A 288358-nucleotide genomic window follows, 5' to 3' on the forward strand; every position below is an offset into this window, starting at 1 on the left:
TAGAAACTATGGTCAGCGGATCGAACTTCTCTAGTCAGGCGCCTATCAGTGAAAACCTTGCCTTCCACACCCCCATCCCATGGATGCTAAATTTGACTGCAAACCCAAAGCATTAAAGCATCAGCCAGTTACCTCTGTCCCTACAATTTTAACATCAACAGGACTCCAGTTAGTATCATGGAGCCCACACAATCAATCACTCAATATCCGAGTCCAGCTCTCCCTACCCCCCAAACATAAACTCCCAGTAAGTTAAAACATCCACAACAAATACAAAAGTAAGCAACAAAACAACAATATCTGATCTGTGCAAGACATGTCCACTTCAGACCATCTAGAACACCAGTCGTGTGTGTTCCACTCCCTGGCGTTTAGCCAATAAGAGGTGTTTGCATGGGTTAGTCACAGGTAGTATTGTCCTGTATACATTAAGGGTGATACCAACAGTTATCATGTAAAAGGATGTTGGATGGCATAGCTGCTGCAAGGTACAATCATAGGGCTTGTACAGTTCAGGGGATTAGTCACTACAATCCTTTGCAATCCGTGTGCCACCAGTAGGGACCTTTATGCGTTGCGTGGACCACTCTGGTAGCATAACTTCATGGGCCACTGACGAATGAGTCTGCGTTTTGTTTGTGCATAGCAAACCCGCACATCAAGGGCCTCTCAGGCAGCCTCAGCCTTCTAGCCAGTCCGCGGTAAGTTCAGGGGCGAAAAGAAGTGTGTCTTGTTCTCTTTAATGACTATAGGCTTGGCTGGGCAAAGGAACATATATTTTAAGGCCTTTCTTCCTAAGCCTTGTCTTGATGGCCTCAAAGGATTTCCTGCCCTGCTGGATCCGCCAAGTGTATTCTGGGTAGACATGTATGGTTGTCCCCTCATAACGTGTTGCACCTATGTGGTGAGCCAATTGCAGGATAGCATCCCTATCACACAAACTAAGGAGGCGTGCTATGACTGTCCTCAGAGGGACTCCAGATCTCTCAGTGGGGGAGCAGGAGCCCTATGTTCACTCTCAATCAATAAATAATTGGACAAGCCCTTAGGTTTTAACATAGTTAGCATCCATTCTTACAAAAAGAGCTCCGCAGATGGCCCTTCCAACCTCTCTGGGGAGCCCAAAAGCAGTGCAAATTATTACACCTGGATCTGCCCTCTGTGTCCTTGGCTTAATCCTGTAGGGCCCTTTCCGCTTCCTGCAATTTGTTCACTGTTGTCCGCATCTTCTGTATATTCGTCTGAAGAGTGGACACTATGTCCTCTATGGCTTTAGTCCTGTCAGAGAGTCCCACAAGGTCCGTTCTAAGCAGGTTCATTTTGGTTGCCATTGTGTCTATTCTGTGTCCCAAGGCCTGGCATAAGCTTGTGATGGCTCGCATTATGTAAGCGGTCGATGACTCTTTGCTTTGACCGCCACCCTCTGTTGTAGATAAAGGGTCATTCATGCCGCCCGGGCATTGCATCTGTGCATTGCATTTATTGTTCTGTTCAGGTTTGCGATGTTTCCTCTTCACCATGGTGTAATTATAGTGGGCCACAAACACAGGGCTGCGCCACTCTGCAAACATGCCTTCTGGCGCACTACTGGTTTGGGGATGAAGTCCTCTTTGATGCTGAAGGAACTTGGTGGCCACAAAGCCTTCTTGGTACCTCCAGTAAATCCTACACAGCGGGATTCCCGAAAGCTGGTCGGAGGCCTGCCCATTTTCTCTACCATTCTGCAAATGTGAGTACTTCTTAAAAAACCATAGAAATTTTCTGAAAAAAACAAAGATTACAGGGAAGTTATAGTTAGGAAGTAGCACTTAAAAAACCTTAGAAATTCACTGAAAAAAACACCACAGGTTACAGGGATGTTATAGTTAGGGAAGGGAATAAACAAACTCAGAAATTCACTGAAAAAAACGAAGGTTAAAGGGGAGTTATAGTTAGGCTTAGGTTTCTCTCATACAAAACCAGTGAAATTTAGAGCTAACTATAACTTGCGCGCTTGCAATACACTACTCAAGGCCTCACATATTACATCACTCATGACATGGTCAGTAACATCACTGATGACATCTCAAATTACATCACTGATGATATCATCCACAGAACCACTTATGCACACACACCCCCATAAAATCTTTCATACACCAACTCCCACAAAACCATTCACAAACCCATTCACAGACCTATACCAGTACTTACATACCCACTCACTGAATCATAGATCTGCTCACACTTACCCACACAGCCACTCACTTGAGATGTCATCAGTGATGTCACTGACCAAGTCATGAGTGATGTAATATGAGAGGTCATAAGCAGATTATTACGGGGGCACCAGTTATAGTTAGCTCACCTAACTATAGCTGCTGAATTTCACTGATTAAATACGAGTGAATCCTAAGCCTAACTATAGCATCCCTGTAACCTTTGTTTTTTCTGTAAATATATATATATATATATATATTACCTACTGGCGGTCGCCAGTAGGTAGTTATAGTTAGGACCAAGTTTCCATAGGAAGAACATTTTTTGTTTTGCTTATAACTTTGGCGTCGTTTGATGAATCTTCATGACATTTTCCAAACTAATTCTTTGTTCATATCAGCTCCTATGTTGACAGTTTGGGGGTGATTCGTCAAGGGGGGCTGAGAAAAAAGGGGGGTCCCAAAACGTGTTTTCTCCATGTTAATTTCCATAGGAAACTTTAGACAAGGCTACAGGTCGAACAGGTGAACGCAATTACCCCAAATTTGGCAGGGGGAAGGGTCTTGGTCTAGAAAGCACGATTTTGTTTATTTGGTGTAAACCTGTTCAGTAGTTTTTGAGAAATATCGAAATTTACAGATATCGATATTTGGGAATTCTGCCATCTAATTGGCTTAGGAGTTATTGGTGGCGAGCGCTGCGAGCGGTTGCAACTAGGAAGAGTTGGACGCCAATTTGTGATTCTTTTCAAGCGAGTAAGGGGAAAAAAGGGCGAAAAAAGTAGAAAAGAGGAAGGTAGGAGCACTGTAACCACTGAGGGGTGTTTAGGGTGTGCCATAGAGGGGGTGCGAAGCGAACTATTCATACCTACCGGCCTGAAAGTGCTGTGCTATGGAAATTAAGTGAGGTGTTGCCTAGAGTCTGATTCTGCTAAGGTGAGCTTCTGCGGGACTCTGGGATTAAAGCGTAAGCCCAAACTGTGTGTCTTATGCTGTGAAGTCACGTGGCCTGGCCGCTGCAGCACACCTGTGGAAGTAGTGTCAACGTGTGTTTATATCTATTAAGATGGACTACTGACCACCGCTGGTCTGAAACTCCTGGGGTACGGAAAATATGTGAGGTATTGTCTAGAGTCTCATGGTGCTAAGCTGAGGTGCTACCGGACTCTGGGATTTTAAGGGATGATGTTAGATACACATTGATAACAGTTCACAGGATTGTAAATGCTCTTCACTATTCCTTCTTGATGCCTTTTTAAACCATGTATTCGATGTATCACTGTTAGATTCAGAGATGTCACATGTGCTTCATTTTGAAGTAAGTTAACAAAATGAGATGGTAAACAAGAGCAATTTAAACTGTACAAAGTGTGCACGAAGGCAAAAAGAAGTGAGGGACATTCAGATTTGGCCTTTACAAATGTGTACTTCTGCAGTCTGGAAAAAATGGTACAAAATGTTGATTAAGATTTTACAATCAAGATGTTCAGGACTAATGGTCGGTTCAGATGATGCATCCAGACAGACTAGTGACATAGTGATCCACACGAAGCATTGTGAAGATGCAGTCATTGAACTTTTTTTTTTTACTTCTGTTTATTATTTTTCAGGTTAACAGGTACGATATTGGCATCTTAAAGCCATGGAAACACAGATCAGGTTCATTGCAACAGTACATACATTACTTGATCTCCCCAGCAAATCTCAGCAGTGGTACAACATAATAGTGATTACTGCACACATTTCAGGGTTCTTGGACAATCCGCCTCTGCATCCTCTTACAATGTTACAATATTACTTCTCTTTCATATGTGTGTATCTAAACATCTATACACATACATGTCTGAAGCATTTTGTCCACTCCTGCTACGATCGGCATCATTAGGCATATTTATTATCGTGACCATCTCCCTTCTTCCTGCCCTAATTCTTAGGAATGCACTCTTATTTCACTCCATACCACTATGCCCTTTATCACACTAGTTCGCGTCCCTCGGATGGGCAATCAAGTAGCACTGCAATGGGGCCCATATATCCCTGGGCGCTACGGGTAGCAATTCTGCATAAGTGGCAAGTCACTCTTGGCACATTATTAGGTCAGGAATCCAATCCTTGAACTTGGGTGCCCATCCCCCTACCCCATTGGCAAGCCACCCTCCTTTTGTCCATTAGGAGCACCAGTGCAGCAAATTTACGGTGTTCAGCTCATAGGGGCTTGACATATCCCAACAGGGCCATCAGTGGTATAGCCACCACCGGTGTATCAATCATTAATTGCAAAGCATGAAACACTTGATCCCAGTATTTTTTCACCTCGGGGCAACCCCATGCTAGGTGTAAGAAATCTTCACCCTCAGCATGACATCTGTCACACCTATCATTGTCTCTCAACTTAAATTTGCACATCTTGGCTGGGGTATAATATAACCTGTGCAAAAATGTATAATGTATTATCCGAAGTCTGCTGCTGGCCGACACTCGCTCGGTTTGCAGACAACAACCCTCCTATTGCTCGTCTGTCAGGGCTTGTCCAAGTTCCTCGCCCCATCTTGTGTGCGACAGTGTGGCTGGTAATTCCCTCTGTGTATGCACCGTTTTATATGTCAGTGAAACCAGCCTTTTAGCCGTATTTCTCCCTAGGATGAGATGCAGTGGGGTCAGCGCTTGTGGTTCCGCCGGGAAATCAGGAGTAAGTGACCGTATCCCTTGCCGCAGCCTAATATACAGAAAGACATCTAGTGGTGTCTTTTGAGCATTTTGGAACATGTGTTCAATATTGCGGAATTGGCCTTATTGATACAGGTTCCCCCATGTGCAAATGTGGGCCCGCTGTTGAAAGTTTCGAAAAAAACCCTCCTGCAATAGCGGCATGCTAGGGTGGTAAGCAAGAGGCATCAAGGGCGAGTATAACATGGAAACATCTAGCATACGTCTTATGCATTGCCATGCTGCTATCGTGCATGTGAGGCCGTTGGGTGTTCTGTCTCTTTTATCTACTGGTGCATATAGTGCTCCTTCTATTGGCGTGGGGTGAGCAAGCCAATGTTCCGCTGCGACTTGAGGCATATATCTATGCTGTTTCACCCAAAACCAAGCTCAGTGGGCTTGTGCACACATAAAGTATAGCTGGAAGTTTGGTATGCCAAACCCTCCCTGCAAGTAGGTTCACATCATTACCTCACACTGCAATCTAGGTTGCTTACCTCCCCAGACAAGGCGTATTAGTTCCGACTTAAGTAATTAAAAAAATTGTTTTCCCGGATAAAATGGGATGTTTAGAAAAAGGTATATCAACTGGGGGAGTACCACCCTTTTTATCAAGGACGCTCTGCCTGCCATGGAGAAGGGCAGCGCCACTCAGCGCGTGACGCAGTCTGCTATACGGGTTATGGCCGTCCCATAATTCATCCTCATAAGCTCCTCCTTATCTCTGGTGACTCTTATCCCCAAATACTTCAGTTTGTCCTGGCACCACTCCAGGGGGTAATCCAGCGAGAAGCGCTTCGTAGCTGCCGTTAGCGGGAAAATACTCGATTTCCCCCAATTTATCTGGATCCCCGAAAGTCGCCCAAACACTATGAATTCTCTAAGTATCGGATTCAGATTTTGCTGCGGGTCCCGAATGTAAAGAGTGATATCATTTGAATATAGGGATACAAGTATTTGGCGTAGGTTACAGCGTAAGGCCTTATCATTGTGGTGCTGTCGCAGTTTTGCCGCTAGCGTTTCCACCGCGATGGCAAAAAGTAATGGGGAGAGGACACTCCTGCCGGGTTCCCCTTGTGATGCTTAACGACTGTGAGGTATGACCATTTACAAGGACCTTGGCTACTGGCAAGCAATATAACAGCTTAATCCATGACAAGAACAGTGGTGGGAAACCCAAGCGTAACATTACTCTAAAAATATAGTCCCATTCTATGGAATCTAACGCTTTAGTAGCGTCTAAAAAAATCGCAGCTAGCGGGAGGTCAAGTGAAACATTATTTAAAACAGCAAATAACGTCCTCAGATTATAGGAGGTTGCCCTTCCGGGAACAAAGCCCGATTGATCAGGTGGGATCTAGTTCTCCATTAGCAAGCTCAGGCCCATTGCAATCAATTTGGCCAGAATTTTAGCATCGCAGTTCAGAAGTGAGAGCGGTCTATAAGAATCGCATTGCTCAGGTGCCTTTCCCGGCTTCAACAGCGATAGTATGAGTGCTTCCCTCATTGTGGCAGGCAGGTGCCCCACTTCCAGGAAGTCCTCATACACTTCCCTAAGGATAGGGGCCATCAAGTCTACATATGTTTTATAGAATTCTGCCGGGAGTCCATCCGTCCCTGTGGCCTTTCCAGATTGCAGTCTCATTATTGCCTCCCTCACCTCGTCCAGTTCGAATGGCGCACATAAAAAGGTCCTCTGGCCATCACTAAGCCAGCTCAGCGACACATCCCCCAGAAAGCCATCTAGGTCGAGGCTACTCATTCTAGTTGTGGAATAAAGCTTTTTGTAAAGACTCAAAAAGGCGTTAAGTATGTTAGCTGTGTCCCGGCATGTACCCCCTTCCAGATCCTCCACTTCCATTACATAGTTGCTGCAGAGGGGTTGTTTCGCCTTTTCCACCAGTGCCTTTCCAGGCCTATCTCCTTCACCAAATTGCCTGGCCACCCAATATTTTCCCCGAAACCTCGCTTCCCTCTGTGCTTCCTCCATATACTCTGTAAGCTTATCTCTAAATGTGCCCTGTGTTGAGCCCTTCGGGTCCCTTGCAAGTTCCGCTTCCAGCACTTTTAGGTCTGTTTCTAATGTCCGCATATTGTTCTGTATATCCCTAAGAACTCCGACCCCCTTTGCTATGCAGTATCCCCATATTGTTACCTTAAATGCCTCCCATATAATCTCATCACTATTCACAGAGTCTTTATTCCGCTTAAAATAGTCACTTATCTTCTCCCTCAGCTCCTCCTGGAACACCGTGTCAGGTAAGATAGGGGCATGGAGTCGCCAGGGGTTGCGCTGTGTGTTAAAGTCGGCAGATAAAAGCCCCAGCAACACTGGTGCATGATCCGAGTAGGTTCTAGCTAAGTGCCTTACTCCAGCTATCGTCGGGGCTATCCCTCTGGATACTAAGTAGTAGTCTAGCCGAGCCCATGACTGCACCTGCGCTGTAAAATGTGTACCCTCTTGTGCATTTGAGTGTGCATGCCGCCAGGCGTCAGTAAACTGGTAGGCAGAGATGATGTCTCTCATCACCGCCTGTACCTTAGTGTAATGGTGTGGTGTAGAGTGTGACCTGTCCATACTGGGACAATATGTAACATTGAAGTTGCCTCCCCAAATGACATGGGTAGGGTCCACCTCGAAGATATTAGCCCACACTGTATTAAAAAACCCCGGCTCATCTGTATTCGGCCCATAACAGCAGGCCAGTGTGACGGATTTATATCCCAGCCGCCCCCACACGAGACAGTACCTGCCTTCCAAGTCCCATGAAGCTCCCTCCAGTTGAACAGTCATTGATCTTGTGTTGACCATTGTTCACATGTGAAACTAGTGAAATGTTTCCAATGTGCACAACATTCTGATTCATCTTCCTAACACTGTTCATAAATGACACAAGACTGTGGGACACGTACCTCTCACCCTAGCTATGCCTACTACATTGGTATCTCCACAATAAGAGTCAGATGAGTGATCAGCCAGACAACACCTTAAGCTACAGGACAGATGAGCACAGTCAGTGTTATCTGTGTGATATGACTTATGCAATGTCTACACCAGCTTGATGTATGACAAGAAAGGTAGTTGACCTGTAACATTAGACCCTATAGTTCCCAAGTTGATGACTAGGGATTGCAGAATGGATAACATGTCTCAATTCAATTGTGTGACTCCTATTCCCATTGTGAGGACTAAATTTCCTTGCATTAAATGAGACAGGTATGTCATGACACAAGGTCATCAGTAGCAAAAGACAATACATCAGCTGGTACATAGTGAAGTAGTTGACATTGTGGTTGTGGAATTTGATATTGCTACACCCAATGTTGCTGACAACACCAGGTGTGAGGTTGCATAGGTTCACTTGCGTTCTAACATGTGTAATTTACGGAACAGTCTCAAAGAGTTATTCCAGAAGTCGGATTAATGCAGTTGTGTAACCTTGAAAGATTTGTGATGAAACCTATGTGTCAGGTACATATGGACGACTCATGTGATTCGTTTTACTTCTTGCTCACAGCATCAGAACCGGCCAGTGGAGGAGACAGTGGCACAGAACAAGGGGAAGCAGCTTGCCAGACTGGTTCCTGTGCTGAGCCAGAGCAATAGGAATCCAGTGGCACTGAGCGTGAAGGGAGCCTCACTGATGGCACTCAGACGTAACATCTGTCAGCTTGAAAATCAGCTCAAGCTCCAGTGAGGACTTCCATGTGGTGGTGGATGACCCAGAGATTGGTTCCTCTACATCCGAGTCTACCACCACTCCTACCATCTCCACTCTTCCGGCTGCTCCCTAGCCCATTGTCTGTGGCCGCTCCCCTAGAAGGGGAGGCGTTTCCTTCACGTCAGGCACCTCACCCCTTGCCCCTGTCTCCCCTGCTGCCCTGTGGCGGCCATTGACATCCTGAGGCAGATCTCTGTAGGGCAGGCAGCAGTGCTGAATGTCTTCCAGGTGCCCTCCAACCATATTACACAAATGATATCATTCCTGGAGGGCATTCACTCAGACATGTCTGCCCTACAGAGATCAAATCAAGCTCTGGCCTCCACACTGCCGCATTGTCCCAGATCCAGCTGACCCACCCCCCTCCGACCTCTTCCTCATCCAGAGTCCCAACTACCCTCCCTGACCCAAACAGATGCAAACATGAGCATGCATCCACCTTAACAGCCACATGCAGCACACAACCACACATACATAATGGCAAACACACCCACAGGCACACTCACAAGACAGACGTCACACTCACCACCACAGACATACCACCAGTACGTGCGGTTCCTGCATGAGGGCTTATGGGGCGGAGCACCACCAGTCTCAGTTGAAGGAGAAAGAGATTGAAAGAAGACTTGTTTGAGGCTGCTGCACTTATACTGTCTGGTAGCAGTGCAGCACGGCTATGTTCAATCACACCCTGCACATGTGTGATGGACGACTTCAATATCGCCCAAATCACAGATGTGCAGAGTGTGTTTATGAGGCAGTGGCGAGGGCAAGCAGGCCCTACCTAGAGCAGCTGCTTTTCCAGGGCTTCGGTCGGATTTTCAGCTCGCCCAGATCTCTGACGTAGCTCAGAATATTCTTCTAGGATCCGGCCTCCTCCTCTGACTGGATGACCGTTGATACAGTCACCCTATGACAATAGGAAGCGGGATTTCAAGTACTGCTTCGTGCGCTGGGTTCGTATTTCCCGCCTTCCTTCAACCAGCTTCAACCCGGTCCGAGAGAAACCCCGTGATGAAGCTGAAAACAGTGAGTACAAGTGCACCTTGCCTCGTTTGTCAAGCTGCCTTAGAGGCTTGGCGCGTGTCATCTGCCTTCAATCGGATCATCAAGCAAGATCTAGGTAAGAAGAATATTACTTTATTTAATACAGGCAGTTATCTTCTTCTGCTTGTCTATTTATGTATCCATGTACTTTATGTGCTTCTGGTTGTGAAAATAAGTGTGTGACTTCAGCAAGGCCTGTGTGCTTCATCTAGGGAGTGCCAGTGTTAAAACCCTCAATGCTGTGCTGGTTCTAGTTCTGGTTTCTGTCATTGTGTGTGCCTTGTCAATAGTCGCAATATAGTGAGAAATGTAATTTGTATTGCTGGGTTGATCGGTGCACATTCTATAGACGTAAAACGTACATATAAATAGAATGTACCCTGATCACCTCTGCATTACAAATTTCAGCATGTCCTTCTTTCCAAAATGATTTCACTTTTACGTGCTGTACCTGCTCACCACTTTCACAAGTCACCAGCCGCTAGTGACCACCAGACACCGCACCAGCATCCACAGACATGCCGCAGACCTCACAACCCTATGCCTCCACAACTCAGATGTGTAGAAATCAATTGAGGTATGCAGCATGGATCTGAGATGTGGATATGACAGGGCCACAGTGAGACATGGTTAAACTTGTTATTTGTAACAAAGTGGATAAGAGTATGTCAAGGATATAATCCAGTTGTGCAAGTTAGGGTGCTGTATGGGGAGATGCGAGGTGTTGTCCAGTTGATGTATGTTGTGTTCGAATCTGTGGATGCACTAGTTTGTCAAATGACTATCAGTAGTCCTTAAGCAGAGTAAGGTGAGTGAATGGTGAGAGGCGAATGAATGAGGACGGATTCATTGAGCAATGTAAGTGTCTGGGTAAGTGATGTGGTGAGGTGTTAAGTGTGTAAGTCAGAGTTGTATATGATGCTGAACATTGTTTTAAAAGTGCAGTCCAAGACATTAGTGGGGGGCAAAATGAGTATGAGAGGTGTACATTTGACATGGTACATTTTTTTAATAAAATTTTTATTTATAGTATGCAAAGTGAAAAATAGAAAAGGGGAGGGGAACAGAGCAAGGGGATCAAGAAAGAAAAAGGAGAGAAGAACAGGCGACACTCCGCCACATAACCCCACACAGGGGGTGCCAAAAACATGATCGCAAAGGGAGGGGCAATAGGGCATCAAAGCCTGCATCAAAGAGGGCGGTAGCCAGGTAGAGCAGCAGAAGTGCGGACAAGAAGGCTCGTCCACCACAGTGTCCAAAGTGTGCCTGGAAATTCCAACAGTTGATGCAATGTCCCCAGCTCGGGAAGAGCAACCCAAACCCCATCTAAGTCATAGTGTCCATCCCCGGGAGCACAGCAAGTCGCAACAAGAGAAAAAAAAACAACTTCCCCAACTACCCCCCCCTACCCTCCTTCCCTCCCCACCACCCACCTCCCACCCAGTGGTGGCGACCAACATGCACACAGTCCGCAACAGTCACATCTGTAATCAAATTTGGAAGAGATGGAGTGCCCGCAGCGCTGACGGGCAAACTGCCGAAGGCAGGCCTCGGGACAGAAACCTCACCAAGGGGCCCCAGTTGAACATAAAGTTTTTAAAATTCCCCAGGAAGATGTCTGAGAGCCGCTCCAAACTCAAAAAGCGCCATAGCCGGGCGTGCCACAAAGAGACGGCAGGGGCAGACGGGCTTTTCCAAGCGGCTGCCAGAGTCAACTTGGCTGCTCCCAAGCATAACCACATAATGCGCTTATCAGCCCTAGTCTGGTGTTCAAGCAATGGGTCCCTAAGGCCCAGCAAAACAAAGTCCATGGAATTTGGGAATGGGTAACCCAGTATATCTTTAATGTGGGAAAGAACCTCGGACCAGAACGGCCGGATGGTGGGACAGTCCCACCATATATGGCTGAAGTCCCCCAACATCCCACAGCCCCGCCAACACCTATCTGAGGCCGTTGGAAATATGCGGTGTAGTTTAGATGGGTACAAGTACCAGTCGAATAGGAGCTTCATGTGGGCCTCCCTGAGGTCGGTAGAGTGGTTATGTGCTGTCACGTCCCGCCACAAGCTCCTCCACTCGCTGTCGGAAATGTCCCTCCCCAGTGTGGTCTCCCAGTGATCCTGATATCGAGGTCGTGGAGACATAGTAGTGTCTAACAACAGCCCATATAGAAAAGAGATCGCCCCCTTCATGGTGGATGTGCGAAGGAGGAAAGTTTCGAATTTCGTCAAGGGTCTGGTAGCGGCATCCACCACACCAGGTGACGTCGCCCAGTGCAGGAGCTGAAGGTGTCTAAAGCGCTCCATCGGCAAAACACCATAATCCCTCATACAGTTATGGAAAGTGAGGGGTTCGGCACCATGGAACAGGTGGGTGAGGGTTCTACAGCCACCCTCCCTCCAAGTCTCAAAGGGACCCTCCGTCAATGCCGGGGGAAAGGCCGGATTGAAATGGATCGGGGTGAACGGGGACGGGAACGTGGTCCACCGGTCATCGCTACTCACCGTGTCCCAGACCTTTAACACCGTGCTGGTAGGGGTGCTAATGTACGCGTTTCTGGGCCGGTCCACCTTAGGCTTCCAGGCCAGGTCCCAGATGGAACGACCCGCAACGCTCCGATCCATGTGGAGCCAGTGCTTCTCCGAAAGCTGTTGAGACCACTCCACGAGGACTCTCAATTGGGCAGCCTTGTAGTACAAATGCATGTCCGGAAAGCCCACTCCTCCCTCCAACCGCGGACGCCGGAGAACCGTAAACGGAAGCCGCGCCCGGCCGCCTTGCCAGACATACTTCAGCATCACGGTCTTCAGCCGACGAAAGTAGTCCAGCCCTACCGGGATAGGCAAGGCCTGAAAAAGGTAAAGGAGCTTGGGTAGGAGAACCATTTTGAGTGCATGAATCCTACCCAGCCATGAGATAAATTTGGGCTTCCACCGGTCCAGTTCCGTACGAATCGACGCCAGCATCGGGGGGAAGTTAGCCTGGAACAAGGCGCCTATGGTAGAGGTCAGCCGCACGCCCAGGTAGAGCAAAGAGGATGACGTCCACGAGAGCGGAGTAAGCAGCCGGATCTGTTGCACCTCCCCCGGCGGCAAGGTCAAATTTAAGATGTAGGACTTGTCAAAGTTAACCTTTAACCCCGCCACTGTTTCATACTCAGAGAGCACCGAATGGACATGGGGTAGTGACAGCGCCGGGTCTCGAAGGGACAACAGGACATCATCGGCGAAGAGCGAGATCTTATGCTGCTCGCCCGCAAAGGGGAGCCCTAGTATCCGCTCAGTCTCCCTTATCGCCAGCGCCAATGGTTCTATGCTAAGGGCAAAGAGAAGGGGCGAGAGTGGACAGCCCTGGCGCGTTTCTCGGGAATGACGAAAACTCCCGGACCTATGGCCGTTAACCAACACTCGGGAGGTAGGGTTATTGTAATTGGCCTCAATCATTCTTATAAAGTGGGGCGAGAACCCGAAGGCCACCAGCGTTCGGTGCAGGAACCCCCAATCAACGCGGTCAAAGGCCTTCTCCGCGTCAAGCCCTGCCAACACTGCTGGTATGCGGAACCGCTCTGCTTTTTCAATTAAATGGACGACGCGCCGCAGATTGTCATGAGTCTGCCTACCTTTAATGAAGCCAGACTGATCAGGGTGGATCAGGGCAGGCATCAGGTCTTGCAGCCTGCCCGCCAGGATGGAGGAGTACAATTTAGCGTCCAGGTTAAGGAGCGCTATCGGACGGTAAGATGCACAGGAGGTAAGGTCCTTACCTGGTTTGGGGATAATAGTAATCAACGCCTCGGCCATGGAGTCCGTGGTTCTACCGTCAGTGGCCATCGCGTTGAAGAGGGAGACTAAGTGGTCGCAGATGTCGGGCGCAAACGTCTTGTAGAACAGGGCCGTATAGCCGTCAGGCCCAGGGGCCTTATGCAGTTTCAAGGCCTTGATGGCATCCAAAACCTCCTCCCGAGAGATGGGGGAGGACAACAAGTCATTCCATTCTCTGGAAACTCTCGGTAGAGGCAGACCTCCCAGAAACTCGGATTGAGCCTCCGGATTGAGAGCTTCGCTCGAATAGAGCGCTTCATAGAAGCGACCAAATATGGCCGCCTTGTCCGCGTCTTTATGCTGAACAGAGCCAGCGTGGTCACGCACGCCCCCGATATAATCCCTTTCGCGTTTGTCACGAAGCTGCCGAGCAAGGTGGCGCCCAATCTTATTGCCCTGGGAGTAGGAGGTACGACGAAGGCGCAGAAGGGTGAATTCCGCCCTGTTGTTATAATGGGCCTTCAGTTTCCCTCGCACCGCCGTCAGGGGGCGCAGGGTCACTCTGGAGGGGTTCGCCTTGTGCGCCTGTTCCAAAGTGGCAAGCTCCGTCTCCAGAGCTTCCCTCTCTTCCCGCCGAAGTTTATTAAGGTTCGCGTTGAGGGCGAGGCACGTGCCCCGCAAGGAGGCCTTGCACGCGTCCCACGTGTTATACACCGACGTGTCAGAAGGCGGATTGAGGACAAAAAAATCACCAATAGCCTTCCTCAATGCCTTACAGGACACCTCATCCCTCACCAGAGCCGCCGGGAAGTACCACTTCCGCCAGCCGTCTCCCCCCGCGGCCCAATGCAGCCCCAGGACCACCAAGCTATGATCCGACAGCGAGAGCGGAAAGATATCAGTCATTCGAATATCCCCCCTGAGAGCCTGGCTAACCAAAATATAGTCTATGCGGGAATATGAGCGATGGACGTGAGAGAAGAAAGTATAGTCCCTGGCCTGTGTGTGGACAAAGCGCCAGCTGTCTACCAGCCCCATTTCACCCACTTGACGCTGTGTTTCCTCCGAGAAGACGCCAGTATCTGCCCTGCGGGCCCCAGAACTATCCAAGTCCCTGTCCCACACCATGTTGAAGTCTCCCAGCATGATTAAGTGCCCATCCACAAAGTCCCCCATCTTATCTAACAAACATTGCAAAAAGCCATTTTGACCTGCATTTGGAGCATACACCACGACAAAGGTACACAAGCGACCATACAGCGTCCCCTTCACCATTAGCCAACGACCCTCCTTATCAACGCTCACCCCCAGGGGTTGAAAGTGGAGGGAAGCCCGGAAGAGGAGGGCTACCCCTCTATGCTTCGTGGGCGCGGACGCCCTGTAGATAAGGGGGAACTGCCTATGGTGAAGTCTCATTTCGTCCCTCCTAGCCAGGTGGGTTTCCTGAAGAGCAACCACATCCAGGTGATGGTCCGAAATGTACTTCCAAAGTTTCTGCCGCTTCTGCGGTGAATTGAGGCCCTTCACGTTCCAGGTGCCTATACTAACAGGCATAATGGGGATCTAGAACTCCATGCTATGTACGCGCCCAGACATCCACACTCCACTCTTAGATCCCCGTCACACACCGGATCCCAATCCCATCGAGGACAACTACTCATAGGGAACCAAGGAAAAGTTCCTAGCCACAACCGCACAGGAGGGACCACACGCACTCCCCCCCAGCATCCCAGAAAGGCCTCTCCTCTATAGAGCACAAGAGCCGAAGAAGCACCATCATAGAGCAAAGGAAAAAACGCAAAGGTAAATAGCACCGAAATCACCAACATCACGCATCCAGCACACACGGTCGCCACCACACCACCCCTTCCCCCCAACCCCAACCCCAACCGCCCTGCCACCGTACCCACACTCAGAGCCCCAACTGTCCCACCCCCCTGCAACAACCCGAGAACCAAAAAAACAGAGCACAAGGCCCGTAACCTGAACCAAGTATTCAGCAGTTCCAATGGGCCATAGGTCACAAGGTCCACATCAGACTGGAATCGGGGTGGGGGCACCAGTCCGGGGGCCCCCAGGGCCAAGGCCCGGGGTGTCTTCTCCAAAAGTACCATAGTACCCCAGGGCCGTAGGGACAGAGACCCTCCGGCGCCCGACCATCGAGGAAGTCAGGGATCATGCCGCTCCAGAGCTCAGCTGAGTATCTGCAAGCGTGGCCGAGGCCACCGACGCCACCGCTGATCCTCTCTCCTGCAAGCTGACAGAGTGGTCCGGACGTAACCGGTCCGGGGAAGAGCCAACCCGGTGCCACGATGAAGAGCGACGCCGTCGCCGCGATGGTGAGGACCGTGCCGTTTGAGAAGAAGGGTCGTCCTCCAGCCCCAGCAGCTCCCTCGCGGCCTTCAGGGAGCGAATCTGTGCCAGTCTGTTCTGCCACCGAAATATAATACGGAAGGGGTGTCCCCAGGAGTAGGAGATGCCACACTTCCTCAGAAAAGCAGTCACTGGCCGGAATTCTCTCCTTTTTTGAAGCGTGGACGCCGCCAGGTCCTGAAACAGCTACGGCCGATGGCCACGAAATTGCAAGGTGGTGATGGCCCTAGCCTTCCGGAGGATGCGTTCCTTCGTTTGGAAGTCATGTACACACGCGAGGATGTCGGGGGGGGGCCACCTCCTCGCCTAGGCAGGCCAACTCTGTGCACCCTATCCAACTTGATCTCCTGAACGTCTTCCTCATCCAACACTTGTAGGAATAGGGCCTGCACATATTCTTTCAAGTCTCCAGCCTCCCCCTCCCAAGGGACCGCTCTGATACGGATGTTGTTACTTCTGGAGCGGTTTTCCAGGTCCTCGGCGTATGCTTGCAGGTTCAGGTTCTGGTCAGTAAGGCGAAGAACGTCTTGTTGCAATTGGTGAACGTCATTCGCCATACTTAAGTCATGATCTTCCAAGGTGGCCACCCGCTCACCAATTCCGTCCACATCTCTCCGGACCTCCCGTAGGTCAGACGCAAGCTGAGCGCGAAGCTCGGAGATATCCTCCTTGATAGAGGCAAAGAGTTCCGTCATGAACGCCTTGGTGGCGGGCGCCTCCTCGTCCGTTTGTCTAGTCGAACCACTAGCTCCGGGGGAAGATGGCGGCTGTGATGCTTTAGAAGCTCCGTCCTTCATCGTCCTCCCCTTGCTCGGCAAGTTCGACATCGCGGCGGAGCCGTGGAATCAAGGTCACTGGGGATGTAGGCCGCTCAAAAGTACCTGCGTCACGGGCAGCAGCCGCCCGATTAAGATGGCGGCGTGGGAGCTTCCCGCCAGAGATCCAGAATGACGGCAGCAAGCCCGGAGACCCCGTCTCACACAGCCGGGCCACGAACGCTGCCACACGATACCGCCAGTGCACAACTTAGTCCACTATCACCGGACAATGTGGGCCGGGCAAGTAGTCCGCAGGGCAGAGCAGGCCTCTGAGTCCAACCAATGTCCAGGTCTGGGTGCTCCGCGCAGGGCCAACAACCCCGAGTCGCCGGTGGTGCAGGGCACGAGTCCACACCAGGCGGCACGGTACACACAGGGACGAGGAGGACCCTCCGACCCAGCAGTGGTCGCAGAGGGCGCCGCCGCGCTGTTCAGAAGCAGCCGCAATCAGATCGCACGGCTCCGCCAAAGATTTCGGGGCTCACCCTCAACGTGGTCGGCCGTCTGCCGAGCCTCTCAGTCCCTTACAGCAAGGAGCTCGCCATCAAACCAGTGTCCCGGCGTAGAGGAGGGACCTCGATGTCGAGGGGAGGCAGAGGGCGACCGCCACTCCGCGATGCCACGCCCAGCCGGCGCCGAGTCACTGCACTCCTAGGCGGCTACTCCCTTACGCAAGGCCGGTGCGCAGCAGGCCCGATGATGAAGTGCACCTAGTGGCGTTGTACGGCCACTCTGAGACTCGCCGGGAACACCGGACCACTCCGCTCGATGCCGCTGGCCCCTGCGACTGTTTCAGAGCCGAGTGGCGCCCTGAAGGTGATGCTGTACAATGCTTAGCAGGTCGGGCGCTGGAGCGACTCGAAAGCACGTCTTACTCCGACGCCATCTTGGCCACGCCCCTCGACATGGTACATTTAACGTCTGCTGAGGAGGTGATGAGTACAGCACATTGTGTACATATCATGTATGGTAGACAGACCCGGCAGCAAGAAAACCCCCTGGTTCACCGACGAACTCAAGGACTCCAAGAAGAACTGCCGCACCCTCGAGAAAGCCTGGCGGCTCGACCAGACCACAGACAACAGGACCGCCCTCAAGCACGCCACCGGCAAACACCATCAGCTGATCCGTGCCACCAAGAAGACGGCACTCAAAGAACGACTGGACAACAATGCCCACGACAGCGAGGAACTCTTCAGCATCGTCAAAGAGTTCTCCAACCCCAGCGCTGGAAACAACGACATCACTCCCTCGCAAGACCTCTGCAACTCACTCGCCTCGTTCTTCCACCGCAAAATCGCCGACATACACAACAGCTTCGACGCACAGGCCACGTACCCTACCACCGAACCAACACCTGCCACCACCACCCTCTGCAACTGGACCCCGATCAGCACCGAAGACACCCCCCGCACGATGAACTCCATCCACTCCGGATCACCAACCGACCCCTGCCCACACCACGTCTTCAACAAAGCCAACGCCATCATCGCACCCCATCTCCGGGACATCATCAACACCTCCTTCCACACCGCCACCTTTCCGGAGAGCTGGAAGCACGCCGAGCTTACCGACCTCCTGAAGAAACCAACGGCGGACCCCACCGACCTCAAGAACTACCGTCCCATCTCGCTCCTTCCTTTTCCTGCCAAAGTCATCGGGAAGACCGTCAACAGACAGCTCGCTGCTTTCCTCGAGACGAACGGATCTCTCGACCCCTCGCAGTCCGGGTTTCGGGCCAACCACAGCACCGAGACCGCCCTCATCGCAGCCACCGACGACATCAGAACCCTGATCGACAACAGGGAAACAGCGGCCCTCATCCTCCTGGACCTCTCTGCGGCGTTCGACACTGTCTGCCACCGCACCCTAGTGCAGCGCCTCAGCAACATCGGAATCCAAGAGAAAGCACTGGAGTGGATCATCTCGTTCCTCGCCGGAAGAACCCAGAAAGTCCGCCTCCCCCCATTCAGATCCGAGGCCACCGAAGTCATCTGCGGCGTACCACAAGGATCTTCACTCAGCCCAACCCTCTTCAACGTCTACATGAGCCCCCTCGCAGCCATCGCACGCCAACACAACCTCAACATCATCTCCTACGCCGACGACACCCAACTGATCCTCTCCCTCACCAACGACCCCACCACCGCCAGAGCCAGCCTACACGAAGGGATGAAAGACGTCGCCGACTGGATGAAGAACAGCCGCCTGAAACTAAACTCAGACAAGACGGAAGTCCTCATCCTGGGATCATCACCCTCCGCCTGGGACGACTCCTGGTGGCCCCCTGCCCTGGGCACCGCTCCCAAGCCAACGGACCACGCACGCAACCTGGGCTTCATCCTGGACTCCTCCCTCTCGATGACTAGACAAGTCAACGCCGTTTCCTCATCATGCTTCAACACCCTGCGCATGCTCCGCAAGATCTTCAGATGGATCCCCACAGAAACCAGGAAGACCGTTACCCAGGCACTCGTCACCAGACGACTGGACTACGGGAACACCCTCTACGCCGGAACCACAGCCAAACTTCAAAAAAGACTCCAACGCATCCAGAACGCCTCCGCACGACTCATCCTGGACATCCCCCAACAAAGCCACATCACCGGACACCTGAGAGACCTGCACTGGCACCCCGTCAGCAAGAGAATCACGTTCAGACTCCTCACCCACGCACACAAGGCTCTCCACGACCTGGGTCCCAAGTACCTCAACGACCGCATGACCTTCTATACGTCCACCCGCCAGCTACGATCGACCAGCCACGCCCTCGCCACCGTACCACGCATCCGCAGAGCCACTGCCGGAGGAAGATCCTTCTCCTACCTGGCAGCCAAGGCTTGGAACTCCCTCCCCACCCACCTTCGGCGAACCCAAGACCATCTCTCCTTCAGGAAGCAGCTCAAGACCTGGCTGTTCGAGCAGGAACATACCCCTCTCCCCCAGCGCCTTGAGACCCTCCCGGGTGAGTAGCGCGCTTTACAAATGCTGTGATTGATTGATGGTTAATGGTAGAGGTGTTGTGTACATAGTGATGAAGAGTGGTGCTGTAAATGTAGGTGAGGATGTAAGAGGAACAGCACCAGGACGATAGTGTGAGAGTGTGGGTGTAATAGTTAGAGTAGAAGGGTGGAGCTAGGATGGTTTTCAAGATAGCTGCACCAGAGGGAGATTATGAAGAGCTTCTGTATGATGCATAGGTTGAGAGATGAGCTTGTATTTTGAGGTGGATGTGAGAGGAGTCAGACGAGCATGAGTAGAGATTATGCAGGCCAAGAGGTAAAGTTGAAATGTACACAAGTGGAGATTAGGTGGATGTAAGTATGCCAGAACAGTTGACAGTTGAAATGTTAGGATGTAGTATGTGTTAGCTGCAGCTTGCTGTCTTCCACTGATTGTTCATGACAGATGTTGACATAAACACTAGCAAATGCAAAACCTATTGGCATTACAGGAAACGTTCCCTCCACCTAGACTTACCTTGAGTTGTGTGTGCTCTTAACAGCCAAGTTACCCTTTGTAGGTAGATGTTGTCACTGATTGCTCATTCTTCCCCTTGGATACTGCCCTGGGATGAAGGTGTTGAGGGTTAAAATTTTACTGTCATGTTGCAGAAACACTGAATGGCATAGATTAGAGGGCCATAGCCCCACCACGTTAAAACTCCTGGATGTGTGTTGGGGGCCACCTGGGGGCAGACTACTCCTGAAATGCCTCTCCACACTTCACCTGTACGCTACACACACACATGGGCACTCATGGCATTCTGACTTTGAATGTCAGAGGTATGGGGACACCAAGGGAGATAAACGCATTGTGATGATATCTTTGGATGTGTAGGGAAAAAACATTGCACTGTTACAAGAGACACGTGTGACACCGGAACATTATCCCCAGTTCCATAAGTGTTTGCATTGCCAATATTTTTGCATCCTTTACTCTGGTTAGGCAAGGGTAGCCGTTGTGTGGGTCCATACTGTGTCTCATTTAGCCCATTAGACTCTGTCATGGAGCCTGAGGGCAATATGTCTTTCTAGAGGGTCTTCTTGATGTTTTCAAATATTAGGGACATTGTTTCAGTGCCAATGTGGACAAAGACGACTTCCTTCTGCACATATCCCTCATCCTCACAATGTGTACCCATATCCTCTGGCTTGAGGATGACAATGACAATTGTGTCTGAGAGCCACAGATTAGGCGCCCCCTCCGGCATCCTCTCCAATACTGGAAGCTTATCTTACACAATGTGCTGCACACTGGTCCCTCCAAAACTGTTGGTGGATCCTACGTCTTGAGACTCATGAGTACTCCTACTACTCTGAAGTACACAATCTGCACTTTCGGAATGGATTATTTGTTAGCAGGTCACACTATAGGCTGAGGAGCTAGATTCTGAAAAGCTGTCAATGATATCCTCAGGAGATGACCCAATACACATTGGGTGTAGTGTGCAGCGCCCCCAGTCCACACATGGTGACTGCATCATACATTGCTGCTAGCCCGAGCATTTTGATCATTCCTGAAGGGATTACATCTCCAAACGTTTTACTGACTACTGGGACACAACCACTTCTAGATTGTTTTAGTGGGAAGCAGAGAAAGCAGTACTGAGTGGTGTGTGCTTGGGGGGTGTCTAGGGTCAATATCCACAGGGCTTTGGTGTATACAGAGGCATCACTAGGTCATCAATCGACTGCGGTCCAGTTGCAGACTGGGATGTTACCCACGCTGACAGATGCTCAAACACACCACGCCCATCTAATTTATCAACTTCATCAACTGCATTGCTTTTACTTTGCAACATGACAAACGGGGATGCATACTGAGGGAGAGAAGTCAGGGCAACTCCTGTCCTGCCTCCTATGTTGCTTAGCGACAACCCAGCAGATGTTGAGGATTAGGGTTCACCTGCCCCAGATCCACAATAGTCAGTCAGCCATCTCTGTATCCTTCACAGTGTTTTGCTGTGGCCTATACATTGGCCCCAAGTCTGAACGCAAGGTAGATGTTTCCTAATCCCTGACTGAATTGCATCTACCTGTACTCACTCTGGCAGCACGTGCAGTGATCAACCACCCATAGGCTGGTACAAGAGATACTCAGAGTGATTCTGCGCACTGCCACGTTGACCACTCATGCATTGGACAGCCTCCTACCCAGTCTTGATAAGGCCTATGAGCTTGTACTTGCCCAGAGGTTACTATATCTCTCTCTGGCCACTTTGAGTGATTGGAGACAACCACAATCCATGCGGCAATTAATTTGATGTACATTGTTAAACCCCAACAGTGACCTACCTGAAGTGATGGCCTCACTCAAAATCCTTTCTCCATGGTTGCAAAGAATTGTTAATCCTTAGTATAGCAGTGGTGCATCGCCTGATGGTACACCAACAGCATCTAGTGCATGGTTGTCTAATCCTTTCTATTCCTGAAGGCAACACAACGCTTAATATAAACATGTAAAATAGGGTGTTGTAGCTGGTCCATGGGAGGTGTCCCTATGTAGCCTGCTTAGTGCTAGAATTGGTGAAAGCATTCAATACCTTTGATTATGTATACATGTTTACAACTAAGTCCAAACTGGACATTGCAGGACAGCTGCAACAACACATATGTATTTTTCATACCAAGCCAACTGCCCAAGCGAAGTGTCACTCTCTTTTAGATTGTGCAGGGGGCTTGTCAGGGCTCTCCCCTTTCCCCACTTCTCTTTGCCCCAACAATGTAGCCACTCGCCCAGCAAATGTGTCAGGGGTGTTAATCATGGTGAGTTCCACTGGGCAATGAGATACATGTAGTATCAATTGATGCAGACAGGCTGTTCTATATTCAGTCTATCTGCAGGGACATTCCAGATATTTCCGTGAGACAATCAGATTTGCAGGAAGTGTTGAGTTTGTGTGTTAACTGAGCCAAGAGTTGTGTTTTTGCTCCCAGTGTGGAGTATCTTCCACAAGAGGTTATGGCGGGTGAGCAGACTGTGATGCGTAAGATTAATGTTTTTCGGTACTTAGGGATCTGTAACTCTCTTGATGCAAAGTATCTCATTATGTGAAACATAGCAGGGCCAGATTCTCATTACATCTGCAGATGTTTTTTTTATCACTCTCCTAGTTACAAGGCAAGGATGTATTTCACTTTCTAAGATGTTAATGCTCCCTGCATCTTGTATTTTTGCCATCACCTAGCAGTGGCTGTGTTCTTGCCACCTCCATGGATTTGGACAACCTGGTGCGAGGGTTGATTTTCAATAGTGGCATGATAAGTGTGGCTTTGTGGAGGCTGCATCTGCCAGAGTGAAGGATGTCCAGGCTTTGCATTTTTTTATACCCAATTTTATTGATTTTGTTGAGAACAAACCAGGCTATGCATTTTAAGAGGAATGCTATCTGGCAGGACCACTGCAATGGCCAGTGTGACATTTGTTTGTGAGGCAGTCGTACGAAGTGGGCATGTTCCCAACATGCAGGACACATGATATTATGTGATCAATGCTGCTCCCTGAAGCACAGCTCCCTTGTGGAGCTGACAGGCTGGTGAAAGTGTATTTTTGGGATTATAGGCCCTGTGGCTACTGAGGGACATGAACCCGTACTCTCCATCTGTTATTCTGCACTTCCTAGCAGTTTTCCACTGAGGCATTGTTGGGAAGAACCGACAACATGGAGAGACACAGGACTAAGCTCACTGGGGGACCTATTCAGGGTCCAGTAGCATATTACATTTGGCCATTTGCAAGAAGATCCTGACATTCCATGGGGCCATTTCTTGACAGAGGGCACACTGATAGGTGAGATGGGACACCTGTGTCGAGTCACAGACACTGAATCGGCGCATTGCCCCCTAACCCACACCCTGCATGACATGGGTGGAGTTTGGAGACTGGTGACCTTCTTTGTTGATGTGTTTGAACACATAAATAATGACCGGCTGTCACCTGCTTGCTGCCTATGGGACACTGATGTTTTGTAAGCACTCCACAGCTGAGGAGTATGATTACAATAAGCTCTACAGATGCACAGTATCTTGTGATGCCTAACTCAAGTCCATTCAATTTGACATCTGGCGCAGGGCATGTCTCAACTCAGATGTCTGACCCTGAAAATTTGTGTCTTGCCCTTTGTGAACAAAATGTAATGCACCTATTTTGAATTTGATACATATGTTCTGAACATGGCTGCATGCTGCAAACCTATGTTCCCGAGTTAAAGATGTACTTGGGCCAGTGAGGGTTTGGTTTAACCTCCTTCCATTGGAGGGGATGCAGGGAAGGATATTCCTGCAGATGATTCTTTAAAAGGTATCCAATGAAAGGATCGATGTGTATATGCTCATCAAACGCCAGGCCATTTGAATGCATTGTCAAACCACTACAGTCCCAACACTGCAACAGTTGTGTGCATCAACTCGCTAATGGTGTAGTGCTGAGGCTAATGCACAGCGCAGTGAGTAGGTTATGTGCCTCCAAAGGAAAACTTGTCACATGAAGAGCCACTGGATGGGTGAAGGACTTTTAATGGTCAGGGTCACAGACACATGGACATGGATCTATCAGAAGTGGTCCGTACATGACTAGATGAGCCAGCTGCTCTGTCATGTAAGGCAGACTGGCTGCATGATATTTCTTCCTTTGCTCACATGTAGGAGTGTCTTTTAGAGTTCACATACATTACAATGTCAAATGTTGACAATGGCTATTGTACTAGAGGCCACTGTCTCACCCCCATGTGTGGACTGTGAGATGTGTGGGTTGCTGACCTTCTAAATGCACATGATCCCTCTGTGCTCTTCGAACTTGTTATGGGTATTGTGTTGTTTAATTTTGTACCATATGCTCCTGTTCAATGATGAATGTTTGTTATGCCCATCTGACTAGATCTGCATTGCCTGCTTGATTAACGATGATTTACATCCATCCCCGTGTGTGTCCAGGACATGATAATGAGCTGATTGTAAGGTTTTGGTTTGAATGTTGGAATAGCTTGTGACTTGTGTGCAGGGACATTCATTGTGCCATATGCCAGCAAACGCATTTCCTTGTCTCTGTCTTTTGTATGTGAAAAATTGTCTTAGTTTGAAGAGTGCTGTGACTCCAAGTGCCAAGTGGGACATTTTGATACCATGTCCTGACTGTACAGGTAGGTAGCCTATCTCATGCCCTAATGGCTGGCCTGAGTGAACAGTTGTGGAGGAATAGCATGGGTTCACCAGGGGTGTGTAAACCTGGCCTGGCAAAGCATAGGGGGCCCCAAGATAGTTGTGTCCCAATATATTTAAGTGAGGGTGTGCATGCTAGCAGACCTGGGTGCATGCTAGGGATTGTATGTAAGTGAATTATCTGTCTAAGTCCTGCTCTGGATATGTGCTGGATCCATCACATAGTGTTATTCCTGTCACATCAAAAATCCCATTCTGGTTATGACTCCCTATGTTGACCTGGCTACGTGCCCAGCGGTGAGGCTGAGATAATGGTGGCCGTAGGCTTTGGTGGATACCTGCTTCGGACACTATTGTACTCATCAGGACACAGGATGTGGGGCTGCCCGATTGGGCTGATGGGGGAGTGGCAGGCCAGGTTGGACTGTAGTAGTCAATTTGGTGTTTAGAGTCACATATTGATCTGTCAACAATTGGTGCATCAGGTAAAGTGAAGTGTGAGATAGTAAACAAGCTAGGCCTAGGTTTCCCATCTAATTGGGTGGATGTATTGTATTGCTACTTGGTAAATCAGCCATATATTTTCACTTAATCATGTTGTTGGTTAATTTCAAGCTATACAAAGTTAATGATATGGTTCTTGCTATGGTGTTTGAGAGATGGCAATGTGATTAAGATAAATGATTTCACTTCCTGCCATGTGACTTCCTAAGATATAAGATGTTGTGGTCTCTATATGCGATTCAGATATTTGGGTTCTGCCCGGGGAAATGATGCATGTAGGTCCGGGCATGGTGCCAGTGCATATGTCTCTGTGGACATGCCTTTGTGAGTGCATTGAAGTTCTGTTACCCTGTGCATTCATTTCATTATATATACATATCTGTATCGATGGGCATTCCTGTTCCAAAGTAAAATGTGTGTTTCTCCCAGTATTTGGCAGTCTGACTATAGATACCTGATGATGACTTTCCCTCATTTACGATGCACAACATGCTATGTAACACTTTCTACTCTATTACATCAGTTATTGCTACGGAAAATACTGTTGCACGCAACAATCCGTCGCGAAAAACAGGGTGGGGTTTGTACATACTGCAAACTGGTCGTAATGTAACCACAGTTAGATCTAGAAACGGGACGTATGGACTAATCAATGGATTGCCAAGATATAACTTGTTAGCAATAGCCTATCTATAATATGTGATATGATCTCTGTGCAATGTAATAAATAAAGACAAGTTAAAAAAATATTTATATTTCGTAAAAATATATATTTTTTCATTTTGTATTAAGGTCTTCCCATAGATTCCCCGTCTGTTTTACATTTGATTATCTATAATTATTACTCTCCCACGAGGTTGTCTTTGCCTGTGTTGACAGCTGATGGCAAGATAAACAAACCAGGCCCCTTTAGCCCCTAACTGATGGGCCCTTTAAACTTTTGACAAGCGGACTATATGGAGCAGGCAGCTGTACTCGGAGCTCTGCTACTTCTGTCTGCCGTGCCGAGGCAGAGCTGAGAAGCCTCTCTCCTCGAGGGGGCGCGGCTGTAGAAGAGCAGCCTGAGCTGGCCAATAGGGCCGAGATCCGGAGATTGCCGAAGAGCAAGGGGTAAACTAGCTACCTCAATGGGATAAGAAATACTACTCAACACCGCACACTGCGCAGACTCCCTGTGCGTGTCACGTTACGTGCAACCGGCGCCGGGCGACAGGCAGTTCCTGTAATGGAAAATGGGACGCTTGCGGGAAGGTCGATTGTATAACATCCGGAGCTTATAGGAAGAGTGTCCGCACGTTGTGACTGCCTCAGCCACCAGTACTTCTAAGCAGAAGGGCTGCACGTGAGTCCGTTTATTCTGCTTAAAACACGGCGGCGAGGCATTAGAAATGTACTTTACTTTACTGGTGGAAAAAAGGGTGAAGCCGTCTCGACTCACTGCGTTGTACGTCATTGAATTAAGAACACTAAAACTAGTGAACACTCCCAGAGTTTTGAAGAGGTGCACCACGTATAGGGGAATTGCACATTACCTCGAGCGCATGGATTTAAAACCTTTTCGAGAAGGTTGGCACCGGTCTAAAGCACAGCAGGTCTCTAAGGCGAGCGCCGAGCCAGGGATTTGTTTTGTATTATGCAAGAGCTCAAACTGAGCCATCAATAGGATTATGTGACATCTGTGGAAGTTTAAAGAAAATCAAAAAAATCGCGTGCTATAAGTTGTGTTTATTGCATATTATGTATACATTAAGACTTTACAATGAAAACATTTTTGAACAGCTATGTATTGTATAAGTTATCTAAAAAAAGCGCTACGTAGGCTGGAGTTGGAATAGTAAATCATACTATTCCTAAGTCCAGCGCCCTCCAGCGTAAGTCGTTGTAACGAACGCCATGTAAAGTAACGCGTTGTGAATGTATGCGTTGTAACGTCATACATTCCTCAAAACAATTTGCATTGATGATACTTGTTTTAATGCATTTCACTGAAACAGTAAACCCTCAAAACACGAGAACAGAGTTTACTTCTGTTGTTTTGCAAAGCTAGCTGTTTATCAAAAAGACTTGACAACTTTGTAAAATTTTCAAACATTGTGGACAAGTCCCTGCATTTCATTTATAACACCCTCAGCCGATTTCAGTATTTTAGCCCACAAAACCTTGCTTGGGTTTCTAAACCAGTATTAAGACCTAAACTACAAGCCCCACAATTCACTCCGCTCTAGGCTGAATGACAGATAGTATCATATGTCATAGGGCCTTAAGTTATAGTTACTTAAATTTCAAATTTATGCACCACTAGTTATAACTTTAATTTATAATTTAAGCACCACCTGCAATTTGCTACAAGTAGCGCACCTCTGTACAAAGTCTCATCACCTCACTCTCCACTTTACATTGATTGTAACTGGCCACTCTACTATGTACTGTATTCTCTGAAATCGTCATTTCACATGTTATAAGTGTTTTTATGAATGCTATAATTTCACATGCAATACGTCATGTAATGTGTCTAGGGATGCAAAATTTCTTTAGCCCGACGCCCAGGACATATTGTTTGTGGTCAAGGGCAACACGTTTTAATGTGTATTTTGTCCTTGGCACAAGTAGGCCTAACCACTTATAGCAGAAACTCTTTGGCTGCCAGTTTACAGTAGCACATTATGGATCAGGAAGCGCAATGTCTGCAGTTAAGGTAATATTTTTGTTCATGTGTTAATGCTGTTCAAACTTGCATTTATGATTTATTAATGCAAAGCCTTTATAATTAGGGAATGTTGTAAACTCGTACTTCACTACTGACAATTGTTTTGGTCTAAATGTGTACTCACGTTTTCAAAGCTTAGCAGTATGAGGCTTTGTGTAATGCTCCCAGAATGCTCTCCGATTAGATAAATATATTTGTAGAACCTTGACAGCAAGATCCTTTGCTTCAAAATAAAATGTTCACAAAAAAATGAAACTAGGAAAAAACATTTAGCTAAACTACTGTAAAATTTTGGGTGCCGTTTCGCTGCTACGTCATTTCTAGAATGTGTCAATGCATGCTAATATTAACAAAAAATATTCCTAATGGAAAATCATTGAAACCATTTTCAACAAGATGATAGGAAACATAAAAATAAACAAGCATTCGCAAAGTCAGTAGGCCTAAAACTGGTGGTCAGCTTTTTGGTTTTGTCAATGCGTGTCTCGTTTTGGCATGGTTTTTGTAAAACTATATTGGTATGGAAGCTGCCGGGCCTTCACAATTATCACAAGCATTGGCAAAGAGAAAAAAAATATGGTCTCAAAAAGCACACATTGCCACATTACTTCCTGGCACGGAACAAAACTACTTTGTGTGCCAATATGCTTCTTGTGAAAGAGCAGAATGCTGTCACTGACAGCCGATCGAGAGAATAGAAATATAATTTTAATAAACACAAAAGGTTTTGGTAAATTCCAGACCTAATTAGGGGCCCATTATTAAAGAAATCTCAAAAGTGCACCCATGGTATATGTCTTTGCATTAGTGCAGGTTCAAGGCTTTTGTGAAATTCGCAATAATTTACAGAAGTAGGTCAAGAAGTCGTAGTCCTAGGAAATATTTGGGAACTGCATTTTAGCATGACCAAACATGCATGTGTAGATTTTCTCATGTTTTATGTCTGCTATTGTCAGGAGTAAATTTCCAACCTTTTTCAGTATGGGAAAATATTAGAGAAGAGCTGGTGAAAACTCTTAAAACATGTAGGTTTGCACAGACTCAAAAGGGCATTCCAAACCTAGAACTATCGCTTACCACTACCTTCAGCCCTAGAATGTAGATCTGCCAAAAGGTAGCAAAATAGGGGACATTGCTAGTATTCAAACGCTACCATGGTATGAGCCCTGGCATGATCAGAGAGGCTGTATCAGAGCTCTTCTATAATGTGATTGGTGCCATAATTTGCCACTACACTACATGGTGTGAAAGGGACAGGTGGATTTTGTTACAGGCAACCATCCCCATGGACAAGTAGATATTTTATTAAATTCTACACCCCTGAAGATGGTTGATTTTAGAGGTGGTTCACTGCCTTTGTTTTTTGCAGATGACACTTTGCTGCTTTCCAAAACACACATTGGCCTCCAGATGCTTAAGGATAGGTTCTTACTTTTTTGAAACATGTATGGGCTAGAGATAAACGGTCTAAAGACCAAATTCATGTTTTACTTTAATAAGAAGCAATTGGGTGGTGCTGTTGGATTAGGCCGCGCCCCTCTTGAGAAAGTATTTGAATTAAACTGTTTGGGAATCAGACTGTTGAATAAGCAGTCCTGGGAACCCCAAATCAAAAAGAGACACTCATTAATCAATCATAGAGCATTTGCCATCTTGAGGTTTACCAAAAGGACTCCATCATACCCGATGTCCCCTGTGACATAGATTTACACAGCCCAAGTCAAGAGCGCCGCATTGTACGGCTCTGAGCTGTGGCGTCATAGTGACTGCTCGTTTTTTGGAGTGAGTGAAAGCGACTTTATAACGGCTGTTTCCTGTCTGGGCTGAGCGACTCCACTCCTGCCTTTAAGACTGGACCTCGTCTGTTAGCCAACCACGGAGGAGGCAGGATTGTAACCCTTATTGTAATGGATCAGGGCAGTGGTTCTTAAACCTTTTGATGCAGAGAACCCTCGTCAAAATGTTTTAGGCGTAATGACCCCCCCTCCCGACAAAATTTCTAGAACCTGGTACTTCTTAACAATAGCAACCATACATGTTCTCCAGAAAAACGGACAGTCTGTGGTTGCACCTCATAAGTACCAGTTTGACACCCAAATATTGCAATAACAACAAAAAGGTGACAAGTACATCTTCACCAACGGCCTTCTACAGAGCGGCAAAACCTGTTGCTCTTCTTAGTAACATTTGAATCTTTTGAGTAAATAATTTTGTTTTGTTAAAATCAGCAGATTATGCGGCAGATGATGGATTATGTGGCAAATGCAGCAAATCTATAATTATTCTAAAATCTCTGCGGCCGCACAATCACATAATTCCAGTGGCCCTTGGTATAACAGCCGTAATGAATGGGCTGAAACTTATTGCATGGCATTAGAGGAAAACCATACTATATTTTATGGGATGCGAACAGCTTGGCATTTACAGCTGCATGTAACTGAACATCATTCATCATAATTAAAACATATGTATGTTTTTTAAGTCTTTCACCGTCAGGTAGCTACATATAAAATAACGGCCAGCTTCAGGGAAAAATAAATGCATTTTAAAAAGTTGTTACTCAGTGGGAAATGCACTATAATATATTATGAGACCTCTATTAGTTAATGCACTGCAGACGTCTGTGTAAAACCAGAGAGCCAAATAATTAAATTGTGGTTGTTGCAGTGGAGAATAGTGACCTGTTTATTTTTAGTGCAATGAGGTCACAGCCCGTGACAGAAAGCACTGTGAATATGTAAGTCTTTATTTTATACTTGCATTACACTCAGTATCTGCTATCCTTCCAAAGCCAAATAACCGAATAACCTATCCACCACTGAAATTACTTTCATATTTCACTATCCTAATTCAACACTAATCTTTTATGGGTCCCGGAGTAGCATGCTACTCTGCCGCAAAAGCGCTTTGATGCCTCATCAGGGATAGTAAGCACCATATAAATGCAATTACAATACAATACAGTACAAGATAGACCACTACAAAATGCTCTAAATGTTTTACTTCAAAATGGTGCTTGCAAAATATATGGGCTGCTTCCAAAATATAGGCGCTTATTTATAAGCCCCTTGCCCTGCCGGTGCATAATTTTTTATGACGCTCTGGTTGCGTAGAGTGCAGACCCATATCTATGAGGCCACGCAAAGTCACTTTGCGTTGCTTTTCATGGCCTCCTAGATATGCTGTAAAGCAATGCAGCGCAAGTTGATGTGTTGCCTTAAACTGCATCGGAGGTGGGGGGGGGGGGGGGGGGGGGGGGGCGTTCCATGGGTATTGCGGTGGGGTTTCCTTTGGATTTTCACACATTTCCAGATTTACAAGGATCTGTAAACCTAAGGATGCGTCAAAACTGTAAGCTGCCCCATGGGATGCGTAATGAGGATAAATATCTTTATTTTGCCTCAATTGTTTCCTCAATGTGTAGCACACATTGAAAGAGGAAAAAGCCTCCATGGGTTGTTTTTGAACAGGATGGCCTGCCTTCTTGCACAAAAACAATCCAGCCAACAATGCAGATGCCCTTCTACCATGGTGCAAAGGTGCCTGCGTTTGGGCTAGGCCCCAAATTGTGCTCCGGCAGAAAGGACAGGAGTTTCACCGTATCTAATAAACACTGTCCATTCCTACTCATTGGAAATGGCACAGGGCAGCGTAGAAAAAATACTTACCATACCATTTCATTGTAAATAACGCCCAAAGATTTTAGTAATATCCAGACCCTATGTAATGATATTTATATTACATAATTGTCCCTTCAACACATGCTGAGGGATAGTAAGCACTATGCAAATAAAAAGACAAATAAACCCAAGCACTTCACAGCTCTACCACTCAAAAAGCTTCAATTGATTTGATCAATTAACTGCAACAGCACTCTCCTGTCCTGAGAAACCAAGCCAGGCAGACAGTTAAACACAGTTTTCTGCCAGTGTGCTGCTGGCCTGAAAGAAATGCAAATGCACACAAGAGTTAATCTGCACATTCTTTACATTTGCAGCTTAACTCATTGTGCACATTTGCATTTCTTTCAGGCCAGCAGCACACTGGTAGAAATGCCTGTTTAGTGGTCTGTCTGGCCTCGATTTCCCAGCACAGGGTAGCATTTTAACTAACAGTCTGGGCTGTTTTCTTTTAGCAAATGAAGTTTGCAAACCCCTTTCCATGTCTCCACGGCCCCCCTGGGGGGTGGCGCCCCACAGATTGAAGACATCTGGATTAGGGTATGACTAATAGAGGCCACAAAGCCAAACAGAGAAGCCCTATATTAGGTCAGTGCCTTAAAAAGTGTACATAAAATCCCTTGGCCTGGTGTATGTCAAACAGACCCTTAACAGTGTAGGAGTCTGTGGAGTGCCCCCACAACCATTAACACCAAATCTAAAAGCGTTGTCAAGTGGACATACTGAGCAAATATTATTACACTTAGCGAGTCCGCTGATGCAACAGGTAGCAGGACTAAAGCATTACTTACACACTAATGAATTTGAACTTCAGCACGTCCTGGATTACATCGACCCGCCGTAGGTATGTTCACTTTATTTGCATTGTCATTATGGTGCCCTCCCTCTGGCTACCTAGATCTCACAATGGGCTTCCTCAACCGACAAGTCAATTCTTTGCCCGGTCTGTTGTTCTATGGATGAGTCGGAGGAACACTTCTTATTTTTTTTGTATGGCATATTCCAGACTGAGGCTTAGGTGGATTGCCCCAATGTGTTGAGCTTTGGGTCTAACTGATCATTTTAATTCACTAAGGACATGTAAATGGCACAACAGGTGTTTGTAGCCTTTGGAGTGGATAGATTAATCAAGTCTACATGGCCAAAGCACGAGAATATTTTATATTCAGATAGATCCTAGTGTTTGTTACAGGATATGTAGCTTTTTAATTTGCTTCATTTGTAAGCTCGAAATTTGAGTTATTAGCAGAAGGATATTGCTGATTTGAACACTGCTGATATCTTATTTTTCATTGTTTTTAGCTTGATAATATATGTGAATGATTGCATTTTATGGGAAGGTTTTAACTTTTGTACTTTGTCTATGAATTATCGATTTCGAACTGACAATACACTTGAAGAATAGATGGAAATGAACTAGTTGGGACAGCTGATAAGGGGGCACCCAGCACAGTGTCGGCTGACACAGCTCTTTACAATGTTTTCCGAAAACCTTTTCCTTGGAGAAAGCTGATATAAATCCTAAATCTTTTTGGGGATAAAGATATTGATATGATTGGTTATTTTTTGAGTCTCCTGGAATATTTGGGTAGAGAAACTTTCACCAAAGTGTACGTTGCTGTGAAAGGTAAAAATATTGTTGAGTGGAAAGATCTAGCCAGGTTGGGCTTCTGTTGCGACTGGGGCATGAGAATCACATTTGCCTTGATAAAATGCCTGTTTTATTTATGGATGATCATGAAGATGTTTTGCAGGCTATGGTTAAGAGATATCCTTATGTATTAAGAAATGAGATAGGTACTGTCTGGTCGTTTGAACACTGTATCAAGTGAAGTCCGAAGCCACACCTATAGTCCACAAAGTACCGCCTGCACTCCTCATTGACCTCAAAGCTTTGCTTGATAGGCTTTTTGCAAAAGGTGTAATTCAGAGCATTACCTAGTCTGAATGGGTTTCTCCCATTGTCTTAGCCAATAACAGAAGTGGGGATTTGCGTTTGTGTGGACTTGTGTTCACTCAATCAGACTATTCTGGTTGATTGCCATCCTCTGTCCCACATACAAAAGATGCTGCCAAATGTTGGTGAGTTGAAATTATTTCCACCATTGATCAGCATTTGGCTTACCACCAAATACCCCTTTGTGAGGAATCACATGACCTCATGATGTTTACCACGCTGTTTGGTGCCTACCAATGTTTGAGGCTTCTATTTGGACTGCCATCGATGCAAGCGTCTTTCAAAGGACTATGGTTAATTTCTTTGGGGAGTTGAAAAATGTACAAGCCATCCAGCATGATAGTCTTGTTTTCACGAAGAATAAGCTGGAACACTTGGATGGTTCTGGAGAGTCTGTTCAAAGTCCTGCACAACAGAGGTATGACTGCAGAAATCAATAAATGTAAGCCACTGGCTCAGCAGGTGGATTATTTAGAGCATACCATTTCAGCAGAAGGAATCAAGCCTAAATTCTGTGATCTTGAGGTTATTCAGAAGGCTCCTCAGACAAGGATGCTCTGCACTCATTCCTGGGACTTTGCAAATACTACACACGCTTTGCCACTATATGCATTGGTTGTACATCCTTTGAGATCCCTTCTGAAAAAGGGGGTTATGTTTGATTGGACGGAAGAGGTGTTTGAAGCATTTGAATTTGTTAAAAGGTTGGTGGTTAATGCTCCTTCTGTTAGCCCCTTTTTTCAGAAGGCAAATCCTTCATCACTGTAGATGCCAATTTGACAGGGATTGGCGCTGCTTTTGGGAAAATAGTTGGAGGGAAAGTGATCACTGTTTCCTTTGCATTTAGAACATTGCAAGATGCAGAGATCAAATACAGCATTGTAGAGCTTGAGGCCTTAGTCTGTGTCTGGGCAGTTAAAAAATGTAAAACCTACATTTATGTTTGTTCCTTTGTGGTCTATACTGATCATAAGCCTTTGGTTTATCTCTGCAGTGGCAATGGCCTGGGAAAAGCTTCTGTCCGTCTTGTGAGACTTTTTATCCAAGCTGCAAGAGCATGACAGTCAAGTGAAATGTATGCAAGGGGAGAAGAATCTTTGTGTAGATTGCCTCTCTCGCTGGCCTTTGCCTGGCTCTACAGCTTGTAGTCTTGGGTATGCTGAGTATAAGTGTGTGGTGGATACCATAGATGTTTTGCCATCAAAAGGGGTTATCTCAGATAATGACTGGATGCCTGTGCCCTTGCAGGATGACGCTTTGCAAAAGATCATAGTGGAAGGCTGGCCACCTGCTAAAGGCATCTATTGTATTGAGGATCTTTGCTCCGGTTTCTCCGGAGCTAACTTGTGAGAATTACATCTGTCTGTGGGCTGGTTGTTTTGGTCCTCCACTAGGTTTACGTGACAGGATTATTTGGGATTGTCCATGAAGGACATAGATATTTCTGCCACTTGTTAAAAAGGACAGAGAATTTTAATGGTGGCCATCAGCGAATGCCCAAGTTAAAGCTTTTGGGAATGCTTGTCCACAGTGCATCGTATTGGATAAATATTGGGAGAAAGGTCTACATCCAATTCCGTTACCCGATGGACCGTGGGTCGAGGTTTTCTTGGGTTTTTCAGAGCTGTTCCATGTTTTATCCTCTGAAAAAAAGTTTCTTATTGTGATGATTAATATTGATATATCATTCTTTTACGGATTTACCCAACACTAGGAATGTACTTAGGTTTCTTATTGATGTTTTTCTACTTGAGGGGACACCTAAACAGCTTATTACTGACAATGGTACACAGTTTGTAGCCAAGAAAATTAAGGATTTTGCCATATGCTGTAAAACATCTTCAGGTTGATTTTTATAGCCCTGCTGCCAATAGCTTGGTGGAAAGAGCCAATTGCTTTCTCAAAGAAGGGGACCAGGCAGCTATCTTGGTTGGGATGTTAGAGGGGTTTCTCAATGAGAACATTTAAGCATATCACTCTATGCCACATTCTACTATGGCTGTTTCTCCTTTCTACCTATTGAGGGGTGGGAACCCCAATTCAAAACTAGTTGATGTCTAATGTTACACTCAATGATTGTTCCTTTTCAAAATCTGATGTTTGAAGTAGGGTTTTGTGTAAACAAAATTAAGAGTATTTTGGTGCTAAAAAATGTCAAGTGCTTAGAGTTTTCCCCTGGTGGGTGTATTCTTATCAAGAAAGACTTTAAGGTGAGGAAAGGGGATTCAAAATTCCCCCAACATATAAGAGTTCTCAAGTTGAGCAAAAGTTCTGTCTTCTCACATCAGAAAGGGTGGTGGAATAAGGATCGATTAGTTCCCTTTCTGAAAATCAAGCTGAAATTTATGATTGTATGAAAATGTCTGGTAATGACCTTGATGGTTATGCTTTTGTCCTGATGTTGTCCTCAAAACATTGTTCAACCAATACATTCAACTTCAGAAGAGGACAAAAAAGATTGTCCTTGCCACTTCTATCAAGGCCAGTTCCAACCGCAGAAAGGAACTATTCAACATCGTTATTGAGTTTTCCAGCCTCACAGCCACTGGAGACACCATCACCCCCTCCTAGGAACTCAGCCACACCCTAGTGGATTTCTTCCACAACAAGCTTTCCAACATGTTCAAAAACTTTGTGCCACAACCCACCGCCACCAACATCCTCAGCCACATCGCACCCACGTATGCCAGCTTTGACCACCTGCTAACCACCTGGGACCAGCTCACCACACAAGGCGCCACTGCCATCATGAGCTCAGTCCACTCTGAAGAACCCTTGGACTCCTGTCCACACCACACCTTCAACCTCGGGAGCAAGTTGATCAGCAACTAACTCACCACCATCTTCAGCACATCCATTGTCACAGCCAACTCCCCAATGAATGGAAATACATGAAAGTCAAACCCCTTATCAAGGAACTGTCCACCAACCCCAGTGATCTCAAGAATGTCCTTCCCACCTCCCTGCTCCCCTTTCCTGGAGAGCAACAATCTTCTGGACATCTCCCAGTCCGGATTCTGCACCACCACAGAACCCAAACCGCTCTTATTGCTGCCACTGACCTCAAAGCCTTGATCCATCTCTACCTCTCAGCATCATTCAACACCGTATCCCACCATATCCTTATCAAGAGGCTCCACCACGTTGTAATTCAAGGAGACACTTTCAAATCGATCCCCTTCTGCCTGAGCCCTGTTTTCCCCCACGACCAAAATACTGTCCTGGAAAAATACAGTCTCCACTTAGTTTTTTAACAACTTATGCACACATATTTGAAAGAATGCAGCGGCGGACGCAAGTCCAAATGGCATGCATACAAACTGATAGCATCCTTGTGGGTGTCATAAACGTGGTTAGAGACTTACTGTCCTCTTGAAGCTTTATCTGGTGGTAAGCAGAGGACAGATCGTTTGAAGAAAACCACTCCGTGCCTTTTGTCACCGTCACAAACTCATTAATTTTAGACGGGAGCGTCTCTCAATTACAATGTTGTTGTTCAGATTCCTGAAATCCACACAGAAGTGGATCTTCCCGTTAGCGCGTCTGGCTACCACCAATGGGTCAATCCACCCAGAGGTCTCTACCGGTTCAATGACCCTTCAAGGAGTAGCGTCTCAGTTATTCACTTCTTCCATCGAAATCCACTGAATTTCTCTGACCTTTGGCACCTTTAGGGTAGCATTTATTTCCGCACAATCTTCTGTGTGAAACACCGTTAAGTTTTCCAATCTTCCCTGTAAACACTTCTGGGTACATTTCTTTAAAGGCTATACTTAATGCTCCTCACACCCCATAGGTAACAATTGATCATCACTGTTGGGGTCCAAAATTATGTTTATAGCCCTGTGATCAATCCAACCAAGAACTAAAGGCCCCTCCTCTGCCTAGTAAAGCTTGCACATTGCTTTTCTCCATTTGAACTCAAATGACAAGCTCCTAAATCCAATCATAGGAACGGGGGCTCTGATGGGGGAAATACTGGCACCCTCCCAGGAGCAAATGAATGAAACTCACCAGACCTAGCAGGTTTGCTCAGAAACAGAGTGAAATTTATTTATTGGTACCAAAGCATGCATCATTGCTAATTACCAAGGAAGAAGTCAGATCTGCCACCTTAGGGGCTCTCAGACTGCTTTTTCCCTGAGTGACAAGTTTCTATGTGTTATATACAGTATGAAATGCCATATCAGTGGAACTAGAATAAGACACCAAGCCAAATATGGCTGACATGGATCTGCAATGTCTGCACCATGCAAATTATAAACAGCCATGTATGGGCAGACCAGAAAGGCTGGCTCTCACTGTGTAAGCAACTTGCACAACCAGATTAAGAAATATCATGTAGTCAGGACAAGCAAAGTGACCTCTAAGGGGGTACAGAATAGCTTGTTGAAGCTTGTCCAGTCAAGGTCAGATAGGAAGCCCTTTTGAGTTCCAGGCGTCATGTTAATGTGATCTATCTAAGCATATCATCTTTGGAAGTGCATACACATGAATGTATGTGGATATTCATATATATTTTGTAACAATCCCCGCCCCCTTTTGGATAGACCGATCCAACATTAGTGTAAAACCAAAATATATATGTATATGAAGGAAACATTAGTTACATATCTTTGGATGGCATTACACAGTGTTTGCATAAAATGTATATATTGTCACAGTAATACATCCTCATGAGATCAATATTATATCAGCAGGCTGTCGTGATACCGGCAGTAAGTGTCCAACAAATATTTTTCTCTGTGCAATGCATAGTGCTACAGTGTCACTTTAGTCACTCAGTTCCCGGGCACTTTCTTTAAGTGTCAGTAATTTAAAGGCACGCAGTGAGCGGTCATCTGTTTCTACTCCTGGTCCGCAGTCGTCTTGTTCAGGGGCGGTTTCATGGCCCTGCCCTGTGTTGTCCTCTTCAGTCTATTTTTCTGCAGGTGCAGACCATCACCTTTCTTTGATACTGCGTCGTGTACTTCACTTAACACCATCAGTTGATGTTGCGTCCCTCAGACACTTTATGATGGGCCTCCATGGATCGTAGAAATGGTCTGGTCTGTCCTCTTCCCGACTGCTGTGCTTCGCGGATCACTGAAATAATATCGAGGGACAGAATATCGACCATCAAGAATATCGTTGAAAAAATATCGACAGTCAAAATATCGAGTTTCTATCTACAAACAGGTAAGTACAAAAATATCGAGTTAAAAATACTGTTTACTAAAATATAGTTTTAAAAAATATCGACTTTACTAAAAACAATGTTAAATTAAATTATTAAAAATTAATTACTAAAATATACTTAAAAATACTTAAATTAACTTATAATAATTAAATAATTAATGAAAGTTAAAAACTTTTTTTTAATTTCATATTTGTTAAATAGCGTAGGGGTAAAAATTACTATTCCCACTCCAGTGGGTGCAACAGTAGGGAAAGCATTGGATAGCGTAAGGGTAAAAATTACTATTCCCACTCCAAAGAGTGCAACAGTAGGGAAAGCGTTGGATAGCGTAAGGGTAAAAATTACTATTCCCACTCCAAAGAGTGCAACAGTAGGGAAAGCATTGGATAGCGTAGGGGTAAAAGTTACTATTCCCACTCCAGTGGGTGCAACAGTAGGGAAAGCGTTGGATAGCGTAGGGGTTAAAATTACTATTCCCACTCCAAAGAGTGCAACAGTAGGGAAAGCGTTGGATAGCGTAGGGGTTAAAATTACTATTCCCACTCCAGTGGGTGCAACAGTAGGGAAAGCGTTGGATAGCGTAGGGGTTAAAATTACTATTCCCACTCCAGTGGGTGCAACAGTAGGGAAAGCATTGGATAGCGTAGGGGTTTAAATTACTATTCCCACTCCAAAGAGTGCAACAGTAGGGAAAGCGTTGGATAGCGTAGGGGTTACAATTACCATTCCCACTCCAAAGAGTGCAACAGTAGGGAAAGCGATGGATAGCGTAGGGGTTAAAATTACTATTCCCACTCCAGTGGGTGCAACAGTAGGGAAAGCGTTGGATAGCGTAGGGGTTAAAATTACTATTCCCACTCCAGTGGGTGCAACAGTAGGGGAAAACGTTGGATAGCGTAAGGGTTAAAATTACTAATCCCACTCCAGAGAATACAACATTAGGGAAAGTAAATACTTCATATATTATTTAATAATATAAAAATGAATATCTATTAATAATTAATTAAAAATAAAAATAAAAACTATATATTATAATAAATATATTACAATTACTAATTAACAATATTTATTTCAATTGATCACCTATTAATACAAATTAATTAAAAATTAACAAATAATTATTTAATAATTAAAAATTATTTAACAATTACTTCCAATTAAATAAATTTAATTATTTAATTAATCATTAATAAATTACTTCCCACCCTATTCCCCTATAAACCCACAACCCGCTACAGAAAATAAATTAGTAAAATTTACATAATTACCAATTAATCAATTAATTAAAATTAATTACCAATTAAAATTTAAATAATTAACAAATATACATTAACAATTAAAAATTACTATCAATAAATAAATTTACATATTTAATTAATTATAATTAAATTACTTCCCACCCTATTCCCCTATAAACCCACAACCCACTACAGAATTAAATTACGCAATAATTATAAAAACAAAATTCATTAATTAAAATTAACTATAACATACATACACACTTTTCACACATATTATAACATAAAAATACACTATAAAAAATTAGATATTAAAAAATCGTTTTTTTTAACTATCTATATTTTATACTTCGATATTTTAACTGTCTATATTTTTAACAGTCGATATTAAATCACTTACCATAAAAACGATATTTTGGTTATCTATATTCTGTCCTGTCGATATTTTTTCCAGTCTATATTTACTACTCGATATTATGTCCAAACGATATTCTGGAGTCGATATAATGTCTGTGCACCGTGCTGCGCAGGTCCTCTGGTGACAGATGGTCATCACTTTCTGGTACCGTCCTGTCAGGCGTTGGGGCGCAGCCTTGCATCTTCTCCCCTCAATCCATTCATGGCGTTGGTTCACCATCTGTGGTCCAGTCCACCTAGAACTAAAAGAAACAGCTTTTATTTTTCTCGCAATGACCATGTATCCATAATCGCTTTAGAAGTCTTTGCCACATTGCAGGCAGTACTAATGTCAGAGCATCAGGCCATTTCAGGCCTGTTCCACAAGTTGCTTTTACTAATAATCTATTTTTTATTTTTATATTTATTTTGGAATTCATTTACTCCTCCTGGCCTCAAGTTGGAGGGTGGTATGGGGTATGCATGTTATACTTTATTCCCCAAAACAACCTCTCTTGCATCTCCTTTTTTCGCTATTTATGCCCTGTTGGGTCCTAACCTTGGAGAGATGGCTTAACTGAAGTACTGCGCCCCAGTTGCTGCATTTTATTCTTCCCTGTTGGATACACCTCCATTCATTTTGAAAACATATCCACCCACACCAGCAAATATTTAAATCCATTCACTGGGAAGCAACATGCATCTGCGCATTCATCCTCCCTTGTGCAGTATTAGATGGTCCCTGCTCCAGTCTTGTAAGGGAAAGGAACATACTGCATGGAGACACAGGCATCTCATCCTGGTAGGCCCATACTCTCTTCATTATTCGGCTTACATCCATCATCAATCCTCCCTCTATGTTCATCTGGTGTTGTAGACCATTGTGCTTTCTTTACATTAGCTTGCAACAATTGTCTCTGAATGAGCTGTATTTTTGGACTGCTTTGTTCATTAGTCCTATCTGTACTGGCTGTAACATGCTTTCATTTAATGCTGTGTCAGCGATGGCATCACCTTTGGCTAACTTAGTATTAGCTCCTGTGTAGGCTTCACATTTTATTACCGCTATCCTGGTGTATAATAGTATTGCTCTTAACCAGATCCTTACTAAAGGACCATTTTTAATAAGGTGCCTTGCTTCTGTTATGAATCCGTGATACCTGCACAGCTGGCCATAAATAAGAACTGCAAAGCATAACGTGAGTTAGTGTAAATGTTACCATTTTTACCCGTGACTAGTATTCATGCTTTTGTTACAGCATACTGCTCATCTTATTGGGTAGATGTTCCAAGTCGCAGAGCTGCACTTCAGCTATTGCTATAGCATACCCTGCTCTGTAATCACTGTCTATCAGTCTGCTGGAGGAACCATCAGTTTACTACTCCTATAGTCTGCCTTTTTTAAAGGCGTCTAATCTTGGCGTGGTGCCGTTTTCTACAATCTCAACACCAACTTACTTAGGGTCTCACCTGTTTCTAAGAGAATGGATCTCATCAGAATAACCTATAGCAGGTAATACTTTTGCCAAATTAACAGGTGGGCATCTTATTATGACATTACATTTAGACAATGCCATTATAACCTGTGTGCCTGCTACTGCTAGCAGAAAAATGTTGTGTCGATCCAGACAGCTACAACTGCACCAAATATGGCACCTAGACAATATAGGTATAGTCCAACACAATGAGAGCCTTCCTCTCCACCATCACAGGTGCTGACCCCTAATCACTGCATAAAGCAAAGTCACATAGTTGTGTCCCACAGGCCTTTCTTTTCCAGCTGTGCCAGCACACCATTGGCATCACCACTTCATTTGCAATGTTATTTTGCTCTGAAACAGAGATGGAAAGGCAGTTTGTAGTCCCCATGATGGCACAGTACACAATGTCTCTTTCAATTTCTTGAAACAGTTTGCAAGTTCATTAGTCATAGCATCTGCATTCATGGACACATTGGTGGCAGCAGTTCATTATCTCTAGGAAGGACATCATTCCTTTCTTGGTGGGCAGGAGCTGAATGCCCTGAAAAAATTCTATTCTGTCAGGTGGCATGCGGCGTGTACCTTGGAATATCGCATAACCTAGGTAAGTCACCTCTTTTTGGCAGCACTGGCATTTTGACAATGAGGCTTTGTGTCTTCTCTCCTTGAGGTAGTTCAACAAAGCTACAGTGTCTTTTGTCACAGGCTTTCACAGGACTCAAGTGATGGAGATGTCACAAGGAGGTCATCAGCCTACTGCAAGACGATGCTACCACCTTCCAGGCATAGGTGGCCCAAGTCTCTCTTTACTACCTGCGCATTGACATTGGGACTCGCAGTGAACGAAGTGGACTTGGTATCCCAGCATGACGGCAAAGAGGCTTTCACCCTGTGGATGGACTTTAATGCTAAAACCCACTGAGGAGAGAAAAATACTCTGCCTCTACAGGTATAAATAATAATATAGTACTGGTGTCAGGCACAACAGGCTCTTAGGGAACCACAAGTTCATAAGGTAATCACTTTATGGGACAGCATGTTTTCACCACCCTCTCTTTTTTAAATTTAATTTATTTTAAATATCGCTTTATGGTGAGGACATTTATCTAAAACTTCTCCGTTCCCTAGATCTATAACCTTATTGTTAGTTATGTGTACATCCATTCATTTCCTTTTCATATATAACAAACTGCAGTCTAACCGCATAATTCATCATCTTTCAACACATCCACACGTGCTCTACAGGGGGTGCATACAACAGTGAATCCTTACTGAAGCAGCAAGTGCCCTGTTCTAACCTATCCTTAGGTATCTGTGAGTAAATTCCATTTATTAAAAAAAATATATATATATATATACTGCTGCAAAAATTATATTTATTTATATTAAAAGTTTGAAATGTATCCCTTTATCTCCCACGTTAGTGGAAACATCTTTCACTTTAGTGGAAACATGAAATTCTCGTTGGGCATGTCTGATATCTTCATCCTGAAACACTGTGCAACAATAAAACTGATACCATACTCTTATCTACTCTCTGGTATCTACGCTGCACCCCTTGATAATGTTATTCAGTGGAATAAACCCACCCTGCATATCTCCTACAAAGGTATTATTTCTCAAGAAAACCGTGATATCCTAAACAGATCTGTGGTGTCCAATCTAGTTTCAGGAAGTCTTTATCAAGGACAAACTTTCATTGTAACAACTGGGTAAATTCTTCCATTTATTAAATGTAGTTAAATTATTAATTGTGATATCCCTAATATTATTACCATGAATTGAGAATTAATTTTGACCCTAATTTCCCTAGGCACATAATAGATTTAGACATCATTAGAGCAACATTTACCTGTAGTGTCGTACCCTACAATGGTAGAATCAGGATATTTAATTAATACAAAGGAATTAAGTTGTTTAAACTACTCTTCAACATTACAAGCAGGTATTATATCTATGTTTTTTATATTTAGAACAAGTTGCACTGGAGATTGCATTTGCTTAATACGTGTTATTTGCTGTAGGCCAATATAAAAGCAAATCTGCTGAAAAGGAATATGTTCCCGGTTCAATCAAACACAGCCCTGTACACGCACACAGTGGCTAACCTCAGATAAAAAATGCTCAAAAACTCCCTGCGTGGACAACTATAGAACTTGGCTTGACCCTTAAACTTGTTCTTCCTTGTCTGGGCGGCGTTACCCCATGTGGCTATCACATTTGAAAGTATCTCTCGAGAAGCATGACTAAAAAGCATTTCTAATCTGTGCCTGTCCTGATATTTGAAAGGTAGGATCTAACTTTTGCTGTTTTTTTTTTTTATACCTATTTTTATTTGTGTGCAGTGTGCTTCCTAGCACCTGAAGAACTGGCATAATACACCCAGAACTATTGTGAATTAAGGCGTGCAAGGTAATTCAGGTCTCTAGAGCTACTCTTTGTATTACTTTTAAAAGCCTTTGTATTTGACACTGCAGCCATTAGGCCATACTACAGTTTAAGTTTGTCACTAAGAGACAGTAATATTGGTGTTGTTAGAGAAACTAATATTCACACTTTGTATGTGGTGCAACAACATATTTTAACCATTTGGGGATAATTCTTAATGTGCACATTGAAATCTGGATATATACTTCAAACAGAATAATTTTCAACAGTGCTAAATATTCCAAACGAGTCTAAATCTATTGTTAGCAGTTTTTATTTTACAGCAGCTCATCCTCTGAGCAGCCACGAATTACTCATATAATGTGAATGCCTTTTAATATTTAATATCATGTATCTAAGGAGAGTCAAATCTACTCCACATCAATGATAAATTCAGCTTACACTACTGACATTTTGAGTTTTCTTGAAATGTCATTATAAAGTGCTTATGCAATAAGAGTGCTGCAACATTTAGCGTTTATTTTTAAAATTTGTTATGTCCTAGTTTTGTAAAAACACACAAATTCGTTTTTCTCTGTGTGGCCTACTTTTTTCTATTTGGTGCCCTTTTCTAGGATAAGTCAGTTTTAACATTTATCATGTAACAATTAGTATTAAAGACCCACTGAGCTACCCACATCTAGTTCCCCTTAAAGGTCAAATAAGGGAACAGCAATCTAGACTACTCATCCTTTCATAAAAACATCAGACAGGACACATAGCATATAAATATTCTTAGTGCTAACATTTTTAAAACCGTATTACTGAATAGCCAATTAAATGTCTCATGGCTATTTCATAGACAGTTTAGACAGGCTCAGTGGCGGCTGGTGACATTTGAAAGTGGTGAGGCGTAAAATTATTTTCATACTGCACCCCAGCAAGCGAGCGAGCCGGAGAAACCTATGGGAGGGGAAATTTTGAAAAAAGAGTGGACAAATGGTGCATTTTCAAGCAAATTTGAGAAAGCAGGAAGGTTAATACAGCAATGGTGAAAGTGTAGTTAGTACTTTAATAAAGATCCTTCCCAAAGACAAGCCCAGTACAGAGCCACAGGTGGGCAGGCTGTTCGGTATAAACTTTAGAGGAACCCCCAAGACTTAGTGAGGAATTTCCACTACTGTAAGTAACTTAGAATGATAGGACCACCTACGCTTGTTAGCATCACTGACTGCACTTGCTTACCTTGTGACACTGCATTTGAGCACAGAAAGACATTTTTTTACTTTGCTTTCTCGCTGGTGCGAGAAGAAATATCAGATCAAGTGCATCCATTTAAAGTTTCCTGCATTTTCACTTCTCTCTGCCTAGCATTCCCCTAATCACCGGGGCCTCTTCGGCCACACTCACTTTTACATTACTCCCCAACACTCTCTCACACTGTTTCTGCATGCCTCTATTTTTCTCTATCATTCTGGCTGTGTCCTTCTGTCTTATTTTGTCTCCCAATGTATTTCTCACTCTCTCTGTAATTCCACACCTTCATACGGATCTACGGAGTTAGAGGAGAAAACAAGTGTAAGATTGAATTCCTTTTGAAAAATTCAAAATCAACAAAAAACAAACACACAAAATAAAACTCCACTTTTCCCCCAGGAAAAGCAATACAAATGTGCAACTGCGGCGAGCAGAAAAGCCTGAGTATGGCATTTATAGTGACCTTTCCATTATTCGTCTCAGGATCACACTATCTCGAAAGTGAATTGAAATGATTGGAACACAACATTAATGTGCAGGCAAACACAACCACCTAAATAACCGATGTCGGAACGATCAACCACTTTAAATATTTGATACATCTTGGTAGCTCAGGGCTGTTTCATTCGACAAAACAAAAATATACAGCCAGTGATAGCATTTTACAATTAAAGGTGCCCCCGGGCAAAGCTGTTCTTCTGTGAATAATACCATAATCTTTACGAATCCTCCTGCATTCTTGAAAAGACGCCACTAAGTCAAAGGCAAACGCGCAGCAAAAAAATATAAGACCAAGGTCACTCACTCAGGATGCAATAAAAAGAGCGGATTCGATGAACATTACTTTCATTACATCCTATTTTATTTGTGTTATTAGCCTGGGCCTGGCACCTATCCAGGCAGGGGACTGGAGCGTGAGTGTGTTTCTGTCTCTTCAGCCAGTGATGGGAACCACACTCGTGCTAGACCACCCTCTGCTGTGGTGTTCGGGAGATAAGTTGGTGACCCTTCACAAACGTCACCTCCACTGGTGTTACCCTGAACACCTACAAGAGGGTCACTTCTGCCGCCTCCGCTGGGCCAAGTGTGAAGTCGACCATCATAATGCAGCCAGTCACGAATCCTGCTCCCAATACTCGGGGCCCGGGGGTGGGAGGGGGGGCCGCAGGGAAGATTAAACAACTACTAAACGGGTCCGCGCCGCGCCTCTGTGTGCAATTAGCTGCTGGCGGGCTACACAATATGCCTCTAGGATCCTTGAAAAACGGACCGACCTGTTCCCATGCATCATTACTTATGGAGACTGTCACTACTTAAGTTGCCGAAGATCACACAAAGCGCCAACTGGAAGAGAGGAATCGGAAATAGACAATCTCTCTTTTTTTAAACCCAGAATCTTGCTGACAAATTGATCACACCGGGCTTAACAAAACTCCAAAGTGTGAGAAAAAAATACTATTAACAGCAACAGCATACCTTTGAAAAGCATCGTAATTAAAAGCATTGGCGGCCGCAAAAAAAATTAAAGAAAGAAAACTTACCTGAACGCCGGTCAGCGCTGGATATTCGGTTCTGGGACCTTGGCGCCTACAACTGCTGGAGCGGAAACCCCGCCCTCCGTCCTCAGCCAATCCTGGCGATGGAGCAGCGCCAGGATTGACACAGGGCATGGTTGCTTTCTGCCCGCCTGCCCATTAGGAGAGCGAGGTTTCGCTCTTCTAATGGGCATGCGAGCAGGCACAAGGGCGCATGCGTGGGCAAGGCTGAAAAACGTGCCTCTGTCCCCACTCGTGCGCACCTGTGTGCTGCTGCCTGCCCCAGACAATGCCTTATGCCTGTCAGTCAACATGACACAGGACCGCCCACCCCCTTCAGACTCTGAAGGGGGTGGGCGGTATTGCATCATGCTGACTGACAGGCATTGTCCCTCGGCGTCTTTGAACTGAAGTAAACTGAGAGTTTACTTCAGTTCAAAGCAGTATGCCGAGGGAGCTGCGGGTGCGGGCGGGGGGCAACGCCCCAACGCCCCCAATGGACGCACCGCCACTGGACAGGCTCAAAAGAGATTGAGAAAAAGAGAGAGAAAACATAAATTTGCCTACCCTTAATTTGTAGAGGAGCTAGCCTCCTTCCCCCATTTTGACAGAAGGAAACCTGAAACAGGTTTCACTTCTGTCAACACTATCAACCCCTATTTGTAGCAACTGGGCTTAAACAAACTATGAGGAGGCAAATAGCACATTTAAGCGAGCTAAAAAACATGAATACCCAACCACCAATTCCCTTAGCAAATGTACAAGTGTAAAATGAGGGCACATGAATTCAAACTAAATCCCATTGCCTTATTTATCTCAGCTTTTTGCACAGTAATCTCTCTCTCAAAGCTCACATATATCATTATATAGCCTTTTGATCACATGAGTGCATAAAGTGCTTGCTTTTGCCCAAATAAAATGTAAGCAAACGTCTCCTGCTCTCCCTGCGCTACCATCTCCTCTTTCAAAAAGTTTCAGAGATCAAAATGTCTAAGGCAGACCTTGCTCTGATCCCTGCTAGGCTTCTAAATGTGGAACTCGACCTTTTAACACTCACCAGCTGTCCTATTTGTGTGCAAGGCTTTCTCAATTCGAAGTGCCTATGGAGAAAGCTGCTCTTAGTGGCAGAACTACTTTTAAACAGTGAATTCTGCTCAATTTCGACTTTGGTGTTTGGGGCAGTTAAACATGAATAACCTAAAACTGTTTTGGCATATTAGTCATCCCCAGAATGCTCTCTTATTATGTGCAAATATTTGTAGATGGTTGACAGCAAATGATGGTCTAAAATTGACTTGTTTAGGCATGGCTTTTTGTAAACCCATATCAACGTTGGAGCTGTTGGGCCCTCACCATTCTAACAAGCATTGGCAAAAGCAAATCGTTTTTGGTCTCAAAAAGTGCACATTGCCACAGGAGTTCTGGGCACTGTACAAAACTACTTTGTGTGTCAATATGCTCCTTGTGAAAGAGCAGAATACTGTCACTCACAGTGATGCCAGCTGATAGAGAGAGAGAGTGACCGGCATAATTGTAATATACACAAAAGGTCATGGCTAACACCAGGTCTAATTAGAGGCCCAATTCTTAAAGAATGTCTCAAAAGTTCATGCATGGTATATATCCTTGCATATATATATACGGTTTCCTTGAGTTCACAAGAATTTACAGTAGCAGGCCAAGAAATAGTACTCCTAGAAAATATTTGTGAACTGCATTTTTCCATGAGCAAATTTGCATGTGTAGAATTGCTTATGTGAAAATCTGAATGTTTCCAAGTTCACTTTTCCTCCAACCACTTTTTTCCTAACCCTGGAAGAAGTTTTACATCTGCCACTGTCAAGAGTAAATTTCCAACCTTTCCCATTATGGGAATATTTGAGAAGAATTGGTGAAAGCCCTTAAACATGCAAGTCAGTAGGTTTGCATAGACTCAAAAGGACATTCCAACCCTGGAACTATTGCTTACCACTAACTTCAGCCCCAGTATGTAGACCTGCAGAAACGTGGCAACATAAGGGTATTGCTAGTATTCAAACCCTACTATGGTATGAGCCATGGCATAATCAGAGATGCTATAACAACATTTCAATATAATGTGATTGCTGCCATAATTTGTTGCAGCAGTGCATGGTACAAAAGGGACTTTGTTACAGGACAAGTAAATATATGAAGAAACCTGCCTCATGGACAAGTAGATATTATATTAACTTCCACACCCCTGTTAATACATTAATTAGGTACAGACACAAACACAAAATATCTTCTATGAAATACAGGACAATGTATGCAAATTCAGTCTCCTTTTATATGCTATATTTTGTACTGCTTCATTGTCCATAGTAGAGTGCAGCCATTTAACACATTTTCTATACTTTATATTCTTACCTTCATTTGAATTTTTCTCTCCTGACGTTTTTTTAAACAGCTTTCTAGTGAGCTTACCATAATTTTCATCTGAGATCCTGTTTTATGACATTTTGATTTTTTATTCACAATGTGTGCTTACACCCTGAAAGATAAATTCAAAAGGTCGCCTACAAGGGAAAAGTTGTTAGGCAGTTGATAAAATATGTTATAAAGAGGGAAATCATCAGTAATGGACCAACCAGAGACATCACATATAAAACCAATTTCCTTCTCTCATGCACTAATGCGCTCCATTTTTAGGTCTCGCCAGAGATCTTTTGTTGCTGACTCTGCTTCCCAGGAGACAGTGCCGGCCGCGCGCATCTCGCAAAAGGCGATCGGCGCAGGCCACGCGAACGCGCTCGCCGTGTCTGTCTCCTGGGAAGCATACATACACAGGCACACTTCCCCCTGCACGCATGCGCACACACAGACACACACACGAGCGCACATACACGCACGCACACATACAGAGACCCCCGTCGCGCACACACACACACGCTCGCACACACAAGCGCACCGCCCCCGTGCCCACTTACCGCCAGTCCGGTCTTTCCCCTCATCTCGTGCACAAGCTGCGCTGGACACCAGTTTATGCATCCCCTCTCCTCGCGTGCCACAGTCCACGTCGTACGTCATCACTTCGGGGCGGGGCTATCGGTTGGGGGCGGAGTCCGGCAAGGCGTGGCACGTTAGAGCTTTGGGATTGTTGTGACGTCACCAACGGGCGCCGGACCGGAAGTAGAGGAGGAGGCCGAGCTGTGACAGGTGAGATCCCAGGGAGAGCAGCTGGGCACGTGGCCCTTCCTGGACACTTGTTTTCTTGTATTGTTTGGAAGGGAGCCTATGGCCTATTTCAAGTATTTACCTAGCTTGCTGTGTGACTTCATGCCTAATATGTTTTTCTCTTTGCATGTTAAGAGGGAGGGTGTGGCCAATTTTATAAAATTCGGCCATCACCTACCCAGCTTTCTCACTCTTCGCCCAGGTAGGAGCTTCGCATTTCTCTCGCATCCTGCTGTTCGGTTACGCTTGCATCCTTTCTCGCAAGCTACTCTATGGTGGATGTCTTTTCATTATGCTTTACCTCTCTAATTGTACTTGGAAAAGGAGCTGGGTTGAGCACACGAGACCAGGGCCTGACTTCACTTTATTTTAGCAAACCAACCAGTACCTGATCTCTCACCTTCGCAGAATTTCATGGCGTGTAGTAACAATAACGGTTATTCATTCATTTTGGGTGGCTCCTTATAGCAAACAATTCTTTACTCCTGTATTGTCTTTGTCAGTTGTTAACAGCCTGAAATGTTACACGTCACCAAAAATAGCATGTGTTGTGCACGGATATCGCAGTCCTCTGCATGCACACCTCCCCAAGAACCTAGTTCATAAAGTCCAAGTTGCAAAAGCTGGGAAGACACTTTTAAGTTAATAAGATGTTTCGATTTTGTAACATATTCTAACTTATTGTAGGAGTCACGGAGAATCTCCGCACTAGGCCTAGAAACCAGCACGAGTAACTGATGCAAAAACGTGCATCTGCATAACATTTTTGGGTGCTTTTTTCCCCATCACAAATATTTTACCATATGAAGAATCCAGACTCCAGCCCCATGAAACAGGCGAGTCTTCTACATTGTAGAAACGCCCTGACTTACTCCATCATTGCACGGGAGTAGTTTTGCATGCGAGTGCAGGGTGGGAAAACCTCAGCACATTGTTCGTTATACACGCAGATGTGTTGTGTGTGGGTGCTCACTTCATGTCTTGTTTGTCCTGCCTACACGCATTTACGGAACGTTAACATTTCAGCCCTTGTATTTACGAATGCCACATTTCTTTACTTGGAAACGCACTTTGCACGAGCACTTTTGCAGGAATCCTGATTCAGTGGATCAGATTTGGAAGTGACTCTCACAAATTGCCTTGTGTGTGCACCGATTTGAAATTTTATTTAGGGATGCATAAAAAGTTCTTGAAGTGGTTTTGCACACATCATGCCTTTAGAGAAAACAATCGAAACAACGAGGGAGTTTCATGCACTCTCTCTACCCTAACTCAAAAGTAATAACTACAGATGAAATTCTGTACTATAAAGGATTTAGCACATTCCTTTTGTTTCCAGCCCCAGGATGAAGGATTTCAGAAGCAAAACTGATTTCATGTCTAAATTCATCTTTGCTAAAGCTGCTTAAGCAGTGTATGAAGATTCACAAAACTCATTTGTCAAAATAAAAGTCTGTTCCACCTTCTTTTTTTCTCCTTTTGTTTTCATCCATGTTTATCAGTATTTGATCGTGTAATTAATATGTTGCATTTGTTGTATTGCTAATGAGATATAAAAAAGGGGGGTTGCCGATGCACTCAAACACAGTGTTTAGATTGTTAGGTAACAATACAACAAAATTTTAACAACATAAATGGCAGAAGTGATCCAACAGAACTCCAATGAAGGGTAACTCGTGGAGTCTTTATTGCAGTATACAGCCAGCCGACACGTGTTTCATCGCACTCGCGATTCCTCAGGGCTGAAACAAACAAATGGTTGACAATAGAACATGTGTCTTGCATGGATATAGTTACAACAAGACCTCGGTTTGTGGCCTGTACATGCTTATTCTTAGCTTCTACTGCAGAACATGTACCCTAATTCACCTTTGTAACGTATCAGTGCCACCACAACATATCCGTGTCGGGAGTGTGCTGAATGCCGATATTATCATTCGACGTGTAGGTGACTAGTGAGTTTATGCTGACACGTTCTTTGTGATAAGAGATATATATCATCATGATAGTCGCAACGGGAAAAGTGTTCTGTCCGTGTACGACTCATTCATACCACATGCTTAGTGACTTGTGTTTGATACTGTGACTCAATGCACAGAAAGGGCACATACCTAGATGGCTGTGTCAAAGTCAGAAGGTCTGTATATTCAACATAAGAAATAGAAGGAACAAAAAGGGAAAAACCTCATCACTAAAGATCGTGATTACAAGTCATCAGGCAAGAAGCACGCAAATAGTGAGACTGTCAAATAAAATAAAGGAAGCTCACCGCTCAGCTGGTGATAATTCCGACCCAGCCGGGCCCTTGACCGAAAATACTCGGTATGAGTATGTATGCTGACAAGTAGGGTTTAAATTGACAAGAAAATTTTCTCCTAATCCACTCGCTCAGCACCCCCAACAGAGATGCAATATGAAGATATTTTCAACATTACAGACCAAAGAGCAGACACTTTTGCTTTTTCCGCTGAAGAAGCAACTCGTATTTACTCTCTAATTGATGAGGATATATCAGAGACCTCGACACACAGGAATAAAGAACAGAGCATCAAACAACTGCTCTACCTTTCAAAACGGGCAATTAACCAAAGACTTCATGCGAGTACTTTAGTAAAATACCACAGAGCGTTACGAATCCCTCGGGGCCTAAGGATTGCCCTTAAGCCCTCGCTTTGCAAAAATTCAGTTAAATTCAAAGATAAATGGTTCGCGATCCTGAACAAGTGCTCTCTGGACCTCATTCTTCTTATAATTGAAGAACTATCTAGCATTTTGGAAGAATTGCAAAAAGAGATAGAAGTAGTCACTGAAGAGCTCTCCAAAAGCACACCACCAGAGGATTGGACAAAGATACTGGAAGATATAAAGATCCAGCTAGCGAAACATACCCAAGAAGTGAACGAAAGGAAAATCAGGAAACTACGACGTGATACGGTGGACTACAAGCTTGGTGAGGTGTACACCTGGGCAGAGGTGTACGCCCACCGCAGGCAAAATAGACCTTACACTCAAAGCACCGACACATCGTCCACTGGCAGTGACCAATCTTCCAGACCCAAAACCGGTGGAAGATTTCGACAACAACAACAGCAACAACAACGACAAACTGTTGAAGAACAGACCCAAGAGAGTGCGACAACTAGTCAAAACTTACCTAGCGCAAATACTGAGGAGCCTTTTTTAGAGGAAGGCCGGCAAGAAAAAGAAGACCCAGGAGGGGCAAAGGGAAGAGAAAAAGAACCGCCAACCACCAGGAGTGTAACGGCAGAAAAAAAGAAGGAGAAACCGAAGAAAATCGGGACCTGAATAATCTTGTCATCAATATTTCTAACATTAAGCTTGACCATATCACTATTGAAACCCTACAGAGAGGTATGTCATTTGTTCCCACCACTGAAACAAGCAAATTGGAGCTGGAGGTCTCATTATATAAACTAATGAGGAAACTGCGATTGAGGCATTTCTTTGAGAACGTGGTTACGGATAAAAGAGACATGGAAGAGGACCAACTATTAGGATTGAGGCCGCATAGTAACTATGAAGCACCCATGACTCATAAAACATTGGATTCCTTTGAAAACCTAGTGAAAGCTGAACTATCCAAGCTAAATTTCAAGGGGAAGACTAGACAACACAATCTGACGCGGAAACAGATTCAAATACTTCAAAAAATTGCGAACAATCCACTCATCACTTGTCAGAAAGCTGACAAAGGGGGAGCTATCGTGGTGATGAACACTTCTCATTATGAACAAGAAGTGGAGAAACATTTGGGGGACATACATACCTATGTACCTTTGGGATATAATCCAACCGACCAATTTGCTAAGATTATAAATAACATTGTCAATAAAGCTTTTGATGACGGAATTATCAATGAGAGAACTAAAAAGTTCCTGATCACTGAACACCCAAGGAGTCCTAATTTGGTCCGGCTCGGAGGAGCTTTTGAATGACTTTTTCAGACACTTAAATGAGAATACTTGGAAGATCCGATTCACTATGAATTGGAGCAGGACGTGTATTGAATTTCTGGACATTGAGTTTTACATAGCATCTAACTGTCTACATAGTAGACTTTTCAGGAAATCCACAGCATGCAATGCTGTCTTGCATGCCTTGAGCTCGCATCCCCCACATCAAATAAACGCCATACCTTATGGCGAATTCCTAAGGGCGAGAAGGAACTGTAGTGAGGACTGTGAGTTCGGGAAATGTTTGAAAAGCATGAAGGAGAGATTTTACACAAGGGGCTACTGAACTAAAACAATCAAGAGAGCCGAAAAAAGAGTCAGAAAGGTTAAGAGATCCCACACTCTCACCACCACACACAAACCCACCGTCTCTGGTAATGAACTAATCAGAATGGTGACTGACTTTAATTCATATCATGATGTTTTACGGAAGAGTCTCACCAAGCATTGGGGTCTATTGAAATCAGAGAGGGCTCTAACTAATCACATTGCAGATAGACCTCAAATTTCTTTCAGACGAGGCAATACGCTTAGGAACAAATTGAGTCCTACTGTGCCTCGGGACACAACACGCACCACGTGGATGACACAACATAGCCAGGGCTTTTACAAATGCGGGTTCTGCAGCATGTGCAAATGGGCCAAGCATGGTACGACTCAACTCAAGGGTCCAGATGGTGTTTCCTACGTCATTAAAAACAATATCAATTGCACTACCAAATTTGTGATTTACATCATAGAATGTGAATGTGGAAAGTTCTATGTGGGAAGCACCACCAGACAACTCAAAGAGAGAATGATGGAACACATAAGGGCAATTCTAAATGGTGATCCTAAATACCCAGTAGCCTTACACGTAGCCTCTTGCCAGAAGGACAAGACCAACAAAATAGTCAAATTCTATGGCATTGAAACAGTCCATCAGGACGTTAGAGGTGGCAACCGTGAACTAAAACTGAGACGCACAGAGGCAACTTGGATCATGCGTCTGAAGTCTGTAGAACAGGGACTCAATTACGACCAGGAGATGCAATATTTCCTAGGAGACTGAGAAGCCAAACATGCCAATTCAAATTGAAATGCTGTAAGATATCCACACTGTATGCAGATCTGTGTTTGTTAAAGAGTTACATTGCACATGTTAAATTGATATCCTTCATGCTATGATAACTCTCCTGCACTATACTATAATATTTTTGTTTTTGACACCGAACATATACTTCTGAGAATTAAGTGATGTTATATATGTGAATTTCAACTATGACTGTAATTTAAATTTGTATGTTGGATACAATTATATTCACGTATGACTGGGATATGCACCGGGAAACTACCACTTCTATTCACGGTGTTCACTACCCAGTCATTCTGGAGGCTGACCTAGATCGTTTTTTCTGCTCAAGAAATCGTAACATGATCCACTAACCTCCTCAGAACTCGAAAATCGGATTACAAATCTCTTAAATAACTTCCCCTTACTATGGCTTTACAATGAGAGTATCTGGGCTCAACTGAGAACCCAATATGGACGCGACCAAAACATACTCAAACGGTCTAGTCGATCGAACGCGCAGCATAGTGATGTATATAAGGTCTTGAGACCCGGTCACGTGTCCAAACAGGAACACAGCTCGGAGGTCAGGAAGCGCTACACGTCGCTCCAGAGCTGCACACAGGTAAGAAATTAAGATAGGACCGATACCGTGCTTGACTTTCCTCACTAAGGAACTGGTCTTGTAGAATCACACGAGGAAATTGACCCCATGTAAATTTGGTGTCATTTCAGCCTGGGGTATCCCGTCGTTTTAGAGCCATGCCCGGCATCTTAACGAAGATCGAACCGATCAACAGGTAAGCTAGAGAGACTTTCATATCTCAGCCACGATCCTGTCATGTACATTTTAATTGGACAACATTCTCACCGGGGCCCCTAATCTTTTCAGAACAATACCCTGTTCGATGTTTTCCACAACATTGGAGCTATCAAATACGGAGACCTCCGAGCCTTAAAGAAACGGCTACAGTGCTAACATGTAAGTCCCTTATCAAATTCTTAAAACTTCGTGTGAAGGGTATACCGGATCCCAATGTGACAAATTGGACAAACCTGTTACGATGTTCGCTAGTTTGATTCTGGCATTTCTGACACAAGACATGAAATGCAATCCTAAATTAGGATAACCATTGAATTTAGTTCTAATCTTTGTAATATGAATATTCGTTTAGTAACTCAGTATAATTGGTCTGGTTACAGAATTGCAAACCCTACTTGTCAGCATACATACTCATACCGAGTATTTTCGGTCAAGGGCCCGTCTGGGTCGGAATTATCACCAGCTGAGCGGTGAGCTTCCTTTATTTTATTTGACAGTCTCACTATTTGTGTGCTTCTTGCCTGATGACTTGTAATCACGATCTTTAGTGATGAGGTTTTTCCCTTTTTGTTCCTTCTATTTCTTATGTTGAATATACAGACCTTCTGACTTTGACACAGCCATCTAGGTATGTGCCCTTTCTGTGCATTGAGTCACAGTATCAATCACAAGTCACTAAGCATGTGGTATGAATGAGTCGTACACGGACAGAACACTTTTCCCGTTGCGACTATCATGATGATATATATCTCTTATCACAAAGAACGTGTCAGCATAAACTCACTAGTCACCTACACGTCGAATGATAATATCGGCATTCAGCACACTCCCGACACAGATATGTTGTGGTGGCACTGATACGTTACAAAGGTGAATTAGGGTACATGTTCTGCAGTAGAAGCTAAGAATAAGCATGTACAGGCCACAAACCGAGGTCTTGTTGTAACTATATCCATGCAAGACACATGTTCTATTGTCAACCATTTGTTTGTTTCAGCCCTGAGGAATCGCGAGTGCGATGAAACACGTGTCGGCTGGCTGTATACTGCAATAAAGACTCCACGAGTTACCCTTCATTGGAGTTCTGTTGGATTACTTCTGCCATTTATGTTGTTAAAATTTTGTTGTATTGTTACCTAACAATCTAATCACTGTGTTTGAGTGCATCAGCAACCCCCCTTTTCAGTTAGTTAAGTGTCAATTTTGTCTACTTAGTCCGAGTGGTTTAAGGTTTGTCCACTCGCCGATCTGCACCTGTAATTTATTCATTTTGTAACCGCTGTGCGTATGAACATGCAGTGCACCCGAGTCTAAACTGAACAAAAGCCTTTAGATCTCGTGCTAATGAGATATAGTGACCTTGAGTAGTACACTTCCGGTTGATTCTAATTACTAAAATATTCTGATCACTTGTATTAAATAACATACATTGGAAAAGTGTACCCACTCTTAATTAAAAAAAAAATATATATTACTTTGAGGACAAATCACAAGCCAATGGATTTTTAAGTGGCCTGCAATCACCTTAATAATGCAGGATGAGGTAAATGACGAGGATGCATGTTCCAAAGAGGCATCGTTCGTAAACAAAGCTTATGATGATCAACTTTTTTTACACATAGGAGCTGCGTTTGATGGAAGGTGGTGTGTTTTCCACATGTTGAGATCTAGATCCCACCAGCCTGCACATGAGTGAGCTATAAATACGTGGAAAACATTTTGTCCTAACGCATGTTCACACTGGTTTACTCTTATACACCATTTGTTTTATCAATGTGCTGGTTCTTTCTAGCCCACTTTTCCATGCCTGGAATCTATCAATTACTTCTACAAACTGGGAAAGTTCAGCCTATTTTTGCACAAATGCAGCGCAAGCCATGACATACCTGCAGCGGAACACACGGGAAAGAGCTGTAATGAAAAATTCAAGCCCTACTAATATCTACTCTTTTGGATGGGCCCTCTTTTTACTTTTGTTGATGATGCAGTTTCGGTATTTTATGTACACAAATATCTACCTGTTTTGCAATGAATCCTGAAAGTGCCATATTGTGGCAAGGAAAGAGAGAATCCAAAAGTGCTAAATGAGGATCACATATCTTCCTCAGTCCCCCAAATCGGCTCTTCTTAAACTGAATCAAGCTACCAATATGCCCATATCTAAATCATGTTCTAGTAAAAATTAGGGCATGTGCTTCATCTTGGATCTGCGTACCATCTAACACGATTAAGTTAAGGTATTTGATGACAGTAAGGTTATAAAATGTGGAAATGTAATTGTGCACATATCCAGCTCTAATACTTTAGAATATGAAGTGCTTAAATATCACATCTCCTAGATTCCTACATTGTGCAATGAAATTCACTTGACTAGATATCCTATTGCAGTTGGCCATGCTGTTGCCCACAAAATCAGTTGTGTAAATCTTAGTTTCTCTGGGTAGAGTTTGTTTAGGTCGAGCCTAGCCAAAGGCTGTGCGGTCTCTATGAGACATTCTGTATTCGCTCTGTTGGATTACATACTATCCATTGCCTTTTTAGGTCTCAGCTAAGCGCGCAGAAGCGCGTTCGCCGAGAACCTATTGTCGGCGTGTGTGCTTCCCAGGAGACAATCCTGGCTGCGCGCATCGCCTTGGAGGCGATTTCAAACTGACACGCGCACAAGTACGAGCGCTGTTGCAAGTTTCTTGCAATGCGCGCAGCTCAAATACAACACACGCATGCGCATAAACAGAAACACACACACAAGGGCACACGCACGCACATACATACAGAAACACCCCCCCCACACACATATACACACACGCGCGCACACACACACACAAGTGCACCGAGCCCACCCCCACCCCCACCGTCACCGTCGCATACATACATACACACACGAGCATACACACACACACACACACACACACACACACACGTGCACCAAGCCCCCCCAGCCCTTTGGAACTTACCGGGCCAATGTCGCGCAACCTCCTGCTGGCGGCTCCGGGGCTCTCCACCGCTCACATGAGCCCCAGGGCGCGAGACGCATTGACTTTGCCTGCCTCCTCTTCCGGTCCGGACCAGGCCCCGCCCCCGTCTCAGGCGACCTTGCCTGACTTCCGGTGCGGCCGCGGCGGGATTCCGGGGGCATTTTCTGCACAAACCTTGTTTTTTCCAGATTTTTAGGGCTCGCCTGCTGATGCGCTTCTGCGCATCGCTGGCGAAGCTCTAATGTGGCTTATCCAGTGTTTAACGACCACTGGCGATTCCACTGGCGATTTCTTGAAGTGCATGTGCTTTTTAGGTCATTGCGCAAGCGCAAGCCCTAAAAAGCGCGTGCACAATGCCACCAGCCGCCTGCCTGCCTGCCTCGCATTACCACATCAAAGGCAGCCCGCCCCCCTCCCACAGCTTCTCTAATTATTCACTGCCGGCCGGCCGGCCGTACTTTACATCACGCCTGTTAGACCTGTTACTTCACATAACGAGTGCGGCTGAAATCCACATGCACGGACACTAAACATATTTGTATTACAAATAAATCTATCGCAGTGAATAGTGAATCAAGGCTTCCAAAAATATCAGCAACGCTTCTATACAGGAAGTGCTCAAGGCTCGCAGAAGGTTCCCAGGGGCACTATACGACCAATGAGTTGCACTACCTGTCCCCGCACACAGTGTTGCTCAGTGCAGGCTGGTACATTGTTTTCGGGACACTATAATACAACCGAGGGGTCTGCTCCCGCTCCTCGCTGCACCGCAATAAAAGCTCTGTGTGATGGCTGCTCAGCCACGGGGGGGAGGGCCTTTCTCTCCTATTCGAGCATACAGTTAGTAAAGTCGGGTAGCTTGTCAGCATCAAGAGAGACGTATTGGAAGACTTTGCTTGCCAGCATCTTCCTGGGCTATCATTAACTCTTGCCGGGAACCACTGATTTAAGCGTTTCTCTTTTCCTGACATGATGCTCACCATACAGTATCAGTATTTTGTTTTATACTGCGTGACATTTTAATCATCGGTGTGCTTGGATTCTTCAGGATTGCAGGGTGCACTTATGTGGCTAATAGAGGTACCTTTAAAACTCCAGAGGGACACCTAGTAACAACCTGTGATACTGCACCCTTTCCCTGCTTTGTGTATTTTCTATTTTTGCTTATGCTAGTACTGGGAGTCCGAGACTCCCTTGTGTCAGGCACAGTAGAACACCCCGTCCATATTACTTTAGTGCCAAGAGACTAAAACAGCAGATGAAAAGAACTAATGCCTAAACGTGCAGCCCTAGAAAAGGGAGCATAAATGGAGAGCCTGTTTTGTTTTTGCTTGGCGGGAACCACTGCGGTAAGCGATTCTTTTCCCGACACAATCCTCATCAAACTATAAGAATTCCGTTTTCATAATGCGTGGCCCATGTGTGGCAGAAAGCAGATCAAAACGCTGAACTCCAGCCTCCAGTGAGCTAATGCACGGATAAGTTACATTATTTCGCATTTGAGGAGGATCACAATTTTTTTTTATACTCATCAGCATTCTTTTGATTGGATTCTTCAGGATTGCAGGGTGCAGTACCTTATGTGGCTAATACAGGTCTAGAGAAACACCTAGCAACAGCCTGTAGTACCACACCCTATCCCCGCTTTGTGGATTTTCTTTTATTGCTTTCGCTACGGCTTGAAGTCTGCCACTCCCTTGTGTCCAGCACACTAGAACGGTTAGAAAACTATACAACCACTCTTTTCAGAATTTTCTGTTTTTTGCTGTAGCATGCATTTTCTAAATGATCCCCCCCACTGCAAAAAATAAACAAGCTCCACCGAGGCACCCACATACACAGCTCCACCGAGGCACCTACCACACAGCTCCACTGATGCACCCACCACACAGATCCACCTATGCACCCACCACACAGCTCCACCGAGGCACCCCCACACAGCTCTACAGATGCACCCACCACACAGCTCCACCTACACAGCTCCCACCGATGCACACAGCTCCACCGATGCACCCAGCACACAGCTCCACCGATGCACCAACCGCACAGCTCCACCGATGCACCCAGCTCCACCAATGCACCCACCACACAGCTCCACCGATGCACCAACCACACAGCTCCACCGATGCACCAACCACACAGCTCCACCGATGCACCAACCACACAGCTCCACCGATGCACCCACCACACAGCTCCACCGATGCACCCACCACACAGCTCCACCAATGCAGCCACCACACAGCTCCACCAATGCAGCCACAGATGCAGCCACCACACAGCTCCACCGATGCACCCAGCTCCACCAATGCACCCACCACACAGCTCCACCGATGCACCCACCACACAGCTCCACCTACACAGCTCCACCGAGGCACCCACCACACAGCTCCACCGAGGCACCCACCACACAGCTCCACCGAGGCACCCACCACACAGCTACACTGATGCACCTACCACACAGCTACACTGATGCACCCACCACACAGCTACACTGATGCACCCACCACACAGCTACACTGATGCACCCACCACACAGCTCCACCGATGCACCCACCACACAGCTCCACCGATGCAGCCACCACACAGCTCCACCGACATAGCTCCACCGATGCACCCAGCTCCACCGATGCACCCACCACACAGCTCCACCGATGCACCCACCACACAGCTCCATTGATGCACCCACCACACAGCTTCACACATGCAGCCACCACACAGCTCCACCGACACAGCTCCCCCGATGCACCCACCACCACCAATGCACCCACCACACAGCTCCACCGATGCACCCACCACACAGCTCCACCTACACAGCTCCACCTACACAGCTCCACCGATGCACCCACCACACAGCTCCACCGATGCACCCACCACACAGCTCCACCGATGCACCCACCTACACAGCTCCACCGATGCACCCACCACACAGCTCCACCGATGCACCCACCACACAGCTCCACCGATGCACCCACCACACAGCTCCACCGATGCACCCACCACACAGCTCCACCGAACGACCCACCACACAGCTCCACTGAACGACCCACCACACAGCTCCACTGAACGACCCACCACACAGCTCCACTGAACGACCCACCACACAGCTCCACCGAACGACCCACCACACAGCTCCACCGAACGACCCACCACACAGCTCCACCGAACGACCCACCACACAGCTCCACCGAACGACCCACCACACAGCTCCACCGAACGACCCACCACACAGCTCCACCGAACGACCCACCACACAGCTCCACCGAACGACCCACCAAACGACCCACCACACAGCTCCACCGAACGACCCACCACACAGCTCCACCGAACGACCCACCACACAGCTCCACCGAACGACCCACCACACAGCTCCACCGATGCACTCACCACACAGCTTCACCGATGTACCCACCACACAGCTACACCCATGCAGCCACCACACAGCTCCACCGACGCACCCACAACCCAGCTCCACCGATGCACCCACCACACAGCTCCACCGATGCAGCCACCACACAGCTCCACCGACATAGCTCCACCGATGCACCCAGCTCCACCGATGCACCCACCACACAGCTCCACCGATGCACCCACCACACAGCTCCACCTGCACAGCTCCACCGATGCACCCACCACACAGCTCCATTGATGCACCCACCACACAGCTCCACACATGCAGCCACCACACAGCTCCACCGACACAGCTCCCCCGATGCACCCACCACCACCAATGCACCCACCACACAGCTCCACCGATGCACCCACCACACAGCTCCACCTACACAGCTCCACCTACACAGCTCCACCGATGCACCCACCTACACAGCTCCACCGATGCACCCACCTACACAGCTCCACCGATGCACCCACCACACAGGTCCACCGATGCACCCACCACACAGCTCCACCGATGCACCCACCACACAGCTCCACCGATGCACCCACCACACAGCTCCACCGATGCACCCACCACACAGCTCCACCGATGCACCCACCACACAGCTCCACCGATGCACCCACCACACAGCTCCACCGATGCACCCACCACACAGCTCCACCGATGCACCCACCACACAGCTCCACTGAACGACCCACCACACAGCTCCACCGAACGACCCACCACACAGCTCCACCGAACGACCCACCACACAGCTCCACCGAACGACCCACCACACAGCTCCACCGAACGACCCACCATACAGCTCCACCGAACGACCCACCACACAGCTCCAGTGAACGACCCACCACACAGCTCCACCGAACGACCCACCACACAGCTCCACCGAACGACCCACCACACAGCTCCACCGATGCAGCCACCACACAGCTCCACCGATGCAGCCACCACACAGCTCCACCGATGCAGCCACCACACAGCTCCACCGATGCAGCCACCGCACAGCTCCACCGATGCAGCCACCACACAGCTCCACCGATGCAGCCACCACACAGCTCCACCGATGCAGCCACCACACAGCTCCACTGATGCAGCATCCACACAGCTCCACCGATGCAGCCACCACACAGCTCCACCGATGCTGCCACCACACATCTCCACCGATGCAGCCACCATACAGCTCCACCAAGGCACCCACCACACAGCTGAACCGATGCACCCACCACACAGCTCTACCGAGGCACCCACCACAAAGCTCCACAGATGCACCCACCACACAGCTCCACCGATGCACCTACCACACAGCTCCACCGATGCAGCCACCACACAGCTCCACCGATGCAGCCACCACACAGCTCCACCGATGCACCCAGCTCCACCAATGCACCCACCACACAGCTCCACCGATGCACCCACCACACAGCTCCACCTACACAGCTCCACTGATGCACCCACCACACAGCTCCACTGATGCACCCACCACACAGCTCCACTGATGCACCCACCACACAGCTCCACTGATGCACCCACCACACAGCTCCACAGATGCACCCACCATACAGCTCCACTGAGGCACCCACCATACAGCTCCACTGAGGCACCCACCATACAGCTCCACCGAGGCACCCACCACACAGCTCCACCGAGGCACCCACCACACAGCTCCACCGATGCACCCACCACACAGCTCCACCGATGCAGCCACCACACAGCTCCACCGATGCACCCAGCTCCACCAATGCACCCACCACACAGCTCCACCTACACAGCTCCACTGATGCACCCACCACACAGCTCCATTGATGCACCCACCACACAGCTACACTGATGCACCAACCACACAGATCCACCGATGCACCCACCACACAGCTCCACCGATGCACCCACCACACAGCTCCACCGATGCACCCACCACACAGCTCCACAGATGCACCCACCACACAGCTCCACAGATGCACCCACCACACAGCTCCACAGATGCACCCACCACACAGCTCCACAGATGCACCTACCACACAGCTCCACCGATGCACCCACCACACAGCTCCACCGAAGCACCCAGCTCCACCAATGCACCCACCACACAGCTCCACCTATGCACCCACTACACAGCTCCACCGATGCACCCACCACACAGCTCCACCGATGCACCCAGCTCCACCAATGCACCCACCACACAGCTCTGCCGAGGCACCCACCACACAGCTCCACCGATGCACCCACCACACAGCTCCACAGATGCACCCACCACACAGCTCCACAGATGCACCCACCACACAGCTCCACAGATGCACCCACCACGCAGCTCCACAGATGCACCCACCACACAGCTCCACCGATGCACCCACCACACAGCTCCACCGATGCACCCACCACACAGCTCCATTGATGCACCCACCACACAGCTTCACACATGCAGCCACCACACAGCTCCACCGACACAGCTCCCCCGATGCAACCACCACACAGCTCCACCGATGCACCCACCACACAGCTCCACCTACACAGCTCCACCTACACAGCTCCACCGATGCACCCACCACACAGCTCCACCGATGCACCCACCTACACAGCTCCACCGATGCACCCACCACACAGCTCCACCGATGCACCCACCACACAGCTCCACCGATGCACCCACCACACAGCTCCACCGATGCACCCACCACACAGCTCCACCGAACGACCCACCACACAGCTCCACTGAACGACCCACCACACAGCTCCACCGAACGACCCACCACACAGCTCCACCGAACGACCCACCACACAGCTCCACCGAACGACCCACCACACAGCTCCACCGAACGACCCACCACACAGCTCCACCGAACGACCCACCACACAGCTCCACCGAACGACCCACCACACAGCTCCACCGAACGACCCACCACACAGCTCCACCGAACGACCCACCACACAGCTCCACCGATGCACTCACCACACAGCTTCACCGATGTACCCACCACACAGCTACACCCATGCAGCCACCACACAGCTCCACCGACACAGCTCCACTGATGCACCCACAACCCAGCTCCACCAATGCACCCACCACACAGCTCCACCGATGCAGCCACCTCACAGCTCCACCGACATAGCTCCACCGATGCACCCAGCTCCACCGATGCACCCACCACACAGCTCCACCTGCACAGCTCCACCGATGCACCCACCACACAGCTCCATTGATGCACCCACCACACAGCTCCACACATGCAGCCACCACACAGCTCCTCCGACACAGCTCCCCCGATGCACCCACCACCACCAATGCACCCACCACACAGCTCCACCGATGCACCCACCACACAGCTCCACCTACACAGCTCCACCTACACAGCTCCACCTACACAGCTCCACCTACACAGCTCCACCTACACAGCTCCACCGATGCACCCACCACACAGGTCCACCGATGCACCCACCGCACAGCTCCACCGATGCACCCACCGCACAGCTCCACCGATGCACCCACCGCACAGCTCCACCGATGCACCCACCACACAGCTCCACCGATGCACCCACCACACAGCTCCACCGATGCACCCACCACACAGCTCCAGAGAACGACCCACCACACAGCTCCACCGAACGACCCACCACACAGCTCCACCGAACGACCCACCACACAGCTCCACCGAACGACCCACCACACAGCTCCACCGAACGACCCACCACACAGCTCCACCGAACGACCCACCACACAGCTCCACCGAACGACCCACCACACAGCTCCACTGAACGACCCACCACACAGCTCCACCGATGCAGCCACCACACAGCTCCACCGATGCAGCCACCACACAGCTCCACCGATGCAGCCACCACACAGCTCCACCGATGCAGCCACCACACAGCTCCACCGATGCAGCCACCACACAGCTCCACCGATGCAGCCACCACACAGCTCCACCGATGCAGCCACCACACAGCTCCACCGATGCAGCCACCACACAGCTCCACCGATGCTGCCACCACACATCTCCACCGATGCACCCACCACACATCTCCACCGATGCAGCCACCATACAGCTCAACCAAGGCACCCACCACACAGCTGAACCGATGCACCCACCACACAGCTCTACCGATGCACCCACCACACAGCTCTACCGAGGCACCCACCACAAAGCTCCACAGATGCACCCACCACACAGCTCCACCGAGGCACCCACCACACAGCTCCACCAAACGACCCACCACACAGCTCCACCGATGCACCCACCACACAGCTCCACCGATGCACCCACCACACAGCTCCACCGATGCAGCCACCACACAGCTCCATTGATGCACCCACCACACAGCTACAATGATGCACCCACCACACAGCTCCACCGATGCACCCACCACACAGCTCCACAGATGCACCCACCATACAGCTCCACTGAGGCACCCACCATACAGCTCCACCGAGGCACCCACCACACAGCTCCACCGAGGCACCCACCACACAGCTCCACCGAGGCACCCACCACACAGCTCCACCGAGGCACCCACCACACAGCTCCACCGAGGCACCCACCACACAGCTCCACCGAGGCACCCACCACACAGCTCCACCGATGCAGCCACCACACAGCTCCACCGATGCACCCAGCTCCACCAATGCACCCACCACACAGCTCCATTGATGCACCCACCACACACCTACACTGATGCACCAACCACACAGCTCCACCGATGCACCCACCACACAGCTCCACCGATGCACCCACCACACAGCTCCACCGATGCACCCACCACACAGCTCCACCGATGCACCCACCACACAGCTCCACCAATGCACCCACCACACAGCTCCACCGATGCACCCACCACACAGCTCCACCGATGCACCCACCACACAGCTCCACCGATGCACCCACCACACAGCTCCACCGATGCACCCACCACACAGCTCCACCGATGCACCCACCACACAGCTCCACAGATGCACCCACCACACAGCTCCACAGATGCACCCACCACACAGCTCCACAGATGCACCCACCACACAGCTCCACAGATGCACCTACCACACAGCTCCACCGATGCACCCACCACACAGCTCCACCGATGCACCCAGCTCCACCAATGCACCCACCACACAGCTCCACCTATGCACCCACTACACAGCTCCACCGATGCACCCACCACACAGCTCCACCGATGCACCCAGCTCCACCAATGCACCCACCACACAGCTCTGCCGAGGCACCCACCACACAGCTCCACAGATGCACCCACCACACAGCTCCACAGATGCACCCACCACACAGCTCCACAGATGCACCCACCACACAGCTCCACAGATGCACCCACCACACAGCTCCACAGATGCACCCACCACACAGCTCCACAGATGCACCCACCACACAGCTCCACAGATGCACCCACCACACAGCTCCACCGATGCACCCACCACACAGCTCTACCGAGGCACCCACCACAAAGCTCCACAGATGCACCCACCACACAGCTCCACCGAGGCACCCACCTCACAGCTCCACCGATGCACCCACCACACAGCTCCACCGATGCACCCACCACACAGCTCCACCGATGCACCCACCACACAGCTCCACCGATGCAGCCACCACACAGCTCCACCGATGCAGCCACCACACAGCTCCACCGATGCACCCAGCTCCACCAATGCACCCACCACACAGCTCCACCGATGCACCCACCACACAGCTCCACCTACACAGCTCCACTGATGCACCCACCACACAGCTCCACTGATGCACCCACCACACAGCTACACTGATGCACCCACCACACAGCTCCACCGATGCACCCACCACACAGCTCCACAGATGCACCCACCATACAGCTCCACTGAGGCACCCACCATACAGCTCCACCGAGGCACCCACCACACAGCTCCACCGAGGCTCCCACCACACAGCTCCACCGATGCACCCACCACACAGCTCCACCGATGCAGCCACCACACAGCTCCACCGATGCACCCAGCTCCACCAATGCACCCACCGCACAGCTCCACCTACACAGCTCCACTGATGCACCCACCACACAGCTCCATTGATGCACCCACCACACAGCTACACTGATGCACCAACCACACAGCTCCACCGATGCACCCACCACACAGCTCCACCGATGCACCCACCACACAGCTCCACTGATGCACCCACCACACAGCTCCACTGATGCACCCACCACACAGCTCCACAGATGCACCCACCACACAGCTCCACAGATGCACCCACCACACAGCTTCACAGATGCACCTACCACACAGCTCCACCGATGCACCCACCACACAGCTCCACCGATGCACCCAGCTCCACCAATGCACCCACCACACAGCTCCACCTATGCACCCACTACACAGCTCCACCGATGCACCCACCACACAGCTCCACCGATGCACCCAGCTCCACCAATGCACCCACCACACAGCTCTGCCGAGGCACCCACCACACAGCTCCACAGATGCACCCACCACACAGCTCCACAGATGCACCCACCACACAGCTCCACAGATGCACCCACCACACAGCTCCACAGATGCACCCACCACACAGCTCCACAGATGCACCCGCCACACAGCTCCACAGATGCACCCACCACACAGCTTCACCGATGCACCCACCACACAGCTCCACCGATGCACCCACCACACAGCTCCATTGATGCACCCACCACACAGCTTCACACATGCAGCCACCACACAGCTCCACCGACACAGCTCCCCCGATGCACCCACCACCACCAATGCACCCACCACACAGCTCCACCGATGCACCCACCACACAGCTCCACCGAGGCACCCACCACACAGCTCCACCGAGGCACCCACCACACAGCTCCACCGAGGCACCCACCACACAGCTCCACCGAGGCACCCACCACACAGCTCCACCGAGGCACCCACCACACAGCTCCACCGATGCAGCCACCACACAGCTCCACCGATGCACCCAGCTCCACCAATGCACCCACCACACAGCTCCATTGATGCACCCACCACACACCTACACTGATGCACCAACCACACAGCTCCACCGATGCACCCACCACACAGCTCCACCGATGCACCCACCACACAGCTCCACCGATGCACCCACCACACAGCTCCACCGATGCACCCACCACACAGCTCCACCGATGCACCCACCACACAGCTCCACCGATGCACCCACCACACAGCTCCACCGATGCACCCACCACACAGCTCCACCGATGCACCCACCACACAGCTCCACCGATGCACCCACCACACAGCTCCACCGATGCACCCACCACACAGCTCCACCGATGCACCCACCACACAGCTCCACAGATGCACCCACCACACAGCTCCACAGATGCACCCACCACACAGCTCCACAGATGCACCCACCACACAGCTCCACAGATGCACCTACCACACAGCTCCACCGATGCACCCACCACACAGCTACACTGATGCACCAACCACACAGCTCCACCGATGCACCCACCACACAGCTCCACCGATGCACCCACCACACAGCTCCACTGATGCACCCACCACACAGCTCCACTGATGCACCCACCACACAGCTCCACAGATGCACCCACCACACAGCTCCACAGATGCACCCACCACACAGCTTCACAGATGCACCTACCACACAGCTCCACCGATGCACCCACCACACAGCTCCACCGATGCACCCAGCTCCACCAATGCACCCACCACACAGCTCCACCTATGCACCCACTACACAGCTCCACCGATGCACCCACCACACAGCTCCACCGATGCACCCAGCTCCACCAATGCACCCACCACACAGCTCTGCCGAGGCACCCACCACACAGCTCCACAGATGCACCCACCACACAGCTCCACAGATGCACCCACCACACAGCTCCACAGATGCACCCACCACACAGCTCCACAGATGCACCCACCACACAGCTCCACAGATGCACCCACCACACAGCTCCACAGATGCACCCACCACACAGCTTCACCGATGCACCCACCACACAGCTCCACCGATGCACCCACCACACAGCTCCATTGATGCACCCACCACACAGCTTCACACATGCAGCCACCACACAGCTCCACCGACACAGCTCCCCCGATGCACCCACCACCACCAATGCACCCACCACACAGCTCCACCGATGCACCCACCACACAGCTCCACCGAGGCACCCACCACACAGCTCCACCGAGGCACCCACCACACAGCTCCACCGAGGCACCCACCACACAGCTCCACCGAGGCACCCACCACACAGCTCCACCGATGCACCCACCACACAGCTCCACCGATGCACCCACCACACAGCTCCACCGATGCACCCACCACACAGCTCCACCAATGCACCCACCACACAGCTCCACCGATGCACCCACCACACAGCTCCACCGATGCACCCACCACACAGCTCCACCGATGCACCCACCACACAGCTCCACCGATGCACCCACCACACAGCTCCACCGATGCACCCACCACACAGCTCCACAGATGCACCCACCACACAGCTCCACAGATGCACCCACCACACAGCTCCACAGATGCACCCACCACACAGCTCCACAGATGCACCCACCACACAGCTCCACAGATGCACCTACCACACAGCTCCACCGATGCACCCACCACACAGCTCCACCGATGCACCCAGCTCCACCAATGCACCCACCACACAGCTCCACCTATGCACCCACTACACAGCTCCACCGATGCACCCACCACACAGCTCCACCGATGCACCCAGCTCCACCAATGCTCCCACCACACAGCTCTGCCGAGGCACCCACCACACAGCTCCACAGATGCACCCACCACACAGCTCCACAGATGCACCCACCACACAGCTCCACAGATGCACCCACCACACAGCTCCACAGATGCACCCACCACACAGCTCCACAGATGCACCCACCACACAGCTCCACAGATGCACCCACCACACAGCTCCACAGATGCACCCACCACACAGCTCCACCGATGCACCCACCACACAGCTCTACCGAGGCACCCACCACAAAGCTCCACAGATGCACCCACCACACAGCTCCACCGAGGCACCCACCTCACAGCTCCACCGATGCACCCACCACACAGCTCCACCGATGCACCCACCACACAGCTCCACCGATGCACCCACCACACAGCTCCACCGATGCAGCCACCACACAGCTCCACCGATGCAGCCACCACACAGCTCCACCGATGCACCCAGCTCCACCAATGCACCCACCACACAGCTCCACCGATGCACCCACCACACAGCTCCACCTACACAGCTCCACTGATGCACCCACCACACAGCTCCACTGATGCACCCACCACACAGCTACACTGATGCACCCACCACACAGCTCCACCGATGCACCCACCACACAGCTCCACAGATGCACCCACCATACAGCTCCACTGAGGCACCCACCATACAGCTCCACCGAGGCACCCACCACACAGCTCCACCGAGGCTCCCACCACACAGCTCCACCGATGCACCCACCACACAGCTCCACCGATGCAGCCACCACACAGCTCCACCGATGCACCCAGCTCCACCAATGCACCCACCGCACAGCTCCACCTACACAGCTCCACTGATGCACCCACCACACAGCTCCATTGATGCACCCACCACACAGCTACACTGATGCACCAACCACACAGCTCCACCGATGCACCCACCACACAGCTCCACCGATGCACCCACCACACAGCTCCACTGATGCACCCACCACACAGCTCCACTGATGCACCCACCACACAGCTCCACAGATGCACCCACCACACAGCTCCACAGATGCACCCACCACACAGCTTCACAGATGCACCTACCACACAGCTCCACCGATGCACCCACCACACAGCTCCACCGATGCACCCAGCTCCACCAATGCACCCACCACACAGCTCCACCTATGCACCCACTACACAGCTCCACCGATGCACCCACCACACAGCTCCACCGATGCACCCAGCTCCACCAATGCACCCACCACACAGCTCTGCCGAGGCACCCACCACACAGCTCCACAGATGCACCCACCACACAGCTCCACAGATGCACCCACCACACAGCTCCACAGATGCACCCACCACACAGCTCCACAGATGCACCCACCACACAGCTCCACAGATGCACCCACCACACAGCTCCACAGATGCACCCACCACACAGCTTCACCGATGCACCCACCACACAGCTCCACCGATGCACCCACCACACAGCTCCATTGATGCACCCACCACACAGCTTCACACATGCAGCCACCACACAGCTCCACCGACACAGCTCCCCCGATGCACCCACCACCACCAATGCACCCACCACACAGCTCCACCGATGCACCCACCACACAGCTCCACCTACACAGCTCCACCTACACAGCTCCACCGATGCACCCACCACACAGCTCCACCGATGCACCCACCTACACAGCTCCACCGATGCACCCACCACACAGCTCCACCGATGCACCCACCACACAGCTCCACCGATGCACCCACCACACAGCTCCACCGATGCACCCACCACACAGCTCCACCGAACGACCCACCACACAGCTCCACTGAACGACCCACCACACAGCTCCACTGAACGACCCACCACACAGCTCCACTGAACGACCCACCACACAGCTCCACCGAACGACCCACCACACAGCTCCACCGAACGACCCACCACACAGCTCCACCGAACGACCCACCACACAGCTCCACCGATGCACTCACCACACAGCTTCACCGATGTACCCACCACACAGCTACACCCATGCAGCCACCACACAGCTCCACCGACACAGCTCCACCGATGCACCCACAACCCAGCTCCACCAATGCACCCACCACACAGCTCCACCGATGCAGCCACCACACAGCTCCACCGACATAGCTCCACCGATGCACCCAGCTCCACCGATGCACCCACCACACAGCTCCACCGATGCACCCACCACACAGCTCCACCTGCACAGCTCCACCGATGCACCCACCACACAGCTCCATTGATGCACCCACCACACAGCTCCACACATGCAGCCACCACACAGCTCCACCGACACAGCTCCCCCGATGCACCCACCACCACCAATGCACCCACCACACAGCTCCACCGATGCACCCACCACACAGCTCCACCTACACAGCTCCACCTACACAGCTCCACCTACACAGCTCCACCTACACAGCTCCACCTACACAGCTCCACCGATGCACCCACCACACAGGTCCACCGATGCACCCACCACACAGCTCCACCGATGCACCCACCACACAGCTCCACCGATGCACCCACCACACAGCTCCACCGATGTACCCACCACACAGCTCCACCGATGCACCCACCACACAGCTCCACCGAACGACCCACCACACAGCTCCACCGAACGACCCACCACACAGCTCCACCGAACGACCCACCACACAGCTCCACCGAACGACCCACCACACAGCTCCACCGAACGACCCACCACACAGCTGCACCGAACGACCCACCACACAGCTCCACCGAACGACCCACCACACAGCTCCACCGAACGACCCACCACACAGCTCCACCGATGCAGCCACCACACAGCTCCACCGATGCAGCCACCACACAGCTCCACCGATGCAGCCACCACACAGCTCCACCGATGCAGCCACCACACAGCTCCACCGATGCAGCCACCACACAGCTCCACCGATGCAGCCACCACACAGCTCCACCGATGCAGCCACCACACAGCTCCACCGATGCAGCCACCACACAGCTCCACCGATGCAGCCACCACACAGCTCCACCGATGCAGCCACCACACAGCTCCACCGATGCTGCCACCACACAGCTCCACCGATGCTGCCACCACACATCTCCACCGATGCACCCACCACACATCTCCACCGATGCAGCCACCATACAGCTCAACCAAGGCACCCACCACACAGCTGAACCGATGCACCCACCACACAGCTCTACCGAGGCACCCACCACAAAGCTCCACAGATGCACCCACCACACAGCTCCACCGAGGCACCCACCACACAGCTCCACCAAACGACCCACCACACAGCTCCACCGATGCACCCACCACACAGCTCCACCGATGCACCCACCACACAGCTCCACCGATGCAGCCACCACACAGCTCCACCGATGCAGCCACCACACAGCTCCACCGATGCACCCAGCTTCACCAATGCACCCACCACACAGCTCCACCGATGCACCCACCACACAGCTCCACCTACACAGCTCCACTGATGCACCCACCACACAGCTCCATTGATGCACCCACCACACAGCTACAATGATGCACCCACCACACAGCTCCACCGATGCACCCACCACACAGCTCCACAGATGCACCCACCATACAGCTCCACTGAGGCACCCACCATACAGCTCCACCGAGGCACCCACCACACAGCTCCACCGAGGCACCCACCACACAGCTCCACCGATGCAGCCACCACATAGCTCCACCGATGCACCCAGCTCCACCAATGCACCCACCACACAGCTCCACCGATGCACCCACCACACAGCTCCACCTACACAGCTCCACTGATGCACCCACCACACAGCTCCATTGATGCACCCACCACACAGCTACACTGATGCACCAACCACACAGCTCCACCGATGCACCCACCACACAGCTCCACCGATGCACCCACCACACAGCTCCACCGATGCACCCACCACACAGCTCCACAGATGCACCCACCACACAGCTCCACAGATGCACCCACCACACAGCTCCACAGATGCACCTACCACACAGCTCCACCGATGCACCCACCACACAGCTCCACCGATGCACCCAGCTCCACCAATGCACCCACCACACAGCTCCACCTATGCACCCACTACACAGCTCCACCGATGCACCCACCACACAGCTCCACCGATGCACCCAGCTCCACCAATGCACCCACCACACAGCTCTGCCGAGGCACCCACCACACAGCTCCACAGATGCACCCACCACACAGCTCCACAGATGCACCCACCACACAGCTCCACAGATGCACCCACCACACAGCTCCACAGATGCACCCACCACACAGCTCCACCGATGCACCCAGCTCCACCAATGCACCCACCACACAGCTCCACCGATGCACCCACTACACAGCTCCACCGATGCACCCACCACACAGCTCCACCGATGCAGCCACCACACAGCTCCACCGATGCTGCCACCACACATCTCCACCGATGCACCCACCACACATCTCCACCGATGCAGCCACCATACAGCTCCACCAAGGCACCCACCACACAGCTCCACCGGTGCACCCACCACACAGCTCCACCAATGCACCCACCACACAGCTCCACCGATGCACCCACCACACAGCTCCACCGATGCACCCACCACACAGCTCCACAGATGCACCCACCACACAGCTCCACAGATGCACCCACCACACAGCTCCACAGATGCACCCACCACACAGCTCCACAGATGCACCTACCACACAGCTCCACCGATGCACCCACCACACAGCTCCACCGATGCACCCAGCTCCACCAATGCACCCACCACACAGCTCCACCTATGCACCCACTACACAGCTCCACCGATGCACCCACCACACAGCTCCACCGATGCACCCAGCTCTACCAATGCACCCACCACACAGCTCTGCCGAGGCACCCACCACACAGCTCCACAGATGCACCCACCACACAGCTCCACAGATGCACCCACCACACAGCTCCACAGATGCACCCACCACACAGCTCCACAGATGCACCCACCACACAGCTCCACAGATGCACCCACCACACAGCTCCACAGATGCACCCACCACACAGCTCCACCGATGCACCCAGCTCCACCAATGCACCCACCACACAGCTCCACCGATGCACCCACTGCACAGCTCCACCGATGCACCCACCACACAGCTCCACCGATGCAGCCACCACACAGCTCCACCGATGCTGCCACCACACATCTCCACCGATGCACCCACCACACATCTCCACCGATGCAGCCACCATACAGCTCCACCAAGGCACCCACCACACAGCTCCACCGATGCACCCACCACACAGCTCCACCGATGCACCCACCACACAGCTCCACCGATGCAGCCACAGATGCAGCCACCACACAGCTCCACCGAGGCACCCCCACACAGCTCTACAGATGCACCCACCACACAGCTCCACCTACACAGCTCCACCTATGCACCCACCACACAGCTCCACCGATGCTGCCACCACACATCTCCACCGATGCACCCACCACACATCTCCACCGATGCAGCCACCATACAGCTCCACCAAGGCACCCACCACACAGCTGAACCGATGCACCTACCACACAGCTCTACCGAAGCACCCACCACAAAGCTCCACCGAGGCACCCACCACACAGCTCCACCAAACGACCCACCACACAGCTCCACCGATGCACCCAGCTCCACCAATGCACCCACCACACAGCGCAACCACAGCATCAATCAGCGCAACCACTGCATCACTCAGCGCAACCACAGCATCACTCAGCGCAACCACAGCATCACTCAGCGCAACCACAGCATCACTCAGCCCAACCACAGCATCACTCAGCCCAACCACAGCATCACTCAACCCAACCACAGCATCACTCAGCCCAACCACAGCATCACTCAGCCCAACCACAGCATCACTCAGCCCAACCACAGCATCACTCAGCCCAACCACAGCATCACTCAGCCCAACCACAGCATCACTCAGCCCAACCACAGCATCACTGGTTCAAATGTGTTCTTTCAATGTTTCAAGCTGTTTTCAAGCTTTCATACTTTATTACAAATCACAAAAAGATGTTAATATTTCACTTCTGTTTTTGGATTTTCGTCACAATATAAAACACTGTACATAATCTTGACAAAAGTTATTTACAAAAGTTTAAGCTATTACCATTACAAATTAAATAACTTATTTAAGTATTAATTATTTAAAAAAATTAAAAGCCATTGTTATTTGTAATATCAATACATCTAAGTCACGTAAAAACAGAACATGTTGCATTACAAATGCTATAGGTGTTTGCGAAAGTTATAACTATTGGCATTGTAAATGACAAAGCTATTAATTTAGCTAGTTTAAAAAATAACACATAAATAAAAAAAATTCATTTATAAGACCAATAGCTCAAACTTTCCTAATGCGAGCCCTATTGCATTTCCAATGCTTGTCTCATTAATGCCCCGATGTAGAGAATTTCAGCGCAGGTTAAGGCCCAAGCTTCAAGGCACTTTAAGGCAGTTGCCGATTTAATTATTGGCCACAGTGGTGCAATGGCCCCGTCATCCGCCCCCGTTTCTCTTTCTGGGATTTGTCTGTGCGCCCCTATCGCCATTAAATGGGTGGCGGAAATTGTAAGCATTTAATATTGAAATGTAAGCGATATATTTGCAAAGCACCCTTGCCATCTTGTCAGCCCGCACGGGCGTTTCAGAGCCCGGGCAGAGGACGGACGCTTCATGATCAGCCAGAAATTAGCCCATTTCAGCCTGTGGCAGGGCTTCGACAGTTCCCTTTGGAACGAGCCTTGACTCCCATCTTGCTTTCTCAGAAATACAGGACCCGAGTGTGTGAGAGGTCGAATACCGGCAGCGAAGGCGAGTGAGCAATAAGCAGCTCATGGTCACAAAACTGCAGGAGGTAACTGACATGGTAGTGGCAGGCAGGACAAGTACCTGCATGGAATTGTAGCATATAATTCGGGCCTCCTTTCAGGGAGGCAGAGCACTGCTTTACAGCCTGTGCATAGACTGTGATTCTATGTAATAGATGCATGCTGCAAAATGGAAGGATTATCGGGAACCATCAGTTTCCTGCGTGTTCTGTAATAAATTCACTGATGACCCTCCCACTTTTACTACACGCTATCACAGCAGCACAGACATGTAATGTTATGTTAGTTTGGTATGAATACCAACAGCCACCATTATTATGACATTGAAGTGCATTATCCATGTTAGTGCGGGCCTGGAAGGTTGTCGATCGTTTGATAGTGTCTGTTGTTTTGTCGGTGTTTGTATGTGGTTGGAAGAGAGTATGTGCAATGTCAGTATTCGAAATAGTGTGTGTGAATGAGTGCAGAAATAAAGTGAGTTTGATGTAGGAAGATCTTTATGGTATTTTATGTGTATGGGTGGATGTGCCGAAATACTTTGTGTTTGTCTTGATCAGAGGATCACTTCTGTGTTTTTTGGTCTTCCAGAGTTCAGCGCTTTTGATTTGAGCAACACAGCCAGGTCATGTCTATTATTTTTTTCTGCACGTTTCTAGAGGGTATTTTCATGTGACGCATGACAGTCCCATAATTTTGGTACTGTTACAGCTATATGGCTCTAGCGTTGTTTTGTTGCACCTGATGGCAAGTGGGTGGAGAATGAATGTTTGTAGATAGGAATGGAACAATGGTGTGTGATGCAGTTGTTGGCTGTAGAGTGCTCAGTCAATGTTATATATTGAGTGGTGTTAGGTGGCATTTTCTAATATTCTAAGGGTGAGTAGTCACCCGTTGTTGTTCTGTGGGAGAAAAGCACAAAGGGAAGAAATGCAGTCTTTAAACACATACAGATAAGTGGTGTGCGAAATTACAGTAATTTACTTTCATATAATTTCACAATATTATGGCAAAAGTGTACGTAATTACTAGAAATGCTAACACGTCATTTTGCGCTATATTTGAGCGTTAAGTGGATCCTCATGTCAATGTTTGGTGCAAGGATGCACTTATACAAGAGCACCACGAACAACAGCTGCTCATTTCTGTTGTTCCGGTATGTTTGCAGTACGAATTACCCCGAAATGCTCCATTTGCAGTAAATTTTTACCACAAACTATGCATACTTATGCGAAGTGACATAATAACCTAATTTTGCAAATTTTCCTTTACACGCGTAACATGAAATTCCTGGAATTATGCAAATTACGCCAGCAGAATTTAAATTTTGCCCAGGCCTAAGGCACATCCTACGGTTATAAAACAACAAGGGAACCCTCTAGGTAGTCAAGGACCTGGGGTAGCAATATAGTAAGTAAACAGTGGTCCTTAACGTATCAAATAGCCACAAACAAATAAAATATAGTCAACAATGACTTTGTAGATCGCCAGTAGCGTGTGTCTAGAGAAACCATGCATACTACACTAAAAAGGTTTGCGTTTATGATACTCCCTAGGAGGGAAAAAGGTTTTGTGGAAATGAATTCGGGACATGAGAAAGTAGTTATGTGAGGGATGCCGCATGGGCGCATGCCAACACCGGGGGCCTGGATGCTCATTCAATTCAATCTTGCATTTCCAGGCCCCCGTAGTAGGCATGGTTTCTCTAGACACACGCTACCGGCGATCTACAAAGTCACGGTTAACCCCTTGGCTTTCACCCCATATTACCTTTCCTTCCCTCTCCCTCACTGCTTTCCGCAGTTCTAAAGCACGAAGAATTCACAACAATGTGCATGGTCAGTTAACAAATCGTTTAACAAATTAAGCTGTATGTCCTTGCATTTTATTTTTCCTTTAAACACGTTTTTTCTTGCCTTTTCCCCCTCAATTTCTTACAGGCTTGCCTTTAATATTCAGGCAATTATTCCTTAGTCCTAATGATGGCGCTTGTATTGATGTGTTTAGGACCGAAACGCCGTCGACATGTACAGTAGTTACACACTAGCTCTCCATTGTGTCTCCATTCGTGTGTCTACTATATACTTACTATATATGTTTATCACTAATAGCCTACAAAAGATAATTATTCAAAAACAATTGTTTTTTTTAAAAACAAAGACTATTTGCTATTCATCTTTATAGCAGTTCAAAGAATACTAACTAATTACTAGAATACATTGTCATAAACAATGCCAAAAGCTCTAACTTAAATGCTGCGAAACCTATTGCATTGTAAATGCTTGTTTATATAAATCAAGGAAACAGAGGTCCAATACTGAAGATCAATACCCTATTTAAATGCAGTGATTCATCCATGACATAACTATGCATATTTCAAAATTAATTCCCTGTGTTCCGGTGCAATCAGTAAATCAGAAGCTCCACTCACTATATTCTGGGAGGGTTTCTTTTTCTGGGTAAAATCAATACCACTACTAGCATAGGGTCTCCTGAAAATGGATTTTATAAAACCCCCAAAGGGTCTAGCCATTTGTCAATATTTATTGATATAAAGTAACTTAGTTGCTTATCAGTCACCTGCTTCACTACTTCTTATATGTGTTGGTACACATAAATTATTCTGTAACCCAGGCTCTCCTGCAGTGTATGCCACATATCAATTAGTGTATTGATATAGAGAATATTTAAAAAAAAACATTCTCTACAGTCCCCTTTCTATTTTAAATGCCAGCCAATGTCCCTTTTACTAATGCTATGTGTTAAATACACATTTGAAAGACTGAAAGGTCACTTGCAGCAAGGCAAGTTAGTTATTTAGCTTACATCCCACTTACCAACTGGTGACATCACAGTGCTCCAATATTCCCACTTTCTGACACCATTTTGATGGGGAAATACTGACACCCTCCCAGGAGCAAATGAATGAAACTCACCAGACATAGCAGGTTTGCTCAGAAACAGAGTGACATTTATTTATTGTTACCAAAAGCGTGCATCATTGCTAATAAGCAAGGAAAAAGTCAGATCTGCCACCTTAGGGGCTCTCAGACCGCTTCTTCCCAGAGTGACAAGTTTCTAGGTGTTATATACAGTATGAAATGCCATATCAGCGGAACTAGAACAAGGCACCCAGCCAAATATGGCTAACATGGATCTGCAATGTCTGCACCATGCAAATTATAAACAGCCATGTATGGGCCGACCAGAAAGGCTGGCTCGGCACTGTGTAAGCATCTTGCACAACCAGATTAAGAAATATCATGTAGTCAGGACAAGCAAAGTGACCCCTAAGGGGATACAGAATAGCTTGTTGAAGCTTGTCCAGTCAAGGTCAGATAGGAAGCCCTTTTGAGCGCCAGGCCTCATGTTAATGTGATCTATCTAAGTATATCATCTTTGGAAGTGCATACACATGAATTTATATGGATATTCATATATATTTTGTAACAGTCTCCTGTATGACTTTCAGGGCCTACATCTGGTTAAGATAATGAGTTCCCTAAAACTCCTGCAAACTTCTCCTTCCATACCCTTTTATCCATAACTGTGTACGGAGAAACAGAATCCATCACAATAGAGGTCTCCACCTGCCAATTTTTATGTTGCACACTGGTTTAGATCGAGAGTGTTTACGAAGGAGATTGACATCATTACCATCATAATGTTCTTCAATGCCAAGCACACAGTCATTGTGCTTATGGTTCGCCTCTGAATCAGACCCATCCGAGCTTGTATCAGTCTGACTCCTCCTGTACCCTGGCTATAGTTTTTGGTAGCTTTCCCATTCCTACACACTTTGGCAAAATGCCCCTTTATATCACACTTAATACATTTTTGGTCTTGTGCAGGGCATTTGTTTTTATCTATACGCAAAGTGGTCCTTACTCCCAAACCTATAGCAACACCTCTCCTTATTTTCATTTACACCTTTCTTAGTATCATCCTGAACTTTGGATTTGTCCCTGTTGACCTTCTATTTTATTTAACGCACCAACTCCATAGACTCCTCCTTAGACGTTGTCCCTGCCCCCTTAGTACATTTGTTAGAAATTTCTGCATTTTTAACTACTACAATCCGTTCTGCTAAAGAAGCCTCACCATATATCCATAACCGCTCCGGTATATACTTATTGTTGACATACATAATGATCTGGTCACGAATGAGCTCATAATGCAAAACCCTAAATCTACACATAAGAGCAAACCACTTAAGAGCTGAAACATAGTCTTCCACAGGCTCCAATTTGTACTGCTTTCTCCTGAAAAAAATTGTGCCTGTCAATCGCATTACTCACTGATGTCGAGTAATATTTATCTTCATACTCGAATACATGTTGGAAAACATCAGTCGCTAGAACTGCGAGGATTATTCTCCATAGCGTTGTATACAATGAGCCTGTGCGGACCTAATGCTTACAAGCGTGTATTCTTTTTTTTTTTTTTTATTGCGACAACTCCTCATCTTCAATGGTATCAATATAGTTATGAAAATACTCTTTCCACTCATGCCATTTAATGAGTGGCTCACCTGCAGTAGTTAACAAGCATTGAAAATGCAATAGGTCTTGCCTTTGATTAAGTTAAAGCCATTTGCTTTGCTAATGGTATTGTATAGCAAAGCAAATGGCTTTAACTTAATAAAAGGCGAGACCTATTGCATTTTCAATGCTTGTTCTTCATTGTCACACACACACGAACACCTTCAAATATGTGGGAGGATGTTCAATGAACAAAAACCTCTAGAGCTTGATTTAATAGGCTGTATTTTTTGTACTTGTTTTTATTATTTTCTATGTATATCATTGACAAAACAGGTCTATCACGTCATAGTGATTAGTAATGCAACATTACAGTTTACTACCCTGCAAGACACATGCAGTATATGCCTTCGAGTAATCTGAAATAGAATAAATGCGGACTTCATTTAGAGCCCAACCAGAGGAAAACATTTAAACTATGATCCAAACTAGTACGGCCCAGACCAAATTAACAGAACCCTCTCCCTTCTGAGACCCTCCACTAGATAGTATCCAACTGTGCTTTTTACTACAGGACTATTTATTTCATGGTGAACGCTATAAATTGCAAGAAGACAGTTTGCCTTTAACAGGTCCCTATGGCCTTGCATTGGCATTGTCGTCAGGGTGGGCTGCTTAAATTCATGTTTAAAACTGATGACTTTTAAAATTACCTTTCAATGCAGTGAAATAATCCGTTGTACTAATGTGAAACGCTTCTGCATGTAAAACAAATCCATGTTGATTACATTTTTAAGAGATTTTTTCAGATTTGTACATGTTTGCAGCATGATTTACATGCCAACCATTTTCAGAGTTCATGGGTACAGGGGCTCTTAGAGCATAGCCATACCCTTGGCTCGCGCCTCCCGGTTATATTTGTTTTCTGTCCCACCTCTAATAAAACAGTGGTACTGTTTTTCTCTTTCGCTCTAACAGCATGCACTGAAAATCTATTCATGCTAACTGCACTGTTAAGCTAAAAATGATAACAGAAAACAGGACTTGGTTTTTCAATATTCTGCAGATTGCTTGGGCCTAGGAAGAATGTAGAGGGCCAGTGGAAAAGAGTATAGCGCATAGGAAAATATGATATCACCAAGATGCGGGCACAATATACTCCAATACAGCCACAACCATGTATATGGAGAGGCAGAAGGGATGCATGGCATGCCCACATTCCTGGTGTTTATATAGGTTCCAAATGTGGATGGATGTTTCTCCTTCCGTAACATAGAAGGCTTGCTTGACTTTGCTTATTACGCGATTTAACCATCTAAAATACTTTCAGAAATAATGTGTAAGAATGCAACTCACCTACTTTGTAAACATTTCTTGTATTATATCATCTTGAGAATGAATATTTGTCCAAGAAAGCTAAAATAAAGGGCACATTTCACGCACTTCTACTTCGAAAAAGAGTACCAAATGTATAACGATTTGTGTTACCGAGGAGTAATGGTTACAGCCCGACATTACGAGCTCAGTACAGTCAAACTAATTTAATATACACAGCAGTTGAAGGTTTTATTATCAGATGCTCCAACGACCACGTGTTTTAACAACCACTTTGTACTTCAACACACACTGAGCACACATGCCCCCTCCTCCCTCCGTTCTACTTTCTTTCATCACACATGCTGTGCACATGTTCTCGCCTCTATCCCCGGTGCTCCAGTTTTAGGCTCCTTGAATATCTGCCACGTGCAATCCCGAGAGTGCTGAGAAGGTGGGGATGGACTCTGCGCATCCACGCCAGCTCGGAGCCCCGGGGGTGGAACCACAGACAGGCGTGAGGCGGGCAGGTTCATGGGCGGGGCTGCAGTCCAGGGGGAGGAGGGCTGGCACGGGTGCGCCGGTGTCTGCCAGCCAGATGCACCAGGCCTTGACACGCAGATACAAGGGAGTCCGGAGGAATCTCGCCCCTGCGGAACGGGCACGGGTTGAGCGCCTTGCAGGTGGAAGCACTAGAAGCGCACAACACTTCGAGGCGCGCGGACAGGGACAGCATGTGTGGTGAACGGCATTGCGGAAAAGTCCGGGCAAGCCACATACCTAAGACTGACTGAAAGGGGAGTGAGTGGGGAGGAGGGGGGGGGCATCAATCAGATCCAGAGACAGTCAAATATCTAAGGGCAATTAAAGAGAAACGATTGCTCTCCTTCCGTGTATTCACTACAAACAGCACCGTGAAGATCCGTTTCATGGCGCTTGACATATGATGTTATTACTGTAGTTTGTTAAGGGCGCGGGAAACCCTGCAGGGGTGGGACTGCGCTGCACAGTGGGCCCGGAGCACCGCATGTCTGAAGAGACAGTTTCATCAGGGAAAGGGGCATTACTTCCACCCCGTTCCCCCCCCTTCACCAGACGTCTGTTGAAAATACTCTGGGAGCCGTGTGTGAGAAAAACATACGATACTGGTGCACATAGCTATGGAGTGAAGAGCACCAGAGACAGTCCTCACCCCAGGGACATTTGATCTAGAATAAACACAGCTTGATGTACGAGGGCGCGACGCTTTATAGCCAAGAACCGCTAACAGATAAACGTGTAAGTTATTTAAAAGCAAGCACTTCTACCCGAGGGCGTCTAGGCACTAGAAGTCCTAGAAGCAGAAGAAGTGCTCGCCATGACGCCGAGTTTTCTGTTTCAGAGTCATCCCACTTGGACTGGCTGACCTGACTTCCTGCTGGCGTAAAAGGTTTATTATCTTCTTTATAGGGCCATCTGTTTCGCCCCATAAAGATAACAAACCTTTTACACCAGCAGGAAGTCAGGTCAGCCAGTCCAAGTGGGACGGCTCTAAAAAAGAAAACTGTACGTCACTGGAAGCTCTTTTCCAATGGCCGGCCACCGTTTAGCTTAAACGGTGACTCCAGGCAATGGGAAAGAGGGGCAGGGCTTAAAGCCCTCTAGTGAAATCTCCCCAATATCACAAAATTTTGCCAGCGAGGCTGCGCATGTGCGCAGTCTTTCGCTAGGCTTCGACCTACAAATGGTTGAGGTGGTGTCAGTGAAAAAGTATGAGAAGCACACATGATTCAACAATTGGCCCCCACTATACACACAGTAAATGTGGTTATTAGCTCTACAAATTGCAAATAAAGGACAGATCAGGGTAACGACACTTCCAAAGGCCCAACGTAAGGTGATCCTCTTGAGCGATGAAGCCCCTGTGCTTGCTCTGCCAAAGTAGAAGGTAAAACTGCACTCCACTGCCTAGCACAAGAATAAAGGAGCTGCATACACATGGAACACACAGAGCATATCTCAAAGGTTGGTCAATAACACGGTCAAAAGCAAGGTATCAGGTTGTGCTAGTAAGGATTCCACATCTCCTAAAGACTGTTTTAAATCATATCAGCTGTGCGCACAAAGAGTACAAAGAGCAAAACACTTACCCATTGCCAGTTTCCCTGAGAAGTAGCTGCTTTTGTGTATTTCCTTTTAAAAATTTTTTTTTATAAATAAGTCTTGCTTCCTGAAAGCACCCATAGACACTCTTGACTGTCCGTTTGTGCAAGTGGCTGCAATCTCCAACAGCCTCCAAGCTCCCAAACAACTGTGCTCTAATGAGCACCTGTTGACGCACTTCCTCTGACCCCCATCCAATATAGAAGTCCCGTTATGTGAGTTGCGTTGCGTCAGGCCACATCACTGGTAACCTAGCAACCTTCATTCCTTGTGGTTGCCTCCAGTGAAACTGACGCACACGTACCCCAACAACCTCTCCGGTGCCTCCTCAAATACTCTATGGTATTGCTGCCCGCTGGGTCGGCCTCCTCCCGGTGCCCGAAGTCCCCGCAGACCCACATGACTGCCCACCTCAAGAAGCACACACTCCGCCTCCGCTAGTGCCACTCAAATCCACCTGAGCAGCAAAAAATCGAAAAACAGGATTCTAACTCATTGCCAAACTTGTTGCTTAATAACGGCGTTTATGCAGAGGTACTTGTTAGCTTCTTTATTTAAGAAATGCAGGAAGAAAGGCATGCCCTTTCGCCACAAAGTTCACTGCCAACTCCAGCACTTTCTTCAACATTCACTTATTTTAAAGACAATTACAACCACACGCTGTCTATCGATATGCCGGTGCCAGCGCATGGTGTAAAGTTAAACACAACAAATTTGGAATCTTTGGAGGATCTGCTTCTTGCTGAAGTTCTTCTGCATCTCTTATCAACAAACATCTCATGATACTCTCAAAGTTCTGGTTCCATGATGATGGCAGAGATCACATAATATCACAAGTGATTATAAACTTTCTTTGTAGTCTTTCCTATCAGGTTCATATTGCTTGACTTCATGGTTCTTCTGCCAGAGCTTTACAACAGGTCATTGGATAGGCAGTTAGTGAATTGTTTTTAGGTCTCGCCTGTCGATGCGCATGCGCATCGAGCAAGGCGAGAGTATTGGCACTTATCCGCTCTTTATCCACACTGCAAGGAATCGTGGCGATTCCTTGCAGTGCACGAGAAATTTAAGCTCAATGCGCATGCGCATTGAGCTTAAATGCGCGTGCACATGCCCCCAGCCGCCTACTCTCTCTCACAGCCTCCCCCAGCTCCGCCCCCTCACTACTTGATTGCACGGCCGCTAGGCCGTGCCTCCCCTACTCTCCTCCCCCCTCCTCCTCTCCTCCCCTGCCTGCCTGCCTGCCTCAACTCTCCGCCTCCCGATCTTTTCCTAGCTCCTGATCTTCTCCTGCCGGGGTTCCGATTTCCCTTGCACCCCCGATCGTCCCCTGATTTCCTCTTGTCTCTGCCCTCGCCGGATCCTCGGTTTCCTACTTCCTGGCTCCCTTTTCCCGGCTTCCTGGTTGCGCCTCACCGAACCCGGGGCATCTCCCGGGCGTTGCACCCTCCGGTCGGCGGAGCCTGAAAGTGAAACCACTACTCTCCTCCCCCCTCCTCCTCTCCTCCCCTGCCTGCCTGCCTGCCTCAACTCTCCGCCTCCCGATCTTTTCCTAGCTCCTGATCTTCTCCTGCCGGGGTTCCGATTTCCCTTGCACCCCCGATCGTCCCCTGATTTCCTCTTGTCTCTGCCCTCGCCGGATCCTCGGTTTCCTACTTCCTGGCTCCCTTTTCCCGGCTTCCTGGTTGCGCCTCACCGAACCCGGGGCATCTCCCGGGCGTTGCACCCTCCGGTCGGCGGAGCCTGAAAGTGAAACCACGCGGGCTCTTCCTCCTGACGCTGCTTTCGGTTCTGAAGGAACACGTGTGCAGACTACAGATGAAAGCCATCTGCCCCGCGCCCCCTCCCCCTAGCACCCCCAGCCCGAGGCAGCTTCCCCTGCACAGACCTGCTCTCGGAGGTTCAATTATCGATCCTGTTTCCGGTGCCTTTGTGTGTCTCCGAAAGTGGGAATTGTACGGCTTAAAAACACACACACACCCTGGAAATTGTATTATAGACTGATTGCGCCACTGAGGTATTTCGACATCATGGTTTATTTTAACCCTTGGGCATGGCCAGCTGCCGCTCATCCCTTCCCACTTGATGATAACCTGTCTGGAGCGTAGGTTATATATCAGAAATGTCTGTCTTGTTTTTTTTTTTAGTTCAAGGCCTTTTGTATAGCTCTGAAAAGTCGCTTTGCGGTCACTTCTGAGAGCTAAATTCTGACATTCTCAAAAAAAAAATCGTGTAGGAGGGCACGCCAGCATGTGTGCTGCTTCTGTCTTCTACAGTTTACACAGTACCTTGTAATCCGAGCCGGTGGCCTTGGAGCGGGCACACGCCCACCCACGCAGGACTTTAAGAGCTGGCGGAGAGTGTCTTCTAGGCCTACATATGAGGCCACTGGGAGCGCAGTGAAAGCATAATGTGCCCAAGGCCGTGTACAGGCGGTGGAGCAGGAATGTTAAACACTGCTTGCAGCTCTGTGGCAATGGATACGAACTAGAGATACCAGCTCCCTGTACTCCGAGGTAGCGCTCTCTCACCCTTGGAATAATACCCGATACCCAGGCGCTACCTGTAGTGCAAGCTCATTCGTGTTCCAACCCATGGCAAACTTGAAGCTGTAAAATGTAGCATCCTTGTTGTGTTTTATGTAGTGTCGTGACATTTTCTCTTAGGCACAAACAATCCACATGGGCATGGCATCTCTGCGCTTATAGACACCTCGACTCAAGGGTACAGCACAGATCAGATCATATATTATCCATTATAAGTGTCCCTTTCCATGACATCCATAGAAGGTACATTTAAATACAGTGAATGTAAATTAACCAATTTACACGGTCAGTGGCTATCCTGAAGATATGTGTGCATCAGGCCCTCTTTAACCTACGTTGGACACCCTGGCGTAGATGCTACAGTGGTTGCACTGTGGCTCGGCTGGGGAAATAAAAAGCTCTGGTAGGGCAAGGAGCGGCAAGAACTGCTTCTTTGTACGGATTTATGGACCTCACCCACCCTCACCCACCCTCACTCACCCTCACTCACCCTCACTCACCCTCAACACCTCACTCACCCTCACCCACCCTCAACACCTCACCCTCAACCTTAACCACTCACCCTCACTCACTCACCCTCACCCACCCTCAACCACCCTCACCCACCCTCACTCACCCTCACTCACCCTCACTCTCACTCACCCTCACTCACCCTCAACCCCTCACCCTCACTCACCCTCACTCACCCTCACTCACCCTCAACCCCTCACCCTCACTCACCCTCACTCACCCTCACTCACCCTCACTCACCCTCACTCACCCTCACTCACCCTCACTCACCCTCACTCACCCTCACTCACCCTCACCCACCCTCACTCACCCTCACTCACCCTCAACCCCTCAACCCCTCACCCTCACTCACCCTCAACCCCTCACCCTCACTCACCCTCACTCACCCTCAACCCCTCACCCTCACTCACCCTCAACCCCTCACTCACCCTCACTCACCCTCAACCCCTCACCCTCACTCACCCACCCTCATCCTCACCCACCCTCAACCCCTCACCCTCACACAGTGCAATAGGTCTCAGACCATTTCAGTTAGAGCTTTTAGAAATGTAGGCCATTTCATTGTGTGCCACAAGAGGAAAAAAAAGATTATGAACCAATTCAGAGACTCTCACTCACCCTCAACCCCTCACCCTAACTCACCCTCACCCTCACTCACCCTCAACACCTCACTCACCCTCAACACCTCAACCTCAACCACTCACCCTCACTCACCCTCACTCACCCTCACTCTCACTCACCCTCAACCCCTCACCCTCACTCACCCTCACTCACCCTCAACCCCTCACCCTCACTCACCCACCCTCACCCACCCACCCTCACCCTCACTCACCCTCAACCCCTCACTCACCCTCAACCCCTCACCCTCACTCACCCTCACCCTCACTCACCCTCACCCTCACTCACCCTCACCCTCACCCTCACTCACCCTCACTCTCACTCACCCTCAACCCCTCAACCCCTCACTCACCCTCAACCCCTCACTCACCCTCACTCACCCTCACTCACCCTCACTCACCCTCACTCACCCTCACTCACCCTCACTCACCCTCACTCTCACTCATCCTCACTCACCCTCACCCACCCTCAACCCCTCACCCTCACTCACCCTCACCCACCCTCAACCCCTCACCCTAACTCACCCTCACTCACCCTCAACCCCTCACCCTCACTCACCCTCACTCACCCTCAACCCCTCACCCCCTCACCCTCACTCACCCTCAACCCCTCACCCTCACCCACACTCACCCACACTCACCCCCACTCACCCCCACTCACCCTCACTCACACTCACACTCACTCACCCTCACCCACCCTCACTCACCCTCACCCTCACTCACCCTCACTCACCCTCAACACCTCACCTCACTCACCCTCAACCCCTCACCTCACTCACCCTCAACCCCTCACCCACCCTCAACCCCTCACCCTCACTCACCCTCAACCCCTCACCCTCAACCCCTCACTCACCCTCACTCACCCTCACCACCTCAGCCTCACCCTCACTCACCCTCAACCCCTCACCCTCACTCACCCTCAACCTCATGCTAAAGATTTACAAAAAAACCCATAAACAATTCTAAAAGCACTAACTCTAATGCTGCGAGACCTATTGCATTTCTAATGCTTGTTTCTCCAGGTGTTCCCAGTAGCCATTCTTGTGGCCACATTCGTTGTTCAGATTCTTCTTCTTTGCAGGCTGGAGGCAGACCCATCTAAACCGGGGCCAGTTAGGTGAACAAAAGAAGTTCCTTTTTGTGCTATTGATATTTTATGGATCTAAACCAGACACATAAATGACCGTCGCCAGGGACTTTCATTGCTACACCTTTCCCCCCTGTTTGGGAAGTAGACTTCCAGTAATGTTTTTAAACATTTTTGTAACCAAAATGTTTATATTCAGTTTTTTCCATTGTTACCCTTTGAAAATAGGACTTGTGAACTACAAATCAATGGGTAACTAAAATGTTAGCCCTTTCTGACTCGTTTATCTATTTTGGGTGTGTTATAAACTGACATTTATGGTGAGTGATAAAGTATGTAGGCCGCTGCAATGCATGCACATTCTGAGTTTGAAAGTGCATTCTCAAATATTTGTGATGTTGTGGTTCTCGTTGGAGGTGCATGCCGTAACCAGCTGGCTTAACTTGACAGACATTGTGATACAGACAGTGGTAACTCAGTCACAGGAGAGGGAACAACCTTTTAACTTTCTCCTTGGAAGCCCCGCCTGATGTCTCAAGTTAGTGGATCAGGAAATAATGCGCACTGCTTTGCAGTTAACTTGATAATCCGACTACTCAGCCCAACTCACAAAGACCACCCCCCCACCAAATGTATGGCAAACCAGCAAGGCTCACTCAGCTGAGAAATTGCAGTTGTCTCAGTTGTGTAACCCGGTCTCTATAGCACAGTGTTGTACCAGTAGTTTGGGATGGGGCTGCAGTAGGTACCGAGAATGTCTGGCCCATCCTCTGAGTTCTTCAGGAGGAATAGTCGTAAAGGAGGAGTCGTAAAGGAGGAGTCCTCTGTGGAACCCAGTGGAAGTAGGGCAATTAGCTAATTGGGGTAGGGTACTTGGAATTGCTGACCCGGGCTGGGACAGGTAAAGGTTCTTTGGTTCTCTCTTCGTGCCTTCCTAGGTTCTTCACAGGGTTGCTGGACCATGGGACGTTTTTGGAATCTGTTGAGTCTTTCACCAGTGGCATTTTTACAGGTGACATGACCTAAGTTAATGTTCTGACAGGCAGTATTTCTTTCTCGTTCTGTAGTTATACCGTTTTTTTTCTGCCTTTGTCAAGAACCATGGATCAAAGGACATTCCCAGAGTCTCTCTTTTGTGGAGTCCATCCCCTTCACGGAATCACCATTTCAAACAACTGGCATTCAGATGCCTCTCCAGTTGTCCTGGTATTTGAGACGATCCAGTTTCAAGAGCTGGTGTCTGGGACTTTTTGACACGGGAGAAAAGGGAGAGAGAGTATGGTTCTGCTAACCACCTGATGCATCGGGGTGGTGGCGGTGTTGGTTACTCCGCCATTAGCCTGAGGAGTCCTATATTGTAGAAATTAGGCCTACATCCGTCTGTCGATGGGTTGCAATTTAGACAACCTTTCAAGGGTCATCATGGTGCACTTACCTCCCTATTCCCTTATTGTGGCCTGTTGCATTGATGCATAATGTCCAGGCGTTCCAGGTCACTAAGCTGTTTATGACATTGGCAGGGTGGGCCATTGCGCATTTTGATATTTGCTGGTATTCCATATATGTCTAGGAGTCTGTCCAGCTTTGACTGCACTGCTTCAATGGCAAGGGGAATGGTGTCCGGGTTGGTTCCTCCGGTTATCCTGAAGTATAATTTGTGTTCGTCTAATATAAAAAGGCAAATTGTAGAAACCTACACTCACAGGATTCCTGGGAGTGTTATTTTTAATGATTATAGGCGCATACCTTTTGGAGTGCCCGCTGTCTTTGAACTGGCAGTGTCCTCTTACTCCACTAGCTGATCCTTCCATGGAAACCATGATTGCTCTCTGGTTTTATCTTCAATCTTTGTATCTCTCTTACGGTAGTGTGTCCTGTGCTAGAAAGACCACCATGGTCAACCATTTTACAGAGACAATCTGCATAACAAATTGTCATTATTGTCCCTAGCATGCCATTTAAGATGAAGGCCCGATGGCTTTTTTCCTCAAGGAGTGTCTTCCACTTGGTTTACCAGTGACTGTTACTGATTGGTGGGAGGTTCTTGTTAGCTGCTTTCTCTTGATTGATTTCTTCAAGGTGCTGTATTATGTACGGGTGGCGGCAGTCGTCATTTGCACATGCTCTTCCTAATTGGCTCCCTTGTCTTCTTCCTCATTGGTGGCTATCCATAGATTGTATTGTAATTGCATTTGTATTGCGCTTACTACCCCTGACTAGGCGTCGAACCGCTTTGTTCGGCAAGTAGCACGCTGCTCCGGGACCCATAGAGGTTTAGTGTGGAATTAGTATAGTGAAACATGCAAGTACATTTTAAGTGGTGGATAGTTTAGTTAGTTAATTGTTTGGATTCGGAAGGATCGCAGAAGGATAGAAGAGGAAAAAAGGTTTGTCTTTATATAGCGCTTGTTACCCCTGATGGGGTTTTGAAGCACGCTACTCCGGAAACCCATAAAGGATTAGTGGTGAATTAGTATGGTAAAATATGAAAGTAATTTGAGTGGTGGCTGACAAGGAAACTATTATCTATCTAGCTGTCTGTCATAACTTTAGAAGTATGAACTGGTCTGTTATAGACTGGGCCTCACTAAACATTGTTCGACCACCTTTTTCAAATTCAACTTTAAAAGGATTTAGTTAGTAGCCATATTCTTTTCTACTGTTTACTGATCTGACACTTAAGATGGCAAAACTGACGTGGACTTTGTAAAGTGCAGTAAATAACAGTAAGAGAAATGCTTTGAGGAGAAAAGTTTACACATTTAATGCTATGCAGCCCATGTGCTTACGAACAGGTGTTCTACAGTCATGTCATGATGTGTCTTTACATTGCGGCCTTTAATAAGTCATGAAGACTTAACTTGGAGTGGAGCTATTAACCCTTGTGTTAAGTGGCTGCTTAAAAAGTGGTAGCTGCTTTCAGTAATTTTGGACCTGGCCAGCAGCTTCTGAGGAGATCAAAAGTACTAAGAGCCTTCCACTTATATTGCAATCTTCTTTCTAACTTGTATCTTTAGTTTGTGCTGTTTGAATTATGTTGAATTATATTTCTTACGAAGTTAACTGTTTTTAGGACTCAAACCTTTTTTGGCAGCACCCCAGATACGACACTCGCAGTGTCTAGTGGAGGATTCATGATTTCATTCAAAAAGAAATGTCTGTTCTGTGCCCTGATCCACCAAACTTTTTAAATTTCTTACAGTGCATGAAGATGTGGCGTGAGGTTGGTTATGTGGTAATGGGAGCGGCCCGTGTTGGGCAGGCATTCGTGGAGACCCAAGGTGAGCACATTCGTTTGATAGCTTGCAACTCTTCGTTTGGCGACGGACTAAGGAGTGTACAAGCTGTGACAGAAGGCTGCGTCAGCTCGTTCTTCACAGGCAGACAGGTAACTTTTAAAACAGCATTGCACATCGTTTCAAGAACTTTCTTACTACAGTTGACTCCTTCTGTTTATTCATCCTGTCCCATTTTCAGTAATTTCCACTGTACTCTTTTAATGGGTTGTAGCCTCAGGAGTGCTGCAAATTAGAAAAATACATTGACTGACCATCCCTTTGCTGTAAATTTAGCAAGCAATGTGCCACCATCGAATTTTATCATATCCTGGCTGACCATTGGCCACAGCTTTAGATCCTCTTCTCGCAAACCCCCAAGCGATCATAGTCTGCTTGTAGTGCACTTTCTCTTGGCCAGGAAGGTAAACTAGAGTGTATATGGCCAATATGTCCTTAGAAAATAAAATATAGCTTTAGACATGGAAATGTTTCCACACATTCAGGAAAGAATGTGCCATTTGCGATTTTTAATGATCACTGTTCCCAATTGCAGTTGATCTGCATTGTAACTTTGCCAGTCAGTAGACTTTCTGAAATCGGATTGGTCACTTGCATAGTCTGTATTACCTAGTAATTCTAGTCAAATGTCTTCCATGTATTTCCCGAAATTGAGTTTTCTTTTGCCCAGGACTTTGCCTTGGAAATTTTACTTTCAGTTAAAATTCTCAGATGACCCTTCATCACGTGGCAAGATACAAGATAACGTTGTACACGGCTTGCATTACTGAAATGCATTTCCTAGAGGCTGTGGTGGCCCAGGATTGTGGTGTCATTTATTCATTAATTTCAGTATGACTTTGTTATGCTCAACAGTTGCATCACTGTATAGGGGGGGGGGGGGGAGGAGTAATTGCAAGTATTTTGAGAAGATATTCTGACTTGTAGTGCTAATTTGCCATGGATGCACTCAGTTTAGAGTCACCTATGATTGGAAGAAGTTGGATCAGATCACACAAACCCTGAAAAGTAACGTGGTATGAGTTGGTGTATATAAAATGGTATCTTGAGCAAACAAATAGAATATAGCGAAAACAATCTGTAGGATCAACTGACGTACTGCTATAGATGACTATATGACGAAGGCTACCCAAACAAAATGCAAACAGATCGCAAAAACAAAAAGTAGATTTTCTGTACTTTTATCCAGATTTTTGAAGCCAAAGGAACAATGCCTATTTTCTTTCTGTAAAACTAAGAAAAAAATGTTCATTCAATTAATTTGCATGCTTCTACTCTCTTTGTTCAGTAAAACGTAACAACTATGCACTAATACTTAGTCGTGCTTAAACAAAGTTCAGTATGATAATCATACGGTATATATAAATAATGAAAACATAAATAAAAGAATCCTTGTTTAACATCAGATGCTCTGCAGACATGTTACCTGTCTCAATGTAAATTAGAGCATCTTTTTAAGCTTTAAGACTTTGTTTCCGATTTACCATTAAGCTCATTCAAACACTCGCTCTCTCTGTCTCTGTCTCTCGCTTGGTCTCTGTCTCTCGCTTGGTCTCTGTCTCTCGCTTGGTCTCTGTCTCTCGCTTGGTCTCTGTCTCTCGCTTGGTCTCTGTCTCTCGCTTGGTCTCTGTCTCTCGCTTGGTCTCTGTCTCTCGCTTGGTCTCTGTCTCTCGCTTGGTCTCTGTCTCTCGCTTGGTCTCTGTCTCTCGCTTGGTCTCTGTCTCTCGCTTGGTCTCTGTCTCTCGCTTGGTCTCTGTCTCTCGCTTGGTCTCTGCCTCTCGCTTGGTCTCTGTCTCTCGCTTGGTCTCTGTCTCTCGCTTGGTCTCTGTCTCTCGCTTGGTCTCTGTCTCTCGCTTTGTCTCTCTGTCTCTCGCTTTGTCTCGGTCTCCCTATCTTGGTCTCTATCTGTAAGCCTCTCTTGAATATCCAGAGTGCTGAGAGATCCTGTTGCAGTTAAGATGATTTCATGTACTTTCGGCATTTGCTTGTTAACGTGTAAATTGCAGTCTAACTTTAAAAAGATAAGTAATGACAACATTTTTATGTGCTTCCCTTTCAGAGGAGCCTCCGGAGAGTTAAGGAACCTTCATCGTTTGAGAAGGAAGATGTGTCTGTGTGGAGCATTACCTCAGAAGAGCCTTCCTCAGGGGGAGATTTTAAGACCAATTGTGATTCTTCCTCTCTCAAAACGGACACTCCGGGTCAGTATGACCAAAGTGCAGAGCATCCACAGCCGATGGCCCACACACAAGGAACTGGTTTTAGCTTTAGAAATTTGAGTGAAACAAGAAGTGGGCCGAGCCGGACTTCCCGCCATTACTCTACAGTAAGGGGACTAACAGCAGAGGATATCAGAAAAGCCAGGGATGCCAAGCAAGCCAAGGAGCCACACGATCTGGAGAAGCCTCCCAGGCAGAAGGTAGTTGCAAACACTCACTATATTTAAAGAGATATATATACAAGCTCTAGATGGTAAGATCTTCAAGAAGTCTGTCAACTTGTTTTTTTAACTTGTTTCTGCTGTGTATGCAAGCTTCTTCCATTGCACCCTCTGCTGCTACTCACTGTCATACACAACAGGCCTGTTTCCTTTGTTAATGTTCCTGCATACGGCTGAGACTTTATATAATAAGTGCCTGCAACTTTCGTGAAATCACACTGCCTGTAGATTTATACGCATAGCTTTCATTATGCAAAAAAAGTTCACTTAGGACTAAAATTCACAGCAGCCACAAAGAGTAAGATCAGTACATGAGGTAAGAGAGTTAATACAGGAGTGAGTGTTGCAAGTGTAGCTGCTAAGAAGTAGTTTAGCAGTGTGGGACCATTGTTGATAGCAAGTGGATTTTAAGTTATGGTCCCCTGCCATGTGAGTACATGTATTGAATATGTGTAGGAAAAGAAATGGTCGGCACTCCCAAGTTGAAAAGTGTTGTAGAATAATAATCATTTCCTCCTATAAATCCTCCTCAATTATGACTTTAAGGTGGTAGAATTTTCTAAAAAGTGATGCGATCTATGCGTAGTTTCTTCTCAAGCCTTTTTTGAAACTGCCATCCCATTTTACTTCCTATATTTGAGCCATTATGGAATATTCAGTGCTGTTTGTGTTCTGTCTGGTCTTAGTTGGAGCCAAAGTTGTTTATTGCTGGTAGATCCTTGCTTTTTAATTCACCAAGTAAAGGTGTGCTTGCTCCTGAAAGGCGATTCTCTAGTCCCCAAATATGTTAATGCCTATTGTATTTCTCCTTTCAATTCCGAAGCTGAGTGAACGAGCTCGAGAAAGGAAAGTACCTGCATCAAGAGTGAGCCGTCTCGCCAACTTTGGAGGTAATGTTTCTAAACAAGCTTGGAAAGTAATTCACAATTTGATAGCACAGCTTCTTACCGGAAGACCATATGTTAAAACGTCTTCATTGCTTCCCTTTGCTTCATTCTTACTGCTCGTGCTTTTTTTTTAATAAACTTTTCTTTAACGTTTGTAGGGACTAAAAACTATGTATTAAATATTAGGTGTAGTACATATATTTAGGAAAAAAGTGAAGAATGCAATGTGCAAACTAGAGTACAGTTTAACAAAAATAAACAAGCCACTGTTTATAGATATTTAGAAAAGAAGGAACAAATTACTTACGACGGGTGGAACGTTGGAATTTGTTACTACTATTTGTTACATTTAAGGAGCTTTCTAACGGGTTACAAAAAATCAAGCTAAGATATGTAATGGTTGAAGGTTGTGTAAAGGACAGCAACGTTTATTTTGGAGGTATTTGAACTCTTTAAATAATAAAGAATGAAGAGTTGTACAGAAGGACTCTGTCAAGATTGAGACTGGGATAATGATTTGTTTGGCTCTGGCCTTCTAATAAGCTGTTTACATTTTCCTCTGGTCTCCTCCTTGCTAGTTTTGACCTTGGAATTCTTCGGTTCCTTACAATTTGTCAGCTGGTCTATGGGTTTCCTGTTGCGTCCCTACCTTTGCACCATGCAAGGTTCTCCTATAAGAATTAGCAATCTCACCAAGCATGCACAACAGCACCACTGCTTCCTTGGCATTTTATTACTCCTGCACACAGATATTTACAGAAAGTAAAGTAAATGCTAGATCACTTTTTGCATTTATACCAAAACAACTGCCCAGCTGAGGTGCTCCTTAGAAGCCATCTCTTTGGGCTAATGGTGGTCTTCCACTTCAAGAGAAAGAGATTTATACAAAATCCTTAGAGACATTGTGGCTAATGTAGGGTACCCAGCTGAGTTATGGATTTATTACGTATATCTATAAAAGTACATTGTGAGGACTGAATAAAGGAATATGTTAGATCTCTTTCTTGTAGTTTGTGTACTCCACAATTGTGAAATGTAATTCTTCTTTAATCTTGACCGTCCTATCTTCATACCGTTTCCTTGTCTCCATTCCCTCCTCAGTATGGCTTTGAGTATGTATGATCATACTAAGCTAGTGCTTGCAACACATTTGTAGGGTTCTTTTATTTGTTTCATTCTCCTTCAGTGCACTTCATTGGTTCTTAATGGGGCAATTGTTTTGAAAGTTATGTAGCTCTCTAGAAAACTGACATAAACCCTTACAAATGTAGTTAATAATTTAGGGTGTAATGACGAACCTGATGTACTTCGATATAGACTGTATCAAATTGGACATTTGTAATGTACTCAAGAGCTCCGTCTCATGCTTGCTGAGTCAGCCTAGCCTTCTGAAGTGCCCACTTTGCGGATTTTAAATATTATTAGGCTTAGCAGTCGCAAAAAGGAGTAGGTTGAAGGGGTTCTTGTCATAGCACTCCTAGATCAACTGCTTCTGTTTTTTACAGTTCGGAACCATTGTGAAATTCTTTTCGCAACAGTAAATAGATAAATTAGTGAGTTCTCAAGGTAACTACTAACATGAACAAGTCCTGTCGTTTGGTTGTGCCAATACCTTAAGATATATTTCGGGAGGAAAATATTTCCTAAGACCTACATCTGTTACCAAGGGGATGCAGCAGTGGAGACCTGGTATAGGCTCTAGATATGCCTTCACAGCAGGGGCTATCTTGTATAGCACAGTGCAAGTGTTTTATTTTAATACCAAACAAACTGCTCCATGTACCATATAATTTGTACGTGCAGGGGTTGCCTATGTACCTCGTCCTCTGAGTGACAATGTGTTGTCCTGGGCACACAAGACACTGTGTTGGTTAGTAAGTGGTTATCTCGGGGCCTGGGCTTGGAACAATGTAGATGACCACCTAGCCCAGTGATGCATGCAGTTCGGCAGAACTGCTTTTGCTGAGGATTGTCCCTGTCAAATCTAGAGATTAGTGCTTCCCCAGGCGAGTCCAGCCCTAGACTGGCATGCTCTCAATCCTGCACACACTCCTCCACCCCCAATAACACATCCAGTTTCCCCCTTTTTTATAGTTGCATTACCTGTGATGCCCACCCCTTCTCCCACTCCACCCATATATACACTTTCTTGTTTTTCCATGACCTTAGTGATTGGTGGTTTTGTTTTTTTCCAGGTTTGGCGGTAAGCCTGGGATTGGGAGCACTTGCTGATGCAGCCAAAAAGTCACTGAATGGAAAAGTAGCCCAAAGTGGTAAGATAATTGCTTTGGCGTAGATTAAATGAGCAAAGATAAATTGTTAGTGACAAGGTATGGCTAATGGACTTTAGAGAGTCCATAATTAGTCCCTATATTCAGCCCTGCAGTTTTTTTTGTGCTTCATAATGTTGTATACTCTGTGATGGCAAACACCCTCCTCCAGAGGCGAAGCGCACGTCCTGAGACCGTGAATGACATAGGGATGTGACCAGGTGCACAGTCTGTCGGGAAGAAAACCTGTCTGTGGATGCACCACCATGCCTCCTCTTTAACCTCCCAACATCTGCCAATGCAGAAGTTTAGGTTAAGGATGTTAATAGCTAGGAGCTCATTACCAAGGCAAGGTCTGTGGTATGAGGACCTACGTAACTCATTCCTACTGCTTTTCACCTGCAAGAGCTATTAATTTCCCAAAGCGATTAATTGTCACAACTTCATAGTGTTTTGTACCACACTGTCCTAGAGTTAAGGCTTTTCTGTCCTAGAGCTAAGGCTTTTAATGTTACCCAAAGATACCCATCACAGAAATCATAATTGTTATACAATAATACATGTAGGTGGCATATATCACTGGAACAAAAGGGAATACATACTTCAGAGTGCTTACACAAATACCAGACTGGTGTGAAATGCAAGGCACAGGAAGATGTTCACCAAATACAGACCACATGATCACGTGCTAGGAAGAGAATCCTGTCTAGTTGTGTTCACTTGTTGAATGCTGTTGCTCTGTTGTTTCCATTCCAGAGCACCAACGTTAGGCAGTTACTCAGATGAAAACTGCATATGAAGACAGAATGTGACATCAGAATCTGCTAGGTGCAAAGTAGAACGGCTGTAGGAGAGTAGGGTTTGCAATCCTATGATCACCCAGATTTTTTGCTTTTGTTTCACTGGTTTACGACTTTCTCTGGCTGTGGGCCTGCCAATCAGACCCACAGCCTGGCTGTTCTCTTTCTAAATTACGATATGTACCCTAGGTGCATTTACCAATTGGTGCTGGGCCACCTTATCAGACCCCGTAACGCAGGGCATAGGTGTACCCAGGGCCGCCAGGGGCTGCAGCATGTATTATGCCACCCCTGGCTGGCCTCCTAAATTTGACACAACTGGCTGCATGACAGCTGGGGCAAAGTCGTGTAATCACCCTTTGCTTTAGGTATAGTAGCTCTATATCTAACCATACCATGGACACCCGAGTCCCTGTCAGTCACTCCTATGGCAGGCCTTGACAATCCTGAAGGCAGAGTGCGTGGGCTCGTGTGAACTAGGTTCTGGCCCGAGCCGAGCCCGGTTGCAGCTTGCGGAATCAAGACCCAATGGCTGTTCCATGATAACGCGTACCACATCGGTAACTTCGGTGTCGCGTTATCACGGCATGTCGAGTAAGGTGTCATACGAATCGGGATGCTGCCCCCTCACCAATTCTGGCGACGAGGTTAGCATTCCGCCCTTCTAGAGGGACACGACATGAACGTAACTGTGAACCCCGGTTAAAGTTAACTAAAGCCTCAGCTCCACAAAATGGATGCTGCCACCACAGACACGAGTCTGACCTCCTGCTGCTGGGAGACCTTCCAGCGAGGAGAGCTCGGACAAAGGGTTTCCTGTCGAGGGCGGTGTTCGCGCCGTCCCAGACAGGGTTTGTGTATTCTGGGCAGGTAGAGCTTTTGCGAGAAGGTGACTGCGGAGTGGCACCCCGGTGCTCACTACGCATCTGCCGGTCAGAACCAGTTCCAGGGGCGCCAGCCCTGGCCTGGGGAAAGTCCGGCAGGGGAGAGGGGTGTAACTGCCCCCCTTCCTGGTCCCACCCTTAGGGCAGGACCTAGTCATGTACCCACCCCTTTCTTTAGGATAAAGACCGGAGCGGGGACCCTTCCAAATTAGATCATCTTTGAATCAAGAACTACTTTCTACGAAAGGACCTTCGAGACTCTTCTCAAGATTTCTCCCTTGTGACTAAGGAGTAGTCACCCTGCATCAGCAGGCACCATCTAAGAACTCTGCGGTTTGCTGTAAGTCCTTCCTCAAGGAATCCGACGGCCCAGCTCGACGAGAACCGACTTCCCTGGCACCTCTGACCTCTACCCACGTCATCAGCTCAGCTGTGATCGGTGGGTGCGACGAGACCTCGAGGGACCGGCCATCATCAAAACCTGCACGCTTTCTTAACCAGCACGACCATCGAAGTAATTCTCTGGTGAGTGCCCTGGGGTCCGAGAAGCCCCGACCCTGAGCCGCTCCAGCACCGAAGTGCAGTCTCCCAGCATCTCCACGATCTGCGTGGGGCCCTTCTGCTCGCTGCTCAGCACGTTGTCTGGTCACTAGCCGCTGGCTTGTGCCCTTCTGCGACGACATCCGACAATCAACACTGCTGGTCTGGTTGCTCCAGACTGGCCCTTGCTTCCATCTTTGCGAGAAGCACCCCGGGCCCTCCTGGTCCACTCAAGACGCCATCTTAGGCCCACCACGTGGCCCTGAGATCTGCCAAGGGTTGTTGCCCCATCCTGGGCCCAGCGACACCAACAGCATCATCCTTCGTGGGACAGCTCGCACCTCCACCGTGGTCGCCGACAACGCCTCCTGGTCCGTGAGACTGCAGAGCCTAGCGTCGCCCACTCACCTGGTCGAGGTGACGGCCAACCGGTGCCTCCTGGTACCCTCTGACTACTGGCTAGTAGTACGAACTTGGTCCCCTCTGCTTTCAGGTATCATCAATCTCTGATCCAGGCTTGGATCTCTACGAACTATTCATCACTGGTCGCCGGCCAGCAACTCCTTTTCTTCCGGCTCCTGGCTCGTCAGCGAAGACCCCGACGCCTGTAAGACTTGTGCAGCCGCAGCCCTCGTGGCTAGGTAACTCGGCATTTCGGTGCCTGCATAGCCTCTTTACTCTAGGGTCCCGAGTCCCTCGCTTCCGACTTGCCTTATCGGGTCCGCCCGAGACCTTAAACTTTCCGTGTCCTCGGACACTTGTTTTAATTGTGCACTTGAAGTATTTTCCTAAGAGATTTTGGTTTGTGCTTAGTACCCTGTCCTCATAAAGAGTCCAGGGCTGTTGTGCATCTTAATAAATATCCTGTTTATTTTCATAACACTTGTGTGGTGTCCTTTCACTAGGTGTTCAAGGGGTACATGTGTGGTAAACAGCTGGCTTAACGCGCCCTCTCGAGTCTTTAGCCGTAGACTGCTCGTATCCACGCTACTAGGATAGCTGGTCTATAGGTTGACTTACAACCAAACACCATAAGGGTCGTTGGAACGATACATAGCGGTCGCTAGAATAGCGAACGTTGCATATCGGGCCAACTTCTCACATTGGTGAGCAGCGGTTGGGATTTGAGCTTGCTGTTGTTTTACCACACGTATCCTAAGAATATCTTGTTGAAAGATCACATAAGTACTGTTAGTACATATAACCAAGCTTAGAATACTCTGAGTTCTACTGAACCAGCTGTTGCAGCTCCTCAAGGCCTAGCACACCTTGGCTGCAACTCTTAGCGAGGGATCAGTAGGTAAAAACACATAGTGTAGGTAGGTGCATCACTTACACCACACTAGAAACAGTATGTCGGACAAAGGAGGAAACTCTGAGTCTCCCCTTGTGTCAGTTGACCCTCCATAGGTCATCCCTTCGAGATATACTGTGCTGAGCTTCAAGGAGTTAAGACAAGTGTGTCACTCCAGGAAGATCAAGCAGGGGTCTAACCCCACAACGTCCTTTCTGATTGGTCTCTTGGAGACTTATGATGCCAGAAAAGCTGAGATCCTTCCCAGCTCTTCTAATCCAGAAGGAGACATGCCTCCCCTCGAGGGAACCAGAGACGATCCTGACCTCATCCACCTCGCAACTGAGAACGAAGATGTGGAGGATGATGAGGAGGAGGATCCCTCTGGGGATGAGGCAGATAAGGGACAGGTAGAAGTCATTAGACTAAGCAGGTCCAACTTAAGCAAGCATGACAGTGGTACTGGGGGACCCCTGGGGCCACTATCAGGTCAGCTTAACATTGGGAATGGACGAGCCCGATCTCTGTCAAGAGACTCTGGCAGATCCCTTCAAACCAATGGCTCTCACAACTCTTCTCAAAGAGGGATGACGTCCCCTCAGAGGAGAGTGTACGAAGCTAAGGAAAGGGCAGCTAATCTGAGGATTGAAAGGGAAGAACTTGCCCTGGCCAAAGAGAGGCTTGCCTTTGCTAGAGAGCAACAGTTAAGTGGGGTAGTCCCCACTGGTGGCAGCAATGTCCCTAGCAATAGGGAAAGGAGTTTTGATACGAAACACCTTGGTAAGATAGTGCCCCCCTTTAAACAAGGGGACGACATCCACAAATGGATAACTGCTTTGGAGAGGGCCTGCACTGTGCAGGGTGTTCCCCAGAGTCAGTGGGCAGCTATCTTGTGGCTCTCCTTTGAAGGAAAAGGAAGAGACAAGCTCCTCACCACAAGGGTGGAGGACGCTAACGATTACCAAGTCTTGAAAAATACACTCGTTGAAGGGTTCGGCCTAACCACTGAGCAGTACAGGGTGCTGTTCAGGGATACCCAGAAAACGCAGTCTCAAGATTGGTCTGACTTTGTCGATTGTGCCACTAAGGCTTTTGAGGGCTGGTTGCTGGGCAGTAAGGTTACTGATTACAAAGGATTGTATAATTTGATGATGAGAGAACAAATTTTAAACAATTGTCAGAACCAGTTGTTGCATCAGCATCTTGTCGACTCAGATCTGACCTCTCCCCAAGAATTGGGAAAGAAGGCAGACAGATGGGTTCGTACAAGAGTTAAACAGAACCAGGGCCAGAATCAAGGTGGTCAGAAGAAAGCAGACCAGAAGGGTAAAGATTCTAAGGGGGAACAAAATGACCAGAAGTCTTCGACAGGTCCCCAACAACCCAAAGAGGGTGGGGGTCAGGCTCCCCAAAAGAAGAAAGAAGGCCAATCCAAAAGATGGTGCCAGTACTGCAAAAGTAAATCTCACTGGTTTAGTGAGTGCACCAAGAAAGGAGGAGGGCAGGCTCCTGCCACTGCAGCCCCTAAGGCACCTGTGCCCCCTAGTACAGCCAGCAGTGGTAGTGCACCTCCCAAGGGTTTAGTAGGGTTAACTCTGGGTTCTGAGGGGCGTGACAACTTAGTTGGCACACTCACTCAGGCTGTCCTTGTCAGTACAGGGGACGTGGACGTGTCCCCTGACGTAAGTCCCAATACCTTGGGCAAATACCGACAGACGCCTTTCATAAATGGAAAGATGGCTCAGGCCTATAGGGACACTTGTGCCAGCGTCACCATGGTGACGCCTAACTTTGTGGACCCTGGACAGATCATGCCAGGTACGGAATTCCTGGTGACCAATGCAAGCAATGTCACTACCAATCACAGTATGGCAATTGTAGCTTTCTCCTGGGGAGGGGTAACTGGCCAAAAGAAGGTTGTAGTTAGTTCAGACCTCCCAGTGGATTGTTTGTTGGGCAATGATTTGGAGTCATCACAATGGTCAGAAGTGGAGCACCGGACTCACATGGAAATGTTAGGCTTGCCAGCACATGTGTTCGCTGTGACCAGGTCACAGGTCAGGAAATGCCCCACTGAACAGGTGCTGGATCCTGGAACAACGGACCAGACACCTCCGAAGAAAAAGAGCGGTAGGGTTAAGGCTGTGCCTTCCCCCTTGCCCCAGGTCGTGGATCAAGTCTCAGAGGAGGCTGACCTACAGGAATTGAGGGAAACTGAGCCTAGGGAGTTCGAACTTGATCAAGTTGAATTCTTGGGTTCAGGGGGACCCTCAAGGGAAGACCTGGGGAAGGACCAGTTAGACTGCCCTTCTCTTGAACCCCTCAGACAGCAGGCTGCTGCTGAGGCTGCTGGGGACTCCACAGGTACCCACAAGGTATACTGGGAAGATGGACTCCTGTACACTGAGTCAAGAGACCCCAAGCCTGGCATGACCAGGAGGCTGGTTGTACCCTTGTCTCAGCGTGGTTTCCTACTTACCTTGGCCCACGAGATTCCCTTAGCAGGTCACTTAGGCCAGACGAAAACGTGGGACAGGCTTGTCTCACACTTTCACTGGCCTCACATGAACGAAGATACCAAGGAGTTTTGCCGCTCCTGTGTCACTTGCCAAGCCAGTGGTAAGTCAGGTGGCACGACAAAGGCCCCCCTTATACCAATGCCTGTGGTGGGGGTGCCCTTTGAACGGGTGGGGATCGACATCGTCGGTCCCATGGAACCACCAACAGCATCAGGGCACAAGTTTATACTGGTGGTAGTGGATCATGCCACCAGGTATCCTGAAGCTATTCCCCTTAGGACCACTACAGCACCTGTTGTGGCAAGAGCCCTAGTTGGAGTATTCTCCAGAGTGGGCTTCCCTAAGGAGGTCGTCTCCGACAGAGGTGCAAACTTTATGTCGAGCTACTTAACTGCTATGTGGAAGGAATGTGGTGTCAACTACAAGTTCACTACACCCGATCATCCACAGTGCAATGGGCTTGTTGAGAGATTCAACAGGACCCTGAAAGGGATGATTCATGGACTACCGGAAAAGCTTCGGCGTAGATGGGACGTCCTGATCCCCTGCCTCTTGTTCGCCTACAGAGAAGTCCCACAGAAGGGGGTTGGCTACAGCCCTTTTGAACTTTTGTACAGGCATCCTGTAAGAGGACCCCTGTGTTTGGTGAAGGAAGGATGGGAGAGACCTCTCAAAAAGCCTGCAGCCAACATAGTGGACTATGTGCTTGGCCTCCGCTCGCGGATGGCTGAATACATGGAGAAGGCATCTGAAAACCTTAAGGCCAGCCAAGAACTCCAAAAAGCGTGGCATGACCAAAAGGCTGTCTTGACTGTTTACCAGCCCGGACAGAAGGTGTGGGTGTTGGAGCCAGTGGCCCCAGCAGCACTCAAGGACAAATGGTCCGGGCCCTACACCATCCTGGAGAAAAAGGGAGAGGTCACCTACTTGGTCGACCTGGGAACTCCCCGGAGCCCCCACAGGGTGCTTCATGTCAACAGGCTCAAGGCATATGTCGACAGGAAGGACATGAGTTTGCTCATGGCCCTAGATGAGGGACAGGAGGAGGAGAGTGACCCTCTCCCCGACCTGCTCACTCAGAATCCTGACGATGGATCGGTAGATGGTGTTGTCTTTTGTGGCAGCCTCTCCGAACATCAACAGAAAGACTGTAAACAGGTTCTTCAGTCTTTCAGACATATGTTTTCTCTAACACCCAGTCAGACCGATTGGTGCACCCATGAGGTTGACACTGGTGACAGCTTGCCCGTCAAGAGTAGAATCTACCGGCAGCCTGATCACGTTAGAGACTGCATCAAGAGTGAAGTGCAGAAAATGTTGGAGCTGGGAGTCATTGAACCCTCGGATAGCCCTTGGGCTAGTCCCGTAGTTCTAGTGCCGAAACCTCACACCCCGGGCGGTAAGAAAGAGATGAGGTTCTGCGTAGACTACAGGGGTCTCAATGCAGTCACTAAGACTGACGCCCACCCAATACCAAGGGCAGACGAGCTTATCGATAGATTGGCTTCGGCCAACTACTTAAGTACGTTTGACCTGACAGCTGGGTATTGGCAAATCAGGTTAGCTGAGGACGCCAAGCCTAAAACCGCATTTTCAACCCCTGGTGGGCATTATCAGTTCGTGGTGATGCCCTTTGGTCTGAAAAATGCACCTGCCACCTTCCAAAGGTTGGTGAATCAAGTCCTTACTGGGCTGGATGACTTCTGCGCGGCGTATCTTGACGATATTGCTGTCTTTAGCTCCACCTGGGAGGATCACCTGGTCCACCTGCGGAAAGCGTTAGAGGCTCTGCAAGCAGCAGGCCTCACTATCAAGGCCACCAAGTGCCAGATAGGGCAGACACAGGTTGTATACCTGGGCCACCTTGTAGGTGGAGGCCAGGTTCAGCCACTGGAGAGCAAGATACAGTCAATCAGGGACTGGGCTCCTCCAACCACCCAGACGCAGGTTCGAGCTTTCTTGGGCCTGACTGGTTACTATAGGAAGTTTGTCAGGAACTATGGTTCAATTGTGACACCATTAAATGAACTGACAAGTAAGAAAATGCCAAAAAAGGTTCAGTGGACAGCGAGCTGTCAAAAAGCATTCGATGACCTAAAGCAGGCCATGTGCACGGCGCCTATCCTCAAGAGTCCGGACTACTCCAAACCATTCATTGTCCAAACAGATGCTTCTGAGTTGGGTGTGGGAGCTGTTCTTTCTCAACTGAATTTTGATGGTCAAGACCAGCCCATTGCTTTTATAAGCAGAAGGCTGACCCCTAGAGAGAAGAATTGGTCAGCTATTGAGAGGGAGGCCTTTGCTGTGGTTTGGGCCCTGAAGAAGCTGAGGCCATACTTGTTTGGCACTCACTTCAAGATTCAGACCGACCATAAGCCCCTCTTATGGCTAAATCAGATGAAGGGTGAAAACCCCAAACTGCTTAGGTGGTCCATTTCCCTACAGGGGATGGACTTTACAGTGGAACATAGACCTGGTACTGATCATGGCAATGCCGATGGGCTCTCCAGATATTTCCACTTAGAACAAGAAGACTCACCTGGTCAAGGTTAGCTTATTGTTCCGACGTTTGGGGGGGGGGTCATGTAGGAGAGTAGGGTCTGCAATCCTATGATCACCCAGATTTTTTGCTTTTGTTTCACTGGTTTACGACTTTCTCTGGCTGTGGGCCTGCCAATCAGACCCACAGCCTGGCTGTTCTCTTTCTAAATTACGATATGTACCCTAGGTGCATTTACCAATTGGTGCTGGGCCACCTTATCAGACCCCGTAACGCAGGGCATAGGTGTACCCAGGGCCGCCAGGGGCTGCAGCATGTATTATGCCACCCCTGGCTGGCCTCCTAAATTTGACACAACTGGCTGCATGACAGCTGGGGCAAAGTCGTGTAATCACCCTTTGCTTTAGGTATAGTAGCTCTATATCTAACCATACCATGGACACCCGAGTCCCTGTCAGTCACTCCTATGGCAGGCCTTGACAATCCTGAAGGCAGAGTGCGTGGGCTCGTGTGAACTAGGTTCTGGCCCGAGCCGAGCCCGGTTGCAGCTTGCGGAATCAAGACCCAATGGCTGTTCCATGATAACGCGTACCACATCGGTAACTTCGGTGTCGCGTTATCACGGCATGTCGAGTAAGGTGTCATACGAATCGGGATGCTGCCCCCTCACCAATTCTGGCGACGAGGTTAGCATTCCGCCCTTCTAGAGGGACACGACATGAACGTAACTGTGAACCCCGGTTAAAGTTAACTAAAGCCTCAGCTCCACAAAATGGATGCTGCCACCACAGACACGAGTCTGACCTCCTGCTGCTGGGAGACCTTCCAGCGAGGAGAGCTCGGACAAAGGGTTTCCTGTCGAGGGCGGTGTTCGCGCCGTCCCAGACAGGGTTTGTGTATTCTGGGCAGGTAGAGCTTTTGCGAGAAGGTGACTGCGGAGTGGCACCCCGGTGCTCACTACGCATCTGCCGGTCAGAACCAGTTCCAGGGGCGCCAGCCCTGGCCTGGGGAAAGTCCGGCAGGGGAGAGGGGTGTAACTGCCCCCCTTCCTGGTCCCACCCTTAGGGCAGGACCTAGTCATGTACCCACCCCTTTCTTTAGGATAAAGACCGGAGCGGGGACCCTTCCAAATTAGATCATCTTTGAATCAAGAACTACTTTCTACGAAAGGACCTTCGAGACTCTTCTCAAGATTTCTCCCTTGTGACTAAGGAGTAGTCACCCTGCATCAGCAGGCACCATCTAAGAACTCTGCGGTTTGCTGTAAGTCCTTCCTCAAGGAATCCGACGGCCCAGCTCGACGAGAACCGACTTCCCTGGCACCTCTGACCTCTACCCACGTCATCAGCTCAGCTGTGATCGGTGGGTGCGACGAGACCTCGAGGGACCGGCCATCATCAAAACCTGCACGCTTTCTTAACCAGCACGACCATCGAAGTAATTCTCTGGTGAGTGCCCTGGGGTCCGAGAAGCCCCGACCCTGAGCCGCTCCAGCACCGAAGTGCAGTCTCCCAGCATCTCCACGATCTGCGTGGGGCCCTTCTGCTCGCTGCTCAGCACGTTGTCTGGTCACTAGCCGCTGGCTTGTGCCCTTCTGCGATGACATCCGACAATCAACACTGCTGGTCTGGTTGCTCCAGACTGGCCCTTGCTTCCATCTTTGCGAGAAGCACCCCGGGCCCTCCTGGTCCACTCAAGACGCCATCTTAGGCCCACCACGTGGCCCTGAGATCTGCCAAGGGTTGTTGCCCCATCCTGGGCCCAGCGACACCGACAGCATCATCCTTCGTGGGACAGCTCGCACCTCCACCGTGGTCGCCGACAACGCCTCCTGGTCCGTGAGACTGCAGAGCCTAGCGTCGCCCACTCACCTGGTCGAGGTGACGGCCAACCGGTGCCTCCTGGTACCCTCTGACTACTGGCTAGTAGTACGAACTTGGTCCCCTCTGCTTTCAGGTATCATCAATCTCTGATCCAGGCTTGGATCTCTACGAACTATTCATCACTGGTCGCCGGCCAGCAACTCCTTTTCTTCCGGCTCCTGGCTCGTCAGCGAAGACCCCGACGCCTGTAAGACTTGTGCAGCCGCAGCCCTCGTGGCTAGGTAACTCGGCATTTCGGTGCCTGCATAGCCTCTTTACTCTAGGGTCCCGAGTCCCTCGCTTCCGACTTGCCTTATCGGGTCCGCCCGAGACCTTAAACTTTCCGTGTCCTCGGACACTTGTTTTAATTGTGCACTTGAAGTATTTTCCTAAGAGATTTTGGTTTGTGCTTAGTACCCTGTCCTCATAAAGAGTCCAGGGCTGTTGTGAATCTTAATAAATATCCTGTTTATTTTCATAACACTTGTGTGGTGTCCTTTCACTAGGTGTTCAAGGGGTACATGTGTGGTAAACAGCTGGCTTAACGCGCCCTCTCGAGTCTTTAGCCGTAGACTGCTCGTATCCACGCTACTAGGATAGCTGGTCTATAGGTTGACTTACAACCAAACACCATAAGGGTCGTTGGAACGATACATAGCGGTCGCTAGAATAGCGAACGTTGCATATCGGGCCAACTTCTCACAACGGCAACCCCTCTGGGCTTTTGCTGGTATGTTTAAAATATGAGGTGAAGTGGACAACAGTCCACTTCACCTCACGCCACATCTTATATGCACCGAAAGAGAAATTTAACTAAAGATTGATCAGAGACCAATAAGCAAATGTGCATCAGATGGAAGAGATGTATCTATGTGGCCGTGTGTGCGAAGCAATTCGGGACACCTATTTGCTTACATTCTGCGTAAAACATGAGGACCAATCAGCAAAACATAGGAGGCAAAACTATGTTTATATTTTGGAGAAAATGTAGCATTTGTGTTTCCTGCAACATTGCAAACCGAAAACCTAACGTGACAGTATAATTGGTTTGTTATATCACTATTTATCAGTTTGTTTCTTTGCCATTCTTATTTTGCTTGGCTCAACACAATGTTTGAGTTACCTGGAATGATGCCCAATTTAATCACCCCTATCCTAACATTGGCTCCTTAGAAGCCTTTACATTTTCTGGGGCATGAGAAAATGCAAGGAGTGGCCACTATAGACCACTGTCATGGCTCTTAGAGCCCTGTTTACTTTCCCCTTTGGTCCTAGCTCTTGATATCTTAGGTAGTAGTTGAAGTGTCAGTGTACAAAAAGCAAAGTCAGGAATACTAATTGCTTCCCATATTCTTTTATGCTGCTTACTGTAGAGATTCCACAGCAGAGCATCAAAAGCCATTCATTATATGTACCTTAAATAGAAATGAATGCAGTTTATCATCTCCTGGCGAGCATTACAATTGTTTTCTGTCCTTTGTCATATATTTCCCCCTGCTTTGTATATGGTCTCTTACTTTTTGTCTTCCTTCCTATTTAATATCCTAATTAAGTAAAGACCTTATGGGTTGTTAAGGAGGTAAGGATGGAACAAATGATCAAGACAGGGCCAAATGGCCTTCCAAATGACCTCTTTAAGCAAGACCCGGATTTTTGGGCTAACTATCTTGCTCCCCTTTTAAACAAGCTGCATTCAGAGAACATGATACCAGCTTCCTGGAGAGAAAGCTTACTCCATCCAATTTATGAAAATGGCAGTCAAATGGAACAGCGGAATTATAGGCTCATTGCCTTAATAGATGTTGATGCAAAATTGTTCTCATCCTGCATTTTACAACATGTACAGGAGTGGATGGAGTAAAAAAGAATAATCCCAAAATTTCAAACTGGTTTCAGGAAGGGTATGGGCACCATCACTAATCTGGCAACAATGGCTATCTTAATCGAAAAAGCTATAATGAAAAAAAACAGTCTACTGGCATGTTACATCGATCTGAAATCTTCTTTCGATAGAGTACCATGAGACCGACTGGCTGAAATTAAAAGAATGGGTACTACTGCAGGAATTGTGAACACAATAATGGCACTATACAGCGAAACATGGGCTAGGGTGAAGCTAGGAGATGGCAGCAGACTATCAGCTAAGATAAAAAATAACCAATGGCTTAAAAAAAGGCTGTGTGCTATCACTATGTCTATTTAACCTATATTTAGCAGATTTAAATAACTACCTGTGAATGACAAACGGCCACCCACCCAACATAGCAAATGAGCCAATTCAGTATCTGAAGTACGCGGATGACATCGTGGTTGTGAGTCAAACCCCAATAAGACTGCAAAGAAGCATAAACAAACTGATTGAATACTTGGATCTTTTAGGCTTGGAAATAAATAAGAAAAACACCAAGGTGGTTCGACTAGCAGGCCCCAAAGCCAGAACAAAATATAAATGGTATGCTAAGGAGATGCAAATCGAGGAAACAAGATCATATAAATACCTAGGCATTAAATTGGGCCAAATAATGTCTTTTATGGAGTGAAAAATGGATATAAAATCGAAAGCCCAATCATTGATTTTCACCTATAAACAGCTCTACAAGAAATTGCAATGCCCCTCACAGGGACATCTCTTGAAAATAATGGCAGCTCAACTGCTTCCGACCATGTCCTACGGTCTGGAAATTTGGCACGGCCAAGAAACTACTATTTTAAACGAACTGCAGACAAAAACATTCAAAGTAGTTTTCAATCTCCCAAAGGGAGCATCACCTGCACAAGTGCGCCTGGAATTTGGCCTCCAGAATCAGGAATACCAAAGAAAAGCAACATTTGTAAAATTGTGCTGGAAACTTAAAGCATCTGAACCTGGGTCGCTGAACTATTTATGTTGGACGGAAATACAAACTCAATATATTAAAAGAAAAACAAATACATGGGGTGATTCCCTGTGAACTGCTTTTGTGGTACTAGATATGGAAGAAGTCTGGAATAAAAAAATGGAGAGAACTACATTTAACAAAGCATGTAACGCCAAGGCAAAAAAAACTGTCATTTGTGGAAGACAAAAGAAGACTGTCCAAACGACGCCATGCATGGCCGGTAATAAATTCGTACACCACATTAAAACCGCAACCTTATTTAGTGGCGCATTTTCAGCTTCTTTTAAAAAAGAAGATTACTGCATACAGACTGGGTGACTATAATACAAAGGATTTAGTCCCTACCTGGAAAAGAAAAGAAATAACAAGAAATTGCCGGCTGTGTGGATACTGTAAGGAATCAATATGTCATTTTGATGTGCGTTTGTGATAATTTAAAAATAGAACGAAGGAAGTTGTTACTGGCACATTTTAAGGTCTTACAAATTTGTACCTGCAGGCGGTAATAAGCTGGATGAGAGGCACTTCCAATATTTTATTTGTCGTGGTGTAAAATTTATGACCCAAGTGGACACCCTCTTATTGAAAGTAGATAATGAATAAATGCATGGGAGGACCCGCTTAGGGATTTTTAGATTTGGTAATGTTCTTAAAAGTTTTACTGAAATACGATGTTTTCTATTGGATGCTATTTATATTTTTTACAAAAAACAAGGGGAACCCAGTGGGTAGCTATGGACCATGGGTATCAGCTAAGTTTAAGGGAAACGACGGTCCTAAGCTTAGGTACAATCTTACAACAAATGTTATATAGACCACAATAGGCTGCTATATATTTCTATCCCTTGGCCAGCCGGACAGGGAATTTATTATTCAAATGAATTTTTAAAGGTTAAGATACATTTTGCAACAAACCATTTCATTGCAGTGGGGCACAATCCTGTACCATACAGAGGAGAATAGAGGAAAAGATAGTACAAGGAAAAGAGTTTCAGGCAAAGAAAGTGAGCAATCAGGCTACTGTGCGGAATCGGAATGAACAGTATTTCCTGGAGTAACACATACAAATATTAATAAACAATGATTAGACGTATGTCTACTCAAAAGGAGTCGACGTTTCGATCCCGTGCTCAAATTATAAAGGGATCATCTTCAGGACTTAAGAAATTATTTTGCCTGATTAGAAAATTTCATACGCCTCCGCGGGGGGTGGAGAGATGTATGGGAGGAAGAGCCACCTGAAGTTTGGTCTATGGGCAAAGGTTGCGGTGCGCCACTACAGTGGCTCGACTGGTTGGGAGCCTTTCGGGATGTTTCCGTTCAGCGATATTTAGTTAATCCAAGTACTGGATAGCCTGACAAGGGATGTCTGTCGGTGTATCCAAGGGAAGAAGAAGGGTTTTCATTGCATCGGTGTGCGTGATTTCATACAGTTGAGGGCACTTTAAGTTATCCTTAGTTGGAAAGTTGAATGCGTCGGCTCGGTGGCCGTCGTGGTAGCGCGATCTGGTAGTACAGAGGTCCGCGCGAGGTTGATCGGTGTCTCGATGCGGGCAGGCAGCCAAGAGGATTAACTAAATATCGCTCAACGGAAACATCCCGAAAGGCTCCCAACCAGTCGAGCCACTGTAGTGGCGCACCGCAATCTGTGCCCATAGACCAAACTTCAGGTGGCTCTTCCTCCCATACATCTCTCCACCCCCGGCGGAGGCATATGACATTTTCTAATCAGGCAAAATAATTTCTTAAGTCCTGAAGATGATCCCTTTATAATTTGAGCACGGGATCGAAACGTTGACTCCTTTTGAGTAGACATACGTCTAATCATTGTTTATTAATATTTGTATGTGTTACTCCAGGAAATACTGTTCATTCCGATTCCGCACAGTAACCTGATTGCTCACTTTCTTTGACTCCTTTTGAGTAGACATGCGTCTAATCATTGTTTATTAATATTTGTATGTGTTACTCCAGGAAATACTGTTCATTCCGATTCCGCACAGTAGCCTGATTGCTCACTTTCTTTGCCTGAAACTCTTTTCCTTGTACTATCTTTTCCTCTATTCTCCTCTGTATGGTACAGGATTGTGCCCTACTGCAATGAAATGGTTTGTTGCAAAATGTATCTTAACCTTTAAAAATTCATTTGATTAATAAATTCCCTGTCCGGCTGGACAAGGGATAGAAATATATAGCAGCCTATTGTGGTCTATATAACATTTGTTGTAAGATTGTACCTAAGCTTAGGACCGTTGTTTCCCTTAAATTTATATTTTTTACTTCATGCTTTATGGTTATGATAAACCAAATAAAGTTGTTTTTTTTTTACAAATGATCAAGACATTGTGTATATTAGACTAAACTTAATTTTGTGTGTAATTATGGGTTGTAGGGGTGGATTACAGGTTAGATGTGACTACTGCTTAAGGGAAAACTCACTCTTAAGGAATTTTATGAATGAGGTGTTATTGTATGAATGTACAGTGAACCAGGCATTGTGTCTTATTCCTTCTGCAGAAAATGCCTCCCTGCTGGATTCCAACTCATTCTTATCAGAAGCAAATGCTGAGCGTATTGTAGACACCCTCTGCAAAGTGCGAGGAGCAGCTCTGAAGATTGGACAGATGCTTAGCATCCAGGGTAAGGGTTAGCAGCAGGTAGCTTAACTGTTCTCTTTTAAATGTGTTGCTTTTTGCATTTAGTGCTCTGTGAGGTGTGCCTGAAGGCAACACAGGCATCTGACATCCCCCCTCACCCCTTTCATGTGTTGCAGTTCGATATCATGTTTGTGCACATACAAGTCTGGTCAAGGATACCGAGCCTGATCCTTGATCTAAAGGGTTGTTGCACGAGGCTCGCCTTCATGGCATGCTAGATGGTTGTATGGTGCTTATATTCGGTTAATGGCAACTTAAAAACACTACATGAAGAAGACAATATCAGTTGTTCTGGAGAGGTGAGCCTGAGGTAGGCTTGGGGGGAGTGAAGGGGCGACATTGTTTTATGTTGGTGTCGATTGCTGCTGTTGGGCCATTTAAAAGTAATACTGGGAACTGGAAAAGGAGGAGGCATAGAAGGAAAGTATGGGGAAGAGGGAGAAAAGAATATCGGCTTGTTCTCTACCTCTCTTGGGGCTCCTAAGTTTTCAGAGAAGAAGGAAGAACAAGGAGAGCTAAGAGAAGAAAATGAACTTTTTCCCTGACTTATTTGGACTAACTTTATCTTCCAGAAGAAGATGAACGTCTTAGTTGAACTAGTGCAAACAGTTTGTGGTTTACAGTTTCTCAGTCAGTCTGCATCTGATAGAGACTTCTGTTAGCAGATTTGTTACCTTATAATTAGCAGCAAACTTCAGGCTGGATCTGGAAATTCTTGAGCATTACCCCTGCAAGCCGATAGGTGGTGTTGTTCGGCTGTGTGTTGTCTGCAACAGATTTGACGTGCTGGGTGCCTATATAGCTGCCACCCCAGCGCGTTGACATCAGTTCTTTTCTTTCCGCACCAGTCGGCACTGATCTGTAGAGAGCTACCCCTAGTCAATGTTTGACTGACCTTTTACAGACTTTTGTTAAGATTATTTTGAGAACGCTTCTCCTTCCGGTATGTTAAGGATGCCCCCTAAAAACATAGTGGGTTTCAAACCCTGTGGTGCCTTTCACAGGCACATGTCTGTGACAGACCCACACTTGGTATGTTTGTGGTGCTTGGAGAGGGAAGATGAATTTAAGGACTGCCATACCATGTACCCTAAGGTGCTGAGGGAACATTTCCTAAAGCTCCTTACCGCCCCACGTTGGACAACTCTGTTATTCTCTCGATCCCGGTCACACGTAAGATTCTGGGTCTTCTCGTTGAGCTGCTCCCGGCAATCACCATCGTAGTGTGATCTTAAGGAGGAGAGAGACGAAGATGCGGAGGAAACGGGCTTTATTAACAATTCCACATGTCACGAGCAATGCGACCTCTGCCACAGTTGACTGGGCACAACACAGGCAACAGCCGGTATCGAGGCTCCACCGGCGCTCGCCTTGGAACGCTCGCAGTGGTGACATTCTAAGTGATGTCACCACGGAGTGTTCCAAGGCGTACAGTGGGACAGGAGGGTGGTGGAAGAAATGAACATGCTGTAGGTGGACGATACCACACCTTCCCAGTCAAGGTCCTTGGTAAGTCCCACAAACGTAAGAAATCAAAGAAGCTGAAGCGTTCATTTACTTCTCTGCACCTGTCCAAGTGATCAGATGAGGCTCAGGAATGAGAATACCACTCGAGGCCCTGGTTCCTCACGGAGCCTGTGCCAGGGTCCCCTCTGTTTCTCCCAGAGTTTCAGGGAGCCGTAGTGGCCCATCATCATTCTAAACTGCGTGGCATTCATTGAAAGGGTTTCCACGCCGGCCGAGCATATCCCGCTGCGCTGAGGCGCCCCAGGAGTTTCCAGCTTTCGTGAGGCGGCCGGGCTCAGCTCCGCCGAGAACACCGTCCTGCATTTCCTGACTGGCCGGGCTTTGCTCCGCCGGTCAGGGACTACATCCCCCAGTAGCCTTGACACCAGAACGCCGCCCCCTTCATCAAGCAGCGCCAGGCGGCGCATAAAGCAACGTCCAGTGCCGAGGATTTTGTGTCAGTCATTGAAAGGGTTTCCACGCCGGCTGAGCATATCCCGCTCCGCTGAGGTGCCCCAGGAGTTTCCAGCTTTCGTGAGGCGGCCGGGCTCAGCTCCGCCGAGAACACCGTCCTGCACTTCCTGACTGGCCGGGCTTTGCTCTGCCGGTCAGGGACTACATCCCCCAGTAGCCTTGACACCAGAACGCCCCCCCTTCATCAAGCAGCGCCAGGCGGCGCATAAAGCAACGTCCAGTGCCGAGGATTTTGTGTCAGTCATTGAAAGGGTTTCCACGCCGGCTGAGCATATCCCGCTCCGCTGAGGCGCCCCAGGAGTTTCCAGCTTTCGTGAGGCGGCCGGGCTCAGCTCCGCCGAGAACACCGTCCTGCACTTCCTGACTGGCCGGGCTTTGCTCTGCCGGTCAGGGACTACATCCCCCAGTAGCCTTGACACCAGAACGCCCCCCCTTCATCAAGCAGCGCCAGGCGGCGCATAAAGCAACGTCCAGTGCCGAGGATTTTGTGGCAGTCATTGAAAGGGTTTCCACGCCAGCCGAGCATATCCCGCTCCGCTGAGGCGCCCCAGGAGTTTCCAGCTTTCGTGAGGCGGCCGGGCTCAGCTCCGCCGAGAACACCGTCCTGCACTTCCTGACTGGCCGGGCTTTGCTCCGCCGGTCAGGGACTACATCCCCCAGTAGCCTTGACACCAGAAAGCCGCCCCCTTCATCAAGCAGCGCCAGGCGGCGCATAAAGCAACGTCCAGTTCCTCGTCCCGCGAGGACGCGCGCCGGACGCGCCGGACGAAGCCCGGGCAAAGGGCGGGCCCTCTGTGGCCCGAGGAGGACCGAGGAGGACAGGACGGGCCACCCCCCTTGAAATCCCTACCAGAGGAGGTAAAGATGCTTGCTGACATTTAATGGACTCGTAGCTGTAAACACTAAAATTCTGCCTTCGTGTTGATGTTACGTATTACCCCTACCCAATTGAACGAAACCATGGTTCAGAAAGGGGTCCCCAAAAATTCTGTCAACCAGAGGAGTTCGCCTAACGGTACACAAGACCACCACTTAATTAGTATACCACGGCCTATACCTAGTGATTCTGATGGGAATGATTCTTGCCAGGCCACAGCTAGCACCCCCAGTGAACAATCTCCCTCAGAAACATCCGGTATTCTGCAAAGCGACTCACTGTTAGCGGAACTAAACAATCTGTGTAAAACCAACTATGTCTCAGCAGATTTGAGAACTAAACTAAATAGTGCTTCCCCCTGTACGGCTAAAAGCTTTAGTACTTTGCTCCACAATGATTTTGCTCAGGAATCCACCTCATTACATACTAAAGTTAACATTCCATGCACAGCGCTTACGCAGATCTTACCCGTTAAACGGAAATGTGACAAGGTTCACCAAAATGGGAATGACCCAAAGGTACAAAAATTGTGTTTGTCTTCCACTGTCCGTCACTATCACCCTCTCAATTCTAGAGGCTGTAGAAGAATTAGATAGTCTAGTACCTCCTCTTCAACTGGCGCTAACATCTCTGATTGAACCATTGCTCAAATCTCTTATATCGCCGTTGTTGGAGAAAATAATTATCCTGGAGAATAAGCTGATGGAAATAGAGGAACTGATCAAGATTAATTTATTTTCCGATAAAATCACTCAAATAATTAATCGTCATCAATCCCCTGTTGCCTCCCTAGTGCCAACGCAACCTACACTATGCAACAATTTAAAAACTCCACAACTTGCCCCCAATAAAACAACCCCTAAGATTGCTTCTAAACCGGTAGTACCACAGCATATTATTGCGAGAGTAGAGAATAATAAAGTACCTTCCATACACCCACCACCTGAGGCCGCCCCATTTGTGTGTGTTCTCTCAGGAGTACCACCACTTACACATGGAAAATCCGAAAGGCACCACGACTTAGGTAACAAGGTTACCTTTTGGCTATCAAAAAACAGACCCCTGCCACCCGACCTGGATGGAACAATAATGTGTGTTAGAAGGGTGGGCTGGTTAGGCTCCCTCCCAAAAGACATTCCTGGTGATCTAGTGTTGGTAAAATTTAGGTCTAGACATATTGTCCCGTACCTACGAACCTGGCAGCCCCAAGAAGATGATGGCCCAATATCGATCTAGGATTTACATGATTTTTACCCCAGCGCGCCATACATACCCTCCTTAAGACCAGAGGTAGGGTACAATTATAACTACGTGATGGGTAGAAGATCCTATGCTTCGAATAATTGTAGTTCCTCGGCTCCTAACCGCTTTGCACCAGTGTACAACATATATAAAAATGGAATTCTTTATTAACTTGCTCCTATTAAGGGTGAACATGATGTAAGGGTAGAACTGTGAATGCCTATCGTATGAAAATATGTAATTTTAAAGGAAAGTATCCCCACTGGAGGGCAAATGTCTTTTAAATCAATGTCTTTTAAACTTGTAGATACTTTGTGCTATTGTATGTATGATTTATGTTTGTTTTTTAACTGTATGCTTTTATGATTTCAATTCAAAATCGAATAAAGCAAAACTGAACTGAACTGAACTGAACTCCGATACAAAGCTGGATCAGCGCTGTCCAACACTGCCTTTGGCACCAGCCAGTACCATGCCCTCCACGTTGAAGCCAATGCCTTTTTCTTTTGATATGCCTGGGGAGGGAGACAATTGGGCCTGGTCAGAGGACCCTTATGCATTCCATGGTATGAGGAACTTGCAGATGCAAGTGCGTTAGACACCTCACCTGACAATGGCTTGGTCCCACCTCCTGGTGGCAGTCAAGTCAAATGTCTTGACAGAGGTGCTTCAGCTCGGAGTTGCCCTCATAGCATTTCTCCCATTCAGTGAAGCCCTTCCGGACGTCCTGCTTGGGGCTTGGTCAAAACCCTCCTGCACAGGATGATTGGACGCTGCCATCGCCCAGTTTTCTCAACCAGCACCCCACCCAAGAAAGCTTGGTGGTCCAGGCCTCCCCCTCCAGAGTCAACCATGGTGCGTTCCCTACCACTCCATTGGATAGAGAATCCAAAGGGCTAGACACCTTTGCCAAGCGGATATCCTCTTCCGCCAGCCTAGCATTGTGGTCAGTGAACACCTTGTGCATTTTGGGCCGATACACACACACACTGAGTGGGATTCGGTTCCACAAGTGCTGTCTTTGGTTTTGGAGGCGGCCCGAGCCATACTCACCCAAGCCATATCCAACAGCCGAGATTGAGCAAAGTTCATCATCAGATGTGGACCAAACACGACTGTCTCACTAGGCAGAGCGATTTCATCGTCAGTGGTACTGTGATGCTTAGCATGCTTGAGAATTATTGGCTTTTCAGAGTATGTCCAAGCTTTACTCAAGGACATGCCCTTTGTCAGCTCTCTCCTTTTTGGCGAAAAGGCAGACTTTGAGTTGGAATGCTTTAAAGATAGCAGGGCTACAACCAGATCTTTAGGCATATCCATGGCTCCCTGCCAACCTGTATCTGCCTTTCACCCCTTCTGTGGCTACAGTATGGGCTACTAACAGCATCCTTTGCCTCCCAGTTATTAAGGCCAACAGGCTTGCCTGCATGTTTGTGGGCGCAACTACCACAAACCCTATGGGACCACCATTCAGAGGTCGAGCCAGTCCACTGCCTCCCGGCAGCCATCGCCCCAAGGCTCCTTTAGTTTGTCCTCACACCAGCACAGGCACCCTCACCTGCCCCACTGGAAGTCCATAACATTTAACATTTAACAAGTGAGTTCTCCATTTCGTCCAGAGAGCTGCTCCATCACTTTACTGGAACCAACAGCCTGTCCTCTTCCCCCCCCCCCCCCCCCCCCCGGTTCCGTCAGGAAGTATTGGCTTATTTGACCAAAGGTTGTGCCTTCTCAATTTCATCCCGACGAAAGAGAAGTTCAAGATGGTTCTGCCTGCCCTAGATACTGAAAACTGGATGGTAGCGGTAGACTTGCAGGATGCCAGGATGCTTACTTCCATATTCCCTTCTTGTCTGCCCACAGATGTTACCTGCAGTTCACGGTGGGCCACAGTAACTTTCAGTTCACTGTGCTACACTTCGGCTTTACCAGCACCCCTTGGTTGTTCACCAAAGTGATGGTGGTGATTGCAGGGGTTCCAGTCTTTCCCTACCTCAATGATTGATTGACTGTTGAAGGCGGGTTTACCTCAGGCACTCATCTCCCACCCCCAAACTATGGCGGACCTTCTGCATTCGCTTAGGTTCATTATCAACATGCCGAAGTCGCACCTGTCTCCCTTTCAGACGCTCCCTTTCATCTGAGCTAGTCTGGACACAGTGCAGTTTCGGGCCTATCCTTTGGACAGTGAGTCCAGGATCTTCAGGCAATAATTCCGATGTTTCAGCCTCGATTTCGGATTTCAGTGGGACTGACTATGAGGCTGTTGGACCTCATGGCCTCGTGCTGGCAACAAATGCCCATAGGACCTGAAGTTTTAAGTGGGCACACCATCAGCGGAATCTCTCCGACATGGTCCAGACCTTGGAGGAAACTTCACAAGACTTGCAGTGGAGACTGACAAACTGCGATTGGGTCAGCAGCAGACCCCTTTCCCTTCCCCACCAATTGCTGATGGTAGTGACATTGCGCCACTCATGGGCTGGGGTGGCCATCTGGGAGAGGTGAAGAAGAGAGGACTCAGTTCTCCGGCAGAGTCCCAGGGTCATATCAACCTACTGGAACTACAGGCTATCCAACTAGAATTGAAAACCTTTCTTCCTTCAAGGGAAGGCTAGTTCAGGTGTTCACGACCACACCTATGCCATGTGGTACTGCAACAAGCAGGATGGGTTGTGGCCATGGACCCTGTGTCAAGAAGCCTTGAGTCTCTCGACATGTCCGGAACATGAGGGCATTTTCCTGGTGGTTCAACATTTGGCAGGCTCTTTGAATTCCAGAGCAGACAAACTCATCTAAAGACACCTTGCGTATTACGAATGGTTGGCCATCAGGAGGTGATGCAAGCACTTCTAGGACTAAGGCAAACCTTGGTTAGATCTGTTCACAGCCACTGAGAACACACAATGTCAGCAGTTCTGCGCTAGAGTTTCTAAAGCGACTCTCACTCGGGGATGCTTTTCATCTCGAGTGGAGCTCAGACCTCCTCTACACCTTTTTGCCAATACCTCTCCTACCTAGAGTTCTCAAGAAGATAGGGAACAACTGGGACCAATTCATTCTTGTGGCTCCGGATTGGGCGTGGAGAGTCTTATTTCCATAACAGCATGAGCATTGGTCCTTTGATCATGCTGCTCCTTCAGGAGGATCTTCTATTGCAGCAGCAGGGCAGGGTCCCTCACCCGACCATGCACACTCTCCATCCTTCATGCGTGGAGACTGAGCGGCTGCAGTTAATAGCCTTCAGCCTTCCTCCTGAAGTCTGTGATGTCATTTTGGCAGCCAGGCGTCCCTCCACGGTATTCGCCTGCAGATGAGACAAATTTGTAATATGATGCGCATCCGAGACATTGACCCTCTTGCTTCACCTTTTTCCTAAGTTTTACTGTTAGTTCTTTCTCTGGAGCTTGCAGGGCTGTGCTGTGTGCATAATCAAAGGTTACTTGTCGGCCATATCGACCTTTTTGGGGTTGCCAGACCAACCTTCCAGGCCACCTGTTGTAACCATTTCCTCAAGGGACTACAACACCTGTTTCCCTCAAAGCCATTCATTATGCCCCAATGGGACCTCAATCTGGTCTTAACGTTTCTTATGTGCGCACTCTTCGAGCTACTGCACAACTGGCCATTACATTGGCCCAGGGAATTGGGGAATACACTTTCTCCATCCTCCCTACACAGCATTCTACCCAGACAAACTGGTTCTGATCACACATGATTCCTTCTTCCTGAAGGTAGTATCACCTTACCTACTTCCTTTGCCCCGCCTCACCTTTCTAAAGACGAGGACATACTCCACCGTCTGGACCCAAAAAGAAGATTCTCGTTCTACACTGATCGCACTAGAGAGTTCCGGGTGAACAATCAACTGTCCGTTGGCTATGTCAGGGCAAAGAAAGGAAAGGCTTGGCAGAAATGGACCATTCTCACGATGGATAGTGCTCTGCATAAAAACCGGCCTCTCATTGGCCTAAAGGCAACCTCCTGAGGGTTGCGTGCTCATTCCACCAATTCTATTGCGTTATCTTGCAGAGTCCCTGTCCTGGGCCTCTTTCGGTCAGCAACATGGGCATCTTTACATATGTCACCAAACACCTTTGCCTGGACGGTCAGTTCCGTCCTGATGAGCACTTTTCTTGTTTGGACCAGCAGGTCGTTTTACCCTAACCCATTCGCAGACACAGCGGTATTGACTTGGGAATCTATTCTAAGGTAACACATTTGCAGCTACATACCTTCTGTAACTCCTTATCTGGTATATCCAACCGCAGTTTCCTTACAGATCCTCCCTGCACTGTGAATGGATTTTGGCATAGAATTACCCCTATGAGGCCCGTAGTGATGCACACCTGTTCATCAGCATTCTTCGTGGCTCTGTGCTTTTGGCATTGGAAGGTCGCAAAAAACTGATGTAAGTGTGCTGGGCTGACGCGTAGCTGAACACCACCACCTATTGGCATGGAGGGGTACTGCTCAAGAATTTCTGAATCCAGTCTGACACCTGCGGATAATTCTAAGGTAAAGGAATCTGCTGCTAGACGGAGTCTCTACCTGGTAAGTCATTACTGAAGGTAAGTAACTTGTTCATTTATGACTTCTTCACATAGTGTGTCTGCCTGCACAAACCATGCTCACTGAAAACGTACAAAGGCACTGCAGGACTGTTGACTGGTATGCTACTTGTCTAAGCTGTGAATGTTTTCTCACTAAATGGGAATCCCGGTGAGTCTACTTGTCCTAGGCCTCTAAGCCCCCATGATTCGTAGATATTGGCAGTAACTAATGCATTGGAACCTCACAGTGACCCATAGAAGTGGCCTTTCAGGAGGGATTTCCCATGTAAACTACTTGTTGAGTTTGATTCACAGCTTGCCATTTGAAGTTAATACCAAAGTCTGATATAGAATCAGTGGATGTTTATGTCTTTCCTGAATTGAGCAGTGTTCTGACATTTTAGGGCCAGATGTAGGTGGGAGATTTTGGCCATTTACCGGCCGGTAACAGCCGAATTCGGCCGTTACCGACAGGTAAATGGCCATGGAGATGTAGGGGGATAAAAAACATGCATTTTCGGTAATTTTACCGAATCTGTAATTTTACCGATTCGGTAAAATTACAGAATCGGTAAAATTACCGATTCTGTATATTTTACCGAATCGGTAAATATACCAGTCGGTAAAATTACCGAAAATGCATGTTTGGTATGTAGGTGCCAATTTTAACATTGACACAGGGCTTTGAAAATCGGTATTTTACCATGCAATACAATTGCATGGTAAAATACCGATTCAGGTGTACATGCACATCTGTGCATGTACACCCGTGCAACGTGGCACACATACATGCCCTTAGGGCATGTCTGTGTGCCACATGGCACACAAGCCTAAAACAGGGGTGCCAGAGGGTGTCAAAGTGACACCCCCTGCACCCTTGCAAAATTCGGTATTTACCGATTCGGTAAATACCGAATCGGTATTTGATATTGAATCCTATGGGCTTCAAGGCCCATAGGATTCAATAGCAAATACCGATTCGGTATTTACCGAATCGGTAAATACCGATTTTTACTGATTCTGTAAAATTTACCGAATTGGTACCTACATTAGAAATACCTACTCTTAATTACCGAATCGGTAAAATTTGGTAATTAAGAGTCGGCATTTCTGATTTTGCTACATCTGGCCCTTAGTGAAGTTCTCCTATCTCCCTCCTTCGAAGACCTCTTGTTAGCGGTCTGAGTTATTTCATCCTGGTTTCCGATGAGCTTCATATCTGCTATTGGAGTGAGGGAGAGTTATGTTGGGTCTTGTAGCAGTGGGTTTTTCTTTTGTGGGGAAATGATTGGGGAGGTTGGTAGATAGTGCACCAAGATGGTTTGCCCTTGCAGTTTGTGAATGGTGAATTGGGAGCGACTGTACTTGTTGATTGCTCTGATTTTATTGGACTTGAGCCACAGGGGAGAAAGGAGGCCATTATTTCTTTCACATTCTTGCTTGTCTAATCCCAAGATGTTCTTATAAAGGGTTTAACTTCTTGTAGATAACAGCTTCATCAGCCCTCAGCTCCAGAAGATCTTTGAGCGTGTAAGACAAAGCGCCGACTTCATGCCAACCTGGCAAATGACAGTAAGTATTCCACAAAAGATTTAATAGCATGCATCTACTGCCTCAGAAGAGTTTAATATAATGTGTGTCTTGAATTTATCTTTCAGCATATACTCCGCAACCCAATGCTGCCCACAACCATGTATAACCTATGTGTTAAGCCTAAAATAAATACATTCAGTAATGAAAAATCATATTCGGAGTATGTGTTGGCCGTAGATACATATGCTTAGCATATTCTACCATCTAGTGTGGTGGCCGGACCGTTGCAAGATGTTTTTCTCCGAAAAAGTCTTTGAGTCACGAGGTGTATTGCTCATATTCCTCTGCTCCTTTGTTTTTTTCTGCCATCGGGTTCGGACGGCGATATCGCAGCTCTGAGACTGAAGTTCACTTTCAGCACTGAGGCCTTTCTCTCTGCCTCATTTTCTTCAACCAAGGCCTAGACAATCCTGTACACTGGCTGGAGTTATACAAAGAGTCTTGTGCACACGTTCTGTTAAGTATATTTTGGAAGGCCTACACATCCCGGAGACATTACTCATCTCATTCCCAGGCGCTAACCAAGATCGCCATTGAAGCGGCCGCACCCGCTGTTCCTCGCCCTGTACCAGGATTATTTTACATGGTACATCCCCGCCAAACCCGTAAATGTCGGGTCGGAATTATCACCGGCAACGTGAACCCCACATCATTGGATTGACATAGCCCTGAAGAGTCACGGGCCTAGTGCTCGCTTGACGAAACACGTGTTGGCTGGTTGTTTGTTTTTCTTTGAAGTTACTCTTCCAGCAAGGAGGAGTCAATACACTGCCTTTTGGAGAAAAAAAAACATACATATGGGTCTACATTGTTTCATTTCATTATCACTTTGTTTTGTTTATTGAGGACTTCCAAAATATACTTAATAGAATATGTGCACAAGACTTTCATTGTATTGCAATTACGGAGGGGTCCTTGACCACTCTCTGCAGAGGTTTCTTGGGGTCTCCTCTTACTTGTAGCACCGTCCAATATCTCTTTTCTACAATTTACACTAACAGCTACCAGCACAGGCACCAATTTTCTTGTACACTCAGAAACCCCACACAGAACTTTACACTGGCTGGTGTTACCGAAGTCTTTACTTCACCCTCTCTGGCCTTTTTTCCAGTCACCCTACTCCATACACTCTATGACAGCGAGGGATGGAAAAGACGCCCATCTGCATTTGCTCCAAGAGTCACGCCAAATACTCTATGCAAGACCCGCACAAAGTGTGCATTCTCTGTTTGTCTCCAGACTACTGCGAGAGTTTGTGTGATGCGTGCCTGGTGTTTTGTTACAAAAAGCCACTTCGACAGCTAAGAGTACATCGTTGGGCCCTCTCCACCATGCAACGACGAACAGAAGATATGCCCAACATTTGCGAGGAACAGTCTCCAGATCCTGAAGAATAATTGGAAGATACTGAGGCGCAGACAGTGCCAACAGACATCCCCTTACTGCTGGCTAGCATGTGTGACACGTCTGACTCTGACCCTTATTCTAATCTCCAAGGGCACATGACTACATCGGCAGAAGCCTCCCAAGCCCCCACAAAGACTGGTAAAACAGCTTCCGGAACCCCACTGCCCACTGGCCATGGCGGTCTCCAACAAAAGGCTCAGAAGCGTACCAAACTCACTCTGCCTGTAAAACAATCAACAAGCGTCTTAAGTTTAAAGCCCAAACATGCTGCTCAGCAATAGCACCAACAAAACATGGCTCAGCACCTCTGAAATAACACAAACTTATGGAGCCGAAGCAACAAACATCGGACTCAAGCAACCTTCAGTGCTGAAAGATCCTCAAGCACTACCGGCGCTGAAGCACACAGATAAGCTGTTGGTGCCCAAACACTATACACCAAAGTCTACAGCAGGGTCGAAAATCGTGTCAACATCCAAAGCACCTTCAACATTGAAACAAGCTAAAACATGCCCAGAACCTAAGCAAAAACCAGTTCAGATCATTCTGGAGACAAGCTGGACAAAGGACATCCAGACACAGGGAAATTAGGGACAAAATCACCACTACATATATTCCATACACTTTCTAAATGAGAAAAAACTTTTGAAAAACAGATTATTGGATCAGAGCCACCTAAAGCTCCCAAGACGAAAAAGTACAGACACAAGTCCTATATTTTTTCTTCCTCTTGCTCCTTCTTCAAACCCTGTACCTTCACCTGCTGCTTCACCTACACTGCCATTACCACATCCTCTGCCAGTCAATCCACACTACAGTGAGCACCTGCCCTCAGAGCAGCCATATGTCTCACCTCCGCACTCATCCACAGGGGATGTAGCTCCTAGGGAGGAGGTACCATACAACGCTCGATACTTTCTATACCCACGAGGGCATCCAGATAGCGTATAGAACGCATGGAACATATATGATGCAGATCTGGCACATTACACTGACCCGGACCTATTTCCCTTAACCATCACCACCTGATGATATAACATTTTACCACAACATTATCAGTAGATCTACATACACTTGAGCATAAGCAGGATTTTTTGGTGGAAACACTGAACAGAGCACAAAAAACAGCACCGTCTATTGCACACTACTACAGGACGAAGTCCAAGATCTCCTTCAAAAGGTAGATATTGAAATAGTCCCAAAACAACATCAGGGACATGGGGTATACTCACTATATTTCCTAAATCCTAAAAAGAACAAGACCTTAAGGCCAATTGTGGACCTAAGACCACTCAACAATTACATCTCCTCAGAACACTTCCACATGGCCACACTGCAAGAAGTGATACCATAGCTACAACAAGGAGATTTCATGACCGCATTAGATCTCAAAGATACCTATTTTTATATTCCCGTTCATCCAGCGCACCGCCGCTATCTGTGTTTCCAAGTCAACAGGCAGCACTATCAATTCAAGGTCCTACCATTCGGGGTAACTACAGCAAAAAAGGGTCTTTAACAAATGCCTTCTGAGTATATGTCAACATTTAAATATCCAGGTATTTCGGACTCTAAATACCACTTACTTGCATATTAATTTGATTTTTTTTTTAAAATAGCCTGCCGACAAATTATGACGCGCCTATCCTGTGATTTGCCTCCATACAGTTTCAAAAGAATTGCGCATCCCTGTGTGACAGACTTCTGTGCTTTGCCAATTTTCATCTCAAGCTACTCTGAACATAAAGCACATTGGGCCAGATGTAGGTAAGTAACATTTACCGAATCTTAATTACCGAAAATTACCGAATTTAACCGAATCGGTAGTTAAGATTCGGTAAATGTGAGGGGTTGGTATGTAGGGAATCCAGATGTTCCCTTTTACCGTAAAATTCGGTATTTACCGATTCGGTAAATACCGAATCGGTAAAGCCTATTGATTCCTATGGGCTTCAAAGCCCATAGAAATCAATAGGCTTTACCGATTCGGTATTTACCGAATCGGTAAATACCGAATTTCACAAGGGTGCAGGGGGTGTCACTTTGACACCCCCTGGCACCCCCTAAACAGGATTGGGTGCCATGTGGCAGGCATACCTGCCCTAAGGGCAGGTCTGCCTGTCATATGGCACAGGTGTGCATGCACACATGTGCATGCACACCAGAATCGGTATTTTACCATCAAATAGTTTTTGATGGTAAAATACCGATTCTATAATGCTTGTGGGACTCAGAAGAGTCCCACCTACATATCAATTTTACCGAATCGGAAAAAATACCGATTCGGTATTTTACAGAATCGGTAAATTTACCGATCGGTAAATTTACCGATTCTGTAAAATACAGGGCCCTACATCTCAAATTGCATTTACCGGTCGGTAACGGCCGAATTCAGCCGTTACCGACCGGTAAATGCCTACCTACATCTGGCCCATTGTTCTGTAAAAAGTAGATTTTGAAGGACACTAGAAAGAAGCTAACCCCCAAGACTCTTCATTGTTTTGGATCCCGAATGGCTTCTTAATTGAAAGATATTTAGCAACTCATCTGCTAGCTACTAAGCAATTGTTTGTTGTTACATTTCGTGGGTGCGGGATAAGACTCTATCTAAGCCTACAATGCATAGAATTAGTATTTTTTTTGTAATTGTTTAATATACTTGTATGGCACGGTTCTTTGGTTCAGCTTCATGGTTTTTCTTGTAAATGACAGATTCTTTGGCTGAAACATACATTAAATTTGGCCCTAATTGTCAGACAGTCCTTTCACTGGCATTTCTCGTGTTCTTCTAATTCTTTCTGCACACTATTGACTCAGGCCTTTGACTGAAAGCCATAAAAGCACTGAACAAACGAACTAATTGATCCCCCCTGGCTTTACAGAAAGTGCTTGTGGAGGAGCTTGGTCCAGACTGGAGGGACAAACTGGTCCTTTTTGAGGATAAACCTTTTGCTGCTGCTTCTATTGGGCAAGTCCATCTCGGCAGACTGCATAGTGGTCGAGAGGTAGCCATGAAGATCCAGGTGAGTGCAGTTGGTTGTACTGTTTTATTTGTTTGGGACTATGGTAAACAATGAGAGATTGAATGTTGTGGTTCAAGAGGGAAGGATACACAGTCTAAAGCATATTCTCCAAAGATTGGCACAGGTTTCTGTCTGGGATGTCACCTTGAAAAAATGTGAATCTAGAAGTGACTTTACTGTTGAATGCTTCACTCCATTTTACATGTTCTTAAGCATCTCTGCTACAATCATACTAAGCCATGACATCTATAAAAACAAGCATTTGCAATGCAATAGGTCTCACTTTTACGCAAGTTTGAGCTATTGACATTGCAATTGGCAATACATTTTATTATTGTTTTTAAAACATAAATAAAAGGCACTGGCATTTACAATGCCAATAGCTTAAACTTGCGTAAATGCGAGACCTAGTGCATTGCAAATGCTTGTTCTAATGGGCTGTGTGGGCCCTGTCACTGCGGCGAAGTACACTGGCGAACTCAATCAAGTGACGCCCTATCAAGTGTAACACAATAACACAGACACTAAAGTATGCCACAAGAGGTTTGCATGCTACCTGCAAACCCACGTTGGGATCACAGCTGAGCCGTGTCCACATGATTCCTGGCCTCTTTGCAGGCACTGTCAGGTGCTTGGCCCATTCTTTGAAAAGTATGTGTAGGTTGATGGAAAAGTCAGAGAGAGCTGTAGGCAGAAGGAGGTGGCTGAGGAATATCCAAGTAGCAGAGTGAGATGGCTCTGTGTGATAGTAGCTACTAGCTGAAATGTGTTTAATGCGTAACTTAACATGTATTCAAAAACCGTGGATATCAGCAGAACTCGGGAGAGTGGACATGGGCCGAGACCCTGACCCTGTCAGAACCTGATTACTCACACGCCTCAACTAACTACACGGAGAAGTGCGGCAAAGCAAATAAGTATCGCCTGTATCGAAGTTTTTTTAACCATAAGGCTGAAGAGTTTATACCCACGCTGCAAACTAATTATATAAATAAACAAGCGCGGCCCTAAAGTGAAAGCGGACTGCGCTATAAATAAAACGTGTGGCGTGCCTGGCTCTAGCCCCGCCTGTGCCCCTCACGCAGAAGAAAACAGCAAATTAATTAAATAGCCAAGTGAGGCCGCTAAAGTGAGAGGACCGTGCTGCAAAATAATTAAATAAACAAGCGCGGCCGCAAAAGTGAAAGTGGCCCACGCTGTAAAAAAAAAAAAAAATAGTGCTCTTAGCCGTGATAAAGCAGACCGTGTAGCATGACCAGTAAAAGGTCCAGTCCTTATGGGCGGTAAGAAATGGAGACAAGTACCAAGGAGGGACTAAAAAGCCTATTTACCAATCAGAAGCCAGCCTTTAGGAAGGACAATGACACAAAGCAAATGACAAATATGGGCGGAGAGTGCATGACTGCATGACTTGTTTTTGCAGTTAGGGAGTGAAGGGAATTTTGGTATACTGAAATGAAATGCATTTTGCAATACAAGTGTAGCTCGAAAACAGCGAGGGAGTGGTGGAGAGTGGGAAAGAGACCCATTCCTTCACATAGTTTAAAGATTTCCAGGAAATTGTCTAATGCAGTCTAGCTGATAATTCCGGGGTCCCCCCCTGTACTTTAAAGGGAGTGGCAACAGTCTTAAGTAAAGTGATGCCTCTCAAGCACGTGGAGTGTCTGGTATTGATATTGGTCAGTCCATGACTTGGGCATCACTGCATATATTCACAAAGCACTACTGCCTAGAAAGCTAGTTCTGTTGGGAAGGGCATTATGCCCGTTTAGTCCTGCAAATCTTTTTAATGTGAGCCATCCACATTCCCATCACCTTGGGAGGTACCTGATTTGGTATCTACTCTAAAGGTGAGGAATCTGTGGTTAGAAGTAATCATCAGCTGAACAAGTTACTTAACTTTGGTAATGCTATTTTCAAGGCATGTGTGCTGTAGATACACATGCTTGGTATGTTGGGTCCGGATGTTTGCAAGTTGTTTTTCTTCAAAAAAGTATTTTTCATTCACGAGGTAAGGTGACTCCTCCTTTAGGTGATAATGTGCATGGTCATCGACTCCATTGTTAGATTGTTTTCTTTCAGCCGTCGGGTTTGGATGTGGTTTGCAGTACTCCAGGCGAATCCGTTCTTTGGAATCCCCTCAGTGTGCAACCCACTATACCTTCGTTGGTATTGTTTTCATACGCATTTCACTTTTCTCCGCGTGTCGAATAAATCTGAAAACTCTCCATCTTCGGTCGAGAATACATCATTGGTGGTTTTCGGGCCTAACCGCGTCGGTTGACTTCCACTCCGTTCCATATTAGCCAGTCTACTGCCGATGGAACAGGCTCAGTTTCTATTCTGTCCTCGGTGACACTCCCAAGTATCCATGCACCGACCTGCATAAAGTCTGCAACTTGTGCCTCTCACTGGAGCACAGGAGAGAAGATAGCGACGCTTGTTGATCATTCTGATTGAAAAAGACTTTGCGGGATCGTCAGCTCCACAAAGGGACATGCAGCAACAAAACATTGAACACACTCCGGATATCTTCTGGGAAGATACCGAACATGAAGAAATTGCGGTGACGGCGGAAGAAAAGTCCGCCTTTTCTATCCGAGTGACGGATTCCGAGCTGGAAATATTGTTATAGTCAGAAGACATTCCAGCGAGACAGGGTGTGGTGAGTAACAAAGCCCATTTGCCCCTCAAACTCTCTTTGATTAAACAAAAGGCTTCGGGACCACTATTACCTTCTGGCCATGGTCGGCACCGAGGCACTGCTTCCAACGCCCCACCCTCGGGCTCGGCACCAAAACAGAAAGTCAAGCCTTCTGGCTCGGGACAGAGTCGAGAAAAGATACTTTCAGAACCAAAACCTTTGGCTCCAAAAGACAAAAAAGACAAGTCCGCTTTGGAACCGAAATCAAAAGATACCCTTCAGAAGCATCTGGAACCTATCCTGGACATTATGAAGGAGAAACTGGACACTAAAAAAAGAAAATTTATATTAATCCAGATACTGGACGTATATTGGCTAAAGGCATAACACCTTCCAGGGAGAAAATAATATCTCAGAGGACACTAGCTACAAAATTCCTATAAAAAAGAAAAAGGACATGGCTACAAGTCCTATCTACATGAATCCTCAATCCCCGCCACCATCTTTACCACTAGTAGCACTATCAGGCTCAGATCCTTTACACATAACTCCTCAGGGCTCTCCACATACACAGCCTGATGAGGATGACAATAGTCTACCACCAACAGACCCTTGAGAGGACTAGAATATTGGTCCACTAATGGATAATGACCCTGATTTATATCCTGCAAAACCATCACCTCCTGATGACGACGTAGCATATCAAGAGTTGATGTCCAGGGCAGGATCATACCATGGTGTTACATTTTACAAAGAATCTTTAGAGGAAGACTTTTTGTTCGAAACACTAGGTTCTACACAGAGAACAACTCAAAGTTTGCCTAGGTTATATGGCATGATGAGGCATGCCAGTGACATTTTTAAAGACCCTGTATGTGCCCGTATATTAACACCTAGAGTTGACAAATAATACAAACCGCCACCGTCTGACACCATTTTTAGGGCTGGCGCCCTGCGTTGCACTGCGTAGCAGTGCTCACGCAGGGCGAGAGCCCTTTTGTGGAGGGTTCCAAAACGGACCCTGGAATCGCCCACGCTTGCGCGTGTGCGATTCCTTTCGAGCCACTGTATTTGCGTTTGCAGGCGTATTTTTTAGAAAGACAGCACCAATAGGCCAAAGGCGGTCGCGTTGCTCTGCCCATGGCCTATTGGTGTCTGTTACCCTCACGCCGACATCTGCTTTCAATTATCGTGCCCAGACACGGGCACGATAATTGAAAACAGATCGCCAGCGCACCACTCGTGGGCTTGTGTTTTTTTGCTATCAGTTCGCCCGGGGCACAAGCAGGCATCCACTTCTGTCTTTTTGCTGCGATCAGCTGTCCTGAAAGAAGTGGATGCCTGCTTATACCCCGGGGGAACTGCAGGACAGCTCATCTGCACCGAGTCTCTTGTTTCGGCAAAGTTGCAGCCTGCGTGTGGGTGTCTCAGTCATCCCTCTAACTGCCTCACGTAAGCGGTATATTGAGCTCATTGAAAGGCCAAAACCAGCTCCATGAACAACAAGCGAATTCATGAGAAACGTCCGAAATTCGCACTAACTGACAGCATTCACGTGATTGCTGATGGGTGAGTGGGGGTAAGGCTGGCTTCAGCGCTCAAAAGTATCTCATTAAATTATTATATTTATGTCTGATGAATCAGGTAAGTGACAAGTCACGCTTGTTTTCTTTGCCTCTGTCATTTTCTAGAAGACGTCCACTGGCATTGACGATGTTGTTCATTTGTTTTTATCGGATGCAGAGGGCGGGGCCCGACAGCTTACTTTGGTGGGGGGCAGTAGGGGTCTGTGGCGTGGGGAGGAGGAGTGTTTCTTGGCATTCCAACGTGTTTACAGTTTCTGTGCTGAAATTCCGTTTGACTTTTTGTGGCTTTCAAACGATTGTTTTCATGTCATGTTGGTGACAAGCTATAACTAATGTATTGGGGAGAGGGGTAGAAGTCTTTTGGATCGATGCACATATCAGGTTGTTTTATTTTGTCCACATATTTCTCGACCCTGTCTGAGTTTTTGAGTGGTCGCTGTTGCTCTGTATATGAGGCCTGCTTTTAAGGTGACATTTATTGAAAAAGACGCAGAATAACGAGTGGCTTTTGCCACAAGCCTTTTTGAGCACAGATATTGCTTCCAATCATATTATGTGATTCCACATGCGAGACGTGTCCTTAGCCCCTAAGGCTTAGGGGCTAAGTTTCGGTGTTCAGGTTAAATGCGCCCCCAGTCAGCCAAACCATGGCAGAGGTGCTAATTGGCAACAATCTGCATGTAAGCGACAATTCAGGAACATGATTAACAGACATCTAAAAGGAATAACATATGAGGCCTGGTCCCTGGTGCCCTTCAGCGTGTCACCCTGCATACTTTGTTTTCTATTTTGACATGTATCCCCCAGTGTTGACACGTCATTATTTTCAAAAACAGTGTGCGGTTTCTGTTCTGAGTCCACGGTCCGGCACTTTTTTTTTGCAGTTTTTATGAAGCATGAACTCCATGCACATATTCATTTTTGGTAGGCACGGGGAGCTTTAATGGTTTGCCCAAAATCACAGGATGTTGAGCCAACGCAAGGCTACAACCTGGTTCTCCAGATCCAAAGTTGGCGGCTCTGTCCGTTAGGCCACACCCTCTCCCCTAATCATCATACCTCCAGCATAGGTTAGCTAAAAGAAACAAAATACTCCTGGGAACATTTCATTTAGCATGACCAACGCCAGGCCTGTGTATACCTCTGATCTGGTTAAAAATTAGACTCCTCTGTGGAGATTCGCGAGACAGCATGGCATCTCCATTCAGGAGTTCGCAGCACAGGGTCCCAACCCCGCCTCGGTATTCAAGGATTCATTATCTAAATCTTTCTTTTGAGCGTCACGTTCTGTGGGGCTAAAGAGGCCTACTTTTCAACCACCTTTCATGATGCACGACTCGAGCTGCAGTAAACAAAGACCATCACCGAGCTATCGTGTGGATTTGCACCAGGTCACACTCTGGTGAGTGAGCAAAGACTGTCCGGGAGCGTTCCACAGATTCACCACACTGGCAGAAAAACAGACCACTAGACTGAGCTACACAGACCGTTAGAGAAAGAGAGAGAGGTCGTATTACTCTTTGTTGATGAATCCAAAATAAAAACGTTACCTATGATAGTCGCAGACATTTATTACCAGTTGGGGCCTACTCAGCCTTTCATGCTTGTGAGATCGGTAAAAAGAGTGCAGAGGTTGTAGAGTATCGGCACGCCTGTTACTGAATTTGCAAAGTGCCTAGACAATGAACATGGTTATTAACTATTTGTTTGCTCCACTTACACCATTGGAAGAGGAGAAATTGAGTAGGGGAAAGAGTAATCATCGATGTAGGTTATTGACCGTGCAATCCTGACCACCAGTGCCAAGTCACCCCACCATCATTGCTAGCTTCTTACAGTGCACACAAATGGATGTACCACTCACTGCCCTCATCATGTGCATTCTGAAGGTGTCCAAATAGTCCTTTGCTTCTTTTCTGAGCTTGCGGCCAGTGTACTATTTGTGATTTTCTTTTTAAGTGAAAGTCTTTCCCTGTTTCTCTTTTTTTTATGCTCTTCCTGCCCCCTTCCTCCCTCGCTTTCTCTCTCTCTCCGTCTCCCCTCTTCCTCTCTCTCGCTAACTCTCCCCTTCTTCCTCTCTCTTCCCCTCCCAACTTCTCTTTGTCCCCCTCCCTCTTTCTCTCTCCCTCTAACTCCCCTCTTCCTCTCCCTCTATCCCTCTTCCTTTCTCTCTCCCCCTCCCTTTCATGCTTCCTCTATCTCTCTCTCTCTCTCCCCCTCCCTCTCATGCTTCCTCTCTCTCCCTCACCCTCTCCGCAAGACAAGGCAACAGTCTCAAAAGCATTTGCAATGCAATAGGTCTCACTTTACTGAAGTTTGAGCTATTGGTGTTGCATTATTTTAGCAATGCCAATAGCTCAAACTTCAATAATACGAGACCTATTGCCTTGCAAATGCTTGTTTATTAAGGGGCAGTTGCCTTTCGATTCTCTAGTAGTGTCTAATGCTCGCAAAACAGCACATTCACAGACTTCAGCAGATGCACCTTCTCCAGAAAAGAAGACTAAATTAATAGATGCATCAGGCAAAAGAATAGCTGCTCAATCCGCCAACCAATGGTGCATTGCCAACACACAAGGTTTATTAGTCAGATATGAAAGGGCCCACTGGAACGAAATGGAGGAACTACTCCCAACACCACCCAGAGGAGCAAAAGAAAAGAGGACAACAGCTAGTGCAAGAAGGTCAATTAATATCTAATTCCTCCATTAGATGTGCTTTAGATGCTGCTGATACTGCTGCAAGGGGAATTAACACCAGCATTCTTCTTAGACAACATGTGTGACTCAGGATTTCTGGGTTCAGCAATCTATTCTCAATGCTCCTTTTGTCAAACAACACCTTTTTGGACCTCACGCTGATGAGGCACTCGAAAAAATGAAAAAAAAAACAGGTGGCAAAATTGATGGGAGCAATTCAGTCACCATCTAAAAAAAGCTCCATGGGTAATTCCTCAGAACCTAATGTGACCTCATATAAATCCAACACACAACCTTCTCTATCTAGAGGTTTCTATAAAGGCGGGTACAGAGGAAACAATTTCAAGGACAGAGGTAAAGGCACGCCAGCACGTACCTCTCCATCTCCCAATAAGCAGTGACTTGCCTACAATTCTCCCGATCACTTTACACCTTTTGGGGGAAGACCTCAACAATTATTTTCCATTTGGCAATCAATAACATCAGACAAATGGTATTGGACATTATCCAACATGGTTATTGGCTGGAGCTTATCAGCAATCCTCCCAATATTCCACCTCGCACTCACAAACTTTCATTACAGTACCAACAGCTCCTCAAACAAGAAGTGCAAGCTCTTTTAACAAAAGAAACTATAGAACCAGTTCCATTACAACACCAAGGGTCAGGGGTTTACTCACTGTACTTCCTTATCCCCAAAAATGACGGGTCCCTACGACCTGAGAATGTTAAACCTGTACATAATGTCAGAACATTTCCATATGGTTACGCTTCAACAAGTGCTTCCACTTCTACAACGCGGCGACTTTATGTCCACGCTAGACTTAAGGATGCATACTTCCGCATTCCTATTCACCCAGCACATTGCCAGTATCTCAGATTTGTGATAGCAGGAAATCACTATCAGTTCAAAGTACTCCCATTCTGAGTGACTACTGCACCCAGAGTGCTCACAAAATGTCTAGCAGTGGTTGCAGCTCAACCAAGAAGACAACAAATTCATTTCTTCCCATATCTGGACGATTAGTTCATCAAAGCCAACACACAGCAGAAGTGTTTACAACACACTCAGACTACAATAGACCTGCTCCATCAATTGAGATTTACAGTCAATATGCAAGTGTCTCATCTTCAACCCTCTCAAGTGCAGTCCTGTCTGGGAGCTACGCAGCTGTAGTCTCTCTCAATGCAGCCAGGATTCAATATTTTCAAACTCTGTTATTACAATTTCAAATCAACCAATTCCTAACAGTCAGGATTTTCATCCAGCTACTAGGGATGATGGCATCATGCATTGCAATAGTGCCTCACGCACGATTACGTATGCGTTCTTTACAGGAATGCTTAGCATGTCAGGGGAATCAAGCACAGGGTCAATTAACAGATCTAGTGTTGGTGGACAGCCGCATCCATCGCTCTCTGCAGTGGTGGAACACAAAAAACCTATCTAAAGGGCAGCCCTTCATCAACGCTTTTCCACAAGTTGTACTAACAGCGTACGCATTTCTCAGAGGTTGGGGTGCCCATCTACAGAATCTAACAATTCAGGGTAAATGGGACAACAAGCACACAAGTCTCCCCATCAACTATCTTGAGCATCTAGCTGTATATCTAGCACTAAAATCTTTTCAGCCTCACCTCATAGGTAAAGTTGTCCTTGTCTGCACAGACAATATGACAGTTATGCACAAAAACAGGTAGGGACACACACTTTTCAACTGGCACGCCTCTCAGGCCATTTGGCGTTGGGCGATACATCACAATATTCATCTTCTAGCAGAACACCTCCCAGGCATGCACAATCAAATTGCCGACATCCTCAGCAGGATGCGGCAACAAATACACGAATGGGAACTTCATCCCCTGTTCTCCTTCCATACTTCCAAAAATGGGTATCCCAATGAATAGATCTCTTTGCCACATTGTCGTGCCTGCTGCCAGCTCCGCCGATCCCGCCATGATTAGCATGCGGGCTTCGGCAGATGAGGAGTATAAAGCTCCCCTGCTCCCGTACTAGAACGCTTCACATTCTAGTGTTTCAGGAATTCTTTTACCTCTGCTTCCGGGTTACTCACCAGAGTGCTTCCAGTCCAATGCAGAATCTGGGCGTCTTCTACTTACTTCCTTGCGGATTCTGCGATTTCTCCTCCACAGCCTCCTGGTCACGACTTTGCTTCCTGACCCTGACACGGCTCCTGCTCAGATCCCCGTTCCGGTCCATGCTGCGGTCCCGTTTAGTTCCATGCTCTGGTCTTTGCACCGGTCCCCAAAAATCTAAAAAGAATAAAGTCAAGCATTGGCATAGCCAATAGGTCTCGCCTTTGAGAGGTGTAAGTAGTTTTGCTGAATATGAGGACTTCATAAGTAATAAATTGCAAAGTGTCCTGTAAATGAAATATAAGTACCCACTTAGTATAAGTGGATTCAAGGTTTGACGGACAGAACAAACAGAAGACTGTGCGAATGGTGAAACCGAGATTGACCTCAATATTTAGATGTTGTCCGGTTCCAGCTGCGCGTGACCGCGCTGTGTTTAATGATCCACAAAGGAATGCAGCTGGCACCCTGTGCACCGCTGCTCGCTCCCGCAAGCTGGAGGCTGTGTGAGTAAACATTCACTGAAAAAGGTGGGACATGCACCCGCCTTTGGCCAATTGCGTGCTTTCATTTTTGAAAGCCGCACGCAAAGGCCAATACAATGTGTGGAAAATCTAAAACACATGCACAAGTTTACTGAAAAGTCTGGAGTGATTCCAAGAGGCCCTCTCCTAGAGCAGCGCATGCGAGCTGAGCTAGGCTCGACCTAAAAAAACCAACAAGTGATTCCGCATTTACGGTAAAGGTCCTGTCAGCAGCTGTTAACAGTTATTTTAAAAGGCAAATAGCATGAACGCTTATCTGAGTACTGGTCTTTCGTACCTGGAGATCTTTCTTTCCTCATTTTTGCTCATATTAATGTCCCTTTAAAGATTAACATAGAATAGCTAGTCACTCTTTCTGAAGTCCAGGATTAACAGGGTATTAACATTTAAAATAGCAATTGAGTAAGGTGTTATTTTGTTTACCTGATTACAGAGGGTCTCTCCCAGCCTAAGTTAGGAGGGTACTATTCTGTGATTTGTATTCATTTTATTATAACCTTTCTGGGCATTGTTTTCATTGGTATTTTTCTTTTCTCCATAGCCAGAACATATTGATATTTTCCTAGAAACGTTAAGTTGCTACATAAGGAAGAGGGATTTCACTCTGGTAGTAAGAGAGATACAAAACACTGTTGAAACATAAGTCTTTTTTTACTTTATCGTATACTCATATACCCCATTTTTTTTGTCACATTTAGGAAACTTTCCTGATTGACACACAACAGAGACTTTAAAATGCCCAAACTTTGCCTCCAGGTTCCCACACCTTCTATCAAAATGCAATGCCCTATGTATGAACTTGTCAGGGATATTTGCTTATGCTTTTCCACCTCTCCTTCTCCTTCCGTGTCTGGTTCAGAAACTCAGGCAGACATCACTCATAATGATTCTAGTGGCTCCCACTTGGGCTCATCAACCATCGTTTACCACACTGTTAAATCTGCCAGTGGTTCCACATCAAAAGTTGCATCACACTTCCATCCCTCTCACTCAGAACCATGGAGAAATCAGACATCCAAACCCCAAGGAGCTCAACCTAGCGATCTGGCTCCTGAAGTCATAAAGTTTGGATAACTAAACTTACCACCAGAGTGTATGACACTTCTTAAAGAGGCAAGAATACTTACCACTAGAGCATGTTATGGACCAAAGTGGGAGAGATTTGGTATATATTGTAACAACAATACTATTGACCTGCAAGATGCATCTATACAAAATATTTGTTACCTTTTGCATCTGCAGTGAGTTGGATTAGCCTATACATTCATTTGGCTACACCTTGGGGCAGCAGCCGCACATCTTCAAAACAGAAAAAACATATCCTTGTTCAAGGTTCCAATAATTAAAGCCTGTATGGAATGCCTTAAAAGAGTATTACCAACCAGGCTACCTCCTGCACCAGTTTGGAACCTTAACATTGTTTTCACAAAGCTCATGGGTCCACCCTTTGTGCCACTACATAACTGTTCATTACAGTTTCTTTCATGGAAGGTTGCCTTTCTACGAGAGTTGGTGAGCTACAGGCATTAAACTTAGAAGAACCCTTCTTTCAACTTCATAAAGATAGTAGTTCTTCGTACAAACCCAAAATTAGTTTCTGCTTTTCATACTAACCAATCAGTTGAGTTGCCTGTGTTCTTTCCTCAACCTGATTCAGTGGCAGAAAGATCTCTTTATGCACTTGATGTCAGAAGAGCACTATTACATTATATTGAGAGGACAAAAGATTTTCGTAAAACAAAACAACTTTTTGTTGCATTTGCTCCACTCATAAAGGCACCTTACCTCATGACTGGAACAGACTTCTTCGAAGAAATACAACTTGCAAACATCTGGACCCAACACTAGATGGAAGGAGTATGCAAAGCATGTGAATCTACAGCTCTAAATGCCAAGGACAGATGCTTATAGGGTAAGTAGCAATCCTTCTGGTGGACACTATCTAACTACAAATCGCTCACTGCCCATTTCCTTCCCCAATCTGAGGACTGTCCTCTTTGCCAATCTTAAAAAAGTCCCACTTTAGGAATATGCACATTAGTACCTTTGATTATTGTTTGGCTCATTGTGTGAGGGTGCGGATAGAGTCAAGAAAAAAGCTGTTGTCTGCGCATAGAGGTGGCACTTTTATGCAGCTCCACTCATCGCTTCCTAGGCGAAACAAAATCTGCACAGATCCGAGCGACACCGCATAGCATATTGGAGCAAACTGTTTCAAATCTGCCAATTCCAGTCTGGCACCAGAGGAATATTGTCAAGCTGAGGAATCTGCAGTTAGAGTATCCATCAGAAACATTTTACCGAAGGCAAGTAATGTTTAAAAAATAAAATATTTTTCAGTATCACTGCACCACAAGGTGCATCTCACTGGGTTCAGAGGTACCCGCAACTTGAAAAATATATATATTTTTTTTATTTTAGACTTAAGTTGGATGGCTCATTATGTGGCTTTTTATTTTTTATTTTTTGTGGAGGACTCTGGGACTGAGTCCTGTAGTGGTTGCCACAATCATTCTCTATGTTGTGGCCAGCCAATCATGATCCGCCCCTCCACTTTGAATGGGCCAATGAAAGCAGTACTTGCTATACTTTTTAGAATCACGACCCAATTTTTAGATCGACAAACATTTGTGGCCCACCTAGCTTTAACCCCTTCAGCGCTGATGACAAAGCCAGCTCGTCATGGGCATTACCTGCGCTGTGCTTATGACGAGCTGGCTTTGTCATGTAAAGTGGGATTCATGGAATGTCAGCACCCAGCGGGAAAACCCATAGCACCCAAGGTGTACATGAGAAGGGTGATTTCTTTCAATGTAACTAACGCATTGTGTTGGAGCGCACAGTCAGTTACAGAAAGCATATTTGCCATTAAAATACCCACTAAACCTGTACATGCATACTGGCTTACTGATAAAACTATATTGCACTTAAATGATAATGTGTGTAAATAGGGTTCAGTGAATAGTTATCATTTTTGCACCAGTTCAAGGCATGTGTGCTGTAGATACACATGCTTTGCATAAGTCCACCACCTAGTGTTGGGCTCAGATGATCACAAGTTGTTTTTGTTCCAAGAAGTTTTCTTCGAGTCACGGGGCTGTGTGACTCCTCCTCTTAGGAATGCTGCGCATGGTCATTCACGACATCTTGAAATAGTTTTTTTCTGCCAACGGGTTCGGATGTAGTATTTCACGCTATGGCTCGAGTCTCCTTCGGTACGATATATATATATATATATATATATATATATATATATATATATTGTGAGTACTGGATCCCACCAAATAGAAGGAAGCAGAGACGGCACACCAGGAAACCTTGCACAAAACCCTTTATTGTGCACTCGTTAACCCAAGACTTGGGTTAACGAGTGCACAATAAAGGGTTTTGTGCAAGGTTTCCTGGTGTGCCGTCTCTGCTTCCTTCTATTTGGTGGGATCCAGTACTCACAGCATTAAGGTAGCGGCTGCTGCTACCGACGGCATCAGCGTTGTCTGGTTGAGGGTCGTTCAAGCAGCAGTGTGAACGTGATATATATATATATATATATATATATATATATATATATATATATATATATATATATATAATCTTTCTTGACTGTATTGTTTTGATCGGTATAGTATACATCTCATACTAGACTTCATAGCGGATTTTCGACTCGTCTCCGTGGTCTACGGGCCTTGGCCGGCCGGGCAACACTTCTCCATTTCGAATGAGATCGAGAATGACTTGCTAATGGAACGCACTCCGTTCCGTTTGTATCTGAAGTGCCACACCAAATAACCTCACACCAAAAAGAAAAGGGAATGAAAATAAAACGAAGTAACGTGGCAAATATTCGGTTTCTGTGCGGCTCTACTTCTTCTCTGCGGGGGAGAGCTTTGGGAATATTTAATCGGCTTGGTTCCGCCGAAAGAGACTGCGCAGCCAATGAGAGCGCCATCATCCCCGACCTGAACCACAGCGTTGTCTCCGTCCAAGCGGCCAAGGTGGATGCGGTGCTCCTGGGTACTGGACCCGGTTATGGTTTCAAGCGGCCAGGAAAGGGGGCCGACTTGGAGAAACTTGTTGCCTCAAAATGCCCGGAGAAATGAAACTAATGGCATTTAACAAACACCAACCCACTGGAGGGTCAAAAAACTTTCGGAGGAAATTACAAGAGGAAGCCGTGGGCACTACAAGTACCAACATGCTCAGCAAAAGGAAGTGACCAAACCAAGATCGACCCATCAAAAAAACTGAGCCTTTAAAATCAAAGACACACGTGGTGGCAAATCGGCTTCCCAATTAAACTGTGTGTGTAAACTGATGAAGTTCTGGGTAGAACGAAACGCGTCTTTGCATAAATGCCATTTTTCCAAAAAGAAAAGGGAATGAAAATAAAACGAAGTAACGTGGCAAATATTCGGTTTCTGTGCGGCTCTACTTCTCTGCGGGGGAGAGCTTTGGGAATATATACATATATATATATATATATATATATATATATATATATATATATATATATATATATATATATATATATATATTCTTTCTTGACTGTATTGTTTTGATCGGTATAGTATACATCTCATACTAGACTTCGTAGCGGATTTTCGACTCGTCTCCGTGGCCTACGTGCCTTGCCCGGCCGGGCAACACTTCTCCATTTCGAATGAGATCGAGAATGACTTGCTAATGGAACGCACTCTGTTCCGTTTGTATCCAAAGTGCCACACCAAATAACCTCACACCGACCAACATCCCTTTTGCAACTTCTTTCTCTTGCCCGAACATTGAGAGGAACCCTGTGAGGCATGTAAGTCTTATCAGTCTAAAGATACTCTTCGAGGTCAAAGGGCTAGATGACACGAAAAGTAGTGCAAGCAGATGGATGATGTCTCTGGACAAGGAGGAAGAGGCTTCAGCGGCTTAGGAAAAATCCCTTTCCATACAGGACTCTGAGTATTCGTCTCACTCAGAAGAAGACTCAGAATGTATCCAATAGACAGAGGGGCACAATACTTACCACTTCTAAAGGGTATGAAACTTTATGCAGATGACATTTTTAAACAACCAGTCAAAGCAAGAATGATTACTCATTGCATCGATAAAAAATACAAACCACCACTTTCAGACCCCTTTTTTATGAGTTTAATTAACTCCTGACTCTTTAGTAGTATCCAATGCTAGGGAAAAGGGCTAGCTCCCAAACCACTGGAGAAGCACAACCACCAGAAAAGGAATACAAATTTATGGATGCCTCTGGTAAAAGAGTTGCAGCACTAGCAGCTTATCATTGGCATATAGCAAATAGCCAAGCATTATTAGCAAGAAACTACAGGACCCATTAGGACGAAATGGAGGGGCTTCTCCTACATCTCCCTGAGGAGCACTGAAAAAGTGGTCAAGAGTTTGTTAATGAAGGCAAACTTATCATCAACAACTCTATTAAGTGTTCATTAAATGCAGCTGACACTGCTGCTAGGAGTATAAATACTAGTGTCTTAACAATAAGACATGCATGGTTCAGGGTGTCAGGCTTCAAACCTGAGGTACAAAAGACCATACTGAACCTCCCATTTGACTGGCCCCCGGCTGGACACAGTTCATGAAAAAAAATGAAATAGGACACACAGGTAGCAAAATCAGTTGGAGCTCTACAAACTAGCACCTATAGAGGTTCTTTTCGGAGGCCCAATTTCATACAAGGGGCAAGAAAAGATTACAAAGATACCTCTGGTTCACAATATAAAACTGGGACAAACCTCAACAACTAAAACCTTCTACAGAGGTAACAATTATAAAGGAAGAGGCAGAGGGAAAAACAATAAACAATGACTCCTTTATATTTCCCCCACAACCAGTGGCGGGTCCTCCGCTAAGGCGGAGGAGCGTCGGCCCACTGCTTTTAATCATTGTAACAAAGAAAAAATAAAATGATAATAACTGAACGTTAATATCATTTTATTTGTTCCTGCGGCTGGGGCGAGTGGGGCTGTTCTAATGAAAGAGCTGGGCAGAGGAGTAGTGGTTTGCCCACTTCTGAGTGCACATGACTGTTTGGCCAGCCCTCTTGGGCATTGCAGCGTTGTGATTGGTCAGGGGAGCCTGGATGCTTACCAATCACAAGGTTGTGAAAGAGATTGATTACTGACACAGGACCAGGCCAAGGGCCCAAAAAATGTATCCGTGGGCACAGGTCATCCGCAGACATTTGGGTTCAGGCCTTGTGCTGGCGGGGGCTGGTCATATGTGATAAAATGGGCTCAGGGATCGGCATTGCATCTGGTTTCCGGAGTGTGAATGGCTGTGATGGAAGTTAGATATAATATATTATCCACAAAAAAAACCCCGAACATTTACTGAAAAACGTCATTAAAGGTATGGTGAGAAGTTATACGCAATATAATTCAATAGCATGCCTTTCAAAAGAAAAGGTTTGCTCTTCTCTTCGGTGTTAGTAAATATTAAACTTAATGAAGCTCACTGCACAGAAAAGAAAAAGTTACCTGTAACACCAGTTTGCTTTTGAAGGTAGTTCATTAAATGTATTAACTATGTTCACAGTCCCCGCTGGAGGCAAAAAAAATGGAAACGCTAATCTGGTTATAATATCCTATGTCTTTGGCCAGACTGTTGCAATAGATCGAAGGACTAACTTTTATTGTGCTGCTTCCTGTGTTTGTGATTGTCTATGGGCAGCCGCACAGCAAGATTCCATTTCTTTTCCTCTTTGGGAGACTGCATGTCTATGACAGTGTCCCTCTTTTATGTTTTTCTCTTTAGAAGAGGAAAACGATGAAAAGGTTTAGGGTAGCAATGCTGCAATATTTGCTTTAAAGCCCGTTTTAAATGTCATAATGAAGTTTTCCTATGTAATTGTATTTGTGTTAAAGAATGTGGAAAGAAAATGTTGACTTTGCCTGAGTGTTTCACCTTATGTGTGCAGTTTTTCACTTCGTTTTTAAAAGTGTCCCCAATCCTGCAGGTGGCTGTGGTTGCTCATTGCTTTCATTTAATTGCAAAAGCTTTGCAATGGAACTGGTGTTTCACATGAGAAACATTTTCTGCCAGCCCTGTGGTGGATATCATTTGTGTATGCTAACCTGACTTGCCAGTTCCTCCCGGTCTCTCCTCTGGCAGATTCCTATTAAAGCCCTTTTCTTTATGGACTGTAATGCAGCCCCAAGTGGTCGCGAGTGGCTGAAATAAATTCAAGTATTCTTACCAGTCATAAAGTGTGACAAATATGTCAAAAGATGGGCCTTGTGCTCACTGTCCCTCAGGACTCAAGTTGTACCTCTCCCATGAGGCTTATGTAGACTGAAACTGGTCTGAGGTTGCTTGTGCTCTCAATCAGAGGAGCCTGGCATGGAAGTTCGGCTGAACTTTCTTTTTGGAGCAGGACTAGGTCTGATTTGCATATGGCTGCTCTCAGTCGAGAATGGCATAGTGGGTGTAAAAAGTATGATGTATAGTACGTCCTGAGCGATTGCCAATTGCTAAAACTAATTAATGCATTACTTTATACTTCTTTTGTTTATTTGTACGTACAGTGGTTGGACATAATGTCTTTTACTTCATGTTTCTTCTTTCTCAGTACCCTGGTGTTGCCGACAGCATCAAGAGCGACATTGAAAACCTGCTATCCATCCTTAAAATTAGTGTTGTGCTTCCAGAAGGTGAAGTGCTAGCTCTTTCACAGCTCTATTACGTTCCTCTGAAATTGCTGTCTTTAATTTGATTGATACCTAAATACTCCCTTGCTGTTCACTAATCACTAATTAAGGCTGTTCCCATTTCTCAGACTTAGGACAAAGCACTAGCCCTGAATTGGCAATGCATTTTTCTTTGTTAACCTATGTAATGCACAGGCCTGCACCCCAAGTGAAAGCCTCGCTGGTTTCATCAGTTGATGGGAGGAAAGGCCAACTCCTTTGCATATGCGTTCCAAGAGTTGGCGACACATCTTGTGTTCTCCCAGGGTCTGATGTCCTCTGCATGGAGTGTAATAGATCTTAGACTAGGTGGGGGCGAAAAAACAGATGAGACAAGGGTAATTTTGGACTCCTATCTTTCCAGGTAGCCCTGATGTGCCATTAGCACATTCCATAAGTGTCGGTACACCAATTCTAGAATATGTACCTCTTTTATTAGGGGACTGAATTAGTTTCAGCATTACTGAGAAGAGACCTTTATATTCTTGTCCTTTACGATGGGCTCACAGTACCAAAGTGAATGATGGGAAACAGCAAGTGTGATTAGCAGACCAGGGCCAGTTGTTACATATATAAGGAGCATAGCTGCTGTTCACTTGTCCTGTGAGCTTGGCCCCACACAGCAAACTGGTCCTTTATAAAAAGGACCTGCTTGGTCTTTCCCTTCAGTCACAAATCTGCACAAGTGATCAGTGAATACACTTGTGCACGCCACATTATGAGTGCACCTCTATTTTCAGTGGGGTCTATAGCTCCCGTTACTGGATGGTCAGAATGACATGGGTTGCGGTTTTATCACAGACAAAGCGTTTTCCTCACCTAGATTACACCTGCTGATAGGCAAAAATCATTTTGAGGAGAAAATTAAAAATTCACCAGGAAATCTAGTACAGTAGTACCAATTCTTTTTGTAATTACTAATTTCGCAGAAAACCGTGTGGGTTGCAATAATGATATCTAGGGACATCCGAAGAACTTTGTCTCAGTAGTTCTCAAAACACAAGCTTTTGTCATCAAACAAAATAACATTCTAGAATACTTATTCTTTGGGATTCTTGGTGATAAAAGGGACATCTATTTCATAGTTGTCTTAGAATTCTTAAATGAAAGGTTTCACATAGTTGCATATAATATGTTTGTAGCATGTAAGGCTGTAGATGCAGTTGCTCTTCATATTGCTAGTTTAGGGCACGTACGTTTGAACCTTGTTTTTTTCCAAAGAAGTCTTTAGTCATGAGGTATGCTGTGACACTTCCCTTTGTTAGTTTTGTGCATGGGCACCAGCTCCATTGTTAGCCACCATCGGGTATCAACATTGCCCCCGGGCTAGATGTGTTTGCTGCTCAACATTCACTGCTCTGGGACCTGTTTTTTCCATTTCCGTTGCTAAAAGGTTTTACATAGATGGCCATCCCTTCCTCTTCTCCCTTGACGCAGTCCGGACACAGTCTCCATAGACTGGATCCCTGACCCTCAGGGTGCTCGGCCGCTGGGTCCCTGCTGCCTTGCCTACCAACTCCGGAGAATGAAGCGACATAGAAGGTGATGGAGCAGATGCTGCTCAGGCCTCCATAGTGTCTGTAACCACTCCCCAGAACACAATGACACATGTTGCATCTTCTGTTTGGCCTTCAGTTGCAAGAAGACCCTTCGTCATCAGAGTGACAGATGTTGGGCCCCTTCCAAGATGCACTAAGTGACAGAGGAAACGCCAGACATCTTCAGTGAAGTGGACCCACTTGGCGCTGATGAGAAGGAAGACGCAGCGTCTTTAGATGTTCCTGCCCAGCAGAGAGGTCTTCGGCTCAGAATCTTTTGAGCCGGAAGATGGAGAGGCAAACAAAACTACTCAATCAATCAATCAAAGACATTTATAGAGCGCACTACCTACCCGTAGGGTCTCGAGGCGCTTGGGAGGGGGGGTGCCGCTAATGCTCGAACAGCCAGGTCTTGAGCTTCTTTCTGAAGGAGAGGTGGTCTTGGGTCAGGCGCAGGTCGGCCGGGAGGGAGTTCCAGGTCTTGGCGGCCAGGTAGGAGAAGGACCTTCCTCCTGTGGTGGCTCTGCGGATGCGTGGGACGGCGGCGAGGGCGTGGCTGGCAGATCGGAGGTGGCGTTTGGGAGCGTAGAAGTTGATGCGGTTGTTGAGGTAGCTCGGGCCTTGATCGTGGAGAGCTTTGTGTGCGTGGGTAAGGAGGCGGAAGGTGATTCTCTTGTTGACCGGGAGCCAGTGTAGGTCTCTTAGGTGTCCGGAGATGTGGCTGTGTCGTGGGATGTCGAGGATGAGTCTAGCCGAGGCGTTCTGGATGCGCTGGAGCCTCTTCTGGATCTTGGCGGTGGTTCCGGCGTAGAGTGCGTTGCCGTAGTCCAGTCGGCTGGTGACGAGGGCCTGGGTGACGGTCTTCCTGGTCTCTGTGGGGATCCACCAGAAGATCTTCTGCAGCATGCGCAGGATGTTGAAGCACGACGAGGAGACGGCGTTGACTTGCCTGGTCATGGAGAGGGAGGAGTCCAGGATGAAACCCAGGTTGCGTGCGTGGTCTGTTGGTTTGGGTGCGGTGCCCAGGGCGGGGGGCCACCAGGAGTCGTCCCAGGCGGAGGGCGAGGAGCCCAGGGTGAGGACCTCCGTCTTATCTGAGTTCAGTTTCAGGCGGCTCGTCGTCATCCAGTCGGCTACCTCTTTCATCCCTTCGTGCAGGTTGGCTCTGGCGGTGGCGGGGTCGTTGGTCAGGGAGAGGATCAGCTGGGTGTCGTCGGCGTAGGAGATTATGTTGAGGTTGTGTTGGCGTGCGATGGCCGCGAGGGGGCTCATGTAGACGTTGAAGAGGGTAGGGCTCAGCGAGGATCCTTGAGGGACGCCGCAGATGACTTCGGTGGCCTCTGACTTGTACGGTGGTAGGCGGACTCTTTGTGTTCTTCCGTCGAGGAAGGAGACGATCCATTCCAGTGCCTTCTCCTGGATTCCGACGTTGCTGAGGCGCTGCACTAGGGTGCGGTGGCAGACCGTGTCGAAAGCCGCGGAGAGGTCTAGGAGGATGAGGGCCGCTGTTTCTCCGTTGTCCATCAGGGCTCGGATGTCGTCGGTGGCGGCGATGAGGGCGGTCTCGGTGCTGTGGTTGGCACGGAATCCGGACTGCGATGGGTCGAGGGATCCATTCGTCTCGAGGAAGGCGGCCAGCTGTTTGTTGACGGTCTTTTCGATGACTTTGGCTGGAAACGGGAGAAGAGAGACTCTGTCCACCTCAGCGACACTGACCCTCGTATCAAGAGTCTTAGGGGAGTTGTGAGTACAGGCGAAACCCAAGCTCACAAAACACACAATGGTACATGTCTAGGCTGAGCCCTATACCCAGTGATGTCAGGCAACAAGCCCAGTGCGTAAACCACCTACAGGTACGCCAACACCCTCTGGCTTCAGTTGGGACCAAGGTAATGGAGCAGAAATGGGAACCATCCAAGAGCCTTGAAACCATCTCCTTCTCCCATGTACTTTCATCAATTTATGAGTCCGAAGAGCCATCTCAGCGCCGAGACGCCCAATCACATGGCAAAGCTAAAGGCTCCGTCAGTGCCTCTTTCCCTTTTAACTCAAACTTGAGTCTGTCCCACCACTGCTATCCACAAGCACTCTGTAAGACTCCTCCTTGAGAAGCTTCAATAGAAGCTCCACGAAAAACAAAGTTGGATCACTATCCACCCCACACTGGCAAGCTCTCTGCTACTCCTGGACAACTTTGCCCATGAAGACTTCGAAGATATTCCATAACTGGATGCCCCTCCACATCAGGTGTTTCCAAAAAGCTCAAGGACAAACTTACTAGTCCTTTATTTATTTTATTTAAAGAGTTTTATATAGCGCTGGCTAGACCCGAAGGTATCAGAGCGCTTTACATGAGAATCAACAATGTAACAGAACAAGTTCAACAAATTACACAATACATCAAAAAATAAGCAATACAATTACGAGGGGAGAGAAAAGTAGTGGGGGTAGGGGAGGTGAGAAAGTGATAAGGAAAGAGACAATAAGGAGAGACGAAAAGAAGTCTGTCTAAAGACCGACTGGGTAGGTGACGACCAAGGAGGGAATCCACGGCCCATCTCCTCTATAGCTAAACCAGGTAGCTCCATTGGGCGTCAGACAAAATAGTTCAGTCTCAATACATTGAGAGAGGAGAGAAGGAGAGACATAAAATAGAGGGAGGATGCGGGAGGAGACGACAGGAGAGACGAAAGGAAGTGGAACAATGTGGTTCAACAATATAACAGAAAAAGATCAACAATTACACATTACATCAAACAATCAGCAATACATTGGGAGAGGAGAGAAAGGAGAGAGAAAAGTAGTGGGGGTAGGGGAGGTGAGAAAGTGATAAGGGAAGAGACAATAAGGAGAGAAGAAAAGAAGTCTGTCTAAAGACCGACTGGGTAGGTGACGACCAAGGAGGGAATTCACGGCCCATCTCCCCTATAGCTAAACCAGGTAGCTCCATCAGGCATCAGCCAAAATAGTTCAGCCTCAATACATTGAGAGAGGAGAGAAGGAGGAGAGGGAGGATGCGGGAGGAGACGACAGGAGAGACAAAGGGAAGTGCAACAATGTGGTTCAACAATATAACAGAAAAAGATCAACAATTACAAATTACATCAGACAATCAGCAATACATTAGGAGTTGAGAGAAAGGAGAGAGAAAAGTAGTGGGGGGGAGGGGAGGTGAGAAAGTGAGGATAAGGGAAGAGACAACCGTAGAGACGAAAAAAAGTCTGTCTGAAGACCGACTGGGTAGGTGATGACCAAGGAGGGAATCCATGGCCCATCTCCCCTATAGCTAAACCAGGTAGCTCCATCGGGCATCAGACAAAATAGTTCGGTCTCCAGTGTCGAGGGAAGAGGTTCACTGAGAAACAGGGTGGGGACAAGGGGCGGGGGCAGATGTTGGCAGAGGACAGAAGCTGGAAAGAGTAGGAGCGGAGAGGGGAGAGGGTTGGAGGAAGAGATAGGGGGAAGATAAAGTCAGGAGAGACGCAGGAGCGTTTGCCCGAAGTCCGGCTAGGTAGGTGATAGTCGAAGGAGGAAGTCCAAAGTTAATCTCCCCTATGGTTCGCGAGGTAGCTCCACCAGGCATCATACAAAGGTAGCTTTAGAGTTGAGGCCACAGAGTTGAGACAACAGAGTGTAGTGACGCAGGCTCTCGTCACCGCCCACTGGAGTGGACACTGTTGTTATGTCGTCTTCTTCACTTCACTGTGGCACCCCTTAGGCTGTCCCGTGTCTAAGGCGGTTTCGGTTTCACTTTTCCTCCCAGCTGCCTGTGAGGGTGTTCTTTATTATTGCTGCCTCCGTCACCACTCCTTCAAATCCCCATATGTTGGACCCTAAGTCTGTGTGGTTTAGTGTTTTGAGTGCGACTGGCGTCACTTATCCGGCCGGGTGTCAGACCCACGGGGCCCAGAAGCGAAAGCTCCGCGACAGCGCGTCTGCAGGCAGACTCCCCAGGGGGTCGCGTGTGCCGAAGGGTATGGAAGAGGAGGACTCCCCGTCCCAGAGTCAACCGTTATTCTGGCAACAGCGTTATGGCTAACAGAGCGGCCAAATCGCCATATCTCCCCTCAGACATGCTCTCCCTGGGGGCTCAGGCATTTACTTGCAGGGAAGGAAGATGCTTAGGGCGACGCGCCGCCATGAAGAGGCCCCGCGGCCGCCATGTCGGATTGAGTGGTCAGACCAGCTAGCCCATTCCAATATGGCCGCTTATTTGCTTACTATGGAAATCTAATTATGGTAGTCCTATTTTTGTTTCTATGCACCGATGTCGGAGGTCTTCTTTCTTTTTCTATGTATTATCAGCCATTTTGGATGAAATGAAGCTCTATCGACTAGCCAGTTTTCATGAGGCCAAGGATTGTCCACTTTCTCTTTCTTTTAATCTTTTAGACTTTCGTTTCCGGTTGTTTAGAAATTCAGTTCTTTAAAATGTCATTATTCTTTTTCTGTATAATTTGTTCTTTACACCATAAGCCTTTATTCCTCGGTGACCCGGGAGTGTAGGGATGGATGAGAGGCATGTGCTGTTATTCTAGCGCTCACCTCCTGCCTCGGACACGCTCCCCTGCTCCATGTAAAGCCACCTGATAAACTTCTTCCATCCATGGCTCGCTCAGCTTCCACTCCTCCTCCACTTCTTATCACATGTGTGGATAGGAGCCCCGAACTTCTCCACAGCTGCAGAAGTCCGGGGAGCTACTCTGAGCCTCCTACGCTCACATCCACTCCACTACCCCCTATTTGTTCAACAAAGGAGTCACTGCACTCCTATTTGTACATAGGCAGCCCTAGCCCCTATTCCAACCTAGAGGAAATTATAGCCCCTCTCTATTCACATCGCACAGACAACCCATGGGAGGATTACCATGTAGAACTGCTGGGAGACCATGGGTATTTCACTGTTATGGTGTCCTATCCCAGACAACGCCACCTAATACATCGGGTGATTCAAAATGCTGCTGCCTACCACAAGCGGAACATCCAGCTCCCACAGTGCCACCGAATTTCAGCTCCCTTTGCACGGTCACCCGGTGGGGAGCTGAAATCACACTGTGGCAGCGAAGACTAGCTGGAAATCACTTCACAAAGAGACTTTTTGTCAGTAAATTTCGGGTAGTAACATCCAGGAAAAAAAAGAATTGTAAACCTTTTACATCTGACCCTCTGTGAAACAGAGGGCACAGCCACCTAGACTCTCTGCTGGTCTTCTCTGACAGTAAGCGAGCTGCGGTCCAAGCTACAGGTGATCAAGCCTTTGACATTTGGTAAAAAGATGGCAGTCGATTCACTGGTGCATCATCAATTCTGTGGGCCTCCTGTCGCGGTATGGCAGGGCCCAAAGGGAGGCGATGGACACGCTGCTACAGAATCTCCCTGATTAGTACTGAAAAAGAGGGAAGAAATAGTAGAGGAGGGGGAAAGTTATTTGTAATGCAACCATATGTTGCATTTTAGACTCGGCTGACACAACCGCCAGAGGGTAAGCACCTCCTTTATCCTACCTTGCCACTCCCAGCTACATATTTCAGGCTTCTAGCTGGAAGTTAAACAACACCTCATCAACCTGTCTTTCAACTGAGGGAACCTCTTTAGCCTGTGAGTTGATGAGATGTTGAAGAAATAAAGGACTCAGACAAAACCAAGGTCATGGCTGCTCTTCAAATCCTGACGGTTAGAGGTCCCTTTTGAAGACAGCAGGCCAGAGGGAGGGCCAAAACCACCTCCACTGACTAAACTCAGTCATATCAGTGACAGCAGCAAGCCTACCAGCTGCAGGATGGTAAAAGATATACGCGCTGTACCTTCCGGGTAACAACTCCAAGGGACGAGGCAGAGGAAGTCCAGCAAGGGAGCCTCTAACTCCAAAATTGGTTTGCCCCACATCCACCTGATTACACACCTGTCGCAGGGGAGACTTCAGGAATGTTTTCCCCATGTGGAAGGAAATTACCTCAGATCAGTGGGTTCTAGCTATCATCGAGCACAGCTACTGCCTCGAACTCACCTGGGTCCCATCAAACATCCCACCTCACGCACACACCCCTTCAGCCCAGAACACTTGCTCCTACTACAAGAGAAGGTTCAGTCCCTCGTCCTCAAAGAAATCATAGAACCAGTTCCCCCTCAGCACCAAGGCAAGGTGGTCTACTCCCTATACTTTCTTATCCCCTAGACCAATACTAGAACCCAGGCCCCTCGACATGTACATCCTCTCTGAACATATCCACATGACTACTGTTTGACCTGCGGCTTTTTGCATGGTTATCCCGAAACATTTTGCCTTCTTTCTCCTATTCTTTTTTTTTTTTACCTTCTTTTTGTAATGTTTAGGACTCTGGGCGCTTTACCACTGCTGACCAGTGCTGAAAGTGCATATGCTCTCTCTCTAAAATGTAAAGTTATTTGTTTTTGGATTGGTATAATTGATTTACTAGTTGGCCCCTGGTACAGTGCACTAGGTGTGTCCAGTGCCTGTAATACAAATGCTGCTAGTCGGCTTGCAGCACTGATTGTGCCACCAACATGAGTAGCCCTGCAAACCTGTCTCAGACCTTCCGCTGCAGTGTCTGTGTGTGCAGTTTAAACTGCTGTGTCGACCAAAACTTCCCTTGTATAACATGTAAGGCACCCCTAAGGTAGGCCCAAGGTAATACCATGGGCATGGTGCAGTGTATTTAAAAGGTAATTCATGTACTGTTTTATATTACATGTCCTAGTTGTAAAAAAAACTTTAAATTTCGTTTTTCACTACAGCAAGGCCTATCTCTCCCATTGGTTAGCATTGGAGCTGCCTTTTAACATCTTGATAGAAAATTGGAGTTTGGTGCCTTTGACTCACAAGTTAAAAATACCTCTTTTAGTGGTTAGTTTTTAAATTGCAGGTCTGAAAATGTCACTTTGAGAAAGTTGGCATTTTCCTATTTTCACCATTCTGTGCCTCTTCCTGTCTCTGAATACTCGTCTGGGTCAGGATGACAGTTGGGCTGTTTGTGCATTCACTCTAGACAGTCACACAAAGGGAGCTGAGGTGTGCCCTGCATATCCTGAGGCCCATCACCCGGATAATGGGTCTTCCTGAGGTAGAGTGGTGGGAGGAGTTGACACTGACACCTGAAAAGGGCTGCGTCTCTTCTCACACAAATAAGTGTCCACCCCTGCACTGTGTCTGGAGCCAGGGCAAGGAAAGCACGGTCTTGTGCACTACAAAGAACTTTCTTTGAAGTTTGCGTACTTAAAAGGCCAAAATGGGTGTAAGTACTGGAATTTGAAACCATATAGTCATAACACTTCTGGGTTGAGGACAATCTTCCAGGAAGAAGAGCTGGATTGCTGTCAGGAGGAACTGTAACTGTGCTGTTTGCTTTGCTATGTTGGCCTGCTGCTTCTGTCCTGGGAGGAAAAGGATTGGTTGTTGGGAAAGGACTGGTTGTTGTTTTCTACATCCTGCTTCCAAGGTTCTCCAATGGCTTGATTTGAGCTTGCCTTCTGTTAAGAAGTCTCAGGGCCATCAAAGACATCACCTGGACTCTGCTGCTGTGGGTCCCACTCTGCCAAGTCGGGGCAACCCCAGTTCCTGGGCTCTTGGAAGTGAGTACTGGTGATCTAAAGAAGAAGATCCACACATCAACTCCAAACGTCGTTCGCAATTGGTGCAGCGCATCAGCGCTGTCTGCACCGGAGCATGGTCCCCTCTTGATGCAACAACTGTGGCTTACAAAGCAGGCCCAGCTTTTCGTTGCAGCGCTTCCGAAGAACTGCCACTCCGTGAGTCTCGAGCATCGCATCATTGAAGTCTGTAATGCATCGCCCGACGCAGCGCCTGCTTCAATGCTGTGGAATCGACGCAGCGCAACTTGACTTTCGACCCATCGTCCCTGGGTGCTGATTTCTTCATTGACACCACACTGCAGTTTTGAACCGAGGTATCGTACCCGCAAACAGCGCATCACCTACCCCGTGTGGCACTGAGGAACCGACGCATCACCTGCTTTTTCGACGCTTTACCTCCCCTACACGTCGCATTGTCTTTGATGCATCTAAGGTACATTGTACTGATGAAGCGCATTCATTGATTTTTAAGATCTACAACTTATATTCATTTTTGAAAATTCATATTCTTTTCTCGTGTATGTTGGATTTGTTTTCGTTTTGGTTTTATTCAGATAAATATTGCCTCTGAGATAGGCCTTACTGCTCTGGGGTGAGCAGGGGTTATCCTAGGTATCTAACTTACCCTGTCTAGAGCGAGGGTCCCTACTAAGACAGGGTGCAAGCCACTGCCAACTAGTTACCCCATTTCTAACAAGCATTTACAATGCAATGGTTTTGCCTTTGTTAAAGTTAGAGCTATTGGCATTGCTCTTGACACTCTGAAGCTCCACTCTGCATTCTGAAGCTCCACTCTGCACTCTGAAGCTCCACTCTGCACTCTGAAGCTCCACTCTGCACTCTGAAGCTCCACTCTGCACTCTGAAGCTCCACTCTGAAGCTCCACTCTGAAGCTCCACTCTGAAGCTCCACTCTGCACTCTGAAGCTCCACTCTGAATCTGAACTCTGAAGCTCCACTCTGAAGCTCCACTCTGAAGCTCCACTCTGAAGCTCCACTCTGAATCTGAACTCTGAAGCTCCACTCTGAATCTGCACTCTGCACTCTGAATCTGCACTCTGAATCTCCACTCTGCACTCTGAATCTCCACTCTGCACTCTGAAGCTCCACTCTGCACTCTGAAGCTCCACTCTGAATCTCCACTCTGCACTCTGAAGCTCCACTCTGAATCTCCACTCTGCACTCTGAATCTCCACTCTGCACTCTGAATCTCCACTCTGCACTCTGAATCTCCACTCTGCACTCTGAAGCTCCACTCTGCACTCTGAAGCTCCACTCTGCACTCTGAAGCTCCACTCTGCACTCTGAAGCTCCACTCTGCACTCTGAAGCTCCACTCTCCACTCTGAAGCTCCACTCTGAAGCTCCACTCTGAAGCTCCACTCTCCACTCTGAAGCTCCACTCTGAAGCTCCACTCTGAAGCTCCACTCTGAAGCTCCACTCTGAAGCTCCACTCTGAAGCTCCACTCTGAAGCTCTACTCTGAAGCTCTACTCTGCACTCTGAAGCTCCACTCTGAAGCTCCACTCTGAAGCTCCACTCTGAAGCTCCACTCTGAAGCTCCACTCTGAAGCTCCACTCTGAAGCTCCACTCTGAAGCTCCACTCTGAAGCTCTACTCTGAAGCTCTACTCTGAAGCTCCACTCTGAAGCTCCACTCTGAAGCTCCACTCTGAAGCTCCACTCTGAAGCTCCACTCTGAAGCTCCCCTCTGAAGCTCCACTCTGCACTCTGAAGCTCCACTCTGAAGCTCCACTCTGAAGCTCCACTCTGAAGCTCCACTCTGAAGCTCCACTCTGAAGCTCCACTCTGAAGCTCCACTCTGAAGCTCCACTCTGAAGCTCCACTCTGAACTCTGAAGCTCCGCTCTGAAGCTCCGCTCTGAAGCTCCGCTCTGAAGCTCCACTCTGAAGCTCCACTCTGAAGCTCCACTCTGAAGCTCCACTCTGCACTCTGAAGCTCCACTCTGAAGCTCCACTCTGCACTCTGAAGCTCCACTCTGAAGCTCCACTCTGCACTCTGAAGCTCCACTCTGAAGCTCCACTCTGCACTCTGAAGCTCCACTCTGAAGCTCCACTCTGCACTCTGAAGCTCCACTCTGAAGCTCCACTCTGAATCTGCACTCTGAAGCTCCACTCTGCACTCTGAAGCTCCACTCTGCACTCTGAAGCTCCACTCTGAAGCTCCACTCTGCACTCTGAAGCTCCACTCTGAAGCTCCACTCTGCACTCTGAAGCTCCACTCTGCACTCTGAAGCTCCACTCTGCACTCTGAAGCTCCACTCTGAATCTGCACTCTGAAGCTCCACTCTGCACTCTGAAGCTCCACTCTGAAGCTCCACTCTGCACTCTGAAGCTCCACTCTGAAGCTCCACTCTGCACTCTGAAGCTCCACTCTGAAGCTCCACTCTGCACTCTGAAGCTCCACTCCGCACTCTGAAGCTCCACTCTGAAGCTCCACTCTGAAGCTCCACTCTGAAGCTCCACTCTGAAGCTCCACTCTGAAGCTCCACTCTGAAGCTCCACTCTGAAGCTGCACTCTGAAGCTGCACTCTGAAGCTGCACTCTGAAGCTCCACTCTGAAGCTGCACTCTGAAGCTCCACTCTGAAGCTCCACTCTGAAGCTCCACTCTGAAGCTCCACTCTGAAGCTCCACTTTGAAGCTCCACTCTGAAGCTCCACTCTGCACTCTGAAGCTCCACTCTGAAGCTCCGCTCTGAAGCTCCGCTCTGAAGCTCCACTCTGAAGCTCCGCTCTGAAGCTCCGCTCTGAAGCTCCACTCTGAAGCTCCGCTCTGAAGCTCCACTCTGAAGCTCCGCTCTGAAGCTCCACTCTGCACTCTGAAGCTCCACTCTGAAGCTCCACTCTGCACTCTGAAGCTCCACTCTGAAGCTCCACTCTGCACTCTGAAGCTCCACTCTGAAGCTCCACTCTGCACTCTGAAGCTCCACTCTGAAGCTCCACTCTGCACTCTGAAGCTCCACTCTGAATCTGCACTCTGAAGCTCCACTCTGCACTCTGAAGCTCCACTCTGAAGCTCCACTCTGCACTCTGAAGCTCCACTCTGAAGCTCCACTCTGCACTCTGAAGCTCCACTCTGAAGCTCCACTCTGCACTCTGAAGCTCCACTCCGCACTCTGAAGCTCCACTCTGAAGCTCCACTCTGCACTCTGAAGCTCCACTCTGCACTCTGAAGCTCCACTCTGAAGCTCCACTCTGAAGCTCTACTCTGCACTCTGAAGCTCCACTCTGAAGCTCCACTCTGAAGCTCTACTCTGCACTCTGAAGCTCCACTCTGAAGCTCCACTCTGAAGCTCCACTCTGAAGCTCCACTCTGAAGCTCCACTCTGAAGCTCCACTTTGAAGCTCCACTCTGAAGCTCCACTCTGAAGCTCCACTCTGCACTCTGAAGCTCCACTCTGAAGCTCCACTCTGCACTCTGAAGCTCCACTCTGAAGCTCCACTCTGCACTCTGAAGCTCCACTCTGCACTCTGAAGCTCCACTCTGCACTCTGAAGCTCCACTCTGAAGCTCCACTCTGAAGCTCCACTCTGCACTCTGAAGCTCCACTCTGAAGCTCCACTCTGAAGCTCCACTCTGCACTCTGAAGCTCCACTCTGAAGCTCCGCTCTGAAGCTCCGCTCTGAAGCTCCGCTCTGAAGCTCCGCTCTGAAGCTCCTCTCTGCACTCTGAAGCTCCACTCTGCACTCTGAAGCTCCACTCTGAAGCTCCACTCTGCACTCTGAAGCTCCACTCTGAAGCTCCACTCTGCACTCTGAAGCTCCACTCTGCACTCTGAAGCTCCACTCTGAATCTGCACTCTGAAGCTCCACTCTGAAGCTCCACTCTGAAGCTCCACTCTGAAGCTCCACTCTGCACTCTGAAGCTCCACTCTGAATCTGCACTCTGAAGCTCCACTCTGAATCTGCACTCTGAAGCTCCACTCTGCACTCTGAATCTGCACTCTGAATCTGCACTCTGAAGCTCCACTCTGAAGCTCCACTCTGAAGCTCCACTCTGAAGCTCCACTCTGAAGCTCCACTCTGAAGCTCCACTCTGCACTCTGAAGCTCCACTCTGAAGCTCCACTCTGAAGCTCCACTCTGAAGCTCCACTCTGAAGCTCCACTCTGAAGTTCTACTCTGAAGCTCTACTCTGCACTCTGAAGCTCCACTCTGAAGCTCCACTCTGAAGCTCCACTCTGAAGCTCCACTCTGCACTCTGAAGCTCCACTCTGAAGCTCCACTCTGCACTCTGAAGCTCCACTCTGAAGCTCCACTCTGAAGCTCCACTCTGAAGCTCCACTCTGAAGCTCCACTCTGCACTCTGAAGCTCCACTCTGAAGCTCCACTCTGCACTCTGAAGCTCCACTCTGCACTCTGAAGCTCCACTCTGAAGCTCCACTCTGAATCTGCACTCTGAAGCTCCACTCTGCACTCTGAAGCTCCACTCTGAAGCTCCACTCGGAAGCTCCACTCGGAAGCTCCACTCGGAAGCTCCACTCTGAAGCTCCACTCTGCACTCTGAAGCTCCACTCTGAAGCTCCACTCTGCACTCTGAAGCTCCACTCTGCACTCTGAAGCTCCACTCTGAATCTGCACTCTGAAGCTCCACTCTGCACTCTGAATCTGCACTCTGAATCTGCACTCTGAATCTGCACTCTGAATCTGCACTCTGAATCTGCACTCTGAATCTCCACTCTGAATCTCCACTCTGAATCTCCACTCTGAAGCTCCACTCTGAAGCTCCACTCTGAAGCTCCACTCTGCACTCTGAAGCTCCACTCTGAATCTGCACTCTGAAGCTCCACTCTGAATCTGCACTCTGAAGCTCCACTCTGCACTCTGAAGCTCCACTCTGAATCTGCACTCTGAAGCTCCACTCTGAAGCTCCACTCTGAAGCTCCACTCTGAAGCTCCACTCTGAAGCTCCACTCCACTCTGAAGCTCCACTCTGAAGCTCCACTCTGAAGCTCCACTCTGAAGCTCCACTCTGAAGCTCCACTCTGAAGCTCCACTCTGAAGCTCTGAAGCTCCACTCTGAAGCTCCACTCTGAAGCTCCACTCTGCACTCTGAAGCTCCACTCTGCACTCTGAAGCTCCACTCTGAAGCTCCACTCGGAAGCTCCACTCGGAAGCTCCACTCGGAAGCTCCACTCGGAAGCTCCACTCGGAAGCTCCACTCGGAAGCTCCACTCTGAAGCTCCACTCTGAAGCTCCACTCTGAAGCTCCACTCTGAAGCTCCACTCTGCACTCTGAAGCTCCACTCTGAAGCTCCACTCTGAAGCTCCACTCTGCACTCTGAAGCTCCACTCTGAAGCTCCACTCTGCACTCTGAAGCTCCACTCTGAAGCTCCACTCTGAAGCTCCACTCTGAAGCTCCACTCTGAAGCTCCACTCTGAAGCTCCACTCTGAAGCTCCACTCTGAAGCTCCACTCTGCACTCTGAAGCTCCACTCTGAAGCTCCACTCTGAAGCTCCACTCTGAAGCTCCACTCTGAAGCTCCACTCTGAAGCTCCACTCTGCACTCCGAAGCTCCACTCTGAAGCTCCACTCTGAAGCTCCACTCTGAAGCTCCACTCTGAAGCTCCACTCTGCACTCTGGAATCTGAATCTCCACTCTGCACTCTGAAGCTCCACTCTGAAGCTCCACTCTGCACTCTGAAGCTCCACTCTGAAGCTCCACTCTGAAGCTCCACTCTGAAGCTCCACTCTGAAGCTCCACTCTGAAGCTCCACTCTGCACTCTGAAGCTCCACTCTGCACTCTGAAGCTCCACTCTGAAGCTCCACTCTGCACTCTGAAGCTCCACTCTGAAGCTCCACTCTGCACTCTGAAGCTCCACTCTGAAGCTCCACTCTGAAGCTCCACTCTGAATCTGCACTCTGAAGCTCCACTCTGAAGCTCCACTCTGAAGCTCCACTCTGAAGCTCCACTTTGAAGCTCCACTCGGAAGCTCCACTCGGAAGCTCCACTCGGAAGCTCCACTCGGAAGCTCCACTCGGAAGCTCCACTCGGAAGCTCCACTCTGAAGCTCCACTCTGAAGCTCCACTCTGAAGCTCCACTCTGCACTCTGAAGCTCCACTCTGAAGCTCCACTCTGCACTCTGAAGCTCCACTCTGAAGCTCCACTCTGAAGCTCCACTCTGCACTCTGAAGCTCCACTCTGAAGCTCCACTCTGAAGCTCCACTCTGCACTCTGAAGCTCCACTCTGAAGCTCCACTCTGAAGCTCCACTCTGAAGCTCCACTCTGAAGCTCCTCTCTGCACTCTGAAGCTCCACTCTGAAGCTCCACTCTGCACTCTGAAGCTCCACTCTGAAGCTCCACTCTGCACTCTGAAGCTCCACTCTGAAGCTCCACTCTGAATCTGCACTCTGAAGCTCCACTCTGAAGCTCCACTCTGAAGCTCCACTCTGAAGCTCCACTCTGCACTCTGAAGCTCCACTCTGAATCTGCACTCTGAAGCTCCACTCTGAATCTGCACTCTGAAGCTCCACTCTGCACTCTGAATCTGCACTCTGAAGCTCCACTCTGAAGCTCCACTCTGAAGCTCCACTCTGAAGCTCCACTCTGAAGCTCCACTCTGAAGCTCCACTCTGAAGCTCCAAAGCTCCACTCTGAAGCTCCACTCTGAAGCTCCACTCTGCACTCTGAAGCTCCACTCTGAAGCTCCACTCTGCACTCTGAAGCTCCACTCTGAATCTGCACTCTGAATCTGCACTCTGAAGCTCCACTCTGAAGCTCCACTCTGAAGCTCCACTCTGAAGCTCCACTCTGCACTCTGAAGCTCCACTCTGAATCTGCACTCTGAAGCTCCACTCTGAATCTGCACTCTGAAGCTCCACTCTGAATCTGCACTCTGAAGCTCCACTCTGCACTCTGAATCTGCACTCTGAAGCTCCACTCTGAAGCTCCACTCTGAAGCTCCACTCTGAAGCTCCACTCTGAAGCTCCAAAGCTCCACTCTGAAGCTCCACTCTGAAGCTCCACTCTGCACTCTGAAGCTCCACTCTGAAGCTCCACTCTGAAGCTCCACTCTGAAGCTCCACTCTGAAGCTCCACTCGGAAGCTCCACTCGGAAGCTCCACTCGGAAGCTCCACTCTGAAGCTCCACTCTGAAGCTCCACTCTGAAGCTCCACTCTGAAGCTCCACTCTGAAGCTCCACTCTGCACTCTGAAGCTCCACTCTGAAGCTCCACTCTGCACTCTGAAGCTCCACTCTGAAGCTCCACTCTGAAGCTCCACTCTGCACTCTGAAGCTCCACTCTGAAGCTCCACTCTGAAGCTCCACTCTGAAGCTCCACTCTGCACTCTGAAGCTCCACTCTGAAGCTCCACTCTGCACTCTGAAGCTCCACTCTGAAGCTCCACTCTGCACTCTGAAGCTCCACTCTGAAGCTCCACTCTGAAGCTCCACTCTGCACTCTGAAGCTCCACTCTGAAGCTCCACTCTGAAGCTCCACTCTGCACTCTGAAGCTCCACTCTGAAGCTCCACTCTGAAGCTCCACTCGGAAGCTCCACTCGGAAGCTCCACTCGGAAGCTCCACTCGGAAGCTCCACTCGGAAGCTCCACTCGGAAGCTCCACTCTGAAGCTCCACTCTGCACTCTGAAGCTCCACTCTGAAGCTCCACTCTGCACTCTGAAGCTCCACTCTGAAGCTCCACTCTGAAGCTCCACTCTGCACTCTGAAGCTCCACTCTGAAGCTCCACTCTGAAGCTCCACTCTGAAGCTCCACTCTGCACTCTGAAGCTCCACTCTGAAGCTCCACTCTGAAGCTCCACTCTGAAGCTCCACTCTGCACTCTGAAGCTCCACTCTGAAGCTCCACTCTGAAGCTCCACTCTGCACTCTGAAGCTCCACTCTGAAGCTCCACTCTGCACTCTGAAGCTCCACTCTGAAGCTCCACTCTGAAGCTCCACTCTGAAGCTCCACTCTGAAGCTCCTCTCTGCACTCTGAAGCTCCACTCTGAAGCTCCACTCTGAAGCTCCACTCTGAAGCTCCACTCTGAAGCTCCACTCTGCACTCTGAAGCTCCACTCTGAATCTGCACTCTGAATCTGCACTCTGAATCTGCACTCTGAATCTGCACTCTGAATCTGCACTCTGAATCTGCACTCTGAAGCTCCACTCTGAAGCTCCACTCTGAAGCTCCACTCTGAAGCTCCACTCTGAAGCTCCACTCTGCACTCTGAAGCTCCACTCTGCACTCTGGAATCTGAATCTCCACTCTGCACTCTGAATCTCCACTCTGCACTCTGCACACGCAATTTTGGGTGGGCGACAGGTAAAACACCAAGGCTGTCTAACCTTGATTCCACCTCATATCTCTTTCATGAACCACCATACATGTCCTGCCCATTTATTTCACTCATGCATGGGTTTTTTTAATCCCTGCTTTCTCCCTTTGTCAGCGTTTTACCGTCATTTTCTTTATCAGTCTTCACCCCGTTTCTCTCTCTTATTTTGGATGGAGGCTGGTGTTAAAACAATAATAAGTGCGGGTTTTCAAATACGAGCGCTGGTGGACCCCTGCAACCAGCTCAGCTGCTCAAAGTAAGCACGGTATAATCTTCATGCCTCCTACTTTCCCTGCAGCCAACCATCTCCTCGGATGACGGGCTGCCGGCGATACCTCCCTGCAGCTTGGTTTGACCTTCATGCCCTTTCCCGGCGGGTGCCCTCAATCCCGGACCAGATTCGGGGGCGTTCCCGAGAAGAGGCTTTCGGCTGACGTAGCCAAAAGCCAAAGAATCTCGGGAACGCCCCCGTGTCTGGTCCGGCATTGACGGACAGGCCCCTCGTCCAATGGCTAGGCTCCATTTATGGAGCCAGCCAATGAATGACGAGGGCCGACCCAAACCCACACACAGTACTCATTAGGTTTTTGCCTGCGCAAAAAAGATGCGCAGAGCGCATCTTTTTGGCGAGGCAAAACCTAAAAACCACCCTTCAGGATATCCTCATGCGGCTGCATCAAGGCCACTTCATGATTGCACTAGATCTGAATGAAGACTACTTCCACATACTCATCCATTCAGCTAATTGCAGCTTCTTCCCCTTTGTGATAAGTGGCCAGCATTATCAATTCAACTTGTTACCATTCACAGTCACCACAGCTCTCAGTGTGTTCACCAAATGCTTAGCCAAGGTAGCTGCCCTCTTCAGAAGGGGGTGCACTCACGTGCTCCCCCTAACTCGACGATTGACTGTTCAAGAGCTCACGCATCAGTGCCTTACCCACACCCAAGCCGCCATTTCCCTTCGGCACCACTTCGGTTTCACCATAAATGCCACCAAGTCCCATCTCCAGCCTCTTCAGATTTAGCTTTTTATAGGGTCTTTCCTGAATGCAGCCACCACCAAGGCCTACCCTAATCAACAAAGGGTACAGGCATTCCAGCACCTACTAACTTTTTTTCCACCCACATTGTCAACTCCTAGTCTGAACGTTGATGCGCCTTTAGAGGAAGATGGTCTCATGTATAACCATAGATCCCCTTTCCAGATCATGTGGAACTACAGCCACACATGCTATGAACAGAATGTTAACCTGTAAACATCTGTTTGAAGGGTGTAGTGCTGCAGATTCACATGTGCGCCCACTCGCTTCCCTGGGAGCCAGGGGTTGTTTCAGCTACTTTCTCAAGTGTAGCTCCTAATACCTTGTACACAACATCAGCATGGTCACCACATTGTCTCTACTTGCTGCTTCATCCGTATGCTCATCGGCTGTGCGATAAAAAATCTAACAATGGAGCTGGTAACCATGTGCATTGCGAACTTAGGGAGGAGTTATACCATACCTCATTGCTCAAAGAAATTTTGAAGATAACCAAGTTTTAAACGTCTGCACCACACTAGATGGCAGGAGTATTGAGAGCATGTGAATCTACATCCCTATACACTACGACAGATATTTAAATGACAAGTAACTTATTCCCATCTTAGATGTTATGATATCTTCAACGTATAGGTATAGTAATTTGTGTTTGGCTTGAAAGAATGCTTTTGTGTTGTATTCTTCCCTATTTCGTCTTGTATCTTTTTGATTACTCATCTTTACTCCTTTGCCACTCTGTCACCTAATACACATGCATGTGGCTTCACCGATTGAGAAATTTTGGTTTAGCACACAAGCTAATCATTAATTGAAATTTGAAAAGCACATTTTTTCGTCAGTGCTTGCACTATAAATTGCAGTTGTTAAGGGGCTTTTGTTTAACTATTTATTTTAAAGACCACCATTTTGTGAAAATTTAATAGTAAAAAAAAGGAACTATGCAAACAAAACATCTTTTATGGATCATATATTATGGCACTTGTATCAGTAGTAATGCTGTTTAAATGCTTATTTGCTCCCTGTCTCCTTTCCTGTAGGACTCTTTGCTGAAAACAGTATTGAAGTTCTGGGAAGCGAGCTAGCTTGGGAGTGTGATTACAACAGAGAAGCCCGGTGTGCCACGAGGTTCAGGTATGGACTCTTAGATGGGTTTAAACTTGCATCAAATATAAATAATGCTCTTGAGTATGTTTTATTTAAAGCAGACCTGCCGCCTACCTGTAAGGACACATAAATATGGGAAAAGTAATACTTTTAGATTACATCATTATTTCATTTGGTGTGCACTGATCAAATGTTGATAAAATTGTGAAACTGAGGCGCCCTTGTGTTGCTGTAGAAATACTATTGGTGTAATAGTAATACAGGCTTCCTAAATGAATATTTTCGCAGCATGGTGTATTCATAGTATCAATGCGTTCTAGTGACATATAAGTCTCTCAACTACTTTGTGCTGTTGCATGGAGCCTGCATTCTAGGAGTGCTCTAATTCCCTTGTTGCTCCCTTCTGCTGTCTTCCCCTTGCCATTGTTCATGTGAAGGCAGCTTCTGCTAGATGACCCCTTCTTCCGTGTACCAGAAGTAATTGATGAACTAACCAGGAAGAGGGTCCTCACCATGGAGTTGGTGAGTGGCGTGCCACTTGACCGTTGCGAGGATCTGGATCAGGAGATCCGCAATGAGGTCAGTTCCTTTCATACATGGGTAGATGGTGATAGGGGTGTTTTGGAACGTATTGAGAGCTTCCCAATAGTAATTTTATTAATATTATATAGAAGTTAAAAGTGAGAACAGGAGCATTCCATTAAAACGTATCAGCATTATCCACATTAGCCACAGTTATTGTGAGTGCCAGTGTGGGTGTTTTTGTGTCAACTTTTACTGCAGTGAGAATGCTCAGGAGATTTTCAAGTAGGGTCCGTAGGGAAATCTGGTACGGTCAGGGAATTATGTCAAGGGATCCAGAGGGACATGGAAAATTGATCATGCTGTCACTGTAGTGTCCCCGAGGGAGTACACATTTGTAGAAACCTAAAAGAGACGTAGAAGAGGTTATTCCCCCCCCCTTTTCCGCCAATCCCTGTTCACCCTTTTTCCGAGGCAGCAGGGACCTTACAGATGACGAAGCATAGAGTTAGAGAAAGAGTGGGGAAGTCTTTAGAAGAATGGTCACATGCAGAGATGGCCTCATTGCGTTTTATTTGACCCTTGCCAAAAATCCCAACTCATATTATTCCCAAAGGGCGGGTAGAGGTTTATGGAAGATGGAGAAGAGCCATTCTTTATTTGTTATTCTATCAGGTAAAGTTGGATGTTCTAACGTAACCACCAAGGTTGGTGCCTTCTGCAAACTCCAGTCTGGAATTCATGAAGTTTAGTTGTCCGTCTGCAGGGCCCATGTATCCATGACATCGGTGAAGCTTTCCTAGTTAGTACATTCTAAAGTTTCTCTATTCCATCTCTATTGGTTTCTGTGAGGAAAAATCACTCATGACTGTCATTAACATTTTGCTTCCGCCCACCACAGTATATAGCACGCCCAGGGGATTAACCCACTTCATCCTTTGGCTGTTCTGCACTGTGAGAGATGGCATTTTGGCAGATCACATGTGCACAGCAATATGTTGTCTACTGCACTTCTATCCCATGGCTACTGTGTCACTCCTTTATGTTTACATTATTTTTATGTTTGTCAAATTTTCGCATGTGATTGGAAAAAAAACAACAAAGGGAACGCTTGCCTAGACTGGACTTTTTGGCTTTGCAAGTTCTTGCTATTCCTACAATCAGATCAGACATCTTGCCATTGGGTGTTACCCTTTTCTCCTCAAAGGCCCCTAAATGTAATTTTTTCGCTCTGCTCCTTCCTTCATCTTTGTGTGGATGAACCTGAAAGTCTCTTTTCTTGTCTTTCAAGGTAATTTTCCTAAATCACACCAGCCATCTTTCTTTTCTTTTTTAAATTGTGCTCATATTTGGCAGTAGGTAGTGCTAATGTTGCAATGAAAGTGCATATCAGCTGAAAAAAGAAGTACGGTCTTGCTGATTGGGAATATCCACTGAACACTTTGAAAACCAACAGTAAGATTTATTTCCTCTCGAATAGTGGCAATGAAACCAACTTTCTGAATACCAACACTCAGCAAAAATAATGGATCAATGCTCTAATCTAGCATGCATAACCGCAACATCTGATTGTGGGGCCACACAGAATTAGACATTTTTGCAGCCAACTATTCTTCCAGATGGAGACTGATAGCTGGACTGCTGGTTAGGCCATCTCTGTGTATTCCATACAGTGTATTTATTGTACATTATGGTGAGGGTGATGAGATATACTGGTCAAGAGTAAAAGTGATAGGCTTTTTGTGAACGCACCGGTTCAGTTTCTCAGATCTCGAAAAAATCTCTCTGGGTCTATAATTAGACATTCTCTAAGCTAGAATCTCCTCTTCCCTTGCTGAGGGACGAGCTTTACCAGCAAGTCCTGAATTTGTGACACTAATTCTTGAAAGGCTAGTGCATGACGTACCTCACCATTCCAAATAAGTGATGGATGCATTCTAGGATATTTTCCATTAAATTTGTTTGGTGTACAAGGAAATCCTTTAGTCGTTTTTAGGTCTCGCCTAGCGTATTGCCTAAGCAATCGCTATGCGAGGGATATAGAGAGGTGCTCCAGCAAAGCTTACTAAGAGGGCTTTTGAATGCGGAATATGGACAGTGCATGTGCTCTGTGCTCGCGCTCGCCATTTGCTCCCCCGCCCCCCCATCAGACTTGAAAGGAAGCTGCTCACACACCACCATTCCACCATTTGTCTGTGCCTCGCATCACTTCACAGGCTCCCACCCAATCAGACTTCAACGGAATGCGCTACCCCGCCCCCGCCAGAGCAATGCCGAGAGCTTGTTACTTACTTACACTCACCCACCGGCACCTTAGAAAACTGAAAAGGCAGCAAGCGCTTTACTTAAACTCCGTCGCCGGCACCTTCAAAAGGCTGTCTGTGATTCCTCCACTGACTGACAGCATTTCCGTCCGTCGGATTTTTATTAAATTTTACCTCCGTCATTTGTTTTTCGGGTGATTTGTTTTGGGGAGTTTTTTGTGCACTAAATCAATACAAAGGCATTGGAGCGTTTTACACCAGCACCAGCTACAGTACCCTCGCCGCAGCTGCTCCGTCGTCATTATTTACACGAGCACTACTTACATTCCCAACCCCTCACCAAAACTGCTCTGTTTGACCTGCCCTAAACTCCACGCAAAGAGGCTGTACATATCAGAGACTAACTGCCACCTCACTCGGCTCGTGTCCACAACACCTCAGGTTGGGGCACTTTTCGCTGCTCTGGGGCTATCCCAGTAAATTTGTTTCCTTTTGTTTTTTACGTCCGGTTTCATGTGTTGTTGTAGCCTTGGCTCACTTTCGCCGTCTTCATGGACTTGCACCATGAGCACACAGTGTGCCCCACAGGTCCTCGTGTATACATGCACTATTGTGACTCTCAGAGCTGCACTCCCATCACATTGTGGCGTATGCTCCACTTTTTATTTTTTATGACTTCCCCTCAGCTGGTGCTGGTGTAAAGTCGGCAGTCTAGCTGTGAGACCACATCCTCTCCCCAAGGCATGGTTCTAATGTGAGCATTGAGGCAGTGTGGCTTTCATTTTAACACAACATCCCTGTAGCTTAGATTTCATAAGCACGGCGCCCGCTTCATGGATGTCGCGCATTATGTTTCGGCTTGTTTCTAATCAAGAAGGTAGCGTGTGTGATTTGGCAGGTTGCACACCATTTATTTTAGCAAAACTGCATCTGTGTAACTTATCAGCATAGCGTCTGCTGCACAGACGCCTTGTTAGGTTTCTGTTTATTTTTTTTAATAAATCAAAAAGGTATACATACGGATCCAATCATGCTAAGGTTTTCTTTGACGCAAAACACCCCCTTCGCTCCCCCTTTCTGATTATATATACCCATAGGTTTTTTTGTGGGTCCAGTCAGCCTGCCATTGAGATCGTGATCCCTACCGGTTTACAGTGGAAACGAGTGGCCGCTGCACTGTGGTCTTATGTAGCGAACTGGGTGCCGGTCAGTGAACAGTTTCTCCCCTGCATGCAGCCCTTAGTGACTTGTTTTTATTTTTTATTTACATCTTAAATAATGGCGGTCAAGCATCTAGTCCTGTGCGGCTTGTTTTAAATTTCTCACACTGTTTGTGATCTCCCTCCTCCCTCTCTCCCCCCGCCCTTCCCTCCTAGTATTTACCCCACAGGACAAATGTTATCACCATCTCTGACGGTGCCAGAGACTCTCGAGCAGATTGTAACATTTGGGCCGAGCAGGCAGTAGCCCTCCCTCGGGAAACTGAGCCCCTTCTCTGAGCCACAGGCCCGACCCTCCACAACCCCCCCCCCACACACACACACAACCCCCCACACACACACAACCCCCCACACACACACAACCCCCCCACACACACAACCCCCCACACACACACAACCCCCACACAACCCCCACACACACACAACCCCCCCACACACACACAACCCCCCACACACCCACACCCCCAATCCCCCACAAACACAAACACACAACCACACACACGCAAATCCCCACACAGCACCCCACATACAACCCCACATACAACCCCACATACAACCCCACACACACAACCCCACACACACAACCCCACACACACAACCCCACACACACAACCCAACACACACAACCCCACACACACAACCCCACACACACAACCACACACACACACACACACACCACACACATACACCACACACACAACACCCCCCCACACACACAACCCCCCCATACACACAACCCCCCCATACACACACAACCCCCCCATACACACACAACCCCCCACACACACACAACCCCCCCACACACACAACCCCCCCACACACACAACCCCCAGACACACAACCCCCCAACACACACACAACCCCCCCCCACACACACAACCCCCCCCCCACACACACACAACCCCCCCCACACACACACAACCCTACACACACACAACCCCACACACACACAACTCCACAAACAACCCCACACACACACAACCACACCCACACACAATCCCCCACCCACAACCCCCCCACACACACACAACCCCACACACACCCACGCACACCCGCGCGCGCACACACACACACACACACATACAACCCCACGCACACATACAACCCCACACACACACAACCACACACCAGAATAGAATAGCATAGCATAGCATAACAAAACAAAGCATAGCAAGGCATATCATAACAAAACACAACATAGCGCAGGATAACAAAACCTAGCATAGCATAACACAACAAAACATTGCATAGCATAACAAAACATAGCATAACACAACAAAGCATAGCATAACAGAACATAACAAAACAAAACAGCACAGCATAAAAAAGCACAGCAAAACAAAACATAGCATAGCATAACAAAGCACAGCATAATAAAACATAGCATAGCATAACAAAACACAACAAAACATAGCATAACAAAACAAAACAAAGTATGGCATATCATAACAAAACACAACAAAACATAGCATAACAACTATCGTACTCACTATCTATCGCCCTCCCTCTAACTATCTATCGCCCTCCCTCTAACTATCTTATCGCCCTCCCTCTAACTATCTATTGCCCTCACTCTATCTATCTATCGCATCACCACAGCATCACTCTGGGGCACCACAACATCACTATGCACTACCACAGCATCACTGAACGCCACAGCATCACTCGTCGCCACCACATCACTCAGCGCCACTACAGCATCAATCTGTGCAACCATTCAGCAACAACTGGTTCAAATATGTTCTCACAATGTTTCAAGCTTTATTACAAATGTCACAAAAATATGTTAATATTTCACTTATGTTCTTGGATTTTCGTCACAATAAAATACACTGAAGATAATCTTCACAAAAGTTATTTACAAAAGTTTAAGCTATTGCCATTATAAATTACAATTACTTTTATTTAAGTATTCATTCTCAAAAAAATTTTAAAAGCCATTGTTATTTGTAATATCAATACATCTAAGTCACGTAAATACAACACATATTGCATTACAAATGCTATAGGTGTCACATTTGCGAAAGTTATAACTATTGGCATTGTAAATGACAAAGCTATTAATTTCGCTATTTTCAAAACCAACACATAAATAAAAAATGTGTCATTTACAATACCAATAGCTCAAACTTTCCTAATGCGAGACCTATTGCATTGCAAATGCTTGTGCTTTTTGAGTGCATCTCCAGCATATGACTTGCACTTGGCTAATTCAGGTTTGACTTTCTACTTGACTGCAGTCTCCCTGTACATGTGCTATAACACGGTCAAAAACTTGATGAAAAGCTATAAAGTGATGTTTAACTAATTTGAGGTTGATTCCTTGTGTGGTCAACGGTGTAGCCATTTTCCAACTTTTATGGTCTGAAATTTATCACTCTGAAGTTCAGGTTTTAGTAAAATCTAACTCTGGAAAAGTTGAGGACAGTGTGCTTGGACCTTCATATTCACAAGTTAGTTACTTGGTAGTTTGTTCTTATTTAAAGACAAGATGCTCATAAGAACTTGTCCTCCTTTTTGGCTAAGGAATTTCCACGTTTCCTTTTCAGTCGGTCTTTCAAATAGTCATTGGTTTTTCACCGGCTGTAAGGTGAGACTTAACCCACTACACCCGGAATGCACCGTTGATATCTACAGGGTTATTTACTCTTTGGTGCAATTGGAAAGCCGTAAACGGGAAATGGAGCAAGGGGAAATAAAGATCCGGATTCTTCATCACTGCATAAAACACCAATATAATATAACAAATGGTCATGAGGCTGATTATCTAAAAAGAGTTTGTGCCAGAGGGTAAGTTGGTATTACTCCCCCATTTAGATTGATTCCTCTCCTGCAGACATTGAAAGGTTGACAGGCTTCAGGGTAACAGTCATTGATTTAGTTTGACAGCAAGCGATAGTGTTTTCTCAGAATTTTTAACATATTTTAACAATGAGTCAATCTCTGAATCCTTCACCAAAACAGATTTCAGGCCCTCTGTGTTATTGCTGCGAGTCATCGATTCAGTGAGCTTGTTGTGACTGATGAGGGATAGTTTGTTCAGTGGTAGAGGTGATTTGATTGCACCTCAAAGGTGGTTTTGGGTAAGGGACTTCACTGGAGACAGGCTGCCCCAGTCAGCATCCCCAAAGTCTCACTCAATCAACTCGTTTCATCATCTGGACTGATGATCTAGATATGATAAAAGCCCTTTTGCAACAGTGTCAGGCCAATAATCATTAGTGTGATTAGCCAGTCAAGGGCCATGAATCTCGCAACTAGAGCTGGCAATACTATTTGGCAGAACAAGCAAATTCCTCATTTTTTAAAATTTGTCTCTGGAGTGAGATCTGGTACAAAATGTGCCCATATTCATTCTGGAGGTCAAGCTGAGAAACTGATGGATTTTGGGTGTTTTTCTTAGTTTGTGTCCCTATGAGGGGTTCTCCCTGGAGACCGAGATTCAGAGAAACCTCAGGAACGGGGTATTTCATCTGTGTCTCCCTGGACAGGTTTACTACCGGGAGAAAGGCTTAAATTAAACAAACCAAAGAGTTTGCAATCAGTGTGGCCTTTTTTTCCTTCCATGGTATGTAGAATCAATTTTTGCAGAATTGTCGCAATTCAGTTTCACTTTGGTGGAAACCAACACTGCAAAAACAAGACCCCTTCCATGTTGGCCTCAGTGCCACTGTATGGGTCTTTGCTAAGATCTTGGCTCTAGAGACAACCTTGCTGTGAGAGCAGAATGTCTTCTGCTGTCCTAACCTACATAATTTTCTCATCTGAGTTATGTCATGGTGGTAGACACATTTTAGTCTAATCCTAACCACCAGGTCCTAATGCAGTGTTGGGTTCTCAGTGGAGAATCCTTGGTTGATCATTCCCTGAGGAATGAGAGCATGTTAGCCTAGTGTAGCCTTGTGCCTTCAGAGGCTTCTAAGACTGCTTACATCCTTCATAGGAGTGATACCGCCTTCAGTTCTCAGCAGGCATTCATTGCATCTTCAATAGAACACTGAGACCTCCTGTTTTTTTTGTTTTGTTTTGTTTTTTACAAAAATGTTTACCATTATTTTAGGTAATACTCATACTAATTACATCTGGTATATATAAATCATTGCTGTGTTGGGGCATCAAAGAATATGAGATGTAAAGCGCTATTTGCCAATTTGGAACCATTTAGCATCTTATTGTCTGCTGCGGAGATCTAGCCATGGACCCATCGTTTTACATATTTTAATTGGAGCAAATCTACAATGTACAGAGTAGTGGGGGGTCACTGAGCATATAAAAGAAAATCAAATACAGCATAATGATTGAGTATCACACTGGACACAGAGAGACCATTTGTGTCCACCTTTCTGTTTGGAAATCCCTCTCCTTTCGTTCACTTCCCTGGTCAGGCTTAATTTATTTATCTGTTTATATGGTGCTAGAATCGACCCCCAAAGAGGTATCTCAGCGCTTAAACGGACCTAAGAAAAAGGCAGTGGTTCTTTAGCAAAATTAAACATCACAGAACAAGAAAGTTTTCTACAAATTTCTGAATGTAAGGTGTTCGGAACCCTGTCTGAGGGAAAGCGGGAGATCATTCCATAGGCGAGGGACTAGATGGGGAAAAAGCTTTCCCTCCTAGCCTGGATTTTTTTACAGAGGGTACTTCCAGAAAGTGTTTACCCCTAGAGTGGAGAGATCTAGGTGGAGCATAAGGTACAAATTTCTCTGCAAGGTATAAAGGGCCTACATTTTGTAGTGCTTTATGAATAGTACAACAGGTTTTGAACTTGATCCGCTGGCGAATAGGAAGCCAATGGAGCTTTACAAGAAGGGGATGAGAAGAGGTTCTTGAAGGAACATTCAAGACCAACCGTGCTGCTGTATTTTGAACTACCTGCAGTCTGTTCAATGAGCTTTCATTGGCCGATATCAACAGACCATTACAATAGTCCAGGCGACTTAGTACTAATGCCTGGACCAGAGTTCTGCGGGTAGAGTCAGGCGGCATAGGGAAAGCTTGACGCAGCACACCTATTACATGGAAACATGAGCCAATTGTCTGGGCAACATGTTCCTTTAATTTAAGCGACCGGTCCAGACGGATACCAAGATTTTTTACTATGAGTTTGGGAGCAGGATAAAGACCCAACTCAGATGGCCACCAATCAGGGGTCCATAGCAGATGGGCTTCTCCAAGGAGCATTACCTTCGTCTTTTCCACATTGCACTGCAGAAAATGATCTACCATCCAATGGGATATAGCTCTCATCCCATTTGAGAAGGCAGACTGAACTGCAACTGTGAATTCATCAAATGGGAAGAGAAGCTGCGTATCGTCGGCATATGATACGGGGATAAAACCCATATTTCCTCAGGAGGTTGGCCAGGGGAGCAACATAGATGTTGAATAATGTAGGGCTCAAGCATGAGCCCTGCGGAACTCCCTTGGTCAGTTCCAGGGGGGCTGAACGATATGCACCCAGGTTAACACTCTGAATTGACTGCGGGGAAGGTATGGCTTCCGCCGGTGTCATCACATACACGTATTAAAAACAAATTGCGCTCCCATGCTTTAGCAAAATCAATTTTCCTTGTCCTCTTTTGGCATCTGGCAGCAATATTATAGTTCCATATTCTGCCCCAAATTTCGGAGGTTTAGATCATTTCCACACTATTTTTATATGTCTCTTTGTCAAAATCAAACACAGGTCTATGAATTGGACCACACACCAACAATGGGCCTGGCCATCCAGAATTACACCCAAATCTGTGTTTCCAACACTTGAGGGGTAACCTGAAATTGTATAACTCCCTCGCAGACTTATTTAAGTCACTGTGTTGTGGTGTATCTTAATTAAAGTAATCTACCATCATAGACCCACCCATGTACAAAAGAAAAAGTGTGGGACAGAGAGAAAGCACCTCACGGTAGCAACACCACGGGGACCGCAGGCTGGTACTCCTCAGCAGGTCCACTTATCATCATTGGTTAGCTTCTCTCTGAAGAAAAGAAATGTGTGTGTTATTGTAAACAAAATCTCAACCCATGAAATCAACCAAAGATAGAAAAATCTAACTGTGAGTGCGCTATCTATGCATGCTATTACAGTGCATGCCCTTTGGACCCCGTGAGAATCTAAACAGATAATCCTCACCTTTAAAAGTTGGTAAAGCTTACTAGCTTAAAATATCTTTATTCAGTGCTGCAAGCTTTCCAAATTAAAAATGGTTCCCTTCAAACCATATTCAATTATTAAGAGCCCGGTCTACGTTTCGGGTTTGGGGATAGATCTCAAGGATTCACATTTCTTGGGTTGTTATTATATTCCTATCTGCGGTTTCATTAATAAATGTAATGATATATAAATGTGTGGCAAGGCTAGAACGGACTCGAATCATGTGATACATTTCCGTCTTAGTTCCCCACATCAAAGGCATGTTGCCCGCGCTTGGAAGAATTTATTGATGTGAAATACGCTCTGTAAGTGAAATAACAATGCATCAATTTAAAATGTGCATTTTGGGAAATTTTAGAGACATTTTCACATACTCTGCATCCACAATTGGCTTTTGAATATCATCTGCCCATTTGTCCCTTAGGGAATCCAAGGGTGTAATAATGTCTTGTCTCAGCACCTGACAAAGCAATGTTATAGATTTGTGTGCCAGTGGTGGAGTTTATAGTATGAATTCCTCGGTGTACAATGGGTTCACTTGTATATGTTTTCAACAGATGCCGTTAGTGCAACATATAGGAAAAACGGTCCTGCAGGAAGGCCAAATCCTGTCCTTGAGTCTTCGTAACTGAGACGTTTACATCTCTGAATAAATCACCTATCCTTGCATTTCCATATTCCATCCATCCATTTCTACTCCAATGACCTGTGTGTGTTAATGCATTGAAATACTATAATGAAATATTTGGTGACTAGGGGACTGATGATCACATTTGCTGTAAGCTCCCTACCCAACAGAGCCTAATCACTTATAAAGATCCTTAGCATTCTAGTCCTTTCCTGTTTGGGTCAAGCAGGAGCTGTGTCAACAGCTGCAGCAACATACCATAGTTCCTCCCTCTCCATTAGTCTGTTCTGCCACTCATCTAGTGACCCTTTAGAGCTGTACTGCAGGGGAATACGTCTCAAAATGGGGCCAATCAACTTTATTTTGGGGGAGTTGACATTTCAGTAACGCCTCTGTCTTTTTTGACCCCAGATTAGATCCATAAGTAGGCTACTTCTCGAAATCTCCCTCTGGTTACCACCACTGGCAGTGCAGCAAAGTAATATAGAATTCTTGGTAACACGACCATTATAGCGATTGCTACTCTCCCAGGCCCTGACACTTGGAGCCTCTTCCAGAAGGCTATCCCAGTGTTCATCTCGTCCAGGGTGGCCACTATGTTGTCTTCCACTAAATCGGTTTCCGATCTATACATTTGAAATCCTAAGTATCTTATTGATGTCTGCTCCCAAGTCAAACCAGTAATGTCTGGCATTAGGAGCTGGGTCTGGTGATTTTGTGAAATAATGCATCCACAGTAGGGGCCCGTGTTTGACCTTATGGTCACAGGTTCAAATCCCGGCATGTCCACTCAGCCTTTCATCCTTTTGGGATCGATAAAACGAGTTCCATTGAGTTGAGTAACAATAAACATCTGTTATTCAGCGCCAAGATGCCTATGGGCGAATGTGCGCTTAGCAAATGCATGTTATGTTATATGGACTTCACCTATTTGGGGTTGTTTAACCTGAAATATTCTACTTTTTGCTAGTTAATTTGTGGCCCCAGTATATCCCGCAATATATTCAGTAGTTGGATTACCTTTTCTATATCCACCCGTTAAGAAATAACAACATGCCTTCCACATACAGGGATATGTAGTGCTTTGTACCTTTTATTAATATTCTCGATTTGCATGCTAGTGGTTTGACTGCGAGGGCGAATAGCGGGTGTGACAGCAGGGCATCCCGGTATTGTGTCCCTTTCTATTGTATACCCTTTCGAAATGACTTAGCCCGTCTTTACCCTGGCCATGGTATATAAAGAGTCTTTCTATTTTTTAAAATCTCGTCCTAGAACTATTTTGTTAATAACAGCATTAACGTATCTCCATTCCAGAATGTTGAATACTTTTTCAATGTCTAACATCATCTGTAAGGATTCCATATGCATAGTTGAGGCGTTAGTCAAGAAATTTATATGTCTCTGTGTATTCCATGCTGTATTTATAGCCAGGTATAAATCTGGACTGATCCGGCTGTATAAGATGAAGCATATAAGGTAGTAGTCTTGTAGCATGCGCCCTACTCAATAGGTGTGCTGATACATCCTCTTGGTCTCAACTGGTGTTGTGTAAGGGGTTCACGAAGGCTTCTGTTGCCATCTGTGGGAGAATCTTGTCCTCCCAAGCAGTTTGATATCCTGAGTCTAGTTTAGGGGGCACTGGTTTATATAAGTTATGTAGAATTTGACCATTAGGCCATCGGATCCCTGTACTTTTCTGCGAGTCAACCCTTTTATTGCTGCTCTTATTTTTGCCAGTTATAGCACTCTTCTGTTGTCAATCTCAGCAAAGGTAAGTCACTCAAGAATTCTGTGAGTTCATCCCCTGGGTCCCTGCATCTATCAGTGTAAAGCGTTTTGTAATGACATGTAAACGTATTTTTTTAATATCCGCTTGTGCGTGAACGCTGTTACCGTGTTTGTTTTTAAGTCCCAGTATTTGCAAGTTGCCCTGATGCGGGTTCACCAGCAAGCCAACAGAGCCCCTGCTTTATCTCTCTTCATGCGGCCATACCACATACTGTTTATAATCAGTGCAGCGTAGCACTTCTATATGCTCAGTTAGCTTTTCCTTCATAGTCATTAGTTCTGCCTGTAAATGTGGGTGCCCTGGTCTTTTCTTTTCTATTTCTTTCAGGGCCTTTTCCTGAACATCAAAATCATGAACTTGTGCCTTCGTACTCCCTCTGCACCACCTAAGTATTGGCCCTGGATTATTGTTCTAAATGCCTCCCGTTTCAGTAGTACTGAAGAGGTGATGCTCTCATTGTCAGTTAAGTGGGTCCATATCCCTTCCACAATTCTTTTATTTAAAGGCCTGGTGTTCCAAAGCTTTAACTTTTAACTTCCAGCTCGGTATTATAGTGCAAATTGTATCCCACGCCAGTTTCATAAAAAGGGGATTATGACTGGACAAAGATCTAGCAAGATATTGGCTATGGCCACCTCTGCATGCATGTCTGTTATACATAAGAATGTGTCTGGTCTAACATGGGGTTCATCTAGGACTGAGAATTATGAATGGCCCTGCTCTGTAGAATGCGCTGCTCTCCACAAATCCATCAAACCGCAAGTCAATGTTATTTGTTAAAGTTCTTGGTGCGTCTGATGGAGGCTGAGGCTGTAAAAAGAGGGTGTGATCTATCCAGTGTCCCATCCGCCACACAATTGAAATGACCTCCAGTTAAAACTGATTGTGACAGCGAGGTATCTGCTTGTATGTTTACGGAACTCTGACCCAGAATTAAGTCTATGAATGATTTAGCACTGTGTCCTGTGAACCTGCGGTGCTCTAAGGGCAATGGAGGTGGCCCCTTCCATCTGTGCTCTGGTTCCCAAGCGAGCGGCTCTATGCACTGACCGAGGCCGGCTGACCCAGGTCACCAGAAGCTCCTTTGTACTGTGCTTGGCTCAGAGGGTGACTTTCAATAGATCACAGTGAGGTAGCCAGAAAATCCAGATAAGATTGTCAAAGCTGACTTACTGTGGATTCGAAAGAATGACCTCAGGTGAAGATGTTCAACTAGGGAACAGAAGGAGCTTATCAACCCCACAGGTAGAGCTCATGCAGTATTGTAGACTCATTTTTGTATGGAACCGTATCCTGGGCTGTTTTTAAATGCTTATCGTGGTTTTATTGAGCCTATTTAGGCTTAATGAGGTCCATTGTCTTTATGGTTTGCAATTCCTCTGAGCCTAATAAACACCCTGTCCCTTGTGGATGTGATCATTCCTCTCCCCAGACACTATGAACCTTATGTTTCATAGATATTATAAAATGCTACACAAGATTGTTTGTTGCTCCTGCTAACGTGGTTGAAGTTACACAAGTGTGCCCTGCCCTGATGTATTTGCAACTATTACCAGATATTTGTTTTTATGTTGCAAGTTTTTAGCAGCTACTGTCAAATTAAGGAAACTACTGATCTGATTATGTTCGAATGCACTTATCCTTTTTATTCCTTTTCTATATCTGTTATGTATTTGTTGTAAATTTTAGCATGGATTTCCCATCTTCTTTACCGGTTTTAAATGTTTTATGCACTCATAGGGTTATGATCTTATTAACCTAATAAAGTTTAATTGCTGATGATCCCGATTGAGGCATGAAGGGCACTATTAAGTCCCATTTCTCCTTAGCTATTGCCCTAAAACACACGTGAACCCACACTGATTGGTTTCTTTTTTCACGAAGGGAACTGGTGAGGGTACTCATACGTGTGGGATAGGGAGTTTCAGAATATCTCAAACAATGCCAAATGCACAGTACCGTAAAACCCCTCTAAATTGGCAGCATCAAGACCAATATTCCAGTCTCGTCATTAGTTGTCAGAGTACCCACAAGGTTGATCATTGAAAAAAGCCAATGCATTATGAGCAGCAGTCACCAGCATGGTAATTAAATTTGTATCCTTCATCTACACTCAAAATTCCTAGAATATAGTCTTTCTGTCTACTGTCTAAAGCAGAAAATATAGCTATGAAATGTATGTCATTCTTTGGAAGAAACTCTCTTTTCACCCATCTTTGCTGCAGTGGTAATACCTTGTTTAGGAAGATAGGCAAGTCTTTTAATGGCTGCGTGATAGTGTCCTACATGTCAGTCAGCCACTGACCCCACATTCATCCTCAGTCTTTTAGCTGTCCGAGGTTGGTAGTTAGAGTACTGTTTTTTTTTTAAACAAATTAAATAACGCGGTTAGTTGCAGCATAACGAAATGGTAAGACTGCAGAAATGAGCACTATATAAATGTATTCTCTATTGTGCTGCGCCAGAAATAAATCAAAAGTAAGTTCGATTAATTCGCCTCTGAGAACTATGTTCTCTTTCTGTAAAGGGCAAGACTGAGACTGGGCCGGTGGTACTTCTGAACGTCTGCCTGAGTCCATTCTGCAAAACATAACTCACAATTTATTTTGTCTTGTTTCAAATCTTTCTATTGTTTGAGAATGAAAGCAAGCCTGTTTAAGAATGCTCGCAAAGCATACCTGTGTTTTTTTTTCATTATGGAATAGTAGGTTAGCTATTGCCTATTGCAACTTGTTCAATGCTGGAACATAAACAGCAGCCTGCTGAAGGCACTTTTTCCTGCTGTCGCCTCCATCTCTGGTTGATGCTGCAATCTGCTGTGACCCGTGCCTCGATAGACCTGGTGCGAAGTACTTCTCTGACCTGTAGTGCAATACCTGTATTTTTATAGGATCTGATTGTCAATCTTATCTTATATTTTGAAAACAGTGATGGAGGAAATAAACACTAAATCATCAATTAGGCAATAATGGCATCACATGCATCAGTGCAATTATTCTATTGATAGGATATATTTAAAATGTATAAACCATCCTGGAGAGCAGCTGTATAGGGTGCAGATATTTATAATATTTCTACATATCTAAAACATTGCACTCAATGAAAGAAGTGAAAGTGACAGAACAAGGCCAGGAATGGAAGTAGAAGAGTCTGAAAGGATGGAAATAGAAAAGTCTAAACGGAAACCTTCACTGTTTTCATGACAAGCTATGGGGCGTGGAAAGCAGAAAAACATATGCAGTCCCAAGGAGTATGAAAGAAAAAAGTAGTTCCCTAAATGTAAACTGGAAGGATACAATTCATGCAATCAGAAACATTGTAAAACAGCTGTTCTCCAGCAGAAGGACAAACACAAAAAGGGGAATGAAAGCCATCAAATAAATAACAAGCAAACAAATGAGGTAAACAAGAAAGCAAACCAACCATGAGCAATGGGCTATCCCAAATCCCACTGCAAGTATTTGTATTGAGCAAGTAGGACTTTTGAAAGCAGACAGCTGAAGCTGTCTGTAGGCGAGAACAAAACAGCACTAATCACATGATCTACTAATGGCTTTCCAGGCAAACCGTACTATAAATGTACATACTTATTTCTCTGTCTTTTGCTTCAAAGTCAGTGACAGAATGTAAATAGAGACACATGGAGGGTCAAAATTACTTTTTAATAATGAGACTTTCATTCAAAAAGTATTTTGACCTCTTATAAGACTTCATTTTAAGTCATAAAGTAAGAAACAATTTGAGTGGCATGGGTTGAATGCTTTTTCTTGTATTATTCTTTACAAATTATTGAAGTTAAAAAATAGTAGCATCCATCATTATCAAACTTAGATTTCAACTTCATGCGAAAAAAGTCCTGAGCTTATGGCAAATCTAGAACTCAAATCATAACAGAGCATGCAACAAAGAAGGCTAACAAAGTCCACAGTTGTTGACCATAGACTCTTCACAGCCTTTCCTCTAGGGGTTTTGTTTCCGTTGTGAAAATCTAATGTACTTTGGGTGGCAGCGGTGTTGATATGTGCCGTTCTTAGTAAGCGGTTATCTTCATGAAAGCACCCCATCACAGCCATGTGCCCTGACAGTTTTAACCAAGAGGTCAGAAGGCGAGTGGTCATAGTAAAGAAGTTTCCTTCTACCAGTCAGAGTGGTGTGTTGAAACATTTCAGTCAATTGGTTATTCGACTTAAGAAAATCCAACATTTCTATTCCCTTTACAAACTAGCATCTGAATGTAAACATCCCTCCCTAAATGATGGATGAAGGACTTGCATTTTCTCTGACTGCTCTACCTCATGTTTTGTTCCATAGATGCCTTTAAATACCTGTGCCACAGATGTGCACCTTGTACACCTTTCAAAACACCCTGTAGATCGCCGTGCCTTGTCCTGATTCTCCACTGGTTTCCTTGCAGATCTGTCAAAACATACTGCGGCTCTGCTTACAAGAAGTCTTTGAGTTCCGCTTCATGCAGACCGATCCAAACTGGTCCAATTTCTTTTACGACGCAGAAACACATAAGGTGGGTTTGTTTGTATGTACAGGCAATTTATAATAGTTTTATTTAAAGTAAAATTCTCTTGGTGTAGGTTTAGTCTGTTCTTTCAGTTATTGCCATGAACACCCACCCTCATTAATATATAGAGACACCTGTTAGTATCTTTATTCTGTGGTTCCATCTTGTGCTTGTCTTGTTCTGGCGGTCATTCACTGAGCACCACCCCGTTTAAGTGCATACAGATGAGTCTGTAATGGTAGAGTTGGGGAGGGCGTTATGCAGTGGATGCTTGAAGTGCCAGCACTGTGCTCTAGCAGCAGAAACATAGTGAACTTCAGCTTTCCCTGCTTTATGTCTGACACTAATCTGTGAATCACTACTGCCAGCAGCACAATTCTAGTTTACATAGAAGGCTAAAGTGTCTCCACGTGTATATTTGCCTTTTATGCAGGTTTCGCTACTGGATTTTGGAGCGAGTCGGGAATTCGGCAAGGAGTTTACAGATGACTATATTGAGGTAGGCTGGGAACTACCTAAAAATGAAAACTGATGTAAATTGGGGAAGCAGAAAAAAAAGATTTGTCGGCAAGTAGACTGCATGCATCTGGATATAGTGTTTAATCAAAGAATTTATTTATGTAGGTCTTGTGTCACTGGCTCTCCAGGGATATTTAAATTTCAGTACATCACTTAAGAGCGTTTCTAAAATGATGCATTTAGAAGCGGTTAATATTGAATAAGTTTTGAATTTTCATTCCTGTTTGTTTAAAGTATTAAGATTGCTGTGATATTAAATTATATATCACTAGATTTTGAAATATTTATCCTTACTATACCTAATTGATTTAGGTTACTGTCCCAGCCTTTTATACCTTTCATTTCATTGTATGATTCCTTGAAGCAATCAGCAAGCACTATGTAACACCTTCAAGTTCTCCAATGCTTAAGTCGATTACCACCCTTGGTGTTCCCTAGACATTCTGCTGAGGCACAAACTAGTTAATTTTTTAAGGGGACGTTTGTGAAGGAATGCCCCTCTGCCAGCAGCTGCTAAACTTACTCCAAACTAATTTCATGGATCCCTTCACCCAGATACTAGGAGATTTTTCATTTACCACCCAATTCTAATCAGTCTTCTGATATAAAAAAAAAAGACGATTCTACACTTCTTATTATATTTCCAGGCATCCATTATCATCCAGATCATGCTTAATGCTTGTACAATGCAATATAAATGATTTCTTGTCTAAATCTTGGTCTTCCTGAGTTTGCCTGTTTTCTGCTGAGCAGTGGGCAAAAGGGGCTTATCCACAAATAAGCAACTAAATAAGTAATCGTAGATTAGCTGTAAAGACCCGTCCATATCAGATAGTAATTTGCTCAAACTACACAAATGTTGTACTGACTTTCCTCTGGCTTGATTTCTACATTGCTGGTGCTGCCAAACTGTACCCCTGTGAGAGGAAAACCAATGATTACTCAGGGTAGATAGTTTATAGATTTAGGTTTTGTTGTAACATGACTGGATTATTGTCTTTTGTGTTACACTACGCACTATTCAACCTTAGTTATGAAGTGAGCGCTAAACATTTACGCCTTGTGCCTGTGTCATTTGTGTTGTGATGCCTTTTGTCCACCTGCTGTTTGTAATGTTTTCCTTTTATCAATAATCTGATGATTATTAAAGTTATGATTATGCATTGTTAAAAATCAAGGGTGCTTTCAGCTATAAGGGTTGATACTTTACAACATATTTCTAAATGTGTGTTTTCCTTACCTCTGGGCTGTCTGTTTTTCTTAAATGCCTATTCATTGTGATCCTCTGTGTAACTTCCTCCCCCTCCCCACTAGTTCTTTTCGGAGATTTTAAGAGGTGATGTTGTTGCGTGTGATATATGGCTAAAAGAAGGGAATCCTCTAGTCACAGCTGTGTTGTAGGACAAGAATGGGGAAGAGAATCTGCTCAGGTAGTTGGTATTACTTTCTCTTGTGCCACTCTGTTTTGGGTTTCTAGAAACCATGATCTCTGCAATTTGCAATCTCTGCAGGTGGTGAAAGCAGCAGCTGATGGGGACAGGGCAAAAGTCCTCCAGAAATCTCGAGACCTCAAATTCCTTACTGGGTTTGAGACCAAGGTAAGTTTCCTTTGGAAAATGCAATTATCTTGGACACATGCTTACTCAGGAGTATCATTAATTCAAGAAAGAACATGGGACATGATGTTTGGTAACATTAGGTTTGTGTCATATGTAGCTGTAGATACACAGGCTGTGTTTACTCCAGTTTTCTAGTGTTGGGCTCGGACGTGTGCAAGTTGTTTTTCTTTGAAGTAGTCTTAGTCACATCATATAGTTTTTCCACCTAATGTTGGTATTGCACATGGGCAACGGCTTCATTGTTGAATTCTTTTCTCCACTGTTTGGTTTAGACTAGTCTCACTGAGCTCCAGGTCGGTGCCCCATGGTGTTATCGCTGGGCCTGTTAATCTTCTTGGCTCGTCGGTGTAAGCAATCGTAGTATCTCCTCTTTTTTTCGAAGCTTCGCACATCCATCGTTCTACTCCGCGACCAAGACCTTTCCTCAGTCCGTTCAGGACTTCGCCTATCCAGGGCTCCATCTACAGTTCGACTTCCGAGCATGTTCCATACATGATGGAATGAACTCCATTCAGGTATCACCCCAAATATCAGTGGACAGACCTCCATCAGGTGTGTAATCTTTGTCCTCGGAGCATGACTATACATCCTGTTCTCCACCCCATCCGTAATAAATAGACCTTGTGTTACCAACGGACTTGACACACTGCATCCGCTTCCATGGCACACCACCAGGGCAATAACACTCTGAATGTCTTTGATGAACAGGACATCGAAGCCGAACCGCAGCCAGTGACTTCCATCATGGAAGGTCAAGTCACCTTGAAAGAGAGTTAGGCTCTGAAGCCGAAGTGGAAGGAGTGGCCACGTCCCCATTGTCATCCATTTAAGTCTGCTGCCATGAGCAAAAAATGTACAACCTCCTCCACATCCCCAGCACAGTACAGAGGCCAAGCATCACTTTTGAGAGGGCGAGCTTTGAACCCAGAAGCCTGCCAGGGGGCTTCCTCTCCACCACTGCCAGAAGGCCATGGTATCCTCATTTGCCTTCCTCTCCACCTTTCCCTTGCCCCCGTCACCACTAACACTTGCTGACCCCTCATTTCACTCTCCACAGGGTGTCACCTCAATCTGGGTTTGGTGGAGACAGTCCTGGGTCCTTCTGTTACCCTTACAACATACCCTTAGACTCACACCATCAAGATGACCCATGGGGGGACTATGACATCAACCCTCTCCCCACCCACCAGAGTCTTCCCTGCCCGACAACACTATCTCCTACCATGAGGTCCTCCAACGGGCGACCACATACCGTGGCCAAGTGCATTACTGGCATTAGGAGGAGTCACTATACCTCATGATTCAAGATTTCTTTGAACAAAAATAACTTGCACTTGTCCAAGCCCAACACTAGATGTCAGGACTATCATGTGGATCTAACGCACAACATGCCACGAACAAATGCTTACAGGGTAAGTCACATTTTCCTTACCTAATTTATTGGACCCCCAAACAATTTTTCTATTTGTGCGATCTCTGGTCTAAAACAAAATTGAGGAGATTTGTGATTTTTTTTTATATCAGTTTGGGGTGGATACTAGGAGGATTGAGAAGTGAGCCACCAATTGAAGCAAGGTACGTCCAAGAAATTACAGGAGAAAATCTTACAATACTCCTGCTAGGATCCTTTACTTAATGGGTCTGCTTTTATTTTCTACCCATAAAGAATATAAGCAAAAAGAAATACACTTATTATAAGCTGACACAACTCTAATAAGATGGTAGCGTTTGAATTAAAGTATGAGGATAGAGAGACCATGTGGTATTTGTCTCTTTGTATATGTTTCTTCTGTTCCATGTATTTATCAGTGGCCATGTTGAAGCAGTAAACTCACAGTAGGGGCCTACTAGGGATTTATCGAGAAGTTGATTAAGATGCTGGCTGAGTCCATACGTATCGAAGGGCCCAATCTGTTCAGAGAAATACAATGAGCATACATTCTCATTTTTGTAAGAGTGCTCACTGTTAGGTAGGCCATAAAGGACACTAGTCTAATAATTAAAAGGTTAACTTCAAGAATCTTAAGCACCAGGATGTGAGTAGAGATCAATATAATGAACAACTGTTCGAGGGCATGTCCTAACTTCCGCAATAGACCACATAATTACGTTAATGGCATGATGAAGAGCCAAGACATATAGAAAGGGTCATTAAATGTTGCTAATCAATTGTTTGAATGGTACAATATTGTTATTTGACCTCACAAGGCTGCACCCACTTGTGACTTGAATAAATATCAACATATTTATCAACAGGTGTTCGAAGAGGCGCACGTCGATGCTGTGATGATCTTAGGAGAGCCCTTCGCTGCCAATGAGCCTTTCGACTTCGGCAAGCAGAGCACAGCCCGGCGCATCCACAACTTGGTGCCAGTAATGCTGAAGCACCGTCTCACTCCACCTCCTGAGGAGTCCTACTCGCTCCATCGCAAAATGGCTGGTTCGTTCCTCATCTGCGCCAAGCTCAAGGGTGTCTTCTCCTGCAGTGAGATGTTTGAGGAGCTCTACAGGAAATACTGGGAGCGGGAGAGGCAGAATCCCATGCCCAGCCCTACTGCTCTAGCGGGAAATCAGTAGAAGACACTCCCTCTCTACAGGATTATGTTTCAACCGGGTGCAAGGACCCAGAGATGTGTGTAACAATATGTAAAGATAAATGAAACACATTTTATAAAAAGAAATATGTATATAATTTAATTGTTGTCTTGGATAATTATACTTTATGAACTGCTTCTGCGCTTCCTGCCCTGAAGCGAATCCTGTCCTAAGCTGTGGGTATTTCCGTCATTAAGAATAGAGCTGCTTCCTACATGTATGAAAAGGATGCCCTCTGTTCACGAACTAAATCACAAGGGCTTTGTCCAAGGTTGCTTCCTGGAAGGAAGGTTGTGGCATATTGTTGAAGTCATTTCTGCTTGAAAAATTGTCTTCGAGGCCCCATTAGTGTGCAGCCGTTCACCCGTGAGGAAAAGCCTCTTAGAAAATTAGACTGATCGTTGAGGTTCGAAAATAGAAAACTGGGGGCATCCTGCGAAGGGTGAGCTTGATGGAATGGGTTAGAAGTGTTGCAAGGATTTGTTAAACTTTCTAGCCGTCACAACAGTGTTACAAAGAAACAATAGTTGAAAACAAATATTCCTCCCATGATAGGAAATATTCTATTTACCAGCTTCGTAAGAGTCCTAAGGTGTATATAAAGGTGGTTTATTACTTTATTAAAACATCACCCCCACTTTAACTCTATGATTGTCGGAGATGTTTGCAGAAACTGGTCGAAAGACTGAGGAAAAGGACTGACTTTCAGCTTCGCACACCTAGCTTCCAGATAGGACGCTAAGTTATGAACGGAGGTCCGCATTGAAGCAAAGCCTGCACTTCAGTCGAAGGAGAGATGGGAGTTGAGGGAAACTCCTGATAGTTCAAGTTCAAGTTCAGTAATTTGTATAGCGCACTACTCACCCAGAGGGTCTCAAGGCGCTTGAGGGAGGGGGGGTGCGTTACTTATCGAATAACCAGGTTTTGAGTTGCTTTCTGAAGGAGAGGTGGTTCTGTGTAAGTCGGAGGTGAGTGGGGAGAGAATTCCAGGTTTTGGCCGCTAAGTAGGAGAAGGATCTTCCACCCATAGTGGATCTGTGGATGCGGGGAATTGTGGCGAGGGCTTGATTGGATGATCGCAGTTGGGGGGTGGGTGTGTAGAAGGACAGTCTTGTGTTGAGGCATTCGGGTCCTAGGTCGTAGATGGCCTTGTGTGCGTGGGTGAGGAGGCGGAACGTTATTCTCTTGTTGACGGGGAGCCAGTGGAGATCCTTCAAGTGGGCGGAAATGTGAGCATGACTGGGAATTCCCAGTATGAGTCTGGCTGAGGCGTTTTGGATACGTTGTAGTTTTTTCTGTAGTTTGGCTGTGGTCCCGGCGTACAGGGTATTTCCATAGTCCAGTCGGCTGGTGGCCAGTGCGTGGGTGACTGTCTTTCTTGTTTCGGTCGGATCCAGCGGAAGATTTTTTTGAGCATGCGTAGGATGTTGAAGCATGATGATGTAACGGCGTTGACTTGTCTGGTCATTGAGAGGGAGGAGTCTAGGATGAAGCCCAGGTTACGTGCGTGATCGGTAGGTATGTGTGCTGTACCTAGGGCAGGTGGCCACCACGAGTCGTCCCAGGCAGAGGGGGAAGATCCTAAGATGAGGACTTCCGTTTTGTCCGAGTTGAGTTTAAGACGCATGTTTTTCATCCATTCGGCAACTTCTTTCATTCCTTCGTGTAGACTGGTTTTGGCGGTATTTGGGTCTTTGGTGAGGCAAAGGATTAGCTGGGTGTCGTCAGCGTAGGAGATGATGTTGAGGTTGTGTTGTCGCGCGAGTGATGCGAGGGGACTCATGTATACGTTGAAGAGGGTGGGGCTGAGTGAAAATCCTTGTGGTACACCACAGATGACTTCGGTGGCCTCTGATTTGAATGGGGGTAGGCGGACTCTGAGTTCTTCCAGCGAGGAATGAGATAATCCAATCCAAAGCTTTTCCTTGTATTCCGATGTTGTTAAGGCGTTGTATGAGTGTGCTATGACATACTGTGTCGAAGGCGGCGGAGAGGTCAAGTAAGATGAGGGCAACTGTTTTTCCGTTGTCCAGTAGTTTTCTGATGTCGTCTGTAGCTGCGATGAGGGCGGTTTCGGTGCTGTGTTTGGCTCGGAATCCGGACTGTGAAGGGTCGTGGGAGTTGTTGAATTCAAGGAAGGCAGCAAGTTGAATGTTGACGGCTTTCTTGATGACTTTGGCCGGGAAGGGGAGGAGTGAGATGGGGCGGTAGTTCTTAAGTTTGGAGGGGTCCGCTGTGGGTTTCTTCAGAAGGGCGCTGAGTTCGGCGTGTTTCCATCTTTCCGGGAAGGTGGCGGAGTTGAAGGAACAGTTGATGACATCGCGGAGATGGGGTGCGATGATGGAGTCTGCTTTGTTGAAAATGTGGTGGGGGCAAGGGTCAGTTGGCGATCCCGAGTGGATGGAGTTCATAAGGCGGATGGTGTCTTCAGTCGTGATTGGGTTCCAGTCGCAAAGGTTGTGAGAGCGTTGTTTAGGTTCGCATTTGGGTGGGGTAGGTTGTTCTTCGGACAGGTTTACAAAGCTGTTATGAATGTTGGCTATTTTGTTGTGGAAGAAAGATGATAGGGAGTCGCAGAGGTTCTGGGAAGGAGTGATGTCGTTGTTGCCGGTGGTGGGGTTGGTAAATTCTTTGACGATGTTGAATAGTTCCTTGCTGTTGTGGGCATTGTTGTCGAGTCGATCCTTGAATGCCGATTTCTTGGAGGAGCGGATCAATTGGTGGTGTTTGCGGATCGAGTCCTTGAAGGTGATCAGATTGTCAGTGGTTGGGTTTTTTCTCCAAGTTTTCTCGAGGGTACGGCATAACTTCTTGGATTTCTTAAGGTCATTGCTGAACCAAGGGGCCTTTTTGTTTCCTGGTTTAATCTGACGGTGTTTAAAGGGTGCTAATTCGTCAGCGCAGCGGGTGATCCATTGTGTGAGATTAGTGGCAGCTTGGTTTGGGTCCAATGGTATGGCGGGGGGTTTTGGTTAAGTGATGTGAAGAGTTGGTCAGTGGTGATTTTGTTCCAATTTCTTCGAGGAATAGGATGAGGCGGGATGTGGGTCGTGGTCTTTTGGAAGCTGAAATGGACGCAGATGTGGTCCGTCCAATGGAGAGTTGTGGTGCGATCGAAAGAGATGTGTTTGCTGGAGGTGAAAATAGGATCGAGCGTGTGTCCGGCTAAGTGGGTGGGGGTGTCAACAAGTTGATTGAGTCCGAGGTTGGCCAGGTTGTCCAGAATGGTGATGGTATTGTTGTCATTTTTGATTTCCAGGTGGAAGTTGAGGTCTCCTAGTAGAATGTAATTCTCGGAGGTGAGGGCATGTGGGCTGATGAAGTCGGTGATGTCTTCGTTGAATTGGGTGCGGGATCCTGGTGGTCTGTAGATGAGGGTGCCTCTAAGTGTGGTTCTGGGATCGGCGTGGATCTAGAAGTGAAGGTGTTCGGCGGTAGCGAGGTTGTCGTCGGAACTGGTAGTGATTCGGATGGTGTTCTTATGAACGATGGCGATGCCTCCTTCTGTTTGGTTGATGCGGTCCTTTCGGATGATCTTGAAGGTGTCCGGGATGGCTATGGCGATGTCGGGTGCTGATGAGGCGTTCATCCAGGTTTCTGTAAGGAAGGCGACGTCCGGAGATGTAGTGTCGAGTAGGTCCCAGAGTTCGGTGGCATGTCTGTGGACCGAGCGGGTGTTCAGCAGGATGCATTTCAGGTGGTTAGAATCGGAGTTGTGTTTGGGGGGGGGGGGTTCGGCATGGGTCCTGATGCCAGCAGACTTGCATGAGTGGCAGGAGAAAGGACCGTGGGTGTATCCTGGGGTAGCGACGCAACATTGTGGCTTGCGGCCGGGGTTGAGGGCATGGAGAGTAGCGGCGGCATAAGTAATGCGGGTGGAATGGCTTTTGCGGGGCCAGGGGGTCTGGCGCTGGGCGCGGTCCAGGCGTAGACGGGCTTACCTTTGGCGCACCATCGGCGCGCATGGCGCGTGAACGCTGCGCGTAAAGGCATCTGTCATATGTAGATAGTGTGGGGGGGGGTGAGGGGGGGTCAGCTGGGAGGCGGGAGCGGGGTGGAGCTACGGGTTGCGAAGCACAACAACAACAAAATGGCTGCACCAGTTCAAAAGCGAAACTGGGCGAGACTGGGCCACAATCAAAGGCACAATCGAGCAGAAATGCTTTTAAAGTATAATAATGGTAGCAGGATTATGCGCGACTATCAATGAGCAGCACTGAATATTTAAATGGCACAAAGCAGGCAGTGACGGCAATGCGGGGGTGAGATAGTGCAATGCGAGGCTGTGGAGCGAGCGGAGCGCAGACGCGTTAGTGAGAGGCGGCTGGCAGGCGCTACGATACCGCTAGTCCGCTTCAAGGCACTCAGCTGGTCACCAGTCCTTGTGAGCGTGGGGGAGCGACCTCCTCGTGACTCAAGTGTTTCTTTGAAGTCCACTTTACTTGGGAGGGGACAGCCAGGGGAGGAAACCTCTGGTACTGCCAGGGACTGATAGAAAACCCTGTACTTGTAGTTGCGCTCAAGCCCATCGCCAAGTCAGGCTACTTTCAATATCTGCTGGCAGTCTGGTCCATCCAGCCAACTCCTGGGTCTGATGTACCATTAATGTCGAGAAACCTTCCAACAAGGCTGCACTACTGCTTTTGGCTGGCCCAAGTGGGAGCTTTAGCGGGAAATAGGTTTTTGCCTACTGCGATGAGGCAAGATGGGTGATAGAGCCTCCTTTGCTTCTTCTTGCTGTGATGCTTTCTGCTCGCTGACCAGGTTATCCCTTATACCCCCCACAGCAGAGCACATCAGCTGGCCTCAACCGCAGGGGCAAGGAATAGCCAGGAAATTGACTTATCTAATGACCACGTCACGGACTACCCATAGGAGGAGCCAAGCTTTTGCACAACACTCATGGTTGAAGTCTCAGAAGGCACCAGAGCCAAGTGAGCCTTGGTTAATTGGCCAACATGCTAGAAAGGACACTTACTTGGTGTTCGGTGCCCGCAGTTTGCACACCTAAAAGATAAACTATCTCGGTCCCATGATGCAGGCTGGCTTCAGACCACGGCACCCATTTGCTGAACAAGGCTTGTGCTGAAAAAATTGAATCATCCGAGCAGAAGAGGGTTCTGTTGATAGAGGGCCATTGGCCACTGGTATTTGGCGCCCAGTCTCTTGACCGAGCACCCGGTTCTTGTTGAACAATGTTGGTTTTTTTCCACTAGAATGGTTCAAAAACCAAAAAGCCCTTGGAATATTACAGATACCTAATAATATTCATTCCTTCTCTGGAAATCGTAGTCCGTCTTCTCCAGTGGCTTGCTGGTATACATTCACCTGGCAGCCATTTGATCCGGTGTACGAATGGGTGAAACAAGGTACCCCCTGAAGAAATTGCCTATCAGAAAGGCAATAGAACATGTCTGGCGTTCTATTTAAAATGGTCTAATACATGGTATGTTATTTTAATCATGAGTGCGGGCATTATTGAAAACTAAATTGCTGGAGGCCCAATGCAACTCATTTTTATTCCTTTTTTTCTTGGGAGAAAGAATCTTCTCCCCCTTAGGGGACCTCAGGGAGTGGATAGAGATGTATTTTATATAACACATACCATTCGATTATCTATACACACATAAACACAACATTCTTCTTGAATTTGTTCGGGTATTGGTTCCCTCCATTGCAGAGGTGAGGTGATTATGATGCTATGTGAAAAAATTGGGAAGAATATGCCAAATGTTCCTTGGTTGTTGCTTACGTGAGGCCCTCCCTTTGCTTTTCTTGTCCAGGTGTTTTATGGGCCCACTTGGTCTTTTCCTTAGCACTGACCTGTGTTTCTGGTTTTATACATTGACACATGCATGGTGCTGTTCCTGTAGCTTCGCACTAGAGCTTGCCATTATCGTACTAGGGAAGGAAGGGTCCCCAGAGAAGGAATGAATATGATTATGTATGTGATATATTCCAAGGGCTTTTTGATTTTGGAATTGACTGAATAGAAGGTGCCCTTGGGTTTTGTTTCCTTCTTCTGCTCCTTTTTAGGACTCGCCTGAGGCAGCGTATGCGCTGGTCTGGCAAGACATTTAGTGAGTGGGCTTTAGAAATCCAACCACAAGCTTTTGCTTGTTGCCTAAAGCTTGCGGTTACGTGCACAGCAGCCATCTGCCATTCCTACCTCTTCCTCATTAAGCGTCATGCGCCATCTGGCTTTCTTCGTCATGGCTCATTTGCATGCAATCACTTTCGCGGCCGCGTCATTTTCACGGCTGCGCGGCTCTCTGGCTCGCTGCATTTTCTCCATGTTTTACATGCAAACTGATTTATGTACCTTTCCCCCATCTTTTGTAATCTTTTCTCCCCCTTTTAGGTTTTCTGTATCCACCGTTATTTTAATAGTGGAATAACACCTTTCTGTAACTCTTGTGCGTCCATTCTCACTAAGTTACTTCTAGCCACTTTTACCAGGTCATCCTCAAAGACAGAGGCTGTTGTGGGAGCCTTCTCTAGGTAATTTTGTTTGCCCCGGCTGACCTTGCTTGCTCTGTGCTTCTCCTTTAATTCCACTGCTTTGTATTGCCCGGGTTGTATTTGTTCCTAGCATGATCAGCGTTATCTATTACACATTCCTTGCTTGCTGTCCTGTTTTCCGCCTCCAATAGGGCCACCTGTAGGGCACCTACCATTACAGCGGATTTAATTTTGGACACCAGGCACTCTCTGCCAGTCGTCCTTGCGCAAGGAGGGCGCCTGCTTTCCAATGGCACAGACGGTGTCGGCCTCCTAACCGCTCGGTCCACTCTAGGTAATTATTACAGGAACAATAAAATTTAAAAACGCCTAAAAAATTCTCACAAATGCAGCTTTTGGTACAGTTATCAGAATAAAATGCAGCTGAGACACTTTTAATTCAAACAGACACATAACCAAGAAACTAAACTAACAACTTTGTAGATGTAAAAATCGAAACTTCTTCCTTGCTGGAACATGGCTAAGAAAAGCATTTGCTTGAGGAGGCTCCTTTAGGCCCTCTTACTGAGGTTGATCGCGGATATGACTCCTTCTGCGAGTGGATTTCTGATGCCCTTGACTCTCTGATCCCTATGTGTTGGTCCAAGTGTCGGCGGAAGGAGCCGAGCCCATGGTACGATAGTGCCTTAGCATCTCTTAAAAGAGCCTGCAGACAGTCCGAGAGATTATGGAGGAAGTCGTTTGACCCTGAATTGAAGGTCAGTTATCTTGCTAAGATTAAAATCTATCACAGGGCGGTTTGTCAAACACGAGCCTCCTTCTATGCCCACGAGTTTCGAAATATTGTAAACCCTTCGAAACTCATTTTTAAGGTATTAAAGGACCTGATGGCTAAGAGAGCAGCCACGGCGGAAATATGTTCGGATTCCCATTGTGAGGGCCTGGCCTCCTTATTCTGTGAAAAAGTGCAAGCCATCTACCGTACTTTTCCAATGGGCTCCCCAATTCCATAGCGGGTTGGTTGCACTTTGGGAGACAGTGAGTGTCTTTCCATCTTGCCCCCCCCTATCTATGGAGGTGTTTGACTCTCTCAGCCTTAAAATTAAGTCAGGATCTCCGGCAGATCCGTTGAAACCGGCCCAATTCAAGAATCTGGTGCCGCTTTGTCGCACCCCGGTGCTGTCTCTGATCAACCTGTCCCTTTCCTTCGGAGTAGTTCCCGTCAGATGGAAGCAGGCTGTAGTCACACCAATTTTAAAGAAGGCGACCCTTGTGTGGTACTGAAAAATTCTGGACCCTGCTATTGTATGGTACCGAAGCTCTGCACTTGTGCATAAAATATCATCATACCATGACGATTTTGGTATTGGCAGACCGGTAATGATTAGGACATTATTATTGTGCATTTGCGTCACGATTGAGTGACGGGAACACCCCTAAATCGTGCTTCCTGTCTTGAAACCTTGGGTTCCATGTTGTGAGCGGCATCCATCTTGTGATTGCCCTTACATAGTCAATTGACCAAGGCTGAATTCGAGCTGAAAGGACACGTACACCTTCCCTGACTCCTCTGTGACCTAGCCAAGCTGACTCCACTGCCTCAAGCCAAACCTGTTCAGGCAGTCCCCAACCCACTGGCCGAGCGAGATTTGTATCAAGGCACAACATACCACAAGCCTTTCATCGCACACAAACCATGTCTAATCTTACACACACCTGTCTCTGTTTCTGTCTTTATGATCTGCTTTACGATGGGGAGGTGCTCGTCTTTATTAGGGGTCCGTCGATATCTGATGGAAACACTGGACCTTGCCGGATAGTTAATTATATACTGGACAAACTGAAGTATAGACTTGTCATCATAACTCTGCTCCCTCTTTGTATTGGAAATATGTGAATTATTTACTGTGAAACAAAGAATGTTTGCCTAGGGCATAATAATTTGTATAAAAGGTCTGTGCGAAGGCCATGCAGGCAGACTACCTCATTCAGTTGCATCTAAGTGTGGCTGGGCGACGTAGCCTCATAATTAATAAAGATGTCTTTCCATATTTCAGATTCTCTGTTGATTCCTTTGCTGCTTATGAATGAAGTACCGATTGGTAAGATCCCTGAGAAGAAGTATGATGGTTTTCAGTATGATGAATTTTAGGTACTTCAGTTGGCGCCCAACGAGGGGACCTCATCAAGAAGTGACAATCTGGAGGAGTAATCTTGTCAGAAATCTACTGGGGAAGGCAAGACAGAAATCTACTAAAAGAGGTACTCTGTGCACAGAGGTTCTGGGGGATTCTCTGTCTTTGCGGCCTAGTATATTTTGATTTAAATCTCTCCAAAAGATATCACTCCTGACTGAGGAACCCACTTTTTGGAGTAAGTGTTTTTTAACAAAAAAGTCTGTTAGTGCAGTTAGAACTTGGCAGTTAGAATTTGAAACAACTATTTGTTTGGTATAGCTTTGATAAGTTTGTATAGGTTTGTATATGCGAATTGCAATTTGTGTAGGTGTATATGCGAATTGCAATTTGTGTAGGCAGGTAATGCCATTTGTTTTACTTGAAGTATATTTGAGGATTGCAATGTTCAATAACCGAGGGTTTGTATATTTACAAGTGTATCGATAGAGATAGCCCCTTGAAGTTTGAAGCTAGATTAGTGAGCTATAAGATGCCTGATCTTAGCAAATTTGGAGATTTGTTTGCCAACTTTGTATACGTTTGGATTTGCCGGCTTCCCCTAAAAGGGAATATCTAAATAGGTTAGATATACAAACCTATTTCTTCCTTGGTGATTTTGTATCCCCAGGGAATTAAAATATGACATAATACATAACAAGGATCCTTTGCTCTGTGCACTTTTATATGCAGAACGATTCTTGGTGTTCTGCCAGCTACAGCTAGTGAATTGAGTGTATTTTCGTTTTTCTGCACTTACAGCTAGCACTGTTCGGCTGCTTCTGTAGTCTTTTGGAACTCTATTGAGAAGGGTTTCTTGTAAATATGACTTACAGCTACGTACAGTCTGGACTGTCCTGTTTTCGTCCTGAGTGTTGATTTGTGGGTTTAAATATGTGTTTAAAATGTGTGTTTAAATGTCTATTTTGTTTGTGGGTTTTGTTGTAAATTGCGACAGCGCTATTTACAAGAAATGGTTAGAGTGCGCTGTATTGTGTGTCCTAAATGTTTTCAACACTTTCTGTTTATGTCTGAAATGAGCTCAATGTGTGTGGGTCACATTTAATGGATATAAATAAGGCCTCAGACAAAAACGAAATTACATGTTTTTGCAAAAATAAATAAATTCGCAGCATTTTCCCTTAAATGCACTGTGTTAGATGTTCATAGGCAAAACGTTTTTCAGCTGCAGTATATTTAATAAGAAGGTTCATTCAGCCAGCTCCTCTCTAGCTAAACACGGGTGGAATTTGGCATAACAGTTCCTTTAAGGAATCTGGCGCAGAAATGTGACGCAGGAATGTGACGCGTTTTAAGTTAGGCATATGCGCTTAGGTTTGTGAGTTAATGCATCTAAAATGAGAGGCAAGGGATGTAGCGGGCTCTTATATGTAGAACAATCACAAAAAAGGAATAATTGGTTTTATAAAAAATAAAAAAATTATTATTAATTATCAAAATAATTATTAAAACTAAGTGCTACAAAAATCGTTTTCTAATATTTATAAAGCTTAACACTCACACTATGACCTCCTAGCATTAAAATTTGATTTAAGTTATGTTGCATCACTAAAATGACAAGTATTCGTGTGTATAATTTGCCCTTGACATAGGCGCAAACAAGCTCATTTTTATAAAGTATAAGTTATTATTTTCAAATGTCTGACCCATGGGTTATGTAATAGACATTCTAGTAATCCATATTATGCAAGAAAACTGTAGGATATTCATTTTTAAATGCCCAAAACCTGAAAGTCGATTTTGAGTAAAATAACTGTTTAAACTGCATTTTGCTTTCATTCAGAGTACTCTTTAAAGTGTCTCAGCCTTAGCAAATGCATGCATTTAGGTTTTGATATAAGGTTGTGCTTTCTCATGATTCAGTGGGTTAATATGCCAGTACACAGGCTTGTTTTAATATCAGAGTTAAAGGTTCTGGCTCCAGCTAGGCCTACAGAAAAAGTTTGCTCATTTAAGGTTGATGAAAATGTGTACCATCGCATAGAATTGTAACAAGCTTTTATTCTAAACAAACTGGTATGTGTGTTGTGAATTATTGACAGTTAACATAGGTTAATAATCTGGGAACAGAAAGTACATTTTTTAGCGCCTAAAAAGGGAAATTATTTTAGAGTGAATTATTGAATTAAGCCTTCTGGCTTTGTCAGCTTCAGTCTTACAGAGGTTGAGAAACTTGAAAGGCTGGTTCCATGCGGGGCCGAGATGTTATCTTTTAGTTTTCTGTAAATAATGGAAAAGGCCGTCATGTTGACATTTGCGACCTTTTAATTAGGACTTTGCTCCCAAGGAATGCAGAATGACCTCTCTGAACGGGCTGCTAAGAGTGAGGTTTCTGGTTTCTCTGTGAGAACATCAATAAAATGAACGAACTTAATTTAAAGGGGAAATACATAGGGGTTTCTCTGAAGGTCCCAAACACGTGCTAAATAATATTTAGAACTAATACACTTGTCTTTCCACACTAAGGAAAATAATGTTTGAAAGCTGCGTTTATTTTACAGAAAATGGAGTGTTGCATTAAGTCTTAGATAGAAAATAACGTGCAGCCCTTTTCCAAATTTTGAAGGTTATAGGTTACAGGCCTACGTACAAAAAAGATTTGCTCATTAGGTATTATTTTTTTCAGTGCACATTATAGGTACCAAATTAATATGGAGTGTCAGTATAACCATTTCTTTTGGAACGGTAAAATATGATGACTTGATGTTGCGAGGTGAACTGACACCATGTATGTTACAATGGTGTTTTGTGTTGTGTATTTCTCTGCTTCTGCCAACAGATAATTCATGAATTGCTCTAGGTGATTTAAAGCGGACAAGACACGTGAGTTTGGTTAATTGAAAGGAGATGTGTTTTTGTGTAATTTCTTTGAAAAAAATGTTCATGTTTTCGTTTTTTGTACTTGACAGTAGACTCCAACTATGTTGTGTTCTACTGTCAAAAGGATGGTGCAGGCCCAAATATTGGGTTTTTGGCTGCAGGTTTAGGCTGCAGGTTTACAGCGCATATAAGTACATGACATGGTGTTGTGTGTTACCGCTTATTCACATATGTTATTGTTCTGCTTTGTGCATTGATATACAGCAAATATATCTGATGGCTTGACATGTGCATTTTGTAGGTTTTGTTTTGCGTTGTTACTATTACAAGTTCTCCTGTGTTGTGAAGCGATCATATGACGATATGTATCGTTGCACAATAATTGGATGGCTTTGGTATAATGATAAATTTCACAGATATGGTTTTCATACTGTGAGGAAGATAGGCAGCATATTTACCAGTGCATGCCTAAATCTGGCTATAATGATATTGAAGAGAACTAAAAAGACACAGGTTCAAAAGTGTATCACCTGATGTTAGTCACCTACTGCACATCCCCTTAAAGGAATAGGCAGCCCTAAATTGTTATGTATCATTGATTGGACCTAAGGATAGAATTATAGATCTGTGACTCAAGGTGGCCTAATTTCTATATTGCATTACTTAATCATGTTTTGTTTCCCAAATAGCATATGGCTTATGGCTTTGTCCCTTGAAAGGAAACTAGGTTTCATTTCTCTCTCCCTGAAGAAGGAACTGGAACATTAGCTTAGATTACTGTATATGGTGGAATTAGAATGTGTGTACCTTTGCTCTTGTGTGTATCCCCCGTACTCTTGGTGCTGTGTCACATGCCTGAGGCACCCAAGCAAACTCTTGTTCTTCCTATTTCTATTGTTGCCCCCCCCCGACCAATGTCGCATTATGCTTAGTTACTAGGGATTTTAATTGTGTCCTACTTCCATTTCCCCTTTCCATGTTCCTTTCACCAGTCAGCCCATTTATTATGGGTGTATTGTTTATGTGCACACTTCTAGACTATAGTGATGTGTTAGGGACCCCCCATGTTATGTAAAATGTTTTTCCAGACTGACTGTCAGGGTAGTAATAGGCTGGTTAACTGACCCAATATTACAGTGAGACATATTTTCCATCTCAATAGGAGATATCTTAAGTTTACCCTTTTAAACATAACGAATTTTCAGATGTGTTCTAATCATGCAAATACCAGGACTTTCTAGTGCTTGTCCTTTGTCTGCACATTTGATCATTAGCCTTTGTATTGCATAGTGCACCTGATGCACATTTTTAAAGGGACCTTTCTTCATGTCCTTGATAATCAGAATCATGTTATTCCTCTATTTGAGATGTTCTAGATAAGGGATTTAGGAACATCTAGGCTTAGTCATTGAGGGAACACATGTATTTGCCCCATTAGACAATGCCACTGTGTGAGGAAATCCATTTGGATAGGTGACAGAGAATAATGAAAAGAACATCTTGATTTGGAGGAAACTAACAATTGTGTTACATATCCTACATCACTAGGGTCCTGCTGGATCTTCCAGAGTCAAAGGAAGAGTGATTCCCTGCAGACCTGTGATCAACACTAAGCCCACACCCCATCAGTGACCGCTACAGATTGCTCTACAAATCCTGCAACAAGGAAGTCGCGAAGCTGGACAGCGATCATCAGCGCGACATCAGTGGTACCTCCAAAAGCAAGGCATCTGCTTGAAAGGCGTTGCAGAAAAAAGGAGGAGCCGGTTCCTTGTTTTCCACAGAATTAGAGTTTATTCATTTGGGCTCTGTACCTGTTATGTGCTGGAAACCTCTGTCAATGTACATTCCCTTGAGCCCTTGGCCCGAGTTTTGGCCTCACCCACACCTCTTTTGCTTTGCACCAGCGGAATGGCAGTGCACCCAAGGATCCACGTTTGGAAAAAGGCACTACCTTCTGGTGCCCATGAGAGAGCAGCTTGAGCGTCCTCTGACACTAAATGATGAGTGTTGGAGTCTGAAAGTGCTGCTGATTTTGCTGGGTTGTTTCTCAGTAGTGCTTGGATCTGCACGAGATGCTTTGTGCCCTCGATTAATGAAGAGCGCATCATTTGTAGTGTCTGCCACAAAGAAGAGACACTGGTGCATTGTTTTGAGACATTGAGACTTTCGAGTGAGCTGTGAGTGTTTTGCCCGGAGGGCACTCCAACTAAACAGTATTGTCTTCTCATGAAAAAGCCTTAATTGAAGAGGCCCAACGCGAAAAAGACACTGGAAGCGGATTTGATGGACAATAGAAGCCTGCAAGGAGAGGCTTTGGCAGACTCTGGGTATTTTCTGTGAGCTTGTATAGGATTGGAGTTTGGAAACTAATGTTTACTGCTTTGCTGGCATTTGTTTTAAAGTACTATTCTGTTTAGTAAAAGCAGAATGAAGTCTCTCTGTGGAAGAGTATCCCTTTTTCATCTGAGAGCATTGATCAGGAACGCCACTGTTTCACTTGAACATATAATAGATTACTGAAATGCATAGGAAGCTATATAGAATGTTATTAGATAATTCTAGGATTTGCCTTCTGCTTAGGATTGTGGAAAATTATGATTTCATTCGTAATAGTGGTCACTACTTCCTCCCGTGGTCTATATGTTCTCAACAACGTGTTTTCTAGGGTTATTCTAAAATGACATTGTCTTTTATGGGTGGGATTGTTTTGTTGCTACCCAATTGACATCTGTACCCACCTCCCAACCTATGTCTCTTCCTACTATTACCTCTTTGCATTTGACTTTTGTTTCTCCTTTTCTCTCTTGCTTTTTCTGAAATTGTATTATGGTTTTCTGTTAAATTTCTTGATTGGTTACCATTTGCCAGTTGCAGGGTCACGTAGGAGTACCAACGGTTCAGTTTGTGACCTGAGTAGTGGCAGTAGGTCTGCAGGACTTGCAGTGTCCCTATGACCTGCTAATAATCACAGCTGGAGTACTCTATCAAGATTGCGTGAGCGACATTAGAAAATGGAGATTGTATTGAGGAATGACGATAAAAAGCAAGAGATGAAAAACCGAAATTATAGAATATTGTTCTCTAAGTGTGGTATAGCTTTATCTATTTTAATACTTTTATGTATTCTATTAGTTACTATATTCTGGTTTGTTTCTCCTACACAATTGACGTCTGCACCAACTTCTCAACATACTCTGAACATGAACTGGTTAGACCAGAGTTTACTGATAAACCCTTCTGTACAGCTTCTACATCAACACCAGTTAGTAGTGAACATCACTAATTGTTGGGTGGGTGATCTTATACCACATACTACAGATGGAGGTATTCCCTATTTGGTCCTGCCATATATGGCCTTTGTACCACTACATGTGTAAGAAGACCTGTCCCGAGAGAGTTGCTAAGTAGTAAGATGATACTACAGCAACCCCTTGATGATCTGATTAGTATAGACCTAGATTCAGACTGACATGGGTTTAGGTTATTGCCTATATAAGGGCAAAAGGGGCGTCTGTGGTACTGAAAAATTCTGGACCCTGCTATTGTATGGTACCGAAGCTCTGCACTTGTGCATAAAATATCATCATACCATGACGATTTTGGTATTGGCAGACCGGTAATGATTAGGACATTATTACTGTGCATTTGCGTCACGATTGAGTGACGGGAACACCCCTAAATCGTGCTTCCTGTCTTGAAACCTTGGGTTCCATGTTGTGAGCGGCATCCATCTTGTGATTGCCCTTACATAGTCAATTGACCAAGGCTGAATTCGAGCTGAAAGGACACGTACACCTTCCCTGACTCCTCTGTGACCTAGCCAAGCTGACTCCACTGCCTCAAGCCAAACATGTTCAGGCAGTCCCCAACCCACTGGCCGAGCGAGATTTGTATCAAGGCACAACATACCACAAGCCTTTCATCGCACACAAACCATGTCTAATCTTACACACACCTGTCTCTGTTTCTGTCTTTATGATCTGCTTTACGATGGGGAGGTGCCCGTCTTTATTAGGGGTCCGTCGATATCTGATGGAAACACTGGACCTTGCCGGATAGTTAATTATATACTGGACAAACTGAAGTATAGACTTGTCATCATAACTCTGCTCCCTCTTTGTATTGGAAATATGTGAATTATTTACTGTGAAACAAAGAATGTTTGCCTAGGGCATAATAATTTGTATAAAAGGTCTGTGCGAAGGCCATGCAGGCAGACTACCTCATTCAGTTGCATCTAAGTGTGGCTGGGCGACGTAGCCTCATAATTAATAAAGATGTCTTTCCATATTTCAGATTCTCTGTTGATTCCTTTGCTGCTTATGAATGAAGTACCGATTGGTAAGATCCCTGAGAAGAAGTATGATGGTTTTCAGTATGATGAATTTTAGGTACTTCACTTGACCACCTTAAACCTGAAAACTACCGCCCTATCTCCCTACTTCCTTGGGCCACGAAAGTCGCGGAGGCCCATGTGAATGCCACTCTCTCAGACCATCTATCTAGGGCTAACATTCTTGACCCTACTCGGAACGGGTTCCGTGCGGGCCACAGCACGGAGACGGCCCTTCTTTCCATGATCGAACATCTGCGTTCTGTGCTTGATGCGGGTCGGACGGCGGCACTATTGTTATTAGATCTCAGTGCCGCCTTCGACACGATCTCGCACAGGATTTTGCTTCAGCGACTCGAGGAAGTGGGTGTCTCTGGCCTCGCCCTTTGCTGGTTTCGATCTTTTCTAACTGATAGGTCATGCCAGGTGGCGATCCCGCCCGGTAAGTCGTCATCTTACCCGCTAGACCTGGGGGTCCCACAGGGGTCATCGCTGAGTCCCACCCTTTTTAATCTTTATGTGAGACCGCTGGCTGCGGTCGTCAAGCGGTGGGGCCTGACGATGGTCTCTTACGCAGATGACACGCAGCTGGCGGTCACACTGAGTGGGGACTCAGATTTGGAGGCTCCCAGGTTCCGCAAGGGCTTACGGGCAGTGGCTAACTGGATGAACTCCAACTGTCTCCAGTTAAATACCAAGAAGACTGAGATTATGGTAGTCGGTAAACAGGTGGCATTGTGGGGTGACAAGTGGTGGCCTTCTGAATTGGGTGTGACTCCTTCTCCAGCATCAGAGATAAAAAATTTGGGGGTCTGGCTTGATCCATCCCTCAGTTTCATCTGTCATACCAAGAAGGTGGCGGCTTCTTGCTATGGCATTATTAGAGGACTCGGACCCATCCTCAAATTCTTTGATGCCCCCACGAGACAACTGGTGGTTCAAGCATCAGTGTTGTCGCGGTTGGACTATGCCAGTTCACTACTGGCGGGGATTAATCAATTAGACCTTTCCCGGCTGCAGCGAGTCCAAAATGCCGCTGCCAGAGTCGTGACAGGTTTGCCTAGGCGGTGCTCGGTGTCTAAATCCTTGCGCTCCCTCCATTGGCTTCCGGTGCACCAGAGGATTAAATTCAAGGTCCTTTGCTTTGCATTTAAAATTCTCAAGGGCACACCCCCACAAATCTTAGAGAATCTGTTGACACCTTATGTTCCTTCGCGTACTCTCAGATCTCTGGGTCAGAACTTAGCAGTGGTCCCGCGTTTTAAACTGAGCAGAGCTGGTGGCCGCTCTTTTCGAGTCCTGGCGGCAAGTTGGTGGAACTCCCTTCCTCTGCAAATCCGGGCCATTGATGAGCTCCTTCAGTTCAGACGGGCCATTAAGACCTTTTTATTTGTTTAGCCTCTATGCTGTGTTTCGTCTCCCTTCTGTTCTTCTTTAGTGCTGTGTTGTGTTTGCCTTATCAAAGCGCCAGGACGCCCCTTTGCTGGGGCAGCTGTGCGCGGTATAAAAATAAATAACATAACATAACATAACAAAGTCAAGGCAAGACACAGCAAGTGTAAACAATTCCGTTTCCAATTTAATCAGCAGTCATTTTTTCTGGCGCCCTGCCCAGAATCAGCAGGCTGCCTTGGTGACGTATGACTCAGCACACTTTACCATTGATAAACCATGTCCCATTGTCAGCTTCTGTTTCTGAAGAATGTTAGATTGATTTCTAACGTGATCCTTGGTTTCAGGTATGCTGCTGCTACTCAAGGAATACGTGTAAAAATAGCATTAACAAAACGATCATTAGTTTGTTGATTATGACAATGTTCTGTTGTACACTGTGATAAATAGCACACTTTGTGGTGTTGCCGCGCACTATATTCACCACCCTTATGGAAATGGCGTGTAGTTTTTCACCCATTTCCCGACACCTTCAAGGACACTGGTACCTCCGTTATACTTTCGACGTGATTACGGCCCTTAGATTAACACCTTGTTACTACCTCGTTTAAAGGAACTTACTGGTGTGAGATTCACCACAGTTCTAACCAACAGGCTCCATAGGGATCCTGCATTACCACCTTGGTTCTACTAGCGCCGGAAACAGCCTATTACCTTCTTCAGTTGCTGCCTTGATTGGCATCAGCATTATCCTTGCTGAGGCCTTTTTGGACATAAAGGACAAATGGACTCAATTGTTCTAGGTTGTATAATCTGTGCATTTTAGCAGTTTTATGTTTGAGACAAAAACTATATAAAAAAACTACTGAAAATGGCAGGGTATTGAAGTCTCCTCCACTCTAATGCTAAACTCGGCTTCATTTTAGTGACTTCAATGTTAAGTCTCAGCTGTAGCAGCCCTTGAGTACGTTTCTTCAGTGAATTTGTGCCTTTTGCATTCATACTTCAACATGTTTGGTTCAGCCAAAGATTTAATTAAATATTGTTTACCCTAAACAGCCATCAGTCCTGTATCACGATCAAGGGCCCCGGTTAGAGAACATTTCTCCATTTTCTGGTGCATTTTTCTCTTGAAAACTGAGTGCATTTTTCCTCCTAAGATGTGCCCTCGTCTCCTGTTATGAAGTTGTGACCGGTTGCCCCAGTATCTGTATTTAGTCATCAATGGAGCGCACACCGCTAGCCCCTCCTCTGGATCGCCCCTCGGGATTCTGGTACTTGTAGTTCTTTAGTGGATCACCCAGGTGGGTGCAAGTCGGTGCTTGTTGGACTGATGAATCGCTAGACCCGATACATGTCCCGGGTTTTAGGATATCGCCCGAGACATGTCTCGGGTTTCGGGATAACTTCCCTCATCAGTAGAGAAAGATCGTTAGGGGTGGAAGAGAAGGCCGCCACACAACAGTCAAAGTCCTCGATGCCAGAACCGGCATGCAGGTGCGTCGTCTAAGAGCCCGTCGGCCCAAAGCTCAAGGAAGCCATATTGTGTTTAGTCATCAATGGAGCGCACACCGCTAGCCCCTCCTCCGGATCGCCCCTCGGGACTCTGGTACTTGTAGTTCTTTAGTGGATCACCCAGGTGGGTGCAAGTCGGTGCTTGTTGGGCTGATGAATCTCTAGACCCGATACATGTCCCGGGTTTTAGGATATCGCCCGAGACATGTCTCGGGTTTCGGGATAACTTCCCTCATCAGTAGAGAAAGATCGTTAGGGGTGGAAGAGAAGGCCGCCACACAACAGTCAAAGGCCTCGATGCCAGAACCGGCACACAGGTGCGTCGCCCCAGTATCTGTACTCCAAAAAGCTTTTGCTGTTTGTGACCTCGAATCTAGGGGCACCGGGTTCGAGTCTCGGCAATGACAGCTGAACATTCTGTGATTCTGGGCAAATCACTTAATCTCCCCGTGCCTAACAAAAACCAGCATTGGCATAGCCATTAGGTCTCGCCTTTGGGACCTTATAAGTGTTTAGCCATGCAACAGTTTACGTTGTTGCACCAAGGATATTATGCTGCATAACTAAATACTTATAAGATCCCAAAAGTGAGACCTATTGGCTATGCCAATACTTGTTGTATATTTGCCACTGGAATGGGGTCTGTGGAACCAGGTACTTTCACATGAACTAAGATTACAACCTTTGTAGTTAGCCAAGACCTTTTGATTTTACAGATTTTAAATGTATAGCATACTTTCAGTCAACCTTCTTCATCCATTCCTCTGTTCGAGTCATTCATTATTTTCTTCCACCACCACAGCAGGGGGTAGAGGACAGGCCAACATCAGGCACTTGGAGTGATGGCATTCTGCCCTTTGACGAGGAGTACATCCATATATTAAGCAGATCCTGTAAGTGCCAGTGGCAACTACTATACAATTGATGCTTTTTGAGACCCAAAACATATTTTTGGTTTCAACTTGTTTTCTTTTTTTTTTTTTTTTTTTTTTAAGATTGAGTGCCCAGCAGCTTCGTCTGCAATCCGTGTTTGGAAAAACAATTACGAAACAAAGCAAAAAGGTTGATGGCCAATGACCGAAATATATTGGCTTTGCCAACGCTCGTTTAATGTTGGAGCGGGTATTGTGTCTTCTACTGCACTGGCAGGAAGAGTGATCAGGACTACACTTGGTAACCAGTACACTTGATTCAACTTTAGACAGGTTCTCATGAAATCCAGTGTCCCTTGTGGGAGTGGTGCTCCCTTCTCAGTCAGTCCTGGAGTCTCGTCCTACTGGCATTGGCACACACACAGCACTGGCATACTCAAACAAAAGATGTAAAATTATACATGACCACTGCTGCAAATGGTCGGGAACACAATGCCCATGGCTTAAAGTCAGACCCAGTGGCATTCGTTACCTGAGCTAGACAAAGCCGGATTAAAACTGAAACAAACTAGCATTTGCAATGCAATAGGTCTTGCATTTACGGGAGTTTGAGCTATTGACATTGCAAATAACAATGCCTTTTATTTTGGTTTTCAAAACATAAATAAAAGCCATTGTCATTTTCAAAGCCAATAGCTTAAACTTGCGCAAATGAAAGACCTATTGTATTGCAAATGCTTGTGCTTCTGGCTGCTGCTTAATTCTGCTGCAGTCCACATGCTCGCTTTAAAGGGCAAAGCAGGGTCACACTGGCGGCTGGATGGATCTTGGTGCAGCGGTGACCTCAGACTTCAGTGAACAGAGTAGGGTTGTGCCGGCGGTTTGGAAACACTGTTGTTCTAATGGCTGTCACAATGTCATTCTTGCTGCTTGTAGAAAGAGAAGGGAAATCCTGAGAGAAAATGTCTCTTTAAAGGATTTCCCTTCCCACTACTCAAACAAAACCCACGACATTTCCGTGCTCAACCAGGCCACTATCCAAAAACCGGGACATTTATTCAATTTGGAGGAAAGTGTTGGGACACATCTCCAAAAACAGGGACTGTCCGGAGAAAACCGGGACGTCTGGTCACTCTAAGCAGCAATTACAAGGAGGTGAAAATAAAATGGCGTAACATACACAGGAATAGATGCAAATCCCACAAGGCAGACTCATCCTTACATCTTTTGTAAGTCACAAAACTAGGTATGATTTCAGCAGCTGGAAAGTTAAGGACACCACGGACACAAAAGTAAGTCTAACCACTAGCAATCGCTAGGGGTATCATACCAACACATTGTTCTTTTGCCGGCCACACCACCTCAGTTCAGACCCTGCTATATGCAAAAACAGCCTTGACCTTGCTCCATTGAGAACAGTCCAGCCCAAACTGAGAGGCCAGGTCCTTTCTGAACCGGAACACTAACAACCCAAGACCGGTTTCGCCCGGTTTGTGGCTCATTAGTTGGTTGTAGCTTGGATCCAGTGGCATGGTGATCACCCAACCCAGGTCTGGGTAAACCCTTGCCACTTAGGGCATTTAAGGTAAGCACTGCAACAAGTTCAACCAGCAGCCACTCTCTCTCCTGCTGAACGCGAAGGACATTTAGCCCGGGGAGCTGTGGTCTCTCGGGTTTACCCACAAGAGATTCAGCCGCCTATCTGTTGCCCTTTATTTGTTTTTGCAGATTTATGTAGCGCAAACTCGACCCAAAGGTATTGGAGCACTTCATGAGCACCAGTTACAAGTTACACAAGGATACATTAATTTTTTTTGGGACCAGCACAGGATGTACCATGAAGTAGTGCGTTAGCAGCTGCACAGCCTTGCCGAGAGCCTTCTCAGGGACTTTAGTGGGCCTTCTCGGCCGGTCATGGAGGATAACGAGTCACACTCATTTCAGCAGAATAAACATTAATTTTATCCATACAACCCTTCCGAAAGTATTGAGTTGTGCCATTCTACTATATCAAAAGTTCAAGTGTAACAACACAACACTGGGTAAACAAACTCATAATTAAGCAAGGATTAAACGAGGGGGAGGGGCAGGAGAAAGCGGAGGGAGTGGAATGTCAGAGGACTTGATCTGTCTCAAAGATTCTTTTTTTTACAAATCTGTGAAGTAACCTTGCAATGATATTTGTGTCCTCCAGCTGCACATGCTAAAGGCCGGCGGGCAGGGGGTCGGGCAGTGAGGAGAAGAACACAGAAGTGTGGGAGGTTGCACCCATTTGCGCGGTGGGGGGCTCTGAGGGAGTCAGGGAGCTGCTGCTGGTCGCCGGAGATGGAGGGTTGCTGGCCTGGTGGATTGTGGACGGGTTGTGGTTTTGGGAGTGTAAGGTGCATCAGAAGGGTTGCTCCCCCCCCCTTCCTGGTGAAGGATTGCTGGGGGAGCGGGGATTTGTTGGCTCCGTGGGTCTGGCGAGGTCGCAGCGTGACTGGGGTGGGAGGGAGACGGGGCGTGCAAGCAGGAGCGGTGGGGGGGGGGGCACTGGCTTGGGCGCCTAAGGAAGAGGCAGCCTTTGGTTTGGTCACGGGGTGAGAGGAGGGAGGGGGCCGTCTGAGGAAGGGAGTTTCTCGGATGGGGAGAGCATTGAGGGCAGGCTATGGCCTATGGGGCGAGTTAGGTGATAGAGGGTTGCTGGCCTGGTGGATTGTGGACGGGTTGTGGTTTTGGGAGTGTGCGGGGCATCATTGGACAGTTGCGTGCTTTCAATAGAAGGGTTGCTCCTCCCCCCTTGGTGAAGGATTGCTGGGGGATCGGGGATTTGTTGGTGCCGTGAGTCTGGCGAGGTCGCAGCGCGACTGGGGTGGGAGGGAGAAGGGGCGTGCAAGCAGAGGGGGGCACTGGCTTGGGCGCCTAGGGAAGAGGCAGCGTTTGGTTTGGTCACGGGGTGAGAGGAGGGAGGTGGCAGCCCGAGGAAGGGAATTTCTCAGAAGGGGAGAGCAGGGAGGCCAGGCTATGGCCTATGGGGCGTGTTGGGTCGGTGCGGGGTGGGCGGGGGCTGCTCCGCCAAGCACTGCAGGGAGTGCAGAATACGTGTGATTTATTGTTCCCTTCATTGAAAGCACTTTTTATTAGTAACTGTTTGACAATTTTTATTAGCTTATTAAAACAGGTACTTCAGTACATATTTAATGCTTTGATACTAGTAGAACAGCAGTATACTGTCACTTATAATCCAACAACTACTCTGTGTACCCAGAGTTAACAATTTTACACATGGAACCCCTAAATTCTAACCCCAAAAATCAATGGACCCAACTGAAGCGATAGTACACGTTTCACCCCTGCCATGCCAAGACGGGCTTCAGATTTCCATCGGTTAGTTTTGTACGCGGCAATCACTTGAGGAGTAAAACTCCACTGGAATGACGATGGTAACCCTCGATTTTTCGTGGAGCGTTGTCTACGGCGCTCGTAGGTCCTGGAAGGACTATTGCTCCGTGCAGTTCTTGACAACAGAACAAATAGTGCCCACACCGCCATACGCTCCCGCCTGTTAGTACAATACACAATTACAATTCCCACCCAAAAGAAACTCAAGAGACTTACTGTGGGAAAGAACTGCTGCAGGTTTATTTCATACAACACAGGTATGACGTTTATAGTGGGTCATCTTACGGGTGATCCAAAGCAGGCAGCCCCTCGCTGTCCCGCATGCCTAAGGAGCCATCTTGCACGGCGAGTCGATGCTCTGACGGTGCAGCACATTACCATCTTCATTATACTCCCGTCCCCCCTGTCAGGGCGGAGCGGTGTGGCACACCCCCGATCGGTTCAGGCCGCCCGAAGGACTAACAGGGAGCTGTCGCGGTTTCCCGGAACCTCCTTCGGCTCCTGGTCCTTGGCTCAGGCACCCTTACTGTGCCAGGCAGCGGTACCCTTACTGTACCCTTCTGCCGCAGAGGTACCCTTACTGTACCTGTCTGCTTCCAGATCGCCCTGTAACTCCACCTGCAACACAAAGAAGACCATTACAACATTCTAAAACTACTTTGCTCCGCAGCTCTAGCCGCTGGGTCAGGGTTCAGGGTGGGAACAGGGCAGAGCCGCGGGAAAACCTGGAAGGAGAGAGGCCGAGCTACGGCCGCCGGGGTATAAGTAGCGGGGTCGCCCCTCCCACATGTAAGCCCTCCCCCTGGCCGGTGAGAGGTGGACACGGGGAGGGGCGCCCCATAGGTTGGCTCCATTGGCCGGGTGGGACTAAAGCGCTGCCCCGCCCATGTTCCCCTGTGGGTCACGCGGTCAGCAGCAGAGTCATGCATTTTCAGTTCAGCAATGCCTCGCTGTGAGCATCTCTCGTCCATCTCCGCGCTCTGGGGCGGGGGGTGACTTATACATCATACGATTTGTCCTGTAATATTGTGTGAACACAGTGGCCTTCCATAGAAACAAAAGGGCGACACAGATTATTCCGAAATATATTTTGATGTGCTTCTTTGATTAATTTCTTTTAGGTGATTTCTCGAGTGCCACGCTCTTCCGAAGAAGCCTCGAGTCACAGGGGCTGTCACGTGGGTAAAGGCTGGGCAGTGATGTTTTTGAGGCGGCGTAGCTGAAAGCATTCTGCAAAAGGAGTTCTTCTGGCAGAAATTGAGACTGCGCCTTGCTTCCTGCACCCTTCCCCCAGGCCTCCGGCACAGGAAGTGCGTGGAGGACAGCAATAACATTCCTCACTGGGTCAGCTTGATCTCCAGTGCTTGGTGTCTACCAATTAGTGCTGCATTCTATAATTACCCCCAGGGCCAGCAGGCGTTTTATAGTAATTCCGAGGGAGCCCAGAAAAAAACGTCATGGGCAGCACTCACTACAGCTCAAAGCCTTGGGCAATAGGATAAACCAACTGCACATGATCTCCCAGTCACAGGGGGAGGTGATGACAAGTGCTCGCCATGATGTACAGTTTTCTCTTTTACAGACGGCCACTTGGATGGGCTCGTCTGTCTTCCTTCTGCCGCAAAATGTTTCTTATCTTTGAGTCCGGCCCCATAAAGATTAGAAACCTTTTGCGGCAGAAGGAAGTCAGACTAGCCCATCCAAGTGGGCAGTCTGTAAAAGAGAAAACTGTACGTCATGAACACCTCTTTCCCAATGGCTGGCCACCGTTTAGCATCAACGGTGACGCCAGCCAATGGGAAAGAGGGGCAGGCTTAAAGCCCATATCTGAACCCCCCCCCCCCATAATCGTTAAATCTCGAGAGCTCGTCTGCGCAGCAGTCGACGCCAGCTCGACCTAAAAAGAATAAAAGATTGACGTCAAAGTTAAACATTTAGAGCTCGGGGAGGTAGCCTTCAAACGCAGCTTCACGATTCTTGTAAATTGGTTGATCCTGGGCAAACTACTTTCTTTTCCTGTTGACTGTAGCGCTCTAGTGCTCCGAGGGTCTCAGGCTGAGCCCCGGAAGCACTACCTACAAATGTATCACCTTCTGGCCAGGCGTGGCCAGAAGTCTTTAAATAAACGGAGGGAAGTGGCACGGCACTTCCTGTCCACACTAGTATAGCAACAAGTGTGTGTCCATCCTTTTGCTTGCCCCAGCGGCGCAGCGCTGTAGGCCTTGCCAGGGCCCTTGAACCCCCACACTGGCGACGAGGGTGGGATCAGCCTAGATCGTGCAGCGCCAGCCAGCAGCGCCATCTGCCCGATCGGCAACTGCCCAAGACGCGCCGGCCGCAACACCAGAGCGGAGCGAAGACAACGACAAAAGCAAAGCCGGCCACCCAAGGCAAGAAGTCACCTACCGGTAAGCAGCAGATGCAAGGAGCTGCGTGTGGCACCGGCGACGACAGCGAGCAGGGCCCCAAGCACAGGCAATAGCCCCCGGGACACAACCACCAGTGCCGTCAGTCCACTCCCAGATTCAAGCACTACCACCTTTCAGTGAGCTAATAGACCCAGGCACAGCAGCACCCAGATGGGCCGTGTGGCTAGGACAGCTCAACAACTACTTCACCGCCACCAGGGAGAAGGATAACGAAGTAAAAAGATCCCTGCTACTACACTTTGGGGGCACAGAACTATACAAGTTATTCAAACACCTACCAGACACGGGGGACGACGACGACTATGACGCAGCAGTCAACGCACTAAACGCACATTTTGACCCCCAACTAAACCCACATTACGAGCGTTTCAAATTCCGCCAGTCCAAACAGAGGGAAGGAGAAACTATGGACGCTTTCCATGCGCGGTTGAGAGACCTCATAAGCACGTGCACCGATGATGACGAAAAGAAAGAAGTAACTGCGCAGCTCATCCAGGGCTGTCGCAATAAGCACCTGAGGACGCTGATTCTAAGGCAACCGCGCATTACACTTGAAGAAATACTAATCCTCGCCAGGTCCCACGAGCTGTCGGACGCACGTGCGACCGCGATGGAAGCAGCCCTGAACCCACGGGCGGAAGCAGGAACCGTGGTGAAGTCTAAAAGAGTAGACGCGGTCCGCGGCGCCAGTCGAGGAAGCAGAGGAAGATGGCCGACCAGGACACCGCGCCGAGCACCATGCGGATATTGTGGCAGAGAAGAACACAACCAAGATGGCTGCCCAGCACGTGGCAAAACGTGCTCGAAATGCGGAATACCCAACCATTTCGCTAGCGTATGTAGAGGTGGCTTCCGGGGAAGAGGAGCGTCAGGAAGAAAATCAATCACCGGAACCGTGAGGCAGTTGTCACTGGATGACGCGGCGTCATCCCGATCAAACAAGCCGTCGAGACAGACGCAGTTTGACGAATCATCCACAGAGGACGAGGATGAATGTTACTATGTATCCTTCGTGAGTGAACTGAAGAGGCGGCGAAGGCCCCAGCCTAAATGCCTAATACACATTGACGGGTCACCAGTGACCGGCGTCATTGACACGGGAGCCACCGTGAACGTCATGGGGATCCAGCACTACAAAGCACTGAAGCCGAGACCCAAGCTAGTCCCATCAAAAGCACGAATACTAACCTATGGCAGTCAAGACCCCCTCCCGCTGCGAGGGAAAATGGTAGTACAAGTTAAAGCGGAAGATAATGAAGTAATGACGACCTTCCATGTCATTGACAAAGAAGCAGATTTACTCGTGGGAAGCAACACGGCAGAAGACCTTCGCCTCATCGCGTTTGCGAACGCCGTCAAGACACTCCAAACAGAAGACGTCCTGCAAATGTTCCCCTCGCTTTTTGAAGGCCTTGGAACCATCAAGCGACCGCCGATCAAACTTCATATCGACCCCGCCATACAGCCAGTGGCACTAAGACACAGAAGGATACCGTTTCACCTGCGCACCGCAGTAGAGAAAGAACTGAACCAACTAGAGGCACAAGGAGTGATCGAGAAGGTGTCGGGGCCAACACCATGGGTGTCCCCGATGGTGATAGCCGAGAAGCCACGCCAACCAGGCAAGATCCGCATCTGCATAGATATGAGGATCCAGAACAAGGCCATACGACGGGAGCGACACCTCACCCCAACGGTAGACGACATCCTGACGGACTTGAATGGGGCCCAATGGTTCTCTAAGCTGGACCTCAACGCCGGATATCACCAGTTGAGACTAGCGGAGGAGAGCCGCTACATTACAACCTTTTCAACACATTTAGGGCTGAGACGGTACAAACGACTCAACTTCGGTATCTCATCCGCAGCCGAGATATTTCAAAATACAATCAAAGAGATACTATCAGGTCTTGAAGGGGTGTTGAACGTAAGCGACGACATCCTGATCCACGCCAAAACGAGTGAGGAACATCACCGAAGACTGAAAGCCACCCTGCAGAGACTCGCACAGTTTGGGGTCACCTTGCACAAGGACAAATGTCAATTCTTCAGAAAATCAATAGAGTTCTTTGGATACGTGTTCGACTCAGACGGAGTGAAGGTGGACCCACGCAAGTCTCACGCCATCAAGAACGCCCCAGCACCCAAAACCGCGTCCGAAGTGAGGAGCTTCTTAGGGATGGCACAATACTGTGCAAGGTTTATACCCAATCTAGCCACAATCGCAGAGCCCCTAAGAAATCTGACGAAGAAAGACAGTTCGTGGAAGTGGACAGGCACCGAGGACAAAGCGTTTCAACAAGTCAAGGAAGCACTACTTGACAGCACCACAATGGCATACTTCAACACAGCAAGACCCACCGAGATATTAGTGGATGCCAGCCCCGTAGGACTGGGAGCCCTACTCTCACAAGAATCCGAACCTGGGGTGTGGGCCCCGCTGGCATTTGCAAGCAAGGCGTTGACAGCAACAGAATCGAGGTATTCGCAAATCGAAAGAGAAGCGTTGGCTGTAAAATGGGCGTGCGCCCATTTTCACCTCTACATTTCTGGTCACCCTTTCAGAATGGTGACAGACCACCAACCGCTAATTCCTTTATTCCGAGGCACAGCACCACACCCACCACCGAGGATTGAACGCTGGGCTATCCAAGTTCAACAATACCAAATGGACCTAGTATATAGACCTGGGGCGAAGAACCCGGCTGACTTTCTATCACGCCACCCTTTTACAGAAGGAACTTACAACGCCGAACAGGAACGTCAAACCGAAGAATTCATCAACATGCTATCGACAGGAGCATGCCCCAAAGCTCTGACTGCAGACACTATCATTGCTCACTATGACAGTGACACAGTTATCCAGCGAGCGATAGAAGCTATACAATCAGGATCTTGGACCAACTTCCTGAAAGACGTCAGCGGGTGGAACGAGGCAGACAGAACACGCCTGCACCAATTCTGGAAAATACACAATGATCTCAGCTGCGCTGACAACGGACTGCTACTGAGAGGAGCTCGCGTAGTCATCCCCAAGACATTACAAGAAAGGGCGACCACCCTGGCACACGAAGGACATCAAGGCACCCGCAGGATGAAAGCAAGGATGCGAGAGAAAATATGGTTCCCCAACCTGGACGAGTGCGTTGACGCCACCGTACGAGAGTGCCGGGCATGCCAAATAACCAGCAGCCCTGAAGTACCTGCCCCAATAATCACGGAAGACCATGCCCCGTCGCCGTGGGCATGGCTAAGTCTAGACTTTGGAAGCTTTCCGGATGGGAAGATCACGGTAGTACTGATTGACGGTTACACCAAGTACCCCATAGTGGAAACGGCAGCATCCACCAGCTTCGCAAACATTCGCCCAGTTCTCAGTAAAGCATTCGCGATGTTCCGCATCCCGCTGGTCATCAAGACGGACAATGGACCCCCATTCCAGGGGAGCGAGTTCAAAGAGTTTCTACAAAGCCTGGGAATCAAACATCACCGAATCACCCCCCAATGGCCCCAAGCCAACGGGGAGGTAGAAAGGTTTTTGCGGACAGTCAACAAAGTTCTGCGAATAGCGTCTGCAGAAGAGAGTGACCCAGAGGAAGCACTGCAAGCCTTTCTAAGGGAATACAGAAGCACACCGCACAGTACCACCTCACAATCACCGTGGGCGTTGATGTTGGCTGGACCACGGAGAGGCCTGCTACCTATGGCCGACAACTGGACTCCAGCACCATACTCGCCAGCAAACACCCAGGAACGGAGAAGAAGGACCAATGAGAAAGCAAGTCTCAAAAGAAGATCCCAAACAAGAACCTTGAACCCTGGAGAGACAGTCCTAATCCGTACCAGGAGACCAGGAGGAAAGTTCAAAACACCTTTCGAACCAGAACCCTGGGTCATCAAGGAGACCAAGGGGACGGCAATCACAGTCAGCCGAGACGGAGAGGAGGTGACTAGAAATGTATCCTGGTTCAAACAAATCCCACCACCAAAGGAACAAGACTCAAGCCATGAACCATCTGCAGCGAGGGAAGAAGTGGGGAACACAGCCACAACCCGCACATGTCAGCTCCCAGACGCCGCAGAAGAACCATCTCTGCCATCGCCAAGACCTGCTCGAGACCAGACACCTCTGAGAGGCAAGTGGCAATACAATCTTAGGCCCAATCCAAGGCCTAACCACAGACTGGCAGACTTTGCATGTTGAACTGTTACTTTCGTTTATTTTCAAAATCTAAGTTGGGAAGGGATGTAGCGCTCTAGTGCTCCGAGGGTCTCAGGCTGAGCCCCGGAAGCACTACCTACAAATGTATCACCTTCTGGCCAGGCGTGGCCAGAAGGCTTTAAATAAACGGAGGGAAGTGGCACGGCACTTCCTGTCCACACTAGTATAGCAACGAGTGTGTGTCCATCCTTTTGCTTGCCCCAACGGCGCAGCGCTGTAGGCCTTGCCAGGGCCCTTGAACCCCCACATTGACCAGTACTTGGAGCAGACTTTTTTGGCAGTATGCGTCATCAAAGTGTACTCACTTAATGCCCCGTTTTATTGTATTCCCGCACCGTATATTATCCCACGCAACTTCAGTGCTGGTTGCTCCCATGAATAAAACTATCACAAGTGCAACGGGTACAGTGGCACCAATGCCCGTGACAGGGATTGGCCCGCAGCTCCTCAACAGTGCCTGTCATTTACTGTTAAACAGGGGCGTCGGAAGACCCACTTTCCTTGTTTAAATTGACACCACTATTGTTCCTCTGGTTTCAAGATTTGCTGCATGGCAAAAGGATTCGCCTATTTTAAGTGAAAGTGATGGTAAACACGCAAAATTATTGATAATATTGTTCAACAACAGAAACGGCGTTTTCGATCCTCCATTAGAGTATATTATGCAGCGGGATGCTGCACCGCTCTAGACCAGCAGAGGGAGCTGCCTCACCTTAGAATGTGTTGTGACTGGTGCTAAAAATGAAAACAAAGGTCATTGTTTGCTGCAGCATTTTCGTTTGCTGGATCCTTCATCACTGCCGCCTTTCTCCAGTTCCCAGCCTTCTCCCTCGAGCACCGTCTCTGTTCACAGCTATATACGTACTTAATTATATTCATAGCCCTGAGATTTAAAGCATCAGCCGAACTATGGTATACATCACACACCAGCTGGCATGTAAAAAACAAAACTCGACTTTTCTATTGTAATTGCGTGTATATATCACCTACCACCCTAGTCAAGGCGTTGATGCGCTTTATTGATGTGTAAGCACTCTACTCCGTAGCCGAATGTTAGTGGTTTTTATTAGTGATTGTTTGGTTTTGGGTTAGTTTTGTGCTCTAAAATGAAGAATTTCCTTCATTTTCAAATGGTGATGTATTAAGTTAACAGGAGTTTGGTGTAATTGTTAGAGTGAGTTGATACAAGTGGGAAAAAGTGAGTAAATATGGTAAAGGTTTATCAATACATATACATTACATTAGATCGCTACATTAGTGGCATGATTTGGCCATCGGAATAGGTATTATCACATTTGATCAAATTCAGTATTCCGGGGTTCGGAATTTATCGAGTGAGATAGATGGCACCTATGTCAAGTTTTTGAGGAATAGCATTCAGCAGCAGCTGGGCGATCCTCAAGCAGAAGATCCACCCACTAGAAGACGGGAATTTGGTTGGGGGGGATAAGGGGGACTGGCCCTCTAACAATGGGCTAGTGCTACCCCTTCCACCAGGCCATATGTCTTTCTGCCCCTCCAGGGGCAGATCGGTCCTTACCTCCAATCTGTTCACTGGGAGAGGGGCAGAAAGCCCAGTATACACCAGAGATGTGTTTAGGAAGTAGAACAATGGGTCGCGGGCAGCCCGGCTAGGCATTGAGCCGAGTCTTTCCAACATATATACCCTCATTCAGAAGTGTCTAGCAAACATACATTTATATTGCTTTTCAAAAAATCAAAAAACTTTATTTCGGTCATCTGACCATAAAAGTGCTGAATGCAATGCAGCTCAAATATAAATACAATAAATATAAAAAAAGATAAAATACACATTAAAATGAATCTAAGATAAATAGGACAAATTTATAGTTAGCACAGTGAACACACCTCTCTAAAGACCAGGTGGGGCAGTGGCAACAAGAACCTATGTATGTATGTGTGTTCTTATATAGCGCTCGACTTACCCTGGGGCATCTCGGCGCTTGCCTTGGGAACCCGTCCTGGCTTTTCCCTGTGAGATAACCTGTACTGGGCATACCCAAGGTGAAAGCCAGGCATCCCGCCGCGGGGGGCCGTTGTGGAGATTAAGCAAGCTAATGCCCAGAGTTGCAGAGTGTGAACCCGTGATTAGAGTGGGCACCGAAGCGAGAATTATCGAGTCTGTGGACAATTGGGCTCAGGACCCTCCGAAAGCCATTAAATACAAACCGCGTCCGCGATTTTGTCAGTGCTCTCCTTTTACACAATTGCTACAATCGTGGGGTTCATCCACAGTTAAAATCTTGCAATCATATAAGTTAGAGTAGACAAATAAAAACAATTAAGATCATCATTATCGCGGCTTCATCAGCTTCCTTCCGATACCCCACATGTGACCCAAAAACTTGGCAACAGAACAAGTAAACAGTCTTGGGTCGGATCTAAGAATTGGCTGAGCTTCGTAGTTTCGTGTCCCTAGCAACTTGCATACTGGTGTAAGCCACTTGGCTCTCGGGCATGTGTTGGGTGGGCAGGCTGGGCAAGCAAATAATACATGGGCAGGAGGAGATTCAATTGCAGTGATGCTAATAGGGCAAAACTGTGATAATGCTGGTGTGCTGTGCCAGGAGCTATTAAGGGGATTCTGGGGGAGGGTGCCAATTCTAAATTGCATATATAATTTCCTGTCGTTCGGTACCTGGATGATATCTAGATTGCTTTCGGAGGAGCAAATTGACTTAAAGGCCAAAAACCTCCAAGATTAGCCGACCCCACGATGGTTTGATGTTTTCAGACTGGACTACCCAATCCCAATAATGCGCTTTAATAGGCTCTTTGGTAGGGAGCAGTGTTGAGTCCTTGTTTTCCCTCTAGCCCTCTATCTGCCAATCAGCGTTTCACATTTCTTGGCCAGCTTATTTTATGGGGTTTGTTTAGAGAGCTGACTTCCTCAAGAGCAGAGGCTTATGAGCACAGTTCGGGGATGGCCCTGATGCTCCACCAGAACAGCAACGGTCACAGTTTAGCCTCATCTACAATGGATTTCCTACCTAGGTCTAACTTTAGAGGGAGAAGGGGTGTACTCTGGGGTAACAGTCCTAAGCTCCTCTGAAACTCACTCTCATATCTGGAGAGATCCTCTATCTTGTCAAAGTCCCAGAATTCAGCCCCATATAGGGTTGAGCTTACAGCTTTAGATTTGTAGATTTACACACTGCTGTAACTGGTTTACTAAGCTGACACACTCCTGCCTTTGCCTCCTCTGGCAAGTCTCTTGCCTCCACAAACACCTTCACTCAGTTCCCAGCCTCCCCACATCATAGTAGACCATGATAACAACAGTGGTTCTTTCAGGGTCATTCAGTTACACATTTCACCATGTTTAGGGGATTCACAAATACATCCAGAAATGATTAATTCGGAGAAAAAAACGACATCAAAACATTTCTAAATTATATTATCTGGGATATAAAGAACTAAGCCCACCATAAACAAAAGAAAAGGAAGTCTCTAGAAGGCCAGCGGGTGTTCGTTGCATTCCATCGGTTTAATTCTGGCTGTTGGCCTGTCTCCTCTTACATTTGTGCAACAGCACTTGTCCACAGTCACTTCTTACCTGCCATTCCGAACTACCCACACGCTGGTTAACTGGTGACAAGTTTGTCCTCTGTTAGACTGCTTCCGTCAGTTTCTAAGAGGGGAAAGGTAGGTACATACCTGTTACCTGCACTTACGGTGGCAGACCATTAAGGACAGCAACATTTATTAATGCTTTGTATTGGATAAGAACATCAGAATAATTTAAAAATACTACAAATGTGTTCCAGTGCATACATAGCTCATGGTAATAAAAACAGCTACAAAATATAAATGTAGTACATGTGGCTTTAGATAAACGATGTACATACTCATGCCATTTAGGCAGTGGGCCCGGATGTCTGCAACTTGTTTTTTATCAAAATTGTGACTCTACCCTTTGTCCACAATGCACCAGCACACTGGCCCCACCTCAGATTGTTTTCTTCTGCTATCGGGCTTGTATGTTCCGTAGCACTGCTCTGAGAGCTTCATGTTAACCCCACAACTGCTGGGTCTTTTCCCGCCCCAGTGCTGAGCCCTTTAGTGGCAATTTGTAGTAGTTCTCGTTTAGGCCTCTATAACTTTTTGACCACATAAGGTATCCATGCCAAATGTGCGTCCTTTTCTTCCAATATCATGTGAATTCTAAAGGTACCCAGAGTTTGTGGATTCCCGTGGAGGGATCCTAGATTTTAACCAAAATACAGCTAAATTTGGGTTTTTTTGTGAAAAATGGGGAAAAAGTCCCGCAAATGAAAGTGTCTGGGTATTTCCTAGGTCTGGGCGGCAAATTCCGTTCCGCTCGCGTAATTTGCGGAATTTGGGTAATTTCGCGTTCCGCGGAGAACGCAAAATTGCCCAAAATTCTGTGTTTCGCAACTTCGCGAAATTTTTTGCTTGTTTGCGTTCTCAAATGCGTGTTCGCAAGATATTTTCCCCTGAGCACGCAAACAGTGATTGCGAACAGTAAAAAAGCATGGCGAACAAGCAATTCCGCGTGTTCGTGGAATTTCTGCGTGTTCGCGGAGATTTTGTACCGTTTCGCGGAGATTTGCGGAACGCGATTACGCAAATTCCGCCCACCCCTAGTTTTTTCCTGAAAATGATATCAAAAAAGGGTTTGTGTGGCTGAAATCTCCATTTTCCCAGCTTTTAGGGAATGACAGACTTTTATCAGAAAACCAAAAATCTTTACACAGTTTTGGCATGTTTCTGGGACAAAGCCTATTTTTGATATTTTTTGTGCTTTCAACCTTCCTTCCAGTTATTGGTAGAAATGGGTATGAAATCAATAATAGATCGTGGAAATCTATACATTTTAGAAAAGTAGACAAAAGGCTGAATTCAGCAAGGGGTCATTTGTGTAAATCCATCAAGGTTTCTTTATAGAAACTAACAGTTAAATATAGGAAAAATGGAAAATTAGTTCAAAAATACAGCCTTTTGTGTAAACGTTTTCACCTGTAACTTCTTCTAATTATGAAAGCTCTTTGAAAGCAATATACCATTATATCCACTGGACCTTACTGGTTGTGGGGATATATATAGGGCTTGTAGGTTCACCAAGAACCCGACGAACCCAGAGCCAAAAACTGAGCAGCGGCTTGCAATGGTTATAATATGTACCGGGTATATAGCAAGTATTCTGGGAAAATGTATACATGGAAAATTCGGTATGAACGACTCCTATGTATTTCTAAAATGGGAACAAAATATAGAGTTTAGAAACAGTAAATATTTGCACATTTACGAAATTGGGAATACTCATACTAGCATGACAATTTTCGGTCATTTTTCAAAATGTCTTTTTTTTTTTTTACACATTGTCTTTCATTTGGAAGGCAGAAATGCATCGAAATTCAATAGGTAAAAACAGTTGGTTTAGAAATCTGAATTACCCTAAGTCTCCCGATAAAAATGGTACCTCACTTGTGTGGGTAGGCGTTATGCCCACGACAGGAAACAGGTGAAAATGCAACATGAACACACCACATTTTCACAATGAAAAATTATCCTTTTTTCAAAAGTGCCTAGCTGTAGTTACCCTGAATCACTTGCAAACCTAAACAATTGTCCAAAAAACACATTTTCCTCACATTTCTGTGGTTTAAATGTCTGGAATCTGTGGGAAACCACAAAATTCCACCCACCCTGTGTTCCCCAAAGTCTACCGATAAAAATGGTACTTCACTTGTGTGGGCGGCCCAAGTACCCGCGAGAGGAAACGGCCCAAAACGCAACGTGTACACACCACATTTTCACAGTGAAAACTGACCCTTTTTCAACAAAGTGCCTAGCTGTAGATTTTGAACCCTAGCTCTGCCAGCACCTTGGGAAACCTATCAAACCTACAGATTTTTGAAAACTAGGCACCCAGGGGAATCCAGGATGGGGTGAGTTGACTGCCTCTCACCAGTTTTTGTTACCCAGAATCCCTTGCAAACCTTAGACAATGTTTAAAAAACACATTTTCCTCACATTTCTGTAGTAGATAGGTCTGGAATCTGGGTGGATACACAAAATTCCACACACCCCGTGTTCCCCAAAGTCTTCTGATAAAAATGGTACCTCACTTGTGTGGGAGGCCCAAGTACCCGCAGCAGGAAACGTCCCAAAACGCAATTTGTACACACCACATTTTCGCAGTGTAAACTGACCCTTTTTCAACAAAGTATAAATAGAACAACAAGGACCCTGCCTAGATACTTCAAAGAGGTCCCCTACGGGATCCACAAGGATTATACAAGGGGTGACATTAAACATGTATCAGAGCCATAGACATCAGAAAGCATACGGTCAGTCCATATATTTTTTTATAAACATTTTTGTGTTTTTATTAGATCTGACATTTCATCAATGCGGAGCATTCAATAAATATATACAAATGATTCTGTGGATAAAATTAGTAGAAAGAACAATGAGTTCATCAATATTTCATAATAAAGAGTTCAGCAATTACTAGTGTTTCACACACTCCCAGGCAACAAATGGGGGATCATCCACATACACTCATGTATCCAGGGGATCAACCAGTCACATTCACACTCATTCTTGCACTTCTCTCATGGATATACACGACAAAGCCTGCACCATACAGATGATATTGGGAGGTGCAAAGCCTTGGGTGCAGGGTAAGAAGGCAGGGAGATGGAAGAAACTATAGTCCGGCGGGACTAAAGTACTGCCTTTCTTAGATGTAATGCCAACGCGCGTTTCGGTGTACAGCTCCTTTGTCAGGGCGGGCGGGTACAGCCATGGGGGGAGAAACACACAGTCTGTGGATAAAAAACATTTCTGGGTGTCTCAAAGATATTTATTTTGATAAATGACATTAACAATAAACTTTATACATGGCTTTATAAATCTCACAATGAATGACTAGTTTCATAGTTGATGTCGAGGCTCTGAAGACATATAAATGCACTCCAAAAATCATGCCTCTCACAAAGGAGGAGCAAGCGGTCAAAAGGTAGACCATTGGTGAAGGTACGAGAATCCACATTAAAAAAAAAAATCTTCACAATTTACTCAGACATTCTAGCACAGTTGCTTCATATTACTAGTACACTTAAGAGCAATTCCTTGGTGGTTAAGAATAGGGCATGGGTCTCCAACCGGTCGATCGCGAGCTACCGGTAGCTCGCCAACAACCTACCAGTAGCTCGCGGTCCGATGCTCACTTTTGTACCCTATCACTGTCATTATGTTATTTTTAGGCCTTTTTTTTACCTCTTTTCTGTGTGTTTCTTCCGGTATTACACTGCTGCCATTGGCTATTAAGATAGTTGGGTCGGAGAGAAGCGGGTGAAGTCGGCCTGTCAGAAGCATGGCTAGATTTTTGCCGTCCTAGGGGGACCTACAATGCACATTACAATTCGGCCTTGGGGCTGACAGCGTGATTCAAGCAAATGGAGACTCACTCAGCCCTCCAGTGGCCTCCTTGATACCACGTGGCCTGTCATAGAATTAGCATCACCGAGCAGTGCCCTCCTCCCATGACCATGCAGGGTGGTTGGACAATGTCGAAACCAGCTTAAATTTGCCATTACTGGTGCCAGCCGCTGCTAGGCTCAAGTAACACCTTTTAACCATGTGGGCAGAGGAAGTCATGCATCCCTGGTGCCACATGTTCTAGGCATCGGAAGACGTGTGTTTTATTTCCTGGGGGCCACCCACCCGAAGCACTAGCAGACAATGATTCCCGCCCAGTGAAAACAGGAGGAGCACTCACCTGAGCCCTCATGCGGGAGGTGGAGGGTGCATAGGGCACACTGTCGTCCAGATTGTAGAGATGGCCCTCTCCTGACGGGCCTGCATGTTGAAGAGGCTGGTAATCATGCACCTGTTGTCTAATCACGCTGTTCCCAGCAGCGCTGAGCTGTCTTTAAAAGATGACTGCTGCGGTTTAAAAGACGACTTTGCAGCCACGGTAGACCAGCATTGCAGGCAGCATGCAGTCTGTGCCCTCTGCTGAGCCCCAGGCCCAGTCAGGAGAGCAGTCTATGCATTTTTGCCTAGCGTGACGCCAGCAGCAATGCACCAGCATTGATTGAGGCCACAGAGGGATGAGTAATGCCTGCTGCCAGCAGTGTCCTTGACATGATGCCACTCGGCCTGCAGCAGCATGCCCCCTTCAAAGAGAGCGCCTCTGCCCCTGTTGAACGTGTGATGCCAGTAGATTAGCACCACAATCATTAGAAGGAAAACCAAGTTATGGTAAGTCTACAAATTTTTTCATGTCTCAGACGGGGACAATTTGTAATATTTATTTGTTTCCATGGTAATTATGCCTAAATGTCATACGTAAGAACCTGAAAACGTGGCAGCTGTGAAGTTGTCCCTGGCCCCAAACCGGACCCAGGAACATAATTTTACATTTATTTTCATTAAAATGTAATGAAATGATGAGAGAAAGGTTTAATAACTTCCTGGTTTCGGTTTGTGCCTAGGGACAACTTGCAAGAGGTACCTTATTTTTTTTTAAATCCCTGAAAAACGTTGCTTTGATTTCATGAAATAATGGTTAAGTGTTAATTTTATGGCAGAATGAGCATAGGCTCAACACCTCACTTATGTATCCCATTTGAAAAAAGTACCTAACCAACCCCTGTAGTGACTATATTTTTCTGAGGCCAATGAATATGGAAAGGTGAAACATGAATCAAGCTTCGGGTATGGCCCCATCTTTGCACGAGCACAGGTTTGAAAATATTGCAAATGATGACACAAAAGTCATGCAAAAAAGGTATCCTTTAAAAATAATGTTCTTTTATTTCTCCAACTCAGAGAAGCATTTCAACGGAGCATCAAATTACACCACTGCATTAAGAGGCATTTTTAAAAGTGATAGTTTTTAAACATGAAACAGTCATGGACTGCCACCGTCCCTTATGTCATGACAATGCTATATTAATGTACTAAGAGGCAAGTCATGTGTAACAGCTGTATATATTCTCTTGGGGGAGCTTTTTGCACAGTGCACACCCTGAACTCAAGCATTTCAAGTTACAGTTATGTGTGATAATAAAAAAAAAAGAAGGCACAATGTAAAAAAAAATGTTGTATCGCAGTATTTATATTTTTTTAAGAGCTTATTATCCCTTTGTGGGGCACTGAGGTGCTTACATATATGGCCAGCAGGCTATACCATGTAGGATGTGTGGTTGGTATGGTGTTGTCATTGTCATGTGACCCTATGTGGAAGTGTTTCCGTGTCATACGTGATGACCGCCGAGGTGCCTTTACTGTGTTATGGGATGGAGCAGTATAGTTGATGACCAGGAATCGGAGGCAGACATTCAGTTTGTGGCTTTCAGCATGTTGGTAGCTTTACACAGCTCTGCAAGTCCCTATAATTTTATGATTGTAGTGTGCTTTGCTGGTGACTGCAAAGGCCAGGATCACACAGTCTGTTCAACAGGGAAGCCGGAATAGGTTTTTTGGTTGGGCTTTGCATATACTAAATGGGTAGCTCTTTCTCTGTTGTGGCCTTTTAGTCAATGAAGCTGTGTGTGGGGGGACTCTGGGAACAATTCGCAAGTTGCTCTGCCTTTAGTAGCTCACGACGATTTTCACTGATCAGAAGTAGCTCTCGCTACAGAAAAGGTTGGAGACCCCTGGAATAGGGTGACCAATTGATAGAAAAAGAGAGACTCCGGGTTAACTGGGCCCAGTCCTGATAGAGTCTATCAGGGTTATATGGTTCTGGGTCTATCTTACCACTATATTAGAAAAAGATACCAGGTTTTTAGATCAAGGAAGTCAGTAGTTCAATTCATTAGGGTTCAGTGCGGCTGAGGGTTAGAGTAACCGCCTGTTCCGGTCTTGGTAGTCAATTCATATAGGAGGATCACCTATGCTAAAAGAATACTTACAGGTAACCTAGGCTCAAGGATGGATCAGGATAATCGAACAGATCTTTCCAGGCACAGTTATCTTCTTCGGGGTTCTAAATATAAGAAAGGCATAACATGTCCCTATGGGTTACTCTACCCTCTGTAGTCATAATCGCGTATCAGATTTCAGCTGAGAGGATGTACCTGCAAAGGCGAGGTCCTAAGCCGAAAAGGGGGTACATAGTATTATGTATTCTGAAATCTGATACGCGATTATGACTACAGAGGGTAGAGTAACCCATAGGGACATGAGGGCAACTGAGGGCAGGATCTAACGAGACCCCCAAGTTTTTTACCTCTGAGACTGGAATAGGAGTTACACCCAGCTCAGGGGGCCACCAACTGTGCTAGAATGTCTGAGTAAGTTGTGAAAAAAACCCTAATGAATTGACCTACTGACTTCCTTGATCTAAAAACCTGGTATCTTTTTCTAATATAGTGGTAAGATAGTCTATCAGGGTTATATGGTTCTGGGTCTATCAGGACTGGGCCCAGTTAACCCGGAGTCTCTCTTTTTCCATCAATTAGTCACCCTATTCTTAACCACCAAGGAATTGCTCTTAAGTGTACTAGTAATATGAAGCAACTGTGCTAGAATGTCTGAGTAAGTTGTGAAGAAATTTTTCTTTTTTAATGTGGATTCTCATACCTTCACCAATGGTCTACCTTTTGACCGCTTGCTCCTCCTTTGTGAGAGGCATGATTTTTGGAGTGCATTTATATGTCTTCAGAGCCTCGACATCAACTATGAAACTAGTCATTCATTGTGAGATTTATAAAACCATGTATAAAGTTTATTGTTAATGTCATTTATCAAATTAAATATCTTTGTGACACCCAGAAATGTTTTTTATCCACAGACTGTGTGTTTCTCCCCCCATGGTTGTACCCGCCCGCCCTGACGAAGGAGCTCTACACTGAAACGCGCGTTGGCATTACATCTAAGAAAGGCAGTACTTTAGTCCCGCCGGACTATAGTTTCTTCCATCTCCCTGCCTTCTTACCCTGCACCCAAGGCTTTGCACCTCCCAATATCATCTGTATGGTGCAGGCTTTGTCGTGTATATCCATGAGAGAAGTGCAAGAATGAGTGTGAATGTGACTGGTTGATCCCCTGGATACATGAGTGTATGTGGATGATCCCCCATTTGTTACCTGGGAGTGTGTGAAACACTAGTAATTGCTGAACTCTTTATTATGAAATATTGATGAACTCATTGTTCTTTCTACCCACAGAATCATTTGTATATATTTATTGAATGCTCCGCATTGATGAAATGTCAGATCTAATAAAAACACAAAAATGTTTATAAAAAAATATATGGACTGACCGTATGCTTTCTGATGTCTATGGCTCTGATACATGTTTAATGTCACCCCTTGTATAATCCTTGTGGATCCCGTAGGGGACCTCTTTGAAGTATCTAGGCAGGGTCCTTGTTGTTCTATTTATATTGTATTTCTCCCCCGTATTCCTGCCTATATCAATAATTCCCTTGGGGAACCCCCTTCTATTTTGCCTTTTTCAACAGTCTAGCTGTAGATTTTGAACCCTAGCTCTGCCGGAACCTTGGGAAAACCTATCAAACCTATACTTTTATGAAAACTAGACACCCAGGGGAATCCAGGATGGGGTGAGTTGACTGCCTCTCACCAGGTTCTGTGACCCAGAATCCATTGCAAACCTAAAGAAAACCACATTTTCCTCACATTTCTGTTGTGGAAAGGTCTGGAATCTGCGTGGATCCACGAAATTCCACACACCCCGTGTTCCCCAATGTCTTCCGATAAAATGGTACCTCACTTGTGTGGGAGGCCCAAGTACCCGCGACAGGAAACGGCCCAAAACGCAACGTGCACACACCACATTTTTGCAGTGAAAACTAGACACCCAGGGGAAGCCAGGATGGGGTGACTTGACTGCCTCTCACCAGGTTCAGTTACCCAGAATCCCTTGCAAACCTAAAAAATAAGTTTTAAAAAAACACATTTTCCTCACATTTCTCTGGTGTAAAGGTGTGGAATCTGCGTGGATCCACAAAATTCCACCCACCTCGTGTTCCCCAAAGTTTTCCGATAAAAATGGTACCTCACTTGTGTGGGAGGCCGAAGTACCCGCGACAGAAAACGTCCCAAAACGCAACGTGTACATACCACATTTTCGCAGTGAAAACTGACCCTTTTTCAAAAAAGTACCTAGCTGTGGATTTTGAACCCTAGCTCTGCCGGCACCTTGGGAAACCTATCAAACCTATACATTTCTGAAAACTAGACACCCAGGGGAATCCAGGATGGGGTGAGTTGACTGCCTCTCACCAGGTTCTGTTACCCAGAATCCCTTGCAAACCTAAACAAAATGTCCAAAAAAACCACATTTCCCTCACATTTCTGTGGTGGAAAGGTCTGGAATGTGCGTGGATCCACACAATTCCTTAAAGTCTTCCGATAAAAATGGTACCTCACTTGCGTGGGAGGCCCAAGTACCCGCAACAGGAAACGTCCCAAAACGCAACGTGTACATACCACATTTTCGCAGTGAAAACTGACCCTTTTTCAAAAAAGTACCTAGCTGTGGTTTTTGAACCCTAGCTCTGCCGGCACCTTGGGAAACCTATCAAACCTATACATTTCTGAAAACTAGACACCCAGGGGAATCCAGGATGGGGTGAGTTGACTGCCTCTCACCAGGTTCTGTTACCCAGAATCCCTTGCAAACCTAAACAAAATGTCCAAAAAAAACACATTTCCCTCACATTTCTGTGGTGGAAAGGTCTGGAATCTGCATGGATTCACACAATTCCTTAAAGTCTTCCGATAAAAATGGTACCTCACTTGCGTGGGAGGCCCAAGTACCCGCAACAGGAAACGGCCCAAAACGCAACTTGTACACACCACATTTTCGCAGTGAAAATGAACCCTTTTTCAACAAAGTGCCTAGCTGTAGATTTTGGACACCTTAGCTCTGCCGGCACCTTGAGAAACCTATCAAACCTATACATTTGTCAAAACTAGACACGCAGGGGAATCCAGGATGGGGTAAGTTGACTGCCTCTCACCAGGTTCTGTTACCCAGAATCCCTTGCAAATCTAAACAAATGTCAAATGAAAAACAAATTTTCCTCACATTTCTGTGGTGGAAAGGTCTGGAATCTGCGTGGATCCACAAATTTCCACCCACCCGCGTTCACTTGTGTGGGAGACCCAAGTACCCGCAGCAACGAGGGGGCAGGGGCAGGAGAGCAAGCACAAACAACGAGGGGGCAGCAAGCACAAGCAACGAGGGGGCAGGGAGGCACAGAGGCACAAAAACCGGATCACAAGCAGGGCGGCACAGAGGCACAAAAACCGGATCACAAGCAGGGCAGGGCACAGAGGCACGAAAACCGGATCACAAGCAGGACAGGGCACAACAAGCAACGAGGGGGCTGGGGCAGAAGAGCAAGCAAAAGCAACGAGGGGGCAGCAAGCACAAGCAACGAGGGGGCAGGGGGGCAAAGAGGCACAAAACCGGATCACAAGCAGGGCACCGAGGCGCAACGAGGGGGCAGGAGAGCAAGCACAAGCAACGAGGGGGCAGCAAGCACAAGCAACGAGGGGGCAGAGGGGCACAAAAACCGGATCACAAGCAGGAAACAGAGGCACGAAAACCGGATCAAAAGCAGGGCACAGAGGCACGAAAACCGGATCACAAGCAGGGCACAGAGGCATGAGTGGGCCAGCAAGCACAAGCAACAAGGGGGCAGGAAAGCAATAACAGTTCCCTCCTGCCCCAACTGGACCCCACTGTAATCTCAGGGCACAGAGCCACAACAAGCAACGAGGTGCCAGGGCAGGAGAGCAAGCACACGCAACGAGGGGGCAGCAAGCACAAGCAACGAGGGGGTAGGGGGCACAGAGCCACAAAAACCGGATCATAAGCAGGGCAGCACAGAGGCACAAAAACCGGATCACAAGCAGGGCAGGGCACAGAGGCACAAAAACCGGATCACAAGCAGAGCAGGGCACAGAAGCACGAAAACCACAAGCAGGGCACAGAGGCACAACAAGCAACGAGGGGGCAGGAGCATATTACACCACATCGTGTTACTCTCAAACAAGGAGTTGTACTTAAGCATGGGCGAATTTTGCGAATCTCGCGTTTGCGAATTTTGCGGATTTGCGAACTCGCAATCCGCAAAATCCGCGAATTCTCGCGAATTTGCAGATTTGTTTTTGTGTGTTCGCGCGGGTTTCTGCCAGTTCGCGAGGGTTTTGTACAATTTCGCAAACGCGAACTTACCTGTCGGGTCGCAAGTTTTGCGAACTTGTTGTTTCTACGTGTCCAGCCTGTTTGGGACACTCTTCTTCATCACTGCCACTCTCTGTCACCACTGCCACTCTCTGACTACTCATGCCACCCTCTGGCCCACCCATGCCACCCTCTGTTTCATCACAGCACCCTCTGGTTGTCCAGTGTACATTATTGTGGCAAAGCAAAGCACACCTTCCCTGCCTCAAGTGACCTGAATTAATTTGGGGCTGATTAATGTGTCACAGAATATTTTTTTAGCTGGCACCTGCTTCCTTAGTGCTTCCTGATTAGTGATCTTTTGCACTTGCTAAGTGCTTTCATTGTTGCAAAATTAGTTACAACACCTGCCCTGCCCCAACTGACAATAATGAATTAGGGGCTGATTAATGTGTCACTGGATTTGAACTTCCAGCCTGGCTCCTGCTTGTCTGCCTTAGCTGTAATTCAGGACCTTTGTGTAACTATTCTGAGGGTCAGAGCAGGGTCACATAATAGTTGCAAGTAGGCAACTGAACTCTGGAGGGGCCCCTCAGGAAGCACTACAGGAAATGGCTACTAATGATGAGCTTGAACTTTTGAACCTGGTAAGTAGTTTCAGTTTTGCTAAGATCGTATTTCTGCAATTTAGCGCTTATTCGCGGGGCGCGAAGTTGAATTGGGAAGCCGTGAACTCACGCGAACAGTGCGAGCAAGCCATAAAATCCGCTGCTTGCTGATTTGCGGATTTTGCGGGAAATTCGCGAATCTCGCGGATTGCGAATTTACCGAAAATCCGCAAAATCCGCGAGCGTAACGGATTTTCCGCCTGCTTAGTTGTACTGCCCCGAATCCGACAATACAAGTTACCACCCGAGGCTGTAGTGGCCTTACTGAAAATTATTGACGAGCTCATCGCTCAAGGAGTGGTTGTAGAAACTGACTCCAATGTGTGTAATTCTCCAATCATCCCGATTCTTAAACGAACTGACCCGAATACACCACCGGTCTACAGACTGGTGATTGACCTTCGAGAATTAAACAAATGCATAATACCCCAGTACCCAGTGGTCCCAGACATTTCTTCCTTATTGACTGCCATTGATTCCGAAGCTGCGTTCTTCACTGTAATCGATCTCAAGAACGCCTTCTTTAGTGTCCCCATTCATCCAGAAAGCCAGTATCTTTTCGGATTCTGTTTAAATGGCAGAGGAATTATTGGAAATGAAAAAATTAGTGCCCTGTCATGATAAAGATCCATCAGGGTTCCACCGTGAATTAAAAGACATGCTCCGCATGGAGGAGTATACGTATCCCGATATCATTAAAATGTTAAAGGTACTGTTGCCAGCCGGCATTTACGAAAAACTTAAAGAAAAAGAATGGGAAGTGGGAGAGAAAAAGATTGATTGGGCAGAATTAGAACACGAAGAAAATACGCGAGTCCCTGGTACTGGTCTTGGGGAAAAAGCTAAAGCATTACCAGAATTATTAGTACAGGTCTTGCCGAGGTTATTGACAACTAAAAAGGAAGACTGGGATGCTATCTCAGCCTGCAAACAGAAACAAGACGAAGACACTAGTGATTTTTATTCCAGATTCGAGAAATGTTTCATTATTAATAGCGGCCTGAAAACAAGTAGTGAATCGTATCCACATCTTTTTGTGACCAAATTAGTAGAGAATTCCTTACCACAGGTTAAAAATAGAGTACTGAAAGTTGAGAGTACATGGCAAGCTAATACCCCTTCCCAAATGTTGCAAATGTTACAGTACCATCAAAACCGAATTAGAGAAGAACACGAACAGAGACGCATGAAAGACACGAAAATGAAAGTACTAGTTGCTCAGTCTGTCCCAGCTGATGGTCAGAAGAGGGGTACGACACCGACCAGTCATCCTGCAGCTCCTGTTAAAGGGAACTGCAATTATTGTAAACAGCCAGGTCACTATATAAACGAATGTGCCGTTCTGAGACACAATATCGCTACCGGCAAGACGAAAGAAAGACCGCGTCCACCTAGACAAGAACATGTTCCACAAAATATTCCGCAGAACACGCAACCTCCTCAGAACACACAACAGACAGTAGCTGTACCCCAACCCCAACCCATCGCTGCCACACAACACGTTACACAGCAAATGTACCAGTATGCTCTGTCAGATTACCCCGATTATCAACAGTATTCATGAAACAGCCTAGAGAGGGTGGTTGGCTTGCCCCTTATCGAGGTTCCTGTAGATCAAGAGGGTCCCTATGTACATAGTCTGGTATTAGGGAAAGACAGAAAATTTTTGATTGATACAGGGGCGAGCAGAACTACCATCAGTCATGACGAGGTTCTAGGGGCACCCCTCTCAGGCTCACAGAATGTTTCCCTGGGATTTTCAGGAAAGCCTATTGTTAACGAAGTGTCAAAGCCAGTTTCCCTAGAAGTTGGTCCATTGTCCCGTACTACTGACTTGTTACTTACGAAATCATGTCCAGAAAACTTGCTTGGTATAAAAACATTGAAAGCGCTAGGAGCAGTGATTTGTTGTTCTCCGGAAGGAGTGAGATTGTTTTTACGTGATTTTAAAGGACATTATGTGTTGAGAGATTTTGATCCAAGATTGCAGAATGTACCGCAGCATTTATGGGCACAAGGTCCGACTGATGTAGGTTGTATGCACAGAGGCATGGACAGGAAACAAGGGGGCAGGGGCAGGAGAGCAAGCACAAGCAACAAGGGGGCAGGGGGGCACAGTGGCACAAAAAACGGGTCACAAGCAGGGCACAGAGGCACGAAAACCGGATCACAAGCAGGGCACAGAGGCACAACAAGCAACGAGGGGGCAGGGGCAGGAGAGCAAGCACAACCAATGAGGGGGCAGCAAGTACAAGCAACGAGGGGGCACAGAGGCACAAAAACCGGATCACAAGCAGGGAGGCACAGAGGCACAAAAACCGGATCACAAGCAGGGCAGGGCACAGAGGCACGAAAACCGGATCACAAGCAGGGCAGGGCACATAGGCACAAAAACCGGATCACAAGCAGGGCACAGAGGCACGAAAACCGGATCACAAGCAGGGCACAGAGGCACAACAAGCAACAAGGGGGCAGGGGCAGGAGAGCAAGCACCCGCAACGAGGGGGCAGGGGGGCACAGAGGCACAAAAACCGGATCACAGGCAGGGCACAGAGGCACGAAAACCGGATCACAAGCAGGGCACAGAGGCACGAAAACCGGATCACAAGCAGGGCACAGAGGCACGAGGGGGGGCAGCAAGCACAAGCAACGAGGGGGCAGGGGGGGCAGAAAAGCAATAACAGTTCCCTCCTGCCCCAACTGGACCCCACTGTGCTCATAGCAGTTGCTTTGCAGCTGGGGCAAGGTGTCAGTGCAGTGTGCGACCCCCGCAGCTCAATGTTTGTGCTCCGGCACAGTATGCCAACAGCAGTTGCTGAGTCCCTGAAAGGGGAGGAGGCCGCGCCAGCCCGCGCAGGTCCAATATTGGAGGGGGACTTCTCCCCTACTGGTGCACACGTTGTCTCCCAGCTTCTACAGCCCCTGGAGACATTGGGCCTACCCCTTCAGCCATGGAGGCCCAACCTGGTTTCCAGGTTGCAATGAATTAATTGCAACCTGGAAACTTCGAAAAAGCCTCTGTGCATATTTTAAAAGTTAATCGTTTTTATACTTTTTATTGTTCCTATATTTGGGGGGCTTGCTTGTAGCTAAGGGGAAATACTTTTTTAGGCACACTGACACCGCTACCACCCTAAAATCTTTACTTTTCGGCTTTACCGCTTTGTTCCAACACCGGCGACGGTGGGCGCCATCTTGAGGGAGGCAGGGAGAGCGCTCTAGTCGCGCTATACTCCCGCCCCCCTGGAATATTTAACCAGAGTGTTCCTCGCGCTCGGTGCCCTACAGTAGCTCTCCCCAGCGAGGCAACTGGGGCTGCGAGCTACTTTTCAATTCTGTGAAATACTGGTGAATTAATTGCAACCTGGAAACTTCGAAAAAGCCTCTGTGCATATTTTAAAAGTTAATCGTTTTTATACTTTTTATTGTTCCTATATTTGGGGGGCTTGCTTGTAGCTAAGGGGAAATACTTTTTTAGGCACACTGACACCGCTACCACCCTAAAATCTTTACTTTTCGGCTTTACCGCTTTGTTCCAACACCGGCGACGGTGGGCGCCATCTTGAGGGAGGCAGGGAGAGCGCTCTAGTCGCGCTATACTCCCGCCCCCTTTTCTCCCTATATCATGTGCAATCCGGCCAGACGGCGCAGCGGGCTGGCGCAGCGGGCGCGCCGGATGCGCGCCTAAGCCAAGCCCGTCTGCGCCCGTCCGCGACCGGATCGCGCTGGGCGCAGGGCACGCTGTCGGTCCTAAACCCATTATCAGGTATGACAACTATCACTTACTGTCCTTACGCCCTCCACCCCCCCCTCATGGTCACGCTTGCCCCCATATTGACCCTTCCTCCAGCCCTCTGTTATGTTCTTATTGCAAATGGACTCCCCTTATTCCCACAAACGACGTCGACGATATGCACGCCCGTCCAAAGACTCGCCCCACCCTCTTTAAGGGAGGTCTGGTCAATGCCAGGTCTTTAGCCTGCCATTGCCACGATGTACACGACTTAATATTAAACCAAGAGCTGGATGCCTTGTTCATCACGGAAAGTTGGCTTAACGATTCTTCCAACCCTGACCTTGCTATTGCCCTCCCCCCAGGTTACACCATTCTTAGGAGGGACAGACCCTCAGGTCGAGGTGGCGGGATAGCATTAATAATCAAGGATACATTTCCTTGCCACACATTCGACCTATACCATCTTAAAGACGCTGAAAGTCTGGGTTTCTCAATTAAAATTACTCCATCGTTCTCTCTTTCGGCTGGACTTCTCTATCGCCCTCCGGGCAACCCCTCCTCTTTCCTCAACTCTCTGGATGAGGCCCTCGGCGCACTTATGTTACAATACTCTAATTTTATGCTCCTTGGCGATATGAATTTACACATGGAATCATCCACTGACCCCCACGTCATTTCCTTTCTACAGTCCCTGAACATTTTCGGACTTTCTCAACTTATTAATACGGCCACCCATAGTGCTGGTCATACCATTGACGGCATTTGTTCTAATATTCCTACCCTTTCCACCTCCCCTCCACTGCCCTTAATCTGGACCGATCATTTTTTCATCCCCTTTGATATCACGACACCCACTGCCCCCCCTTCCAACCCCAGACACACTCAAGCCGTCTATACAGTTAACTGGAAGAAGGTGGCCGAACGTATACAGCTTGAGCCAAAACCGCTGCCCCTACCCCCCGCGCTAACTGGAGATGTCGAAGCTGACTCATGCAACTTCCACACTTGGATGCAGCAAATAGTTGCGGTCAACTCTGAACCCAACAACAACCAAGGAAAAGGACCCAAGAAGAAAAAACTCAATGCCCCATGGTACACCAAGACCCTGGCAGATAGTCACCTCCAATGCCGTAGACTAGAAAGACTCTGGAGACAAACATACGACACGGCCTCCAAAACTCGCTACGTTCAACAGAGAAAAGTATATCTCTCTGACATCAAAGCAGCTAAAAAGGACTATTTCACCAATCTCATAATGGAAGCGCGCCAAAACCAAAAAACCATCTTCACCATAGTCAAATCCTTCACCCACCCGAAAGCTCTCACCGTTGACATACCTCCGTCAGAGAGTCTCTGCAACCAAATTGCAGACTACTTTGTTGATAAAATCATCAACATTCAGAAAGACTTTCCTCTACCTCCGACAACCATCACACAAGTTACAGTCAATCACCTTCCCCTCTCCAATTTTAAACCGGTATCCTTGCAACAGACAAGCAAGGCAATCCACGCCTGTAAATCAGGAGCACCTACGGACTCCTGTCCCCCCATCATCCTTCACCATCTGATTGATATAGTCAATCCCCATATCAATGGAATCATTAATGAATCCCTTACATCCGGAATTGTACCTGCCGAATGGAAGAAGGCCACTGTCAAACCTCTGTTGAAAAAACAGAATAAACCACCCACAGACCTGACTAACATGCGGCCTATCTCCTTACTTCCCTTCCTGGGCAAAGTCACAGAGCATCTAGTGCACGAGGAGCTTAAAACCTTCACAGAAGCCCATAACATCCTGCACCCACAGCAATCGGGCTTCCGCTCCGGTCACTCGACCGAAACAGCGCTGATCGAGCTTGCTGACTCCATTAAATTCCTACAGGATGAGGGCAAGCAGGCTGTCCTCATCCTGTTGGATCTCACAGCGGCATTCGACACCATCTCGCATGTTATTTTAATCAACCGAATGCGAGAGATTGGCGTGACAGACTCAGCCCTGGCCTGGATTTCATCATTCCTATCAAACAGGTCCCAAACTGTAGCTCTAGGACCATATCTTTCCAGCGAAAAGCCAATTACATCTGGTGTGCCCCAGGGGTCCATATTGAGCCCCCTATTTTTTAACATTTACATGGCACCCCTCTTAGCTGTGATAGAGTCACACGGTATCCTGGTCACGTCCTACGCTGACGATACGCAATTGGTCGTCACCATCGACAAACAGCATACGGACGCAGAGCTCCGCTTTAAAAATTGCCTTTCCGATGTCTTTGAATGGCTAAACACTAATCATCTTAGATGCAATAGCGCTAAGACAGAGATCATCCCAATAGGCAAGAATACTTCCTTTTCCCCTAAAGACTGGTGGCCCTCAGGTTCCGAGGCTCCTCCTAGTGCAGTTACATCAGCCAGAAATCTGGGCGTACAATTTGACTCTTCCCTTACTTTCGACGACCACGTCAAGATCACGGCTGGTCGATGCTTTGGACTAATAAAATCTCTGAGGAAATTCTTTGATTTCCTCCCAATTGCAGCCAGAAAGTCAGTCGCGGTAGCCCTCTTACTTTCCCGACTTGACTACTGCAACGGCCTTATGGCCGGGGTGAAAAAATCTACCCTCAGGAAATTGCAGAGTCTACAACATGCTGCTGCTCGACTGGTTTTACAACTCCCCAGAAGATCATCTGCATCTGCTGCCCTGAATTCACTTCATTGGATGCCACTACACAAAAGAATTTTTTTCAAACTGCTTCTCACAGTCCATAAAACCATGCAAAATACAGGACCCCGTTACTTTGTAAACCGCTTCAAGCGCTACAATCCCTCGCGCTGCCTGAGATCTTCTGGGACTAACCTTGTTCAAATCCCCAGATTTAAATATAAGACCAGAGGAGGAAAATCTTTTAATGTTCTGGCGGCTAAGGCCTGGAACACTTTACCCATTGACCTCAGAGCCATTAACAATGAGCACAACTTCAGGAAACTTCTTAAGACATGGGTCTACAAACTATCTGACTCCACTGTCCTGGCTGCCATCTAGCTTTATTTTTATTCACCACTTTTTCTCAGTTATTCCTCTGTAACTCGCCCAGCGCCATGATGCTCCCCTGGGAGCGAACGCTCGCGCTTTACAAATACCCACAAAATATCAAATATCAAAATATCCTCAAGCCACCTGCGCAGCCAGCAAAGCAAAAGGGCAGGGCCTGCGGCCTCGAAGTGCAGGAGCCAGCGCTGGCAGCCAGCCCGCCTTGGCGTTCCCAGACAGCCACCCAGGCTCACCGGCGGTCCCTGTCACCACGAGGCCTCCAGGAGAAAAGTGGGCTGTGCTCCCCTCGCCCCAGCAGCTTTCACCTTCCGCCGGTGGGGCTCTGTCCGCTGGCCTCTCGATTTTTCTTCAGGCCGCTTCCAGTCGCACCTCGGCCTTCAGCAGCAGTCAGGGGCTGGAAAGCAAGCACAACGAGGGGGCGGCACGAGGGAACAGACGCACAACGAGGGGGGGCGAAAAGCACGAGGGAACAGACTCACAACGAGAGGGGGCGGAAAGCACGAGGGAACAGACGCACAACGAGGGAACAGATGCCAAAAAACGTACCTGCTCGGGGGGGGGGTGGGGGGGGGAGTCTCTGTCTGTTGCGCGGCCAGACAATGCCATGACACCACCATCTTTCTCCCAGGCGAAGCATTAATAACTCGGAGAAAGCACGGTCATTTTCTGATTTGCGGGCGTGGTTTTCTTTCTCTCCTATTCCTATTGGCTGGAAGGTAAAATTCCAGCCAATGGGAAGAGGAGAGAAAGAAAACAAGAAAGAAGCGAAAAAAGACGCCCCCGAATCGGAAAAAGACGGGGCTTGAACGGGGTGATGCCCCTCTCCTCCAATGGCTGGCCTCCGTTTAAGAAGCAGCCAATGGAGAAGAGGGGCGGGTTCAAGCCCCACTCTAGGAGACATTAAATCTCGGAGCGAGACTGCGCAAGCGCAGCCTACGGTCCTCGACCTAAAAAAGGTCAGGTGACGATTGCACTGTCAAGCCAGACCTAATGACTGCCCTCCTTCCACCTGTGCTTTTTTCCAAAGCAAAACAACATAGGTTATCTAAGACACATTAATGGCATTGCAATGTCATGTGTGTGTACCTTAAAGTTTAAGCTCAGGCAGCTAAATAAAAAAACAAAATGATCACAGCTGTGTGGAGGGTAAGCTCTTTTTTTGTGGAAGCACACAACTGCCCAATCAAAACATGTAATCCCGGCTCCCAACATGTGAGTGTAGCCAACGCCCCTCTCCTGGTGATTCCCACATAATTGTCTGGCAACAACTGCATTGTCAACCCATAAACAAGGCCTCTATTAAAACATAATTATTATTGTTGTGGGTAAAGCACTTAGTTTTTGTAGTACACTGTAGTTAGCCCTGTTAGTACCACTTCTTCAAAAACAGTGAGGCTAAATTGGCATTGGCAACTGTTGCGTGTTAGGGGGCTTTGTAGCATAGTGGGCTCCCATTAAAATAGCAGCTTTACTTCGAGTGCATGTTTGCAGATGTACCTTTTGAATGGCTACTTTGGGGTTCTTACCAAAAAAATCTCAGGCGGTGCACCCATGCAGGGCCACTGGAATTATGCAGCAGGAGAAGGCCAAATTATGCAACATGGTTGACTAAATTATGCTGCATATTGCGACACATTTTGTGATGGTATTATTGCATTCTTTTTTTTTCGTTGTTCTTGTTAACACTCTCTGGGCTTAGGTTGCACCTCATTAGTATCCGTTTAACACCCAAATATAGCAACAAGCAAAAGAAAGGTTATCCGTCACCTTTTGCAAAGGGCCACCTACTGTGCGGCAACACGTTGCTGCGTTTTTAGTAACTTTTGAACCATTTGAGCTAGAAACAACTTTTTGGGGGGTTTAAATCTGCAGATTATGCGGCAGATGATGGATTATGTGGCCACTCCATAATTATGCAACATGGTTGACTAAATTATGCTGCATATTGCGACACATTTTGTGATGGTATTATTGCATTCTTTTTTTTTCGTTGTTCTTGTTAACACTCTCTGGGCTTAGGTTGCACCTCATTAGTATCCGTTTAACACCCAAATATAGCAACAAGCAAAAGAAAGGTTATCCGTCACCTTTTGCAAAGGGCCACCTACTGTGCGGCAACACGTTGCTGCGTTTTTAGTAACTTTTGAACCATTTGAGCTAGAAACAACTTTTTGGGGGGTTTAAATCTGCAGATTATGCGGCAGATGATGGATTATGTGGCCACTCCATAATTATGCAAAAAAAATGCACATTTGTATAATTCCAGTGGCCGCCCCTCCCTATGGGCTCCTTTCATCCTCTGTGAAGGTGATAATGGCGGCAAGGTGAGGGTGTAGTAACAGACCGGACGGGTGGGGCATGTTACTTAAAACGAAGCACAGGGCAGAGGTGCATGCTGGATGGAGGTTTCATGGCTCCACGGTGAATATTGGTCTTTTATTTAAGACCAGGTTCAGGTCAAATTGAGGGTTACTGGGAGAGCTGCATGAGGTTTCTGATCTGTGATTTAAATGGATCATTTTGAGCAGGGCTTTAAGTGGGCCGGGTCTCACCGGTGCTGAGCACCAGCAGTTTTTTAAAGGGATCCTCGAAACGGGTCCCTATCGGGCTCTGTTTTGTGCCCTGGCACAGACGGTCTGTTTTTTCCGGACTGCAGTGACAGTAGGTACATCAATGTGCGCTGCTCACTTCTCACTAGTGGACAAGTTACGGCATGACGTCATGCAGGTGAGCGTTGTAGGGGAAGGGAAATCCTTAAAGAGAGACATTTTTTCTCTGGATTTCCCTGCTCTTTTTGAAACTCAGGAGCAGCAACATCGACCTGAGGTCACCAGGGCTTTAAGTGGAAGCTTTTTTAATATTATTTACAAGGCATAGTTGCTGCTTATTTATCTTATGCAAATAACAATCATTGACAAAGCCAATAGTCCTAACTTGTTGTAGGTATGATGCTAAGTGTATCATATATCTGGATGCAACGACAGAAACAACAAAATACAAGTTGGGCGGCACACTATGCTAAGCACAGATTTTTAGCTTGTGGTTTTAAACCACACCCTTAATTACACTGGCCAAGCCCCTTGTAGAGCCCCCTCAGTTTTTTTTATCCCACTTAAATTAAAGCCCTGATTTTGAGAAGGGTTTCAGTAGAGGGGCAGCATAGCGAGAGCTGTGTGTGTGGTCTCAGAGGATGAGTCCTTGAGGGTCTGTCCCTTGGAGCTGAGGGTGTGGGCTCAGCTGTGTGTGGTCTCACACGAGGGACCAGCAGGTGTCGCTCTCCTTCTGCCGGGAGGACCATGGAAGGGCTGTGTGAGTTGGCAGCCTGGAATATAACGAGGGAGCGGTCATCTAGGCTCAGTGCCATCCATGGGCAGGGCAGTACGGGGCACCAGACGAAAAACACGCTTCAAAACTGGTACTGCCAAGTGTAGACCCCTCCCCCCTCACGGTTCCCAGTGCCTTAATAACTAGAGGCAGTGCAGGGTCAGTCTTGCTGTGCACCGAAAGAGTCCCTTATCTCGCCTGACTAATTGGCCAGATAATTAGTCCACGGGCCGCCTCTAATCAAAAGAAAACCCGCATCGGCTATGAATGGCCGAAGGAAACAGATGAGAGGACGGGGCCGCAGCCGGTGTCAGAGCGGAACTGAAAAGCAAGCAATATGCGTGGGATTGTAACTTCGACTGTGAGGACATCAGTTCTGGGGAAGACTTAAATGTGTCTCTAGGGCGGTGCGACGGGTGCTGCTGACTTCGGGTGGGGGCGCCGTGTTAGCAAGTATATCATGGTTTTAAAACCACCTGCTGCTGCCGTGTTTCTTGCCTCTTGCAATTTTCGGGCAACAATAAAAATGTCGAGATAACTCTGGTGATTAATGTTCTTCCTTGAGACAGAATGGAGTAAGGTAGCGCAGAGGGTTAATATGCCTGCTGCAAAGAACGTGCACCATGCAGATCATAACGTTCATATCTAATTAAATAGGTCAGTGGGTTATTGCTTTTGTCAAAGATCAATTTATATAAATTAGAATCCTAATATAGAACAGTGTATTATCTGTCATCAAAGAGCTGCATGCAAATTGCAAGGTATGGGGTAGAGCGTTAAGATTTTTCCCATCTTTCATTATCCTAATGTTGCAAAAAGGGTTCATTTGGGTAGAAATCAATTATTATTAAAGAGAACCTCCAACCACAGTATTACATTTTGAATTCAGAATTTCTGCTTCTCCTGACCAAGCTCTCTTAAACTATACTGCCTACGAGTATGGATGACATGTGACTCCTAAACCTTCTAGTCCTCTGTCTTAAGTAACATTTCCTTTCCGCTGATTTACACACCTATGATTGATTGTCTCTGTGCATTGTGTGTGTGATGTAAAGTGCTCTGACGCCCTACACTGGTATGAGTGGCGCTATAAAACTCATTAAATACTTCTGAAACAGAGTGGTTATGGAGACTTGAGGGGCACTGTTAAAGGGTGGTACTGAGGGAATCAGTGGAGGAGGTGGTCACTGGGGGGCATCAACAAACATTGTAGTAGCGAGCTCTACCAGTGGTAAAGCTGGCGGTGCCAGCCATGTAAGCAGCTCAAATTATGCTCCCCCTAACCCTGCACAATATGGTGGAAGGCCTCTGAGACCCAGCTCTCTCAGATATTCACAGTACTGAAGCTAAAAGAGGGGTGGGTGTTGCGCTGAAGGGGGTTGCTTTACGCAGCTTAAAGTGCGGTTCAAGGTGGTGTCAGTTTGGCATGGCAGTTTCCGTTCATAGGTTACAATAGCGGTCATCCCTGAATTGAAGAGGAGGGGCAGTTTGAGAGGCTGCCCGGCTGGTGAGGGCGGGGGGGGGGGGGCGATGCAACATGTAGCTGAACTGCAATTCTGAGGTGCTGTGTAATAAAAAGGTGTAGGGGAAGCCCCAAAACATACCTTTTCGCAGACACCAAAATAGCTTGATATCACAAAAAGTACCCCACACATTTATAAACAAAAAATGGATGGGAATTGAGAAAGAAACCTTTCAGTTGTCAACCCCCTAAGTCGTGGGAAAGGAAGCAATTCCTTTTTATAATATATCCTCACACACTCTAGTAGTGTCATGCTTCATCATCGGGGTCACCCTGACGCCTAAAGATCAGGGTGGGCTCGACTGTTTTTCAGGGAGCGCTTAGAAGAACAATGGCCAGGGGGTATAAAGATTCAAACTCCTCCTGCAGGTCCAGGTATGCCTTTATTGGTGGAACTGCAGGGGATATTGGGTCGCAAGGAGTTGTATGGTCCTATGACCCCAGTGCCAACATGTGTCAGTCTGAAAAATAATGGCCCAATTGGGTCCCGGACTTTCTTCGGGGCAAAAATTGTGTCCTCCCTGGTTATTTTGGTACCAGAATTTTTCCTAGCTTTATATATATATAAGGGCAGATAGCTGCTCCTTTTTAAAAGGTACGGAAAACAGATATCTTATCTCCTGTGGTTTTTTTATTTACTCCATCCCAATTTGGGAGAGTTAGATCTTCACAAGAGATCGCAGCACTGCGGGGGTAGCCCTGTAGTCAGACTTACACCAAGGGTCTTGCCCCGCTAGTCCACCTATTCGGTCTGCGATTCCGGACTCTCCCCTAATCTTTTGACCAGACCTGTAGACTCACCCTCATGTAAGTGGTGCCACGCACTTTTTAATAATATTTATCCTCCTAAACCTTAACATGCTCCGACAGATGACAGCATGCAAACCTATATTTCATGAACCCTCTTGTGCCCGCCAACGGCTCAGACCAGGAGTAGTGTAATCCCCGCTGGATTGATCCCTTCCTTCGTCAAACCCTTAAACATAGAATATTCGAAGCATCGCCGCTAAATGATGACAAACAAGTAGGGGTAGGAGAAGAATTCCTCTCCACCTGGGGAGTCTTACCCACTACACGCGGAGTACGAAGTTCCGAAAAACCCCGCGAAGTGCTGCGGAGTGGAGTTTTTTCTATAGCGCGGCTCACCAACGTTAAGTTGGCAAGCGCGAGTGAAAGAAATCGCATGCTAGAACACCTGTTGGTGAGATTTCTGAACACAGGTGGTTGCGGCAGGTCGCTACCACTCGCATTAAGAAAGCTGCCGCTCGTGTTGAGGAAGCTGCCGCTCAAGTAGAAAATCTACTCGAGCAGCAGTAAGGAGCAGCGCCCTCTGAAGCTCTGCCTGATGCCGTTCGTGCTAATTTCACAACGTGAGAGAATCCTTTGGCGCTAAAAATCAGCACGAACAGCGAGACGAACTGTACTCCACCGCTCACGGAACATCATCTAGCGCAGCAGAGGATTTTCAGGAATTCGTAGAGCTCTGCATAGCGCGACTCTGCGAACTTCTCTCAGGCCTACAAACGAGGACTATAGTTTAAAAGTTTCCTTAAAGAATATCAGTTACATAAATGTATAAGCTGAGCCATCAATTAATTAGTACAATATGGACATACATCTAAAGAAGTGTGGCAAAGAACTCATCATATTTCTAGTAAAATCCAGCATAGCTTTTGCTTCTAAGAGTGGGAAAAATGAAGTCGCCCTTTCAAAGAGTGATCATATTCTTTTATAGGTCTTTAAACAAAGGATTTCATACATTCATTACATGAGTACAAGGTTCACAGACGCTAAACCAATAAGAAGCAAGCAAAGGGATACTTTTACAGAATACATTCAGTGATTCTCTCACCACTCTACTGCATTAGACTTGTGTGTTCCCAGAGTCCGTACATGAGACTACTTGCTACATAATATGTTGTTCAGTCTGAGACAGTTAAGTTAGCCTTGGAAAAGCACATTTCATGTGGTTCAGCCGGAAAAGTGTTAGTCTTTTCACAGCAAGACTAAAATCCTTTATTGCAGCAAAATAATAACATCAAAATCATATGGAATGCTATGATGTTGCGTCCAAGATGGATGCCAGAACAAAGTTAGCCTAAAATAATTGAGCGCTCGATTTCTCGTGTTTTCTACACCATAACTGATGCCACTCGAGGCTAGAAATTATTGCTGGCCATAATCCCTGCTACCTGACATTTGCGGGAGTAAATACCGGGTCCAAGACTGCACACGGAGGAGAGAGGGGAGAGGAGAGAGGTTCCTAAGCTGACTGGGGGCATTGCATCGGAACCCACAGCAGGACTGCGAGGACCAGGTTGCTCTGCGGCGAGAGACCGGCCGCACCTGGCTCCTCATCCCACCTCCCATCCTTATTTAAGCAACACCCACCAGCGCGCACACGGGACGAGCGCGGGCGTGCGCCGGGCTAAGCCCGGGCCAAGGGCGGGCCCGTTCTAGCTCGTTACAGCCCGGGCAGGACCGGACTGGGCCACCCCTCTTGGCCTGAGATACAACTGGCCACCTGGAAGACTCTAAGACGAATGGCGGGCCGCGAGACAAGGAGCAAAGCCAAGGCTTCAAGTACAATGGTAGCAGGTACACTGGACAGCTTTCTAATTAGGGCGAATTCGATATTGTCCAACGAACTCACAGTGGTGGAGAAACGCCTTTCCCAAGGTATTGAAGTGCTAGACGGTCCTCGCTGGGCCTTTTAGCTAGTGCCAAAACTCCTGAAAGGGAGGGGGGATCCTCCACTGCCTTATTGGACAGCATTGATCAGACAATTGCAGCAGTCCTGCTAGACCTAGGGAGCAGCCCTGGAGTGGCCAGGGCCTCGGTCCCGGCCGTACCCGAGGTGGCAACATTATCACCCTCCAGTGATGCTATTAGTACTAGGGTAGCAAATGCTGGGTCTGACATTACAAACAGACAGTCCCAGGGGATACGGGAAGGGGCAGTCGCAAAGAGGAAACGTGGCGCACAGGTGAGGGGTGGGAAGAAGGCGAAATTAGACAGGGATCCTGAAGATAGTCACCCTACTCCCCAAGTTACAAACACAAATGCCCCCGTTGTAACTAATGGCACTATAAACCTACTACCCCAGGTTTCTATGTCACCTCAACCTTCAACATTTAGATTTGGGGACGCAGCACAGGCAGGGAGTGAGGACTTGATTGCTGTTATGGGTACCACCTTGAAATCCTTGCTCAAACCTTTGGTGGACAGACTTAGCTCCATTGAACGCAGGCTCCAAACCATAGAAAACGTCTCCGGGGAGATGTCAATGCACCTTAAATTGGTTCCAACAGAACGGAAGGGTCAAGACACCACTGGTGGGAGGCCTTCAACTATCACAGTGACTCCCCACAGTGGTGTCACGGCTGCCGTAACCACCCCCGCTGTGGCCCAGGCGACGGCTGGTGTGGCCAAGGCTATCCCCCCTAGAAGTAGTGGTGTGGCCAGGGAGAAGTCGGAGCGGCCTACCGCTGAGGGGGGCCGTGCAAGGTGGAGCAAGGTAGTTAACCTGCCCCCTGAGGCGGCTCCCCTTGTAGTGGTACTTACTGGAGTGCCTGAGCTCAGCAGCTCAACCACAGAATCATTCTCCTCCCTAAAAAACAAAGTGGTCAGTGGGTTAAATATTCATAGACCCCTCCCGCCTAGCAAGGCATCTGAAATAGTTATGGTTAGAAGGGTGCCTTGGGTGGGTCAAACCACAAAAAATATTAAGGGGGACTGTGTCCTGGTTAATTTTAGGAATGAGGGATTAGTCTCCCACATTTGCAACTGGGTGGGTGGCACAGTTAGTTCTACAATCCAGACCTGGCCGCTAGCCTTTTTTTATCCTCCCCTACAAATCCAGCTGATAGGGAGTGCGAAGATGGGTGGACAAGGGGGGGTCACTTGAGACTTACGGGAGGGCCTAGGCCTAACCGCTATGCAACCCCTATGTCTACTAACTACTTCCATGACAAAAGGTTCTGCTCCTTGGATCAGGTGGATTGACGGCTAACTGGAGACTGTGTGGGGAGAAGAGCGGACCTTGTGAGCTGCATGGATCGGCAGTTCACTTTGGTGGAGGGCAATGCGCCAAAGATAATTACGGGGGAATTGCATAGGGTTTCCGGGGGCCCTATTATCAATGACTCACCTGACAGGGTGGTTATTATTATTATTATTATTTTGGAATTTTGTAAAGCGCATGGTTACGCGCTCCGGCGTGTCCCCGCGCTGAACGAAAAGCCTGTGAGAGGGTCAGGATATTACAGCAGTGCTAGACGGAAGAGATGGGTTTTATGGGCTTTACGAAATTTGGTCCCAGAGGGTTCGAGGCGCAAGTCAGTGGGTAGTACGTTCCAATTCTTGGCTGCAAGGAGCCTGAAAGATCTGCCCCCCATCCGAGCTTTACGGATTTTGGGGACAACAGCCAGACCCATGCCGGAGGAACGAAGCATCCGCTCTGGCCTATAGGGGGTAATGAGGCTATTCAGAGGGCCGGGTGCTCTACCTCCAAAGATGCGATGGCACATGCATAACGCCTTGAAGGTAATCCTTTCACGGATCGGAAGCCAGTGAAGGGACCTCAAGGCGGCTTTAGAGGGTGCTCTCCTAGGGAGCCTCAGAACCAGCCGGGCTGTGGCATTTTGCAATACTTGGAGACGGTTGAGACTTTTGGCCGTAATGCCCAGATGTAATAGGTTGGCGTAATCAAGTCTCGATGTTACCAAGGCATGCACAAGAGTTTGTCTGGCACCAACCGGCAATAGGTCAAGGACCTTTTGTAGGCTCTTAAGTATCCCGAAACACATTCCAACCACCCGATTTACCTGGGGAGCAAAAGACAGATCAGAGTCGAAAAGAACCCCAAGATTTTTCGCCTGTTGACCCGGCACGGGGATTGAGCCCAGACAGTCCGGCCACCATGCTGAAGACCACACAGACGGGCCTCCCCCTATCACAAGCACTTCCGTTTTGGACCCATTCAACTTCAGGCAGTTATTAGACATCCAGGAGGCAAGCTCCTGCATGCAAGCACTGAAGTTGAGTGCCGCGGTTTCGGGTGCCCGTGACAGAGAGATGACCAGCTGTGTGTCGTCAGCATACGATACCAGTTGGATGCCATATCCTTCCACAATGGTGGCAACAGGGGAGGCGTAAAGGTTAAACAGGGTGGGGCTGAGGGCAGAGCCCTGGGGCACCCCTTGATCGAGATTGAACACACGAGAGTAGTGTTCTCCCTGTCTAACCTGAAAGCCCCTCTCAGTCAGGAAGGACTGCATCCAGCTGAGTGCCACCCCATTTACTCCGCCATTGTTAAGACACTGTAGCAAGGTGGAATGTGCTACAGTGTCAAATGCGGCACTTAGGTCGAGAAAGATGAGAGCCATAGTATGCCCCTCATCTACTCCTTGCCTAATGGTCTCGGTTGCCAGGAGCATCGCAGACTCCATAGAGTGACGTGCGCGAAATCCAAACTGGGTTGGATGGAGAAGGTTGGCTTCTTCCACAAAAGTCATAAGTTGGAGATTGGCCACCTTCTCTGCCACCTTGGCCATATAGGGAAGAAGGGAGATAGGCCGAAGATTGTCTAGCTTATCCCAACTGAGATTAGGTTTTTTTTGGAGCGGGAGCACAATCGCTTGCTTCCATTTTTTAGGTACGGTTACCACCTCAATCCCAGAACCCTCGCAACGTGGGGAAAAAGTATACCCCATGCCATTATCAAATCCATCCGCTGATAAATTACCCCTCAAAATGTTGTCATAAAATATCGCTGGGTTAGGTAACAAATTGGCCTGCCCAGAATTGGGCTCTTTTTTGACACAAACGATATCTGCCTCTTCCAGGAAACCTGGGCAAGAGAGGAGCAATTCCAGTCTGGTTATGCTACATTCTCAGTGTCCGCAACATGGGGGGGGAGGGGAAGGCCTTCGGGGGGGGGGCTAACAATCCGGGTGAAAATTCACCTGGGGTGTACTGTTAAGATTCTGGGAACCACCTCGGAGGATGTACAATGCATCCGACTGGAATTACCCAATGCCTCTAGACTCGCCCTGGTTAATGTCTATTCTAGACCAGTGAGCATTACAGCAGAGTCCAAAACAATCAATGAGCTTTCTGCATTCCTACCAAGGATACCTTATGGGGTTACCTTTGTGGTAGGCGGTGACCTCAACTCTCATTTCGAGCCATTGGGTGAACTGATGGACGGTGCACCCCTGGAGGAGGACGATTACTGGAAAATACCTCCGGTGGTGGGTTACCCGCCTAAGACGTGGGCACCACTGGCTGTCCAAATTCTATCCCTGACTCTAATTCACTCAATTAGGGTGTGCAATGGTCGGGTAAGCTTGGACGTACCAGCCAGGTGTACCTACAATAAACCTGGTCACGAGGCTCGTCTGGACTATATATTTGTAGAGACCTGTGCTTGGCACAAGGTCCTGGACTTCAAGGTGGAAGTAAGGGGGGATAGTGACCACAATCCATTGATTCTAGATTTCCTCTCCCCTGGTTCCGCCACAGCAGGTCCTGTGGGAGGGAGTAGATTGGATAACCGGTCACTCCTCTCAAGCAATAGACGAAGAATTAGATGGGAGAAAGCTGTATCCCGCCCAGAGCTAGTGGCTGAGATCTACGCCCATGTAGTCACGGCATTTGAAGCTGCTGGTGCCTTGACCCTCGGGAATACTTCCCCTATAACCTTTCTAAAACTGGGGGCTTTGCACCAGGAACTGACTACTACCTTAGCTGGAATTTTAAATCCTTTGGGTAAAGGGAAAAAACAAGGTAAAAAACCTTCCTTCTCAATTCCCTGAAACATAATCGCGCCAGGGCACTGATCAAAGAGAAAAGGGCAGCATATAAAAGCTTAATCTACCATGCTAAACAAGAGTGGGAAGTGGATCACTGGGCCAACTTAGTAATGACCCTAGCAGCTAGAGATGCCCGGAGCTTCTGGCAGATTGTAAACACCGGGTCGGCTGAACCTGTTGCGGCTGTGGCACCAAACATCGCCGCTGAGGTGTGGGAAGATCATTTTCTCACCTTATCTCGGGCGGACACCGATTGCGGTGACTCAGACTGGCAAGCTCCAGCCCCCACCTCCAAGAGCGGAACAACAGGGCTCGAGTTTTCGGTGGATGAGGTGGAGACTGCTATTCTAAAACTACCAACAGGGAAGGCGCCTGGCTTAGATAAAGTGCCAGGCGACCTTCTAATGCACGAACCTGGGTTCTGGGCTCCCTATCTAGCAGTCATCTTTAATTCAGCAATCCTGGGAGGTATGGAGGTACCAAGTACTTGGAGGGGGGCAGAGATTGTTCCTATCTTCAAGAAGGGTTCACCTCTGCTCCCAGCCAATTACAGGCCAATTAGCCTCATAGATGTGCCCCAAAAACTCTTTTCTAGGTTGATTCTAAATAGGCCCCTAGACTGGATTGAGGAGCACTCTATCCTAAGTCCCTATCAAGCAGGGTTTAGGAAGAATGTCTCCACTACAGACCAAATTTTCCGCTTGTACATGCTCTTTTGGAAAACGGTCAAGGTTGGGGGCGGGTCCCTATACACAGTTTTTGTAGATTTATGTGCGGCCTTTGACCTGGTCCCACGTCAGAAGCTGTGGTCTGTGTTAGGGGAATTAGGTATTCCACCCTCACTCTTGAATATCCTAATCCGTCTTCATGCCGAGAACTACGCACAGGTTAGGTGTGGCAGTAATGGGACGCTGTCAGCTCGATTCCCCGTTGGCAGAGGGGTAAGGCAGGGGTGCGTTTTGGCTCCTACCCTGTTTTGCCTCTATGTCAATGGGGTAATCTCACACCTGGAGGCGATAGTGGATAGTGATGCCCCTAAGCTTGCTCGGGCCAGGATCCCCGCGGTTATGTTCGCGGACGATACCCTATTACTTTCTAAGACACCTATGGGTATCCAGCGGGTCTTGGATAGGTTTGTTTCCTTCTGCCGGGGGTGGGGGTTGGAAATTAACACTTTAAAAACCAAATTTATGATTTTAATCCCCCCCCGTAACAACTCGCCCAAACCCTGTTATAGAGGGAGTCCGGTTAGAAAGAGTACACACCTTTGATTATCTGCGGCTTACCCTAAAGGAATCGTTTACCTGGGTCCAGCACCAGATGAAGTCACAACTTAAGCTGACCCAGATAGCTGGGGGCATTTTGAAGTTATTGAGCAAATCACGAGTCAAGCCAATTAGACCGCCAATAGAAATCTATAAACTGCGGGCATGTGGGGCAGTGACCTATGGGGCCGAGTTGTGGGGCTTTAAGAGCGGCCCAGCGATTGCTGTTGCAGAGAATAGATTTTTAAGACAGCTGGTAGCCCTGCCCAGAGTACCCCATTGGTTCCACTGAGACTCGATCTTGGCCTCAGGCCAATTGAAGAAGAATTGGCCCTTAGACCATTAACTTTCTGGAGGAGACTATGGGTTTGTCCAGAGCTGAGCACATACAGGCAAGAGTTAATCCAAGTCTTGGGACTGACTAACGTGGGCAAACTCCCCCGGTTTAAGCATGTCAGAGAGGAACTTGAGAAACTCGGCCTTACTACATTGTGGACTGATCCGGAGCACACTTGCGCTGGAATCTCTCGGAAACAGCTAGTTCAGTTGTTCTGGGATAACAAAAGGACTCTCCTAGTGTCGAGTGCCCAATCTGGAACCCTTACAGCCACGTTTTTACTGACTAAAGACTCCTACCATTTCGAGCAGGTCTTGGATGCTGTTAGTCCCGCTGTTTTGAGGAAGCTCTTTCTTCAATAGCGGCATGGCTCACTTCCCATCAGATCACTTACGACCAAGTGGAGCCCAACATCTCCCAAGAACTGTCCAGGGTGCACCGCAGACCTTGAAAGCGAGGTGCACGTTGTTTTCTTCTGCCCTGCCTCTTCGAATCTGAGACGGAGGTGGATAATTCCGTTATGCAAAAATTTGGGGATAATCCACTGTTCGCATGCCTATAGAATCTTGAAGTCGGAACCTTCACCTGCTATGGTCTTCGCCGTCTCCAAGTTCCTGGCAGCAATGTGGAACATTAGAAGGCCGTTGGCCGCTACTTTATAAGTTGGGACTAAGAGGGCACACTTACCTAACAAACTTGGGGCTGGCCCCTAATTTCAGCTCGGGTTGTGGGACTAATTGCTATGTACGGAATCTAGATAGTGCTAAGGATTGGTTTTATTTGCTTTTAATCTTTTAATTGTTTTATTGTATTGTATTGTGATACTGCTGATCTTTTATGGCAAACGTATGTCGAAAAAAAAGAATAAAGGACTGAAAAACAGATCTCCCACTGACATATCTATGGTGTAGCGATTTTAATAGAAATGCTAAATCATATTAACACTATGTGATTAACATAACGAATTTGAGCTATATTACCGAGTAGCTGTGCTTATTTTAGCATGAACATTGTAGGCCTCGATTTCAAAATGCCAGTCAGCTTATTCCTTAGTCGTCTTTCTGTCTTCCACACCATGCGCTCACCACATCATATTAACAATGATATACTGGCAGCTAGCTCTGGGAAGGCCCTCAGGTTGTTCCTGACTGTAATTGTAAGGTATATTGCCTTCATCCTGTTTTCCCCACATTGCCCATGGGGTTACATCTATGATGTATTGTTTGCTTTTTCCTTTGAAAACTAATAAAAATCTTTTTTTTTTTAAATCATATTAACAATGATTGAAACACAATGTCATTCTCCCATTCACAACACGATGCTTCATTTTGAAGCTTCATTCTCATGCCGTTTTCGCATAGTGAATCCTTTCTCCAGGCCTCACATATTGGGACCGCAATGTAATTTTTCATGTGAACCTAACTTTGACTTATTTATACTAACTATATGGAGTTACAGGAGCACCAGGGATGAGAATGAGATTGTAAAAGCCTGTGGGACAGTGCTGACAGATGTGATTGCAAACTTGCACTTTTGCATCAAAATATATAGAGCCTTTTGTATTTTACCCTATAAAATGGGCTTCTCCTAAAGGGTGTTGGGCTCACTTTACCCTGATCTTTAGGAGGCGACACTCCCTGGGTCTGACCTCTCATTTATGACTTGTTTACTGAGCTGCATTATACTCTGTTCTGCTATTTCATGATTTGCATTTTATTCAGAATGTCATGCTTTATATGACTAACTGACTGACTTTACCATTTATTTGCTTTTTGTAATGCATTTAGACTTTTAATAAACCTTCATGGTTTTCATCCCAATACTTACCAGTCTTTATTGTGAAGCCTAACATGCTTTACATCTAATTCTGAAATGTTATTTGATATTAAACTTACATGTTGACCATGTCCAGTTCTGGAGCAACAAAATCCCAAAGGGGATTAACACCTCTCCCAGTTCATCAATAGCACTGCTAGAAATGGGGGTCTCTAGTAGGCAGTTTGTTACACCGTCCAAGTAGAGACCCCTCTTCCTAGTCAGGATAAGAGAGTTGTACTTCCAAAATAGCCCCTGCTCACCCCCTTGGTAGCTTGGCACAAGCAGTCAGGCTTACCTCAGAGGCAATGTGTAAAGCATTTGCACAGAGCACAGAGCATTACAGTGAAAACACGACAAAAGGACACTACATCCGGTTTAAAAAAAAATAGCCAATATTTATCTTTGTAAAACAAGACTAAAACTAAAAAAACAACTTACTGTTATCAAGATGTGAATAATGCATTATAGACTTTAAATACAGTTCCTTGAAGTCGATAGCTCCATCTGGGGCTATCACGGTATTGTGAATAAACAGATCCCATGGTGTCGGGAGGACCCACAAGCAGTACCTTTAGAGATGCAGGGCGTCGGGGACCCCGCAATAAGCTCTGAAGAGCTGGCTTCAACAGGTGTTGGTGCAGGAGTCATCGGGCCCTTGAAGTCACATACGTTGCAGGTTGAAGTCAGGAGTACCGTCATCGGCAGGAATCGAGGCTGTGGTGTAAAGTGGAGTGGTGCGCCACACGATTCCTTCAGGTCACAGTGCAGGCAATGGCTCGGTGACAGTCGTCCAGCGGCGTCGGTGAGACCGGGGCTGCGGTGCAAAGTGGGTCGGTGCTGGCAGGTCATGGTGCAAGCATCAGAGTCGTTGTTGCTGAAGTGCTGTCGTCGGTAGACCCAAGGCTTTGTTGCGAGATGGGGCAATGCAGTGTGCAGGGCCAACTGATCACGGTGCAAGCAGGGGAGTTGTTTGGCGATCTGGAGTCGATGGTGCTGGCGTCGGTGGTCCAAGACTGCGGTGTGGGGCGGGCGGTATGTCGTGTAACTTACGAGCGGTGCCACCAAGGCATGGTACAGGGAGCGACGCCGATGTCAGCTTGCAGCGTCATCATCGGTGAGACCAGGGCGGTGGTGTGAAGTGAGGCAGTGAAGAGTGTGGGGCCAACAGGTTGCGGTACAAGCAGTGACGGTGTCAGATGGCATCTCCGATGAGATGAGGGTTACAGCGCGAATTGTGGCAGAGCCCTCTTTGGTGCCTTCAGATCACTGTGCCGTCAGCATTGTCATTGACAGCGTCAGGTTGCTTTTTCCCTCTGTGGCAGCTGAAATACACTGTCCCAGATGCTGTTACCCAGAGGAAGGCAGTCTTTGCTGTTCCTGAAACTTCTTCAACAGGGGGCAAGCTCTACCTCAAGCCCTTGGAGATACTCAGAAAAAGGAGTTGTAGAAAGTTCAGTCCAGTCCTTTCACTGCCTAAGACAGTAGCAGCCACTGCAGGCTAACCAAGCAAAGTGGTAGCCTATCCTCACAGCTTCTCCAGCTCTTCTTCTTGGCCGGTTCCTTAATACCAAAGAGTTCTAAAGTCCTTGGGTCAGGGCCACAATATTCATACCACATTTCCCTTTGAAATTTGCATGAATAAAGTTCCACTGGCGTACATGAACCAGTTCTTCCTGGCTTAGTCCAGGTTCACTCCAGGAGGGGGATTCCGCTTTTTGAGAGGCAGCCACAGCCCATTCAGGTGCAAGCGACAACTCCTCCCATTACTCTAAATGCAACCAGGTCTATTCTGTCTGGCTATGTGTCACACAGGAAAGGCGGGACTCACCTCAACCACCCCCTTGTGTCTGTTTAGTGTGAATTCACATCCCAGTTCCTGTCACTCTCAACCCAGACGGTGAATACACAAACAGACAGAGGCACCCAGGATGATTAAGCAAGAAAATGCCCACTTTGTAAAAGTGGCATTTTCAAACACACAATATTTTCACTAAAAGATGTATTTTTGAATGCTGAGTTCAGGAAGCCTAAACTCCATTTCTCTATCTTGTCCCAATGGAAAGTTACACTTTTAAGAAGATGTTACAAGGCAGGTCCCATTATAACCTATGAGACCGACATCCTTTAAATAGTGAAAAACAAAATGCACAGTATTTCACTATTAGGACATGTAAACACACTGCTACATGTCCTACCTTTCATATACACTGCACCCTGCCCATGGGGCTACCTTTGGCCTACTTTAGGGGTGACTTACATGTAAGAAAAAGGGAAGGTTAGAATCTGGCAAGTGGGTGCACTTGCCAGATCGACATGTCAGTAGAAACTGCGTGCAGAACCTGAAGTGGCAGGTCTGAGACACTTTTGAAAGGCTACTTATGCGGGTGGCATAACCAGTGCTGCGGGCCAACAAGTATTTGATTTACAGGCCCTGGGCACACATGTGCACCTTACTAGGGACTTAGGGGTAAACCAAATAAGCAAATCATGGAAACCCCAATCTATAAAACAATTTACAGCAGGAATAGCAGTATAAAAGTGCACATAGACACTAAACCAGCAAAAGCGAAGTCCAGCATACTATCAAAAACAGGAGGTCAGAAGGCAAAAACACACCAAAAGATGCCAGGTCTAACAAGCACTTAATATTGAAGGGAAGGGTAAAAGCACATGTCTACGTCTTGCCTGAAAATGTGGGTAATGTCAGGTATATAAGAGGGTGATCCCATTAAAGTCAAGGGCAAATGAACCCTGTTTGGAAGGTAATGTAGATTAGAAAAGCGGATGGCTCCATTTAAGTCTATGGATGCATTTTGTTTGACAAGCAGGTAAATGGATGTAAAACACAGTTGACGTGTATGCATAGACCTCCAAAACTCGGTGTTAGACGGGGACCTGGAGGGTCGGCCGAGTACAGGGGGAGAGGCCTCCGGGGGGGACCGTCTCCGGCGATCGTACAGACAAGTAACTTCCCCCCCACAAATGGACACCACACAGGGATGCGATCTGCACACTTTATATAAGATTCTTGAGGCAAGGTTATCAACGATACAGTGGGGGCAGTACACGAGGATCCTCCCAATTCTAGTCTCTGTAGGGTAAGGGGTAGCGGGACAGTCTTAGTACCGGTCCGGTACAAGGGCGGCCAAAGGGAGCTCACAATCCTCGAGCTCAGGGATCAAAGATGTCGGGCCGCGGCAGCGCCAACAGGCTAGGATGACAGTTCTCGGCAAGGAGGGCGGCGGCAGCGCCAGCAGGCTAGGATGATGGTTCTCGATAAGGAGGGCCGCGGCAGCGCCAGCTGCTCCATTGCTGCTACTCCTGAGGCGAAAAGCCGGGAGGTGTTTTTATACTTGTTTTAAACCTACTTGTGTACTGTATTTGTTTTAAATACTTGCCTGACTTGCACAATCCCTGATCCCACTACAGCTGATTACTAGCTGCTGGGATTCAGGAAACACTCGTTTCTTGGCGCCATTGACCGCCGAAGGGAGACGACAGCCACGCCCACTTCTTGTTGGCCACGCCCCCTCCGCAGACATAAACAGAGCGCGCTGCACTCGAACGCTGCTCCATTGCTGCTACTCCTGAGGCGAAAAGCCGGGAGGTGTTTTTATACTTGTTTTAAACCTACTTGTGTACTGTATTTGTTTTAAATACTTGCCTGACTTGCACAATCCCTGATCCCACTACAGCTGATTACTAGCTGCTGGGATTCAGGAAACACTCGTTTCTTGGCGCCATTGACCGCCGAAGGGAGACGACAGCCACGCCCACTTCTTGTTGGCCACGCCCCCTCCGCAGACATAAACAGAGCGCGCTGCACTCGAACGCTGCTCCATTGCTGCTACTCCTGAGGCGAAAAGCCGGGAGGTGTTTTTATACTTGTTTTAAACCTACTTGTGTACTGTATTTGTTTTAAATACTTGCCTGACTTGCACAATCCCTGATCCCACTACAGCTGATTACTAGCTGCTGGGATTCAGGAAACACTCGTTTCTTGGCGCCATTGACCGCCGAAGGGAGACGACAGCCACGGCCACTTCTTGTTGGCCACACCCCCTCCTACGCTACCCGTCACCACTATAAACTATGTGTCAATGTCGGAAGCGCAGCGGACGAGCGCAGCGGGCACGCCGTTTGCGCGCCGAAGGCACGCTTAAGGCAAGCTCGTCTGCGCTCGTCCGCGACGAGGACGCGCCTAGCGCCACAAACCTTGTCCGGCACAGCCCTTCATCCCCCGGTTCCACTCGGGATGCTCTGCTCGACCTTCGAGGGTATGCGCATGAAGGTAAGCTCTCCTTCGAAGAGACTGCCTTCCCATTAACTGACTTCACACACAAGGACCTAATTGTAGGAGGCCTCTTGAACGTAAGATCCTTACCAAAACATTCCACTGAAATTAATCTTCTTATCGAGTCACACCATCTAGATGTACTCTTCTTAACCGAGACTTGGACACATGCAAACTGTGAGACCGACTTAGCAGCCGCCTGTCCGCTAAATTTTAACATTCTCCATCTTCCTAGACCCAAAGGCCGCGGTGGCGGAGTTGGCGTCATTTTCAAAGCCTCGTGGCAAACGAACATCCTAGACTTAGATCCGACACCTGGAGTCGAGCTCCTTGGTTTGTCTATAAATTGCCATCAAGGAGATACCTTTACGGTAATCATCTGCTACCGCCCACCTGGGGCCTTTTCTCTTTCACAACAGCAAGCCCTTCTCACGACCATCACCAACATGGCTACCTCTCACAGTAAACTAGTACTTCTAGGAGATTTTAACCTCTGGCCAAACGGCAGCCTAGACGCAGGTCTAGACAACCTTCGGCTGTCCTGTGACAGTGTAGGCCTCCAACAACTGATAAAGGACCCCACTCACTCCGCAGGCAACCGACTCGATCTTATCTTCTCGAGCCCAGGTCTAACCCAAGTAGGCGACATCCTGCCTATGAGTTGGACAGACCACTCGCTCATCAAACTTTATATTAATAATGCCACTACAAGCAAAGCCAAATCTCACCCGCCCCCACAGTTCTCGTACCGTAACTGGAAAGCGTTAGAAAAACTCAGCACCTCCACCAGTATCTTCGAGGTGGAGGACAGTTTCACCATTACCAACTCAGTGGAAGATAACTACAGATCCTTTAGCTCGAGAATCACCTCCCTTGCGGACTCTGCTGCCCCTCTTAAACTCTGTAAACCGAAAGGTCGAGCCCCGGCTCCCTGGTACAACGACTCTTTGAAAACCTTCAAATCAGCCTGCAAACAAGCTGAGAGAAAGTGGAGACAAGGATACTGTAACAACAACAAAAACCTCTGGAAGAAGGCACTCCGTGACTACAAGTCCGCTATTGCAGAGAGTAAAGCGAATTACTACTGCTCCACCATTACCAATGCGGCTAACAGTCCAAAAAGTATATTTCAGATTTTGGACAATATCTTACACCCTGACTGCGTCAAAAACTCCATCCCCCCTTCTCAGTCTCTCTGTGATAGCCTCGCTCAGTTTTTTACTGATAAAATTGAGACTATCATTAATAACCTGGCAACGTCCCCGTCTTCCACTCTCTCCACCCTTCCCGAAATCAACTTCACTAACCCTGAATCTTTGAGGCCAACCTGTCCTCCCACGAATAAATTGCTGGCTTTCCCTCCTATTTCGCAAACGGAATTTGAAATAGTCGCACAGGGCATCACTTCCGGATCCCCCCTTGACCCTCTACCACCGAAAATATGGAAAACCTGTGGGCACCAACTATTTCACACCCTCCGGTTGATCTGTAACCAATCCCTGAGCTGCGGCATCGTTCCCCGCTCCTGGAAGCAAGCGCTTATAACCCCGCTGCTAAAAAAACCCACACTAAACCCAGATTGTCTGTCCAACTTCCGCCCCATATCACTCCTGCCTTTCCCGGTGAAGGTGCTCGAACGCTGGGTCAGTAAATGCCTCTCAACCCACCTCGAGCAGCACCATTTTTTGGACGAATTCCAATTTGGGTTTCGCCCAGCCCATGGCACTGAAACCGCGGTACTCACGGCCATGGATGAGCTTCGAATGCGCGCAGACAGGGGCCAAGCCGTGGCCCTCATTTTACTTGACCTGTCTGCCGCTTTCGATACTGTCAATCATAAGATCCTGCTCCAGCGGTTGAGAGCGGCAGGGATCGACGGCACGGCCCTGATCTGGTTTCACTCGTACCTCAGCGACAGAAAACAGGCTGTTTCCCTCCCCCCTTTCCAATCGGTCTTTTCCCTGGTCCCTCACGGTGTTCCCCAGGGTTCCTCTATCAGTCCGATTCTTTTTAATGTCTACCTAAAACCTCTGGTCACGTTAATTAAGTCACACAACATGACCACAGTAAACTATGCGGACGATACACAGCTCCTTCTCTCGTGGGAAGGCGAAGACTCCATCCCCTTGCAAGCCTTCCATGACTGCCTACGAGACACGGCATGCTGGTTGCACCGGAACTCACTTCAGTTCAACTCCTCGAAAAACCGAGGTGATGTACTGTCCTGCGAGTCGCATACCCCGCCCTCTGCCCACTGAGTTCTGGCCCCCGGAAAACTCCAACAACCCCCTACCAGTTACCACCGTTCGCAACCTGGGAGTCATGCTCAATCATCAATTGAGCATGGAAACACAGGTCTCAAGAACAGTCGCAACTTGCTCTGGCCTTATGCGCTCACTGCGCAAAGTCTTGCCTCTACTTCCTTCCTCCGCCAGAGCACTAGTAGTCAGGTGTACTATTCTTAGTCGCCTTGACTACTGCAACGCCCTGCTGCTTGAATCTCCTGCGACACAACTGGACAGACTCCAACGAGTCCAGTCGGCAGCAGCCAAACTGGCTCTAGGATGGATCAGGAGATCCTCGGCCACTGCCGCACTGGCCGAGTTGCATTGGCTGCCTTTGAGGCAACGCATTGCCTTCAAGGCCCTCTGCCTGGTCTTCAAGGCACTACATGGAATAGGACCCATACCTCTTCAACGTCTGTTCTCCTGGTATACCCCCACCAGAACACTCAGGTCCACAACTGCCTGCCTCGCGAGAGTGCCCGGATGTAAGAAGGCCAGGATGGGAGGAAGATCGTTCAGAGTAGCTGCAGCCAAGCTATGGAACAGTCTACCTGTCGACATTCGCCATATCCCTCATCTCCTCCCATTCAGGAAACGTATCAAAACATGGCTCTTTCCCCTGTCCCTATAAATAAACCAGCCAGTTCCAGTTCACCCCCGTCAATAAACCACAAGAGTAGCTACCAGCGCCAGGATACCTGCCAGGTGACAGTCGCGCTTTATAAATATTTTAAATAAATAAAATAAATAAGCAGGCTACGATGATGACTTCTTTGCAGAGGGGCCGCGGCAGCGCCAGCAGGCAAGAGCGATAGTTCACAAGGATGGGCCGCGGCAGCGCCAGCAGGTCTGGACGAAAATGCACGTTGCAGAGGGCAGCGGCAGCGCCAGCAGGCTTCGGAGGTGGTTCACAAGGCAAGGCTGCGGCAGCGCCAGCAGTCCGTCAGGGATGAGTTCTTCAAGGTGTCTCTCGACTCCAGGATACAACTGCCTTCCTGCTCTGGAGCTGCCCCAGTTATAGGTCTGGCCTCCTTTGATGTCCGGACCCTCGCGCTTGGAGGTCGGGAGGTCCGGGATGAGGGAGTCCAGACACCCAGCAGGGGGTGGAGCCAGCGCCCGGGGAGGCCGGGGGCGATCGGCACCTGGCTGGGGAGAGCCAACGACACTCCTTTCTCCCATTGACCTGGCAAGTGGTCTCTTCACCTCCTGGGTGGATGGTGGTGCCTCGATGTCGGGGCCTGGCCAGGCCCAGGGTTGGGGTCGAGCTGAGGCCACGCGGCCTCGTGGTGTAGTGTCCAAGATGGCGGCTGGGCCGGGCAATGGTGCTGATAGAGGCCCGGGTCAGCCGATACTGGGGTGTTCAGGAGCAGGCGTCCCGTTGGGGACGGGTTACGGGTTGCTTCGGTGGGTTGCCGGGATGGTTCTTTCAGGGGACACAGGGAGAGCCGGCGTCCGGGCCTTCTCATGCGGAGAGGGAGCGGGCCTTCCACGAGGCCTGTCCAACATGCGTCCCCCCCAGCTGAAGGCAGGGAGAGTCACCCATCCTCTTGGGTACTCTCCTCGCCGAGGCGGAAAAAGCGTGACAGGCCGTCTGCGTTGGCGTGGTCCTGGCCAGGACGATGCTCCACCGTAAAGTCCATCCCCTGCAGGGAGATGGACCATCGCAACAGTTTTGGGTTCTCCCCCCGCATCTGCATCAGCCATTGCAGGGGTCGGTGGTCTGTCTGTACCCTGAAATGGGTACCGAAGAGGTAGGGCCGGAGTTTCTTGAGGGCCCATACCACTGCGAAGGCCTCTCGCTCGATGGTGCTCCAGCGCTGTTCTCGAGCCAGCAGGCGTCGGCTGATGAAGGCCACTAGCTGATCGACTCCCTCTGCGTTGAGTTGAGAGAGGACTGCCCCAACACCGTGATCTGAGGCATCCGTCTGTACTATGAATTCCCGGCAGTAGTCGGGGGCCTGGAGCACGGGGGCGGTGCACATGGCGGCCTTCAACTTCTCGAAGGCCGCTTGACAGTCCGGAGTCCAGTTGACTGTTTTGGGGTTTTTCTTGGATGTGAGTTCTGTGAGGGGCCCCACAATGCTGCCATAGTCCTTTACAAACCGCCGGTAGTATCCGGTGAGCCCCAGGAAGGCTCGGACCTCGGTTTGGGTGACAGGTGGTTGCCAGGACTGGATGGCAGTGATCTTGAACTGAAGGGGGGCCACCAGACCGCTCCCCACTTGGTGCCCGAGGTAGGTCACGGACCCCTGGCCAATCTGGCATTTGCTGGCTTTGATGGTGAGGCCGGCCTGCTGGAGGGCATGCAGGACTTCTCGGAGGTGGTGAAGGTGGTCTGCCCAGTGGCGACTGTACACAGCGATATCGTCCAGGTAGGCGGCGCTGAATTCTTCGAGGCCCGCCAGTACCTGGTTCACGAGCCGTTGGAAGGTAGCTGGAGCGTTTTTCATGCCGAATGGCATCACCTTGAAGTGGTAGTGGCCATCCGGGGTAGAGAAGGCGGATCGTTCTTGGGCCCTGGGGGTGAGGCCGATTTGCCAGTAGCCCGCTGTTAGATCGAAGATGCTCAGGTAGCGGGCAGCCCCCAGGCGGTCAACCAGCTCATCCGCCCGGGGGATGGGGTGAGCGTCTGTTCTGGTAACAGCGTTCAGACCCCGATAGTCTACACAGAACCGGAGCTCGGGGGCAACACCCGGAGCGGCAGCCTTGGGGACCAGTACGACTGGGCTGGCCCAGGGGCTGTCGGATGGCTCGATCACTCCGAGAGCCAGCATTTTGGTGACTTCGTTCTGGATGCAGGCGCGCACCCGATCTGGCACTCGGTACGCCCTGTGTCGAATGGGGGGGACTATCCCCAGTGTCCACGTCGTGAAGGCACCAGGGGGTGACCCCAGGGGTGAGGGAGAACAGGTTTGCAAATTGTAGCAGGAGAGCTCGACAGTTTTGGCGCTGCTCTGGGGACAAGGCATCGGAGAGTCTGACCCCTTCCACTGAGCCATCTTTTTCACGTGTCCTCAGTAGGTCAGGGAGGGGCTCGGAGTCTTCTTCCGCCCCATTATCTGTTGCCATCAGCAGGCTGAGCTCCGAGCGTACGAAGTGGGGTTTGAGTCTGTTGGCGTGGAGGACTCGTAGGGGGTTCCGGGAGGACTCCATGTCTATTAGGTAGGTGACAGGGCCCTTGCGCTCTATCACCTTGAAGGGTCCTGTCCACTTGTCCTGTAGGGCACAGGGTTCGACTGGAGACATCACCCAGACTTGTTGGCCTGGTTCGAACTCGATGGAGGAGGCATGCTGATCGTACCACTTCTTCATGTCCTCCTGACTGGCCTCAAGGTTGGCTTTGGCGAGTTCCCTGAATCGCCGGGTCTGGTTGCGGAGGGTCAGGAGGTATTTATATACATCTGGAGGAGTCTTCTGGGGGGCCATCTCCCATCCTTCCTTGACCAGGCTGAGGGGCCCCGGACGGGGTGTCCGTACAGGAGCTCAAAGGGACTGAAGCCGAGGGATTTCTGGGGAACTTCTCGATAGGCGAAGAGGAGGCACGGGAGCAGCACGTCCCATTGGTGACGTAAGGGTTCTTCTAGGCCCATGATCATTCCCTTGAGAGTGCGGTTAAACCGCTCGACCAGTCCATTTCCTTGTGGGTGATACGGGGTCGTGAACCGGTAGGTGACCCCGCACTGTTGCCAGAGAGACCTCATGTACTTCGAGATAAAGTTTGTGCCCCTGTCGCTGACGACTTCCCGGGGGAAGCCCACTCGAGAGAAGATCCCCATCAGGGCTAAGCCTACCATGGGTGCTGTCACGGTCCGAAGAGGAATGGCCTCGGGATAGCGGGTGGCGTGGTCCACCAGGACTAGGAGGAATCGGTGCCCCTGTGCTGTTCGGGGGTCTAGGGGCCCCACAATGTCTATTCCCACCCGTTCGAACGGGGTGGTGACGACGGGAAAGGGTTGTAAGGGTGCTTTGATCTTTCGGCCGCTCTTCCCGCTGGCCTGGCAGGTGGGGCAGGCCCGGCAGTGGTTGGAGACATCATTTCGCATTTTGGGCCAGTAGAAGTGAGTTACCAGTACGTTTTGTCTTGCCCCAGGTGCCCAGCCAGGGGGACATCGTGTGCCAAGTTCAAAAGGAAGTCTCTGAAGCGGAGGGGCACCACCAGCACCCGACTGGCCCCCAGCTCAGCAATTCTTTGCTCACTGTAGAGCAGGTCATTGTCCCAATAAATCCAGTGGGCCCCCGAGGTGTCTCCTGCGCTTTGGGCGAGGGCTTGCTGTCGGAGTCCCTCGAGGGAGGGACAGGCCTTCTGCTCTTGTCGGAATTGTTCCTGGGTGGGACCACCCTCTTGACGCCACTGGGCCAGTTCAGGAAGGTCCTGGAGTTGAACGGGCCTTTCTTCGTTCTGCTCTGGGTGATTGGCGCTTAGGGCGGCTCCCTCCGGGACGATCGGGGGAGGAGGTTCTGGCCATTCGGGTTCTTCGGGAGTGGAGATGGCGCGGGCGGCCATGGACCGGGTCGTTATGCAGGCCCATTCAGGGAGGCCCAACATCCCCAGGTGCTCTCTTCTTTCGACGGCTGCCCAGGGGGAACTTTCGAGGTCGTTCCCCAGGAGGCAGTCCACGGGTGCATCATCGCGGACAGTCACCTTCAGCATTCCGGACACTCCTCCCCACTCGAAGGGGACGCAGGCCATCCGACACAGGCTTTCTGAGTTGTCAGCTGACCGGACGGGGCAAAGGACGTTCGGCAAGATCTGATCCGGGGTCACCAGATGACAGCGGACTGCCGTCACACTGGCCCTGGTGTCGCGTAGGGCCTCAGCCTGGCGCCCATTAATGTTGACCCACTGGCTATATTTCTGCGTGTTGGCGGGTAGGGGGGCCCGCGGGATCATGTCTCTTTCCCCTAGGCAGACCAGGGACATGGCGGCTGGTTCCCACTCGGGCTGGTCGGCCTCGTACTCTTCAGAATCTTCTAGGGTTTGCTCTTCCCCCAGGGCGGCGGCAGCGACCTGGCGGGGCATAGGGTTCTGGTTCTTCGGGCAATTAGGATCGTTGGCGTAGTGTCCGGGTCGCTGGCATCGGTGGCAAGTAACGTTGGCTCGGAACCCTGGACGCATCGGGGGGTTTCCTCTGCCAGCCGGGGGCGGGGCGTTGCTGGCGGGAGCCATCAGGACGGCCTCTCTGCCCCGGCCCTGGCCACCTCCTCCCCCTCGGGGGCGATGGGGTCCTTGGTTGGTTCTGTTCGGTTCGCTGGGCCTGTTGCGGGCAACTCGGGTGCTTTCCCATCGGTCAGCTTCGGCGGCGAGTTGCCGCGGTTCAGTCAGTTTACTGTCGAGGAGGTGCTGCCTGAGCTCGACGAAGCAATTGTTGGAGAGGTGCTCCCACACAATAAGGTCAAAGAGTTGCTCGTAAGTGGTCACCTTGCTGCCCTTGATCCACCCCTCGAATGCTCTGCTGAAAAAGTTCACGTACTCCACCCAAGTTGTACACGGGATCCGTTTGCAGTCGCGGAACCGCTGGCGGTACATCTCGGGCGTGAGTCCGTATCGAGTGAGGAGGGCGGCTTTCATGTGGTCGTAGGAGGTCATTTGATGATCCGGTAGTTGCAGCAGGGTTTCTCGCCCTTCGTTGACAAACCTCCCCATAACCCGGCTCCCTAGTCGCTTCGGGGAATCCGGTGGGAGGTCATGGCTACCTCATAGGCTTTGAACCATTGCTGGATATCGTCGTTCCTGTAATACTCTCTGACGACATCCTTGGGGATGTGGACTTTAGGGTCTGTAGTGGCAGGAGTGTTCGGACGCTCGGGAACCCCGAGATCTTTATTCTGTTTCCGAAGCTCTATTTCTTTTAGGTTTCGCTCATGTTCCTAGGCTAGTTTTTTCTCTTCCAACTCTCTCTGTCTTTGTTTTTCTTCCCGCTCCTCCCGGAGCCGTAAGTGTTCCAATGTTATTTTTTGTTCCGCCAATTTCAGTTCTCCATGCAACCGAAGTCGAGCCAGCTCCAATTCATGGAGCCTGCTTTTTTCCCGTTCTCGGATCTCCTCTGGGGAGAGACCCGATCTTCTTCCTTCCGTCGGAGTGGTGTTCGTTTCCGGTGCCTCGAGGCTTTGGGTTTGGGGTACGGCCGTACCCGTCTCTGCCCAAGATTCTAGGGCCTTTTTGAAGTCTTCTTTCGTGCTCAGTCCTGTGGTAGCAATGCCTAGTTCCATGCAGAATTGCTTTAGTTCTCTGTGGTTATACTCTTCGCGTTTCTCCATCTGGAATTTTTCTGTGGTTCCACTTTCTTTTGTTGTCATTATGGTTGTGTCGTGGGGTGAGTTACTCTCTGTACGATTACGCGTTGGTTCGGATCCCACCGTTGCCACCAATGTTAGACGGGGACCTGGAGGGTCGGCCGAGTACAGGGGGAGAGGCCTCCGGGGAGGACCGTCTCCGGCGATCGTACAGACAAGTAACTCCCCCCCCACAAATGGACACCACACAGGGATGCGATCTGCACACTTTATATAAGATTCTTGAGGCAAGGTTATCAACGATACAGTGGGGGCAGGACACGAGGATCCTCCCAATTCTAGTCTCTGTAGGGTAAGGGGTAGCGGTCCGGTACAAGGGCGGCCAAAGGGAGCTCACAATCCTCGAGCTCCGGGATCAAAGATGTCGGGCCGCGGCAGCGCCAGCAGGCTAGGATGACAGTTCTCGGCAAGGAGGGCCGCGGCAGCGCCAGCAGGCTAGGATGATGGTTCTCGATAAGGAGGGCCGCGGCAGCACCAGCAGGCTACGATGATGACTTCTTTGCAGAGGGGCCGCGGCAGCGCCAGCAGGCAAGAGCGATAGTTCACAAGGATGGGCCGCGGCAGCGCCAGCAGGTCCGGACGAAGATGCACGTTGTAGAGGGCCGCGGCAGCGCCAGCAGGCTTCGGAGGTGGTTCACAAGGCAAGGCTGCGGCAGCGCCAGCAGTCCGTCAGGGATGAGTTCTTCAAGTTGTCTCTCGACTCCAGGATACAACTGCCTTCCTGCTCTGGAGCTGCCCCAGTTATAGGTCTGGCCTCCTTTGATGTCCGGACCCTCGCGCTTGGAGGTCGGGAGGTCCGGGATGAGGGAGTCCAGACACCCAGCAGGGGGGTGGAGCCAGCGCCCGGGGAGGCCGGGGGCGATCGGCACCTGGCGGGGGAGAGCCATCGACACTCCTTTCTCCCATTAACCTGCCAAGTGGTCTCTTCACCTCCTGGGTGGATGGTGGTGCCTCGATGTCGGGGCCTGGCCAGGCCCAGGGTTGGGGTCGAGCTGAGGCCACGCGGCCTCATGGTGTAGTGTCCAAGATGGCGGCTGGGCCGGGCAATGGTGCTGATAGAGGCCCGGGTCAGCCGATACTGGGGTGTTCAGGAGCAGGAGTCCCGTTGGGGACGGGTTACGGGTTGCTTCGGTGGGTTGCCGGGATGGTTCTTTCTGGGGACACAGGGAGAGCCGGCGTCCGGGCCTTCTCATGCGGGGAGGGAGCGGGCCTTCCACGAGGCCTGTCCAACACTCGGCCTGCTTGCCCTCCTGTTTGACCCTCTGACATTTATTTCTCCACTTCTCTAATGGGATCACTGTCTTTAAAGTCTGACTTCATCTCAGTGCTTTAGGTAAGGGGGGTCCTGCCGGGTCTCAGACTTGGAAGTAATTATAAACCGACTGAAATGGAGCCCTTGCAGGCCCTATATTTATGTCCTTAACTTTACATGCCAAAACACAGATTGATTTCTCTACAATGACTGTAAAAACCCTCAGCATATTCCATGTCAGCGAGGCAGTGCTGGGTACAGTTTTGCTTCATCTTATCTTAGGAAAATATGCTTTATCCAGATGTCTTGTTTCTGCAGTTTCTTGTCATACAAAATAGTATTCTTCTACGAGTCCTGTCAATTGAGTATCCTCCCTCTAAGGTCGACTTGAGGTTGTGGTAGGGTATTCATGACAGCAGATGATTGAGAGCTCTGGAGCTGAGGTTGAAGGCAGTGCAGGTTTCTCACAGTGCCTGTCAGTGGATCATAAAGGTGTTCAGACTATGCATATCCGATCCTTAGCCTCTCTCCAGAGCGCACTGAGTGGTGGCCATGTATGTGCTAATTAGAATTGTGATTCTTTGACAAAGTGGGTGTAAGAGGTCCACAGCTGTTTAAATATTTGCATGACGAAAAAAAAAAGAAAATGCATTGCTTACAGCTGCCAAGGTGGGTTGTGTGTTTGGGGTGGTTAAGTGGAGGAGATTGAAGGAGGTACGTGAAGAAGGAGAGAGTGATAAGATGATGCTAAAGAGGAAAGATATGATTAACAGAGATACGATAGAGACCATTATTCCTTCTGCAGTCCTTAATAACGTTTAATTCACAGACTCATAGTTTTAGAATTGAAATATTTTTAATAGTCGTGTACCGTGCTAATGGGTGGAGGGACCACGCCCCCTCACCTTTTTCCCTAATTAAAGAGTGTCTGTCAGGCTGGGGAAAGGTCAGCATGACAGACACTCTTTGTTTTCAGGTCAGGCAGCCAGTAGTAAGACGTGCTAAATGCACAAGCTCCTTGCTGCCTGAGCGGAACTGGATGAAAATGTCACAGCTCCTGTGGGTGTGACCGCTACAACCTAGCAAAGCACCTCGAGGCCTGCTCCCTCGTGACAAGGGGACCGTCACTGATTGCCTCGGACCTGGGCGCTTCAGTTTTAAGCCCTGAAGTGCCCCGGCTAGTGTCAATCACTGCCACCTCATCACAGAGTGGGGTTGCGTCAGCAACTCTTACTGACCCCATCCCACTCTGTGATGAGGTAGGGAGGCACACCAAAGGCAAGCCGGTCTGCAACCGTCCGTGACCCGACTGCGGCCAGCGCCAGGAACCCTGGATCTACGACCTCCCACCACTACAACTCCACTGCCCTCCTCGCACTCAACCCCGGAAGAAACAGCAACTGCCAGAGATCAGCCCTGAACAACACCCACTTCTCCTGCCAACACTGACGACTATCCTTCATCATCAACAGCCCCCCAATGACCGCTGAACCCACGCCGGACGCCCACACCACCAATGCCCTGACGTGCATCCTCTTCAACGTGCGCTCTCTACACAGACACACCATAGAGATCTGGGACCTACTCGACACCCTCTCGCCAGACGTCGCTTTCTTTACGGAAACTTGGACCATCGCCACCTCCGCCCCCGAAATTACCACCGCCATCCCTGATGGATATAAGATCCAAAGAAAGGACCGCCCCCACCGCCCAGGAGGAGGACTCGCCATCGCACAGAAGAGCTCCCTCCGACTCTCCACCTCCAGCACAAGCGACCCCCTCTCCAACACAGAGCACCTCCACTTCCAGATCCAGACCAGTCCCAGAACCACTCTGCGTGGGACCCTCATCTACAGACCCCCGGGCCTCATGCCTCTGTCGCCACCACCATTGCCGACCTTAACGCACCCCACGCCATCTCCTCCACGGACTACATTCTCCTCTGGGACCTGAATTTCCACCTCGAGAACCTCAGCAACCCCGACTCCACCACCCTCCTTGACAACCTCACCAACTTCGGACTGAAGCAGCTCATCACTACACCCACCCACAGAGCCGGACACACCCTCAACCCCATCTTTGCAGGAGGGACTAGCATCCACACTACTCAGCCCCTCTGGACAGACCACCACTGCCTGCAGTTCACCTCCAACACCAGCACTGCACCCAAACCCCCCAATCGCCCGCCACGAAGAAACTGGAGCAAGATCATGGAAGAACACCTCATCACCACCCTCCTCCTCGACCCCCCGCCACTGCAACCGACCCCAACTCAGCAGCCAAAGAACTACACAGCTGGATCTCCAGCTGCACAGACAAGCTCGCACCCCTCTGCCACCCCGTCCGAGAACGCCCCCTGAAAGCCGCCTGGTTCACCACCGACCTCCAAGAAGCCAGGCGCTCCTGCAGATGCCTTGAAAACTCTGGAGGAACAGGAAAACTACTGAAGACAAGAACACCTACAGGAACGCCGTGACCGAATACCACCAGTGCATAAGAACCACCAAGCAGACTTTTATCAAGAACAAAATCCACACCGCCAGCAACACAAAAGACATCTTAAACTTCATACAGCAGTTCACCAAAACCCCAGCGAAGCCACGGTTGTCACACCATCCCAGGACCTCTGCAACAAGCTCAGCGCCTACTTCCACATGAAAATCAAGGCCCTCTACAATAACTTCAGCGAACAGACCCCTGACACCACCTCCTCCCCACCACCAACAACCAGACCGCCATCACCTCCTGGAAACCCACCACCACCGAAGAGACCGCCACGACCATGAAAAACACCCACTCAGGAGCCCCCATGCACCCCTGCCCGCCCCATATCTACCATGGAGCCACCACCGCCACCATATCACCCGAACTAAGACGTATCATCAATGCCTCCTTTAAAGCCGGCATCTTCCCTGACGACTGGAAGCAGGCAGAAGTCAAGCCGCTCCTCAAAAAACCCTCGGTCGACCCAAAGGATCTGAAGATCTACGGGCCCAGCTCTCTCCTTCCCTTCACAGCCAAAGTCACTGAGAGATTCGGCAGAGCACAGCTCACCACCTTCATCGAAGAGAATGGCATACTCGACTCCTCCCAGTCAGGATTTCTCAGCAACCACAGGCACCGAGACCGCCCTCCTCGCTGCCACCGACGACATCCGCATGCTACTCGACCAAGGCCACACTGCGGCCCTCATCCTGCTAGACCTCTCTGCAGCCTTCGACACCGTCTCAAACCACACTCTTGCAGCCAGACTCCACGACGCCGGTATACGAGGAACCTCCCTCGACTGGATCCGCTCCTTTCTCTCCGGCAGAACCCAAAGGATAAGACTTCCACCCTTCCTCTCCGAGCCTAAAGAGAGCAACTGCGGAGTACCTCAAGTATCCTCACTCAGCCCAGGCTCTTCAATATCTACATGGCCCCCCTCGCCGTCATCGACAGACAACATGGTCTCAGCATAGTATCCTACGCAGACACCCAGCTCATCCTCTCCCTCTCTAAGAATTTTGAAGACACCAGACTCTGCGTCAAGGAAGGAATGAAGGACATTGCAGCCTGGATGAACAGTAGCTGCCTGAAACTCAACTCGGAGAAGACCGAGGTTGTCGTCCTCAGACCCTCCTCCACCACCTGGGACAACACCTGGTGGCTTTCCGCCATCGGAAACCCACCCACTCCATCAGATCACACCCGAAACCTAAGCATCATCCTAGACTCCACCAGATATCAATGCCGTCACCTCCACCTGCTTCAACTCCCTCCGCATCCTCCGCAAGACATTCAAGTGGATCCCACCCGCATGGAGGAAGACTATCATCCACGCACTCATACCCAGCAGACTGGACTATGGTAACGCCCTCTACGCCGGAATCAACAGAACCCTGCTACACAAGCTCCAAACCATCCAGAACACCGCAGCCAGACTTGTCCTCGGTACCCGACGACACAAGCACATGACACAGCACCTACGAAACCTCCACTGGCTCCCCGTCGAGAAGAGAGTTAACTTCAAGCTACTCACCCACACCTACAAATCCCTCCACAACATTAGACTGAAATACCTCGATGAGAGAGTCTCCTTCCACATACCCAGAAGGAACCTCTGCTCCGCCGACCTCGCCCTGGCAGAGACCCCACGCATCTGCAGAACCAGAGCAGACGGAGGAGCCTTCTCCTACGTCGCAGCAAAGACTTGCAACGAGCTCCCAGTCAACATCAGGCTCTCCCCCACCCTGCAAGCCTTCAGGCGGAGCCTCAAGACCTGGCTCTTCGACTAATTTGGAGCTGCACATACCAACTCCCTCCCACCCCGGCGCCTTGAGACCATCGTGGGTGAGTAGCTCGCTTTACAAACTTCAGATTGATTGATTGATTGATTGAGAGACTGAAGTCAGCCACTGAGAGAAAGCAGCATTCCCAACCCTACTGGGACCTCAGAGTTGCGCAGGTAAGTGTGATTGTTTTAAAATGTTTGGTGCATGAGTGTGTGTATGTATGAAAATTTGGGAATGAGTGTTGTGAATGGATGTTTGATGTAGCAGAATGCTTGAATGCATGGGTATGAGTGAGTGTGTATGTGTGCATGTGTGTCCCATCTGCTCCCCTCCCTGCTAAAGTTATTAGCTACAGGGGTGAGTGCATGGGCCTCACTTATGTGGTCAGAAAGCAGCTTCTCCAGGAACTGCGGGACGCTGAGAGTGACTTGTTGCACCAGCAAACATTACTGGACCCGGATGAGGCACAGCAGGAGGCGGAACGGTTGGCCTGAGCTTGTGTACATGACATCCTAGATCGGCTAGATAAGTACACCTTAGGCCAATTTAGACAGCGGCTTTATCAAGAGGGTGATTAGGCTGGTCGGATGCTGGCCCTGATCTTTGGACCGGGTAAGAGTGGTCTGCTTAATTCAGACACTCTGTTCATCACCACCCCCTTTTCTGAATCGTTTTTGGCCACTATAGGTGTGGCAGGGTATACTCAGACATGAGTCCCTTTCTCACTGCACCATCAGGATTCAAGCAAGCCGGGCCGAAGAAGGCTGAAATGCCAGAAACCGGTCCCCGGTAGCTTGTCTCCTTTCTGGTGAAGAATTGGCTTGGTAGTTTAGTCTGCCCTGTTCCCATGATGCACTGGGCCAGGGACAGACTGATTTGCATATAGCCAGGTTCTGAGCTGGGATGGTGCAGTGAGATAAATAACGGTGATGGATCAAGCCCTGATCTTTGGACCGGGTAAGAGTGATCTGCTTAATTCAGACACTCTGTTCATCACCACCCCCTTTTCTGAATCGTTTTTGGCCACTATAGGTGTGGCAGGGTATACTCAGACATGAGTCCCTTTCTCACTGCACCATCAGGATTCAAGCAAGCCGGGCCGAAGAAGGCTGAAATGCCAGAAACCGGTCCCCGGTAGCTTGTCTCCTTTCTGGTGAAGAATTGGCTTGGTAGTTTAGTCTGCCCTGTTCCCATGATGCACTGGGCCAGGGACAGACTGTTTTGCATATAGCCAGGTTCTGAGCTGGGATGGTGCAGTGAGATAAATAACGGTGATGGATCAAGCCCTGATCTTTGGACCGGGTAAGAGTGGTCTGCTTAATTCAGACACTCTGTTCATCACCACCCCCTTTTCTGAATCGTTTTTGGCCACTATAGGTGTGGCAGGGTATACTCAGACATGAGTCCCTTTCTCACTGCACCATCAGGATTCAAGCAAGCCGGGCCGAAGAAGGCTGAAATGCCAGAAACCGGTCCCCGGTAGGTTGTCTCCTTTCTGGTGAAGAATTGGCTTGGTAGTTTAGTCTGCCCTGTTCCCATGATGCACTGGGCCAGGGACAGACTGATTTGCATATAGCCAGGTTCTGAGCTGGGATGGTGCAGTGAGATAAATAACGGTGATGGATCAAGCCCTGATCTTTGGACCGGGTAAGAGTGGTCTGCTTAATTCAGACACTCTGTTCATCACCACCCCCTTTTCTGAATCGTTTTTGGCCACTATAGGTGTGGCAGGGTATACTCAGACATGAGTCCCTTTCTCACTGCACCATCAGGATTCAAGCAAGCCGGGCCGAAGAAGGCTGAAATGCCAGAAACCGGTCCCCGGTAGCTTGTCTCCTTTCTGGTGAAGAATTGGCTTGGTAGTTTAGTCTGCCCTGTTCCCATGATGCACTGGGCCAGGGACAGACTGATTTGCATATAGCCAGGTTCTGAGCTGGGATGGTGCAGTGAGATAAATAACGGTGATGGATCAAGCCCTGATCTTTGGACCGGGTAAGAGTGGTCTGCTTAATTCAGACACTCTGTTCATCACCACCCCCTTTTCTGAATCGGCCTGGGTTTTGCGGCGGGAGTTCGCCCCGGAAAGGATAGTGCCGCTGCGAGATGTAGCTGGGCGCATGGTGCACTCTGAAGAGGCCCTACTCCGGGTCCTCCAGTCCTATCTGCGGATGGTGTATGCAGCCAACCCAGCGGTTTCTGAACACTTGTACCTGCCGTATTTGCAGGACTTAACCTTGCAGGCCCTATCTAGGGACGTAGTGGAGGACTTAGATGCAGTACTGACTTTGGGGGAGGTGCAGGTTGCTATGGCCCGTCTCCCGAGAGCCAAGGCTCCGGGGAGTGATGGTTTCCCCCCGGAATTTTATCAAGCATTTGCTGATACGGTTGCCCCTAGCCTGTTGCAGGTGTATGTTGAGGCGTTCGAGAGTGGCGTTCTGCCGCCTACCATGAACCAGGGCGAGATCTGCATGATTTTAAAACCAGGGGGTGACAAGTGTGACCCGGCAGCGTACAGACCCATTACCATGATTAATACTGACGTCAAGATTTTGGCAAAACTTCTGGCAGCCCGTTTAGCGCCGCACATGGCACATTTGATACACTCGGACCAGTGTGGCTTTATTCCGGGACGCAACACCGCCATGAACTTGCGGCGGTTGAATCATATTCTGCATGAAGTTCGCGACCAGGAGGAACCGTTGATGGTAGTGTCTATCGATATCGCCAAGGCGCTCAATACGGTTGACTGGGGCTACCTCCTGGAGGTCCTCCGAGTGGTGGGCATGGGCCCCAATTTTTGTTGCTGGGTCCGCCTGTTGTATACAGCTCCCTGTGCCAGAGTACGGTTGGGTGTGAGGCATTCTGTGGAATGGCGACTAGGTCGGGGGACAGGCAGAGGTGTCCCCTCTCGCCGCTCCTCTTTGCGTTGGCCATAGAGCCTTTAGCGGTCAAGGTCCGCGTGGAGATGGCACAATGGGGTATCATGGTGGGGGACACGTGTAACGTGATCTCTTTGTATGCGGACGATGCTCTCTTCTATCTGAGAGCGCCGGATGAATCGTTGCCCGTATTGTTACACCATCTTGACCGATTTGGGGAGGCATCGGGCTTATGGATCAATCGTAACAAGTCCTTGATATTTCCTCTGGTGGGGTATGGGGATGGTCCGGTGGCGGGCCTCCCAGACCTTGGACTGCGCTGAGAACAGGAGGCATTTCGGTATTTGGGAATTCAGGTGGCCCCGACTGACTCCCAGGTGCTGGCTCGAAATATCGGTCGGACGATTACGTCCTTGCAGAGCTCGGTATCCTTTTGGAATAGTTTTGCCTCTCTCCCTTATGGGACGACTCGCTGTCGCAAAGATGGTGATGCTTCCCAGGACGCTATATGCCCTTCAGAATTCGCTCTGCCCTCTTCCGCCACGAATATTTCGAACCCTTAGTACCTTGCTAACATCACTGCTTTGGGCAGAAAGACGTAGCCGGGTTGAGCTACACACCCTGGTTCGGAGCTGGGAGGAAGGTGGCCTGGAGGCCCCGAGGTTTGATTTATATTACTACGCAGCGCAGCTGTTGACGGCAGCGAGGTGGTTCGCGGATGCGGATGGGTGGAAAATGCAGCTTGTGGCTGGGAGTGCCACCAGACGGATGTTGCGGGTGGCATTGATGAAGGGGAGGGGACCCTACCATATGTGGTGCGCCACACGGCTGCAATTTGGCAGAGGTGTGTGGAACGAGTACTGCGAAGGGCCCCCTTTCATAGGGAGCTGCCCGTTTGGATCTTGGCGCCCATTGTGGCCATGGAGGAGCACATGTCCTTTAGGGACTGGAGAACTGGAGGCTGCGATACCTTGGCTGATCTCTATCCGGGTGACTTGTTTGTTCCCTACGAGGAGGCTGTGGAGGCCTTTGAGTTGGGGGGGACAGTATCTACATTACCGCGGCATTCAGGAGGTGGCGAGGGAGTTGTGGCCCCAATTCCCGGAGACGCCTCAGACATCTCACACATTGAATATCATTCTCTCCTGTGGTAGGGGTCGTAAGTTGATATCCTTGCTTTATTCTGCACTGCGTCAGGACTCAGAGCCGCCGGTCCAGCCTGCGTGGAGTGCATGGGAAGCGGATCTGGGGGAGACCTGGAGGCCAGGCAGCGCAAGCGTATAGGGGGTCTTACACGTAAAGTGTCATGTAATGCACGATTTAAGCTCACACACTTTAATTTTATGCACCGCACTCATATGACACAGATCTCCTTGCAGCGCTTCTCACCGGATAGAGAGGACACTTGTCCCAGATGCGGAGCTGAGAGGGCGGGGTTCCTGCATTTGGCCTGGGACTGCGCCTTAGTGTGAAGTTTCTGGACAGCGGTGGTGGAACGTATAGCCGCCGCTACCGGCCTTGGAATAGACTTGACCCAGCTCCATTGTCTACTGGCTCTGGTTCCCCGGCTTCGGAAACGGAGAATCCCCTATAAATTACTGCAGCTAATGTTGGTTCTGGCGCGGCGTAGGGTGGCCATTACCTGGATGGGGCGGAGGGCCCCGGAGATTTCCGCATGGTTGAGAGATGTTCGAGAGTGGCCTCTGGCGGAGGAGACTCATATGCAATGTGCGCGAAGGGATGAGAGACTGCAGGACGACTTGTTGGCATGGAGAGTGATGTGCACTGCTGGTCTGGCCTTGAGTGACTCTGAGGGGACTAGTGCAGAGAGGTTCACACCTGAGGGGTCGGGGACTGATGGGGAGGAGGAGGGAGATGGAGACGGTTAGATCGGAGTTGTAGCTTGTGCTCGGATGCTACCTCACGCTCACTGTTGATATGACCTGTATGTAATGTTTAGCTCTTCTTGTATCCCCATTGTCCGATCTTGCCTAGTGATATTAGTGTCCCTAATGTGCCTTAATGAGGTGATCGTACTGTATGCAACGTTCTTCTATGATGCCGCAATTGGGGGGGAATGTTTCTGTTTTTGCATAACCAAAAATAAAGTTTTTAAAAAAAAGTAATTAGCTACTACTGATTTTCAGTTCTCATTATTTCCAACTAAATCACAGTTGTTACTAATATATTTGATATTGCTAATAAGCAGTGACAAAGCCACTACGTCTGTCTTGCCTTTGGCATATTTCGATTGTTGCTTGATGCAGTAACCGAAGATTTGCGCACCCAAATTCTTGGCAGATGGCATTCTGTGTGTAGCATAGGATTGTAGTTTATGTGTTTTAAGCCATGCCTCGTGGAAAAGATTCCTAGTTGCATTTCTTGGGCCATGCCCCTTTAACAGACTCCTGCCACACTATTTTTCTATCCCACGTAAAGCACAGCGTCACCCTTTCTTGACAGCCAAACTGCTGACAGGCATGTTAGAGACAGGGCTGCAGCTGGGTAGAATACACTGTATCTCTTTTTTTTAAAACACATTTTTATTGAGGTTTTATAACACTGGTGAGTAAAGCGTAACCGAAGATAAGGCAGATAATGTTCATCAGTTACTTTACAGTATTGGTAAAAAGAACAAGGAGACATAAGATGTGGTTACTTGACAATCGGTGTAGAAAATGGTAAGCATAATCAGAAATAGTATCTCATAATCGCATGATGCTTGATGTCTGATAGTGGGGCTGAGGTTAACACTTCTGTTTCAAAGAGTGTCAGAAGCAAGGACAAATAACTAAATAACTGGGTCATTTTGACTATAGTATTATTACCGGCTAAAACACTGCTGGACAAATGACATTAGCATTAAACATTTGTAAAGATATCAGCTGTTTTGTACCACCAGGGTGGTAAAAATCAGAGTAACCCGCACCATCACCTTTTGTGTCTAGTATTACCTATTTTATTATCACCGGCAAAGAGCTAGTGCTAACAGCATGCGAGCAAGCGCAACTTTCTTTCTGTTGGCAATAGGTACTAGAGCAAGAGGAGGCATGTATTCAGTTTGCGCTGTCTGTTGAAAGACAAATTGTTAGCTTAGAGTAGGCTTCGAGTCCGACCAGAGCTTACAATTGGTTGGCTTCATTGTCACTCTCATTTGCTTACTTCTTATACGTTAGCTTGTTTAGGAAGGTAGGATCCTTCTGCATGATTACCCCCACTTTTTGCCTGGTGCTATGCTGTTTCTGACTAGTCTGACTGGGATCCTGCTAAAAAGGACCCCAGTCTCTTTGCTTTCTCCCCTAAATTCGTTATGGTGAGTACCTAGGTAAACCCCAGATTGGCTATTGGTGTACACTTACAAGATGGAAATAAAGTACCCAGGGCATAGGGACACCAGTGGTCCCCCACGGGCTGAAGCATGTGTTATGCCATCCATGGGAGACCACTCAAACTGTAACTGCAGGCCTGCTATTGCAACCTGTGTAAGCTGGTGCAACCTATAAGTCACCCCTAAAGCAGGCCTTTTAATCCTGAAGGCAGGGTGCTCTTTTTTAAGTGTGACGGTGCCCCTGCATGAGCGGGACACCCCTACAACCTTCAGAGTCCATTCACCCAGGTTGCAAATGCATCAGCCATTATGATATATAGAGTGGCCATGCGTCATTACGTGATGGCTAATTCTAAACTGGCTGTAACGAATCCTGTCACGTTTGGTATCAAACATGTCGGAATCATACCATGCCCTGTAAAACTCCTCCGGGAGGCCCTCAGTGCTACTGGTACTAGTCTTCTAGACCCGAACAGCACAACATGGCTGCTGCCAACCAGAGACACGATTCTGCCCTCCTACTGCTGACCCTGGCTCGAGCAGGGGAAGGCTGGACAATAGGTATACTCTCACAGGGAGGTGTGACCACCTCCAACAGGGTTTAGTGTATTGGGACAGGGTGGGGGCGCTGGCTAGCATCACTAATTCTGTGTGAGGGGCACATTTGGTGCCCTCCTTGCATAGTCCAGTTCAAACCAGCTCAGGGAGCCGTTGGCTCCTGCTCTGGTGCAAAACTGGATGAAGGACCTCCCCACTGTCCGACCCCTCCCCTGGGAGGGAACCCTGTATCGTCCCAGCCCTTTCCTTAAGGGCTTACCTGAGGGTGGGTCCCTAGATTCGTCATGGGACAAGATTCGATTCAAGACACCACTTCATCTTCGACCGTCTGGGCACTTTGGACTTCTCTGGACCTTGATCTGAGCTCCGAGACTGCAACTGGGAAGACTCCTGCATGCTCCTCGTCTCGTCGTCCTGCTCATCTGCTGCAACGTCTGTGCCCGTGCTACATACCAGAACCTTCCAAGGCCTGTGTATATCCAAGATACCTGAAGGAATTTCCCTTGAAGTGAAGGACTCACTTACCGGCAGCTGTAGGCACTGCAACAAAGCTGACCGGTCTACTGATCCTGGGCTCCCACGGACTCTGAAAGGCTCAGCAACACAGGTGGTGGTTCTTCCAATCTCTCAAGGCTTGATCAGTCCTCTCACAATGTTTGAGGCTAGTATCCCTCATCGAGGCTGTGGAAATGGAACCCCTGTACACCACATCGACTTGCCGTTGCAAAGGCTTGTTAGCTTCCTTCTTCCAAGATCGTTGGGCTCCAAGTAGCCCCAAACTCAAGCATCTCCTGTGACCAAGATCTTTCCCCTCACCTCATCACTTACACTGTGGGCCTGCATCTTTGGTGACCCCCTTGAGGTCCTCTCGTGACTCCAGTGCTTCTGACCTGAGGATCCTCTTGAGGGCGTTCCTTGATTTCAGTGGGATCTCCAAATTGATCGGGCCTGGTCTGACTCCCCTGCTTGTGGCGAGTCCTTTGGACCTTGTTGTTCCCCACACTGCACCTTTTCAGCTTTCCACATTGATTGCGGCTGCCAATGCTTTTTTGTGCTCCCGACGCACACTGACCCCTCAACTCTCGACATCCGATGTGGGACAGCTCATACACGGCTCCTGGTGTTCCACAGGTGTTCCACAGCATTGCCTGGTCTGCACAGCTGCAGCTCCAAGGCCACCGTCAGTTCTCCTGCAACACCCGACATCGTGGGCATTTCTCTTCCGTGCCTCCTGGTCACTCCTGAGTGGCATAGACTGTCCCATCTGCTTGCAGATACTTCTCTCCCTGAATCCACCTTTGGGTTCCACCTGACACTTTCACCTTCTCCAGCAGCTGCATCTTCCTGAAGTCCTCCATTGGGTTTGACATGGTTTCAAAAACCACTTGACACTTGGGCACTCGGCTTCCCTGGTGTAGGTATCCTGGTTCCTAGGTTATCTACGGGTGTGGTGGCTCTCCAACCTTTGGTCCACTGGGAAAGGTCCTTCTTCTTTAAAATTGCAACTGTGACTTACCATTGACTTATATTGAGCCCGCAGTCGTGTTCCCACTCTGCCCACGGTCTCCATGGGGTTCCTGGTTACTTTCCTTGGGTGGTTCCTTGGGTACCGGGCACTGCGAAGTCTTCTGGGTATAGTCTTGAATTGAGTTGTGGTTTGCATACCACTATTTAAGTGTATGGTTTGGTCTCCCCCTGGTGACCACTGTGTATTTTGTGCTACTTACCTATTTTCTGTGAAAAGTATAATGTGCATTGTGTATAGCTCCGTGTACGGGTTCGGAAGTGGTGGAGGGAACAGGAAGCGAGTCGGAGACTTGAAATAGGGATTTTAGGGATGGCTTTATTTTTAGATATGCTCTTCGACGTCTGTTAGAATGTCTTAACAGGGCAAACTCGTCCGGTTCCGTCTTAACTCCTCTAGGGAATACAGGTTCCAGGGTGCTTCTGCCACGCCGGGTATGGGGGCCCGCCAGTCCTCTGCTTCTTAGGATGTTGGTCTGGGCGATGGTAAGCTCCCGGTTAGCAGGAAGAAAAGGAAGCGAAAAGGAGGAATCAGTCTGGGGTACGATACAGTTGCTGTTTAGGGGCCGGGTAAGTGAAGGGCACCAAGTGCTTTAGTGAGTCACGCCACACGCTCGCTTCCGTGCCTGACTGTGCTTGTGAAGGTAGGGGTTTGTGGAGACTACACTCTATATACAGTGACCTCTTCACACGTTCGGTTGACCACTACATGCAACCCAGCCCGCCACTTTGCCCCGTACCTTTGTGAGCCACGCTCCTCCCGCGGGAACGTGGCGGGGCGAGTCGCCTGTCCGTTGGCCTCCTGGCTTGCAGTCCACAGCTGGGCTCGTCAGGGGTTCCTCCCGGCAATACTCCGTCTCCGATGCAGCAAGTAGTATTCTCGCGCTTTCTCCTCCTGGTCGAGCCTCCTTTTGGCTCCGTGACGCACCAAGGGGGCAGAGTCTCATCCTCCTCAACGTCGGGATTAAAGGGACCGTCTACCTTCTGTGCTGGATTTCCCCAGTCCGCGTCATTGTCCACCCGAGTCCAGTTCCGGCCATGAAGTGGCAGGCTGTGTTGCGGAGACAGAAAGGGGTGTAAGGGGGGAGACATCCGACCACCAGTCCATTTCATCATTATTGTTCATACCGTGCCGTCTCGCCCCGTGACACTCCGGGTAGGAGATATTTATATGTGTTAGTGAGAGTCTTATAATAAATACATATTTTTATAACTACACTGTGTGGTTCTTTTTCACTTGATCTATATCTATAAGATTACGTTCTGGTAAAACAAGCAGCTTTACACTCCTTCTGGACTAAGTCTGAAGGCTACTCTCCACAGCTACCACTTAGAGAGCGTTTTAAGGTTGTCTACGACCACTCAAATCACCATAAGGGTTGTCTTGAATAGGGCAGGGTGCCAACTTACATAAGTGTGCACCATATACCAAGCCAGCTTCTCACAGGTTGTGGGAACTGTGTTTCAACTTTTTGTGTGTTTGCCTTTCCTGCTCATTTTCAGACGCTAAGCCTTCCTTTTTGTTTAAACACTCCACGAGAGTGCATGTGTTTTCTTGCGCATGTGCTTATCCCCCTTCTCTATCACTGTTTACCTTTCCTCCATCACTTCACAATGCTCTCTCCCTGCTAGTTTGCTTCCCTCCCTGCACCCTCCATGTTGCTTCCCTCCACCTGCGCCCCATTTTGCTTCTGCCACACCCTTTGCATTGCCTCCCCCACCATTCTGTTGCTTCCTCCCACCCCTTGCCTCCCGCCCATCTACATGTTGCTTCTGTCCTCTGATCTTCACATTGCTGTCTGTTCCTGGCGTTTCTAACTTTGCGCTTACCTCTCAGAGAATCTGAGGAAATTTGAATCTGTTTCACCAGGAGCAAATGAACAGTACGACTTGTAGATCAACTTCGCCAGGAAACAAATACTGCAGCACCACTTCTAAGGGGGCGTGGTGGCACCAAAAGCCATGGAACCTACAATAAGAGCATGGGGTGTCAGAGTGGAGGATTTCAAGGCTTCGGTTTTCTTTCACTGCAGTGCATCACTCCCCTGTGTAACACCAGGTGTGCTATTGGTTCAGACATATCACATAACAACAAACATATACCTAAAACAAGCCAGATCAATTGGCTTTGTGAGTGCTTGTTTGCTATAAATGAGTAACAATATTTTTTGTAAATATTTAGAACTGATAATTACAAATGGTACGTATGTGGCCACCACTTTTTGTGCACTGGATGGAGAGATGTCAAGAATTGAAAGGGCATGTAATCCGAACATTGTTATGGCTCACTGACTCACACTACCTTGGAGATCAGTTTAGGTTCAATCGAAGTTCAGTTCGTCCTCAGCAGGGTTAGAGGGAAGCAGGCAGCAGTGCAGCACAGGCTGAAAAGCAGTTCTTCCAGAGCAGCAGTCCAGCAGAGTGACAGTCCTTGTAGCAGCACAGCAGTCCTTCTTCCTGACAGAGTTTATTTACTGGTTCAGAAGTACCTGATTTGGTGGGGTCAGAAACCCAGTACTTATTCCCAGTTGTGTCTTTAAAGTGGGGGTGAATTCAAGGAAGGGTCTTTGAAGTGCACATAAATGCTTTCTTCGTAGCGATGGCTCCAGACTTACTACAGGGGGGTAATCAGCCCTTTGTGTCAGGATAGGACACTGCCTATTCCAGGATGAGCCACCAGGGTGCAGATGGGCACACAGATACACCTAACCTTCCTTTGAGTGTGGCTGTCTAAAGGGAATGCTCAAAGACAAACAGTTACCCACTTCAGATATGTATTGGAGACAGGATGCAGGCACACAGAGATTTAAAAGCAGAGAAATGCCAACTTTCTAAAAATTGTATTTCTAAAATAGTAATGTTAAATCAAACTTTACCAGTAAAGAGGATTTATCATTATCATTTCAATTATATAAAACATGACAGAGCTTCTTCTTCTCAGTCAGGAATTACAGCTTAAAGGTGTATAAGGAATTCCCAATGTTAACCTATGAGAGGAATGGGCCTCACAGTAGTGAAAAATTGGGTGTTTTTCACTAACAGGACATGTAAAACTTAAACATACATGTCCCACCTTTTACTTACACAGCACCCTGCCATATGGCCTACCTAGGGCCTACCTTCGGGATGACTTATGTATAATAAAAGAGGCGTTTAATGCTTGAGGAGGGGTGTTAAATGCCAAGTCGATATGGCAGTAAAACTGCACATACAGGTTCTGCAGTGGCAAGCCGGGGACCTGTTTAAAGGGCTATTTGTGTGGGTGGCACAATTAGTACTGCAGGACCACTAGTAGCAATAATTTACAGGACCTGGGCACATGCAGTGCACTCTACTATGAACTTACAGATAAATTAAATATCCTAATTGTGGATAATCCAATGTAACCATGTTTAGGGAAAAGCATGTGCACTTTAGCACTGGCCAGCAGGGGTAAAGTGCTCATAGTCCTGAGGTTAGCAAAAAGAATCAGCCAAAAGAGGAGGTAAGCAGACAAAAAGTTTAGGTGAAGACCACCCTAGGGCTGACAGGACTACTACCTCCCACAACCACAATACAAGCATTTTAAAATCCAATATCTCCTCTTTTTCAAGCTGAGACTTCTTAGCTTTGTCAAAACTTACTAAAGTCAATTCCAAAACAATAGAAAATTGCACTAAAGCAAAGAAAGGTTACGAATGTTAAATAATCAATCTTTACTCATGTAAAATGTGGCGTGCATATACAATATCATATTGCTAAAACAATTAGTAAAGCCAGCAGTTCCCAAAGGCAGGACCTATTGGCTTTGCTTTGCAGTGCTTGGTTACCTCTAGTACTCATGTCTGAATTACCCTGTTGCTTTGTAGAAGCTATCCATAACACATGCAGATGGTGCATCTTGGTGCTTACTAACAGGTATTTATTGCTGAGATTCTGGAAGTAGCCATGGTCTTGTGGCTCAGTGCATCCACTCCAGAAACCTGTGTTTGACCTCATGGCCAAACCCCGATGGGTTTACTCATACTTTTGAGGATGATAAAGTGAGTGGGATAGGTAAAATGTAAATACTTGGGAATGCCTTAGACTTTTATTAGACTCCACAATGAAGCACAAGTAAGGAATGACGAGCAGAGGTTAAACTACACTGATGATCCTGTTGCTAATCCTTGCATCAAGTTAAGCATTAATCTACCAAAGCCAGTAGGACTGAGGCGTTTCAGTCATAGAACAAATAACATGATGTAATGTGGTCAGCACATGAAGGAGACACACATGCAGTGAATATGTTGTGGACTCCACCCTAAGCAGCAGTACATCCTTTTATTCAAACCCTCAGCCATGTCTGGCCTCGTATGCATAGGCGTCTCTGTCATCCATACTAAGCGGCTCACTACATCCCTCCCCACTTTGGCTTCTACATTAAAGCATTGTTTTCATGTATTTCAGGACTCAATTCAGTTTAACAGAATACGTCAGGGAGCTTCTGGCTAGGAGAGTGATTTGGCCGGAGATTATAATGTTGGCAGTGGCGTGATAGCTTTCCATGGGCAGGGTCATATGTTTCCCCTGGAGAAGGTGAACCACTGCTTCTGATAGGTGTTTTGACAGTTGATGTTTCCTGTGGAGATGCCACAGTGGCAGGGGGTGAGAAAAATAACTCTTCTGGCCCCTTTTCTTCCTCCTGCTCTCTCCTCCTCCTACCTCCTGGGGTTTCTTGCGGTCATGCAGGACATCAAACGTTCTGAGTTGCCTTCTTGAACCATGAGATGTTCCTGGTCACTGCCTCTGTTTCCTTCGGGTCTGTGATCCATTCCCTTTACTGACACTATCATCCAAGGGCCCCTCTCATACGGAGTGGGAAACACCCACCTTGGGTAAGTGGCATAACAAGGTCAGGTGGTACCCGGTGCGGGAAAGTTCTTGTCACCCTCGGCTTGACAAAATGGCAAAAATATGTGTTTTAAACACATATTTTTGCCATTTTGTTACCGTCCTCAGTGATGACACCCAGGACGGCCTGCACCCACCGCCCCCCTTCCTACGCCCCTTCCTTGGGTGCCTGTGTTTGAGTAGCACCATGCCTCCCTTCTCTAGCGTGTGAGATCCTGCTCTACTGCGCATTGCGGCTTTGGCTTTGTTTTGCTCTTTCTGAAATGGCTGACTTACACAGCCATATTTCTGAGATGCCACTGCTGAGCCATGGGAGAGATGGCCTTTAATTCTGTCCTGAGTAGCAGTGATATAGGCATGCACTGAATGACACAGTGCAGGCAGTCACGTTCTCTTAAACCGCTCCACATCCCCATTTGCTTAAGGCCATAGAGGCATCATTCAGTGATAATGAATTTTGAATTTATTTAGGTATATATGAAGATCGTACCCTTGGAATGGTGGGCTGTTGCATGTCATAACTTCCAATGGTAATCCAAAAGCTGTGAAGATTTTTCAAGTTTGTGTTTGATGAGTTCAAAAACAGGGGTGTAGCTCTGTTTTGGTGTTTAATTGGTGCACTTAGCACCCTATGATTAGATCCTTTAGTTTTTGGTCCATCTCTGGAAGCCACAGTTGTTCCAGCAAACAGGATTTCATTTTGGACTTTCCTTGGTGCCCTTGATGGTGGAGTATGATTGCCATGTCTTGCCATGCTTGGGGGACAACACAGCATCGCCCTTTCAGGACAAGACCACCTCTGGTGGCCCTCATTATCTTTTTCATAGAGTCTCTTTGTTTCCTCCTCGTATTTCTTCAACTGGGTCAGAAACGTCACCCATTTGTTTTGTTTGAGAGCTTACAACACTGTGTGTAGGCACTTGCCTCATACCATCTCACAGACAAAGTCTTGGAGGTCGGATGCTTGTGAGTGGGCTGCTTGCGTACCTAGCTTCCCATAGTCTTCTGTGTCTTATTACTGTCATACAGAAGATCCTGAGCTGAGCCTAAGGATGTTTTAAGAAAAAGTCTGAGGGACTTTACATCCCCTGGTCTACAGGTGACCTCCAATTGGTACTGATGCAGTTGTACTACCCACTTTTCAATTCGTAGTGGCAGGTGTTGTAAGGGGCTTGCAAGAGATTCACAAGGGCTTTGTGGTCTGTGACAACATTCAAGCTCCTACCATAGAGGTAGAGTTGGAAGTGGGCAGAGCCTCATTTAGGGGCTTATTAATGGGAAACTAATGCAGCGCGGTGATGCAAGTTATTTTGCTGAGCCAAGCTGCGTTAGTTTAGAGGCACAGAGATGCAACATATTTACAGCAACATATCGCATCTCTTTACCTTTCTCTGCTCTGGACCACAAACTGCTGCCATGAGCGGATGAAGGGACTCTTGCACCATGGTGCAAGGATGCCTGCGTCGTGGGGAGAATGTTTTTGTGCAAGAAGGGGCAC

The 288358-nt window shown here is 47.5% G+C and overlaps 1 protein-coding gene across 1 annotated transcript; it reads left to right on the forward strand.

Annotated features, from left to right (window-relative positions):
• Positions 1-26386: 26386 nt before the first annotated feature.
• COQ8B (coenzyme Q8B) lies at positions 26387-189076 on the forward strand. Its single transcript, XM_086938016.1, has 15 exons — positions 26387-26630; positions 93980-94165; positions 96133-96492; positions 97337-97403; positions 99596-99673; positions 115466-115588; positions 125744-125829; positions 130140-130280; positions 147437-147518; positions 167080-167173; positions 167584-167725; positions 184142-184249; positions 184677-184742; positions 186274-186360; positions 188638-189076. Exons 2-15 carry the CDS (start codon positions 93983-93985, stop codon positions 188956-188958), a joined length of 1938 nt encoding a protein of 645 aa, XP_086794142.1. The 5' UTR covers positions 26387-26630; positions 93980-93982; the 3' UTR covers positions 188959-189076.
• The last annotated feature ends 99282 nt before the right edge of the window (positions 189077-288358 follow it).

The sequence above is a fragment of the Lissotriton vulgaris genome, chromosome 9 (genome assembly GCF_964263255.1).
Source record: "Lissotriton vulgaris chromosome 9, aLisVul1.2, whole genome shotgun sequence".
Taxonomy (NCBI): Eukaryota; Metazoa; Chordata; class Amphibia; order Caudata; family Salamandridae; genus Lissotriton; species Lissotriton vulgaris.

Excerpts from the sequence above, each read along its gene's own strand:
- COQ8B (XM_086938016.1), top strand. The coding sequence starts at position 93,983 with ATGAAGATGTGGCGTGAGGTTGGTTATGTGGTAATGGGAGCGGCCCGT. Across the intron at positions 147,519-167,079 it reads TAGTGTTGTGCTTCCAGAAG|GACTCTTTGCTGAAAACAGT; the intron begins GTGAAGTGCTAG and ends CCTTTCCTGTAG. Across the intron at positions 184,743-186,273 it reads TTACAGATGACTATATTGAG|GTGGTGAAAGCAGCAGCTGA; the intron begins GTAGGCTGGGAA and ends CAATCTCTGCAG.